The following is a 288,358-nucleotide window of genomic DNA, read 5'->3' as shown; positions in this document are numbered from 1 at the left end:
AAAACAAACACTTTAAAGCCTCAAAGCATGGTTAAAACTATGATTTTGATCAAATCAAATTTATTTGTATAGCCCTTCTTACATCAGCTGATATATCAAAGTGCTGTACAGAAACCCAGCCTAAAACCCCAAACAGCAAGTAATGCAGGTGTAGAAGCACGGTGGCTAGGAAAAACTCCCTAGAAAGGCTGAAACCTAGGAAGAAACCTAGAGAGGAACCAGACTATGAGGGGTGGCCAGTCCTCTTTTGACATTTTGATGTCATGGATGGTCAGTCCTTGCACCCATAGCGCTGTTTATAAATTTGAGAGGTAACATTTCTCTAGCCCCAACACTAAGCTGTTTGCCAAAAACAGTGGCGGGGTGCCCGCTTTGTTATTGTTTCTACGGCAGATTGCCCCTTTAAGGCAATAGTACTGTATGTTTGAGACATGAGACATGCAGTCATGAATTTGGGAAATGGACTTGTACAAAACAGCAGGCAAGTATTCCACTGTGGTTGTTGCTATGGAGACAGCAGAAGGAAATAGAGTGTCACGTGAGAACCTCTGGAGGCCGTTGAGTGCAAGAACAGAGAGGAGTCAGGTGAAAATTGGACCTTCCCTCCCCCTCTTTGAAGGAGGTGGATTCTGGACAATAAATGTGTGTTATTGGCCTCAGAACTCTGATCAGATTTCAAATAGTGCATCAAACCTGAAACACCACATTCCTTCCATAATTTCTGTAATAGTCTGAGTAAAGACTGCCCCTTTAGGAGGAAAAGGTCATGCAGAGAGCCGGACAAAGAAGCAGTGTTTCCCTTACCATTAGCAGTTAAGAGCATTGGGACAGTAACCGAAAGGTTGCTGGTTTGAATCCCCGAGCCGACATGGTGAAAAATCTGTCAATATGCCCTTGAGCAAGGCACTTAATCCTAATTGCTCCTGTAAGTCGCTCTGAATAAGAGCGTCTGCTAAATTACTCAAATGTAAAATCTATAGGCAGGATGGGTCCCCCCACCTAAGAGAGTTTGGCTTCTATTAATTTCAATTGATCATTTAAATCCTAGTTTGTCTGGATGTTGCTCTAGGGAGAAAGACTGAAAAAGACCAACTAGGCAATACCACTTAGCTCGTTATTGTAGCCTACCTGGGGATCCATGCAGCACCTGGATGACATCATCATAGAGAATGAGGGTGCCTGGCCTCTGGACTAGGAGGTACAAGCTGACCGATGCATACACTGCAAGAGAGAAAAACACCAATATTAATGCGCGACTGAGTCTAGCTAGCCAATTTCTTACATCTACCCCTGGATTTCAGATCTACAGGAATTGCCTAGGGAGAAGCGGCTAGGGGCCCCAATTTGGAATTCAGCCTATTTTGAGAGACAGAGAAACAAAGGATAGGATCACTTCTGCGTGGGTCTGGATGTGGCAGGCCAACCTATTGTTATTGTGTTTTTTGTGTGACTATTCTAAAAACATTTAACCAGTGGATACAGTTACTATTAGAAGGTATAACATTAGAATTACCGACAGCAAAACAATTGAGGCCTGGACAAATACACTTGACTCTGTAAAGAACAATCTCAGCTAAAGCCCCACACATACAAAGCAATTACAGTGCCTTCAGAAAGTATTCATACCCCTTGACGTATTCCACATTTTGTTGTGTTACACCCTGAATTCAAAATGGATTTAAAATATATATATCTCTCACCTATCTACACACAATTCACCCATAAAGACAAAGTAAAAACTTGTTTTTAGACAATATTGCAAATGTATTGCAAATTAAATACATAAGTATCTCATTTACATAAGTATTCACACCCCTGAGTCAATACATGTTAGAATCACATTTGGCAGCGATTACAGCTGTGAGTCTTTCTGTGGAAGTCTCTAAGAGCTTTGCACACCTGGATAGTACAATATTTGCACATTATTATTATTTGTATTCCTCAAGCTCTGTCAAGTTGGTTGTTGATCTTTGATAGATTGCCATTTTCCAGTTATACCATAGATTTTCAAGCAGATTTAAGTCAAAACTGTAACTAAGTCACTCAGGAACATTCAATGTTGTCTTGGTAAGCAACTCCTGTGTATATTTGGCCTTGTGTTTTAGGTTATTGTCCTGCTGAAACATGAATTTGTTTCCCAGTGTCTCTTGGAAAGCAAACTAATTCAGGTTTTCTTCTAGAATTTTGCCTGTGCTTAGCTCTATTCGGTTTCTTTTTATCCTAAAAAACTCCCTAGTCCTTGCCGATGACAAGCATACCCACAACATGACACAACCACCACCATGCTGGAAGATATGAAGAGTAGTGCTCAGTGATGTGTTGGATTTGCCCCAAACATTACGCTTTGTATTCAGGATATAAAGTGAATTTCTTTGCCACATTTTTGTAGTTTTACTTTAATGCCTTATTGCAAACCAGATGCATGTTTTGGAATATTTGTATTCTATACAGGCTTCCTTGTTTTCACTCTGTCATTTAGGTTAGTATTGTGGAGTAATAACTACAATGTTGTTGATCCATCCTCAGTCGTCTCCTATCACAGCCATTAAACTCTGTAACTGTTTTAAACTCACCCTTGGCCTCATAGTGAAATCCCTAAATGGTTTCCTTCTTTTCTGGCAACTGAATTAGGCACCTGTATCTTTGTAGTGATACCATACTCAAGGAGATATTCAATGTCTGCTTTTTTTTACCCATCTACCAATAGGTGCCCTTCTTTGCGAGGCTTTGGAAAACCTTCCTGGTCTTTGTGGTTGAATCTGTGTTTGAAATTGCTCAAATGGTGAGACCTTACAGATAATTGTATGTGAGGGGTACAGATTTAATCATTAATCAACATTATTTAAAAAATCCGCCTGAAAATCCAATGTTTCTATGTCAAACAGTTTTGTTATATTTCAGCCTTACTTTTAGTCTTAAAATACATGTTAGTGTTAGTCACATTTTAGTCATTCCATTCTTCGTTAGTTTATGTTATCATTCAAGTAAAACTCTGGAAAATCTTTGTCTAGTTTTAGTCACAGCCATTTTAGTCACATAGTAGTCTGCCTTCTATCTAATAAATAATTAATATTTCAGCTACCTCTAACTTCCATCATGTGCACATTCAGATAGTAGGCCTAATTGGACAATGCTATGTCAAATATAATGTCCATTAGTCTCATGTGGAATTCTCATCTCGTCACATTTTCGTGAACTGAAATGAAATGTAATTTGTAATAGGCATTTTCACTTACGAGGGATGCGGCTAGCGTGCCAGGGGACGGAGTTGGTGACATAGTCGTGTTTGGACGCTGATATGATGACCCAGGTCCCCGGATGGTACAGGAAGGTCACCCTAAGCACGCCATCACTGCCCGCCTGGCTGGACGCTAACACAGACCGGTTCCCATGAACCTCTATGGCGGCGCCGGCCAAAGGTGAGAGGTCACTGTTGTCGAACACCTGAACTCTGATCTGGACCTCTGCAAAGGAATGAAAACAATCAGCGCTTGAGGGGTTCAGTGTGAGCGAGGCGAGGTGCAGAAATTGATCATCTTGATCACATAATTAGTAGTTATTTGGCATGCAGGATGATTTTTAGATCAGTGATTTTGTGCAGTCTGACTGTAGTCGATCTCAAACACGCACAATGGTGCTGTCATAATTCAGCTTCTATGGCATCCTATTGGGTTCCCGAGTGGCGCAGCGGTCTAAGGCGCTGCATCTCAGTGTTAGAAGCGTCACTACAGTCCCTGATTCGACTCCAGGCTGTATCACATCCGGCTGTGATTGAGAGTCCCATAGGGCGGCGCACAATTGGCCCAGCGTCGTCCGAGTTTGGCCGAGGTAGGCCGTCATTGTAAATAAGAATTTGTTCTTAACTGACTTGCCTAGTTAAATAACGGTTAAATTGCGAGAGCTTGGGATGTATCTTTAAAAAGTTGATTCTGAGAAATTGGCTTAAAGGTTCCAAACCTTCATTGGTTTGAATGGTGTCAGCAATTTTTATATGGTATTCTTTTGAACTTAACAACATGAATTGGTGTATTTAGAGTTCTATATAGGTAGCAGTGGAGACTGTGTGGAGCAGTGGAGATTCCAGACATTACAATGAGCCCGTCCTCCTATAGCTCCTCCCACCAACCTCCTCTGATAGGTAGAGTACATTGCACAGAACTAGGCTAGAGCCAATAACATTTTGACAAAAATGCAGACAGAACCTTAATAGTCCCAAACTCGCGATTGTGCTGCTGGTGTTATTGTTGTTGACAGTCCAGTATTTGGTCTTCAGTTGAATAAACCAATACAATAAACACGAGCAACAGATATAATTTGTCAATACATCCGTTCTAAACCTATCCAACGCTGTGTAGCTTCACACCCAAGTAGACACTTTGGGACCCCCTACTGATCATTTCCTCTCAGAATTTTTTTTCTTCCGCATCTTGTTTCTCTAATTCCATAGATATGGGTTATATGCTGTGGAGGTTTCAGTGGATACAGGAGTCTCCACTAGGTGTGTTTCAAAATGGCAAATAGAAATGCTACTGGAATGGGTGTAGGCCTACAGTATGAGACCTAGGTCGACTGTTAAATAGACATATGTTGCCATTCTTAATTCTGATAGCTCTAGCATTTGTCCAATAGCAGGCTACATGCATGCATTCCCATGCATATGTGTTTCCTTCTGCCATGCATGCCATCATTACAGAGCCCTACTGTTTCAACAAATGCATTTGGTGTGTTTGAGGACACAGGCTCCAATAAATAATTGCTGGGGGTGTATTTATACAATGGATATATTCCAGAACCAAATATGAAATATGAAGGGCTGAATAGAATAGATACTGCAGATTTTTTTATATTGGGAGTGGAACTATGCTTTACATACTATATAGGCCTGTATATTTCTATGCCAAGGCCTACATGAGCAGTTTATGAATGCACAAATGACCGGGATACATTGTTACTGTTAAATGAATTACTATGTCGACCCCTGGCTAGCATAGCTGCTAAAGGGACATCGATTTAGGACCTAACTAACAAGAGAAATATGTGAACACCTAGGCCTGTGATTTATTTTTCTCGACTGTGATGGTTACATGTTTTACAGCGGCACATTTTCCCTTATCATGATGAGCCCTTCAAATAGCCTGACAGGGAGAATTGGGTTGTAACAATTTGATAGGCCTATATTGAGTTTTTTTGATTGATTTTACATATCTTCCAAAAAGCTGATAAGGTAAATATTATTCTACCTATTGTTATAAACACATCCGCTTCATGGCATGACGAGCTATTTCATTTGATTAGGATGCTCCGAAGATCCATTTGATCCCAAATACACATTGATAAACAATACAATTTAAAGAAAAACGGTGACTCGTATCATTAGCAAGAATCCTTTCAAACCAACGGTTGCAATTTCAGTAATATTTGTCAACAAAAGCCATCAAAAAAATATGCAACCACTCCCATCCTCCCTCATTGTGCAGCATCCCCATATGGCGTGAGCTTACCAAGTGCTCCTTGATCTGGAAGAGATTTGGCTTGCGCCTCCCAGACCGCGGAGATAAAAATAAAGAGTAACAAACGAGAGACGTAGATGGGTGACATCCTTGAACGCTACATCTCTATTCCAAATTCGGCGGCCATACATCCATATTTCTCCCGGGCGGGTTACTGGGCTGTTGACAATTAATTCGCAGTCATTTCTCGGTTTGCCCACCACCGTAAGGATGCTGATGTTGAGCCCGAGCTGCCGTCTGTCAGCTATCTCTTGCTTTTATTGTCTGGCGTGGACGCTAGGTTTCACTATACTACTACCCTCTAGTGGTATCGAAATTAAACTGCGATAAACATCCCGAATATGGTTCCGATTAATAATTGAAATGTAATGTATTCACTATTCTTAAAGTTCATTTGAACATGATTCTCGATTAGCTACTAGTTTGTGCTTACTGATTAAAGAAACGTGGGGACTTCCTTACACTTCTTTGTTTGCTGAAATCACAGCCTACTTTTCAAGAAAAGGTTTATCATGTACAACCACCGACTGCTTCCTCGTTGCTGTTGCTCTAAAATGGTAATTCGGCGCGAATGCACATCAAATCCCAACAAGAAAACAGTCGGTGGTTGTATTTCATTAACATTTATTAAAAAGTATCGATTTTATCAAACAAAGAAAGGCAAGCAACAACAGAGGACAAACATATGTACAATGTAAGCGTTTCATAATTGTAAAATGTTTAAGTATTGACTTTGGGCGAATCGATGTAGTCAGATATGAATTCCACAAAGCCTGGTCTCTTCTCAACTGTTCATCAGAAACTTCCTTCACCGCGGAGTTGAGTTCAAATCAATCAAATAAAATGTTATTGGTCACATACTGTACACATGGTTAGCTGATGTTATTGCGAGTGTATGGACGTGTGCTTGTGCTTCTAGTTCCGACAGTGCAGCAATATATGTAACATGTATTCTAACAATTCCACAACAACTACCTAATTCACACTAATCTAAGTAAAGGAATGGAATAAGAATATATACATATAAATATATGGATGAGCAGTGACAGAGCAGCATAGGCAAGATGCAATAGATGGTATAAAATACAGTATATACATATGAGATGAGTAATGCCAGTTGCGTGCATGCATGTGTGCGAGCGAGCGTGTGTGTGTGTCTGTGCCGCGCATCTGACTGTCTGTCTGTCGGTCTGTGAGCATATTAATATATCTTTTTTAAATTCCACATTTTCTCCTTGGATATACTGTATATGTTAAAGAGAAGGTGAAAAAAATATTCTGCAATTAGTTTAGGTTACAATACATAACATGTGCTGGGGGCATCCCCTCTCCATAGATACATGCACAGGTTTAATCATTGTAAATGGATGTTCCTTTTTAGAGGAGAATATCCTAAAGGTTATGGAAACCCAGTAGGCCTAGGGCAGATGACCCAGTGACAGTTTAAAAAGTGGTTGGTCAGCGATGGAGGGAAAGCTCTTTCACAATTACACTATATATACAAAAAGTATGTGGACATCCCTTCAAAAATGTGTGGATTCAGCTATTTCAGCCACACCCGTTGCTGACAGGTGTATAAAATTGAGCACACAGTCATGCAATCTCCATACACAAACATTGGCTGTTGAATGAAGAGCTAAGGTACTTTCAATGTGGCACCGTCCGTCATAGGATGTTTCTGCCCTGCTAGAGCTGTCCTGGTCAACTGTAAGTGCTGTTATTGTGAAGTGGAAACTCCTAGGAGCAACAACGACTCAGCTGCAAAGTAATAGGCCACACAAGCTTACGGAACGGGACCGCCGAGTCCTGAAGCGCGTAGCGTGTAAAAATTGTCTGTCCTCGATTGCAACACTCACTAGTGCCTCTGGAAGCAACATCAGCACAAGAACTGTTCTTTCATGAGCTTCATGAAATGGGTTTCCATGGCCGGGCAGCCACATACAAGTCTAAGATCACCATGTGCAGTGCCAAGCATCGGCTTCAGTGGTGTAAAGCTATCTGCCATTGGACTCTGGAGCAGTGGAAACATGTTCTCTGGACTGATGAATCACGCTTCCCCATCTGGCAATTTGACGGACGAATCTGGGTTTGGCGGATGCCAGGAGAATGCTACCTGCCCCCAATGCATAGTGCCAAATGTAAAGTTTGATGGAGGAGGAATAATGGTCTGGGGCTGTTTTTCATGGTTCGGACTAGGCCCCTTAGTTCCAGTGAAGGAAAATCTTAACGCTACAGCATACAATGACAATTCTGTGCTTCCAACTTTGTGGCAACAGTTTGAAGAAGGCCCTTTCCTGATTCACCATGGCAATGCCCCTGGGCACAAAGCGAGGTCCATACAGACATGGTTAGTTGAGATCGGTGTGGAAGAACTTGACTGGCCTACACAAAGCCCTGACCTCAACCCCATCAAAATACCTTCGGGATGAATTGGACCACAGACTGCGAGCCAGGCCTAATCGCCCAACATCAGTGCCCGACCTCACTAATGTTCTTGTGGCTGAATGGGAGCAAGTCCCCGCAGCAACGTTCCAACATCTAGTGGAAAGCATTCCCAGAAGAGTGGAGGCCATTATAGCAGCAAAGGGGGAACCAACTCCATATTAATGCCCATGATTTTGAAATGAGATGTTTGACGATACCTTTGGTCATGTAGTGTATGTGATGCTTTAAAACTCTTAATTCTCCCTCTGTAGCCTTGAATATACCATGCTCGACCTTTTGACACTTTTATTGGATGAAAACTATTCCAAATCGCATGCATTTTGTTATGTATTCTATGTCCTATATTGAAGGTTTGAGCTATTTTTCAAATGGAGGAATCAGATCCTCTATTGGATCAGGGATGACAAAGATGAGAGTCTCCTGAAGGAGTCTTTACAAGTGAGGAAGAAAGACATTTTGGACCGGACCAAAGTTGACACCACCTGCGTGAAGAACCCCAAAAGAGTCCCTCTCTTGTCCCACTCTCTTGCCCATTGAGATGATGTTGAATGGTCCAAATTCATGCCCACCTACCTGCTGAGCCCTGGACTTAAAGGAGCAACATTTCTGACCAAACCTCCTGTTGTTGAAAAAGCGTCCCACTTTTTTCTCCTCCCTACCGAAATTGTTATCTGGTCCGAAGTCAAGCCCAGCCCACCTGCAGAGCCATATACAGTGCATTCGGAAAGTATTCAGAGCCCTTCCCTTTTTCCACATTGTTACATTACAGCCTTATTCTAAAATTGATTAAATAAAAAAAAAGGTCCTCATCAATCTACAAAAAAGAAAAAACTGAAATATCTTATTTACATAAGTATTCAGACACTTCGCTATGAGACTCAAAATTGAGCACAGATGCATCCTGTTTACATTGATCATCCTTGAGATGTTTCTACAACATGATTGGAGTCCACAAGTGGTACATTTCATTGATTGGACATGATTTGGAAAGGTACACACGTCTATATGAGGTCCCACAGTTGACAGTGCATGTCAGAGCAAAAACCAAGCCATGAGGTCGAAGGAATTGTCAGTAGAGCTCTGAGACAGGATTGTGTCGAGGCACAGATCTGGGGAAGGGTACCAAAACATTTCTGCAGCATTGAAGGTCCCCAAGAACACAGTGACCTCTATCATTGTTAAATGGAAGAAGTTTGGGACCACCTAGAGCTGGCCACCCGGCCAAACTGAGCAATCGGGGGAGAAGGGCCTTGATCAGGGAGGTGACCAAGAACCCATGGTCACTCTGACAGAGCTCAAGAGTTCCTCTGTGGAGATGGTTGTCCTTCTGGAAGCGCTCCACCAATCAGGCCTATATTGTAGAGTGGCCAGACGGAAGCCACTCCTCAGTAAAAGTCTCATGACAGCCCGCTTGGAGTTTACCAAAAGGCACCTAAATGATTCTCAGACCATGAGAAACAAGATTCTCTGGTCTGATGAAACCAAGATTGAACTCTTTGGTCTAAATGCCAAGCGTCACATCTGGAGGAAATCCCTACGGTGAAGCATGGTGGTGGCAGCATCATGTTGTAGGGATGTTTTTCAGTGGCAGGGACTGGGAGACTAGTCAGGATCGAGGGAAAGATTAATGGAGAATAGTACAGAGAGATCCTTGATGAAAACCTGCTCCAGAGCGCTCAGGATCTCAGACTGAGGCGACCCTAAGCACACAACGAGGAGTGGTTTCGGGACAAGTCTCTGAATGTCCTTGAGTGGCCCAGCCAGAGCCCGGACTTAAACCAGATCGAACATCTCTGGAGAGACCTAGAAATAGCTGTGCAGTGACGCCCCCCCATCCAATCTGACAGAGCTTGAGAGGATCTACAGAGAAAAATGGGAGAAACTCTCCAAATACTGGTGTGCCAAGCTTGTAGCATCATATCCAAAAAGACTCGAGGCTGTAATCGCTTCCAAAGGTGCTTCAACAAAGTACTTAGTTAAGGGTCTGAATACTTATGTAAATGTGATATTTCAGTTTTCTGTTGTTAATAAATGTGCAAAAATGTCTAAAATCCTGTTTTTGCTTTGTCATTATGGGGTATTGTGTGTAAATTCATGAGGGGGAAAAACAATTTAATCAATTTTAGAATAAGGATGTAACGTAACAAAATGTGGAAAAAGTCAAGAGGTCTGAATATTTTCAGAATGCACTGTACTTACTGAGGATACATCTCTGACCAAATGCCAGATCAATGTTGAGTCCCAAACTAAAATCCTCAACCAGTCCAAAGTGGAGCTCAGCCTCGTGAAGACCCCTGTATTTATTGCAGAGGACACATCTCTGAAAAAACCTAGAGCTGTTAAAAAGGACTCTTCTTTCCTCCCCACACCCATCACCATCCTGAAGCAGCTGCTTAAGGACTTGTTCCGCAACACGTGGGGGGTTCGCCTTTAATGGAGAATGAGCTGACCTTGTTCAACAACGACATGGTCCACTTGCTGTGTGAGAATGAGCATCGTCTGAAGCTCACCAGCAATCTGGCCCCGGGACATCCTGAGTGAGTGTGCCCGCCCATGTCTTCCATCCCCAGGAAGGTTTGAGGAGGGGCATCCTCCTAGACACGGAAATGTGCCTAGATGTTTGCAGCGTTATCGGCAGACATCTCCTGGACAGCTTATGGGACTATGCCAGAGGATTTGATGGACCCTACCTCATGCCACCGATGGCGAGACTCCAACAGCGCCTGGGAAAAGACACCAAGATACAGATTCCAGAGCTTCACCAAGGTAAGACCATAGACAACGTATGACACCAGTACCATTGATGCTATAAATGATAATGTGAATCCGAAATGGCACACTATTCCCTATGTAGCGCACTACATTTGACCACTGCCAATAGGGCTCTAGTGCACCATATAGAGAATAGGGTGCCATAAGTTTGTCAATCCAGTCACCGTTTATCTCCAACATGTATAGTTGTTAACACTGATCATTCCTCTCTCTGTTCCAGCCCACTATTTGAAGACTTCCGAGATAGGCCTGCAGAGCCTGAGTGATGCAAAGTTAATTTTTGCTGTAACCTAAGCAGCTGAAGATCCGGATGTCCCAGATCACAAATCAGTTCTTGCGGTTCATGGGAGTGAACAAAGTGTGTTGAAAAGATGCTCTGGATAGCCCACTTTATTACATGCTCTACTTTATTATTAGAATTTGAAGTGGTAGCAAAGGAAAAATGCTTATGCCTTACTGACATGTCACCTTGACATGAATATTTAGCTAGCTACCGGTATGCATATGTATTAGTAGGCCTAGGCTAAATTGCTACTGCAACCAACCCATTTTTGAAGTAGGCTAGATTACTTAGTATTGATGATTAAAATAAAGTGTTGTAATCAAACTACACAATTTTCCTATTTTTTTTTCCTTTCTTGCTCGTTATCATCTTTTCTTTATGACTTTAGGGAAAAGATATTCTAGTTCTAAATCCATCTCAGATGTTCATGTCATTTCCTAAACACCAGAGGGCACTTACATAATAGCCTATTAATGTGTAACAGTTCTTTTAGCGAAGTCCAGACAACCTTTTGATACAGGATGCAGTGATGAATGTCAAAACTGTCTGTAATAATTCGAAAGGCGCTATGGTAGATGGCCGTCACGTCTTCCCCTTTATCTAGCACTCCGTTGTATCACCCATTAGGTAGAATTCTTTTTTCATGTTTAGACGCTACTCCTGTTTTTGTATTCACTCCATGTTCGTTCCTATTAAACTCACCGACTGCACCTGCTTCCTGACTCCCTGCGTCTCCGTTACAATGGCATCCAAAGGTTTAAGAGTAGTAGCAGCTGTACTATAAATAAATAATATCACCATAATCAAGAACAGATAAAGGTTGACTGAATAATCTGCTTCCTACTGCTTAGAGAAAGGCACAATCTGTTTCTGTAGAAAAAGCCAAATCTTAGCTTCTTAACCAGCTCATCTAAATGTTTCTTAAACATCAAATCCATATCAATCCAAATGTGCAGGAACACGTTCGATTAGAGAAGCATCTAATGAGTGAACATGTATTTCATCTGAAACATTCTTATGAGAGTTTGAAAACAACATGTATTTCATTTTTCCTGTATTAAGCACAAGTATTAAATCAGCAAGGGATTTCTACATAGCTATAAAATCTGACTAGTTTTGACACAGCCAGATCAACAGTCGGGGGTATAGCATACATACTAGTATCATCCACATATACAGTTGAAGTTTACATACACTTAGATTGGAGTCATTAAAACTCGTATTTCAACCACTCCACAAATTTCTTGTTAACAAACTATTAGTTTTGGCTAGTCGGTTAGAATATCTACTTTGTGCAAGACAAGTAATTTTTCCAACAATTGTTTACAGACAAATTATTTCACTTATAATTCACAGTATCACAATTCCAGTGGGTCAGAAGTTTACACTAGGTTGTCTGAGCCTTTAAACAGCTTGGAAAATTCTAGAAAATTATGTCACGGCTTTAGAAGTTTCTGACAGGCTAAGTGACATCATTTGAGTCAATTGGAGGTGTACCTGTGGATGTATTTCAAGGCCTACCTTCAAACTCAGTGCCTTTTTGCTTGACATCATAGGAAAATCAAAAGAAATCAGCCAAGAACTCATTAAAAAAATTGTAGACCTCCACAAGTCTGGTTCATCCTTGGGAGCAATTTCCAAGCGCCTGAAGGTACCACGTTCATCTGTACAAACAATAGTACGCAAGTATAAACACCATGGGACCACGCCGCTGTCATACCGCTCAGGAAGGAGACGCGTTCTGTCTCCTAGAGATGAACGTACTTTGGTGCGAAAAGTGCAAATCAATCCCAGAACAGCAGCAAAGGACCTTGTGAAGATGCTGGAGGAAACAAGTACAAAAGTATCTATTTCCACTGAAAAATTTGTCCTATATCGACAAAACCTGAAAGGCCGCTCAGCAAGGAAGAAGCCACTGCTCCAAAACTGCCATAAAAAAAGCCAGACTACGGTTTGCAATTGCACACGGGGACAAAGATAGTACTTTTTGGAGAAATGTCCTCTGGTCTGATGAAACAAAAAAAGCACTGTTTGGCTGTAATGACCATCATTATGTTTGGAGGAAAAAGGGGGAAGCTTGCAAGCTGAAGAACACCATCCCAACCATGAAGCACAGGGGTGGCAGCATCATGTTGTGGGGGTGCTTTGATGCAGGAGGGACTGGTCCACTTAACAAAATAGATGGCATCATGAGGGAGGAAAATTATGTAGATATATTGAAGCAACATCTCAAGACATCAGTCAGGAAGTTAAAGCTTGGTTGCAAATGGGTCTTCCAAATGGACAATGACCCCAAGCATACTTCCAAAGTTGTGGCAAAATGGCATAAGGACAACAAAGTCAAGGAATTGGAGTGGCCTTCACAAAGCCCTGACTTCAATCCTATGGAACATTTTTGGGCAGAACTGAAAAGCGTGTGTGAGCAAGGAGGCCTACAAACCTGACTCAGTTACACCAGCTCTGTCAGGAGGAATGGGCTAAAATTTACCCAACTTATTGTTGGAAGCTTGTGGAAGGCTACCCGAAATGTTTGACCCAAGTTAAACAATTTAAAGGCAATGCTACCAAATACTAATTGAGTGTATGTAAACTTCTAACCCACTGGGAATGTGATGTAAGAAATAAAAGCTGAAATAAATAATTCTCTCTACTCTTATTCTGACATTTCACATTCTTAAAGTAAAGTGGTGAGACAGGGAATTTTTACTAGGATTTAATGTCAGGAATGGTGAACAACTGAGTTTAAATGTAATTGGCTAAGGTGTATGTAAACTTCTGACTTCAACAGTAGATGAAGTTTATTTATTTTTTCGATTGACCAATGGCGTTTATATAAATAGTAAAGAGAACAGGTGCCAAAATCGATCCCTGTGGTACACCTTTATGTACTTCAAGATATTCAAACTTAACCCCATCAATCACGATGGCCTGAGTTCTGTCATTAAGATAGTCATGAAACCATGAACAGGTGTCAGAGCTCAAGCCTATCACTGACAACCTATTCAATAAAATAGCATGATCAACAGTATCAAAAGCTTTTGACAGGTCCACAAACAAAGCAGCACATTTCATTGTAGTGTCTAAAGCATTGACAAGATCATTAACAACTAAAGTGGTTGCTGTAGTAGTGCTATGCCCAGGCCTAAACCCTGATTGGTTTACATCAAAATACATTTCTCAGATAAAAAAATAGCAAAGTTGTACATTTACCAAGGATTCAAGATTCTTCGCTAAACAAGGAAGCCTTGAAATGGGGCGATAATTAAGATCACTACTATTCCTGCAATTATGGAGGAATATTTATACTTTTGGAATATTTCCTGATAAATGTTGAATAAAAAAAATGTGGGTTATTGAGCCAACAACGATGGGCACTGCAGACTTAAGCAGGCCCCTGTGGATTTCTTGTTGTCTATTGCTAGCAAAGCACCAGGACTTTTTTTTATATAAATAGACTAAAAGAAAAGCTTTGACTATGATTTCTCTGATCATTCAGCAAGTTTCCCCTATCAGCATTCAGCCCAATATCACTGTGAATAGGCTTAGAAGTTCTTTCGAAGAGATGGTGATTAAATGCATCAATGATGGCATTTTTTTCCGTAATGAGGCCAGTGTCTGAATTAATTTGCTGTGGCAGATAGAAGTAGAATCCTTCAGGGATTTGACAGTTTACCAGAATTTAGCCGGGTTCCCATTACAATCCGAAAGAGCGGTTACATAATAATCAGATTTAGCCTTTTCAATTTGTCATACACAATGATTCCTCAGTTGCTTGAAAGCTTGTCAGTTCGGGCCGAAGCCTGTGTTCCTGGCCTTGACTCAAGCATCATCTCTATTATGAATGACTTCTGATAATTCCAGAGTGTACCAAGCATTTGATCTACCTTCAACCCTTAATGTTTAGAGGGGAGCCATATATTCTATGAAAACCTACAATCTTTCCCTCTCGCTTGTTTAAATGCTAAAGCACCAGACAAATAAATGTCCTAGTACTGTAGGTCCTACTACTGCGTAATTCAAATATACAAAAATCTATCTGAAATGCAGCCATTCACGTCAACGACCGTCGTTTTACATAGCTTTATTAACACAAGATAGATATTGGTCTCCAGTACGACATATGACATAAGTGTATCTGAATTGAAGCCTTAAGCTACACCTAAACTATAGCCTTAAAACAGATTTCTCGTAAGAAATTAGTACTTTTTAACAGGAAGTTATACCACATCTGTATCAATTAACAGACTGTCAGACAGTTACACAGTGTGTATTTGAAACTATACTCTGACATTATTTGAGATATAGTAGCAAGATTTTTTTTTATTTAACGAGGCAAGTCAGTTAGAAACAAATTCTTATTTACAATGACAGCCTACCCCGGCCAAACCCAGACAACGCTGGGCCAATTGTACGCCTCCCTATGGGACTCACAATCACAGCCGGATGTGATGCAGCCTGGATTTGAAGCAGGTATTGCAGTGAGGCTTCTTGCACTGAGATGCAGTGTCATAGACCACAGCGCCACTCGAGAGCCACCCACATCTGTTGATGGCAGAAATAAAAATGTTATGTTTAAAGTTAATTTCCTGCAATTTTACACATTTTGCCATGGGGCAGAGAGAACATTTTTAGAAAAGGGAGGAAAATTATGTGGATATATTGAAGCAACATCTCAAGACATCAGTCACGAAGTTAAAGCTTGGTCGCAAATGGGTCTTCCAAATGGACAATGACCCCAAGCATACTTCCAAAGTTGTGGCATACTTCCAAATGGCTTAAGGACAACAAAGTCAAGGTGTTGGAGTAGCCATCACAAAGCCCTGACCCTATCCTATAGAAAATTTGTGGGCAGAACCGAAAAATCATGCGCGAGCAAGGAGTCCTACAAACCTGACTCGGTTACACCAGCTCTGTCAGGAGGAATGGGCCAAAATTCACCCAACTTATTGTGGGAAGCTTGTGGAAGGCTACCCGAAGCGTTTGACCCAAGTTAAACAATTTAAAGGCAATGCTACCAAATACTAATTGACTGTATGTAAACTTCTGACCCACTGGGAATGTGATGAAAGATAAAATCTGAAATAAATCATTCACTCTACTATTATTCTGACATTTCACATTCATAAAATAAAGTGGTGATCCTAACTGACCTAAGACAGGGAATTTTTACTAGGATTAAATGTCAGGAATTGTGAAAATCTGAGTTTAAAAGTATTTGGCTAAGGTGTATGTAAAACTTCCGACTTCAACTGTAACTATTTGTACAAAAATGTATAAAACAAAAAATATATATCCATTATTAAATTGGTGAAATTCTTTTATTTTTTATTTTTATTAATGTTTTTATTCACACTGTAGCTACTTACCTTTTTTATTGTTGCATTATCGAAAAGTTAACTGACAATTAAGCATTTCATTTCACTGTGTACTCCATGTACGTATATCATGTGTATATGACAAATAAACAAACTTGCGGGTGCTCAAGCCACAGCTTTTTGTTTAGATTGTACGTTAACAAAACATTGAAAATGCATAGGCCCTTAAACTATGTGTCTTCAAATGTTATGTAATCTAAATATCTCACATTAGCTGGTAGAACTGACAAATTTAAATGAATTATAGAGGTCTTATAACTTATTCCATTTTACAGGTAATTTTTAGGGGCTCATGACTCTTTATATTCATATAGCAAAGGGGCTATGTAGCTTCTTATCTGTCATATTGGGAGTTGTGTTGCGCTGTTATGCGGGCATTTGAATTTTTCTTTACAGTTGAGTTGCCATGGTCATGTCAATGTACAGTAACTGTAAAGAGCAACTGCCCCTAAAAACCAACTTCTCATTTAGAAAACAGACTATGTGGCATCGATATGAGTCAGAAACATTTATTCTGTCAAAATTGACCAAAGTGTAAATAGGATAATTTGTCATAGTCAGTCTCCTCCAAAACTGAGATTTTCGAGACTTGTGGTCATCACTGCATCATAGCGTAAATGAAGGTTGGGTTTGTTTCAATCCTGCCGACATGCCCACAGCTGGCAGCACACAAGTAATCATCAATTCGGAGTGCAGCTGCACGCAACCCAATTGTAATGCCTGTGGTAAATTTGGGTTGACTTCGAAGATCCCGATTTGTATTTATTATAGATCCCCATTATCTGTGTGCCAAGGCAGCAGCTACTCTTCCTGGGGTCCAGCAAAATGAAGGCAGTTATACATTTATTTTTATTACAATTTATTCACAACAGATTTCACAACATATTAAGTGTGTATACTCAGTCCCCTACTCTACTACCACATATCTACAACACAAAATCCATGTGTACGTGTGTATAGTGCGTTTGTTATTGTGTGTTTGTTATGCATGTGTCAGTGCCTATGTTTGTGTTGCTTCACAGTCCCCGCTGTTCCATAAGGTGTATTTTTATCTGTTTTTTAAATCAATTTTTACTGCTTGCTGGAGTTACTTGATATGCAATCGAGTTCCATGTAGTCATGGCTCTATGTAGTACTGTACGCCTCCCATAGTCTGTTCTGGACTTGGGGACTGTGAAGAGACCTCTGGTGGCATGTCTTGTGGGGCTAGTTAGGGACCATCGGTAAACTACACAATGTACATGGGACAATATGTTAAAATTCCAATAACTTATAAACCAACTATAAACTGTAGAAATGTCCATACAAATATTGAAAGCATTTAATGAGAAGGTGTGCAACATGAAAATATTGTCTCATTTACATTGTGTAATTCATTGACGGTCCCTAACTAGCCCCGGAGATAGGCTATCCAAAGTCAAAGTCTGGTCGCACACCAGCCGACTGAAGCTAATTGGCTAAATAATTTGGCTAACTCTTCCCACCTGCGAACACCCACGAGACAACCACATCAAACCACACCCGAAACCAACTCACTTTTGAATTCAGTCATGGCTGCTATCATTTCTTAATTAACCAAATCTAAAACAAGGCCAAATCAGAAAGTACAGCCGCCCTTTAAAAGAAACTAATGACATGTTGCACCTCTACCTTGCTACATTTCTGATGAGCCAAGGAAGAGGTCAGATGAGAACAGCTGGCCAGGGGGAGTACTTAGAACAATAGCAGCCAGGGCCAAATGGTAGGGAATAGGATGATTTAGGTGACCCAGACATAGGCCCAAAACAAGTTAAGCTACCCTAGTATCCCCTTGACTGTTTTGGATTGCAAAACTAAAAGGGACACACCAGACAAGACAGAGGCAGCAATAGTGGGGTAGATGATGGAGACAAGAGGTAAGACAGAGACCGCAACAGAAGAATAGTATATGTTGGAGAGAGACACCAGAAGAACAGAACAGTCCATAACAGAAGAGGATAGACAGACAGTAACAAACAAGAACCTGAGACAGCAACAGACAAGACACAGAGAAAGTGGCAGAAGAGAGAAGACAGAAATAGAACAAAGGGTCGGTTGAGCACACAGCAGACTGTATCACTTCAAGCTGCTCTATAGATTCTAATTTGTTTTATTTCTTTGCACAAATTATAGCAGGTGAAATACAGACAGTGAAAAAGTAAAACAATTTACAAAGAATTTGCAGGTGAGGTGAAAGCCTCTGAAATTACTTTTAAAACAATTGTTTACTTTTCACTTTTTGCAACCAGGACAGTATGAGAAAGGGTACACAAGAGACAGCAACATAGAATACTCAGAGACAGCAACAGAAGAGGGCAGACAAGAGACAGCAACAGACGACACAGAGAAAGCAATGGAGAGGCAGAGGGCTGAGCACACAGTAGACTGTGTCACTTAAAGCTGCTCTATGCATTCTAATTACTGCACATTGTGTGTGTGTGTGTGTGTGTGTGTGTGTGTGTGTGTGTGTGTGTGTGTGTGTGATGAGAGAGAGAGAGAGAAATGGTGTTTGGGTACTGTGGGATTCATTAATCAGTTTGGCTCATTGGCTCAGAGTCTATGTTATGGTTCTTGGCAATAGATGTATGTGTTCCAGAGTAAGGAGTGTTCCAGAATGGAGAGACCCACAGTAACAACTGTAATTGAGTACTGGCAGTGTCTGCTGTGGCAGGTGGGAAGTTGCAAGATTCCTGAAAAAGTTCTCAATGTTCATCTCAAAGTGCAACAAATGGATGCATTTTGCTGTTGAAATTCATTTTTTTGCTGGGGGAAAATGTCCCCGGACCCTCCTACTGACTTTGGGCTGAGCCCCCAATGTCTTCAAATCCTAGAAACAGCCCTGAATTCTACTCATTTTGCCATGAGGCCGAGAGAAAAATGTGTAGTTTTACAGCAAATTTTCCCATGCGGTGGAGAGACATTTTTGCAGTTTTAAAGCAAATTTCCTGAAATTCTACACATTTTGCAATGACTTATGCCATGTTAATTTGATATTCGTGCCCAGTCTGTAATTCGGCCATGATGTTGGACTATCAGTGACTGACATAAGAGAAAAAAAACTGCTGATGCAAAACCAAATTTCGAAATTGCACGTTGTGTATTCTAACTGTCAACAGTGAGTTGAGACCATGACTGAGTCCATAAAAAATGTTAAATATCAAATGGGGGCCCCCTGGAGGTCAGGGTCCCTGGGCATGTGGCCTTCGTGCCCGGTCGTTAATTTGACGGCCATGATTACTATAAATTTAGATAGCTGGCTAGACTAATTTACCGATCTAAAAATGTTGCTGACATCTGGTAATTGAGTGACTTTCAGTGACTGACATAAAAGGAAAACTGCTGATGCACAACCACATTTTGAAATTGCACCTTGTGTATTCTACTATTATAACTCTCAACAGTAAGTTGAGACCCCGAACGGAGTTCCCCCAAAAACATAAATAAATTGTTGGTGGCCCCCTAGTGGCCAAGGGCCGCAAGCGACCGCATGTGCCTAGCGCTAGCCATGTAACTAAGTTAAGGAGCCATTTTGCTATGCCAACCCTAGAAGAACATTTTTATTATTTAATAGTGCCAAAAATGACACATAATTGCGCACGCACGCACACACACACACTGGATAATGCACTCCAGCTTTTTAACCATCAAAAAATAATTATTGAACACATAAGAATTGTGCATAGGTACTTTGTAGAAGTGTGCATTTCTTATATAGACAAAATACAGATACAAATAGACCCAGAGTAAAAAAACATACAAATAAAAACAGAACAAGGACAAATAAACAGACAAGATGGCAGATGTCCCGCCTCACAGCCCCCCCACCTACCCCAATCTCTCTCCATTAATTTATCACACATAGGGGAGGTATCAGGAAATATTCTATGCAGTTTATTTTTGGAATAGTGTAATCTGTGTAAAATCTTGAATTGTATAAGACAATGTCTGGAGTTAATTGAGCCGGTGTGGATATACTCCAAGCTATCCTCCCAGTCTGCTACACAAATGTCAGTGCCTAGTTCTTCCTCCCATTTTGCCTGAATGGCATCTGTAGAGGGTGTGCTTACAAATTGAAAAGCATCATATAGATATCAGTTTGCCTGAGGTGGGACATATTTTGTTTCAACCATCAAACGTGGAAGGTTTAGCATTTTCAAATGTAGGAAGATGTTTTCTAACAGTCTCTAATCTGTAGGTATCTGAAAAGTTACTTCTGGGAAGATTATAGGTTCCCTTCAGCAAATCAACAGAGGCAAAGGTCCCTCTATATATAGATCCCCTATGGGTTTGATCCATAGCTTTCCCCATAGCTCAAATGTGTTTTCAAGGTTAGAAGGGACAAAGGAGGGATTCCTTGCTATAGGGAGCAGGAATTATATTGGTCTAAGGTCAAAACGGACCTTCATTTACTTCCAGATACAGACTGTGCTATGTATAATTCGATTATTACTATAAAGTGACATCCCCAAAAATTGACAGGGGACAGAATCACAGCTCCAATAGAAGGGGTGGCAATCCTCACACTCCATACTAAGCCAGCTGGATGACGCCAAAACGTAACAGCATGGAGGTTAGCAGCCCAATAGTAAAATATAACATTTGGGAAAGCCAATCCTTCTTTCGTCTTGAATTCACAGAGGTGTTGTCACGTCCTGACCATAGTAAGTTGTTATTTTCTATGGTAGAGTAGGTCAGGGCGTGACAGGGAGTGTTTGTCTGTATTTCTATTTCTATGTTCAGTTTCTAGTTTTGTATTTCTATGTTGGTTTTTGTTTGGCATGACCTCCAATTAGAGGCAGCCGGTTGTCGTTGTCTCTAATTGGAGGTCCTATTTAAGTTGATGTTTGTCCCACCTGTTTTTGTGGGTGGTTATCTTTTGAGTAGTGTGTTTTCCTCTCTGCGTCACGGTTTGTTGTTTTTTGTATATTCAAGTATTTGGTGTTTTGCAACGTTTCACAAATATAATTATGTGGAACAGACAATGACAATCAGGCATGTTCTATTTCTCATGATTTCCCTGTTAAAAGAGGTGTGTTTTTTCTTGTGCTTTGCAGAAGCTTGAACAGTTTGCCATTTGCGGTTGTCTCATGAGTGAGTGAGTGAGTTACCCCAGTGTTACTGTGATCCTTTGTTTACCGTTCCTCAGTAAAGTATTATGTGTATCCTTAACCACTGATTCCTCGTCTGGTCTCTTCTCTGCACCTGGGTCCAACCTCATCACGTCACAAATCAAATCAATAATAGTTGGAATACTAGATTGGGGTTCAGTTACATGGATGAGAATGTCATCTGCGTATAGAGAGATCTTATTTAGAATATCTTTAGTATTATAGCTGTGTATTATTACGTGAGATCTGATTGCTTGAGCGAGAGGTTCAATGACGAGCAAAAAGCAGAGGCGACAATGCACAACCCTACCTCATCCCTCTATAAAGATTAAATTGGAGCGGCAATGATTGGTTAGTGAGTACTCTCACGCAGGGGCTCCTATATAGAAGCTGGATCCATTTTATGAACCTGTTTCCAATATCACATTTCTGTTGGACCGCAAATAAATAGGACCACTCAACTTGGTCAAAGGCCTTTTCGGCTTCGAGATATTTTTGCATTCAGGAAGTTAGAATCTTCCTGGTCCAGGGCGGTGTCATTGATTAAAGGCCACCAAAAAGAAGAAGAGACTTGCTTGGGCCAAGAAACACTAGCAATGGACATTAGACCAGTGGAAATTTCTCCTTTGGTTTGATGTGTCCAAATTTGAGATTTTAGGTTCCAACCGCTGCGTCTTTGTGAGTAGATGAACGAATGATCTCTGCATATGTGGTTCCCACCGTGAAGCATGGAGGAGGAGGTGTGCTGGTGACACTGTCAGTGATTTATTTAGAATTCAAGGCACACTTAACCAGCATGGCTACCACAGCATTCTGCAGCGATATGCCAAACCATCTGGTTTGCGCTTAGTGGGACTATCATTTGTTTTTCAACAGGACAATGACCCAAATCACACCTCCAGGGTGTATAAGGGCTATATGACCAAAAAGGAGAGTGATGGAGTGCTACATCAGATGACCTGGCCTCCACAATCACCCGAACCTCGACCCAATTGAGATGGTTTGGGATGAGTTGGACTGCAGAGTGAAGGAAAAGCAGCCAACAAGTGCTCAGCATATGTGGGAAATCCTTCAAGACTTTCGGAAAAGCATTCCTCATGAAGCTGGTTGAAAAAAATGCCAAGAGTCTTCAAAGCTGTCAAGGCAAAGGGTGCCTACTTTGACAAATCTAAAATATATTGGAATTTGTTTAATACTTTTTTGGTTACTACATGATTCCATATGTGTTATTTCATAGTTTTGATGTCTTCACTATTATTCTACAATGTAGAAAATAATACAATTAAAGAAAAACACTGAGTATGTGTCCAAACTTTTGACTAGTACTGTATATACAGTATATACATACAGTGCATTGGGAAAGTATTCAGACCCCTCGACTCTTTCCACATGCTACATGTTATGTTAGTCTTATTCTAAAATAGATTAAATCATTTTCCCCCTCAATCTACACACAATACCCCAAAATGAAGTGAAAACAGGTTGACACATTTTTGCAAATGTATTAAAAATAAAACAGAAATGCCTTATTTACATAAGTATGCAGACACTTTGCTATGTTACTTTAAATTTAGCTCAGGTGAATCCTGTTTCCATTGATCATCCTTGAGATGTTTAAAACTTGGAGTCCACCTGTGGTAAATTCAATTGATTGGACGTGATTTGGAAAGGCACACACCTGTCTATATAAGGTCCCACAGTTGACAGCACAAAAACCAAGCCACGAGGTCAAAGGAATTGTCCATAGAGCTCTGAGACAGGATTGTGTTGAGGCACAGATCTGAGGAAGGGTACAAAAAAAATGTCTACAGCATTGAAGGTCCCCAAGAACACAGTGGCCTCCATCATTCTTAAATTGAATAAGTTTGGAACCACCAAGACTCTTCCTGAAGCTGGACGCCCAGCCAAACTGAGTAATTGGGGGAAAAGGGCCTTGGTCAGGGAGGTGACCAAGAACCCGATGGTCACTCTGACAGAGCTCCAGAGTTCCTCTTTGGAGATGGCAGAAGCTTCCAGAGGGACAACCATCTCTGCAGCACTACACCAATCAGGCCTTTATGGTAGAGTGGCCAGACGGAAGCCACTTCTCAGTAAAAGGCACATGACAGTCCGCTTGGAGTTTGCCAAAAGGCACCTAAAGGACTCTCAGACCATGAGAAACAAGATTCTCTGCTTTGATGAAACCAAGATTGAACTCTTTGGCCTGAATGCCAAGCTTCACATCTGGAGGAAACCTGACACCAATACTACAGTGAAGGATGGTGGTGGCAGCATCATGCTCTGGGGATGTTTTTAAGCGGCAGGGACTGGGAGACTAGTCAGGATCGAGGGAAAGATGACCGGAGCAGAGTACACAGAGTTCCTTGATGAAAACCTGCTCCAGTGCACCCAGGACCTCCGACTGGGGAAAAGGTTCACCTTCCAACAGGACAACGACACTAAGCAAACAGCCAAGACAATGCAGGAGTGGCTTTGGGACAAGTCTCTGAATGTCCTTAAGTGGCCCAGCCAGATCCCGGACTTGAACCCGATCGGACATCTCTGGAGAGACCTGAAAATAGCTGAGCAGTGAAGCTCCCCATCCAACTCAACAGCGCTTGAGAGGATCTGCAGAAAATAATGGGATGAACTCCCTAAATACAGGTGTGCTAAGCTCGTAGCGTCATACCCAAGAAGACTCAAGTCTGTAATAGCTGCCAAAGGTGCTTAAACAAGGTACTGAGTAAAGGGTTTATTTTGTATAAATTTGCAAACATTTCTAAAAACCTGTTTTTGGTTTGTCTTTATAGGGCGTGTAGATTGATGAGGGGAAAAAATAATTTAATCAATTTTAGAATAAGGCTGTAGCTTAACAAAATATGGAAAAAGTCAAGGGGTCTCAATACTTTCCGAATGCACTGTACATACACATTTATGTATACACACACACACATTCGGAAAGTATTCAGACCCCTTGACTTTTTCCATATTTTGTTACACTACAGCCTTATTCTAAAATGGATTAAATTGTTTTTTCCCCCTCATCAATCTACACATAATACCCCATAATGACAAAGCAAAAACAGGTAGACATGTTGCATTTTTATATATATTTAATCAAAAACAACAAACACTAGCACTCAAAACTCACATGGGGAAACAGGAAACTGAATTCAAGAACTAACAAAAGGAAACAGAACACACCTATCTTAAAGGGGAAACAATCATGAAATAATAAGACACACCTGAGTACAATAAAAGGTCTCTAGGGCGGTCTCTGCTGTCGTCTTGTGCCAGGAGAAACCATGACAATACTCTATGAACACAGGTCTGTTGTTTAGTATACCACCGACACTGAGAACCATTGTGGGTGAGTACTCAGTTAAGTACCTCTCTCTTAGTGTGGTTTTGGTGCAGTACGTGTATTAGCATAGGCCTACCCTTATTTCGCACATTTCAACATCAGCACCACAACAAATAACAAGGGGATTTCTAAGTAATTACATAGTTACCATTTTACTATGGTTAATAACCTAATAATGCTGTTTACGCACCGTTTTTTCCCCTCCAAAGAGGGGAAAAAACCTATTAGAGAATCCAATAAGGTCAGACAGATATCATAAATCTTACAGTAAATGAGGCATAGCTCTGCACAAATATAAGCATAAGCATAAGGTCCCTGCTATTTGAAATGATAATCTTCCCATGGTTTCTTCCTCAAACAAGCCTCCTTTTATCTTGACTGAGCAGAAGATTGATGTTGGGGGGGACACATTGTGCTTATTATCATTGGATGGTTAGATAAGTTGTTATGTATGGTCAGGTTATGTAGTGTCAATGTGTCATATGACTCATAACACACACACACACACACACACACACACGGCTGTGTGGGCATCAAAAGTGCACAAAGGTTTGGCACAATTCCAACCATTTTGACTCATATCCATGACAACATGACACTTAGAGTAGTATAGTGGCTGCAACAGAATCTTGTTTTCATCAAATATGAAACATTATGGAAACTCGCTTGAGGAAGCACTTTCTGATCTATCGGTTTTCATCCTATCCACATGTTTGTATTTCAGACTCTGTATGTTGCATTGTAAACCCCAAGGCATTTTTAACTCAAATACTTCTAGTAAGTGAACTCAAAGTCCATAAAAAGTCATTATTACTTATTATACCACAGAATTGTTGAATACTCGTTTCTGATTGGCTAGAAGGGCATTCTGGAATGGACATTAAAACCAGATAAAAGGGACAGTTGGAAAATATATCAGGACAGTTGAAGAAGATATCCAGACACCTTGCAATCATGACGCAATATGTGCTTACACATGCAGACTGTACTTGCTACAAAGTTACAGAAAGTTAAACCAACAACCACACAAAACGAAATTGGATTAATTGTAAACGCAGGTCCAACGACGAAAAACGTAAATAGCTAGCTAGCAATTGATTTGTTTTTGCAAAGACATGTTTTTTGGGAGCATCTAACGTGGTGAGTGATGATGAACATGACTTTCTCCGGTCCCTACTGTCAAATCCTCCCACATTACATTTTTTGTTTGACAAGCCGTTTTCAGCAACTGATATTTTTGAATTCAGTTTGCTAACAACAAACTATTTAGTATTTTATTAGGATCCCCATTAGCTGTTGCAAAAGCAGCAGCTACTCTTCCTGTGATCCACACAAAACATGACATAATACAGAACATTAATAGACAAGAAGAGCTCAAGGACAGAACTACATCAATAAAAATAGGCACACGTAGCCTACATATCAATACACAAACTGTCTAGGTCAAATAGGGGAGAAATAGGTTAGCTTCTAGCCTAGTGTTTGATATGCAATCCTCGTAATGAACAGTGTCAACGTGTGTCCTGATGAGAAGGCACTATGCCAGGCAAAATTGGGCATCATCAGCTCATTGTTATGGAGGTATCCACATTTTGATTTATTTATTTAACCTTTATTTTATCAGTGACTCATACTGAGACTAAGGTCTCTTTTACAGATGAGCCCTGAATTACGTCATGTACAGAAAATACACACAGCAAAATATAAATACAAAATACAAGCAAAAAAAAAAAAACGGTCATAAAAATAAAAAAAAAGACAGTAGAAAACATCTTAAACGAAAATGCAGCTACTTTGCTGTTATTCTGGCTGCAGAGGTTGTGACTGTAAAGCCAATTTATGCTTGCTCTGGACTACGATCCGTAGGCTCAGAACAGAGGGTGTGACGCAATTGCGGAGCCTCAGGAGGCTTACAGAGGCCAAATCGAGATCAGTACAAGACTCTGCATGTACTACTCCATGGTCAATCTGACGTCTGAAGTGACCTTACAGCATTTACTGTGATGCAGCCTCCGCAGACGTCAGTGCTATCCTACTTCTTGCGCTTAGCAGAGCAAAGCTATTGTGAAGTAGTCAAGACAGTGAGTTTGTTTTTATATAGGACATACCACCCCCCCCCACCTACCATCAACCAAGAGACAAAGGGCTGTGAGACATGGGTTTAACTCTGGACACATGAAAGGTGGGATGTATACGAAGGGTTTGGGGCAACTGAAGATGAACAGCAGAGGGACTAATACTTTTGGAGATGGGAAACGGGACGATGAACCGCGGGGAGTTTACGGGATTCCCCCCGGAGTCGCAGATCCAAGGTGGATAGCCATACCTTCTGCCCGAGACTGGGGAGCCGGGGTCCGATGGCAATCCGCTTGTTGTCGATATCTGAAGGTGGTCTTGAGGAGGGCCGACCAGGGTCTTCTCCGGGTACGACGACAACGGCGGACAAACATCTGGGCAGAAGGTATGCCAACCTCTTCTTCCTGCTTGGGGAAGAGCGGGGCCTGATACCCCAGGGAACACTCAAATGGCGATAGGCCCATGGCAGAGCAGGGAAGGGTGTTGCGGGCATATTCCACCCACACAAGCTGCTGGCTCCAGGTGGTGGGGTTGGCGGAGACCAGGCTGCACAGAGTAGTCTTGAGGTCCTGGTTGGCTCAGTAATCCAGATAGGTGGGGCAAAGGTACAGGACGGCAGGCATGCAGAAAAGATCAACTCCAGGAAAATGTCACGTCCTGACCAGCAGAGGGCGTAATTGTGTTAGTCTTGGTCAGGATGTGGCAGGTGGTTTGTGTTTGTTAAATGTTGGGTTGGTGATTGGGACTTCCAATTGAAGGCAGGTGTGTTGAGTTGCCTTTGATTGGAAGTCCTATATAGGTGTGTGTGTTTTTCTTTGGGGTTGTGGGTGGTTGTTTTGCACTGCGTTTTTTAGCCTGCAAACTGTTGCTGCTGTCGTGTTTATTGTTTCCTGTGGATGCTTTACTCCTTTGGGTAATTAAATAGGAGTATTCACATACCTGCTGCGCCTTGGTTCATTTCTGAAGACAGCCGTTACAGAAAACTAGAAAACAGCAACAAGCGAGAGACAGGAAGAGAGGGAAAACCGCTTGTAGGCTTGACAAAACAAAATGAACTGGCAACAGACAAACAGAGAACACAGGTATAAATACACAGAGGATAATGGGCAACATGGGCGACACCTGGAGGGGGGTGGAGACAATCACAAAGACAGGTGAAACAGATCTGGGTGTGACCCTCAGCATTGTTACAAAATTTGAGAGGTGCACGACGATGCGGTACGGACCTTGATTTGGCTTCTGCATGCCTCCGGAGGCTCTGCAATTGCGTCACACCCTCCATACGAAGCCTCGGACCACATTTCAGGATCAAGCATAAATTGGCCTTAATGCACTGCCTTGTGTCTCCCAAATTTACCAAGATTTTTTTTTAAATCATAGTAATAATTTATATTGTCTCTCTGGGTTAAATCATTTTCATTCAATTCGCAAGAGGCTGAATGTATCTCACAAGAGAAAGCACCCAAGCAAGCGAAACAGTGCCCCTCTGTCTCTGTAGCCCATCTGATTTTTATTTATTTAACTAGGCAAGTCAGTTAAGAACAAATTCTTATTTACAATGATGGCCAAGGAACAGTGGGTTAACTGCCTTGTTCAGGGGCAGAATGACACACTTTTACCTTGGGGATTTGATCTAACAACCTTGCGGTTACTGGCCCAATGCTCTAACCACTAGGCTACTTGCCGCCCCGTTAGGGCTGGGATTGGCAGATCTGATGCCATCTGATCAAAAAGAGTATGACATTGTTGCCGCCCTTAGCATTGAATGCATGGGAAGCCAGCAAGCATTTGGCCTCCCTTGACAAAAAAAAGTATAAAATAATCAGCATTGAGGTAAACTGAGTGAACTAAACTGTGAATGGTCCTGGCACACCAAAAAAAGTGTAAAGGGGAGCCAGTTTGGATTTGGTTTCACACCAATCAAATCGAGAGCAAAATGTGAAATGACATTAAAAAAAAATGGAATTGTTGCATCTCGTTGTGTTGCTAAACTCCGGTGGCTAGCTAGTTAGCCAATGATTATAACAGCGATTCTGATCCAACCATGAATTCATACTTTGTGCCCCTGGCCTGAGATGATGGAAGTTCAATATGTAGGCTGGCTAAATGTAGTAGACTAATGTTAACTAGCTGGGTCATTGTTGCCCATGAAAGGAACTTAGGCTAGCGAGCAAGCATTTTAGCCAGGTAGCCAATGACAACAAAAACTAAAAGCGTACTGTATGACGGTCATAGACTGTTTCATCAACATGAAAGAGAGGATGGCATTGGCATTTCTCTACAAATAGGGTGCGTCAACATGTTTTTCCTACTTGAACAAACGCACACACACACAGAAATCAGAACCACGGACAGCCAAATGATAATTAGTGTTGATTGGATTAAAGTTGTCAAGAAAGTGAGCTTGTTTATACAGGACCTCCCTCCCCCACCTACCGTCAACCAATCATGTCAATGCGGAGCTATACGGAGCTATACTGCGCACATCGACATGGTATGGAGCTCAATTTGGCCTTTGCATGCCTTCAAATTAGTGGATTCTGCTATTACAGCCACACCCGTTGCTGACAGGTGTATAAAATCGAGCTAGCAGCCATGCAATCTTGATAGACAAACACTGGCAGTAGATTGGCCCGCACTGAAGAGCTCAGTGGCTTTCAACGTGACAACATCATAGGATGCCACCTTTCCAACAAGTCAGTTCGTCAAATTTCTGCATTGCTAGAGCTGCCCCGGTCAACTGTGTCAAGTGTTGTTATTGTGAAGTGGAAACGTCTAGGAGCAACAATGGCTCAGTTGCGAAGTGGTAGGCCACACAAGCTCACAGAACGGAAACCGCTGAGTGCTGAAGCGTGTAGAAATTGTCTGTAACACTCACTACTGAGTTCCAAACTTCCTCTGGAAGCAACGTCAGCACAAGCACTGTTCGTCGGGAGCTTCATGAAATGGGTTTCCATGGCCAAGTAGCCGCACACAAGCCTAAGATCACCATGCGCAATGCCAAGCATCGGCTGGAGTGGTGTAAAACTTGCCGCCATTCGACTCTGGAGCCGTGGAAACTCATTCTCTGGAGTGATAAATCATGCTTCACCATCTGGCAGTCAGACAGGCGCATCTGGGTTTGACGGATGCCAGGAGAAAACCACCTGCCCCAATGCATAGTGCCAACTGTAAAGTTTGGTGGAGGAGGAGTAATGGCCCGGGGCTGTTTTTCATGGTTCTGGCTAAAGCCCTTAGTTTCAGTGAAAAGGAAATCTTAATGCTACAGTATACAATGACATTCTAGACAATTCTGTGAGTCCAACTTTGTGGCAACAGTTTGGGGAAGGCCCTTTCCTGTTTCAGCATGACAGTGCCTCCGTGCACAAAACGAAGTTCATACAGAAATAGTTTTTCGAGATTGGTGTGGAAGAACTTGACTGGCTGTGCGAAGTTGCTGGATATTGGCGGGAACTGGAACACGCTGTTATACACGTCGATCCAGAGCATCCCAAGCGTGCTCAATGGGTGACACGTCTGGTGAGTATGCAGGCCATTGAAGAAAAGGGACATTTTCAGCTTCCAGGAATTGTGCAGATTCTTGCGACATGGGGCCATGCATTATGATGGTGAAACATGAGGCGATAGCGGCGGCTGAATGGCACAACAATGGTCCTCAGGTTCTCGTCACGGTATCTCTGTGCATTCAAATTTTCATTGATAAAATGTAACTGTGTTCATTGTCCGTAACTTATGCCTGCCCAAACCATAGCTCGCCCATACAACACCAAACACACGGTCTGCCATCTGCCCGGGTAAAATTGAAACCGGAATTCATCTGTGAAGAGCACACTTCTCCAGCATGCCAGTGGCCATCGAATGTGAGCATTTGCCCACTGAAGTCACTTACGACACCCAACTGCAGTCAGGTCAAGACCCTGGTGAGGACGACAAGCATGCAGATGAGCTTCCCTGAGGTGATTTCTGACAGTTTGTGCAGAAATTCTTCAGTTGCGCAAACCCACAGTTTCATCAGATGAAGAAGCCGGATGGGTAAGTCCCTGGCGTGGTTATATGCGTTCTGCGGTTGTGAGGCCGGTTGGACATACTGCCAAATTCTCTAAAACGACGTTAGAGGCGACTGAGGGTTGAAAAATGATGGTGGACATTCCTGCAATCAGCTTGCCAATTGCACTTTCCCTCAAAACGTGAGACATTTGTGGAATATGTGTAGAGTAGGCTTTTATTGTCCCCAGCACAAGGTGCACCTGTTTCTACTGCCTGTAAACAGACAGTTCAGTGAATGATGGCAGGCCCGTGTGGCAAATTATTTGCATATAGGCCTACTGTAGCACTGATTGGCTATGGTGCACCGGTCTGTGTAAACTCCGGTCCTGGACAAGATAAATGTTTTTATTAGGTTTTAATTACTGCAGTGTCTAATTATTGTCCAAATACACGTTAGCTTTCCCACTCTATATTGCTGTAGAATTTACACACATGCCTTACTATACGTCATTCCAAAAAATTCTATGAATTTATGAAAATGACCACATCTAAGTTCATGCTTGTCAGAATTTTTTTTTTTTTTTTAAGTATGGTGAGATATTCCTCCTGGGGGTGTACAGTACCAGTCAAAAGTATGGACACCTACTAATTCCAGTATTTTTCTTAATTTGTAGTATTTTCTACATTGTAGAATAATAGTAAAGACATCAAAACTATGAAATAACACATATGGAATCATGTAGTAACCAAAAGAAAAACCCTTGAATGAGTAGGTGTGCCCAAACTTTTGACTGGTACTGTATATGAACAGATTTGAATAAGATTTCATGTTGCTAAAACGCTGTCAGTTTCACTTTAACTCTGCAAAGGGACTCGGTGGATTACGTCATCCATTATTTCCAAGGTAATGAACAGAACGTCGGCATTTATCCCTTACAAATGTTTATGTGGTACTAACTCAACTAAATGAGAAGTCACAACTTTTGTATTTTTTTTAATTATGATAAATTAACTTTTTACTCAATAAGCTGTACTGCAGGTTGATTTTTTGGAATTGTTTTTAATAGCAGTGTTTTTGCATGTTTATTTTTTTATTTATTTAACCAGACAAGTCAGTTAAGAACAAATTCTTATTTACAATAACGGCCTACCAAAAGGCAAAAGGCCTCCTACAGGGACAAGGGCTGGGATTAAAAATGTAAAATAAATAAAATATAAATATAGGACAACACACACAGACATCACGACAAGAGAGACAACACTACATAAAGAGAGACCTAAGACAACATAGCAAGGCAGCAACACATGACAACACACCATGGTAGCAACAACATGGTAGCTACACAAAACATGGAACAAACATTATTGGGCACAGACAACCGCACAAAGGGCAACAAGGTAGAGACAACAATACATCACGCAAAGCAGCCACAACTATCAGTAAGAGTGTCCATGATTGAGTCTTTGAATGAAGAGATTGAGATAAAACAGTCCAGTTTGAGTGTTTGTTGCAGCTCGTTCCAGTCGCTAGCTGCAGCGAACTGAAAAGAGGAGCGACCCAGGGATGTGTGTGCTTTGGGGACATTTAACATAATGTGACTGGCAGAACGGGTGTTGTATGTGGAGGATGAGGGCTACAGTAGATATCTCAGATAGGGGAGTGAGGCCTAAGAGGGTTTTATAAATAAGCATCAACCAGTGGGTCTTGCGACGGGTATACAGAGATGACCAGTTTACAGAGGAGTATAGATTGCAGTGATGTGTCCTATAAGGAGCATTGGTGGCAAATCTGACGGCCGAATGGTAAAGAACATCTAGCCGCTCGAGAGCACCCTTACATGCCGATCTATAAATGATGTCTCTAATCTAGCATGGGTAGGATGGTCATCTGAATCAGGGTTAGTTTGACAGCTGGAGTGAAAGAGGAGCGATTACGATAGAGGAAACCAAGTCTAGATTTACCTTTAGCCTGCAGCTTTGATATGTGCTGAGAGAAGGACAGTGTACTGTCTAGCCATACTCCCAAGTACTTGTGACTACCTCAAGCTCTAAACCCTCAGATGTAGTAATCACACATGTGGGGAGAGGGGCATTCTTCTTACCAAACCACATGACCTTTGTTTTGAAGGTGTTCAGAACAAGGTTAAGGGTAGAGAAAGCTTGTTGGACACTAAGAAAGCTTTGTTGTAGAGCATTTAACAAAGTCCGGGGAGGGGCCAGCTGAGTATAAGACTAGCATCTGCATATAAATGGATTCTACATATGCATTGCTTGCTGTTTGAGGTTTTAGGCTGGGTTTCTGTACAGCACTTTGTGACAACGGCTGATGTAAAAAGGGCTTTATAAATACATTTGCTTGATTGATGAGAGCGCTTCCTACTGCCTGAGCTATGTTGTTGATGTAAATTGAGAAGAGCTTGGGGCCTAGCATTGAGCCTTGGGGTACTCCCTTGGTGACAGGCAGTGGCTGAGACAGCAGATGTTCTGACTTTATACACTGCACTCAGAGAGGTAGTTAGCAAACAAGGCCAAAGACCCATCAGAAACACCAATACTCCTTAGCCGGCCCACACGAATAGAATGGTCTACCGTATCAAAGCTTTGGCCAAGTCAATAAAAATATCAGCACAACATTTCTTAGAATGAAGGGTAATGGTGACCTCATTGAGGACCTTTAAGGTTGCAGTGACACATCCATAACCTTAGCGGAAACCAGATTGTATACCAGATAGAATACTATAGACATCAAGAAAGCCAGTCACTTCATTATTGACAAGTTTTTCCAACACTTTTGATAAACAGGGCAAAATAGAAATAGGCCTATAACAGTTAGGATCAGCTTGATCTTCTCCTTTAAATAAAGGACGTACCGTGGCTGCCTTCCAAGCAATGGGAACCTCCCCAGAAAGGAGAGATAAGTTTAAAAAAAGTCAGAAATAGGCTTGGTGATGATAGGGGCAGCAACCTTGAAGGGTCTAAACCATCTGACCCAGATGTTTTGTTGGGGTCAAGTTTCATGAGCTCCTTTAGCACCTTGGACTCCGTGACTGCCTGCAGGGAGAAACTTTGTAGTGGGGCAGGAGAAGAAGGAGAAGCATCAGGGATAGTTGCATAAGAAGGGGTGGGAGATGAGGAAATGTTGGACGGGCAAGGAGGCATGGCTGAGTCCAATATGAATCCTGACTTAATGAATTGGTGATTAAAGAGCTCAGCCATGTGCTTCCTGTCAGTAACAACCACATCAATGTTAAGGGACCTGGGCAGCTGTGAGGAGGAGGGTTTATTCTTCAGGTCTTTAACCGTTTTCCGGAACTTCTTGGGGTTAGACCCACAGAGAGAGAACTGCTCCTTAAAGTAACTAACTTTGGCCTTCTGGATAGCCTGAGTGCACTTATTTCTCATTTGCCTGAACGAGAGCCAGTCAGCCTGAGTATGCGTGTGCCGAGCCTGTCACCAAATGCAATTCTTGAGGTGGAGTAACTCTCCAAGATCACGGTCGAACCAGGGGATGAACCTGTTTTTAATTCAATTTTTTAAAATTAGCAATACCACTGAAAATATCAAAAAAGAAGGTCCAAGTGTCTTCGCCAGAGGGGTTCAATCTCATTCTATATCATTTTACAGAGGCCAGTTCATGAAGGAAGGCTTGCTCATTAAAGTTTTTTTAGCAAGCGTCTATTTTAAATCAGGACAGGTTGTTTCACTGAGCAGCCATTACGAACACAGGCTGTAAAACAGTAATCACTAAGGTCATTACAGAAAACACCAGACTAATACATATCAGGATTATTTGTGAGGATAATATCAAGGAGAGTAGCCTTTTCTGGGTGTTTGGAGTCATATGCTGTGGGATTGATATAAATCTGAGAGAGAGGGAGTCCCATTTCTTTAGGACTTGGTCAGGTGGTTTAAGCATGTCTCAGTTTAGGTCACCTAGCAGGACATATTCAGACTTAGTGTAAGGGGCTAGGAGAGCTCTTAGGGCAGGTAGGGTACAGGCCGGTGCTGATGGAGGACGATAGCACCCAGCAACAGTTAACAAAGAGCTATTTGAAAGTTTAATGCTTAAAACCAGCAAATCAACTTGTTTGGTGACAGACTCGGTGTAGACAACCGAGCACTGAAGGTAAAGCTTGCCACTCCCTCACCTTTGGAAGATCTGTCTTGCCGAAAACAGTTAACCAGAAAGGTTAACATCCGTGTTCAAAACACTCTTCCTTAACCACGTCTCAGTAATGACCAACATCTGGATTGGAGCTGTGAACCCACACTTTCAATTGATCCATTTTAGGTAATAAGCTTCTTGTGTTAACGTGCAGAAAACACAGGCTTTTACGAGAGCAGAAATCAGTGAAGCAGATATCAGAGCAGAAGTCAGAATTGGGGCTAGCAACAGTAGATGGGCCAGGGTGTACATGCACATTTCCAGATATCATCAACAGTAATACAATCAAGGCACGGCATAGGACAGGGAGAGCTCTGCAGTGCTATTTATGACATCTGAATGTGCATCATATGGCAACAAGATCATATTTTACAGCAATTTCATCAGGTAACATGATTACAAAGCTGGCAAGGGGTGGTTAGAATAGGACGGGAGGCCAAGAGTCCTTGTAACCAATAGAGTCAGAGTCCCGAGTGTGGGAACAAACAGTCTGTCCCACAGTTGGGTAAAGAAAGTTTGTAGTCAACAAAGCATGCAGGAGCCATGAGGGAAATGGCAAAATGCACAAGAAAAAATGAAATAACTTAACATAACAACATAACCAGCCATTGTAAGTTCAGAGTCACTCTCCCCAACAGTGTGTGTGTGCTGGAGGCGAGTGAAAGCCCGGGAGAGAGGGGGAGTGTGGTGGGGGTACATGTACCAGACAGGGGGAGACAGGCCAGGGCAGGCGGTGAACAGATCGCCAGGTGGAATCCGTGCAGCAGGCAACGGGAGTAGGTATCACACCCACTTGAGAGAAGCTTTTATTTCTGGAGGCAGATTACTTGTAGAAAATGCCAGTGGGTGGTCTTTGAACAGCAGGAGGGGGCTTCAAAGACTCCTGCCACTTGTTGGGCCCAAACACCTCGGTACTAATTGAAGTTGTATCTGCTCTGTCCTAGCAAGCCTGGCAGCCTTAACTCAGCATTCAGTCCCCATAAAGTAAAATATATCATTGGAATGTACTTTATTTTTTATTTTTTTCATTTTACTTTTTCTTCTTGGCTTTCAAAATAGCATTAGACCAAACACTACTCACTCAGTTCCAGGTTGGATCGTGTCCTCAGGTCTCTGTTTGTTTGCTAGAGCACCCTCCGTATAGCTTGGAAACAGGAAACCTTGGTAGCAGTAATATATCCGGTTAATTTTGGCCAAAATTAGGTTGTAGGTTTGGAGTTTTGATCTCGAGCGAAGGCCATGCTATGGAGGGTAGCATCCTGCATATGTCCCTGCCAAAAACTCCAAGTTTATCTAACTCTAAATCTATCAATTTGTAAAAAAAAAAAAAAACATGTTGAAAAATGTCTCTCTCTATCTCTGCCTCTCCAAGACTGCATTTACATTAAGTGTGTGAGGACAGACGCTGGGAGACGAGAAGCAAGTACAGGGAGTGAATATTTAATAAATAACCAACATGAAACAAAACAAGGACAGCATCTGGACATGAGAAACAAAACGACATGAATGCTGACACGGGATGAAAATGAGGAATAGACAGATATAGGGGAGGCAATCAATAAGTGATGGAGTCCAGGTGAGTCCAATGAAGCGCTGATGCGCGTAACGATGGTGACAGGTGTGCGTAATGGTGGGCCGCCTGGCGCCCTCGAGCGCCAGAGAGGGGGAGCGGGAGCAGGCGTGACAGAGTGATTGATCAATCTTATGCTACATAAAGATAAATAACATACATTTTTCTGAACTAACCCAATAATTGTGTTATATTTTTTGCACCCATTACTGAAATGGTTACTCCAGTTTAAATGGCTTAGGTAGTCTCCTCAAACTGTTTCTAACCCTTGTAGTCATTATAAATGCAAGTTGCGGGTGAATAAAAATGTATACTGTTGTATATCCTAACTCTGGCTGGATTAAAATAAGAATTACACATCACTTTGCAAGCCAGCATAATGTGACTTGAAGGTAGGGTTGCAAAATTCTGGTAAATTTCCCAGGTTTTCCAGAAATCCCTGTTTGGAAGATTCCTGGAAATCCTCCAACCAGGATTTTTGTTTTTATCTGGGAATTTTGGGAAAGTTACTGGAATTTTTCAACCCTTCTTGCAGTCCTGATCTGGCCTGTAAACAATTATTTTCAGACCACTTTATTAGGGTAAAGCTAGGCCTCAAAATAAGGCCTCGTGAGACATGTAATGTATTGTCATAAAGAGTTTAATTATAATGATAATATTTGCCTAGGAATTCACTTGGTGAAGGATTGAAAATGAACTAATTCAACAACCATGTATCTTTCACTAACAAATACAGCCATGGGTGGTAACCATAGACTGTAACAAATATGGGCGAAGCCATCAATGACGTCACCCCATTGTTTACTATGAGAATGCTCAGTGGTGCATTTGAGGATCAGGAAGTGTTATTTCAGCAGGTCGCCATCTTGCTACATGGAGGAAGTGATGTTGCAGGCTAGCTCAGTGCTGCCTCCTCTCGTGGAGTATCTCAAGTTGAAGGCTGACCAATGTACTGCAGGCTGCCATTAGCAATTAAATTATCCTTAACTTTGTCTGTGTGTGATTTTAAAGTAATCGGTTCAATGACGTACATCTGGTGAAATATAAGTAATTATTGGGGCCATGATTTTGTTCAGAAAAATGTTTTACATCCACAAATATTGACCATAAAGATCCCTATTTCACTATAATGGGGGATCCTGTTTTCTGGAAACAATACCTGCTGTACCGTTAGCCTTCAACTGGACATCCTCAATGCGAGGGGGCAGTTGTTCTCATCTGGTGGCAATTCTACAATTCACTTGAAAATGCAAGGCGTACTGAGAAATTATATTCCAGGCGTGGCTTAGTGGAGGCGCTAAGCTGATACAACTCAAATCACAGGGACTCCATCAGTTTGAGTAATGACTAATGATATATTAAATGCAACGGATTTCCTCCAAGGTTTTGAGTAATGACAGCACATTGGGGTTTACAGTGTGAGAGCACAAATTACCTGGGTCCTACACTCTAAAAATGTGTGGTTCAACAAGGGTTCTTCTAAGATACTCAAAGTTCTTTGAAGAACCTTATGGTTCTTTGCACTGAAAATGGCCCCCAAAACCCCATTGGACAGTGTTACTCACAATTTTTTGTAAGGGGGACACTTTGGGTTGAGACAATCATTCAGAGGGCCGCACAGATCTTTAATTTGTTGTACTTTTTCTTCCAATATTATCAATTGAGAGCAAATTCAGAGCAATAGAGAACATGCAATGGATTTGATGTACAGCACATCACAAACATATACATACACACATGAAATAGGCTACATCACATTGTCATGACATGACTATCATTAATGTGATGACTGTTATTTTATCAAATCAATTAACTACGCTTAATTATGTGGTTAAATTAATGATGTAGCAATTAATTCATTAGCAATCTTGGGGCACCACAGGAAAAGTTATTTAACGGGTTACTATCTCCCAACTTAAACTCTAAAAATGAATATCTCTTACATCAATCACAGTCAATTACTAATCATTACCTGATCAGTCTCATTCTGAACGTCGCACAATTCTTGGATATCTGCACGAACCCTAGTCTAAATGATGGGTCAGCGATACACAAATTGGCTTAGTTATTTATTTACTAACTAAATAATCACACAGAATTACATAAACACCAAAACAGGATAGATTATACATTGATTACTAACATAAGGCAATGAAAAGTCCCTAGTGGACTAACCCAATATGGGGGCTTGATACACAATGAAAAGGGGGAAAGAAAGAGCGGGAAAGACAGAGAGGGGACCCATCGTACATACAGTTGGAAAACTATGCTCATGGGAATGTGAATACTTTGCATATGAACAACCGCTCATTCGAAAATAATTGCAATGTATATATTTCTGCTTGTATGCCTTTGTCGTCTCTCTCTGTTGAAATCGCCCAGTCCATCTATTGGGAGTCGTTCGACAGAAAGTCTCTGGTTGTCCACCAGAGGTCACAATGTTCTTAGTAGTTGTAGTAGTAGGTGTTCTTTGCTCTGGAAGTCTCTGTTGGAATGGGTACATCAGACATCAGTACCGCACTGTGTTGAGAGGGAAATGTTCCTCTTTTCTCTTCTTCGGTCGAGTTTCCTAGACTGGATCCTTCAGATGTTACAAACACGGTGGTCTTTGGTCAAAGTTCTAGACTACTTTACATTACAGCTGCAGACTGAGTGTCTAGTCTTCACCTTCACTCGTCGAGAGATTGAGGGTCTTACCATTTGCAACATATTCAGCTCACGCTGCACGTATTCTGGTCTGGTAGAGTAACCATTCGTCAGCCATGTAGCCACCGCTCCACGCTGTCTGGTCTCAATGGTTGATTATTCAGGGTACAGCTAGAACCACTTTACGCACCGGCAGCAACCCGGCAATGTACTGTTCTCATTTGTTAATTCTTGAATCGACCTTATCATTCTCTTAGCCACCAGAGCCATGTTAGCTACGTTAGCTAGCTGCATTTCCCCGCCGCCATCTTCTTGATTTTCCTGGTTCTCTGGTGGTTGTTCGTTCATAGCTGTCACGTTGTTCTCCAGCTCTTCCCCCTCATTTTCATTGTCAATAGATTTATGTTTCTTTTTTACAATAAATCAATCCATGTCGACCAGACTGCAAAATTAGCTAGTAGCAAACTGATATGTGTAGATCGCTGTAGCTGAGCAGTTGCGTTCTATTTTGGCAAACGTTCTATTTCGGCCTTTCTGTTCAACAGCTGTGCTATACTGCCATCTATCTGCCATTGAGGGAACAACATATATTCACTGAAGTGATTCAGATCAGCATTAAACACATTGAATTGAAATTGTGTCATTGTTATATATTATGAATGGAAAATAGGAAAATCACTGCGAGCCGCGGGCCTCGGGCCTCATTGCGGGCCTCGGGCCTCATTGCGAGCCTCGGGCCTCATTGCGAGCCTCGGGCCTCATTGCGAGCCGCGGGCCTCGCAATGAGTACCACTGCCATAGGAGGTGGGGCTCATCGAGGAACCTCCTTAGTTGGTGGGGGTTCTTGCAGTACCCTAACTGCCCAGTTAAAAAATGAACCACAAAAGGTTCTTCAAAAGGTTCTTCGAAAGACCCAATAAAAGGGGTTCTTTGGAGAACCCTTTTAAAAGGTTCTTCGAAGAAATTATAGGGGTTCCCACACAGTTCAATTTGAAGAACCCCTAAAGGATACTCAGGAACCTTTTCTTTTTAGCGTGTATGGCTCCACTGTTGGGCACAGTGATATTGGTAAAACAATGGGTATAGACTACTGACCAAACACTAGGGCATTGGTGCAAAAAAATTGTGTTTTAGGGATGCACATTTCATTACAACTAACTGACCCTTGCAAGTTTTGTTCAATTTTGCTGCCAACTAACCGGCCCTCATTTAACCGGTTAACCTGCCATCCAGGACCTCAATACCAGGCGGTGTCAGAGGAAGGTCCCAAGAAATTGTGAAAGACTCCAGCCACCCAAGCCATAGACTATTCTCTCTGCTACCACACAGCAAGTGGTACCAATGCACTAAGTCTGGAGCCAACAGCACCCTGAACAGCTTCTACCCCCCAAGCCATAATACTGCTAAACAAAATGGCTAAATAGCCAATAAAATGTCTACCCGGACTACCTGCATTGACCCTTCTTTGCACTAACTCTCTTGCACTGACTATGTTTACACACTGGATTCTACCCACCCACTCATACACACTTACACCCCACCACGCACACACTTTTTTGCACTAAGTCTCCTGCGCTGACTCTATGCACACAAACTGGACTCTCTGTATATAGCCATGTTATTTTCACTCATTATTGTTATTCGCTATTCACTGTGTATTTATTCCTCGTGTCACTATTTATTTATATTTTTGTATCTTTGTCTTAAACTCTGCATTGTTAGAAAATGACCCATAAGTAAGCATTTCACTGTTAGTCTACACATGTTGATTACGAAGCATCCCACTGGGCACATACTGAAACTACGTTGAATTGTCGTCTGTGCCCAGTGGGATGTGACAAATAAAATGTTATTTGACAAACGGTTACATTTGTTCCAAATAGTAAAATTACGTGACCAACAGAAAATATTATCCGTGCATACAAGGACCGGACATTTTTCATTATGTTATACAGTACATACTGAACAACAAACAATAAGTTAGTGGAATTCAATGTCTAACCAAACAAAATATACTGAACAAAAATATAAACGCAACATGTAAAGTATCGGTCCCACATTTCATGAGCTGAAATAAAAGATCCCAGAAATGTTCCATACACACAAAAAGCTTATTTCTCTCAAATGTGGTACACAAATTTGTTTACATTCCTGTTAGTGAGCATTTCTCCTTTGCCAAGATAATCCATCCACCTGACAGGTGTGGTATATCAAGAAGCTGGTTAAACATCATGATCATTACACAGGGGCACCTTGTGCTGGGGACAATAAAAGGCCACTCGAAAATGTACTGTTTTGTCACACAACACAATGCCACAGATGTTTTAAGTTTGAGGGAGCTTGCAATTGGCATGCTGACTGCAGGAATGTCCACCAGAGCTGTTGCCAGATAATGTTAATTTCTCTACCACATCGTCGTAAAGAATTTGGCAGTACCTCCAACCGGCCTCACAACCGCAGACCACATGTAATCACACCAGCTCAGGACCTCTGCATCTGGCTTCTTCACCTGTGGGATCATCTGAGACCAGCCACCCCGGACAGCTAATGGAACTGAGGAGTATTTCTCTCTGTAATAAAGCCCTTTTGTGCAGAAAAACTCAATCTGATTGGCTGGGCCTGGCTCCCCAGTGGGTGGGCCTATTCCTTCCCAGGCCCACCCAGGGCTGCGCCCCTGCCCAGTCATGTGAAATCCATAGCTTAGGACCTAATAAATGTACTATAATTGACGGATTTCCTTATATGAACTGTAACTCGTTGTAAAATTATTGAAATTGTTGCATGTTGCATTTATATTTGTGTTCAATATAAATCAGAAGGCACTAACTTAATTTTCGAAATGGCAAAAAATAAAATAACTACAATTTCAGTGGCTATTTGAAGAGTTTCATTCCAAAACGCTATATATCCATATTCAGAAATGTTGGTAAATTCAATGACAGACATGTATTTGTTTGAAATCTTTCACTTCATGGTTTCATTTCAGAGACAAATAATCATGTTTTTTTTCTCAAAACTCTATATTCACCCTCAGAAATAAGTAGTAATGCTAGGTTTTATGCAGTGAAATGTGACAAATAACTACATTATTTAATAAAGAACTGTACAAATGACAACCTACATTTGTGACATCAATATACATATATTAAAAAATATATGTATCAATCAATACAGTAATGAGATTTGTATGTGAATTTTTTTGCCTACATTTGACATTTTAGTAATTTAGCAGATGCTCTTATCCTGAGGGGCTTACAGTACGTGCATTGATCATAGCCCTTTCCTGCAGTTAAATGGCCTTTTGGCCTTATGAGTGCAGTGTTATTAGTAGTTTTCATACTTCCATCATTAATAAATAATATTTTTTAAACGCCGAAAATCCGGTGTTTATATGTCACACGGTTTTGTTATATTAGTCTCCTGTGATTTATATAAAGTATAATATTGGGACCCAAACACAAAGGGTGTGTTCATTTTGGCTATCTACTCCGATTACAGAGCACTCTCGTTTGACTGTGCCAGAGCGCAGAATAACTGATTAATTTATGAACGCACAACTCACGTTGAATATGACAGGTGTCAGTAAAGGTTGGCAAAAAACGGAATTAAATTGTTGGTAGAAGCACACAGTTACAGTCACTAACGCTCTAGAAGACATAATCACTTCTGCGACGGCGAGTAAAATGGTCAGAGTTGAGGTGTTCTCTCATTTGTGTCTGGAAGTAGTTAGCAAGCTAGCCAACTTTAGTCAATTAGCTTGGGCGCTTAACTGCCATTGTGAGGTCAGAACGTTCGGATCAACCCCACTCCACCGCCAGAAACGCTCTGAATTTACGAATAGACAATCTGACAACGCTCTGAATTTATGAATAGACAATCTGACAACGCTCTGAATTTACGAACGGCCCAGAGCGCACTCTGACACATTGGCGGCAATTTACGAATGCACCCAAAATTGAATACGTTTCAAATCTATATCTGACATGGTACAGGTGTGAGGTGTGTGAGGTGTATATTTTTGTTTCAATGTAGATTTGTTAAAGACTACCAAGAAACACTATGTGACCATGATTTAGCCCACTGCAGTAAAACAAAAAAAGATACAATATACAAACATTCCATTCCAGCTAAACAATGGATATACAGTATAGTGATTACAAAAAAACTCATTTTAATACACATCTAAAATCTATGAATAAAAAATGGAATAACTGTAATATTTTATACAGACATGAAGGTACCCATACGTGATATCTGTGTATCAAATGTCCCTGTTCTGTTTCAATTCACATGCATGACATGCAAGATAGTTACCACCCAGTTACTCAACTGAGCAATCGGGGGAGAAGGCCCTTGGTCAGGGAGTTGACCAAGAACCCGATGGTCACTCTGACAAAGCTCTAGATTTTCTCTGTGGAGATGGAAGAGCCTTCCAGAAGGACAACCATCTCTGCAGCACTCCATCAATCAGGCCTTTATGGTAGAGTGACCAGACGAAAGTCACTCCTCAGTAAAAGGCACATGACAGCCCACTTGGAGTTTGCCAAAAGGCTCCTAAAGACTCTCAGACCATAAGAAACAAGATTCTCAGGTCTGATGAAACCAATATTGAAAATAGCTGTGCAGCAACGCTCCCCATCCAACCTGACAGAGCTTGAGAGTATCTGCAGAGAAGAATGGGAAAAACTTCCTAAATACAGGTGTGCCAAGCTTGTAGCATCATACCCAAGAAGACTCAAGGCTGTAATTGCTGCCAAAGGTGCATGAACAAAGTACTGAGTAAAGGGTCTGATACTTATGTAAATTTCATATTTCTGTTTTTGCTTTGTCATTATGGGGTATTGTGTGTAGATGGATGAGGGGGAAAAACAATTTAACCTAACCTAACAAAATGTAGAAAAAGTCAAGGGGTCTGAATACTTTCCGAAGGCACTATACATAAACATGGTACACTGGTCACTTCAATAATGGAACATATATCGACTCTGCGGCTTGAGGAGGCTTTTGGGGCACGTTGATAGCGCACTGGACTTCGGGCTAGAAGGTTGAGGGTTCGAGACCTGCTCCCTGACTGTTTCATTACACTGGTGTCAGAAGTGGGATCGGACCTTGCATCCACGAACGTACGTGTGCTTGGCCATTGAGCGCGTTCCTGCTTGGCCAGTGAGCGCGTTCCTAAATGGGCATGTACACTAGCAAGCGGTAAATTGCCGCGTGCCGCTTAGGCTGCCCATTGTGACTCGCTTGTGGGCGTGCTGGCAGCATATAGCAGCATATTCGATTGTGCATCAAGAATTCAGCATAGCAAGTTTGTATGAAGGTCTGGTTATTAGTGGGGCGGCATGTACCCTTGTGGTTCGAGTGTTGGACTAGTAACCGAAAGGTTGCAGATCGAATCCCCGAGCTGACAAGGTAAAAATCTGTCGTTCTGCCCCTGAACAAGGCAGTTAACCCACTGTTCCTAGGCCGTCATTGTAAATAAGAATTTGTTCTTAACTGACTTGCCTAGTTAAATAAAAAAAATTAAATGGGTAAATAGTTCAATAGTAATATGCTCTAAAACGCTCTGGTGACAAACAAACGTTGCTGTCCTGTTTCCAATTGGCCACATGGCTGGGAGAACTTATTCAAGTAAGTAAATTCATTTCAAAAATGTAAAAAAAAAAAAGATGTATTATTAGCTAACTAGCTACAGTCCAGGCTAACTCAAATGAGCTGCTAAATGAGCTTGCTAGTTGGCTAGCTAGCTATCCAACCAACTTTACATACTGTATAGATAGGTAGCTAAGTGAATGAAATATCACCAGTTACATAGCTAATATGAAGTTACCTTGATGTATTTATCACTGTAAAAAAACAAACTCAAAATGCATTTGTAGGTAGCTAGCTAACAACCATGGAGGACGTTGAAAGGATAGCAGCCCCAACTGTCAAAGTGAGAGAGTATTCTGGATAGGGCAGGTACTTGTGTAGTTCCAGTCCCTATAAGTGAGGAGAGATAATAGTAACATAATTTTCAGTGCGGTGTAATTTGAGTATAATGAAGTCTGTTTCTTGTGAGGTTTTCTGTCCTCAGATAAAGAGAGCTATGAAAGCCTGTCTACAGATGAAGAGGTCCCAATGATGAGCAGTGGTTCTCAGTCCTGGTCCAGGGGACTCAAAGGGGTGCACATTTTTGTTTTTGCCTTAGCACTGCATAGCTGATTCAAATGATCAACTCATCATCAATCTTCAAGTGGTATTTATGTATTAATTTGTGATGCTATCCTTGATATGATCATGTTATTGTCACATGCTACACACGCACATGCATCTATCAATCCAATGTTATCAAGGGATATTATACTTTAGTAATCCACAATTACCTGGTGATGTAAAAGTATAATAATGACATTATCTTCCATATTCCTCCAGATACCTTGTAACTGGAGATTCTTTCAAAACGATTACCTACAGTTTCCGTGTAGGGCACTGCAAGGTTGGGTGACCAAGACCATCTGGGACTGCCTCTTGGAGGAATTCAGGCGTGTGAAGGCTACCTACGTCCTTCATAATTTCATGAGGATGGACACGAGGACCAGGAGGGGATCTGCAGCTCGCCGCTGTGTGCCAGAGGTGAAGTCTGCTGCTCTGCAGGATGTTTCAAGGATGTGGTCAACAACGCAGCAAGAGAGGCAATCCGTGTGCAGGAGATCTTCACCTCCTACTTCTTCAAAGAGGGTGCTGTTCCCTGGCAAAACCATAGACTACACTATGCACAACCAAAGGCTCTTAAGAGCCATCCACATTGCAATAAGAGTATTCTTCCATTTACTTAGCTATGTCAGCTGCAGTTATTCAATTCCCATTTTCTCTCCCTTTGATTTCTACTTCTCAGGTGAGGGTGCTGTTTAGGTAAGGATGTGATTTATGTACAAAAACAAAACATGCTATTTTAAGTCACCCATATTGAAACAATTTTGAACAATTAGACACCCTATAACCCACACCTACACACTCATGTATCAATCTGATTGATGGATTGTGTTCTGCAGGCTCAGGTGTATAACTGTGGCTCGTTCCACCTTCAAAGAATAGGCAAGAGGGCCAACCATGGAGAATAGTAAGACACATCATTATTTCTATAACTACGCTATATTGTTTGTCCTCGTGTGTCCGTTCATGTTTTTCAGCATAGAGTACTCTGCAGCCACTTAGTGTGGACACCAGGTGAGGCCACACACACATATTCCTGTTGAACACTCTCTTTAACTAACTTATTTTCTCAATAACAGTCTCTCTTCTTCACTTCATCCCTCTCTCCCCTTCTCCCTAAATCCTCTAGGTTATATCAGCTGTGTCGGTGAACCCCTCCCGCATCTGAACTGGCTACATAGAGGGCACAGCATGAACAGAGGTGAGAGGTCACTTGGTCAGGTCAACAGGATGTATCATTAAAGAGATGCTTTACATTGAAATAGAGATGCAGTAGTCCCAGAGTTAATGATCTAAGGTCAGTTTTGCATTTTACCTCCTGATGATTGATGACTGACAGTTTTAGAATAACGTTTTTTTTAAAAGGCTTAAACATGCTTTCGCCCTCATCTGCAGGTATGTTTTGATGTTAGAGAGGATGCCAACCCCCAGTCCAATCATCGTCACCTCACCCGCTCTTAAGATAACCTTCGGGCCAACTGGAAGCCCAAGGCTGGTTAGAAGACACCACTAGAGACACTTGTGTAATTGTGATTAACTGAGAGAATATTAGGGTAGCACTGTGATTTATTAATCACATGCTGCCTTCCCTGCTCCTATGTGCTTACCTCTTTCCCTTTCTGTATTTTACACATCTCTCGCCATCTCTTTCTTCCTGTTTGTATAATGCACAACAGATGTGCATTGAAGTAAAGATTGAACTTGTATTTATAATATTACAATTAATATTTATAATGCATGTATTTATAACACTTGGATAATTAACTTATTTCAATAAAGTGTTTCATTCTCTTCTGGTTGAAATTAAGTCTCTCATTTGATTAAATATTACACCTAGGAAATTAGATATTGAGATTAACCAGTTTCAGAGTATTTACATGATGCATAGGAAGTGTAGTGTAGTTAAATCATGTTTCTAGTCTATTGCATAGCTAGTGTAACCATTGATGTCCCAGGACCAAGATTGGTAAACACTATAATTGTAATACATACATGCAGAAACTGCATCAAAGACTAATTTGATACTCCTGGTATTGGATATGACTGAAAAATAATCTCAAAGACATTCATACCTGAACTGCACCTTTACTTGCCAATGTAGAGCACATGATCAGTGAATATATTAAAATGTACAGGCTACAATGTGGGGATCTCATGCAGGGTAATAACTACATGTATATACGACTTGCATCCTTGGCACAAAGTTATATTATATTCTACTCAATCCACAGGCTTCATTAATGTCATTCAGACTGTTTTGAAGTTGATACAACTGGCTATGATAGCTGGTGTTCATAGCTAGGTTCTGAACTAATATGTATACCAAACGTTTTAGTGTGCATACACAGATCGGCTGCATAGCTAGTTACACATCCATAGGCATACAGGTATTTTCATCCTCCACTGCACAATAAGCAAGAAAATAGTTAACTAGCTACGTTATTTCATCTGCATTTGAAGGCAAATATCAGCAAGGCAAGCTTACACAATTGTACATAAAATTTGCAGTAAATGCTTTAGCTAGCTAGATTCTTTACATCCACTGTTTCACAAGACGACAGCCTGGTTTGCTGGTTGTTTCAGGAGTCCCTAAAACATTAAACAACCAGAATCACAATTTCATACTCATGTCACAACACCCATAAAGCTAGCCAGCTAGCTGGCTAATGTTAGCTAGTCAGCTAGGTTGTTATTAAATCGCGATTTTCGTAAATTAACTTAATGACAAAAATAAATGGCATAATCGTTTGTCTCTACATTAACTAACATATTCCTGTCAATTGTAAATTTTTTGCATGATTCGTTATGACGTTATAACCACTTACATTAGCTTCCATCCTAGTACTTTTGTCAGCCATCTTTGCTGAAGAAAGTCTCCAGCCTTGGGTCGCATAGCGTCAAATTCGTCATGGGAACCACTCGATATGATTGGTCATCGCCCAGCGGTCGCCGCTGATGATTTGCATAAAGTTGGGAAGAATTAGTATTTTTCACCGCCTCGGACGCAACCTTCGCACCGCCCGAAGCGCACCGCCCCCTCCGCTTTCCTTCCATTGAAATGAATGGGAGGGAGTTATGTACTAACGACCCATATCGACGCTGCCGTTTGAGCATGCTTTTTGGGCACAATAGATAGCGCGCTGGAGGTTTTGAGACCTGTTCCCTGCCTATTTCATTACAATACTATATACTATTCTATCCTACAGATATACTACATATTCTATTCACATACTTTACTGTCCATAACTACTTTACATCCCATCACATATATACTGTAAATATTTATACTCTATACTCCGACATTGCTTATCCTAATATATTTCTTAATTACATTATTTTACTTTTAGATTTGTGTGTATTGTTGTGTATTTGTTTATATTACTGCACTGTTGGAGCTCGGAGCACAAGCATTTCGCTACACCCCCAATAACATCTGCAAAATGTGAATGTCTATGCGACCAATACAATTTCATTTGATCTGATTATTTGGTTTGCAGCAAGAATTTTCCTCCAAGGGAACTGTGGTGGAATTTAATCAACACGCCTCAAAATGGCTTTTGCGTCAAATTGGCCTGACTGATTTATGGAAAGTATGCGTAGACTATGTATCCATTAGTTTGTATTTCAAAATAACTGTTGACGTTGACATTTAAAATGGTTAAGGTAAGGGTATGTGGGTTAGGGTACGGGTATAGACGTCCCAAGGATATGGGATACTTTTATTTATGTTTATTATTATTATTATTTTATTATGAACACAACAAATACAAAAAAAATAGAAATATACAAACAAGAGTACATAAACCTAACAGACAGTGGTATTACATATCAAGATACATTTTCAATTTGTTAATTACTTTTATGGTGCATATTGCTTTTTGGTTTTTACATTTACTGATCATTTCAAAATAATATTTAAATTCTATCTTAAATAATGCGAAGAGGGGTTTGTTCTCTGCCCACTTCATTTTATGGATAAAGAATCTTCCATGAAAGATAAACAAATTAACAATGAAAGTTAAATCAGGGTCCATATCATTTGGATCAAAATAAAACATAACACCAGAGTCTCTCAAATTAAAATTTATAGTCATTTCTTTTAAAATAAAATCTTCTAAGTCACTCCAAAATCTTCTGACATAAGAGCAGTCCCAAAATAAATGGTCAAGAGTTTCTGGGTCACAACCACAAATTACACATTTGTTATCAATAGCTATTTTAAATCTGTGTATAATAAAGGTCTTTACAGGGTAGATTCTATGAATGAGTTTGTATGATACTTCTTTCACCTTATTAGATATACAATATTTACCAGACAACAACAAAACTTTGTTCCAGTTCACTTGTCCTAGGGCTGCATTCCAGTACATTTTAGCAGAGGGAATAGTAACATATTGACATAGTTTCCTTATATACATGTTATTACATTTATAGTTTTAAATGTAAATTCCTTCTAATTGTATTGAGGCTACAAGTTCCTCAATAGTTGCACTTGGAGTATTGTTATATTCTCCTAAAAGAAGAATAGCACCTTTAGGGACAGCTCTAACAACAATTTGATACTCCTCAGCAGTGAATGTAACATTGTGTGTTCTCATAAATGCTGGATTAGCATATAGTTGTCCACCATTATTCAATAATTGTTTAACCCAAATAATGTTGTTGTCAAACCAGTTCTGGAAACAAAAAGACTTGTTTTTGTATTTTATGGCTTTATTTCTCCAGATTGTATACCTATGTGGGGAAAAATTGTGTTTGTACATGAGGTTCCGAGTTAGAAGTACTTGTTTATGGAAGTTTGCAAGCTTAATAGGGATTTTACCCATATCAAAGTTGCATTTTAGTAAGAATTGTAGACCACCATGGGATATGGGATACAACTGGCCCTTCACTATTTCCGCTGTAAGGCTTTTAACAAAGAACGACAGCTACGTAATCCAATAAAAAAACATGCAGATTCACAGCACTGGCCAATCGCTAAGCTTGTAGGTGGGTGTAATCACCTCAAGGATCGGTTGGTTACTGCACGAACAGGTGAGCGTGCATATTATTGTTTTTGTTCAGAAAACTAATTTAATGTAAAAAGAAAAACGTTTAGTTCATGTCTAAGGACAGACTTGTTTGTGATATCGGTATTTTCTATTTTTGCAGTCCAAAAGCCCATTAAACAGCATTATATTGGTCACTACTAGTTAGCTGCACTTAGTCAGCTAGCTAGCTTTTGCGAGCGGTCTGAGAGAGTATGTATCAAAATATTTAAATAACTGAAATTATATGATTTCAGACCAACTGGGGAAGTATTTATTTCTGTGATATCATGCCCATCATTGCGCTGAAATGCACTGTTACATGCGTTAGCTGATGTTAATGTTTAACTTGTACAGTAGCTTTGCTGCTTAATAGCTAACGTTAGCTAGGTAACGTTATCAAACGTCACTAGCACAGCTAGCTAGCGCTACCTGTCTTAAAGGGGCATTACACTCCAAAAGAATACGTTTATCAGATGTCGAAGGTGGTCTTCTGTTGAGATAAGTGCAAATCCCAGGTCATGTTTTGTAGATGTGCCATGTGGCTATGCCATTCAATTGGGGTTGAAACATACAGCTGGACACAACCAATGGTGGCTTTATTTTGCTATTTATTTGTATTAACCCACATTTTTTGTTAGGTAGTATCATCTTGCAATGAGTTTTGGAGATTTGGATCCAGGCTACTGTTTTTCACAAATGGACCATACATTACAGGTAAGAGATGGAAAAATAAAAAATGTGTAGGCCTAACTACATTGTACTACAAAGTCATTAATCTTCTTGAGGTATGTATAACTAATTCAACAGGTCAAAATGTACTAACACAATAATACACACAAGAAATACTATGCTCAGTGATGCACAGCAGGCTCGGAAAAGAACACTGCGGGGTAGGGCTGGGCAATATGGCTTAAATTATGTCTTGATTTTTTTCAAACTTATCAGCGATTCATGATCTCTAAATGAGCTTGGTTGTAGAATTTAAAGGTCAAATACACTGCATTTCAAACAGTCAGCAATAATCTAATGCGTTCAGGGCTTGTGAAATTATACCTAATAATCACTGATCTTTATGGAAATGCCCATTTTTGTTTAAAATTGAACCATAACATGCATAATCCACATTCATTAATAATGACTAACTTCTTGTAGCAGGCATTATAGAAGTTGTGTATAGATCTCATAAACAATCTCTCAAGCACAACCCCACGTGCTAGTGAGTAGCCAGCTAATTGTTATTTCAAGTTTAGTAACTTGGATCTATTTGCTAGCTAACAAGAGAAAAGTTGAATTGTTATGAACACATCCTTCTGTACGTCTTCAACTGTTTGAACAGCATGCTAGCCAGTTTACTTTGTTCAGATGTTGAAGTCAATTGGCCTACCTTATTTCTCAGAATGAGAACGAGTTGCTAATACCTTAATTGTTTTATGCTTATTGCACATTTATAAAACAGACTAGACAGCTAACAGTCTTTGGCTTAAATGTTGCTAGGGAGTATGTGGTAAATTGTGTGGCATACTGAGCATTCATTTTCCAGAATCAATGTTCAATGATACTCCTGTTTTAGTAGGGTCTGCTCTGCGTGCAATTTGAGGAGTTGAAACATAAAAAGGGTATTGTTAGAAAGGTTACAGTAAAATAATGTCTCAATGTCTTTCGGTGTCCATAGGACTGATTCTGTTGGACCAAACCTCAAATGCAAATAGCTAGTTGAAACTGCTTGTCAGAGAGGAAGAAGGGATCTCTCTCATCTTTTTTGTGAGTGGCAGGGGGGAGGGGCTTGGTGGAATTTGAGTAAATGGGAAGGTGCACACAGCACAGAAGGAACAAAGGAGACGAGACCAAAAAGCCATGAGAACAAGCAGACAAACACTCATAAATTAGGTTTTTTTTTGTGTGAAAAGCTATATTCTTGCGATACATGCATTTTGGAATATCGCCTTAAAACATGCATTCAAATTAATTGCCCTACTGCGAGTCAGAATGTTGAATAAAATTCAATTTCAACTTGCTGGTTTGTCAGGGGGTTGGTCCGGTCCCTTACCTCATCCTAAGGCTATTTAACCTTTTATTCAAGCAGGAAAGCCCATTGAGACCATGGTCTATTTTGCAAGGGAGCCCTGCAATACAAGACCAGCATCAACTGCATAGGGCAAATAACCCTGAAATAATGACTCAAATCTGGCCTGTGTGTGAGTAAACAAATGTAAAGTAATGATTGGATCCTAGCAAATCACAGGACTGCAAGGTGTGGCTCAGAATCAGAAGTACACCAGACTGGGGGAGGTGTTTGGAGGGAGATGATTCCCGAGCATTGGGCAGAACATGTCTGGTGAATGTGATTTAGGGTGTCCGTGTGTCCTTAGGTTCATTTATCTAATTTAAAGGCCTTAAGTCTTTAATTTATCAAAGGTCTTAAAAAAATGTGACGGAGATGACTGTTTCCGTTATATTTTTGACTGCTGCTTAATTGTTTCCACCACGGCAAAAAATAATAATTAAACATGAAATAATATGTGGTGCACTTTCAAGATGTTAGAGCGCTATCCGCATGTGCGCAGTTCATGTGCGGGTCGAGCCGTTACCAGAGGGGAAAGAGGAAATAGCAAGGTGGCCTATACAATTTGAAGACAACACTCCCTAGCTGGGATCAAAAATTACAGATTTTTTTGGGGTTCTAAAACCATTATTTGGTCAACGCTAATGTGCATTAACCTGCTTCCGGGAATGAAAATATCTGCCCTGTCCCTGTTTCGCTGCTAACTCTAACACCCTTTCCCCCTTTGAGTGTTGCATTCTGATAAGCACAGCATAGGCTACTGACAGTTGATCAACATTTTGAAATGTAATTGTGGGGAAAAAGTTAAACTGTCAATAGAGGAAATAACCAATTTACAAACAGGACGTAATTGAGATGATGCGCCAGCGGAACAGAGCAGAGCGTGCCACTTGTTGTTTATACATCAAGTAGCCTATATAGGCCTACCAATGGACAGTTTTTGTAGAACATAAAATGTACTGTTAGATCAATTGCATGGCTATCTAGCAACAATAACATATTTAGAGTTAGCAACCTAGCTTATGTATTTTGAGTTCCCACATGTGGTAAATAGCCTAGGTCAATATGCACAAAAACCTGTAGGCAAATTAATCTCAAAGAGACAAAAATATGTGATTATTCTGGATCCTATTTTGACATGTTGCACATCAAAATATATCCATCATGCATTCCCTGAACTAATAGATGAAATAGCTACATTGTTGTTACAGTCTGAACTCAAAATTGATTTCTCACCTACAGTGCATTCAGAAAGTATTCAGACCTCTTGACTTTTTCCACATTTTGTTACGTTACAGACTTATCCTAAAATTGATTCAATTGTATTTTTTCCTCATCAAGCTACACACAATACCCCACATAAACATAAGTATTCAGACCCTTTACTCAGTACTTTGTTGAAGTACTCCCATTCTTCTCTGCAGATCCTCTCAAGCACTGACAGGTTGGATGGGGAGCGTCACTGCACAGTTATTTTCACGTCTCTCCAGAGATATTAGATCGTGTTCAAGTCCAGGCTCTGGCTGGGCCACTCAAGGACATTGAGACTTGTCCCGAAGCCACTCCTGCGTTATCTTGGCTGTCTTCTTAGTCGTTGTCCTGTTGGAAGGTGAACGTTCGCCCCAGTCTCATCAAGGATTGCTCCGTTCAGCTTTCCCTCGATCCTGACTAGTCTCCCAGTCCCTGCCGCTGAAAAACATCCTCACGTCATGATGCTGCCGCCACCATATTTCACAGTAGGGATGGTGCCAGGTTTCCTCCTTGGTATTCAGCCTTCATTTATCAGAACAAGAATTTCTGGCCATGTTGAGCCTGTAATCGAACCCACAAATGCATGCTGCTCCAGATACTCAACTAGTCTAAAGAAAGCATTTTTTTTATTGCTTCTTTAATCAGTACAACAGTTTCAGCTGTGCTAACATAATTGCAAAAGGGTTTTCAAATGATCAGTTAGTCTTTTAAAATATACTTGGATTAGCTAACACAACGTGCCATTGGAAAACAGGAGTGATGGTTGCTGATAATGGGCCTCTGTACGCCTATGTAGATAATCCATTAAAAATCAGCCGTTTCCAGCTACAATAGTCATTTACAACATTAACAATGTCTACACTGTATTTCTTATCACTTTGATGTTATTTTAAAGGGACCAAAAAAATTGATAAAAAATAAATAAAAAAAACATTTCTAAGTGACCCCAAACCTTTGAGGTGTAGGTTCACACCCCGGAGTTAATACATGTTAGAATCACCTTTGGCAGCGATTACAGACGTTTTCAAGTCTTGCCATAGATTTTGAAGCATATTTAAGTAAACTGGAACATTCATTGTCGTCTTCGCAAGCAACTCCAGTTTATATTTGGCCTTGTGTTTTAGATAATTATCCTGCTGAAAGTTGAATTTGTCTCCCAGTGTCTGTTGGATAGCAGACTGAACCAGCATTTCCTCTAGGATTGTGCCTGTGCCTAGCTCTATTCTGTTTTATTTTTATCCTAAAAAGCTCCCTAGTCCTTTCCGATGACAAGTATACCCATAACATGGTGCAGCCACCACCATGCTTGAAAATATGAAGTGGTACTCAGTGATGTGTTCCAAACATAATGCTTTGTGTTCAGGACAAAGTTTTTAGTTTTTTTTTTACTTTAGTGCCTTATTGCAAACCGGATGCATGTTTTAGAATATGTTTTATTCTGTGCAGGCTTCCTTCTTTTCACTCTCATTTAGGTTAGTATTGTGGAGTAACTACAATGTTGTTGATCCACCCTCAGTTTTCTCCTATCACAGCCGTTAAACTCAGTAACTGTTTTAAAGTCACCATTGGCCTCATGGTGAAATCTCTGAGCGGTTTCCTTCTTCTCCGGCAACTAAGTTAAAAAGGACACCTGTATCTTTGTAGTGACTGGGTCTATTGATACACCATTTGAAGTGTAATTAATAACTTCACCATGCTCAAAGGGATATTCAATGTCTGCTTTTTTTTCTCATTTTTACCCATCTACCAATAGGTGACCTTCTTTGTGAGGCATCGGGAAACCTCCTTGGTCTTTGTGGTTGATTCTGTGTTTGAAATTCACTGCTCGACTGAGGGACCTTATTGATAATTGTATGTGTTGGGTTGAATACTTGACTCAAGACATTTCAGCTTGTAATTTAATTAATTTGTAAACATTTCTAAAAACATAATTCCACTTTTACATTATGGGATATTGTGTGAGACCAGTGACAATCTCAATTTAATCAATTTTAAATTCAGGCTGTAACAACAAAATGTGGAAAAAGTCAAGGGGTGCAAATACTTTCTGAAGGCATTAACTTATTTCATGACTTACTTAGTACTGGAAACAGTTGTTCTACAGCCTCTAGGATTTTAGCTACCTTGCTTGAAAGTATAGCCATTTGATACCTGATTCACTGAATGAGGGAATTATTTTCTTAGACTTTTTGGTTGTAGTCTGTAAAAGCATAATACCTCCAAGAGAGCTACTGTGTGTGTAGACTTTCGTTCCAGCCCCACTAACACCAATAAACTGCTCAACAGGACCTTTTGACCGGTGTGTTTGAGCAGTGCTGGATCAAAAGTCTGCACATCCGGTGGCCTAGCTTTCCAGATGGAGTTGACCACGTATTTTAAACAGTAACAGTGCTGTATATCTGACTTTAAGGCATTTTTTTTCAGTGGTATTGTTATAGTATTGAGTATCATTAGCTAGATTTGGTATTGATTCAAAGCCAAAATTCTTGACACTTAGTTTGTGATTTAACTAATGATCAGCCCATTATGTTTGCCAGAATATGCCGACTCTACCGTTATGCTTGTTTGCACTGGGGTCAGAACGCAATAATGGTTACATTAAGACACAGTAGAGCCGGCGTGAGATGTGGGTCAGAAAACATACCTCAATGCAGGGATGGGATATGCCACTCTACAAAATGTTTATCCACACTGCTCCATCGGAGACTGAAATACTCATTTTTCCTTGAAAACTGACCTTTGTCTTATTGTTAGCTAGCATTAGCCACAGCAGCCATTATGGTAAAACTAGTGAAAGAGCCAGCCCTAAAAATACAGCTTTTTGACATAGGCTCATTTCTGGAGGGGAGTATTAGCAGGTATGTGGCGTGCACAAAATAGGTATTACATTTCATTCCAAGTGGCATTAAAAAGTTCTTGCAAAGTCTTAAATTCAACTTCATGGAATCTGCAGATACCCTGTGATTAATTGGTCCGTGTTCAGGTCTAAGTATCATACAAAGTTTTCACAGGAACGTTTTAGTAAAGACACAACATACCAGACCAGTCGGCCGAGCGCAATAGGCAGACGTTACATCGCTTGCTGTTACCACAGTATGTTATTAAAACCACCTGCCCAGTGGTGGCTGTTTTCACTGAGTCTGAATGTAAAATGTTAGCGAATATTCTGGTAATAAGCGCTCTGTTGCATTCTGCTGTCCATCGTTTAGATGTTTGTCTTACTTGACTTTACAACAACTTCTTCCTAAATGTGGGTTGCCAGAGCAGGATAATTATGTCATCACTTCACCACACAGCAAAATAAAAGTCCCCTGCAAGACTCTTCATTGTGCCTGCTTGCACATACTTGCAGGACTTTTATTTTGTCATGCAATTAAATCACTGAAATTATTAAATTACATATTTGTTTTCTTACTCTGTGAGCAGTCTATGGACAAGATATGACCACAATCAATGCTTTTAAAATGTTGTACCTCAATGAAGTTACTTACAGATGATTTAAGAAACAACCTGGAGACCTATATTTTAGATAAGTCTGTGTAATAATACTTTGCTGTAAAGTGGCACATTGTGTCAAATGTCTAGTTGAACAGGGACCAACCCACTGACAAACCCAGGGTGTATTAATTAAGTCTCACAAAGGAACCATTTACTGTTTAAAGAACCAAACACAAGCAAACGGAACGGGGAGGGACCTACCTGAATTTGTCCAATAGAAATGTGTTTTTGTTCGGCGTAATGAATACACCCCAGGTGTGCATTTTAGTTTGTGTCAATGTTTGCTATGTTGTGTGATGGTTTGTACTGAACGACACGTTTCCCCAAAACGGTGTGCACTGTTCTTCAACAGCCTTTGAGGTACGTTTGCTCCTGTTTGGTGTGTGTGGCCTGATCAATATGGGCGTGATCATTTCGGAATTGCAAAACTCGTGCAGCACACCATACAGTAATCGCCCTCTGGGCCACCATAATCAAGTTTTTTAACTGGTCGTACAGTACCGTTTCTGTTGAATTCAACATTGCACACCGCTCTGTCATACTGAACACACCCCAGGAGAGTAACATATCTGCTACACTGGGAGCGTAGCGTTTGAGTAACCAAAGCGGAAGCAATTGCACTAATTAGTTTTGCATCGCCTGGGTGGGCGGAGTTTGTATGTCTTATAAACTGTCAAACTCATTCCACGGAGCTGCTGAGTGTCTGTGGGTTTTCGCTCCACCCTTGTACTTAATTCATCAATCAAGGTCACAAATTAGTAAGGAACTCCCCTCGTTGTCAAGGTTTTAATTGAAAGGAATAAAACTAAAACCCGCAGACACTCGGCCCTCCGTGGAATGAGTTTGACACTTCTGTGGTAAACCCTTTTATTGGGCTTAAAATTAAATCTTCACCCTCCAGGGGGCAAAACAAGCACCCACTATTGCATCATACTCTGCCAATGTAGCAGACATTTCCAATGCAACTTTAGACCAGTTGGCTTATCTGTAAGGAGGATGTATACATCTGTGGTGCACTTGGTTCTAGCAGCGTACTGCTTGCTGTACATCCTTCCCCAGTCCATTGTGTGTATTGGTACATCAGCTGTATGAATAGCCTAGCCCTAGTACAACTATTGTTTGTCTCATGACAAATGATAAAAATACTTTAGGTAAAGGTTGTTCTCGTGGTTTGCCATTCAGTGAGCACTACAGATATTATAGAAATAATTCAAATCAAATTGTATTGTATTGGTCACATACACATGGTTAGCAGATGTTATTGCGAGTGTAGCGAGTACAATTTTGATACAGTGTCAGGGGAGGCTTTTACCCTTTTGTCCAGGTTTTTGTTTTTTGGGTCGGTCACTTTTGATATGCACATACAGAAGAAAGGCTTTAAGAAGCTCCCTCTTATGGCACGTTTGGGCATTTCATGTAGTCTCTTGTCTGCCCTTCAGTCTAGCGGCGAGAATGAGAAATGTCTCCCGCCTACCAGAATTCACACACCACCACCACTTCTGTTTGTCAGACTCAAATCAGAGGGAGAGGAGCAAGCCGCCATTTTCTGAGCGTCTCTCCCTAAAACGAGAAAATAGGCTCTTCTCAAACACCAGAAAAACTGGCCTTCTCAAACACCTTAGGGTGTGGGGAACGGAGTTTGCGACAAAGGATTGTTGTAAAATAATTAACAGAAGTATTTTTGACCAGAAAGGACCATTTTTACACTTACTTGCTATTACTAGTAGCGAGGCGCGCTAGCTAGCTAACTTTAGCGCGTTAACGTTAGTTAGCAAGCAAGGTGTAGCTAGCTACGTTAGTTGATTCGCCCATTGCTTGGTTCCGGAACGAATCTGGAGCTCTTGAAACGAGGTCTTAAATAAAAAAGGATTGCATTTTTAGAAAGGGGAATGGCTGATTAATCGATTCAAATCGTGTTTTTTGTGGTATCCGTTTACGTTTCCTTCAAAAACTGCGGGGGATTGTTGCCGAAATTCACTCGGATAGTGCGCCTCGTCACGTGGTAGGTTCCTCCTTTTTCTTTGTTAGCTAGCTAACAAGACTGGTTAGTCTTTACTCCGACTAACTTGTCCGGTTTAGCATTCGACAAAAATGTACATAATTCAAGTAGACAAAAAAAAACTATTAAAATGATTTAGCAATCACACATTGTCAAAGCGTGGTTTGCATGTGGCTTATTTTAGAGAACAAATTGCATTGCCAGAATCATGTGCATGTCTAGAATAGCCATTGTATTTTTTTTATTAAACTATAACGTTATGAACGAAGTTACACTGAAATGTTTTAGCTATTGCTTTTCAAACGTTTTGTTTACGTTACAATATAACGTTAGCTAGCTAGGCCGCTAAGGTTGTGTGCTTATTGATTTAACGTTAGCCAACATTTGGCTGCACGGTTAGCAAACGTTAACGCTGCCATTTAGAATAAGATACATCATAATTTACTACACACGACTTGGAGCGAGTTAGTTAAATAATTTGTTGAAATGCATTACGTTCTAGTCAGTAACTGGTCACGTGAATTTGAAGACAAAAACAATAAAGGTAAACATTTGTAGGGGGCATTGTGCGAACAAATCCTTTACCAAGGCGTCATGGAAAATAAAGGGAAATTTGATATATCGAAAACATTAGCCAATGTTTGAATCTAACGTTTTTATCGATAATAATAATAATTAGGTTGACCTTTTAAACGTCAAGTCTTTTGATAGGGACAAGTTTAGTGGATTTATCATAGCTGAATAGGCGGTTTAATGTGGATGAATTGCATTGAATCTCCCTCGGAAATACAACATGGCGTTTGTGCGCGCTGACTAGAAACTGCGGTGGAATACTGAGCCCCCCCATTCATATCGCCTGACAGATGATACAGGGAGAAGCAGGACGCCTTTTATCATTGTGGATTCTGTCTGTAGTTAGATTCCCTAGATCAAATTTTGACCAGATTCTCATGATTACCGGAATTACATACCAATCCAATAATAAACGTTCCCCTTAAAATCAGCATTAACCATACACACTAATTGCACCACGAGCAAGGCTTTACCTTGTGAACAGTATCCTTATCTAGTAGCCTAAATATGATTTAGGAAATGTGGATACTTGTGTGTATGAGAATTTCACACAGGAAGTCAGAATGACATCATGTGCTTTGGCCTATTATTGGGCTAAATCCACCTGCTTACACCTCCAAACCCTGTTGCATCTGACTGACCTAGTAGGGTTTGAATAATTTGCATTGGCTTCTTTGCTTTCCCTTATCATTCGACTATCCTTGAATTCAATGGTCACAGGGCACAGATAATTCTTCGAGGAGGAGCCTGGGGAGTAGTCCTAAACGACGAAGGCTAACTTGTTCACACAAGCACAGGTGTGGTTGGCTGTAGGATTTATTAGCCTGAGGTTCCGCTAGGCTAGTTTCTTGCTGTTGACCACATTGTTTTCATTATTTCCTACATGTTAACCATGTAGGCTAGTCAAGCAAGTTCAATCACAAAGAAATGGGCTCATAAATCTACTTGCCTTAAAAATGTTTTATTACATCACAAAGTAGTCTAGCCTGCTGGATATTCTTAATGTTGACTCTGCCCCAAATAAAGGTGCAATTTTTCTTCTTTTTTTTAAACAGATAAATGTTAATATTATTTGTTTAATCCTGTTTTCAGGCAACATCATACTTACCGCCCTGACTATGGTCTGTTAGGTCTTAGGCAGTATGCTATGCTTATCAACACGAAGGTTGCTATTTAATATGCAATTAGAGGTTCCTATTGCATGCTTTTTGAAAATGAGTAGGCCAATTTAAAGCAGACTACATACTCCCTGTTTTCTCAACTTCTCTAAGTAAATGTTTTTATCTTATATAATTTGTTAGATTTATCAAGTGAAGCACAAAATCTTTAATTTGCCTTAGTCAGAGTAAATTATGTTAATCATTGTAGCATTTTAAGGAGGTGTTAGCCCACTATTGTGGTTACTTGAGGCAGGTCTGTTGGTCACTGACCAGGATTGGGTGTGTCTGCTGTCTATCTCACACCTTTACTGTGTGGTACTAGTGTCTGACTTTGTCTCTTCTTGACCACTCAGGCTGTCCTCTGGCAGGGCAGTAAGCGGGTGGTGTGGAGCAGGCCGCGGAGTCCGTCTCTCTGCACTGCATGGCTGCGATGGCGCCCGCTCTCACCGACGCCCCAGCCGAAGCTCACCACATCCGCTTCAAACTGGCTGCCCAGTCCTCCAGTCTCTCCCCGGGCAGCGCAGAGAACGGCAACACAAGCAACATCCTCATCCACAACAGCAGCGGCACCGGCAAATGCAAGGTCTCCGCCACCGACGAAAACTCCCACAACTTTTGCAGCGGGAACCAGGAGCAGCCGACCCAGCAGCATCAGCAGTCCTCGGCCTCAACCCTGGGCAAGCTCCAGCCGCTGGTGGCTTCCTACCTGTGCTCCGATGTGACCCCCGTCCCCTCCACCAAGGAGTCTATTAAACTGCAAGGAGTCCTCATCAAGCAGTCAGTGCTGAAGAGTCACGGCATCCTACCCAGCTCACTGTTCAACGGCGGGGGAGACTTCCTGCTGAGTAAACGGCAGACTTTGGAGCTGTCCGGAGGACAACTGAAGAGCCTCATGAGCAGCAACGGTGGTGGCCAAGCCGTAGCGGCCATCAATGGCCTAGCCAAGAAGCTGGCCATGTCCGGCGCAGCGGGCTCCGTGGTGGCGTTGAACAGGAGCAAACCCTCCGCCAGCGCTGAATCTCAGCCCCTAACGCCTCCACCGGACTCCAAGGCCTTCACGGGCGCCATCTTAAAGGGACCCGTCAAGCAAAAGCATTCCCTGGGGGTTTCGCACAGCGCAGGAGGAAACGGCCTCCAGCAGCAACCAGCTCACTTTGTGGCGCCTGATACACCCTCAAATCAGCCGGACACACCCTCAAATCAGCTGATGCCGCCCGTGACTGACTGGGAGAGGGCAGGCAGAAGCCAGCAGGGATCCCCAGTCTGCTCTCCGGCACCCCAGTCCCCCTCCTCCACCCTCTGCAGCCTGGACGCCCAGGTGAAGGAGCGCACTCTGCTCAACCGCAGCCGCCAGGGTGAGATCGAGGGCCGGATGCGGCGGCTACGCAAGCGGCTGCAGGTGGTGCAAGCCAAGCAGGTGGAGCGCCACGTTAAGCAGCAGCTGGGGGGCTTTCTGGACTCATCCCTCAGCATGCTGCCTCCCGCCACCACAACGCGTAAGGGGGACACCACCGCCACATGGCGCCCGGGCCGGCACTCCTTGGGAGCCAGGGACAGCCTGGGCAGGTTCTTGAAGAGCGGCTCCATCCCCACAGAGTTGGAGCGTCTCTACCTCAGCGGCACAGCCAACCTGCACGTGGCTGAGAGCAACTTCGACTCGGACGTGACGGAGAGCAGCTCGGGAGGGGACACCGACCTGGAGGATGAGGTGCTGACCAGAGTGGACATTGAGCAGCGGCACATCAAAATGTAAGTACCACAGGACGCACCGTTGTGACAGGAGAACCCCAAGTGACGTTCCATCATATAAAGGTTTAGAAAATGGTGAGACTGGAGTGATGAGTGTTCATGTGCCAAGCTAAAGGCCATATGGGTCTTTTGAAAAACAAACTCTTTTTACACCTTGTTACCATCAGTGTATTGAGCAGAAGGGACTTACCATGCCCTTTTTCTTTGGCTCAAGCAGCATCACAGGCTGAAAAAGCTTTTCGTCAACCAAATCATGTAATCTTCTTGATGTTTGTTGCCTGGCAGAAGGGGACAAAGTGGGACTAACATAGATGGAAGGTGAGATGGTGTTCCCCTAACTATTCTACTCAGGATAATGGGATCTTAATCTACACGGTACAAAGGGTCCCCAGCTTTCACCTAGAAGGCTGTGCTCTGTGCAGATGTGCTCATAATCTTCTATTTGGGCTAACAGGTGCTAATGGCAATTAGAGATGCCCCATCTACCTGAATGGAAGGGTCAAACTCCAGGAAGGGGGCTATAACGCCAGTTGCTTGGAAGAGCTGGTGTTGTAGTGTGGGTGTGATGCTGGAGAGACTGAGTACACTGTGTGAATCTATTAAATCCCCATCCACAGTGGTGTACTGCCACAACCAAGGCTAGAGCTGAATGTACTGTTTATATGCAGAGAGAGAACAGGGAGCACATACAGAATACATGTTTTGATTTAGATAAAACCAAGGCAGAAATGTGACTTGATGCAAATGGTATCGTTTTCACATTTCCACTTTTTCTCATGGGTTTTTCCTCTGTGGGGGCTTTCAAAGGTATTCCACGCGAGGCGCAATCCAGAGTGCCTCATTTCTGCTTAATGTTTTTGAGAGTGAAAATAGACTGCCAGTTGGGTCAACGGCATTAATGGACTTGGTGACTTGTTTGGTGTTTGGTAGATGATTAACAAAGCAGATAACTTATTTTACAGTCCCTTCCTGTTGCTTTTGGCCTAAATATTTTCGTATCCACACAGCCTGAGTTACTGGCACAAGCATAAAGATTGACATGGCTGATTCTTTGTCTGGATGGGAACAGGGTGATGTGCAGACATCACTACATGATAAATGGTTCTACTTGAACTGGTTGGTAACCCCATTTATAGCAAATGAATTGGATTTTTATCCTAAAAGGTTTGCCGTTTGGGTAGAGCTTTGTTGTACCTGGGATGGGAAGTAGACTAGCTTAGTGCGATAGCATGGTGATGTCATCAATATGTGACCAGACAATGCTTTATTCCCTTCAAACTCAATTCTGGACATCGAAGCCAGTTCCACTGCATTTAAAAAAAAATAATGTTCTCCTCTAATCAGGGACTAATTTAGACCAGGCTGGTGCAATTATCGGGTAGAGCAGAAAACCAGCAGGCTCCAGACCTCGTAAGGGAAGAGTTGAATACCCCTGGTTTAGCCTATTTGAACTATACTGGCGCCGCACAGCAGGGCAGCACGCGTGAAAATCCGAGTAATTTGTCTATTCCTATTTGCTATAGCCTATTTCAATAAACGTTACATACAGAACGCAAGAGAGGAATGTAGGCCAGGCGGAGTGGAGGATTCCACCAAAAAGTAGTACAAAATGTCCAGTCAGAATCTCTTTCTCGCTGCCTGTCTCTGTCTGCGACTTTCTCTGTCGGATACATGGTGCCTTAGGCTATAGCCTGAACCTATTCATTGTTTTTATTTTTTATAACCGACACTCCTTAACTATCTCGTCTTGCTGTAAAAAAAAAAAATGTTTAGCCTATATTCCCCTTTTCTCTCTCTGATAGGCTATGACTTTGGGCTCTACTGTAGGCTACGCTTTCATCGTTTTATGCATTGCTTTCTCTCGATCAAATAATTCATGTAACAAGGTTCCTTAAATTTGTTTGAATATCCTAAAAACGTAAAGTAGTCAGGGGAATGAGAGCAAACAATGACCTATAGAAAAATCTAATGACAAGTTTAATCAAGTTTGCTTATTAAGAAATAATGTATTTATGCGAGCCGGGGAAACCCTCCATGCGAGGTTGAAAACCTAATAGCCAATTACCCATCCTCCTAGGCCTAGCCTAGGGAAGCCTAGGAATTGGCAATCACAGCTTTGAGAGAGAGAACAATATTTATTTACTGTTTTATAAAGTAATTATTATTCAGTTCTGAAGACTAGACTGCTTCTGTCCAGCCGATAATGTAAAACCTAACTCACTATGTTAAGACATCCCGTTCCTCATCAGACTATCACTGCTCAATCGTGCGCACCACACGCACACAAACCTGTTCCATCCTGAAGCTCCTTCGCCAGAAATGAATATTAGAAAATATTTGCTTGCGTTTGTTTAGCCTCTGCCCAGGCTTTCAACAACATGATTTTTCTTCATGATTCGAGTTTGCATTATAGCACAGTTTTTTTTTTTGTACGTTTTTTTTTTTGCGAAACATTTTGTGGGTTGGCCAATAGGGGGCAATATGATAGTATATCACAATGCTTTATGGATACATAATCACGATAGGACAACGGTTGACATCTCCCAAACCGATATCCTAAGCCTTTTCTACAGGGTGAGGGTTCAGTGGTGGTTTTGTTTCAGCATAATGGACCTATAGTCTAACCCCCACCCAAATGATTTTGATTCACTGCTTGACAGTTGCTCTTCCTGCATATTTTTGTGTGCTCCTAGGGCTGGGTGATATGGCCAAAACATCATATCATGTAGTATTACAAATGTTTTTTTTTATACATTTATTTTGTTTTTGGAATAAAAGTTCTACATTTGCTTTGAGTAGTGCGTGTGACCCTAGGGTGGCAACACATACATTCTTAGTGATTTCAATGGGTCTTCCTCCATTCTGATTGTTTCATACTGTTCAATTCAATTAAAAATAATTTTCAGCATTTTCATAAATTTCTGCATTTCCTACACTCCCTGGAGAGAATTTCCACACTGCCATGTAGGGCTGCACTATCGGCAAACAATCTAAGCATTATTTTTTTGCAGTTGCAATTTGACTTGCGATTTAGAGCCAAACACTTGTGTGAACTGTTGGAATAAATGGAAATAGAATGATTATTCTAATTCTGTAGTTAGAATATAATAGTGGGCACTTTGAATACAGTGTTTGACATGACGCGAATGAAAATGCCAGGGAGGAGTTATTGTGACAGGGTAGGAACCAAAGTGTTGAGATGTTTCCTAGGGGACCCTATAGTCTTTGGCGACATTGAATGTTCTTTTTGCTACTTCATGTGGCTAACATATTCATGCTTCACGTATTCCTCTTTCATTTAGAAGATACTGTTGCACAAACAACATGCTGATTTTGGTCTATATCATTACTGGTATTATCAGGCTGTATATAGCTCGTTACATTTGCTCTGACTCGGTACATTTAGGCCCAACTTCTTAAGAAAATAAACTATCCATTTGCAGATCAAAGAAACAAAATAATTGTGTAATTATAGAATGCTAGTGGATTTATATTAAGAAGCAAAGTGAAGACCGCATCATTGTCATCAACATTGTTGCATTGGCCATGCTAACTGAACGCAAGTGTCACGAGGTCGAGGAACAGCAAATGCGCTCCTTGAGGGATGAGGCGGCGCTCGGTCTGTGTGGAAAGCGGTGTGGGGAGAGTACTCGAGTAGCGGAGTAAACTATAAAAATGGATCTTACACACGCCGTATCACATTTAACAAACCAAACATTCAAATACCGTTATAGAAGGTAAAGTAATAACCCAAACCTGTCTGTGCATCAATACAGTATACTGCCCAGCCCTATCTGCTCCATGGTTTTTGGTTGTGTTTCGGGGTAAAAAAAAGTCTGATAATTAATTGCACCCACCAGGTGTCCCTGGTCTAAATCAGTCCTTGATTTGAGGGGAAGAGTGGAAATCAGCAATGTAACTGGCTTCGAAATTCCAGATTTAGGATTTGCCTGGCCTATAATCCTTGCTCTTGAAATGGTAAAGCGCACTAACCAGTCCAGGACTGCTGATTAGGCACATCATTTTGTTGACAGTGGATCTTGTCACACATTGACCTATATTGTAGAGACAAGTTCCCATACCTCTTAGTTCAAGTGAACATCTGTTTACCATGCTTATGATATGTCCCAGTATTAATTAGAAACAGAGGTTCAGTTTGTGGTTTTCTTCATGAATACTAGCAGGCCTGTTCCCTGGTTGTGTATTTGTATTTTAGCATAATAACCTACATGGCTGAGGGCTGCCCATATTGAGAAATCAGTGTTTCTGAGGCAAGAATCTCATTACATCACATGCATTACATAGGCCTAATAGTGAATATAAAGTAGGGCTGGGAATTGCCTGGGACCTCTCGATACGATATCATGATACTTAAGCACCGATACAATATGTATTGTGATTCTAAATGTATTACGATTCGATACTGTGATTTAATTGCAATTCGGTGTTCCAAGCACATTGGTCACCATACATCTGCTGCAGAGGAACAAGAGAGCCTTGAGAAAACAAAAGTGTTCAAAACAAATTGGCTCCCTATTTAAAAAGATGGTGAGCATGTTTCAAAGGAAAATACTGCTGTTTTGGTACAGCCAGCTAGCACACAAATATTGATATTGTCAAAACGTTACAATACGATATCCCCCCATCACTAATAGAACGTGTCTAAATTGGTTTGAGGTTGCAGTTCTGCTCTTGAAGATGAAATTCTATCCATTCTAGGGAACTTAAAACAGGAACTGGATTAGGTCTAACTGATTTATCTCAGAATACATGAGCCTAGTGAAAGAAATGTGTACAACGTTTTCTAATAATCAAGCCAACTAAGTTGGCTGAGGCCATGGCTTGCAGCTCATGCTATTGCTCAGCATTACTGTGCAGTTTTCTGGTATCCCCTCCCGTTGTGTACCGTTTCCCATCCTGTTTGACACATCTGGATTTGTTTAGCTCCAGCGAGTTCCTCCCCAACATGAACCCACAACCAGAGTTACATAACCTCTTCTCTTTATGATTGCAGCTCTCCAACTGAATTTGATCCTCTTCGTACCCCACACCCTCTGCCTAGTGCTGCTGTGATCCATGCACAGGCTCTTATTCACTCTTCCTCTAAAGATAGGAGTTAACCAACAAGTGAACAGCTCAATTCAAGCCCACTGGCAACATGGCAAGCTATCTTTAGCGTTCAGTGTTTCATGCATCATTTCCATTTTTTGGTGCCTTTTTTCATGTGTATTGAAAACCAATGACTCTCACGAACAGTCAATTTGTAGTGATTGACGTGCTGAGCATCAATCATGCCTGCATAGTTTATGAAGGGTAATTACGTGGTGATTGATTTTTACCATGTGGTGTCAGAAGTGGGATTTCTGTTGTCCTTTTGTTCAGTATATTTGTTTCTAGGGCTGTAACGGTATATGTATTTCTACGGAACCGTTCGGTACAGGGACCTCTGTTTGGTCTGCGCTGTGAACTTGAATGAGTACATACAAAAAAATAAACTAGGTCTTTAGGCTATGCAGGGCTGTCCTGACTAAAAAATCATTTTAGTTGGCCAAAAGTCGTTTGAGCTTTCAACCAATTGATTGGTTGAAATGCTTAAATGTGTATTTTTCCAAATAGACACACCCTATATGTCGTAATAAAATCAACTATATACATTGAACTTGTTTGATGAAATGAGACAAATGCCTCGAGGCCGCCAAAGATCTAGGTAAGTAGAAAACCTTAACCTGACCCAACTATTCTCCCGCTCCTGCTGGGTTTTCGTGAGGAGTCTGCAACCTTTCTCATGTAGAATGCCAATTTATCATACCATTTCTACCGATCTGCATGTCAGTAATGGTTTTAATTTAATTTATGTCTTCACATCTCAAAATCATTGTCATGTGGTTAATCAAAATCTATATCTAAATGAAAATGATACATATCTGAAAAGTAACTTCTATTGCCAACTCTTTAAAAAAAAAAAAAAAAATAGCCTACATAAAGCCAACAAATAACATTGCAGCATGCAGGTAGAAAATATCCTGATTAAAATTTGCCTATAAATCACCGTGGCTATACATGGCCTGTGCAACGAGCTTGAAACGTAGGGTATTAACTTGGGTCCGGCCCAAAGCTTGTGCCAGCGAACTTGCAATATTGTATAAAATATTCTGGGCCCTCAGACTTTCCTTTGCCAGTGAGCTCAGGACAGAGACAGCTTTAGGCTATTTGTGCAGGGGATAAGAAGCAGTGCTTGACTTGGGCTGGAGCTGACTACCGGCACCTCTAATTTTCTTCTGCTTGAGCTCTTGTTCCTCTTATAGAATATTATCTAAAATGTATTGTGGAACTCCTGGACCTAAATATAAACAGTACCAGCACCCAAACTGAGTACCGGAACCTATTTCAGTCAAGTACTGATAAGAAGTAATTGGCTAGGCCAATTTTCAAATCAAATGTTATTGGTCACATACACGTTTGGCAGATGTTATTGCTGGTGTAGCGAACTGCTTGTGTTTCTAGCTCCAACAGTGCAGTAATATCTAACAATTTCATAACAATACACACATTTTAAAGGAATGGAGTTAAGAATATATGAATATTTGGACGAGCAATTGCAGAGCGGCATAGACTAAAATACAGAAGAATACAGTGTGTACATATGAGATGAGTAATGCAAAATATGTAAACATTAATAGTGATGCACCGATATTACATTTTTGGCCGATACCGATATCTGATATTTTCCTTGCCAAAGAAAAACGACACAAATATTTAAAATGTCAGCGGCCCACAATTGGCCCAGCATTGTCCGAGCTGTCATTGTAAATAAGAATTTGTTCTTAACTGACTTGCCTAGTTAAATAAAGGTTACACACACACCACACTGACCAAAGGTTATTTTGTTTGCATTTATGTTCCATTACCAGCTAAAAATCATCAAAACCTATTTCTTTCACTTACTTACTGAGCTGATCGTTGTTCATTTGTTCAGTCGTTTCATTCTCAACCTTGCTAATACTTACAAGGATTCCTAAATCATTGCTAAGAATAATGAAAATAAGTGCAGTTTCTACTGGTCATTGTTTTCAGGCTGGTTGTATTGGTGCTAGCTAGGTACCAAGCTAAAGCTAGCTAACCCAGAAGTTGCGGTCGAACAAGTTGTGTTTACAATACTGCGTTGGTAATAAAGCATATAGTTCGTGTCCATATCGTTGCTTGTTTGCAGACTTTTTTTTTTTTTACAGCTTTGACAGTACTTACTGTATCTTTTTAGACATGCAAAGACCCAAACGGCATTCCATAATATGCATGTTGTGAAGCAAATAGCAGTGACGCTATTACTGTGTAACGCCGGTAGGGCAACATCTGAAAAGTAGCGCACTTGTTAGTGTGTACCAGTGCTCGACCAGTTGGCGAAAGCCAACATCACCCACGACAGAGAACGTTTGATTGTCAAGGGCAATCAATACCATTATCTTGGCTTTAATGGATTTCGCCTTTGAGTTGTCTCGCTGAAATGTTCTTACTTTTTCAAATGATGCTTGACTTGTTGACTGCTCGATCCACACAGCAGACATTGTGTGGGCTAGGTTAGGAATGCTGTGATGCACGTGTAGCGCAACATTTTACGTGGCGTCATTATGTCATGTACCTATGTTGTATAGGTATGCATGGTAGCTTTGACATTGGCGTTAAACTAGACATCGGCCAAAGCTAATATCGTCCGATTCCAATATATTCCCCCATATATCGCGCATCCCTAATTATTAAAGTGACTAGTGTTCCAATTATTAAAGTGGCCAGTGATTTTTCAAGTCTATGTATATAGGGCAGCAGCCTCTAAGGTGCCAGTGATGGCTTTAACAGTCTGATGGCCTTGAGATAGACTGACACACAGCTTCTTGGTCCCAGCTTTGATGCACTTTTTATGATGTTTTCATTGTATCAGAGCATGACATTTTTCCCTTTAATGCTGAGTGATTATCGAAAGGGAGAGGGCTAGAAAGATTTTTCAAATGGATTGAGATATTGTAATTCTCAATGGATATAAAAACAGTTAATTTTGAGGTGAAAACATTACTTTGAGAAGCTCCACACGCCAGGACAGCGGAGTCAATCACCACCTTCCGGAGACACCTGAAACCCCACCTCTTTAAGGAATACCTGGGATAGGATAAAGTAATTCTTCTACCCCCCCCCCCAAAAAAATGATATAGATGTACTATTGTAAAGTGGTTGTTCCACTGGATATCATAAGGTAAATGCACCAATTTGTAAGTCGCTCTGGATAAGAGCGTCTGCTAAATGACGTAAATGTAAAATTAGTGGTGGTGCGTTAAGCCAATCAGAAATACTATCAGAAACCCCAAATGGGCACCTTTTTTATATGCCTACATTTGCTCGCAGGCCGGGTAGCCAAAAGGCCTACTTCTATGTGTGCACGTCCTTACTTAACCTCTCTGGGCTAGGCGGGACGAATTCGTCCCACCTACGTAACAGCCAGTTGAATCCTGTGGCGCGATTTTCAAAACCTTTGAAATGCTATTACTTCAATTTCTCAAACATATGACTATTTTACAGCTATTTAACATTAACAGGAGCGCTCCAAACAAAAGACAATGACTAGATTGATGAAACTCGTAAATGGAATGACATTAACCAAAACGTGTTTCTCACAAGTGTAGCGAAGGTTGTGCACTCAGCAAACAATGTGTCCACTCTGACAGTGAGAATGGGAAGACTGGAATAATATTGAATGCATTAAAATAAAGGAAGTGACCAAAGTAACAAACATTGTAGATTATGAATTAACAGTAAATGTAATACTGGTGATATATGTAATGGGGGAATTTATATACAGTAACAATCAAATGCAAACAATTCACACAATGAAGTTATGAAACAATGAATGTTCACAAATTGGCAGGAGTGCTTTCTGGAGAGGGAGGTCCGTTGTCTGTCTGGGCGCATGGTCAATCCGATGTTTGCATTGGCCATGCAGCATTTATGGTGATATGGCCTGAGCAGAAGTCGGGGCATTCATACTTCTTGTGCTTCACGGTGGAGTGCAGAACTGTTGTCAAGGAAGAAAGTTTGTTTTCTACAGGATGTACTGCCCCCACCTACCATCAACCAATCATGTCAATGTGGCGCTATACAGAGCCTTCCGTATTGTTAAAACATTTTTGGACGTGCATGGCTATGTGGTACGGAGCTCGATTTGGTCTCTGGAGGCTCCGCAATTGCTTCACACCCTCCATATAGAGCCTCCGACCACATTTTCGGATCAAGCATAAATTATATTTTAGTCTAAGCCTTCGCAATGGATTAGTTCACTGAGATGGGTGCAAATGTGTGTATATTTGTTACTGCCCGACTAAAACAATCTCGGTCGACCAACACCCTAGCGACCAAACAATCGACTAGTCGACTAATTGGGGTCAGCCCTAAGGCTATGCCTACGCTGCGTTGTATGCCATTGCCTCGTGAGTAAACCTGAGCTGGGGGGGAAAAATGTAGATAGGCTATTTTGTTAAAACAACTCCAGCCTTTATGCACATTGTAATCAAAATTCTAATCTTAACTGCCATATTTCAAACTATGCTTTTGTGAGAAGCAGCCAGAAACTCTGTAGATGGTGAGTGGTGGGATCGATAAACCAGAATTGGATGGTCCTTTTCTGCTGCTTCCCTCACATTTATTCAATAGTTTGAAGAAGAACCATCCCCTACTTTATAGCTTTAGACATGATTCCTATTTACACAGTCAGCAAAGATGGTTTCAAGAAGATGATAAGCAAGCTGGACAGTAGATAGATTCCACCTCGCACATATTTCTCCCAAGTCGCCATCCCAACACTGTATAACAAAATGAAGGGAGAATTTGGAACAGAGCTCACACGTTGTTTATAATGCGACAGATATTTCAGTTTTTATTGATTTATACATTTGCGAACGTATTTAAAAAATAAATACAAATGTTTTGCTTTGTTATTGTCTCTTCCCCCCCCCTCAATTTACAATTTGATCAATTTTAGAATAAGGCTGAACATAACAAAATATGGAAAAAGTAAAGTGGTCAGAGTACTTTCTGAGTGCGCTTTACATAATTACACAATCATAAGCTCCCTATTCCATCTGCAGAATGTGGCTGACTGAAAAAATAATTACTTTGGTCATTTAAGGACTCATGGTAAAATGGGGATAGGTGTACTCATGTTATTAATTAATGAATTAGTGCTGTGCTTATTTAACACTATTTTGATGTTAAAATGAATGTTAATATGTAGGTGTAATAATCGTATCATATAACAATGTGAGAAAATATTTGATTTTTAAAGATGTTTTGGGTTCAGCTAGCACTGTGTTAATCAGTGGAGTAAAGTACTTAAGTACTCTAGTGTTTTGGGGTATCTGTACTTTACTTTACTATTTTTTTATTTTTACTTCACTACATTCCTAAAGAAAATGTTTTTTTTTTTTATTCCATATTTTTTCCCTGACCCAAAATACTCGTTACATTTTGAATGCTTAGCAGACCAGGAAAATGGTCCAATTCACGCACTTATCAAGAGAACATCCCTGGTCATCTGTACTGGCTCTGACGAGGCGGATTCACTAAACACAAATGTTTCATTTGTAAATTATGTTGGAGTGTGTCCCTGACTATCTGTAAAATAAAAACAAATTAAAAAACAAATGGTGCTGTCTGGTTTGCCTAATATATAAGGAATTTGAAATTATTTATACATTTACTTTTGAAACTTAAATATATGTAAAATCAAATACTTTTAGGCTTTTACTCAAGTAGTATTTTACTAGGTGACTTTTACTTGTCATTTTCTTTTAAGGTATCTTTACTTTTACTCAAGTATGGCAGTTGGGTACTTTTTCCACCACTGGTGTTAGTTCATATCTCATTTTAGAAGGGATGTTCCCTGACACTTGTTTTAACCATGTCTGATGGAATTACCAATAAACTCAATCTCTCTCTGCAGTAAGGATGGGCAATGTCAACCTTTGTCCTACTGTGATTATGTACTTGTAAAACAGTGATATTTGATGGTATCACCCCCAACCCCCAAATAAAAATAACTGCTATAAGCACCATTGGCGTATATCGCATTCGATAACCGGACGAATCATAACAAAAGATGAATGTTGTTGAAAGCATGGTCAGTGGCTATGTGGAGGCTAATATTTCCTAATATTAATTTCTGGTGGGGGTAGCTTCAGTATGGAACAGGTGTCTGTGTGGCACGCACATGGAGCAAAGTAAGGGAGAGACGTGCCAGTTGTGCTGCAGCGTTGGAGCGGACAGGATAGGGAGGGAGAGACACAGTAGCCCAGCCAAGCCAATTTAATGTTATTTATCATCCCATCTCAAACCAGAGAAGTTAGCTAAGCTAAAGTAGTCCGCTAGCTACCTAGGCTACATGCTGTGCCCCCCCCCACCCCCCAACTCCATTCAGAATAAACAGCCTACCTGTTGGTTGCTCGTCTTTTTTTCATTTTGCTTAATATTAATTCCGTAACTTTAATCCCATCTTGTATTGCATATATCAATGATCTCGCTCTTGCTGCGGGTGATTCTTTGATCCACCTCTATGCAGACGACACCATACTGTGTACGTCTGGACCTTCTTTAGACACTGTTAAGAAACCTCCAAATGAGCTTCAATGCCATACAACGCTACTTCCGTGGCCTCCAACTGCTCTTAACCTCTTGGGGCTAGGTGGGACGCTAGCGTGCCACCTGTGGTGCACTCCATCAACAGCAGGTGCATTTCAAGAGCGGCAAATTTGAATCCAAATAAATGTCAAAATTCAAATTTTTCAAAAATACAACTATGTTACACCATTTGAAAGATAAACATCTCCTTAATCTAACCACGTTTTACGATTTCAAAAAGGTTTTACGGCGAAAGCATAAATTTAGAGTATGTTAGGACAGTACATTTACAAGAGTTGTGTGTAATGTTTTGTCAAGTCAAAGACAGGGTCACCAAAACCATAAAACCAGCTAAAATGATACACTAACCTTTTACAATCTCCATCAGATGACACTCCTAGGACATTATGTTAGACAATGCATGCATTTTTAGTTCTATCAAGTTCATATTTATATACAAAAACAGCGTTTTACTATGGCATTGATGTTGAGGAAATCGTTTCCCTCCAATAACCGGCAGTCAAGTCAGCGTCACAAATTAAATAATTAAAATTAGAAAACATTGGTAAAATATTATATTGTCATTTAAAGAATTATAGATTTACATCTTTTGAACGCAATCAACTTGCCAGATTTAAAAATAACCTTACTGGGAAATCACACTTTGCAATAATCTGAGCACTGTGCCCAGAAAAATACGCGTTGCGATACAGACTAGACGTCATGTTGGGGAGATCTAAAATCGAAAATACTATGTAAATAATCCATTACCTTTGATTCTCTTCATCAGATGTCACTTCCAGGTATCACAGGTCCATAACGAATGTAGTTTTGTTCAAAAAAGCTCATCATTTATGTCCAAAAATCTCCGTCTCGTTAGCACATGATGTAAGCCAGCCGGACTTCTCGTCATGAACGAGGGGAAAAAATATATTTCCGTTCGTTCAAACATGTCAAACGTTGTATAGCATAAATCATTAGGGCCTTTTTAACCAGAACATGAATAATATTCAAGGTGGACGAATGCATAGCCTTTTATAACGTATTGGAACGAGGGTACCCAACATGAAGTAGCGCGCCAGGTGTCTAATGGGACATCACCGTTCCATGGCTCTTGTTCGGTCAGATCTCCCTCCAGAAGACTCAAAACACTTTGTAAAGGCTGGTGACATCTAGTGGAAGCAATAGGAAGTGCCAAAATATTCCTAAACCCCTGTGTTTTTCAATGGGATAGCTTTAAAGTCAATACTACACATCAGGTATCCACTTCCTGTCAGAAAATGTCTCAGGGTTTTGCCTGCCAAATGAGTTCTGTTATACTCACAGACACCATTCAAACAGTTTTGGAAACTTTAGAGTGTTTTCTATCCATATATAATAAGTATATGCATATTCTAGTTACTGGGTAGGATTAGTAACCAGATTAAATCGGGTACATTTTTTTTATCCAGACGTGCAAATGCTGCCCCCTAGACCCAACAGGTTAAATGCTAGTAAAACAAAATGCATGCTCTTCAACCGACGCTGCCCGCACCCGCCTGCCCGACTAGCATCACCACTCTGGACTGTTCTGACTGCTACTGATCCTTGACTTCAGCGATGTCATTTACAAAATAGCCTCCAACACGCTACTTAGCAAATTAGATGTAGTGCCAGTCGTTTTGTCACCAAAGCCACATATACTACCCACCACTGTGACCTGTATGCTCTCGTTGGCTGGCCCTCACTACATATTCGTCACCAAACCCACTGGCTCCAGGTCGTCTATAAGTCTCTGCTAGGTAAGCTCCACCTTATCTCACCTCACTGGTCACCATAGCAACACCCACCTGTAGCACGCGCTCCAGCAAGTATATTTCACTGGTCATCCCCAAAGCCAACACCTCATTTGGCCACCTTTCCTTACAGTTCTCTGCTGCCAATGACTGGAACAAATTGCAAAAATCACTGAAGCTGGAGTCTTATATCTCCCTCACTAACTTTAAGCATCAGCTGTCAGAGCAGCTTACCGATCGCTGCAGCTGTACACAGCCCATCCAACCAACTACCTACCTCATCTCCATATTTGTTCCTGTTTTTCTGCTCTTTTGCACACCAGTATTTCTACTTGCACATCCTCATCTACACATCTATCACTTGTGTTAATTTGCTAAATTGTAGTTACTTTGCCACTATGGCCTATGTATTGCCTTACCTCCTTACTTCATTTGCACACACTGTATACAGTTTTGTGTTATTGACTGTACGTTTGTTTATCCCATATGTAACTGTTGTTTTTGTCGCACTGCTTTGCTTTATCTTGGCCAGGTCGCAGTTGTAAATGAGAACTTGTTCTCAACTGGCCTACCTGGTTAAATAAAGGTGAAATAAATAAATGTAAAAAAAATTCATTAGTGAGCTGTCACTTCACTTGGTACACATGGAGCTTCTTTGACTGTTGCTTTTATTATCAAATTGAAATGGGCTATAGGAATAGGTGAATTGCTCAATGTCACTCGTGCTGCCCTGCTGAGCACAGCCCAACTCTGTTCATTACTGTGCGGTGCCAGTCAAGTTCAAATACACTAAACCATCGTCAGCCATCACGATTTTGCCACCATCAGCGATGGCTGTCAGTATGGTCTATTGACGATGATTATCGAAATATCGCCCACACCCTACTCTGCTCCAGAAGTTACGTTTCACTTTTTGTTTTTTGTTGGTTGCACCAGCTGATAACTTGATCACACCAAAATTGTCGCTGCGTCACACAATAGAAAAAGTGTTTTAAGTAATTCACAGAGCTATATGAAATAAGTTGCTTCATCTATCCAATTTAAACCAATGATTGTGATGAATTTTGGGTTGACAATTAGGCTGTTGCTGCTAGGTGTACATATTACTCTCAAAATAGGGCTCCGAAATTGAAGATTTATTTTGTTCAATGGAGATTAATTTGCTAACGTTTTTTTTTTTGTGTAGAAATATTACACTTATTCATTTGGGGCCAATTCACCATCTAAGGAGATGACAAATCAAAACGCAAAATATAATCTGCTGCTAAATATAATATGCTGCTAGTTAGCCGTAGGGATGGGTACGGTTATTTGAATATCCTGACTGACGTTTGTATTCTATTACTTGGAAACGATGGTCCTTCTAAGCTGCACGAGACCATCTCCCCTCGGACTGTTGCGCAGAAGAAATGAGACTGAGAAGCACAAGATTGAACTTCACTCAACTTTCTACAGTTTTCCCTTAACACTATCAATGTTTCGCTCTACTGTGGGAATTGTTATCAAATCAATGTAATATTAGCCACTTTCAATGTAATATACCAAAACAAACTATCCAATACTTAGTATGCAAAACTAACTGCAAGAAATGTTATTTTAGGCAGAGTGCATTGGAGTAGGATTCTATTGCATTGACAGACACGACTCAGGCCCATACTCTACACAGACCGGTGTGCAATAACCAATCAGAGCTGCAGTAGGCCATATATGGATCTGTGACATTCACTTTGAACTGGACTGTTTAGGCTACAGTATGAGCGGTCGCAAGTAGATGCGCTTGTTTTGAGATCAAATTGAGAGCTGCATGTAGTCGCATGCACATTTGTTCATATTCTTTGCTAGTTAGAGTTATTAGCCCAGTTATAGCTAATTTCTAGTCAACAATGGGGGGGGGACTGGTTGCTTCCAACAAGATCACGAAATGTTTGCATTTCTAGCCATCTTTGAAAAGCTCATCGGGTAAAGAGCTTTTTTTGTCTTAAAGGGGAAGTGTTATATTTTGAGATGGTCTTGAATAAGCTAAGTAGCCAATAGGCATAGCATAATTTGTCGGATTTTCTGTAATAATGGTATGGAAATAATGAATTTTATTTTGTAAAGTGGTTTCTTGCATCAAACGCATTTTCGGTTACTACTTTCCTGAAGGACAAGCCCTGCATATTTTTTTTCTTTCTCAGTCTCGTGGAACGTAGGCATTGAATACCACACATTGGCTGCTACTGTAGGCTGAATGATACAACAGCTATTTCCATGTTGAAATGTTATGGGTAGGGATGCACAATATATTGGTGGACATATCGGAATCGGCTGATATTAGCTAAAAATGCCAACATCGGTGTCGCCCGATGTCTAGTTTAACACGATGTTAAAAACCAATGTCAAAGCTACCGTGCATACCTATGTTACATCGGTACATGACGTACTGACGCCACGTAAAATGTTGCGCTACACGTGCAACAGCATTCCTAACCTAGCCCACACAATGTCTGCTGTGTGGATCGAGCAGTCAAGTCGAGCAGTCATTTGAAAAAGTAAGAACTTTTCAGCGAGACAACTCAAAGGCGAGACCCATTAAAGCCAAGATAATGGAATTCATTGCCCTTGACAATCAACCGTTCTCTGTCGTGTGTGATGTTGGCTATCGCCGACTGGTCGAGCATCGGTACACACTACCAAGTGCGCTATTTTTCAGATGTTTCCCTACCGGAGTTACACAGTAATAGCGTCACTGCTATTACCTAAACGACATACATACTATGGAATGTCGTTTGGGTCTTTGCGTGTCAAAAAAGATACAGTAGCACTGTCAAAGCTGTACAAAAAAGTCTGCAAACCCAAGACTCGAACGATGTGTTTACAATACCGCGTTGGTAATAAAGCATAACTTGTTTGTCCGCAACTTCTGGGGTAGCTAGCTGTAGCTTGGTACCTAGCTAGCACCAATCCAACCAGCCTGAAAACAATGACCAGTAGAAACTGCAGTCATTTTCATTATTCTTAGTAGGGCTGGGCGATATGGACCAAAAGTCATATCCCGATATATTTAGGCTGAATATCCATATAAGATATATATCCCGATATTTTTTCCGCAAAGTGAGAGCAAATGTTCAGTCAAAGTCAAAGCCAGATATGACATGTCTCAAGTAGTTTTATTGAAACCGGCTATTTCAGTGAACAGTTGAAAAATCAAATGAATAAATAATAAACAGGGCTCTTCACCTGGTTCAGATTAAATGCTCAGCTGTTCAAATAACAATAACATGTAAACATAAACACTGTATAACAACAGGAGTACCTTTTTTGAAATCAAAGCTCCATAAGGTGCACATTTAAATAAATAAAAATATCTTAAACAAAAAGGCCTATTTTATTTTATAGGCTATATCTTTTTCTGAAATAAATATTATATATATTTGAGAAAAGTCAACTTTTTTTTAGTTTGACAACTTTAAATGGCTTATTAAAATCAAATTACAGATTTCTTCTCCTTTCTAACAAATCCACAGATGCAAATAACGAACATTACAAAATAATAAAATATGACAAACCCTAGTAAGGGCAGCAATTATATATAAATAAAGAACAAAATAAAGTGCTCAGTTTGAGAAAATGTTTTTTAAACATCAGCCTGAGATTACCATTTGCTTTTTGTTAACTTAATTTCTTATCTGAACAGCCTCAACCAGTTGCACAAGAAACAGACTATCAACTCAATAAACATTTTCCCCCTCTTTTTTTACTTTGATAAACAGTAATGCTGTCTTGAGGTAGACATTAGGCACACTGCGGGAAAATGAAGTTCGCAGTGAGGTTTGTTTCGGGGCTGGAGCTTTTTCGGGTTGTCGACGGCTTGCGGCTGGGGCTTCTGCAGCGCGCAGTTTCACACACTCTTCGTATTGCAGTTTGTGCCACTGTTTTAGGTGGTGAAAAAGATTTGTAGTGCTTCCACCCCTGGCTGTAACTTTATGGCACTGCCTACATATAACGTGATTTTGTTGCTCATCTGATACTTTGAATCCGAACCATCTCCAAATTACTGAGCCAATGCTTTTTCTTTTACTAACCAATTCCTCCTCAAAATGCTCCGCAGACGCTGTTGCTTCCTCCATGTTTGTTGAAGTGTCTGTTCCTGCCCCTCCCCCCTCTGTGCATGAAAGAGGAGGCGCGGGGAGCAGCGCAGAGAGCTCCGGGTCTGCAGCTTGCTTGGAGCAAGGATCAAAGTGCAAATTTGAACTATATCGATATATGCGAAATGGTCTAATTTCATATCACATTTAAAATATATCGATATATTTTTTATATCGATATAACGCCCAGCCCTAATTCTTAGCAATGATTTAGGAATCCTTGTAAGCATTAACAAGGTTGCCACTTGTTCGCCTATTGAAATTGAACTTCAGTTCATGAAAATAAATAGCTAGCCAGCTACTTAACCCTGTTGCCCAAAGCTAACGTTATAAGCAGCCAGCTACCGCACCGGGTTATGTGAACCAAACACCGTTCCATAGAAATCCTGGTTGAGAATGAAATGACTGAACAAATGAACAACGAAACAGCAAGTAAGTGAAAGAAATAGGTTTTGATGGTTTTACTGGTAGTAGGGACATGCGTAAATGCCAACAAAATAACTTTTTGCTGTGTGACCTTTTATTTAACTAGGCAAGTCAGTTAAGAACAAATTCTTATTTACAATGACGGCCCGGACCACGCTGGGCCAATTGTGCGCCGCCCTATGGGACACCCAATCATAGCTGGATGTGAAACAGCCTGGATTCGAACCAGGGACTGTTATGACTCTTGCACTGAGATGCAGTGCCTTAGACCGCTGCGTCCGTGTGTGTCTGTGTTAACTATTTAACTACTAGAATGCTTTAAAAGGCCGTTAAAATTAGTCTGAGGCTCCATGTGTGGAAAGTGAAGTGGGAGATTTCTAATCAATGCTAAATGGAATAAAAATTATGGAATTAAGTTGGCTAAATAAGGAGTAGGCTACAATGATCAACTAAACAGGTAGACTGCTGTTTCGTATGAATGGAGTTGTTGTAGAATGACGCCTCAATTACCCTCGCTACTTTAGCTAGCAGGCTAACTTAGCTGACTAACATACTGTAGCTAGTTAGCTTTACAACAATTTGATGCAGTCAAGACGGGCACAACCAGATGGTATGATGGACAACTTATGGCAGCAACACGAGTTGGTTTGGCTACTTTCGCTCTCCCTCCGTGCCACACAGACTGTCATACACACCGGCCCCTGAACCTCTCTCGCCCCTCCCCACCCTTCCAAGCAGAGCGCAGCCAAAGGAACTCTGTGGCACAGCTCACCGGCTCTCTTGAGTCATGGGAGCAAATCTCCATTGAAGTTGGGGAGAAAATGTGTGTGTCTAAAGCTAATTTCCTGCATTCTTTCCCCAATTAATGGCAATGCATTTCTTAGATGCTTGGTTATACTGTTTTGTTTGATAAGTCTCCAGTATCAATCCCATGTGACTCATGGCCCTTCTAGTCGTCTCTACTCAGAACAACAAAAGCCCCCAGTCATCAAGCTAGGTAAGAGGTCATTGTTAAATATGTTTAAGTGATTGAGAAGACTGAACTAGATCGAAGGTAATTCAATAATCAAAATTGTTACACCTTTAACCAATAGCCTAAAAAAAATAATAATCTAGTTCAAAGACTTTTGATTGTCTTTATTAATAACCTCTCTGGGACATCTGAGACGCTAGCGTCCCACCCGCGGGACACACTATTCAACAGCCAGTGAAATAGCAGGGCGGCAAATTCAAAACAACAAACATCTCATAATTCAAATTTCTCAAACATACAACTATTATATCCCATTTTAAAGATACACTTCTCGTTAATCCAACCACATTGTCCGATTTCAAAAAGGCTTTACGGTGAAAGCATAACATTAGATTATGTTAGGACAGAGCCTAGACAAGAAAAACCACACAGCCATTTTCCAAGCAAGGAGAGGCGTCACAAAAACCAGAAATACAGCTAAAATTAATCACTAACCTTTGATCTTCATCAGATGGCACTCATAGGACTTCATGTTACACAACACATGTAGGTTTTGCTCGATAAAGTTCATATTTATATCCAAAAACCCCATTTTACATTGGCGTGTAATGTTCAGAAATGTTTTGCCTCCCAAAACTTCCGGTGAATGAGCACATCAATTTACAGAAATACTCATCATAAACGTTGATAAAATATTCAACTGTTATTCAAAGAATTATAGATACACTTCTCCTTAATGCAACCGCTGTCAGATTTCAAAAAAGCTTTACGGCGAAAGCAAACTTTGCAATAATCGGAGTTCAGAGCTCAGATATCAAAACAAGCCATACAGATACCTGCCATTTTGGAGTCAACAGAAATGACAAAAATTACATTATAAATATTCACTTACCTTTGATCTTCATCGGAATGCACTCCCAGGAATCCCAGTTCCAGAATAAATATTTGTTTTGTTTGATAAAGTTCAACTTTTTGTCCAAATACCTCCATTTTGTTCACGTGTTCAGTCGAGTAATCCAAATCCACACAAATCCAGACACTGTATATTGGATAGGGAATCACTTGAAAAACTACAAACCTCAGATTTCCACACTTCCTGGTTGAATTTTTTCTCAGGTTTTTGCCTGCCTTATGAGTTCTGTTGTACTCAGACATAATTCAAACAGTTTTAGAAACTTCAGTGTTTTCTATCCAAATCTACTAATAATAAGCATATCTTAGCTTCTGGGACTGAGTAGCAGGCAGTTTACTCTGAGCACCTTCTTCATCCGGACGTCAAAATACTGCCCCCTACCCAAGAGAGGTTAATCTTGTATTAAATCAAATCTATTGATGCATAACCTGACATTTCTGCCATCCATTGTGGGAGGATAACCAACCTTCCAATTAATGGCAATGCATTTCTTGGATGCTTGGTTACACTGTTTTGTTTGATAAGTCTCCAGTATCAACAAGCAAACAAAAACGGGGAGAAGTGAGAATCTGTAAACATGCTCAGATAAAAGAAAATACTCTGCCTGAATTCAAGACCATATATGTATCCTTTTGTGTTTACCCCTCCAGCACTCAGAAATGTAATTCCTCTGCATGTTATTCAGTTACACTGGCATATAGTGTGTTCTATGGATGTTCTTAAATTACTGCAGTTTGTCTGAGATTATATGAATTTGGCATGCAAACATATCAGTATCCATTCATCATCAATAGCTTCTACCAGGTCTTCCTCATATTTATGTTTTACATGCATTGTCATTGGGAAAAGCCTCTGTCAACCCTTGTTACAGTTTGGAGGTTTGTCAGACTGCCGTGAAATAGTGTCAATCTTTGAAGCGTCTGGCTTCTCCAGTGTTTGCTGCACAGAGAAAATAAAGTGTTGCGTCTGCAAAAATTCACCTTCGCTGCATCACAGCCTGGTCTTCCCTAGCTGCCTGACCCTGCTGAGACCCGTCACCCTCTGATCCTCCAAAGATGAGGCATGACAAAGAATTACCTTGATGTATATTTATACGTTATATTATCCAAGAATAGAATCAATCAATAATTGAAATTACCATTAAGCTCAGATCCCAAACTAACTTTAAGCTTAAACTGCTGTCCTGTAGCTACTGTAGGTCTACCCATCAACTCAAGATGGAGCTTTGTATCATTCACTGATATTGTGAATTTACTGCAAAATTCACCTGAGCTCCGTAGACTGGTCTTCCCTGGAACTCTGACCCTGCTGGGACACCTGTCACCATCTGATCCTGCTAAGACATGATGATCATAGTGTTTTGCACTGACACTGCACCATGACAGTGAAGCCTGTAGAGCTGTTTATACCGTGTCAGTGTGAAAAATAGGGAATTAGCTAGTGAAACTGACAAATCAATTACATTACAGTGCTATACTGACATTAATAATAACTCACATTGCACAAAAAAAGGTCAATTGTTGGTCTAAAATCGTTTGGCCGCTAGTTTCATTGTTTGATTCAGGTCTAGTGTGAATGAGGTAAAAATAATGCTTCGTTTTGGCCAGCTCTCTAACGGTACATCAACTGGTGAAAGCTAGCTAAATTAATTTACATCTGTTCAAACAGGACAAAAAGGCTATAAAAAATTTACATTTGAACAACGTCTGTTAGATGGCAATATGAGGTGGCAGTTATTAATATCAGACTGATAGCTACAGGCTAGATCAGAACTGGCTGTGTTAGCTACTAGCTAGCTAATTCACCTCAGTCGAGGGGTTGAAACATTAGCTAACGTTACACTACTAGCTCAGCACTGGGAATGAACAGTAGTTTTTTTTTCTTCTGTTAAGTTAAACAGCCGTTACCTTGCCAGCTACATCAGTCAACTAAATGTAGCTAAATTGGTCGTATTCTGGAGCCCTTCTGTAATGCACATGCCCAAATAATCATATATGGCCTATTTTTGTCAAATTGAGATTAAACAGATTTTTCTCAAACTAGAACACAATGAAGTTGGTCACATAGGTGACAACCAGTCGGTGATTGAGATGGCCCAACTGAAGGCCTTGAATGACCGTTGCAGCCCTAGTAGCATTGACATCTACATTTTAAGTCTGCGTCCTTCCCCATGAAGGTGTGCTTGTGATGCTGGACATTGCCTGGCCCTGAACATCAAGCCTTCTGCTGTTGGCTAGCCTGCTGGTTTTTGGAAGCCTTTAGCACGACTATTGCAGGGTGTTTGGTGTTGTAAGCCAAGGTTAGTATTATGCTGTAGTGCTGGTTACCGTGTATAACATATGTGCTGTGTCCAGGACAGAGCCACATTGGGGAATGTGCTGACAGAACAAAAACAGGCTGGTAGTGAGTGCTGCTGGTGGGGGAGGATGGCGTGTGAAGCTGGATGGGAGATGGCAAGATGGAGCTCGTTTATTGGGAGGGAGGATTTTCCCTGCTCAGTTATCAGTCCCTCCTCCTTTAGACCTTCACTCTGATAACTGAGGTCACTGATCCTTAAGCCAGCAGTTTTCTATGCAGGGTGGGGATATTTGGTTGAAAGAGACTATCTGGGTCGTGTTCAATAGGGCATACAGCAGAAACGTTAGAAAATGCTTTGCAACTGAAATGTAGTCCCTCCCTGTTTCTGTTAGTCCCCCGTTTCAGTCTGTTTTCTTCTGTTTGCTGCTTAATGGACATGCTCCAGGGCTGCGTTCAGCAGGCCACAACATTGTTGATTGTTGTAATATATTATAGGACACATACCTCTGACATGTTAGAAAAAATGTATCACATCAGCTGTAGTCATCACATGTTAATCTGCAACCTTCCGCAATGCTTGCCTACTAAATGTGACCCAGGCCTGGCCACCAGTAAATTAGGCTTATTTAATTAATTGTCCCTGTAGTTTTCTGCTTCCCCTTCTCTGTGACCTTTCTACCACATGGCTTGCTTTGTTTGCCAGCTAGATCAGCCTACTACAGCTTTGTGGGAGTGGCTAATACTGAATACAGTGGGTGAATCTCCATTGTATTTTCTTGATTTCTTGTGCCCCTCTCCTTGCCTCCCTACTCAAGGAGAAAATCATAGGGGAGGAACCTCGGAGGAATCAAGCAAACAAAATTCGAGATTCACCCTCAAATATTTCTTATTTGTCAGGGAAGAAATGGATCACCACCTGAGCTGACGTTTCCTACAACACGTGTATAGACCAGCCTGATCCCCCACGGCAGATCAATTCAACACATGCCTATCTGCGAGGCACGCCACAGTCCCTGACTGATTGGTGCAATCGAATGTGCAATATGGTGCTTGATGCTGCTGCTGTTAGGGTGCCAATTTGGGACGCAGCCCCAGAGATGTAAATGAGATACCGGTTCATTGATTAGATAAGAGCTTGTTCAGGAGGGCGTGGTGTTACGAAAATAATATGCGTCTAGATTAGTGAAAATGAATTTCCTCACTGCTTTTCAATTAGGACAATTGGAGTTGGAATTTAAGTTTACTTCCTGTATTGACTGAATTGAATATCACATTCCTGATCTATTATCCTATACCACAGTAGGTCACTTTTGGATAAAGGACAAAGACATTTCCCCCTTTTGATGGTGATAATCAGTGATGTGGTGGTAAATCTAGATGCCTAAACTGAAAGGAGTTTGTGGTGAATACAGTAATGCTCCCTATACTTGCAATGCATTTTTATGCAAAAGGTGGGTAACCCGTGTAAACTGCGTTCACCCTCCACTACACTACTAGCCCCCCAAAATCCATGCCTTGCGGTTGTGCCCTTGGGCTGAATATAATTATAATTTACTTCTGCCGGTCAAATTCGCACTACTCTTTCCTTTCTCTGTGCTCCGGAGCACCTCTCACTGGCACACATCCCAATTCTTATTCGCTAATGCCGATGATCGGGCCCTTCTCACAGCCCTCGGCTCAAAGTTGAGGTGAAGACCGACACATCAGGGATGCAACGGCTTAGTCCTTCTTATTGGATTTAGGAAAGAAGATACCAGCGGCCACTGCTCTTTCCCATTGCATCGGCTGCTGCTGAAATATTTTTGCAGAGGCGCACTTTGAAGTTAAGAACTGTCCACGTTTACTTTATCTCACACAAAAAGATGAGTAACAAGCCGCAAAATCACTGTCAAATCTTATTTGTCACATGCGCCCGAATACAGCAGGTGTAGTAGACCTTACAGTGAAATGCTTATTTACAAGCCCTTAACCAACAATGCAGTTTTAAGAAAATACAACAAAAAAGTAAGATGAATAACTATTTAAAGAGCGGCAGTAAATAACAATAGCGGGGCTATATACAGGGGGTACTGGTACAGAGTCAATATGCGGGGGCACCGGATTCGCGGTAATATGTACATGTAGGTAGTGTTATGAAAGTGACTATGCATAGATAAGAGAGTAGCAGCAGTGTTCTGGGGGGGGACGACGACGCTCTTATCCAGAGCGACTTACAAAATGGTGCATTCACCTTATGATATCCAGTGGAACAACCACTTTACAATAGTGCATCTAAATCTTTTAAGGGGGGGGGGGTTAGAAGGAAGGATTACTTTATCCTATCCTAGGTATTCCTTAAAGAGGTGGGGTTTCAGGTGTCTCCGGAAGGTGGTGATTGACTCCGCTGTCCTGGCGTCGTGAGGGAGCTTGTTCCACCATTGGGGTGCCAGAGCAGCGAACAGTTTTGACTGGGCTGAGCGGGAACTGTGCTTCCTCAGAGGTAGGGGGGACAGCAGGCCAGTGGTGGATGAACGCAGTGCCCTTGTTTGGGTGTAGGGCCTGATCAGAGCCTGAAGGTATGGAGGTGCCGTTCCCTTCACAGCTCCGTAGGCAATCACCATGGTCTTGTAGCGGATGCAAGCTTCAACTGGAAGCCAGTGGAGAGAGCGGAGGAGCGGGGTGACGTGAGAGAACTTGGGAAGGTTGAACACCAGACGGGCTGCGGCGTTCTGGATGAGTTGTAGGGGTTTAATGGCACAGGCAGGGAGCCCAGCCAACAGCGAGTTGCAGTAATCCAGACGGGAGATGACAAGTGCCTGGATTAGGACCTGCGCCGCTTCCTGTGTGAGGCAGGGTCGTACTCTGCGAATGTTGTAGAGCATGAACCTACAGGATCGGGTCACCGCCTTGATGTTAGTGGAGAACGACAGGGTGTTGTCCAGGATCACGCCAAGGTTCTTAGCACTCTGGGAGGAGGACACAAGGGAGTTGTCAACCGTGATGGCGAGATCATGGAACGGGCAGTCCTTCCCCGGGAGGAAGAGCAGCTCCGTCTTGCCGAGGTTCAGCTTGAGCTGGTGATCCGTCATCCACACTGATATGTCTGACAGACATGCAGAGATGCGATTCGCCGCCTGGTTATCAGAAGGGGGAAAGGAGAAGATGAATTGTGTGTCGTCTGCATAGCAATGATAGGAGAGACCATGTGAGGATATGACAGAGCCAAGTGACTTGGTGTATAGCGAGAATAGGAGAAGGCCTAGAACAGAGCCCTGGGGGACACCAGTGGTGAGAGCGCATGGTGCGGAGACAGATTCTCGCCACGCCACCTGGTAGGAGCGACCTGTCAGGTAGGACGCAATCCAAGCGTGGGCCGCGCCGGAGATGCCCAACTCGGAGAGGGTGGAGAGGAGGATCTGATGGTTCACAGTATCAAAGGCAGCAGATAGGTCTAGAAGGATGAGAGCAGAGGAGAGAGAGTTAGCTTTAGCAGTGCGGAGAGCCTCCGTGACACAGAGAAGAGCAGTCTCAGTTGAATGCCCAGTCTTGAAACCTGACTGATTAGGATCAAGAAGGTCATTCTGAGAGAGATAGCAGGAGAGCTGGCCAAGGACGGCACGTTCAAGAGTTTTGGAGAGAAAAGAAAGAAGGGATACTGGTCTGTAGTTGTTGACTTCGGAGGGATTGAGTGTAGGTTTTTTCAGAAGGGGTGCAACTCTCGCTCTCTTGAAGACGGAAGGGACGTAGCCAGCGGTCAAGGATGAGTTGATGAGCGAGGTGAGGAAGGGGAGAAGGTCTCCGGAAATGGTCTGGAGAAGAGAGGAGGGGATAGGGTCAAGTGGGCAGGTTGTTGGGCGGCCGGCCGTCACAAGACGCAAGATTTCATCTGGAGAGAGAGGGGAGAAAGAGGTCAAAGCACAGGGTAGGGCAGTGTGAGCAGGACCAGCAGTGTCGTTTGACTTAGCAAACGAGGATCGGATATCGTCAACCTTCTTTTCAAAATGGTTTAATATTTAGGAGCCTCTTGGACCTAGACTTGGCGCTCCGGTACCGCTTGCCGTGCGGTAGCAGAGAGAACAGTCTATGACTAGGGTGGCTGGAGTCTATGACTAGACACCGTCTGGTATAGAGGTCCTGGATGGCAGGAAGCTTGGCACCGGTGATGTACTGGGTCGTTCGCACTACCCGCTGTAGTGCCTTGCGGTCGGAGGCCGAGCAGTTGCCATACCAGGCAGTGATGCAACCCGTCAGGATGCTCTCGAGAGTGCAGCTGTAGAACCTTTTGAGGATCTGAGGACCCATGCCAAATCTTTTCAGTCTCCTGAGGGGAAATCGGTTTTGTCGTGCCCTCTTCACGACTGTCTTAGTGTGCTTGGACCATGTTAGTTTGTTGGTGATGTGGAACTTGAAGCTCGGTAGCAGCAACATAATGTCCAAAAAAAGTTAGGAACAACTTGAAAAAACGAAATTGCGTGGTTGGTTAAGACGGCAGCCCTCCCCTCCGGCGCCATCGTTAAAAATGTACTATTCCAATAGTAAAATAGTTTACCAGCTTGTTATGTGCGAGGAAAAATATCCAGAAATTACGTTGCCACGAGCAGCGGAAAGATATTGCGACAGGTGAAATGTTTGTCACACAGTTTGTCACATGAACATCGGGGTTTGCTTTACACTTTTACGTGGTAGCCACGGGACCAAAACAGTGGCAAAATTGAGCCGTGTGCTTCAACGCCCTAAGTAGTTGTGGAAATTCACCCACTATGTGCTTTCAACATCTTCATCATATCGCAGTCTACCTTTGAAAGTCCAGGTAGAAGATGGTGGATGTACAGTGCATTTGGAAAGTATTCAGACCCCTTGATTTATTTTCTTGTGATTTTGTTACTTTAGCCTTATTCTAAAATGTATTATTTTATCAATCTACACCCAATACCCCATTACTACAAAGCGAAAACAGGGTTTTAGAAATTCTTGCAAATGTATTACAAATTAAAAACATATCTTATTTACATAAGTATTCAGACTTTTTGCCATGCGACTCGAAATTGAGCTCAGGTGCATCATGTTGCCATAGATCATCATTGAGATGTTTCTACAACTTGATTGGAGTCCACCTGTGGTAAATTCAATTGATTGTAGATGATTTGGAAAGGCACACACCTGTCTATATAAGGTCCCACAGTTGACTGTGCATGTCAGAGCAAAAACCAAGTCATGAGGTCGAAGGAATTGTCTGTAGAGCTCCGAGACAGAATCGTGTCGAGGCACAGATCTGGGGAAGGGTACCAAAACATTTCTGCAGCATTGAAGGTCCCCAAGAACACAGTGGCCGCCTCCATTCTTAAATGGAAGAAGTTTGGAACCACCAAAACTCTTCCTAGAGCTGGCTGCCCTGCCAAACTGAGCAATCGGGGGAGAAGGGCCTCGGTCAGGGAGGAGACCAAGAACCTGATGGTCACTCTGACAGAGCTCCAGAGTTCCTCTGTGGAGATGGGAGAACCTTCCAGAAGGACAGCTATCTCTCCAGCACTCTACCAATCAGGCCTTTATGGTAGAGTGGCCAGACGGAAGCCACTCCTTAGTAAAAGGCACATGACAGCCCGCTTGGAGTTTGCCAAAAGGCGCCCAAAGGACTCTCAGACCATGAGAAACAAGATTCTGTGGTCTGATGAAACCAAGATTTAACTCTTTGGCCTGAATGCGAAGTGTCACGTCTGGAGGAAACCTGGCGCCATCTGTACGGTAAGGCGTGGTGGCAGCAGCATGCTGTGGGGATGTTTTTCAGCGGCAGGGACTGGGAGACTGGTCAGGATCGAGGGAAAGATGAGTACTGAGAGATCCTTGATGAAACCTGCTCCAGAGTGCTCAGGATGTCCAACTGGGGCGACGGTTCATCTTCCAACAGGACAACGACCCCAAGCACACAGCTAAGAACACAAAGTAGTAGCTTTGGGACAAGTCTCAATGTCCTTGAGTGGCCTAGCCAGAGCCTGGACTTGAACCCGATCGAACATCTCTGGAGAGACCTGAAAATAGCTGTGCACTAACGCTCCCCATCCAATCTGACAGAGCTTGAGAGGATCTACAGAGAAGAATTGGAGAAACTCCCCAAATACAGGTGTGCCAAGCTTGTAGCGTCATACCCAAGAAGACTCTAGGCTGTAATCGCTGCTTCAACAAAGTACTGAGTAAATAGTCTGAATACTGATGTAAATGTGATATTTCAGTTATTTTTATTTTTATGATCAACTGTCTTTGTTTTGTCATTATGGGTTATTGTGTGTAGATTGATAGGGGGTTAAAAACTATTTAATTCATATTAGAATAAGGCCGTAACAATGTGAAAAAGGTGAAGGGGTCTGAATGCTCTGTAGACATGTTTTCTAACTTTATTTTTTTAAGTGTACAATTTATGCTCCCTGCATATAAAAACCACAAAGACATTTACATTTTAGTCATTTAGCAGACGTTCTTATCTAGAGCGTCTTATAGGGGGCGGCAGGTTACCTAGTGGTTAGAGCGTTGGGCCAGTAACCAAAAGGTTGCTGGATCGAATCCCCTAGCTCACAAGGTAAAAATCTGTCGCTCTGCCCCTGAACAATGCAGTTAACCCACTGTTCCCCGGTAGGCCGTCATTGTAAATAAGAATTTGTTCTTAACTGACTTGCCTAGTTTAAATTATTATAATTTTTAAACATTTTTAAATGGGAGCAATTAGGTTTAAGTGCCTTGCTCAAGGGCACGTCGACAGATTTTTCACCGCGGGGAATCAAACCAGTGTTCTTGCGGTTACTGACCCAACAATCGTAACCACTAGGCTACCTGCCGAAGATTGATGAAGTGGCCCGAACACATGATTTGTAATTTTGACTCACACGGTGTGCCTACTGTAGTTTGAACATGGTGTAAGCTGGTGCGCACCAAGTTGTACTTTACGTTTTAGTATGGAAAACGGCTGTGAGGATTTTTCTACAATCACAACATATTGACACAATTACAATCTTTATAGAATAAAAATCGAATCAATTACATATGGAAATACTTATTTGAGTAAACATCAAACCAGCAGCAGATGAAACAGTGAAGTCTCTCTCTCTCTCTCTCTCCCTCTCTGGTTTTAGCTTGCGGCCACAACTGGCTAGCTGTAGGATATTTACCAGCCCATACCAGTGACATGCTTGGTTATGTTGTCGATATGTGGTAGATTTTATTTGTGTACTATTTCACTTATTTTGCTAGTGAGAAGGAAACAACCACAAATGAATTCAGAAACGGGCTTTGAGGATAGCTAGCTATACAAACTAACTTTTGCTGATGCCTCTTCAACAAGAAGCAACTGTGACAACCCGTCCCTCAGTATTGATACTTTGCCACAGAAGTTGAATGTTTGCTATTTGACGTAAATGGTCATTAATATTGTGTGATTTGTGAAATACCCAATGTTGAAAAATTCAATATTGGCGTAATGTTTGGGCAATAGTATGTGGCTTTTGCATTCATTTGTGTAGGCATTCAAGAAGAAATTATTCCAATTACACAGCAATTAAATGTATTTTATCAATGTAAAAATTCAGACAACAGACAAGTTGGTTAGATGAACACTTGTTCATCCCTGTGTGTCTGTGTGACTTTCCGATTTAGATGGAAGCGGGCGGAGAGTCGCTACACCATCGAGCGGGCCTCCATCATCAGCCACTGGAACTGGCTCCAGGCCCACATCTCAGACCTGGAGTACCGTATCCGCCAGCAAACAGACGTCTACCGACAGATCCGTGCCAACAAGGTACAGCACCGCCTCAACATTGGGCTAATTGTGCACGGTTTAATAATATAATAGTAATATGGACATTTCATCCAAAGCGACTTGCAGAAGTGACAGCCTTGTCACTGACATATATTCAAGTATATGTGGCCCATGCAGTAGTCAAACCCACAACCCTGGTGTTGCTTCGACCGTGCTCTAGCCCATTTAGCCATTTGAATGACCGTTTCTGTCCAGACCTGCAGCACGTACATGTGAAAGTGGCCAGTAAATAGATTTGCATGTGCAATACCACAGATGCCGTGTAGTCTAAATATAGTAGTGCCACTATTCACTATTGTGGTAGTACTAGTACACACATGACCTATACAAACGTCCTGTATACGTTAGGCCGTCTTTTTTTAAAATGAGTTCTTAATTGTCTGGGACAATCAAGTGCAGCTCTTATCACACAAAATATATCCCATTGCAAGTCACATGATACAAATGTAGCAGGTAAATTACACCATCACACACACACCTTGTGTAGGATGTGGGTTTGTCTCTCGCTTTAGTTGGTAGCCTATACAGTATTATTTCATGTCTGTGGCTGATGTACGGTATTTGACTCCACCCCTCAGGGCTCAGTGGAATTGGGAGGCGTGGCGCCCAGTGCGTTGGTGGTGGGCGGTGCAGGAGTTAAGACTGAGCCTACTCCCCAGGACTGTCAGGTCACCATCACAGAGTCTGGACCCTGGAGAGGCCAGAATGGCAGGCCGGTCAACGGGGTCCTCAACAGGTACACACACACACACACACACACACACACACACACACACACACACACACACAGAGAGAGAATGCTTAACCTAACTGAAGCATAAATTCTTCAAGTGCATCTATTTGGAGGACGAACCAATGAATATAAGGCACTAACTTGCTCTTTTCTCGTGTGTAGTAACAATGATTGATTGGATAAGTAATTCATTTACATTGCTGTCTAGTGTCTGTTTCAGCCTGCCTTTGTAAATTAGTATTGAGGTGGAGGCCTAGAAGGAATGTAATTTGCTTCAACAAATTGATGTCTCCAAGTGCCAATGACTACCCTATTCAAAGAGCACCTTGCATACCAGTCTCCGGAGCTATACAGTTTTTACCCATTTGAGCGCTCTATTCATTGCTTCTTCACTTCAATGGGTCTTGTCTCTCCCTCTCCAGGGTGTCAGAGAGTAACACCAAACACCAACCCAGCCCCAATGACAGCACCTGTGTGGCCGCCCGCACACGCCCCTTACTCAACTGCAGACGACGGAGACTTGTACAGCCTAACACAGTACCTAACCTCAATGGCAAGGTATGTTTATGCGTGTGCACTTGCAGATGCATGTAGATCCATAGTATGCTTTCCTCCTGCCCAGCACTAAAACAATAACTTTTTCCAGTGTTTTGTTATTTATCCTCCTTGTGCTCGTGGATTACATCTAATGGTTATATCAAAACCAATTTGTTCCCATATTTTTCCCAGACATGCCGCTATGCGAATGTTATGTCATTAGTGTCCTTACCCATAGTCAATATTGTAAAAAAAAAAAACAAGCAGTGATCTACCTACAATGCATTCGGAAAGTATTCAGACCCCTTTATTTTTCCCACATTTTGTTACAGCCTTATTCTAAAATGGATTAAATCGTTTTCCCCCCTCATAAATCTACACACAATACCCCATAATGACAAAGCAAAAACAATTTTTTGCAAATTTAGTGCAAAAAAATAAACTCACATTCAGACCCTTTACTCAGTACTTTGTTGAAGCACATTTGGCAGCGATTACAGTGTCGAGTTTTCTTGGGTATGACGCTACAAGCATGGCAAACCTGTATTTGGGGAGTTTGTCCCATTCTTCTCTGTCAATCCTCTGAAGCTATCAGGTTGGATTGGGAGCGTCGCTGCACAGCTATTTTCAGGTCTCTCCAGAGATGTTCGATCGGGTTTAAGTCCGGGCTCTGACTGGGCCACGCAAGGACATTGAGACTTGTCCCAAAGCCATTCCTGCGTTGTCTTGCTTCGGGCCATTGTCCTGTTGGAAGGTGAACCTTCGCCCTAGTCTGAGAACCTGCTCCAGAGTGTTCAGGACTTCATCAAGGATTTCTTTGTACTTTTCTCTGTTCATCTTTCCCCCGATCCTGACTAGTCTCCCAGTCCCTGCCGCTGAAAAAAATCCCCACAGCATGATGCTGCCACCACCATGCTTCACCGTGGGGATGGTTTTGGCCAGGTGATGAGCAGTGCCTGGTTTTCTCCAGACGTGACGCTTGGCATTCAGGCCAAATAGTTCAATCTTGGTTTCATCAGACCAGATAATCTTGTTTCTCATGGTCTTGAGAGTCCTTTAGGTGCCTTTTGGCAAATTCCAAGCGGGCTGTCATGTGCCTTTAACTGAGGAGTGGCTTCCATCTGGCCACTGCCATAAAGGCCTGATTTGGTGGAGTGCTGCAGAGATGGTTGTCCTTCTGGAAGGTTCTCCCATCTCCACAGAGGAATTCTGGAGCTTTGTAACTGACCATTGGATTCTTGGTCACCACCCTGACCAAGGCCCTTCTCCCCCAATTGCTCAGTTTGGCCTTTCGGCCAACATCCAGGAAGAGTTCTTCCATATAAGAATGATGGAGGCCACTGTGTTCTTGGGGACCTTCAATGCTGCATAAATGTTTTAGTAGCCTTCCCCAGATCTGTGCCTCGACACAATCCTGTCTCAGAGCACTACTGACAATTTCTTCGACCTCATGGCCTGGTTTTTGCTCTGAAGTGCATTAAGGGGTATTGTGTGTAGATTGAGGGGGGTAAATTTAATCGATTTTAGAATAAGGCTGTGACCTAACAAAATGTTGGGGGTCTGAATACTTTCCGAATGCACTGTATGGAGAGGTGTTTGCCTTTCCGTAACATGTCCAGTCAATTGAATTTACCACAGGTGTACTCCGATGAAGTTGTAGAAGCATCTCAATGGAAACAAGATGCACCTGAGCTCAATTTCAAGGCTCATAGTAAAGGGTCTGAATACTTATGTACATTTCTGATTTAAATTCTTTATAAATTTGCAAAAATGTCTAAGTATGTTTTCGCTTCGTCGTGGGTGTAGATTGAGGGACATGTTTTATTTAATCCACTTTAGAATAAGCCTGTAATGTAACAAAATGTGGGAAAAGGGAAGGGGTCTGAATACTTTCCGAATACACTGTACCTGTACCTTCAGAAAGTATTCATACCCCTTGACTTATTCCACATTTCGTTACAGCCTGAATTCAATTATTATAATTTAAATCCGCCCTTCTACACACAATACCCCATAATGACAAAGTGAAAACATGTTTTTAGAATTGTTTGCAAATGTATTGAAAATGAAATGCATGAATATCTAATTTACATAAGTATTCACACCCGAGTCAATAATTTGTGGAAGCACCAACAGTCTCTACTGCACTTTACCGATCTGGGCTTTATGGGAGAGTGGCCAGACGAAGGCCACTCCTGAGAAAAAGGCACGTGATGGCACGCCTAGAGTTTGCAAGAAGGCACTTGATAGACTCCGAGCACAAGGCAGAACATTCAGTGGTGCGTTTGTTGGGTTTAGCACTAGAAAGTACTTTCATTGTACGTGCAACTTTTTTTCTTCTTTTTAACCCTTTTTTTTCTCTTCCCAATTTTGTGGTATCCGTTTGGTAGTTAGTCTTGTCTCGTCGCTGCGAATCCCGTACGGACTTTGGAGAGGCGAAGGTCGAGAGCCTTGCGTCCTCCGAAACAACACAACCTTACCAAGCCACACTGCTTCTTGACACGATGTCCGCTTAACCCGGAAGCCAACCGCACCAATGTGTCGGAGGAAACACTGTACACCTGGCGACGCGTCAGCGTGCATGCGCCCGCGCCGCCACAGGAGTCACTAGAGTGCGATGGGACAAGGACATCCCTGCCAGCCAAACCCTCCCCTAACCCGGATGACGCTGGGCCAATTGTGCGCCGCCCCATGGGTCGCTGCCGGCTGCGACAGAGCCTGGACTCGAACCTGGATCTCTAGTGGCACAGCTAGCAACTGCGATGCAGTCCTTAGACCACTGCGCCACTCGGGAGGCCATGCACATTACATTTAACACTTGAAATGGTGTTTTCCAGGCCTGGAAAAAGTTTTGGAAAAGTCATGGAAAGTAACTTCATAATTTCTCTTAATGTAATTTGAGGCACAGTTATTTTTTATATTTGATCAAATAAAAATCGGCATTTCAGCCAGGCTCAGAATTAAACTTCAGAGCATCTGTATTTGCGCGCATCACCTGCGTGTGTGCGAGACGAGTGGGCCGTAGCTCTTGGAAAGAGAGACAGTCAGACATTGCAACAGCAGGTAGGCCTAGCCTATAAAATATAATAGAGAGAAGACTTAAGTACCCAAGTCAAAACACATCTTGTACCCTCTAGTTCACTGTTTAACTATTATTACCATGCATTAATGTTTTTATGTCATGTCCCAAAAGACTTTCCACCGACTCTCGCGAGTACGGCCATACAAGTTTGATGTACTTACTTGACCGATTAATATATATATATATATATATATATATATTTTAATCGGTCAAGTAAGTACATCAAACTTGTGTGTCTGTCTGTCCGGTCTGTCCGGTCTGTCTGTCCGGTCTGTCTGTCCGGTCTGTCTGTCCGGTCTGTCTGTCCGGTCTGTCTGTCCGGTCTGTCTGTCCGGTCTGTCTGTCCGGTCTGTCTGTCCGGTCTGTCTGTCCTGTCTGTCTGTCCGGTCTGTCTGTCCTGTCTGTCCGGTCTGTCCTGTCTCCGTCCTGTCTGTCTGTCTGTCTGTCTGGTCTGGTCTGGTCTGGTCTGGTCCCGCCTACATACATACATAGTTTGATGTTACTTACTTGACCGATTAAAAAAATATATATATATAACAATTATTTTTGACGATAACGAACGATTCACTTCGCCATTGTATTATTTGGTATTCGGTTCAATCACAGTGAATCGAATCAAAAAAAAATATGTGAATCGTGAACAGTAATTTTAAGAAAACATATTTGTAGCCTTTTAGATTATGTGGCTTCAAAATTCAAAAGGAACTTGCACAAACCCGCCCACTGATCTTGATAGTATCACTGATCTTTAATAAGCTTTATGTATCGGGCTCAAGGGCCTTCGTCAGAGCTTTTTCAAAATAAATTATTAGCACCCTTATGTAGACCTAGCCCCGCCCACATCCGTTCAATGCATCGAATGGGGTTGGAGTCGAAGGAAAAACAAAGTGCTACCAAATATAAAAATACGCATTTCATAAATATTCGAATAAAGTATGTACATAAAATGTATTAAACGTCTGTAAAACCACAATGAGGACATCGACCTACCAAGCAAGTTTTCATAAATCATTGGGTACAGCGCAAGAAAACTGTCAGTGTAATCTGAAAAGGGGGTTATAATTCATGTTCAAATTTACAACATAACATACATAGGCATTTCATCATTATGACCTTTTAGGAAATAATGTCTGGAGGGTGAAAATCCCAAAACATTATCTTTTGCTCAGAGTATTATTAATATCCCCTGTCTGATATCTTGACTTCCTCTATACCACAAAATCTAAAGGTAGAAATGTCATGTTTTAGGTCATTAAAATGTACTGCTACTGGATAATCCCTGTCGTTTCTCCTAATTGAACTTTTATGTTCACTGATTCTATGTTTGAGGGAACGAGACGTTTTACCTACATAGCACAGCCCACATGGACATTTAATAATATAGATAACATGGGTGGTGGAGCAAGTAATAATGTCGCACCGTTTTCCTGTATGTGGGTGGCAGAAATATTCATACTTCATCGTGTTGTTGCACTGTGCGCAACCTCTACATTTATAGCTACCATTTGGAAGAGGGTGTAAAAGAGCCTGGCTGATTTTTATTTTGTGGCTGGCAGTTGGCATGGACCAATTTATCGCGTAAATTGCGACGACCTATATACAATAAGTGGTGGATTCTTAAATTCAGCAGGCAAAGCTGGGTCCGATGAAAAAACATGCCAGTGTTTCTTGACAGCATCTCCCACTTTTCACGAGTTCAAAGTATATGCAGTTGTGAATATTAGTGTTCTTTAGCCCCGAGTGGGTCTTTTTTGTAGCAGTTCTTCTCGTGTTTTCCCCAATGCCAAATTAAGAGCTTCATCCACACATTGTGGAGAATAGATAGTCCTCTGTGGAGTGGCATATACGGCGCAGTCTGAAAAACTGGCTTTTTGGAAGTCTTCTTTTTAATGGCTCAGGGTGGAAGCTGTAATGGAGTATTTCTGTCTTTTCTATAGTGTTGTAAACAGGGTTCCATTTGATTTCTCAATCCACATATCGAGGTAATGAACACATTTTGTCACATTCAATAGTGAATTTGTGATTGGGGGTCAATGTCATTGAGTAATGCCATAAAGTCTGACAGCTCTTTTGCCATTCCTCCTCAAATGGATTTTTGCTTTCATTATTAACACAACGTTCTTCAAAAAGACCCACATAAAGGTTAGCATAGCTCGGAGTGAATGTGGAGTCCATCGATGTTCCATTCGTTTGGAGGTAGTATTCATCATCAACCTGAAGTAGTTACACGTCAACATATTCAGCCAGCTCTAGAATAAAGTTTGTTGGTGGGTATTCGTTAGTATCTCTGTCTCTCAAATAGTGAGCTAAAGCTGCCAGCCCCCCCATATAGGGAATGCTGGGATTTTGACTCTCGACATCTAATGTGACCAAAATAGTCTTCAGTTAACCTGTTAGGGCTAGGGGGCAGTATTGACACGGCTGGATAAAAAAACATACCCGATTTAATCTGGTTACCACTCCTACCCAGTAACTAGAATATGCATATACTTATTACATATGGATAGAAAACACCCTAAATTTTCTAAAACTGTTTGAATGGTGTCTGTGAGTATAACAGAACTCATTTGGCAGGCAAAACCCTGAGACATTTTCTGACAGGAAGTGGATACCTGATGTGTTGTATTGCCTTTAAACCTATCCCATTGAAAAACACAGGGGCTGAGGAATATTTTGGCACTTCCTATTGCTTCCACTAGATGTCACCAGCCTTTACAAAGTGTTTTGAGTCTTCTGGAGGGAGATCTGACCGAACAAGAGCCATGGAACGATGATGTCCCATTAGACACCTGGCGCGCGAGTTCATGTTGGGTACCCTCGTTCCAATACGTTATAAAAGAGTATGCATTCGTCCACCTTGAATATTATTCATGTTCTGGTTAAAAAGGCCCTAATGATTTATGCTATACAACGTTTGACATGTTTGAACGAACGTAAATATATTTTTTCCCCTCGTTCATGACGAGAAGTCCGGCTGGCTTAGATCATGTGCTAACAAGACGGAGATTTTTGGACATAAATGATGAGCTTTTTTGAACAAAACTACATTCGTTATGGACCTGTGATACCTGGAAGTGACATCTGATGAAGAGAATCAAAGGTAATGGATTATTTACATAGTATTTTCGATTTTAGATCTCCCCAACATGACGTCTAGTCTGTATCGCAACGCCGTATTTTTCTGGGCGCAGTGCTCAGATTATTGCAAAGTGTGATTTCCCAGTAAGGTTATTTTTAAATCTGGCAAGTTGATTGCGTTCAAGAGATGTAAATCTATAATTCTTTAAATGACAATATAATATTTTACCAATGTTTTCTAATTTTAATTATTTAATTTGTGACGCTGACTTGACTGCCGGTTATTGGAGGGAAACGATTTCCTCAACATCAATGCCATAGTAAAACGCTGTTTTTGGATATAAATATGAACTTGATAGAACTAAAAATGCATGCATTGTCTAACATAATGTCCTAGGAGTGTCATCTGATGGAGATTGTAAAAGGTTAGTGCATCATTTTAGCTGGTTTTATGGTTTTGGTGACCCTGTCTTTGAATTGACAAAACATTACACACAACTCTTGTAAATGTACTGTCCTAACATACTCTAAATTTATGCTTTCGCCGTAAAACCTTTTTGAAATCGTAAAACGTGGTTAGATTAAGGAGATGTTTATCTTTCAAAGGGTGTAAAATAGTTGTATGTTTGAAAAATTTGAATTTTGACATTTATTTGGATTCAAATTTGCCGCTCTTGAAATGCACCTGCTGTTGATGGAGTGCACCACGGGTGGCACGCTAGCGTCCCACCTAGCCCATAGAGGTTAAACCCGTTATTGGTGAGATCTTGTTTATGAAGTCTATAGAGTCTTTCACATATGATGGCAATGCTTGCACATGAGTTTTAATAAGAGTTTACCAAGTTTGACAATGGCTCTAGCATTGAGCCTATTCCTGCAACCACTGGTCTGCCTGGATCATTGCCTTGTGTTTTTTAGGTTTGTGTAATTTCGGCAAAATGTACAGGCATGGACGTATGGTGCATTTGCAGCAAAGGTATTCAGGTTTTGAGAAGGTAATTTAATAGAGCTTGCTCCAGATTAGACCATATATCCCATGTGGGATCAACACTGTCTTTCTATAGAAGCATTCATTACTGAGTTGTCTCTGAATGTCTTCTTTGTATTTTTTATAGTCTAAAAAGACCGCAGCACCCCCCTTGTCTGCAGGTTTAATAACCAAAGATTAATCGTTCGTTAAGTGCCTGTTCTGTTCTAGTGAGGTTCTTCTGAATGTGGTTTGTTTTTCTCGTGTATATACTGACATGGCTTCTTGTTCGACTAACCTACAATAGGTATTAATTGAGAAGTTGTTAACCATAGGACAGAATTTGCTTTTGGGCTTAAAATGGGTACCAGATGGGTTTCTAGGACCAAAACAGTGTTTTGAAAACATGTGCTTAACTTTAATCTGGCAAAATAATTTAAACAGATCTACTTTCGTATCGAATGATACGTCTGTACACGTAGGTACAAAAGAGAGGCCCTTAGATAAGACCTCGACTTGCGTGCCAGTAAGGCCTTTTTTAGAGAGGTTAATTACCGCGTGCTACTGGAGCTCCGTGTCCACGGCCTGTGTTCCTGGTCCCATCTTTGACCGCTTGTCTCCCCTACGTCATTTATTTTCTTTCGTGGAGCCTTGTGCTGCTTTCGGGCTAAAAAAAAACAGTGTGTGTGATGGTAGCTGGAGTCGCTGTCTGTAGGGAATTCGCTCTCAGCGGATGCCTTTGTCGTCTTGTTTTGTATTTACTTCCAGTTGATTTGGGCATCCAATTTATGGGACATTGCAACTCTATATGCTAGTCAGCCTGCGAAGTATGACAACTAGAAAAGGTGCACTTTCAGAAGAGAATTTGGGGGCTTGCTTCAGCTGAATAAAAAGATTTGTGGCCTACCATAGCCATTTGATATAGTGAATGAGCAAATTATTTCAAAAGGCATAAAATGTATTTGGTAGCAATGTTATACATGAAGTGGGGTCAACCATCCTCCAGAAGAGCTAATGTGTGTGCAGGCTTTTATTCTAGTCCCCCTCTAACAAACCAAATGTTTTAAATTAGCTGCTCAACCGGAACTTGATTAACTGGCTGAATCAAAAGCCTGCACACCCAGTACATCTCCAGACTGAGGATTGACCATGTGTTTTATACAGTTGCTTAACATGAATTCTACTTTGTGTGTGTGTGGGGGGGGGGGGGTGTAAGATCCTTGCACAATGACAGGAGATGGTGTATGGGATCAGAGAGCAGCCTCCCAGTGTCTATCACGTTACGCTTACTTTTTAAATCTACATAGATACGCCGCCAGTTGTTGGTCATGGATATTTGGTGAAAAGTCATGGAATTCCATCTGTCAAAATGTGTATGAATCCTTAAGTCACCTTCACTGTATTTTCCCACTAGTCACAGTCAAGCCCTCAATGAGTTTGTCTGGGGCAACAACAAATGTGTGCTGTTGGCAGTACTCGAGGGCTGGAGTTGAAAAACACTGCTCTAAATCATACTAGACATCATAATATTGCATAATATGACACATTCGTTTTAAGTACAACTATTGTGACCCATGGGATTAAATGGGTTAGTAAACAAGTGACTTTTGGTTTGTCCCTTCCCAGGTCCCGAGAACCAGCGCTATCCTGTGCAGCTGCAGGGTCAACCCCTCCTCCTGTGTGACATGCGGGGGTCGCCCCAGCGCACCCAGAGAAGACCCCCAGTACGAGCTTCCCTCCCTGGAGCGCTTGTCCCACCTGGACCCGGGCGTCCACCCCATCCTCTCACTCCCTGACGGTAAGGAGCCAGGAGCATAGAACCAGATTCTATTTTTATTATTTTTCGATGAGCCAGGAGCCAACCCAGTACGGACTGATACCATACACTCCATATATCTCTGTGCCCCTGCTTTGCCTGTTACGAAACAGTGGCGTGGGCGTATACTGGTCAAAAGACAAATTATATAATAAAAGTCATTTTTGTCCATTGCGTTATCACTATTCCTGATATTTTTGTTGTTAGCTAGCCGCGATTGTTAGCAGCTAAGCAAGCTACCTATATCAGTCAATACGGCTTACTAGATTTCATCTCGACATCCAGCTTTTTGCTACAAACCACAGGATTTTAAATCAAATGGAATGGCGAGATGGTTGTTGTGTGGAGGATATGCTTTGACTTGCTTTCTTGTTGGCTAACGAAGTTAGCTGTGGTATCTAGCATGCTAGCTAACAGCTTCTAAACAGCCAACATGCGAACTCTTATAAGCTACATTTGAAGTAGTGACTGGCGAGATAGTTGTTGTATAGGCATCGTCCTTTTTGCTAACACCAAGCGTCGATTGCTCGGTTGCTAGCTAGCTTGTGTGCACACCTGAGCTCGTCTCCTTCTCCCCACCATAGAATTTAAAGTAAAAATGTAAACATGCTGTAAATTTTGCTTAATACTGGTCTTCAACAAATCAGACTAGCCTCACTTGACCAAAGAGCATCATGTTGCAAGCAAATTTCAAGCATTAAAAACAATGGGGTCAACATAATTTGGGTACGCGTTTTTAGAATTAACTTTAAAAAAAATTAGATTTTTCAGTTCTTTTAACCTCTCTAGGGTCGGCGGGACGAAATCGTCCTGCCTACTCAACAGCCAGTTCAATCCCGTGGCGCGTTATTCAAATACATTAGAAATGCTATTACTTAAATTTCTCAAACATGTGACTATTTTACACCATTTTAAAGACAAGACTCTCGTTAATCTAACCACACTGTCCGATTTCAAAAAGGCTTTACAACGAAAGCAAAACATTAGATTATGTCAGCAGAGTACCCAGCCAGAAATAATCAGACACCCATTTTTCAAGCTAGCATATAATGTCACATAAAACCAAACCACAGCTAAATGCAGCACTAACCTTTGATGATCTTCATCAGATGACAACCCTAGGACATTATGTTATACAATACATGCATGTTTTGTTCAATCAAGTTCATATTTATATCAAAAAACAGCTTTTTACATTAGCATGTGACGTTCAGAACTAGCATACCCCCTGCAAACTTCCGGTGAATTTACTAAATTACTCACGATAAACGTTCACAAAAAACATAACAATTATTTTAAGAATTATAGATACAGAACTCCTCTATGCACTCGCTATGTCCGATTTTAAAATAGCTTTTCGGTGAAAGCACATTTCGCAATATTCTGAGTAGATAGCCCGGCATCACAGGGCTAGCTATTTAGACACCCACCAAGTTTAGCCCTGACCAAAGTCAGATTTACTATAAGAAAAATGTTATTACCTTTGCTGTTCTTCGTCAGAATGCACTCCCAGGACTTCTACTTCAATAACAAATGTTGGTTTGGTTCAAAATAATCCATAGTTATGTTCAAATATCCTCTGTTTTGTTTGTGCGTTCAAGACACTATCCGAATGGTAAAGAAGGGTGATGCGCACGATGCATTTCGTGACAAAAAAATTCTAAATATTCCATTACCGTACTTCGAAGCATGTCAACCGCTGTTTAAAATCAATTTTTATGCAATTTTTCTCGTAAAAAAGCGATAATATTCTGACCGGGAAAGCGTGTTTACGTACAAAGAGAGAGAAAATAAAAACATGGGATGCCCTCGTGCATGAGCCTCAGTCTGATGGTACTCTGACCGGCCACTATCCAAACGCGCTAATGTTTTTCAGCCAGAGGCTGGAATTACATCATTCAGCTTTTTCCCGGGTTCTGAGAGCCTATGGGAGCCGTAGGAAGTGTCACGTTACAGCAAAGATCCTCAGTTTTCAATAAACAGAGCCAAGAAGAACAAGAACTTGTCAGACAGGCCACTTCCTGTAAGGAATCTTCTCAGGTTTTTGCCTGCCATATGAGTTATGTTATACTCACAGACACCATTCAAACAGTTTTAGAAACTTTAGGGTGTTTTCTATCCAAAGCCAATAATTATATGCATATTCTAGTTACTGGGCAGGAGTAGTAACCAGATGAAATCGGGTACGTTTTTTATCCGGCCGTGCAAATACTGCCCCCTATCCCCAACAGGTTAAGCCTTTTAAAGGCCTCATTGGCTTTTGGTTTTTTTAACATGACATTTAGGCTCATTTGCGTCAACCCTGACAATGTGCTTCTGAGCTAGTCTAGTTTGTTTACCTGCCAACCCACAGAAAAAGGAGAAAAGGTGAGGGAGCTTCAGCTAAAAACTGTAAATAAATGTGGATTTCTCTCTAGCTAACCTGGCTGACTGTGGGGCTAAGCAATTCACTTATTTACAATTTGTTAGCTACTGTAACATTCTCTCTAAAATGCTCTCGTAATGTTGCTTAATGCCTCCTAACAAGGTGACTCCAGTAATGTAAACATAATGCCGTTTGTGACGTAACTACCTTTATAGTAGTTCAGACTAGTTGACTGCCATTCCAGAAGCACCTTTTCACTTCCCTACTGTACACTTTATCACCATGGAGTGTGTGAAACAGCCTGTTTTATTTAAACCCCTCTTCCCTCCATTCCTCCACCCACCTTGTCCCTTTTCCTTCTCTCATCTGCACCGACCACATCTTCTTGTGGATAAAACTAAGTGCGTGTTTCTCTCCTTAGATGTGTGTATGAGCCTGCGGCTGCAGCAGGTGATGAAGAGCCACTGGCAGGGCAAGGCCCCCGAGAGGACCAAGCCCCTCAAGAAGCTCTCGCTCAAACACAAGCTCTCCTCCAAAGACAAGCACATCAAGCTGGCCAACTCGCTCATGGCACACAGTGAGTATATGTGGGCAGGACCACACGCATATGAAGCAATCCAATACACATCTAGTGTAGTCATACACACCTACTTATATACACAACCTTTGGAAAGCAGTCCACAGTCAGGGAGTACACATGACCCCTTGTGGACACAAAGATACACACCAACTCGCACCAAATGGAGATAAACACAGCCTTTGGAAATCAACTTGTCAGCCGTTAGCGAGTGTAGCACTCTCCCATTTTTTTATTTTACCAGGAAGTCTCGACACACACACATACCACCCTAGCTGTGTAGAATGAAAAATCCCCTGACCAGTGTCTCTCCCCTTCCCCCCCCCACAGGACTGTCTCACTATAAGAGCCGGGCTGAGAAGCTGCAGCGGCGACAACACCACCACTTGGATGGCAACGGTGGGGTGCTAAGCGCCGCCAGGCTGGAGGGCCAGGCCCTCTGTAAGGCCGAGCGGCTTCTGCATGGCCTCCCCTCACCCTCCACAGGGCCCTATGACCGGAGCTACAGTCGCAAGAGGCCCCGCGAGCACTTGCAGGACAGGACCCACGGCTGTGAGTTAACTGCACCACTCGAGAGAATCAGACCTGGGTCAAATACTACCAATAGTTGAGCTGTGTTTGATCAGCTTACCAGGTGCAATGGAATCAATGGACTAGTCCCAAAAGTGCAAATCCCAAGCTAAATCGAGCTACTCTCATGTACTTTTGAGTACTTGAAAGCGTCATTTGACATGCTATCCATTTACAATGCAAAAGATGTGAGTCATAACAATCATGACTAGTTGTTAATCTCTCTTTTCCCCTTTCTCTTCCAGCCACCCCAAAGCTCTTCCTGGACTCGGGCAGCCCTTGCTCGTCCTTGGCCAGCCTGCACTCGTCTCTCCACAGCCCCTCGCTGACCCGCCAGCTGTCCACTTCCTCGGAGAGCTCCACCCCAATTGGCCCCAACAGTCTCAGCTTCTCCAACACACCCGTAAGCTCATCACAGCTTTTATTGACTGTGTGTGTGGTCTAGGTGGATCATGAATGTGACAGCACGGGTTCTGTTCAGAAAGGTGCAATGTTACAAAACGTTCAGATAAAATATGATTTTTGTATAACTTAACTTTTGGTCATGAAGAATTGAGCATCATATCAGCTGTTACTTCCATTTCTATCTGTGCTGTTCTGAACGTTTCCCCTCACTAAATACGCCCCATACCTGTTCATAATTAACTGGATAAATAGCTGTATGAATAAAGGTTATATTACAAAAAAACTCTGCGCCCCCTCAGCAGCCCATCCGGAGGAGGCGGGGGGAGAGCTCCTTTGACATCAACAACATTGTGATCCCCATGTCGGTGGCGGCCACCACGCGCGTAGAGAAACTACAATACAAAGAGATTGTCACCCCCAACTGGCGGGAAGTTGACATTTTCTCCCAGCCCATGGCAGAAGAGGAGAACGACACAGAGGTAAGATGTTGCTTCATTCCTAAGCTCTGCTTTGGGAACTGCCATGTATTTTGAATGACCAATTTTTTACTTTGCTTCGTTCTTTTAACTCGGTAGAGATACTCTGAATGATCGGCTATGAAAAGCCAACTGACATTTACTCCTGAGGTGCTGACCTGTTACACTCTGGACAACGACTGTGATTATTATTATTTGACCCTGCTGGTCATCTATGAACATTTGAACATCTTGGCCATGTTCTGTTATAATCTCCACCCGGCACAGCCAGAAGAGGACTGGCCACCCCTCATAGCCTGGTTCCTCTCTAGATTTCTTCCTAGGTTCTGGCCTTTATTGCTTGCCGTTTGGGGTTTAAGGCTGGGTTTCTGTACAGCACTTTGTGACATCAGCTGATGTAAGAAGGGCTTTCTAAATACATTTGATTGATTTATGGATCAAGGAGTCCTATCTTAATAACACATTTCTGTGTGTGTAGATGGAGGACCTCTCTGACGCGGCCTTCTCCCAGCTCCACCAGCCATGCCAGGATCAGGAGCGTTCCCGCTGGACCTGGATGGCCCTGGCCCCCGCCAAGAGGAGGGGCAGCAGGTCAGTAGGGGGCGCCTATAGTACACTCATACACAGCACAGTACCTCATCACCACTGCCATACGTCTCAGTTTAGATAAATGTGCTCTACTTACTACACCTGTGACCTATTTGATCAATGTCAACACATTTGGTAGGAAATATTTCAGTGGGGTCTTTGCACATTGTCAATATGCCCTGAGTGTACAAAACATTAGGAACACCTGCTCTTTCCATGAGACTGACGAGGTAAATCCAGGTGAATGCTATGATCCCTTATTGATGTCACCTGTTAAATCCACTTATCAGTGGAGATGAAGGGGAGGGGACAGGTTAAAGGATTTTTAAGCCTTGATACAATTGCGACACGGTTTGAGTGTGTAGAAATGCAACGCTGCTGGGTTTTTCAAGCTCAACGAGTTCCTGTGTGTATCAAGAATGGTCCACCACCCAAAGGACATCCAGCCAACTTGACACAACTGCGGGAAGCATTGGAGTCAACATGGGCCAGCATCCCTGTGGAACGCTTTTGACACCTTGTATTGTCCATGCCCCGACAAACTGAGGCTGTTCTGAATCCAAAATGGGGTGGAACGCAATATTAGGAAAGTGTTCCTAATGTTTTGTACACGTACAATATTCTTATACATCCAAAGGCTTAAATATTTTCCTTACGAGATTGTTTTCCACTAAAAGTTATGATCACTTGATAAATGATAAGGACAGGGCTCTCTAAAGAAGTGGTAGGTAGTAACAGGGAAGTTAAGTTTGGTCTCCATTTGTGGCACATTTCCTGTGTTCTACGGTCCACTCATACGACAATCGTCCCTCAGGTCGTACAAGTCCATGGATGGCAGGACCACACCGCTGCTGTGCAGCACCAACCCGCCCACTCCCCAGCCGGCGTCCCCTGACCCTGGACACTGCCCCCTGCTGCACGACTACAGCCACGTGGCGTCGCCCATAAGTCCGGACGCCACCTCCAACCCCCACACGCCGTGCTCACGCGACTCCCACCGCCTGCTGTCCAGTGAGGACACGCGCTGCTCCACACCCGACTTCACCTTCGAGGAGAGGGTGAGGATGAACGTAACAGACACATGCACACATGAAGAATAACAGAGACTGGTCTTCGAGTCACTGTGCCCAGTAGTTTTTATGTTGTGATGATGACATATTCAGACATGGGAAAGCAGTCACAAGTTATTGCAGTTATATTGACCCTAGAGGACTAGGACGTTTCTGTACATTCTGAGTTCTCATTTGGTGAATTTTGGAACGTGAAGTAACAATTTTTTTGTCGATTTGCATCATTAGTTTAACTTGATTAACAAATTGTTGATTTGATGGTATTCAGTTGTACTTAAATTGACCCAAGGATTTCCCCGAACAGACGGTGGCCCCGTGGGAGCATCGAAACTTCCCCCTGCCAGAGGACCCCGCTCCGGAGCCCGAGGTGGAGGGCGAAGATGAGATGAGGCGGTCGCGAATGCGCAGCGTCTCGTGTTGCCCGTCGACAGGCTATGACACAGACAGCCCCTTGCCTTGTGATGACGACGCCCCCAAACAGAAGGGCCATGCCCACCAATGAATGACTGACAGGCCGAGGTCCTCCTCAACCCCTACACCTCTCTGGCATTAACAAGCAGAACCTCAAACTGAGAAAAAAGGCTATTTAAAAGGGTTCCTGTTTGATATTCAAACACCAGTCTAATACTATTTCACAGTTTTTAGTGAATATTATACGGAAGATGGAAGCCTTTCCCTACACTCTTGATGTTACAAAAATTATTTCTGTTGTAGTCTAAAACTATGTACATGGGGCTTAGTGGTGTTCCATATGTGGCGTGTACACTTGTAGCGCACTATGTAGCTGACTCCTCAAAGTATGGCCAAAGGGTGTTTTTCTATTGACTAGTTTGCTTGTATTTCCCATGTACATTTTCTAGTGGTGTGACAAATAACAAAAAAAAAAAAAAAATCCTCATACTCCCCAATTAACAGGTACATTTGGGATGTTTTGTGTCCTTTTTTTTCTCTAGGGGTGGGGGGGGGGCATTAGAAATCGTGGAGCACATCTTTCATTGCCAAGTAGTTTTGTTGGGTTGCATGTCTTTTTGTTTGTCATTCCTTTCCTGACACTTTTTTTGTATCGTCTGTTCAATGAAGTCTCTTTCTTTTTGTGTTTTGGACAGTAATCATTCCTTTAGAAAATCTCTTTGCAGAGCACCCGGCACCTCTGATCCCACCGAGCTCTCGCTGTCTTGTTTGCGGGAGTGACTGCGGTAGAGAGGAACCTGGGTGTCCTAAGCACTTGTCCAACCTACAGGGAGCACTACTGCATGCTAAACCATGCTAATGCTAATCAAATCACCAGAGCACATAATAGAACAGGAACTTGCCACACAGGGAAAGGAAGTGGATGATGATCGGGGATGACCCTACCATCGGTTTAGTTTACTTTCCCCTTTCCTCAAATTATTATTGGTGTAGTATTATGTCAACATAGTCAAATTTATTTCAAATGGTAAAATCACACAGCTAATAGCTTTTTCATTTTTTTCCGGACATTGGTATGAGGCTACATGCTGGTGAATTATTGGACAATGTTTTGTTAATGTTGATAATTAAGTTGTTTCTGGTTCAACTTGACAAGAAGAAGTGTGTTCTCTAGTTTCATATGTAGCAGCTCTTTGCTAGAAGCAACCCAGACCTCAGGTTTTACAGTTAAGGGAATATTTCTAATGCTGAGAAAATATTTGCCCCCCCCCCAAGATCGATCCGATCTAAAGAGACTATGTTGCAGAATAATGCTTTTTTTGTGTTGCCACCCCACAATGTCATAACCACACCACCATTTCCCCTCGTAACTAATTGCTATGCAAAATCTATGGTTGTATAATTTTACACCTGTTTTTACGCCACAGTCCTTCCATCCCTGTACTTTGTTTTGTAGTTTAAGCAAGATGTAAATGTACTGGTCCAATTGTTGCAGCAGTTAACCTAATCAAAAGCAGAATTGTTTTTGTAAATAGTACCATTAAAACATTTGTTAAACTTGGGATAATTGTCAGTGTTCTCTTTCACTTTCTCACTAATAGGAAAACATTGCACAGGTTTACTACAACTTTGTGTAAAGCTTGACGTCAACTCCGATCAAATGATGACGTACAGTTGAAGTCGGAAGTTTACATACACTTAGGTTAGTCATTAAAACTCGTTTTTCAACCACTCCGCAAATTTCTTGTTAAACTATAGTTGTGGCAAGTCGGTTAGGACATCTACTTTGTGCATGACACAAGTCATTTTTCCAACAATTGTTTACAGACAGATTATTTCACTTATTCACTGTATCACAATTCCAGTGGGTCAGAAGTTTACATACACTAAGTTGACTGTGCCTTGAAACAGCTTGGAAAATTCCAGAAATTGATGTCATGGCTTTAGAAGCTTCTAATAGGCTAATTGACATCATTTGAGTCAATTAGAGGTGTACCTGTGGATGTATTTCAAGGCCTACCTTACAACTCAGTGCCTCTTTGCTTGACATTATGGGAAAATCTAAAGAAATTAGCCAAGACCTCAGAAACAAAATTGTATGCAAGTATAAACACAATGGGACCACACAGCCGTCATACCGCTCAGGAGGAGACGGGTTCTGTCTCTTAGATGAACATTCTTTGGTGCGAAAAGTGCAAATCAATCCCAGAACAACAGCAAAGGACCTTGTGAAGATGCTGGAGGAAACCGTTACAAAAGTATCTATATCCACAGTAAAACGAGTCCTACATTGACATAACCTGAAAGGCCGCTCAGTAAGGAAGAAGCCACTGCTCCAAAACCACCATTAAAAAATCCAGACTACGGTTTGCAACTGCACATGGGGACAAATATTGTACTTTTGGAGAAATGTCCTCTGGTCTGATGAAACAAAAATAGAACTGTTTGGCCATAATGACCATCGTTATGTTTGGAGGAAAAAGGGGGAGGCTTGCAAGCCGAAGAACACCATCCCAACCGTGAAGCACGTGGGTGGCAGCATCATGTTGTGGGGGTGCTTTGCTGCAGGAAGGACTGGTGCACTTCACAAAATAGATGGCTTCACGAGGAAGGAAAATTACGTGGATATATTGAAGCAACATCTCAAGACATCGGTCAGGAAGTTAAAGCTTGGTTGAAAATGGGTCTTCCAAATGGACAATGACCCTACGCATACTTTGAAAGTTGTGGCAAAATGGCTTAAGGACAACAAAGTCAAGGTATTAGAGTGGCCATCAGAAAGCCCTGACCTCAATCCTATACAAAATTTGTGGGCGAGCAAGGAGGCCTACAAACCTGACTCGGTTACACCAGCTCTGTAGGGCCAAAATTCACCTAACTTATTGTGGGAAGCTTGTGGAAGGCTCCCGAAAACGTTTGACCCAAGTTAAACAATTTAAAGGCAATGCTACCAAATACTAATTGAGTGTATGTAAACTTCTGACCCACTGTGAATGTAATGAAAGAAATAAAAGCTGAAATAAATAATTCTCTACTTTTATTGACATTTCACATTCTTAAAATAAAGTGGTGATCCTAACTGACCTGAAACAGGGGATTTTTACTAGGATTAAATGTCAGGAATTGTGAAAAACTGGAGTTTAAATGTATTTGGCTAAGGTGTATGTAAACTTCTGACTTCAACTGATCGAGAAGCTGCAAGGGATTTACCCTTAAAGTGCCATGGTCATTAACGCTCATGAATGCACATTGACTGTAAATGAGAAATGCTTATCTTTGGAAGGTGAAAAAGTTTTTCTGAACAAATATCAGATATAATAAAGCAATTTCTGTTGTGCTTCAAACTCCGCTGTTCAGTATTGTAGTCATTAATTACCATGTTCTAAACATGATTTGTGGCAATAAAGGAGGCAAATGTTTCTTTGTAAAACTCAATTGGACTTTCTTTGTACACCATGCACCTTGGTGAAGAAACTGGGAAGACTGATGCAGAATTTGCCTTAGCTTAGTTGAATGTGCTATGTCCACAAACCATCTGCCAATGACGTCATGACGTCACTGCCACCCTCATTAAGGGTGCTAAAATGGTAGGACCTTCTGCCTGCCTCCCAGCTCTTCTCACAGACCCAGAGCTGCAGTGCAGACCCTAAGACCATACTTCATCCTCTTTCCCACCTTGTGACAGAGAGAAACATGTCAATGCTTATTAATTTAGTCTGTACCCTTAGCCTGACTAGATGCCAGGCAGGGAAATCCCTTACTTGACCAGGATGCATATTAACCCCCAGAACCCCTGCCAAAGTGGTTGGGAATACTTCAACAGCCGCTGCTTTAAGCCCTTCTCCACACAATTGACCTGGGCTGACGCAGAGTTGCAATACCTGACCCACGGAACGAACCTGGCCTCAGTGCACAGTTCCGAAGAGTACGAGTTCATCAGCAACTCTGCAAAGAGGACCGACTAAAATCGGCTGAGCGACCTCCAGAAGGAAGGTGCATGGATTTGATCTGGACAGGTCCAAGGTGGACTTTGTCAACTCTAATCCGAAAAAGCCTAGTAATGAGAGAGGAATGGAACACTTGTCACAAACTGGGGTGGCGGTGCCGGTACCAAAGCGGGTAGGTGGAATGATCTCCCATGCAAGAACACTTTTCCCTTTGTCTGCGCCAAACTTCTCCTCTAGTCTGCTTTCCACTTGGAGGGATTCCACCATATCTGAACCTGACTGTCCTGAGACTTTGATAGTGGACAAAATGCCATAATCTTCTATAATAAAACACCTTTCATCTCACAGGAAAATATGGAACAATTCTTATTCCTATAAGATTTCTTACATTTTAATGACACATCTGTCCATGCACGATATCTGAGTTTACTGAAGCATGTCCCCGTGCAGCATCGAGATTGCAATGCTTAATTTAGGGCTCAACACACATGCAATAGTTCCATAACATACCTATTTTAGAACACTTCCTAGTATACACCAATCAATAGTAAACCCTTCATAATTCAGAGAGAAGTGTGTCCTACACAACACCTTCTAAGGGTTGCCTGGTAGTCGTGTCAGTTTGACTGGTGTTTCAGTATTGGAAAACATATTGAGACTTAACCTAGAGTTGATTTCCATGGCCCTGCGGAAATCTAATTAGCGTTTTAAAAACTCCTGATCAAAATCCGTCAGTTTAAGCTAGAGATACGTTTTTTTGCATTGGATGCGTCTCAATCCACCGCATCCGACGATGTCATACTTCTGCATCTGCGGTGAAACGTTGCAGAGCTAGAGCAGTGTTCGTCAGACCATGAGACTAAATCTGTAACGTCCGAACAGTTTGGTACTTCATTCAAAATCAAACGGCTCAAATATCCTTCGTATTACCTTCATAAAACAATTCCATATGTTAGCTTAGACAGGGCTTAGACTGCAGAGGGTTTAGGGCTAGTTAACCACAAAATGTAAACAGTGCAAGTTAAAGGGATAGTTGACCGCAAACGTTTGTTGTGTTTTCGCTGTTAGTAATGTGAACCAGAGATTTCAGAGCAAAGGACAAAACATGGTTTAACGGTTTATTTTTTTAAATTCACAGCGACAAGAATCATCATACACCAGTTATTGATAAAATGCACAATAACAATATCAACAATCACATTTTCCACACAACTGTACAGCGGCAAAAATAACAAAAGGGTGATGATGAAATGTGTTACTGCAAACTCTTTCCATTGCCCTCAGAACAGAGGCTAGCGGAGAGGACCAACACCAAAAAAAAAAACAACTTTTCCCCAACTTTTTCCCTTGAGTACTGATAATGTTAGTACTGGAACTTATCAGTACCTGCCCTCCAACATATTAGTCCCAGTAATCCACACAGAACACAGTGCACATACCCATTTAACACATTCAAACAAATGATGTCCATTATGATGAAAAGTAACCAACAGTTTAGCATGCAGATTGTAGTGTTGCAAGCACACCTTTTCTCAAATGCCCTGGCCAGTTCCGAGTCCTCAATGAAATATATATTGGCAATACAAGTCAAACACACACACCGGAAAATCGTATAACGTTATCGATGCACCTTAATCTCCACATAAAGGAAAGGGTTGCCTTTTGGCTTCTATTCCCTCGCACTAATACCTACATGTATCCTTATATAGACAAAGCAGATATTACAGGATGTACAATGAAAGCACAGTGTAAAAGGAGAGGCAGACCGCTTACTCTTAAATGAAATGCCATGCAAGGACTTTTAAGATGGTATGTTTGCTCGGAGTTAGGAAGGCAATCAATGACGAGAATAATATAGTGGTGATTGGTGAACCACAGTGGGTTTACATTAGGATAAAACACTTATCCATTTGAGCATATGAGACAGTTTCGTACATTTCCGTCGTATACGTTTCAGGGAAAGGACCCAAAGCTTTATAACCCGTGAGAGCATGCTCGTGCGCAGGCAATTAGTAGGCCTAAATCTAAATATATCCGAACGGTACGTTGCTCCATGTGACAGATGGTTAAACCTTTTAGGGTACTTTTTTTAACTTAAAGGTAGAGTGAGCAATATGACATCATCACATACAGCGAGGCAACTTCCTGCTTACAAAAATCTATGAACACAATTCTAATCTGCCAAGACAGCCAATTAGCTCCTCCCAACGTGGACATACCTCAAGGGAGGGTGCAAACCTGAAATAACCAATAGGGGTAGTCTTGGGCGATTGGAATTCAGTTGTTGCTTATGGTGCGTTCCAGACAACTCGGAACAAGGAAATCTCCGACCTCCGACTTCAGTGCACTCAAGACAACTGGGAACTCTGGGGAAAAAAACAGCTCTGACTGGGAAAAATAGTTTTGAACAGACGGTCATCCAACTCGGAATTACAATTCAGAAACTCGGGCATCATCCTAGAGCTCCGACTTGTCTGACCTGAAGATCACTGATGTCAAGATTCTTCCCAGTCTGTTCTTTTCTGATTTTCGAGTTTTCTTGAACGCACTATTATGGTTGCGTTCGCCTGCTCAGGCGTTGGATTGCATCAACCAATGGTTGCGTGCCACATCATCAACTGTGCAGTCGTGCACCAGATTGCTAAATCATATGATGTGTTTAGCTGATAGTTAAACACCTATCCAAGCATTGTGAGATCTGGCAGGCGTCTGCAATGTAGTCGGGCAGAATTGTGTTTAAGCAGGAAGTTGCCCCACTGTGAATGATGATGTCATACTGCTGAGTCTACCTTTAATTTCTTGGGAGAAGCTATGTTTTTCTGCTTGTTTTTATGTTAATTTGACTACATGTGTTGCAGAGTTTATTATGATAAATGTAACCGATTTCTTCATGTCACTTCAGCAATTTTTCTTCTGTGTTTTGACTTTCCTTTGACTGCCTGTTTTTTCAGTATTTTGTATTGACTTTTGGTTCTAGTACTTAGCTGCTCAACTGACTATGAGGCAGTTATCCTGTACATTTTACAAAGCCATGTCCATGAAATTAAAAGCTCAGAAAGCGTCGGTCATAAAAAAATGGGTGAGTTTACCAACTACTGCATTACTGTGATCTGAAGCCAAATTAGTGAAAAATTCAGTCCCTGACTGAAATTACGTGTCTTACGTTAAACGACACAAGCCATAATTGGTTAGATGATTTGCCTGGCATAGCTAAGCCTGTTAATTTAGTAATTCAGTAATTTAGTATTCCCCTCTAATTCATGTCTTCTTTAAAAATTAACAAATATTTTGTCACTAGTAGCCTACATACATTAAATGTAAACTGCCACACCGCATAAGACAAAAGCTGAAACGCATTTACAATAGAGCCATAACAGAATAATATTGAAAATAAATTAACACTGACAGTAGCAGGCACGATACAAATGTTTCCATATCAAATACATGTCATATCCACAGAATACAAATAGAAAAGTGTGTGCCCAACACAAACCAAGGTTTCTACGCTAAACATTCTGTATCCCTCTTCTTTTGTCCATGAAGAAAATGTTTACCTCTGAACTATACTACCTTGGTATGCAGTGTATAGAGGCACCCAAAGCAGACAGCAGGTTGGGGAGGTCTAAAAGCATTTTACTGTCTGAATGAGAGCTTTTGCTACATGAGCCCATCTTTCCTCACTTGCAGCTGGATGATGTGTTTTCTTATGTTCAATACATTGTAAAAGGGGGCCCACTTCTCTCAAACCTCTTGTTTTCCATGTATCAAAAAAGCCATTCAGGAGACAGCCATCACAGATCATTTGCACATCAAAATGGACATTTGTAAAATAAGGGCTTCGAATCGCAGTCATTGTGACAGTAAAATGACTTATCGAGTTAAAGTGAATTAAATATGGGTGAAAGTTCAAATATAATGTCCAGAAACACTTGTAGGACCCTGGGTTTGTTTGGATGTTTGTTTTCTTTAAACTCTTAAAGAAGGGCCATTTATACAAACGGTACAAATAATGACAACAAAAATAGATCAAGAGAGAAATTAAATAATCTAACTTGACCTACTTGAATCTCTTTTTTTAAAGACCTCTTTCCTAACAATAATGCATCATGAAGAAGAACAGTCGGTGATGGAAGAGAAACAGTGATGGGTATAGATAAAAAAGTCCCGTGAAAAGGAGGAGGAAGGCGACAGGCGTCATGACTCCTCTGACGTGGGCGGTCAAAGTAGTGTGGTCGGTCAGGAGACTTCCGGTCGGCCATTGTGTGCCACCAGCCAATCACAAGCCTTGGCTGGCCAGCGAGGCAGATACCTGGTCGGCGAGTGTGGAGAGCTGCGGTGAGTCAGCCATGTTGATCGAGCCGGAGGAGGACAAGGTACTGAGCTGGTGGGACAGGGGGTCGTCTTCCAGGGAGATAATCTCGGCCCCGTGGTCAGTGCGTGCCTTGGCCGTCTCACGGAACGTCAGCTTGTGGCTCTCAATCTGCCGATCGAAGAGAGGGTACATCATAAGGTATATAAGGTATCAGAATCACTTTTACAAGTACATTTTCACACACCCGGAATTTGACTTAGTGAAGTGGTGCTGCTAGTAATAGATAAAACAGACAGAATATAGAAAAAGGACTTTACACATAATCTACATGCACTATATACAATATAAATACAATAAACACAATGATAGGACAGTAATAGCAAATGTACAGTTGCTGTATTTTGTTGCAGATCACAAGTTAGCAAACAAAAATAGTAAACACACGAGCAGCGACCAAAACAATGTGACTGCCTCACTGGACGCCAGCCGCAATCGACATAACTGTACACACAGAGGTAACGGTTGCACTTTATTTTATGGTACATCAAATATTAGGTATGTATTCTAATAAATTACCAATTGTGTTAAAATCTTTGAAGTAAGTAACAGAACTTACACATTGTTTCGACAAATGTTCCTATTAATACTAGGTAAATACCAGTGGAAACGGTATGCATTCTGGGTGGACATCCGGACTCCTTTATTTGATGATGCTGATGTCATCCACGTACTGTAACTTTCAAGGGCAAAATAATGTATTTTCTAGCCAAATTGCCCTTTATTGCACTAAATATGCATGCAATCAATGACTTTCCTTAGGTTCAAACCAAAAAGATCAAGACATTCAGTAATAAATATATGTTTTCAGACTATTCTGTCACGCTGGTATAAAGGATTTTGGAGACAGGCGCAGGAATACACAATAGGGTTTTTTAATACACCCAAAACAAACACGTATACAAAAACACTGGGCTGTACCCAAACAAAAGAGCGAGGGGAAACCTTGTGGACCGACACGATACCCATAATACACAATATATAAAGCACGCAGCATAACAGCTGCCCCAACGGACATGTGAACAAAGACAGAAGGAACAGAGGGCACATATATAACATACTAATCAGGGGAAATGGGAACCAGGTGTGTGTAATCAAACAAGACAGTCCGGGGTTGATGATAATGAATCCCGTTCAGTGAATACTAGAAAGCCGGTGACGTAGACCTCCGGAACTGGTGAACAGAATGAGCAGCAGTACCGGGGGGATCCGTGACATATTCGGATAATAATATGGCACCGTATGGTGGTAAAGAGATTAATTGAAGCATTAGATGTGAGCTGCCTGCTCCTGAAATTTGGTGTCTACATTTTGAAAATGGTGTCCATTTACCCTGACAGGGATGCGTTGTAAACGTTCAATATCCAAGATATACTGCAGTGTACACACAACATTCCACGCCTTCTTCCTGCTTGGCACCGGTGGATGTTGTGTACTTACTGGAGTCCTCAATCTTTATGAGCGGGTTCATCAGGATGGGTGTGATGGGTGCTGAGGGGAGGGGCTGGGGTGACTGTGGGGGGGTGTCAGCAGGGGAAGGGCCGTACGTGCCCTTGTTTGATGGGCTGTCTCCAGCTTCCTTCCCCTTCTCTTTCTACAGAGGACACCCAGCAATGGGGGGAAGATGACAACAACAAAAAATCCAACAAAAACATGTGATGGGGGGGAAGAAGATAAATTATAATAATGCTCACAAACAAACCAAGTGCCAGGTGATGTAAGTGACAAAATATTTAGTTGGATGAAAATAAATCATGGAATGAGAACAGGGCAAGAAGCTTTCTATAGCTGTGATGTTACTAATGTGGCAGAGGGGGGAGCCTAGTTAGTTTAGACAAGAAAAGCAGCACTCAATCCCAAATGGACTCCTACACCCTATGCACTTGTGGAGATCTGAAAGGATTTGACAGGTGCAACTAATATAGTAATAGCTGCATCTTGCCCTCTAATAGGCTACCATATCACTTGTACCAATTAAACCCTATCAGATTTACATAAGTGCATAGGGTGTTGGGTCTAGGGATTTCGGATTGGGCCCAGGAAGCCAGGATCGAAGATCGTGGGTATTAACACATAGCAGTGCGATGAAGTACACACGGAAGGAGAGCGGGTGAGAGAAGGGTAAGGAGAGCAGGCGGTTAGGCAGCCACAGTCACCCAGGAGTCCAATGCAGCCTTAGCCTATTTTCAATGAGACCACTCACTATTCCTAACGCTCATGTATGTCTTAAAGGTCAAACGCGGACAGGCAAACAAGATACAATCATTGATACTTTGAAGTATTAAAAGTACATACTGTGCATGTATTTAGCCTAATGCAAGAACAATGTCAGGAGTAGCAATCTCTGTCAGTTCAGCCATGGGACCCCACAGTACTATGTTAGTATGTAAGATTCATAATGAAAATATTTTGTGTCGGTACTTTGTAACAAGGATGCATTTCCATTCGTTGCCATGTTACGGTTGCCTTGATCAATACTGATTTTCACAGAGCATTTGCCAAACAAGGTATTCAATCGGGGGCTATGCCATAAAAGAACAGCTCAGAGCAAGCAGTAGAGAAGTTCTTCAGGACAGAGGGAAATATGAAAAACATATCACTGATATTAGATGTGTAATCCAGGGACAAAGCTACTTTTCCCTAAGGGCCAGTGTATAAGGATGTTCCAGAATAATGTTTTCTCGTCTTACCCTCCTCTGTCCACCTCCGGCCACGTGCCCAATGTTGTCCATGGAGCCGATCTTTGATTGGACCTTGAAATCCAATTTCTCAGATTTGATCTCAACATTCCCACCACCTTATTACAGAAATGACAAAATGATACAATTGTTAAAAAGACATTTACAGCTACCATGATTGACCTATCTGTAAACCAACTGTTGTTCCTCTGTGTCCTCCAGTCAGCTCGCTGGTGCCCCGCCCGCTGGATGTGAGCTACAGAAAAGAGCTAGCTAGAGCTACAGAATTGTAACGTAATATGCAATGCACCGTTACAGCGGTGGTGGTGAAAAGCACCGCCAGCAACTTTTCAGCGACCCTTTGTATGGCGGTACTTCCAGAACTTTCAACTTTGAACTCCCATTGGTAGTTGCATATGGAACTTTGGATGTTAGAAAATGCTCCGTTATTAAATTAAATACATTTTTACTCAATGAAGTAATCCAACAATGTACAGTATCAGTCAAAAGTTTGGATACACCACACACCATTCCATGGTTTTACTTTATTTTTTACTATTTTCTACATTGTATAATAATAATGAAGACATCAAAACAATGAAATCACGCGGGATCATGTAGTAACCAAAAAAGTGTTAAACAAATCAAAATATATTTTATATTTGAGATTGTTCTTTGCCTTGATAACAGTTTGCACACTCTTGGCATTCTCTCAACCAGCTAAATGAGGTAGTCACCTGGAATGCATTTCAATTAACAGGTGTGCCTTGTTGAACATTAATTTGTGGAATTTCATTCCTTCTTAATGCGTTTGAGCCCATCAGTTGTTTTGTGATAAGGTAGGGGTGGTATACAGAAGATAGCCCAATTTGGTAAAAGACCAAGTCCATATTATGGAAAGAACAGCTCAAATAAGCAAAGAGAAACGACAGTCCATCACTACTTTAAGACATTAAGGTCAGTCAATCCGGAACTTTTCAAGAACTTTGAAAGTTTCTTCAAGTGTAGTCGCAAAAACTACGATGCTATGATGAAACTGGCTCTCATAAGGACCGCCACGGAAAGGAAGACCCAGAGTTAACTCTGCTGCAGAGGATAAGTTCATTAGGGTTAACTGCACCTCAGATTGCAGCCCAAATAAATGCTTTACAGCGTTCAAGTAACAGACACATCTCAACATCAACTGTTCAGAGGAGACTGCGTGAATCAGGCCTTCATGGTCAAATTGCTGCAAAGAAACCACTACTAAAGGACACCAATAAAAAAAAGACTTGCTTGGGCTAAGAAACACGAGCAATGGACATTAGACCGGTGGAAATCTGGCCTTTGGTCTGATGAGTCCAAATGTGAGATTTTTGGTTCTAAGCTCTTTCTTTGTGAGACAAGGAGTAGGTGAACGGATAATCTCTGCATGTGTGGTTCCCACCGTGAAGCATGGATGAGGAGGTGTGATGGTGTGGGGGTGCTTTGCTGGTGACACTGTCAGTGATTTATTTAGAATTAGAGGAACACTTAACCAGCATGGCTACCACAGCATTCTGTAGCGATACGCCATCCCATGTGGTTTGCGCTTAGTGGGACTATCATTTGTTTTCAACAGGACAATGACCCAACACACCTCCAGACTGTGTAAGGGCTATTTGACCAAGAAGGAGAGTGATGGAGTGCTGCATCACATGACTTGGCCTCCCCAATCACCTGACCTCAACCCAATTGAGATGGTTTGGGATGAGTTGGACCGCAGAGTGAAGGAAAAGCAGCCAACAAGTGCTCAGCATTTGTGAGAACTCCTTCAAGACTGTTGGAAAAGCATTCCAGTTGAAGCTGGATGAGAGAATGCCAAGAGTGTGCAAAGCTGTCATTAAGGCAAAGGGTGGCTACTTTTACGAGTCTAAAATATATTTTATTTGTTTAACACTTTTTTGGTTACTACATGATTCCATAAGTGCTATTTCATAGTGTTGATGTATTCACTATTATTCTACAATGTAGAAAATAGTACAAATAAAGAAAAACTCTTGAATGTGTAGGTGTGTCCAAACTTTTGACTGGTACTGTATATAGCGCCATCTTAGAGTATCTTTTTCTTCTCTTATTAGGTGTCCATCCCAAAGTGTTGCACTTGGGAAATCAGAAATCAAGCACCCCTATAAATGACACTCACCTTTCAGGATCAAAAAGAGATCTTCAAAAGAGATCTTTCACTGAGCAAACAAAATGTTTAATTAAACTACCGATGGAAGTTTAGAAGACACCAAACCTAAGCATTAATGTATTGAACACACTGTATTGAAAAAATCCACCTTGCATCAATTAAGGTTCAACATTTTATGGACCACCTAAACTGGGTCTGTTCCCCACCTTGGCCATCCCATTCAAAATGTTCTGGACACGTCACTGGGGAGGGAAAGACTACTTTTGAAGTCTAAAAACGTACGACAAACTTTAATTTTGTAGTGTAATGTCCCTTTAAGTTTAAGGCTTACCTGGCTTGTGGTGGATGTTGGCTGTAGAACCACATTTTGATTTAACATTGCTCAGGTCAATCTTTTTGTGGACTATTTGAACCTGTGCAGGGATATAAAACAAAAACAGAAAAATCGATACATATCATTTTATGAAATTTTTCCTCCAAGTAGAGGAGAAATGCGTATTGATGATGTTGACTTGTGATGCATGCAACCACATAGGACCTTGCCCTCTGCCTTGGCCTGTTAGTGTAAGACAGATGGTCGTTGGGGAGAGTAAAACACTGTTAACAAGATACACATAAACACACACTATTACTGGACAATACCGATTGACTCAAAGTCAAGATCCCCGTGCTGATTTAACTATATCATTTGAAACTCAATGAATATTTTAAATAGAGTGTTTTCAGTTTATTAAGTATTCTCACATTCTATGGCGTCATTCATTTAGAATGCAAACTGTAGCGATATCTCAAAATGAGACATTGCTGTTATTTCAAATTGCTACATACATTTATTGTGTTATGCAGTACATTGCCATGCTTTTAGATCCCATCGCCAAATTTCACAATCCAAGCTCTGGATCTGATGACCTCATCACATGCAGCCAGGCTCCCGGAGTGAAGGGCCCGGCTGGTGTCTCTCGACACAAAGCTCTTTGTCTCTCTTGAATGAGGTCACTTATTTGCTGTTCACTACAATAGGCTGGCAACTCCAAGCAGAAGCATAGGACAGACACACTTTTGTTAATGGGCATTAAGGGTGGCTTCTGTCCCATTTGATGCTTGTGTGCTTGACATTTGCAAGTATTTATTTCATTAAAAAAAAAAGCATACTACAAAACTCAGCTGATCAGTTTGGTGTCACTTATTAAGTACCCGTCCAGGTACTCATTTTGCATTTTGTTTAAAGGTAAAGATTATAGACATGATTTTATCAGCAAACACAGAAAAACAGACAGGTACACATATTCTCTAGAGGGGGTGGGGAGAAACATCATTAAGCCTACTTTAGGTTGTCATGAGCGTTGCATAAGATTTCCTTGGCAGTTGCAGCCGATGTCATATGATATAACAGGGTCCTGACACAACCAGCAATTTAGGTCAGCTAGCTCACCAACCAACTAACTAGCTAGCTAAGGTTGGGGTAAATTCAGGGAGTGAATTGATATTCAAACTTAAATGATGAATATTGGCTTCCAGAATTGGCTGAGTTGAAATGCAATAGACACCTAACCCTGTTGCGTACCACTGCATGCAACATAAAAGTGTTGGACCATTTCGCCAACATCTATTGTTATAATTATGTACAGCATATGACACGCTCATGACAGTTGATAGAGGCTTTATGACCACTGGTTAACACAACATATTAATATCTCACAGTTGGAGCAGTGGGAGAGTTGTAGTCACACAGATTGGAACAGATTAACACAATCGAGACAGGGATTTCCGTGCAAAGGCGTTCGACTAGTTCCTTAGTGCAGATGCAAATTATCCCATTGGAAAAGGGAAGGGCTTTGGCAAAAGCGGTTTCTGCAGGGAGCCGTGGGTTCAACCCTTTAGTAAGGCCTACTCACATTGCCTCCTCCGGGTGTATGTTTGATATTATCTTTGGAGCCACAGCGAGACTGGACATTGCTTACGTCCACCTTCTTTTCTAGTATTTGTACCTGGAAAAATGCAGATGTAGGGGAAGAGACTGTTATCCTTGAGCAATCAGAAAGCAGCACGGCTGCGTATGAGGACCATGGTAAAGGAGGCGAAACCAGAACTCCGTATAAAAAAAATACATTAGACTGGTTGTAGGTAATGACAAGGGACCAGTAGAGAAGGAAAGGAACTTTTCAGGAACTTTTTTACCAACGTTTGCGTCGATGATCATAACTGTAGAGAGACTCAAGATGCAGGTGTTGAGTTTATCCCTTAGTTACTCACACTGCCACCTCCAGGTATATGTTTGATATTGTCTTTGGAGCAGAACTTAGACTGGACATTACTAAAGTCGATCTTCTGATCAAGTATATTTACCTGGAAAAGTACAGAGGTATTTTTATTTGCATTTATTATGCCAAGGCAGCAGCTACTCTTCCAGAGGTTCAGCAAAATGAAGGCAGTTTATACAATTTTAAAAACATTACAATACATTCACAGATTTCACAAAACACTGTGTGCCTTCAGGCCCCTACTCCACCACTTCCACATATCTACAGTACAAAATCCATGCGTACGTGTATAGTGTGTATGTTACTGTGTGTGTATATATGCATGTGTCTGTGCCTATGTTTGTGTTGCTTTACAGTTCCCGCTGTTCCATAAGGTGTATTTTTATCTGTTTTTTTAAATCTAATTTTACTGCTTGCATCAGTTACTTGATGTGGAATAGAGTTCCATGTAGTCATGGCTCTATGGAGTAATGTGTTCCTCCCATAGTCTGTTCTGGACTTGGGGACTGTGAAGAGACCTCTTGTGGTATGTCTTATGGGGGATGCACGGGTGTCCGAGCTGTGCGCCATTAGTTCAACATGTCAATACCTCTCATAAATACAAGTAGTGATGAAGTCAATCTCTCCTCCACTTTGAGCCAGGAGAGATTGACATGCATATTGGGTGGCAGGTAGCCTAGTGGTTAGAGTGTTGGACTAGTAACTGAAAGGTTGCAAGATCAAATCCCCAAGCTGACAAGGTAAAGTTCTGTTGTTCTGCAAATGAACAAGGCAGTTAACCCACTGTTCCTAGGCTTCCTAGTTAAATAAAGGTTAAAACAATATAATATCAATATTAGCTCTCTGTGTACATCCAAAGGCCAGCTGTGCTGCCCTGTTCTGAACCAATTGCAATTTTCCTAAGTCCCTTTTTGTGGCACCTGACCACACAACGGAACAGTAGTCCAGGTGCGACAAAACTAGGGCCTGTAGGACCTGCCTTGTTGATGGTGCTGTTAAGAAGGTAGAGGAGCGCTTTATTTTGGACATACTTCTCCCCATCTTAGCAACTGTTGTAACAATATATTTTGACCATGACAGTTTACAATCCAGGGTTACTCCAAGCAGTTTAGTCACCTCAACTTGCTCAATTTCCACATTATTTATTACAAGATTTAGTTGAGGTTTAGGGAATGATTTGTCCCAAATACAATGCTTTTAGTTTTAGAAATATTGAGGACTAACTGCAACTCTTTGTTAAGTGTTGCAGTCATTTCAGTCACTGTAGTAGCTGACATGTATAGTGTTGTGTCATCTGTATACATAGACACCAGTGGCACCAGTGACACTTACTCAAAGAGGGTGGCATGTCATTACTAAAGATTGAAAAAAGTAATGGGCTTAGACAGCTGCCCTGGGGAATTCCTGATTCTACCTGGATTATGTTGGAGAGGCTTCCTTTAAAGAACACCCTCTGTGTTCTGTTAGACAGGTAACTCTTTATCCACAATGTAGCAGGGGATGAAAAGCCATAACACATATGTTTTGTGTAAGTGCTGTGCATGTTAAATGTCCTTCACTATAAGCATGCTGAACGTTTGTTGTCAATTTGTTTACTGTAAAATAGCATTGTATCTGGCCAAACACAATTTTTCCCAAAAATGTACTAAGGGTTGGTAACAGGCTGATTGGTCGGCTATTTGAGCCAGTAAAGGGGGCTTTACTATTCTTAGGTAGCGGGATTACTTTTGCTTCCCTCTAAGCCTGGGGAGCACACACTTTCTAGTAGGCTTACATTGAAAGATATAGTTATAGAGGTATAGGAAAGAGACCATTATGTTGGAATAATCCAAAGCAGCAAGGCTGCAGGTGTGGAAGACTGAGACAGTGAAATCTGTTCTCATGAATGACCTACCCAGTGGGCACAACTGGTTGAATTTACATTTCATTATGTCTTTAGGTTGTATACTGGTTGTATAAGTACGTTTTTCAACATATTTTTAGCAACCAGAAAAATATGTCTTTATCTGATTGTAATCTGACCAGATAACAACCAAACAAGATGTCTTTCCCATGAGGTATTTATCTCATCATGAAGAAGACACCTTTACTGTACCTGGTTATAACAGAGACCAGTTGGATGCAATCTGGTTATTATGATGTCTTTTCAACCAGAAAATTAAATCATCAACAAATAAAATTGTTAAAAAATGTTGTCTTTCATTAACACTTTTAATAGTCAATAAAAAGTATCCACAGAAGCTTCTATGATGCCCTTTAACGAGTTATAAAATATTTATAGACCCCTAAGTAGCCGCTGCCTGCTAATGATACTACAGGGTATTGCTTGTTATTGGGAGATTTTCGCTTATTTGATTGTTGCACTATTCTCCTATCTTTTATCATAGAGTGCATGATTCCCACAGGGTCAAAAAGACGGGGCAGTGATGGAACAGAAATGATCAGGTTTGTGAATAAGGTTTTGTCTCAAAACTAGTTACTCACCCTGCCTCCTCCAGGCGTGTGATTCAGGTTGGCTTTGGATCCACAACGAGCCTGGACATTGCTTACGTCCAACTTCTTCTCGAGGATTTGGACCTGAAAGTAGAAGTAAAGGAAAAGGAGTATTAGCCTTGAGTAGTCAAATGCAGCAAGGCTACAGATGAGGACCATGCCAAAAGAAAGGGAGAATCTGACTTCTTGTAGGGATGAAAGCATAGGGCAGACATATTTTGACTCACTTAATCCTTTAAAGGAGTACATTGTAGAGTTTGTGCACCTATGATAATTAAGCTTGTGACGAGAGCCAGCAAAGATGGGGTAGGACATTTCCAATTTCGAAAAAGGTTGCTTCGATGATCATAACTGTAGAGAGACTCAAGACTCAGGTGTTGAGTTCATCCCTTAGTTACTCACATTGCCACCTCCGGGTGTATGTTTGATATTGTCTTTGGAGCCACACTTAGACTGCACATTGCTTAAGTCGATCTTCTTTTCAATTATTTGTACCTGGAAAAGTGCAGAGGTAGGGGAAGAGACTGTTATCCTTCAAGGGATTCAAAGCAGAGGACTCTACACTAATTCAAGTGAGCTGTCTGAGATGGATAAAAAGATCTCTCAAAACAAAAACGACTAGCCACGCAACAGTTCGTCATCGGAGTGAGAGCTTCCATCCCTGTGTAAAACACTAAAGCAGATGAAGAGACAGTGAATGAGAGGAATGGAATATCAAGGTTGTGTGAGGCACATTGCCATGTAGTAACACCAAATAGAGTCTGAACTTACCCTTCCTCCTCCAGGCTGGTGCTTGATGTTGTCCGTGGAGCCGATCTTGGACCTGACGTTCTTCAGGTCCGGCAAGGGGGCCGCTGCGGTGAGGGGTGCAGGGGCGCGGCTCTTGAGAGAGCCAGGGGACTTGGGTGGGGTGCGCACCACCGCAACCTTTTTCACCTGGTTTGTGGCCACAGCCAAGGGCTTCCCGGGAAGAGTCTTGCTGGAGGGGGACTTGGGAGTACCAGGACTGCTCTGTCCACTAGTGTTGTCTTTAGGGAGTATTGAAAGGGTACAGTGAGCCTTTTTGAAGACCGTAAATGTACAGTTATTGCAAGGCCAGTGAAAGATCGTACAAAGAAACAACTGAAGGCTAGTCCTGATCGAACTAATGGGTTCAATAAAATTAATACATTTTTCGATTTACCTTTGTTCTTGCCGCTTGCTGTATCACAAAAAATAAACAGCATAAATTAGGCATAATCAGAGTTTTGTCAATGATACTTATTGTGCTGCACATTGCAGGCTAGCTAGCTACATACCTGGAGCTGGGGTTTTGGCGGGAATCTTGGTTCCGGGGGCCTGAGGCCTGGCACCACCCAGAGTCTTTACAACCCCAGAAAAAGTAACAAAGGTTGAAAATGACATTAGTGACAAATTATCAACCAACATGCTCTTGATTGACTGGCTGATCCATCAGCACTCTTGATATTGTATTTTTCAAATATGAAATTATACTTTTGTTTCTAGCTAGTTACCTAGATTGCATTGCCTATTGACAATGTAGCTATTTTTTTATTTTACCTTTATTTAACTATGCAAATCAGTTAAGAACAAATTCTTACTTACAATGACGGCCTACACCGGCCAAACCCTAACCCGGACGACGCCGGGCCAATTGTGCGCCGCCCTATGGGACTCCTAATTACGTCCGGTTGTGATTCAGCCTGGAATCTAACCAGGGTCTGTAGCGATGCCTCTGGCACTGAGATGCAGTGCCTTAGACCGCTGCTGCACTCGGGAGCCTGTAGCTAATGCTACTCCAAGTGTATTTAGATAGATAAGTTATTATGAATATAACCCTCATATAGCCCTCACCCTACTGTCATTCTGGATACGATTTAAGAGCACTAGCTACTCCAAATGTGGCCATTAGCCTTGACTGCATGCTGAACGTGCATTCAGAGCCATAAAACAAGCTTTATTTTAGGGGTCAATTGCAGTCCTTTAAACATGGAAAAATGCATGATAAGATTATATAGCCTCAATGTATAAGTGCAGTATCATTCAAGTGGCTTTCAATATGGCCAAAGAGCATCAGCCTCAGACATTCATAGCGCGACACTAAGCTTGCTTCAGCCAACTACCATCCACAATGTACAGTATCTGTAGCACATGACAACCCCCATAGGAGTTGGCTATACACCAGAAAACATCTAGGCTACAGCATCTGTAAATCTTTGGCAAACTTATTTTTGTTTGTGTGAAACTGAAAGAGCTCTTCTACCTTAGTTCCTGTTCATTGCAGCCTTGTATACACAATTCATAGTACTGAAGGTGTGACAGTGAAACTGTGCAAGGGCTTGTTTCTCAGAAATGGCTGTGTTGTGATTGATTGAGGCACGGATCAGAGTGTCAGTAGACAGGAAGTCGTTAAAGTGGGCTAATGAGTTACTCACTGGCATGGCAAGATGGAACACACTTCACTCTGCTAGTCTTAGTGAGCATACACATCTACTCTGGACACACTCAAGGCTGTTGTCACCCTGCATCATAACTGGCCACAGATATTCAACAGACTGTCCCTCTAAAATGTGACATAAAGGGAGGATTAGACTCATACTGGAAGTATAAAAGGTATAGATGGGTTAGCTGACAACGTCACAAAACCTATGCGCATGCTTCAACGGGGCAGAAGTCTGTGAGTTGTTGTGATTCTGGATGGCCAGATAGGCCATCCAGTCTTGTGTCACCCCAGGTGAGTCGATACCAGGCTCACCCAGAGCCCTCTGTTGCACACATGTTTGTGTATATTAATATTCCTGAGTTTTCCCCGCATTCCCAGCATAAGGCGCTCGTAGATTCAGGCGCAGCTGGGAACTTTATTGACAGATCATTCTGATATACTCCGCTACACGTGCCGAGCATGTGTCCCTGGTGCGTAGGGTGCTTGGTCGACTGTTGGAGCATGACCTGTACGTCAAGGCTGAGAAATGCCTGTTTTTCCAACAGTCCGTCTCCTTCCTAGGGTACCGCATTTCCACATCAGGGGTGGAGATGGAGAGTGACCGCCGTGTGTAATTGGCCGACTCCCACCACGGTAAAGGAAGTGCAGCGGTTTCTAGGGTTTGCCAACTACTACCGGAGGCTTATCCGGGGCTTTGGTCAGGTAACGGCTCCCATTACCTCACTGCTGAAGGGGGGACCGGTGCGTTTGCGGTGGTCAGCTGAGGCGGACAGGGCTTTTGGTCAGCTGAGGGCTCTGTTTACCTCGGCTCCCATGCTGGCTCATCCAGATCCCTCTTTGGCATTCATAGTAGAGGTGGACGCGTCCGAGGCTGGGATAGGAGCCGTGCTCTCTCAGCGCTCGGGTACGCCACCAAAGCTCCGCCCCTGTGCCTTCTTTTCAAAGAAGCTCAGCCCGGCGTTGCGAAACTATGACGTGGGGGACCGGGAGTTGTTGGCTGTCGTCAAGGCTTTGAAGGCGTGGAGACATTGGCTTGAGGGGGCCAAACACCCTTTTCTCATCTGGACTGACCACCGCAATCTGGAGTACATCCGGGCGGCAGGGAGACTGAATCCTCGCCAGGCAAGGTGGGCCATGTTTTTAACCCGTTTTGTTTTCACCCTGTCCTTTCACCCTGTCCTACAACCCTTACCCGTTCCACAACGGCCGTGGTCGCACCTTTCGGGGGATTTCCTAACGGATCTTCCTCCATCACAGGGTAACACCACGATCCTGGTCGTTGTGGATCGTTTTTCTAAATCCTGTCATCTCCTCCCTTTGCTCGGTCTCCATATGGCCCTACAGACTGCGGAGGCCCTGTTTACACACGTCTTCCGGCACTACGGGGTGCCTGAGGACATAGTATCTGATCGCGGTCCCCAGTTCACGTCAAGGATCTGGAGGGCGTTCATGGAACATCTGGGGGTCTCGGTCAGCCTTACCTCGGGTTTTCACCCCGAGAGTAACGGGCAGGTGGAGATAGTGAACCAGGATGTGGGTAGGTTTCTGCGGTCCTATTGCCAGGACCGGCCGGGGGAGTGGGCGGCGTTCGTGCCCTGGGCAGAGATGGCCCAGAACTCACTCCGCCACTCCTCCACTAACCTCTCCCCCTTCCAGTGCGTACTGGGGTACCAGCCGTTCCTGGCGCCTTGGCATCAGAGCCAGATCGAGGCTCCTGTGGTGGATGACTGGTTTAGGCGCGCTGAGGAGACATGGGACGCCGCTCATGTGCACCTTCAGTGGGCCGTGAGACGCCAGAAAACCTGCGCAGATCGCCACCGCAGTGAGGCCCCGGTGTTCACACCGGGGGACCGAGTCTGGCTCTCGACCCAAAAACTGCCCCTCCGCCTGCCCTGCCGGAAGCTTGGGCAAGTCGGTTAGGACATACTTTGTGCATGACACAAGATATTTCTCCAACAATTGTTTACTGACAGATTATTTCACTAATAATTCACTGTTTCACAATTCCAGTGGGAAGTTTACATACACTAAGTTAACTGTGCCTTTAAACAGCTTGGAAAATTCCAGAAAATGTCATGGCTTTAGAAGCTTCTGCTAGGCTAATTGACATAATTTGAGTCAATTGGAGGTGTACATGTGGATGTATTTCAAGGCCTACCTTAAAACTCAGTGCCTCTTTGCTTGACATCATGGGGAAATCAAATGAAATCAGCCAAGACCTCAGAAAAACAATTGTAGACCTCCACAAGTCTGGTTCAACCTTGGGAGCAATTTCCAAACGCCTGAAGGTACCACGTTCATCTGTACAAACAATAGTACGCAAGTATAAACACCATGGGACCACGCAGCCATCATACCCCTCAGGAAGGGGACGTGTTCTGTCTCCTAGAGATGAACGTACTTTGGTGCGTAAAGTGCAAATCAATCCCAGAACAACAGCAAAGGACCTTGTGAAGATGCTGGAGGAAACAGGTACAAAAGTATCTATATCCACAGTAAAACAAGTCCTATATCGACAGAACCTGAAAGGCTGCTCAGCCACTGCTCCAAAACTGCCATAAAAAAAAGCCAGACTACGGTTTGCAACTGCACATGGGGACAACTGCACATGGAGAAATGTCCTCTGGTCTGATGAAACAAAAATAGAACTGTTTGGCCATAATGACCATATGTTTGGTGGAAAAAGGGGAAGACTTGCAAGCCAAAGAACACCATCCCAACCGTGAATCACGGGGGTGGCAGCATCATGTTGTGGGGGTGCTTTGTTGCAGGAGGGACTGATGCATTTCACAAAATAGATGGCGTCATGAGGGAGGAAAATTATGTGGATATATTGAAGCAACATCTCAAGACATCAGTCAGGAAGTTAAAGCTTGGTCGAAAATGGGTCTTCCAAATGGACAATGACTCCAAGCATACTTCCAAAGTTGTGGCAAAATGGCTTAAGGACAACAAAGTCAAGGTATTGGAGTGGCCATCACAAAGCTGTGACCTCAATCCTATACAAAATTTTGGGCAGAACTGAAAAAGCGTGTACGAGCAAAGAGGCCTACAAACCTGACCCAGTTACAACAGCTCTGTCAGGAGGAATGGGCTAAAATTCACCCAACTTATTGTGGGAAGCTTGTGGAAGGCTACCGGAAACGTTTGACCCAAGTTAAACAATTTAAAGGCAATGCTACCAAATACTAATTGGGTGTATGAAAACTTCTGACCCACTGGGAATGTGATGAAAGAAATAAAAGCTGAAATAAATAATTTTCTCTACTATTATTCTGACATTTCACATTCTTAAAATAAAGTGGTGATCATAACTGACCTAAGACAAGGAATTTTTACTAGGATTAAATGTCAGGAATTGTGAAAAACTGAGTTTAAATGTATTTGGCTAATGTGTATGTAAACTTCCCAACTTCAACTGTAACTAACAATGATATCATGGAAAACCATGTTTTTTCTTCAACCTTTAACTATGAATGATGTATTTATGTTTAGCAAATAGAAATTCAATTGCACCTATTAAGTATTGAGCAATCCAGAGTGTGGGCCCCATTTCATCTAATGTATATTTTGAAAACCTTCAAACACACCCTTACAATCATAAGGGGTTACAATTGAAAAAAGGCAAGACTGGGAGTTAGTGAGTGTTGGCTTCACTTATTGCACAGGAAAACAATGCTGTTTGTTAGGCGGTGTTAAGGTCTAGCCTGCACCACTATCAGCCGTATGCAGGGGTGCATGGGTTGTTCCACTCTCAGCCTTGTGCAGGCTTGTGCCATACTTACACGGGGCTGCCTGGCCCCTACACTGCTGGCTCTAGTGGGTACTGAGGTGGGCCCATTTCTGGTTCTGTTGACTGGGGAGGGTCTTTTAAGGGCAGATGTGGGTCTAGCTTTGGTGGCAGTTTTGGTTGTCTTTGAATGATTGGAAGCAATGAGTGTAAAAAAATTGTTTGAATACCTTGAAAGTAAATGAAGAAATGTCATGAAACAGGCATGGATTCACAAATGAACAGTGTGAGTTCAAGGTTCATACTGATTAGGAGATATGATTTCAAAAAAGGATTTCAATGACAAATTAAGAAGAAATTTGTAGCATTGTCCGTGTGTACTGCTATGGGATAAGTTGCCTACCTTCTTATCAGCATTGTCGTTTTCAATCTTTGCTTGAGCTGTGGAAGAAAAAGGGGAAACAGACATTTAGCATATTGGACTCTTCAGACAAAAATATCTATTGCCCTTTTTTTTAGCTCACCGAGTGAACAAACTTTGAGAGGCCATCGACATGTTTCTTTGTATGTATGTATGTGTGCATAGGGAAGTGGAGACCAAATGAAAGACAATCACAAAGATGTGTAACTCTCAAAAACATGCATAGTGACTGTAACACACAGGACTTGTTGACTGGAAACACTCAAAGCATTTGTGAGATCCGTAAACCGTAGTGGATTTTGGGTCCGCAAGGCCAGCAGAAAGAGCAAGACAAACAGGAGGAAACAAAAACAAAGGGAAGGGAGGACGACAAGCTTATCCTCAGCCAAACGTGAAGTTCCATAGCGCATTTTCAGGGGAGCGTATGCTGCAGAGCATACGGTAGCTGTTTTGTAAAATAAAGAGGATGAAATTAACTGAAGAAGATTTAGTTTGGGATTTGGTGAATAGAACGGCAAACAGACCTTTGTATATAGCAACCGGGACCAATGACTTTCTTGCGGGAGAACTTTGGAGAGTTTTCTGGAGTTCGCTTGTGGTCTTCGTGGACTGTACAACATCTCTCATCTTGGGATCCTCAACGAAATCAGGTATGGACATATAGCTTGCTCTTTCTAACTCTGCAACAGGGTTAATTACACCTATGTCAGATAGTACTGTTGTCAAATGTTTGTCACTATCAGAAGACACCATGTTTCCATTGACCTGTGGCTCTACTTGTCGCTCCAGCTGGTTGTCCACATCAAAATGGGCAGTGTCCTTTAAAGCTGATGAGACAGCGTCATGTACCTCCTGGAGATGTTCTGAATAATGTCTGGGGCTGCTGTCCACTGGTACAGAGTTTTCCAGAAAAAAGTGGGAAGAGGATGGACTGTGAACCGGAAAGGAATCAGGGCTTCCTGGCACAAACTGCTTAGATCCAGTATTAGAAGCAGCAGCAGCCTGTTGGAGAGACTCAGCATAATCGAAAGCCAGTCCGTGTTTTTTGGCTTCTTTTGAAATCCTTAGACCCTGGTCTTCATCTACCCACAATCTATTCTCTTCAACGGAGGTGAGGTCCTCAAAGGCTGTGCTGCGGACTAAAGAGGTGCCCAGTGGATCGCTCTGCCCAGAGGAGCACTCAGGTGTATCAAGACTGACCGCTCTCTGAGAATCTGGACTGACCCCCCTGGTGGATGGGAGGTCCCCTCTCCCCTCTGACCCCTGGGTATGGTCTCCAGAGGTCGATAAAGAGTTACTCAACTTCTTCCCAAAGTCCCTTCCCCCCTGTGCCCCCTCTGAGTCTGCAGCTTCAGAGTCCAGAGAACAGAAAGCTCCCAAGGTCTTGAAGCCAAGTCCTGCCCCAATCTCTGTGTCTTCAGCAGCTTCCGATCCACTAGGCGGCACCAACACAAATCCACTGAGGATTCCCACACCAGGTTCCTCTAGTTTTTTTGAAAGGCAGATTTAATTGTGAATTTACTCCACTCGTTTCTGTCTCCCCGTTAAAATTTTATTTGAGAAGAAAAGAAAAATTAATTTGACAGTGAACTACATAGTCATGATTTGGAAAACACCACAGAAAAGTTGTTTTTTTTATGATGTTTTTGTGTTTATAATGGTGTCGTGAAAGAAGTCACAGGACGCCCTCTGCGTCTGTCCAGCAGCTATGAAAAGTGCGGAATGGATAGAATGGCTTTATAAAATGCACATAACAACTTACATTAACATTAATGACGTAAAGATGGACAAAATGCTTCACAACTGGATCAATGGAAGACATTGACAACAGATGACTATGAGACAAATGTAAACATAACTGTGAGATGTGCTGGGATGATGTGCTGTCATACACACTGAATGGTGCATATTTCATTCCAAAATATGCCTTTAAACAAATAAGTCTTAATTATGCCGAGAACTTTTAAACAACCATCATATTCTTTTACAACATGTATCATAGCAGTTTATATTACTGTATTATATTTAGTACTTTGGCACCAATAGTATTGTAGCAGCTATGGCTAATATCATAAAACAGTGATCTGGACTTTATCTAAGATATACCCAAAGTGTTAGCAAACATTGTCCACAGTGTGATCGACTAAAATACCTGTTGAGGCTGTTCCTCCAGATGCTGTTCAAACACGGCGAGGCAGTGCAGAGAAACAAAAAAGAGGATCCAACTATTTTAGGTCTTGTCAAACACATTACATGCTACAGTGCATAACATCCAAAAGAACCACGCCACTGCAAAGAAAGCAAAGCAGCCTAGATTACTTTACACCATGCATACAGTTTTTGGTTAATGCACAAATGCCACAGCAACTCATCTTTACCTCTGCCTTTTTTCCCATACATCAAAACAAAGTCATTTGATTAAACAATCCATATCTAAATCCAGCTGTGTGTGTGTGTGTGGGTGGTTATAGGTATTGATAGATGTGGGAGATGCTGAGCATGACACACTGTTTTCATTGAAAAATCATGGTCCAACATGACACCTAACCTGGCTTTCCTTCTGGCAGCACAGCAACTGTGTTCTCCATTATTGTGGCATCCTCCATATCTGAAGGCTCCTGATCTGTTTAACATATCACAGGGTCCTTTCAACCTGCTTTTTCTCTTGGACTATGTAACATGTAACATGGCGTGCAGTGTACTACAATACCCATAATGCTATGTGTAACATATCCGGTTTCTATCTGGTTTCAGAATCGAGGCGTGTGTTTTGATCCCACTGCTGACAGTAATTCTAGTTGAGATACTGTAGCAATGGTATTGTGTATGGACCAGGGAAAAAGTTATGCTTTGTTATTAGTCTGCTACAAACTTGACCAAACACACAAAACCAAATGCACTGGGGAAAATTAATGAGAGAAGTAAGTATTAAGATAATTAAGAGTAATTCATAAAAGACAAAAGGGAAAAAAAGGTTAACCCAGAAATAACATTAAAGTAAGCATTAACAAAAGCCAACCAAAAAACGAACTCTCTTCAGGTTATGGCTCTGAAACCAACAAATAGTTAAAACAATATTAAGCTGATACAGTACATAATATAATTATGTTATGTACAAAAGAGGGGCAGAACCAGCGATGAATATAAAATAACAACATTGGAAAAGTTGAATGCAAAAGACAGTGGTGGTTCTGGTGGTGGGTGCATACCAAGGTGCACCTCCTCGTCACAGGGGATGCTCTCCAGTTCAGAAAGCTCAGACTGTGGTTCAGTCACCCTGTCTTTTGGTCTGGCTTCCTCAGGCTCCACTGGGAGAGAAATGCACACTTTAGGTCAGAAACCTGGTTGGGCATGTCATGGATTATAAATAAATAACATTCTGCTTATTATGACAGTTGATCAGAAGCAAAAATCTAAAACACAGAGCCAGACACAATCAATCAAACTGAGAAGAAAGCAACGGTTAGTCATATAAGTTGTCATAAATTAAAGTAAAATAAAGTTTGCAAACCAAAACAAGCTTTTTTGGGGTTATGGCTCTGAAACAAATGAATAGTTTAGCAATATTAAAATGATACAAATTAATAGTTTAGCAATATTAAAATGGTATCCTGCATAGAAACACGTACTGTACATAGTGAAGGATTATTATATATTTTTTAAAAGGATAGAAAAAAAACATTGGTATTAAAGCTGAATGCAAAGTGCAGTGATGGTGGTGGGTGCATACCAGGTTGCACCTCCTCCTCACAAGAGGCGCTAAGTTGCACCTCCTCATCACAGGTGTTGCTCTCCAGTTCAGAGAGCTCAGACTGTGGTTCAGCCACTCTGTCCTCTAGTGTGGCTTCCTCAGGCTCCACTGGGAGAGAAAGGCAAGCTTTAGGTTAGAAACCTGGACCGTGTTCAGAAGGACACACCGTAGGAAAAGGTTATGAAAGGGAAAATGTTCAATTACTGTTTCATATTGGACATGTGCATGTAGTCCGTGCTGTTTCAGTCCGTTTGGTGCCTAATGAACACAACTGCATAGACACGTCATTAGTAGATGGCCCCAAGCCAAGCAGTCATCTATCTATGGCCCTGGCCCCAAGTGCATATGGTGTGTAGTACTAAAAAACCTCATCCACATTTTCCACACATCAAACACTGGTTATGGAAGTAGTGAATGTCAACAAACGCTGTGAAATGAAATCCAAAATACTTTTATTTCAACATTTAAACCCAGCCATTGGGTATTATTGTAATGTTTAGTCCCTAAATCCAGGCTTAATGTTGCACCCGTTGACCAGCTCTATAATTCCCCTTTCAGAGAATGGCGCCTGTTCCTTTAGCTCTTATCGTACGATGAACAAGCTTGTTACATCATCAAACAATCAATTGCCAACATATTTCAGCGCAAAAAATAAGTGACAATTATTTAAGTTAGCAGTAGTCAGTCTGGCAATGAAATGGAAATTGCTGAAAGGGTGAAAACCATCTCTTTAACCATTAAGAATTATCACTAATTGCCAATGACATGTTCTCATCTACCACTAAACTACACAAAACACGCTTGACTCCATTGGGAACTAAATATTTAGTATCTACACTAGATGACTACTAACAAATCACAGTGGTCTCCCGTAACTACTAGTTAGTAGAGTGTACTCACTATGTGCCGCACAGTCGGTGCAAGTACTGTTAAGATCTGTGTAGGAACCGGACTCAGACCGGTGTAGCTTCCTGCTCGTCCGAGTGGTAAGGGGAAGGGCGAAGGGGGAGAACGAGTGCACTAGTGAGGGCTGTAAACTGGGGAAAGCTAGACTACGTACTACTTGGGCAGAGCAGCCATTTGGGGGCACAGCAGGAATAAAAAGAGAAGGTTATCATCATTGTTGTTGCACTCGTTGCAACACAACAGCAGCCCCATTGTGAAAGGTTGGCGACTCTGACTGTAGTCTGCCAGTACAGCTACTGTGCTCTTCTCTCCTTTCTAGATAAAATGCCTTCAGAAAGTATTCACACTAATTGACCTTTTTCCACATTTTGTTGTGTTACAGCCTGAATTTAAAATGGATTAAATATATATATATTTTTGTGTCACTGGCCTAAACACAATACCCCATAAAGACAAAGTGTAATTATGTTTTTCAACATTTTTATAAATTAAATAGAAATGAAAAGCTGAAATGTTTTGAGGCAATAAGTATTCAACCCCTTTGTTATGGCATGCCTAAATAAGTTTAGGAGTAAAAATGAGCTTAACAAGTCACATAATAAGTTGCATGGATTTACTCTGTGTGCAATAATAGTGTTTAACATGGTTTTGATTGACTCTCTGTACCCCACACATACAATTATCTGGAAGGTCCCTCAGTCGAGCAGTGAATTTCAAACAGATTCAACCACAAAGATCAGGGAGGTTTTTCCAATGCCTCACAAAGAAGGACACCTATTGGTAGATTGGTTAAAAAAGGAAGCCTGTGTATGAAAAAAAAGGAAGCCTGTACAGAATAAAAAATATTCCAAAACAAGCAGGGCATTAACCTAAATCTCAAGGCCAAATATACACTGGAGTTGCTTTCCAAGACAACATTGAATGTTCCTGAGTAGCCTAGTTACAGTTTTGACTTCAATCGGCTTGAAAATCTATAACAAAACTACAAAATGGCTGTCTACAAATGATCAACAACCAACAGAGCTTGAAGAATTTTTCAAAGAATAATGTGCAAATATTATACTATACTTGTGTGCAAAGCTCTTAGAGACTTACCCAGAAAGACTCACAGCTGTAATCGCTGTCCAAGGTGATTCTAACATGTTTTGACCCAGGGGTGAATACGTATCTAATCAAGATACAGTATATTAGTGTTTTTCTTTTCTTGTTTTTACCAATATTACAATTTGTCTTCGACTTCGACATTAGAGTATTTTGTGTAGATCGTAGACAAAATAATTACAAATAAATCCATATTAATCCCACTTTGTTAGATTACTTTCTGAAGGCACTGCAATATGCCATCAACGCCATGGGGCAAACCTCCCTGTAGCCAAGGCTTTCCCTACTGTACTGTATTTCCTTATTCCGTCCCTAGTCTTAGCCTTCCATTGACTGCCCATTTGATTAATAATGCGCCTTTACAAAAGGTTAAGGATCTATGTACTGTCCTGAAAGCTTGATTGTTTACGGGGATGAATTGGTAACAGTGGTGGTGGACGGAGGGGCAGGGAGCATTCTGAGGCCCTGACCCAGATCCCTGTATTGCAGAGTAGAAGAGCGGGAGAGTGCAGCTGCAATCTGGGGACTGAAGGCCCAGTCAAGCATGCCTTGTTTGCTTTATGTAAAGGGATTAAAAAATAGAACAATCAGAAAGCCTCAGCCTCTTGGCTTGTTCATTGCAGAGAATTTTGACTAAGAAATGGCATGTGACTTTAGAGATCGAAAAAAAAAGGCCATCATTCAAGACATTCATCTAGATTTGGCAGTCTTGGACACGTTTTTTGTGGCTCGCATAATGCTTGTTGACTACAAAGCTACCCTCTGCCCACTACGCCCACACAGATCCAATCCATTTGCTTAGATGAAGCTATAAAAATAAGCTGTGTAAATGAAGTAATTTGTTGTGTTCTTCCTGACTACAATAAGTAACCCCTGATCACACTTTTCTGGCTCCTGCAGTTTTAATGAAGATGTTCTTTTTTCGTTTACCCTTCAAGCTCCTTTACACACCCATCCTCTAATGCTATTTTGGGCCCCGCAGTAGCTATACCCTCAATAAAACATCCCTCTGTTTCTATCTGGAGGTTAATTGAGCAAGTGTGTGCTTTGACGGTCTGTGCTAGTTTAGCAGCCTATTTTACAGGCTGATAGATAGATATAATAGCTGACCTTTCATGGGGCCATCCCCTGGGCTCCTGTGCCCCAGCTGGACCCCGTTCTCCTGGTGATGCAGGTCGTTGATGGTCATGCCGGCTAAGGAAGCGCTCATGGTGTCCCCGGAGTTGTAGCTGTAGGTGTTAGGGGCGTTGTTCATATAGTCCTGGTGTTGATCCATAGCAAATCAGGTTCAGGCTATACAAAAGAGGAGCAGAAGAAAGTGCCAAATATATGTTACCCAAAAAATTGAAACGCGCCAGTGGCAATGGCACATAAAAATATCGGAATTCAGATATGACGTCATTGTTTTAGCGCTATCCACTTTTAAGAACCTCCGCTATTGAGCTCACCAGAGAATGTCAATTTCACTCAAGGTGGATCAAGTCAAATTCTGTGTTGCATTGGAGAGCCTATTCTTCTGAGAGATACAGGTGACTATCGGAATCCAATAGAGATAATCAAGGATGCAAAGGAACTCGCCAGTACCTGGTCCTGAGAATTTGCCAAGTAATTCAATGAACAACCTTTGAAAGTTGAAGAGTCTCTTCCGCCTGACATAAGCCAGTCAGCCAGCAGCGGCTAAACGTAAACAGACACTGCGCCTAAGAAAATCAGGTTATTTATATTCTTAACATGGGTAATTGGTGTAGAGTTACAAGACGAAAATAGTCCCCCTGTGCCCATGTGCGTTGTGTCCTAACTGTGATAACTCGCACTTCCTAAACAACCAGAGACTACCTCTGTGTTTTCTTCCTTAAGATTCACTTCAACTCAATCAGACGGACACTGCGCTTATACTTATCAGTGACCTAACAGAAGTGAAAAGCCACTCAACAGTCAAGCTTGAGGTTTTAGCCAGTTTATTTCTTTATTATTGTTTTCCAGTAACATCTTTAGAAATATGTCATTAAGATGTGTATCAACCATCAAGGAGTTAGAGGCCAGTGTGCGTGAGGACATGCTCGCTCCGCCAGATAGCTGTGAACGGCTTCAAATCTCATAAAATGAGGATTACATACTGTATCAGATTAAATCAAAGCCTAGGGTTACGTCAGCGTTTAGTCTATTTCTATCGGCTTTTTTCATCTTTCCCTCTCTCTCACACACCACACACATAGCCTTTTGATACCCTGACCACAAGCACGCACACACACAGAAGAACCACATAATATGAAACGTAAGTGATCATAAAAGCGTATTTATTGTCTTGTAAAACTTTTTTTTTTTACATCTGAATTCCGGCATCAAGTCATTACTAAACACGATTGCGAATGTAATTATACAACGGGTGGGTCTAATCCTGGACACTGATTGGTTAAAACCGCATTCCAGCTGGTGTCTATTCCACAATTTACCACCGGCTAAAGCTATGACTTCAAATGCCTATTTACTCTGTTCCGTCTCACTGCGCAATCCACTGGTTGTCACATCAGCCCAGTCAGACAATATATAAACTTGATCTCCACTGTAAAAAGCATCTAGACATTATCTCCCATTTATTTTATACTAGCAATTGGTACTCAATAGCGGAGATTTGTATAAAACTTGTGGTCTCTCTCTCTGACATTTGCAACATTGTTTCAATATTGAAATTCGATCCCCAGCGGTCCTAATGTTATTATTTTTTTTTTCTAATTTTATTTCACCTTTATTTAACCAGGTAGGCTAGTTGAGAACAAGTTCTCATTTGCAACTGCGACCTGGCCAAGATAAAGCATAGCAATTCGACACATACAACAACACAGAGTTACACATGGAATAAACAACACATACAGTCAATAATACAGTACAACAAAAGAAAACAAAAAGTCTATATACAGTGAGTGCAAATGAGGTAAGATAAGGGAGTTAAGGCAAAAAATCAGCCATGGTGGCGAAGTAATTACAATATAGCAATTAAACACTGGAATGGTAGATGTGCAGAAGATGAATGTGCAAGTAGAGATACTGGGGTGCAAAGGAGCAAGATAAATAAATAAATACAGTATGGGGATGAGGTAGGTAGATAGATGGGCTGTTTATAGATGGGCTATGTACAGGTGCAGTGATCTGTGAGCTGCTCTGACAGCTGGTGCTTAAAGCTAGTGAGGGAGATATGAGTCTCCAGCTTCAGAGATTTTTGCAGATCGTTCCAGTCATTGGCAGCAGAGAACTGGAAGGAAAGACGACCAAAGGAGGAATTGGCTTTGGGGGTGACCAGTGAGATATACCTGCTGGAGCGCGTGCTACGAGTGGGTGCTGCTATGGTGACCAGTGGGCTGAGATAAGGCGGGGCTTTACCTAGCAGAGACTTGTAGATAACCTGTAGCCAGTGGGTTTGGTGACGAGTATGAAGCGAGGGCCAACCAACGAGAGCGTACAGGTCGCAGTGGTGGGTAGTGTATGGGGCTTTGGTGACAAAACGGATGGCACTGTGATAGACTGCATCCAATTTGTTGAGTAGAGTGTTGGAGGCTATTTTATAGATGACATCACCGAAGTCGAGGATCGGTAGGATGGTCAGTTTTACGAGGGTATGTTTGGCAGCATGAGTGAAGGATGCTTTGTTGCGATATAGAAAGCCAATTCTAGATTTAATTTTGGATTGGAGATGCTTAATATGAGTCTGGAGGGAGAGTTTACACCTAGGTATTTGTAGTTGTCCACGTATTCTAATTCAGAGCCGTCCAGAGTAGTGATGTTGGACGGGTGAGCAGGTGCGGGCAGTGACCGATTGAACAGCATGCATTTAGTTTTACTTGCGTTTAAGAGCAGTTGGAGGCCACGGAAGGAGAGTTGTATGGCATTGAAGATCGTCTGGAGGTTAGTTAACAGTGTCCAAAGAGGGGCCAGAAGTATACAGAATGGTGTCGTCTGCGTAGAGGTGGATCAGAGAATCACCAGCAGCAAGAGCGACATCATTGATGTATACAGAGAAGAGAGTCGGCCCGAGAATTGAACCCTGTGGCACCCCCATAGAGACTGCCAGAGGTCCGGACAACAGGCCCTCCGATTTGACACACTGAACTCTATCAGAGAAGTAGTTGGTAAACCAGGTGAGGCAGTCATTTGAGAAACAAAGGCTATTGAGTCTGCCAATAAGGATGTGGTGATTGACAGAGTCGAAAGCCTTGGCCAGGTCGATGAATACGGCTGCACAGTAACGTCTCTTATCCATGGCGGTTATGATGACGTTTAGGACCTTGAGCGTGGCTGAGGTGCACCCATGACCAGCTCTGAAACCAGATTGCATAGCGGAGAAGGTGCGGTGGGATTCGAAATGGTCGGTAATCTGTTTGTTAACTTGGCTTTCGAAGACCTTAGAAAGACAGGGTAGGATAGATATAGGTCTGTAGCAGTTTGGGTCTAGAGTGTCTCCCCCTTTGAAGAGGGGTGATGAACATGTAGGGTTCGGGAGTCGGGACGACACACACAGGCAGGCAGCTCTTCTCAGACAGTTCAAAATCATGAATCAGCACAATTTTTGTGGACATATACAAAAAAATAGAAAACAGGCAAAACGAAAAACGAAATGCAGCAAGTATGCAGTGTTTCCAGCTTCAGTTTGTGTAAGGACGACGCTGGGAGACAAGAAGCAAGTACAGGGAGTGAACATTTAATGGAACAACGGACATGAAACAGAACACAGGGGAAACAGTCTGGACAGGGGAAAACAAAATGACAATAATGCTGACACGGGGATGAAACAAAGGACCAGACTGATATAGGGAAGGCAATCAAAACATGAAGGAGTCCAGGTGAGTCCAATGAGGGCTGATGTGTGTAATGATGGTGACAGGTGTGTGTAATGATGGGCAGCCTGGCGCCGAGAGAGGGGGAGCGGGAGCGGGAACAGGCGTGAAAGTTTGAAGTGAACTGTGAGCTGTGTTGTTGGCTGTGTTGTTGGCTAGCTCCTCTGAACAACAGTGTCCGGACAAGAGCGCACATTTTCTATGCCAGGTGAAATTGCACATCAGTAGCTCATTCTTATGAACGTATCCAAATACATTTTACTAGAAAACAGCTTAAACTAATGCAAATGCAGCTACATTGCTGTTATTCTGGCTGCACTGTTTGACCTGACTGTAAGTTAGCTGTTCTTGGCTATCTAGCAAGCAAGAGATAAGAACATTACCAGCCAGAACAATTGCGTCGCATCCATACAGAACAAAAATACTTAACGACTGGGTTGCGTCTGTGGCCAGCCGGCTTGGGTAGCAACCCTACATTTGTGTCAAGACTATCTCGTGGAAGGATGAAACAGTACGAATAAATTAATCTAAATAAATGTTTTAATGAAACTACTTCAATCATTATTTGAATATGTTGGTAACCCACTGTATAAAAGTGATAATGCCCTCGAAGCTGGTGTTTGAAGGATATATTGGCACGGTTTGCCGGCCCGAGACAACACGCATGCCAATATATCCTCCAAACACCGGCTTCTCGGCATTATCACTTAATTAGACCCCATTTTTTAAAACCACTGTTGCCTGTATACCGAATTCTAATTGTTCCTTTCGTATACATTGATTTCTGGAGTAATATGCACGAGGACACAACAAACAACATGCATGGACATTATCTGCTGAAATCTTAAAATCTTTAGTTTGAGCGATAATGGCAGTGAGAGCATATTCATCAGAGCGAAGGCCTAGATGGGCTACCCTTCTTCCCAATATAACCTACTGTGTGTGGGCCAACACACTATCACAGCCTATTGTGAAATAGACACAAATTACTTCTTTGAAATTCGTGATGTGTATTAGATGGTTTTTATTGTAACGCATTTGTGTACATTACACAAATTCCAATTTTTTGTGTCTAATGTTAGCTAGGCTAGCTAGGTGGCTCACGTTAGCTAGGCTACGAGTTAAGGTTAGGGTTGGGGGTTAAGGTTTAGGTGGCTCACGTTAACTACGCTACGGGTTAAGGTTAGTTAGCTAAAATGCTAGCTAAGTAGATAAAGGGTTAAGTTTGGGAGTTAGGCAAAAGGGTTCAGGTTAGGAAAAGGGTTAGCTAACATGCTAAGTAGTTGCAATGTAGCTAATTAGCAAACATTTTAAAGTTGTCCGTGATGAGATTTGAACAAACAACCTTTGGGTTGCTAGACATTTGCGTCATTCGCGTTACATGCCCACCCATTCCCCCTGCCCAACCTCCCTCCTATTGTTTCTGTATTAAGTAACCTACTGTCTTTATCTGTGATTGAAATGCACTGTCAAAAAATCATATCCTGCACACTAAAAAAATATACTTTTTTGTGTGCCTGTCACTAATTTCCGATAAGCAATTTGTGTCTATTTCACAATAATATGTGATACTGGGTTGGTGTGGACTGCTTGGCCTGAAAACCTGACCTTCACTGGGTGCACCAGCATATCTTCTGTCCTTGACTGTTTAAACAAACACAATCCTGGTCCTCATATATAGCACAAATGAGAAGTCACCAGACCTGGGAATCAAGCCCTCAGAGCACCCCAGATTAGGAAACCTTAACTGGGGTGCAAAAGTCCCTGCTGGACAGTGATCTCGTTAGTATGTGTGGCAATGTGCAACTGAATTATTCATGAAATATGTATTGAAATATGTACATGTACATGTATAAGTAAAGTGATGGGTGTGAGGCAATAAAAAGTCTAACTAAAAAGTAATAAATATAATGTTTAAATTGTTAAATTGTCATTTATGATATTATTTTTTGCTGCATCGCCACATACAGGTAACCACCAACAAAAAGTGTCTTAATAGGGCGTTGGGCCACGACGAAACAGAACAGCTTCAGTGCACCTTGGTATAGATTCTACAAGTGTCTGGGACTCTATTGGAGGAATCCGACACCAATCTTCCACAAGAAATTCCATCATTTGGTGTTTTGTTGATGGTGGTGGAAAATGCTAGCTATGTTCGAATACCCATATTAACATACTGTATACTGCATACTTAGTAAGTATATACTACATACTATATAATATTAGTTCATTTTAGTATACTGTAAACGAACAGTATCCTTTCAGGTGAGTGTACTAGCGCTTCGAATGTCTCCCGGAAGTTGATGCTGTTGCTAGCTTGTTAGCATAACTAATTACTAGCTTGACATCTTATCTCATTAACAAAGTCCATTGAGAACGCACAATGACTATACCACTTAGCTAAGCTAAGAATGACGTGAATAATCAAGTCAATAAATGTAGTTAGTTAGAGAGCATATAGTTAATATACTGGCAAGTTCCATGTATTAGTAGCCAACTAATGTTAGATAGCTAGCTAACTAACCGCTGTAATGATATGCTATGTGGTTTGTAAGGCTAGCGTAGCTAACAAATTGTCAGCCAACATAACATTTAACGTAACTTATTTGAAAAGTCATTACCTTATTACATTGCTAAATATGTTCTTAACATATGTCATGATTAGCTAAAGCAATGTATTTGTATTTATTCGCTCTCGTCGTACTTCGGCTGCATATTTTCCGCCATTTTCTTCAAATCTGAAAATGTGGTGAAGCCCATTTTCTGAAGAATTGCATTTTGGCCCCTAAAATCACAGAAATAGTGTCCACTGCTTTTGTATACTTCATATTTTGGCAAATGTAGTATGACATCCGGGAACTTTTGGCATACTAACTATATCCACACTATTTTTACCTTTATTTAACTAACCAGTCAGTTAAGAACAAATTCTTATTTTCAATGACAGCCGACGAACAGTGGGTTAACTGCCTTGTTCAGGGGTAGAACAATAGATTTGTACCTTACCAGCTCGGGGATTTGACCTTTCAGTTACTAGTCCAACGCTCTAACCACTAGGCTACGCTGCCGCCCCTATGACCACTATAGGCATAAAACATACTCAATATATGTCACAAATAGTATGGTTAGTGAGGTTAGTATGAGTATTCAAACACCGCTGCTGTCTCAGGCGTCGCTCCAGAATCTACCGTACGTGTTCAATTGGGTTGACATCTGGTGACTGAGATGGACATTGCATATGGTTTACATCGTTTTCATGCTCATTAAACCATTCAGTGACCATTCGTGCCCTGTGGATGGGGGCATTGTCATCTTATGGGGGGCATAGCCATGGTTGCCAAAATAATGTCCTGCCCAGCATTTTTATACAAGACCTTAAATATGATGGGATGCTTAACTCAGGAACCATACTTTTGTGGAAGCACCTGCTTTCAATATACTTTGTACCCGTCATTTACTCAATTGTTTCCATTATTTTGGCAGTTACCTGTATATTCTACCACAAGGGAATAAACATTCACTTATGCAGTTACTCTCAATACTTGACACAACTCCCTCACAACACTCCCATTGTGGATTTACACAAAAAAAGAAGTCAAACAACAAGTGAGCTGCTGCGCCATGCCAAAGAAAACAATCCCTCAGAGAAAGTTGACGCTCCATGTCCGGGAGCTTTGAGGATTAGGAGAACTAACAGAGGCAAACTCAAGGTCGAAAAGAACTAGATCCCTTATCTGATAACCAGCATATCTATTTTATGCTATGCTTCTATACTTCAGTCCCCAGGTTGGCAACAGCTAATTTTCCCCATGTTATTATTTTGTCAGGGATCGTGCCTATGTAGAAAACACAGTGTAAATTTAATCTGATCCTGCTTTGAGAATCCACCCCTCTCAACAACAAAAAAACATTTGAGAAACAACAAACAAAGACACTTCACCAGGTTGTCTTTTGCAGTAGAAGGAGGTGAATTCAACAGAGACATTCCCACTGGGCACAGACGTCAATTTAAGGTCTATTCCACGTTGGTTCAACGTAATTTAATTGAAATGGCGTGGAAACAACGTTGATTCAACCAGTGTGTGCCCAGTGGGTTCTAACGAATTGCTGTTAGCACTAAAATAAATGTTATTTAGGACCAGTCTCTCAACAGAATTCAATCTTCGCTGGCTTCAATTTCAACTGCTAAATATAACGAGGACTTTATTCCGTGTTGCAATTTCATGAAGGCACAGAAAGGTTGGCTGTGACTTGCAACCGATCCCACGTGGAGCGTGTGAAAATGGGATCTTGGCAAATAGGCCCTGGTTCTAAAGCAAACCCAGCATAGATGGCGACAGAAAGAGCATGATCAACAAAGATATTGACATAGCTCTGGGAGAACCAAGACATACCCAAAGAAATTACTGACATTGCTACTGTGAACCAACAGAGCTCTTCTTGACCTATAGAACCACTTATTTTCTGAGGAAGACTCTAAATGCCAAGGCCAAGGTTGAGATTAAAATAAATGGGAGTATTTGCTGCAGTTCTTTTTGTCAAACTAAGGATTTACTACAAAGAAAATATACAAATTTGTATTAAAACCCCTAAAGGATTTGTGCCAAGCAAAATGACTCGGTTCATCAAAGCAGCAGATTTAATGACTCAGTAGAATCGTGAAAAAAGGTTTCCTTCAACACCAAAGATGACAGAGAATCAATAATAAACTGCAAAAACAATCAAACCACATACAGTCTGTAATACAAACGGGAAATTGATTTTTTTAGCCAGTTCAATGGATTGCGATACAAAAACAAATGGTTTGCCGATGCAGTGAGTGTATCTGATGGCATGCTCACTATTGCTGCGTGTGTTAGCTAGCTGCCCTCATGCTTGACTGCTTCTGTATCGCTGACCTACTTTCACCATGACTCCCTCTGTATACTCCTAGTCTCCATCCTCAGGCAGGAAGTAGTACCATAGAAACAACACTGAACTCTACCTTTAAAACAGGCCTACACCTACCAAGTGGCTAAGGATAACCGTTAAAGTGAGCCTAATTTTTCGCATCATACTGCTGGGAGCTGGTAAAACAGCTTGCAGCACAGCCTTCTTAATGAGTATGGCTCACTCAGCATCGGATGGCAGCACGTCATCGTCCACAAACACACGTTGGCTTAGAAACTGCGGGCATACTTTTCACAGTGGTGGGACATTTTTTTCATGTCTTTGAGTTTCTCTGCGTTTAATTCAGGATTGGGAAATGTCTTCTTTTTTTACCAACAATTTGGTAATGCTTCCTATAAACACATTGCATTATAAGCAGCATATATAAGTTCTTATGAACAATGTATAAGGCGTTCATAAAATGCAGAACAGAGGTGCTAATAATTAGTATTCATTCATTTACAGTCATAGGAAGTGTCACTTGTTTTTTTTGTCTGGAATTTGATTGAAGCTTACCATTTCCCTTCGGCGCTTGAATTCAGGATATCTGGAATTCTGATACTGTCGTGATAGAACATGAACTGTGATGGCCTCAGACGCTGCTGCTGCTGCTACATGTTCCAATATGTACACAGTGTCAGCAGCTACAGTACGATCTGCCACACACCCCCCCTTTCTGCCACTTTAATGAAGACTAGTGGTGCAATGAGCCAACGGCTTCCATCAGCATGGTGCCAATTAACCGTGTACAAGAATGCCGTTAAAAGCCCAGTATGACTTTAATCCTCCCTTTAACAATCCAATACAATCCTTTTCAAGAAAGACCTCATTTGGATTTCTTATGCAAGATTCTACAATTGTCTGAGGACATAGTCGTCTAGGACAAAGTCATTTTTAATAGTGCCCCCCCCCCAAATGCGAGACAGTGCCTCAACTGCAATATCTGCTGGAATAAATCCATTTGATGAGGAACAACTGCTTCATTGATTGCTTTTTTTTATTGAACCTTTATTTAACTAGGCAAGTCAGTTAAGAACAAATTCTTACAATGACTGCCTACCAGAAGGCAAAAGGCATCCTGCAGGGATGAGGGCTGGGATTTAAAATGAAAGGACAAAACACACATCACGATAAGAGAGACACCACAACACTACATAAAGAGAGACCTAAGACAACAACATAGCATGGCAGTAACACATGAAAACACAGCATGGTAGCAAAACATGACAACAACATGGTAGCAACACAACATGGCAGCAGCACAAAAAATGGTACAAACATTATTGGGCACAACCAACAGCACCAAGGGCAAGAAGATAGAGACAACAATACATCACGCAAAACAGCCACAACTGTCAGTAAGAGTGTCCATGACTGAATTTTATCTCCAAGAGATGGAGATAAAACGGTCCAGTTTGAGTGTTTTTTGCAGCACGTTCAAGTCGCTAGCAGCCATTACGAACACAGGCTGTGAAACAGTGATCACTAAGGTCATTACAGAAAACACCAGACTGATAGCTACCAGGATTATTTGTAAGGATAACATCAAGGAGAGTAGCCTTTTCTGGGTGTTTGGAGTCATACCTTGTGGGATTGGTAATAATCGGACAAAGATTTAGGGAGTCCCACTGCTTTAGGACTTGGTCAGGGGGTTTAAGCATGTCCCAGATTAGGTCACCTAGGAGGACAAATTCAGACTTAGTGTAAGAGGCCAGGAGAGAGCTCAGGGCAGGTAGGGTACAGGCCGGTGCTGATGGAGGACGATAGCACCCAGCAACAGTCAACAAAGAGCTATTTGAAAGTTTAATGCTTAAAACCAGCAAATCAAATTCTTTGGGGACAGACTCGGTGGAGACAACCGAGCACAGAAGGTGTTCCTTGGTAAAGATTGCCACTCCACCACCTTTGGAAGATCTGTCTTGCCGAAAAAGGTTATAACCAGAAAGGTCAACATCAGTGTTCAAAACACTCTTTCATAACCATGTCTCAGTAACGACCAACACATCTGGATTGGGGCTGTGAACCCACACTTTCAATTGATCCATTTTAGGTAATAAGCTTCTAGTGTTAACATGCAGAAAAAACAGGCTTTTACGAGAGCAGAAATCAGTGAAGCAGATATCAGAGCATAAGTCAGAATTGGGGCTAGCAACAGTAGATGGGCCAGGGTGTACATGCACATTTCCAGATATAATCAGCAGTAATACAATCAGGGCACGGCAGAGGACAGGTAGAGCTCTGCAGTGTTGATTTATAACATTTGAATGTACATTAGATGGCAACAAGATCATATTGTACAGCAATTTCATCAGGTAGCATGAATACAAAGCCGGCGAGAGGTGGTTAGAATAGGACGGGAGGCCAAGAGTCTGTGTAACCAATAGAGAGTCAGAGTCCAGAGTGTGGGAACAAACATAGACTGTCCCACTGTTGGGTCAACAAGCAAGTTCATAGTCAACAAAGCACGCAGGAGTCACGAGGCAAATGGCATAAAGCATAAGCGATAAACATAACAACTTGGGGCTAGCCATTGTAAGTTCAGAGTCACTCGCCTCAACAGTGCATGTGTGCTGGGGATGAGCGAAAGCTGGGGAGAGAGGGGGGTACCTATACCAGACAGGGGGAGACAGGCCAGGGCAGACAGTGAACAGATCGCCAGGTGGAATCCAAGCAGCAGTGCAGCAGGCAACGGGAGTAGGTGTCACACCCACTTGGGAGAAGCTTTTTTCGGGAGGCAGATTCCTTGTAGAGAATCCCTGCAAGCTAGCTAACGTAGCTAGCGAGTCTCTGTCCGTCTTTTCTAGATTTATCCAACTCTAATTCTATATTTTTGCAGAACTCAGGAGCCCATGCTCTCTGAGTTGAAAGGAATATTTTTAATTAGTAGGCCTACTATAGGCTATTCTAGACAGTCTGTCGCCACCGGAAACTCTTGAATTGATCCTGATCACCCCTACACCATTCGGGTTCCAACCTGGTCTCATAGAATAGACATAACATAATATATGTAAATCCTTGATGATAAAATTAGTATGCTATGTTACATTTGGTATGGTTACATAAGACAGATGGCACAGATAAGACAGATAAGGCTAAAAAGAAAGTAGGGTGGTTGGTCGGGGTGGATGCGTTGACGTATAACGCAAACGTCTAGATACCGAAAGGTTGCGAGTTTGAATCGCATCACGGACAACTTTAGGATTTCATCTAATTAGCTAATTTTAAACTACTTACTTTTTTTTTGGTGATGGACATCCACTAATGAATACATACCATACGAAACGTAACATATCGTACTATTGTAAAGTGGTTGATCCACTGGATATCATTAGGTGAATGCACCAATTTGTAAGTCACTCTGGATAAGAGCGTCTGCTAAATGACGTAAATGTAATGTAAATGTTATGTCCAGAATAATACGAAATGCTCTGAGACCAGGTTGCAGCGTTCAAGTCAATTCCATTTGAATTGAAAGCTGGAAAGAAACCAATACTGAAAATGGTTTTATTTCAAATTCATAAGGTGACTGGCAGAAACTGTGACAATTTATTTTATTAATGAATTGTATTTAAATTCATATCCTGAATTGGCTGATTTTCTGCTTTAGCCTATAAACCTTTGGAGAACTTTTGGATGGTTGCTTCAACAGGAAGTTATTTGTTGAGTTGGCCTCTCTCCCAATTTGGGTGTGAGAGTTGTTTCGATAAATCGTTCTAATTGGTTGCTGTAATTAACTTAAAGTATTCAAGTTCACATCAATTACATTTATCAAGGATTTGTCTGTCAGCTTTGTGGAGGATTGGAACACAGGTTCCACTGCAAATATAAACGCAAATACCAGAACTGCCAATAGGCTACATTCCGTTAGTGCCAGTGCATCAATACTGCTGTAGAAACTTGCAGCTGGGTGTATCAACACCTCCACACATGACCAAAAACATGTAAATTCGTCCACTATGTTTCATATTTTTGCAAGCGTGCCTATAGGCTACTATAGCCTATGAGTTGACATGTCGATGTTGCATTTCATTTCATTTCATTTACCGACCATGCAATCCATTTTACAGAATGCAATCCATTTTATAAATGTTTTCTTAATGCTTTCTCGATTTTATAAATTGACATTTCATTCTCATTATTGTCACATTGCATATAGGCAATGTGCACTGGCGCAAACGGTTGGTTTTCCCCGATCAGGCTGTTCCATCATTGCATCGCCGCCGCTCCCCGAGACAGGAGAAGAGAGGAAAGGCGTGTCCGTGGAATGAAATGGAGACTTGGCTACTACTGACATCCATTCTAACCATTTCATACCAAGCCGCTGATTAAACCCGCAGCAATTGATGACACGTGTCATCGATTGCCTCAAGTATTTTCCTTCCAAGAGGGAGGCTGGCATACAATAGGCTTGTCATTGTCTAGATTCTACTCAAGGCGAATATAATGCGCTCATGGATTTTGTGCACGCCTCATTTCAATAGATTAGACCCCTCGACCAACACAAGCGGATTATTGCGCTAAACAAACCCATCACCCATATGTGTAAAATCAGATGACCAGCAACACTGCTGCAATGGCTGCATGTCTTCTCAAAGGGTTGACTGCTCTGCACACGGAGGAAAGGGCGGAATTGCATACCATTGGTACAATATTAATCAACTATAAATGGGTATGGCTCTTCTGTTGAGTGCAGGCTATGGAAAATTCACACCACTTTTGTTCAGTCGCTCATGAAAAAAACATTTCACAATTTGATAAACCCTAATTATGCAAATATATAATGATGAAAAGAAAACGTGATATTTGAGGCACAATAACCGGGCAAGCTTGTCGTTGTTGACTCACAACGATGCCATGTTTTGGTAGGGCCTCGGATGTAAGGAACATGCAAAAGATCCAGAAAAAACGCACTGTTTACCTACAAATAGGTAGCCGACGGTTCCGTGGTATAGAAATAGTCACTACAAATAGCAGACCAGAAAAATAATAATAATTTGCTGTCCTGAAGAGTGTAAATGGCATCAAATGATGTCGAATCACTTTTATCCTTATAATAATGACATTATAAATATTTTATGGATTATCCTTGTTAAAATGTTTTTTAATCATATGGCGACAACAAATTCTTGTTCTTTCGTGCAACCGATGACACTGAGAAATTGTGATTTAAGAATAGCCTATCGTGAGGACATGTCTTACATTGCGTGCAACGATAAATAATGGCAGATACAAAAGCATGTTTGTGTATTGTTGCATGATGAACACTAAAACCAATAACAATAATACGCATTTGTATTCAATACATTTACATAGGCTACAAGTCTATGCAAACTGGATTTTGGCACAATATTAGGCTACACTGTTACAATATTATATTTGAATATGAACACAATTTGTATACGTGCTACTCTGGCCCAACCTCTCCCACCTCAAGGAAAAATATAAATGACAAGACCAATTCCGATTGAGAATTACGACGCGATTGTTTAAACGTTTCATTTGACGCGCATTGCAATCGAGTCCGCATTGCAATAAGAAAAAACACGGTGTAATTACAGTGGATTTGGGTCAAGTAAATAATATAATTATCTAGGTTTTCTTACCTGTGTGCAGACAGTGTGGTTGTTTCTACAGCTGCACAGTTGTTCACGGCACAGTCGTCAGACGCAGTTCACCAAGATGCCATAACGGGAGGCAGTCGCCAGAGAGCAGTAGATTTGTGATGGTGTCTCGAAGTGTCTGCCTGCCTGGCTCTGTCTTTGTCAGATCATTGAATTAACAGTCGTATGTATACCAGCCAAATTATTCCGTACCATAAAGTCATATTTATCAATTATAATCTATGGTCTATAATAACCCCAATTACACTTGGCATTAAATTATTTGACAGGCAATTTACTGAAAGTACATAATAGACACAGAGGGGACTCTGTTTACAAAAATCGGAGTGGTACTGTTCTATCGCCCTCTCTGCCCTCTCTGTGGCATTTATTGCCACACCCAGTGCCAACTTTTACACTGACTTGACAAACCAGTCAGCACTTTAAAAAAGTAGCAGGGGATTTATTCACAGACAGTCAGAAACTCTATATAAATGTTGAACCAACTATATCTTGGCTTGCCAACAAAAAATGTCCCCCTCTCCCTCTCCCCCACACCCATCTTTCCTTCTCTCTCCTCCCACTTTCCAGCTCTCCTTATCCTTTCTCCTCTCTCTGGAAATATGCCAAACCTTTTTCCCTCTGTGTCTCTGCCTCGCTCACTCTCTCTTTCTCTCTCTGCCTCTCTCTCCCTCTCTCTCCCCCTTTCACCCCTCCCTCTTTTCTCCTTCTCAGCTCCCCCTCTCTTCCTCTGCCCAAACCCCTCTCGCACTCTCTCTGTCTCGCATCTCCTATTCCCCTCTCTCCCAACCTCTCTCTTCTATCTCTCTGGAATTCTGCCCAGAACAACATCTGCCACTAGTTTTCTAGCTAAAGATGATTTGGATTTGTCCTGGGCGGGACTTCACTGTCTCAGCCAAGGTGCTTCTGTAAGTCCTCATCAGGCTAACCCTAAGAACCTCAGACCATTCTCTTAATCCTGGGTCAGCACTCTAGCACTCTGCCTCCAGGAAACACTGTCATGACAACAGTAGAGTGGGCCCTTGCAATAAGACATCAAAAGGAACTACACACATGACAACAATATATGGCTGTAATACGGGCTATATCTTCCTGCAATTGCCCATTCCTATTAACACTTTACAATAGGGTACTTGGAAGGTGTGTTTGATTTATATATATATATATATATATATATATATTTGTAGTTTATAGACAGTTCATTATTAGTTAATAAGTTGTTTTGTAAATCTTCTTTTCTCCAAAAGATTGTTTTACTAATGTAGACATGCTGATTACTTTTCAATCTTCAGCTTATTTTTGTGCCCCCCAAAAAATATTTTTCATTTGCCTTATTTCGGACTAAATCGTGTTTATAGACACCATCACAACAAGTTTGGTGATAAATTGGTTTATGTGTGTGTACTTAGTTAATTGTCCTTGTCTTGGAGACTATCCAGATTCAATGGTGTAACATTGTAGTGTACCAATAGGTGGCATGGCATTCATGCTTTACAGTCTGTTTCACATACCTCAAATGTATGTTGAACAGCCTATGCATGAAGCTATGATAATTCTATAACTGAGTGGACCATTCATAAATACAGTGTGTTCATATGGAAAACTGGCTCTGGTTGAAGCATGTTTGCCCATGGTAGAAATGTGCATATCAGACCTGAATGACCATCCGTTCAGGAGATAAAGGTCCTCAAAGTTGGCCCATTTAGCCTTTTTTTGAACCCCTGCGCAACCATGAAACATCCATATCTTGGTCATTGATTAAGATAAAAGGTTGATTTTGATATATTTGAATGCTTACAAACAAGATTTTCAAGCAGTTGCATAATGTCTACAATATATATATTTTTTTTATAAAAGCTGTCATTTTTAAATATTTTATGTCAATTATCTAAAAACGCTTAAACTCAGGAGTAAGATGTGTCTCAACTGTTGGCAGGCACAACACAAACACCACAGATGATGTAAAATAGGGTCTAAGTTACAACATACTGTATGTGAATATGAAAAAAAATTCTCTATGCGTTTTTGGATCATTGACATTAAAGGGAAAAAAATGACATCATTTTCACTGAAACATTTTTTCCAAGAATTTCTAAAATAGTTTGACATACCTGTTTGTAAGCTTTCAACTGATGTCAAACTCAACCGCTTAACTTTTCCAGTGATGAAGACATGGATGTCTCATGGTAGGGTGGGGCATGCAAAATGGGTCAACTTTGAGGACCTCTCTCCTGAATGTTTTGCCATTCAGATCCAAAAAGTCACTTTCTGATCATTTCTACCATGTGCAAACATGTATGGAAAGTTTTGTTCAAATCAAAAGTGCTACATTCTAAAATGAGATCGAATTCATATAGAACGACCCAGTAGTTACATTTCTTCAACCCCGTCCCTCTAAAACAGTGGCGCGGTGGCTGCTTTGAAATTGTTCAACACAAATTGTATGATGATGATGTAACTAATGGTTAACAAACTAAAGGGTATAAGCAGACCTAAAATTGTTACTGACATATTCAGTTATATTAGGCCTTTTCACCAAGAAACATAGAACGCAACAAAAAATATATATGAAGCTATAGTGTTAAGTAGATTGACTATACACTTTCTCTGTTGTAGTACTTTGCAACGCATTCCAGCATAAAGCAGTGGAAAGGGATTCAGCACGGATGTCCTGTGAGAGTTCATAACATTCCCAGTGGATGCAGATTCAGTGCTGGAGCTCTCCTTCAGCAGCTGTCTTGGCATTCCCCTTGAGAAAATAATACTTTTACTGTTCCGCGGCTACAGAGAGCACTTTAAGTAGATCACATTTTCTCTAATGATGGATATGTTCATAATTTGGAGTGATGAACAGCAGTAGCACTGAGTTGAGAGTAGGATTTGAAATGTTTAATGACACCTTAAAGGAGCGTTTACAGTAAATACTTACATTGATATTTAAAACACTTTTGAGGGAATAGTGTCTTTGACATGATATAGAATGAGAGGGAATGGTCAGGATAGACATGTTCCCCTCATGGCTGGTCTTCTGGTAGACCTGTTTGTGTGGTGATTCACAGTAGATGTCTCGGACAACCCAAATCGCTGAAAAAGAACAAAGACCATGTCAATTGATTACTTTTGAAATTTCTATTTTGTTTATTTAATACAATTAAATGACAATGGCCCTTGTGCAACTTACCTGACTGATCACCAGACATGATATGTTTGACAAAAGCTGAAAAATAAATGTATATCACATGAGGCTGGTGGGATGAGCTATACGAGGACGGGCTCATTGTAATTGCTGGAATGGAATAAATGTAACTGAACCCTGTGTGTGTGTGTGTGTGTGTGTGTGTGTGTGTGTGTGTGTGTGTGTGTGTGTGTACGCTGAAGCACTAGGTGGAGACATTGCAGCTTTGTTTCTCTTTCCACCTTCATAGTTGATGCAGCCATTGGTATCCTCCTGCCCTGCAAGCAACATTTCCACTTCACCCTCCTTCATCTCACCTACATAAGATTTTCTGTGTTACATCAGGATATACTGCATCAGTTATATAATTGTTTTCAATGCATTCTTCTGTGATCCTCAAGGGGTGCCCTTTTGTGTTCAAGCCCAGCACCAACACACCTGTTTCAACCTATGGTTTCAACTAATTAACACATATCCAAGTCCTTGATTAGTTGAATCCTACTGTTAGTGTTGGGCTAGATCAAAAACATTGCCTGCGCTGACAATGCCCTGTTTCAGGGCAGCACTGAAAAAATCAAAAAATCTGAGCATTATGTCATTGATGTGCTTGGTGTTCAACTTCAACTAGAGATTAATGGAACATTATGGCCCATGGAATTAGGTTATTATTGTAAGCGACAATTGTTCTCAATGGCTTACCAGGAAAAATAAAGTAGTAATGATTTATATATACACTAGAGACTGATGGTGGTGCTGTGTTGAAGCCACCGTGCCTCCATCTTGGCACTCCCCCACCAGTGTAATTTATTTTGGTGAAGCCACATTTATTTTATTACAGACACCTTAATGCATACTTTGAAATGATATTATTTGAGCAGAACATTAAAATAAAACATGAACAAATATATAAATACATTTTCCTTACAGTATCATTGTTTTAGATGACTAATGTTACTGTCCCGACTACAACCAAAAAATACTTTAAAATCAAATGTATTTATATAGCCCTTCTTACATCAGCTGATATATCAAAGTGCTGTACAGAAACCCAGCCTAAAACCCCAAACAGCAAGCAATGCAGGTGTAGAAGCACGGTGGCTAGGAAAAACTCCCTAGAAAGGCCAAAACCTAGGAAGAAACCTAGAGAGCAACCAGGCTATGAGGGGTGGCCAGTCCTCTTCTGGCTGTGCCGGGTGGAGATTATAACAGAACATGACCAAGATGTTCAAATGTTCATAAATGACCAGCATGGTCAAATAATAGTAATCACAGTGAACAGGTAAGGGTTCCATAGCCACAGGCAGAACAGTTGAAACTGGAGCAGCAGTTTGAACAACGCAAACATAGTTTTTTTTTGTTGTAAATTGACATTTGCTATCGTAAATGTTAGCAACACCTCCGCCTTTGCGGGATGTGCAGGGGATATGGTCACTAGTGTAACCAGGAGGTGAGGCCTCATTTAACACAGTAAATTCATCAGGCTTAAGCCATGTTTCAGTCATTGTTGTTATTCTGTCTCTCACTGTTCAAATAAACCTACCATTCAAATTATGGACTGATCATTTCTTTGTCAATGGGCAAACATACAAAATCAGCAGGGGATCAAATACTTTTTTCCCTCACTGTATCACGATCTCTTTCAATAATGGCAGGAATGGAGGAGGTCTTTATTCTAGTGAGATTGCTAAGGCGAACACTGCCATGTTTAGCTTTGCACAACCTAGGTCGAGGCACAGACACGGTCTCAATGGAGATAAGCTGGCAGGCTGGCTAACAGCCTGCTGCCTGGCCTGCACCCTATTTAATTGTCGAGCTAGGGGAGTTGGAGCCCTATCTATGTTTGTAGATAAGATGAGAGCACCCCTCCAGCTAGGATGGAGTCCGTCACTCCTCAACAGGCCAGGCTTGGTCCTGTTTGTGGGTGAGTCCCAGAAAGAGGGCCAATTATCTACAAATTCTATCTTTTGGGAGGGGCAGAAAACAGTTTTCAACCAGCGATTGAGTTGTGAGACTCTGCTGTAGAGCTCATAACTCCCCTTAACTGGGAGGGGGCCAGAGACAATTACTCGATCCCGACACATCCTTCTAGCTGATTTACATGCTGAAGCTATGTTGCGCTTGGTGACCTCTGACTGTTTCATCCTAACATCGTTGGTGCTGACGTGGATACCAATATCTCTATACTCTCTACACTCGCCAGATTTAGCTTTAGCCAGCACCTTCTTCAGATTAGCCTTAACGTCGGTAGCCCTGCCCCCTGGTAAAGTGTATGATCGCTGGATGATTCGTTTTAAGTCTAATACTGCGGGTAATGGAGTCGCCAATGACTAGGGTTTTCAATTTGTCAGAGCTAATGGTGGGAGGCTTCGGCGTCTCAGACCCCGTAACGGGAGGAGTAGAGCCCAGAGAAGGCTCGGCCTCTGACTCCGACTCGCTGCTTAATGGTGAGAACCGGTTGAAAGTTTCTGTCGGCTGAATGAGCAACACCGGTTGAGCATTCCTACAGCATTTCCCTCCAGAAGCCATGAGAAAGTTGTCCGACTGCGGGGACCGTGCGAGGGGATTTATACTACTATCTGTACTTACTGGTGGCACAGACGCTGTTTCATCCTTTCCTACACTGAAATTACCCTTGCCTAACGATTGCGTCTGAAACTGGGCTTACAGCACTGCTATCCTCGTCGTATGGCGATCGTTCTCCTGTATATTATGAGTACAGCGACTGCAATTAGAAGGCATCATGTTAATGTTACTACTTAACTTTGGCTGTTGGAGGTCCTGACGTGAGGGAAAAACTAAAAATATAAACAGTAATTAAAAAGTAAAACCCGTAAAGTTGTCAGATAGCAAAGTAAGGTTGGCAACAAAACGCACAGCAGCACGTAAACAAGTCTGCAAGTTGTGACCGACCAAAAACACATGTCATTTTGACCTTGAAACATTTGAAGATGCAATATGTAACTTTTTGGGCGACCCGACCAAATTCACATAGAAATGTGTGTCAAAGATCAGTAATTCACATTGAAAGCAAATCAAAGCAGCGGTAGATATGTTCTATGTGAGCTATTTCTATGCTTCCCGTTTTTAAGTTTAGTTTTTGTACCTTTCGGTTTTGTACACCACCTTCAAACAGTTGAAAATACAATATTTTTGGTTATGGAAAATATATTTCACAGCGATTCTCTACACCATACTTGATTGTTTTGTCACAACTGAAATTAGGTGAACGATTAGAATTTTAGCAACCAGGAAATGGCGGAGCGATAACTGCATAGTACATCTTTAATTGTAATACTGTAGAATTCCATTCATTCCTATGCAGGATTGCTCCTAATGGGGAGTGCCAAAATGGCCAACCGGTGGCTTCAAAGCCTCTAAATACCTCTCAATACATAGCATCAGCAATCCAGGGTTTATATACATAATTGACTCATATATGGGTTAAAAATGGCAGATTTGGCCACTAATAAGCCTCTAAATTGGAATATAGTGGCTGTACAGTATCATGCTATACATGAGCTCTGGCTCTGCGCTTCACAGCGCTGTATGGGTTTTGACTGACAGCCGTTCTGAACTTCAGCACCGCACGCGACAAGAAGTTGCCCCCATCCCTCCTGGTAATTGGGCAATTTGTGCACATGTTTTGTTGTTTGAGTGAGGGAAATGCTGTAAATTAAGATTACTTGATGTATTTTGAAAGATGAGACATTGAGGATTTTAATAAATATCACTTTAATGTCATACAAGCAAGCCAAAAACCAGTGAGTCCAAATGTGTACTTCACATTTCCAAATCATAAAACTTATGTCATAGACATGTACTGTGTCAAAGTTTATGATCACTGTTTGATGTAGTTACAAGATGACATGATGTCATACTCTGTGTTGTTCTGAACAGAATGAGCCTACATTTGTTTCTCCGCAGTGCACACAAATGAATGTACAGTCGTGGCCAAAAGTTTTGAGAATGACACAAATATTAATTTTCACAAAGTCTGCTGCCTCAGTTTGTATGATGGCAATTTGCATATACTCCAGAATGTTATGAAGAGTGATCAGATGAATTGCAATTAATTGCAAAGTCCCTCTTTGCCATGCAAATGAACTGAATCCCCAAAAAACATTTCCACTGCATTTCAGCCCTGCCACAAATGTACCAGATGACATCATGTCAGTGATTCTCTCGTTAACACAGGTGTGAGTGTTGACGAGGACAAGGCTGGAGATCACTCTGTCATGCTGATTGAGTTCAAATAACAGACTGGAAGCTTCAAAAGGAGGGTGGTGCTTGGAATCATTGTGCTTCCTCTGTCAACCATGGTTACCTGCAAGGAAACACGTGCCATCATCATTGCATAGCACAAAAAGGGCTTCACAGGCAAGGATATTGCTGCCAGTAAGATTGCACCTAAATCAACCATTTATTGGATCATCAAGAACTTCAAGGAGAGCTGTTCAATTGTTGTGAAGAAGGCTTCAGGGCGCCCAAGAAAGTCAAGCAAGCGCCAGGACCGTCTCCTAAAGTTGATTCAGAGGCACCACCAGTACAGAGCTTGCAGGCAGGTGTGAGTGGATCTGCACGCACAGTGAGGCGAAGACTTTTGGAGGATGGCCTGGTGTCAAGAAGGGCAGCAAAGAAGCCACTTCTCTCCAGGAAAAACATCAGGGACAGACTGATATTCTGCAAAAGGTACAGGGATTGGACTGCTGAGGACTGGGGTAAAGTCATTTTCTCTGATGAATCCCCTTTCCGATTGTTTGGGGCATCCGGAAAAAAGCTTGTCCGGAGAGTACAAGGTCATCAGTCCTGTGTCATGCCAACAGTAAAGCATCCTGAGACCATTCATGTGTGGGGTTGCTTCTCAGCCAAGGGAGTGGGCTCACTCACAATTCTGCCTAAGAACACAGCCATGAATAAAGAATGGTACCAACACATCCTCCGAGAGCAACTTCTCCCAACCATCCAGGAACAGTTTGGTAACGAACAATGCCTTTTCCAGCATGATGGAGCACCTTGCCATAAGGCAAAAGTGATAATAACTAAGTGGCTCGGGGAACAAAACATCGATATTTTGGGTCCATTGCCAGGAAACTCTCCAGACCATAATCCCATTGAAAACTTGTGGTCAATCCTCAAGAGGCGGGTGGACAAACAAAAACCCACAAAATCTGACAAACTCCAAGCATTGATTATGCAAGAATGGGCTGCCATCAGTCAGGATGTTGCCCAGAAGTTAACTTCTATGGGCTACGTGGGACGCTAGTGAAATATCAGGGCGGCAAATTCAAAAACAACAAAATGTCATAATTCAACTTTCTCAAACATACAAATATTTTACACCATTTTAAAGATACACTTCTCCTTGGTGTAACCACATTGTCTGATTTCAAAAAGGCTTTACAGTGAAAGCAAAACATTCGATTATGTTAGGAGAGTACATAGATAAAAATAATCACACAGCCATTTTCCAAGCAAGGACATGTGTCAATAAAACCCAAAACACAGCTAAATGAAGCACTAACCTTTGACGATCTTCATCAGATGACACTCCTAGGACATTATGTTACACAATACATGTATGTTTTGTTCGATAAAGTTCACGTTTATATCCAAAAACAGCATTTTACATTGGCACGTGATGTTCAGAAAATGTATTCCCACCAAAACGTCCGGTGAATGTGCACATCGATTGACAAAAATACTCATCATAAACGTTAACAAAATATATAACAATTATTTAAAGAATTATAGATGGACTACTCCTGGATGCAACCGCTGTGTCAGATTTTAAAATAGCTTTACGGAGAAAGCACATTTTTCAATATTCTGAGTACATAGCTCAGCCATCACGGCGAGCTATTCAGACACCCGCTATTCGGGGCAACCTAAACTCAGAATTAGTATTCGAAATATTCTCTTACCTTTGCTGATTTTCATCAGAATGCACTCCCAGGACTGCTACTTCCACAAGAAATGTTGTTTTTGTTCGAAATAATCCATATTTATGTACAAATACCTCCGTTTTGTTCGTGCGTACAGATCACTTATCCAAAGGCATAACGTGCGAGTGTGGAACCAGAGACGAAAAGTCAAAATGTTCCATTACCGTACTTAGAAGCATGTCAAACGCTGTTTAAAATCAATCTTTATGGTATTTTTAATGTAAAATTGCGCTAATATTCCAACCGGACAATAGCATATTCATTCAAGAAGAAAAAGAAGGAGGGGCGCGCTCGCGGGACCGAGTATATCCAATCCCTTTGTTGCCAGGCAGTCCACTCAGAAACTGAGCTCCTATTATCTGCCCAGTGAAAGGAGAATGCTCAAACCACTTTCTGAAGGCTGTTGACAGCCAATGGAAGCCTTAGGAAGTGCAACGTCCCCCACAGACACTGTAGTTTCGATAGAGAATCAAAAGAAGAACTACAATTCTCAGACTTTCCACTTCCTGCTTGGATTCTTCTCAGGTTTTTGCCTGCCATATGAGTTCTGTAATAGTCACAGACACCATTCAAACAGTTTTAGAAACTTCAGAGTGTTTTCTATCCAAGTCTACTTGGATATGCATATTCTAGTTTCTGGGCCAGAGTAGTAACCTGTTTAAATTGGGTACGTTTTTCATCCAGCCGTGAAAATACTGCCCAATAGCCCAGACAGGTTAATTGACAGCATGCCAGGGCGGATGGCAGAGGTCTTGAAAAAGAAGGGTCAACACTGCAAATATTGACTCTTTGCATCAATTTCATGTAATTGTCAATAAAAGCCTTTGACACTTATGAAATGCTTGTAATTATACTTCAGTATTCCATAGTAACATCTGACAAAAATATCTAAAGACACTGAGGCAGCAGACTTTGTGAAAATGTATATTTGTGTCATTCTCAAAACTTTTGGCCACGACTGTACTCATGACTCCTTTCTATGCGCACCAGAATTACCATGTGTTTCTCTGAATTTCCTTGTGAAGCCTAACACTGTAAGATCGTATTTTATCATTTAGCTAGTCATGTTGACAATAGAACAAGCTGTCAAATCATGCCCGTCTGACCCAAATTGTGATTTATAATGGAGCTTTTTGTGATTGCGTAAACAACAACAGTAATTGTGTGATGGCGGGGAGGCAGGGTTGCGTTCCAAACGAAACAACTACAAATGTGCTTGCTCTAGCTCCTCAACTGCATAGCTAGGAGAGCTCCAAAAAGTACCCCAGTCGGAGGTCCTGAGTGCTCTGGAGCAGGTTTTCGTCAAGAATCTTTCTGTACTTTACTCCGTTCATCTTTCCCTCATTCCTGACTAGTCTCCTGGTCCCTGCCGCTGACAAACATCCCCACAGCATGATGCTGCCACCACCATGCTTCACCATAGGGATGGTGCCAGGCTTCCTCCAGACGTGACACTTGGCATTCAGGCCAAAGAGTTCAATCTTGGTTTCATCAGGCCAGAGAATCTTGTTTCTCATGGTCTGAGAGTCCTTTAGGTGCCTTTTGGCAAACTCCAAGCGGGTTGTTATGTGCCTTTTACTGAGGAGTAGCTTCCGTCTGGCCACTCTACCATACAGGCCTGATTGGTGGAGTGCTGCAGAGATGGTTGTCCTTCTGGAAGGTTCTCCCATCTCCACAGAGGAACCATCGAGTTATTGGTCACCTCCCTAACCAAGGCCCTTCTCCCCCGATTGCTCAGTTTGGCCGGGCGGCCAGCTCTAGGAAGAGTCTTGGTGGTTCCAATCTTCTTCCATTTAAAAATGACGGAGGCCACTGTGTTCTTGGGGACCTTCAATGCTGCAGAAATGTTTTGGTACCCTTCCCCAGATATATGCCTCGAAACAATCCTTTCTCGGAGCTCTACGCACAATTCTTTCGACCTCATGGCTTGGTTTTTGCTCTGACATGCACTGTCATTAGCATTAGCAAGACATGCTATTTTAGTTTTTTATACTGACGTATGTATTTGTGTTCTGTATTGTTTGTCATGTCTACTACAAGGTAGTCCAGTGGAATACATCTGTCAAGCTTTGTTTAGAAAGCCTGCCATTGTGGCCAGAAGTTGGCTCAACCATTTGTTACCAACTTTCTAGCTCGACAATTAAACTGTGCCTTGTTGAGAGGCCAACAGAAATATATAGCCTCTTTTTAACATATTGACTTTCTGTCTTTAACTAGTCTTCTGTTGAGGTTCACCTTTAGCTAGACATCTTTGGGTACTGAATTTGATATTTGATTGGGCCCTGTTGTAATGATTCTTCCAATTTATGGAAAAGGCTGCAAACTGTATTCAACACTGGTTAATGCTGGTCGTCTATGGGGATGGAGAGGGGGTGATTGGATGGATCACTCTTTCATTTCCAACAACATGGTTAGTAATGCCTTCATTGTCTGCCCCTTTGGACTGTGAGGTGTGCCAGTTACATTCCATAGGGTTATGTGGCACTGTTACAGTTAAGCAACACACAGTGCAGCATGTCTGGACATGGAAATTAGGGCAAACCAAACATCTAATGTTAATGTATTTTTAATCCTGAAAATTCTTGAAAAAATTATTAGGTACAATGATTCTGACATGTTGTATGTGCTTTATTGATATTATATTAAATCATGTTCACGTATTAGTCCATTTCACATTATTGTGCATAATTTACAGTATATTACAATGTCGCTCTATTCAGAACATTCCTCTTTAATCCTCCTTGCTCTAAATAATTGATGAAGCCTTGATGAGCAGTGTCCTGATTCCCTCATGATATTGTGACATTCAAAAGTGCTTGAGGTGGCACAGGAATTTAATACACCAGTCTGGATAGTCTTCATCAAGCATGGCACTTTAAATTGGTATCTACATTAGTAGGTGTCTAAATAGCTTATTTGTATTTGCTGGTTAGATACCAGGCCCGTATTCACAAAGCCTCTCCGAGTGGGAGTACTGATCTAGGATCAGGTCCCCCTGTCCATGCAATCTTATTCATTATGATCTAAAAAGGTAAAACTGATCTTGGATAAGCAATCCTACTCTGAGACGCTTTTAAATACGGGCCCAGGCCATTGAGAATTGACCTTCTGGTTTTGACTTGCTCAGCACTTTAATGACCTCGGCATTTGTTGGGTTCTTGCCCAGGCATGGTCCATGTAAAGACCCCTCCTGTCTCAGCCTCCAGTATTTATGCTGCAGTAGTTTATGTGTCGGGGGGCTAGGGTCAGTCTGTCACATCTGGAGTATTTCTCTTGTCTTTTCCAGGTGTCCTGTGTGAATTTAAATATGCTCTCTCTAATTCTTTCTTTCTTTCTTTCTTTCTTTCTTTCTTTCTTTCTTTCTTTCTTTCTTTCTCTCTCTCGGAGGACCTGAGCCCTAGGACCATGCCTCAGGACTACCTGGCTTGATGACTCCTTGCTGTCCCCAGTTCACCTGGCCGTGCTGCTGCTCCAGTTCCAACTGTTCTGCCTGCAGCTATGGAACCCTGACCTGTTCACCGGACGCGCTACCTGTCCCAGACCTGCTGTCCCAGACATGCTGTCCCAGACCTGCTGGAACCCTGACCTATTCACCGGACGTGCTACCTGTCCCAGACCTGCTGTTTTCAACTCTCTAGAGACAGCAGGAGCGGTAGAGATACTCTCAAAGATCGGCTATGAAAAAGCCAACTGACACTTACTCTTGTGTTACTGACTTGTTGCACCCTCGACAACTACTATGATTATTATTATTTGACCATGCTGGTCATTTATGAACATTTCAACATCTTGGCCATGTGCTGTTATAATCTCCACCCGGCACAGCCAGAAGAGGACTGGCCACCCCTCATAGCCTGGTTCCTCTCTAGGTTTCTTCCTAGGTTTTGGCCTTTCTAGGGAGTTTTTCCTAGCCACCGTGCTTCTACACCTGCATTGCTTGCTGTTTGGGGTTTTAGGCTGGGTTTCTGTACAGCACTTTGACATATCAGCTGATGTAAGAAGGGCTATATAAATACATTTGATTTGATTTACTGTGATTATTATTATTTGACCATGCTGGTCATTTATGAACATTTGAACATCTTGGCCATGTTCTGTTATAATCTCCACCCGGCACAGCCAGAAGAGGACTGGCCACCCCTCATAGCCTGGTTCCTCTCTAGATTTCTTCCTAGGTTCCAGCCTTTCTAGGGAGTTTTTCCTAGCCACCGTGCTTCTACACCTGCATTGCTTGCTGTTTGGGGTTTTAGGCTGTGTTTCTGTACAGCACTTTGAGATATCACCTGATGTAAGAAGGGCTATATAAATACATTTGATTTGATTTGCTTGAGGCGTCACTACAGACCTGGGTTCGTTCCCATACTGTGTCACAACCGGTTGTGACCGGGAGTCCCATAGGGGGGCACAATTGGCCCAGCGTCGTCCGGGTTAGGGGAGTGTTTGTCAGGGGGGACTTTACTTGGCTCATCGCGCTCTAGCGACTCCTTGTGGCGGGCGGACGCCTGCAGGCTGACTTCGGTCGTCAGTTGAACGGTGTTTCCTCCGGCACATTGGTGCGGCTGGCTTCCGGGTTAAGTGGGCGGGTGTTAAGAAGTGCGGTTTGTCGGGTCATGTTTCGGAGGACGCATGACTCGCCATTCGCCTCTCCCGAGCCTATTGGGGAGTTTCAGCGATTAGACAAGATCGTAAATCACGAAATTGGGGAGAAAAAGGGGGTCATTTTTTTATAATCATCTAAACGCAAATGAATTACAGCACATACCTGTACAATGACCCTCAACTTTAGGCTCTGTTGTTGGCTTGGGCTCTGGGGCAAGGGCTGGATCAGTAGCAGGTGCTGGAGCAGGGGCTGGATCTGTAGCAGGTTCTGGGGCTTTTGCAGGGGCTTTAGTAGGACCTGGTGCTTTAGTAGGGGCTGCTGGGCCTTTAGTAGAGGCTGGGACTTTAGTTGGGGCTTTGGCTTTAGTAGGGGCTGCTGGGCCTTTAGTAGAGGCTGGGGATTTAGGTGGGGCTTTGGCTTTAGTAGAGGCGGCTGGTCCTTTAGTAGAGGCTGGGACTTTAGGTGGGACAGGGGCTGTAGCGGCAGCACAGGCTAGGGCTGGACTTGGAGCAGGGGTTGGAGCTGGGTCTGCAACTGGAGCGGGGTCTGCAACTAGAGCTGGGTCTGCAACTGGAGCTGGGTCTGCAACTAGAGCGGGGTCTGCAACTAGAGCTGGGTCTGCAACTGGAGCTGGGTCTGCAACTGGAGCTGGGTCTGCAACTAGAGCTGGGTCTGCAGCTGGAGCGGGGTCTGCAACTAGAGCTGGGTCTGCAGCTGGAGCGGGGTCTGCAACTAGAGCTGGGTCTGCAACTAGAGCTGGGTCTGCAACTAGAGCTGGGTCTGCAACTGGAGCGGGGTCTGCAACTAGAGCTGGGTCTGCAACTAGAGCTGGGTCTGCAACTGGAGCGGGGTCTGCAACTAGAGCTGGGTCTGCAGCTGGAGCGGGGTCTGCAACTAGAGCTGGGTCTGCAACTAGAGCTGGGTCTGCAACTGGAGCGGGGTCTGCAACTAGAGCTGGGTCTGCAACTAGAGCTGGGTCTGCAACTAGAGCTGGGTCTGCAGCTGGAGCGGGGTCTGCAACTAGAGCTGGGTCTGCAACTGGAGCGGGGTCTGCAACTGGAGCGGGGTCTGCAACTAGAGCTGGGTCTGCAACTAGAGCTGGGTCTGCAACTGGAGCTGGGTCTGCAACTGGAGCGGGGTCTGCAACTAGAGCTCGGTCTGCAGCTGGAGCTGGGTCTGCAACTAGAGCTGGGTCTGCAACTGGAGCGGGGTCTGCAACTAGAGCTGGGTCTGCAGCTGGAGCTGGGTCTGCAGCTGGAGCGGGGTCTGCAACTGGAGCTGGGTCTGCAGCTGAAGCAGAAATTGAGTCAGGGGCTGTTGCAGGAGCTGGAGCAGCATCCTCTTGTTTGGGGTTTGGCTCATTGGGTGGCATGATCAAAGAACCCAAAATCAAGAATAAAAAATAGAGAGGGTGTGACAGTGTAGGAGTGAGGTGGTTTCTTTGATAGACACACGTTGGGACAAATGCCACGCTCTCAATAAGCATACAACCCCCAACACACACACACACACCCGGGGGATGTCTTTGGAAGAGCCATATACAGTATGAGCCCCTGCATGCCGTTACTATATGTTCCATCTATGTACAGTACCATGGTCCATCTCTGTTCTATGGACACACATGGCTAATTTTGGGCTGGGCAACCACCTTAATGGGGGAATTATTGTTTAGAAAGGATTCCCAGTAATGTCTTACTTTCATTCAGATAGAGAGGGCAAAAATGCACACAAATTGGTGAAGTACAATCTTTTTAGAGGGTTGGATTATTCGAATGGTTAGTCATGACAAAAGGTCCTATAATTGTTAGAAACAAGAGCAATTGTGAACCTCAGCCGTGATGTCTCTTTCACCCCTTTTTCCCTTCTCTCATTTTCACTTGCCATTCTCTTGGTGCTCATTTCTTGAATATTGCATGGTTATTTGTTAAATAAGGAGGCCGCTAGACCTTTTTTACCCACTGTCCTTTGCTTGTCATGGTAGAAGGTCCACTGGGAAAGAGACCTATTTGAATAATGGATGAGCTAAGAACCATGGTCCATTTATGCTGAAAAATACTTCCATTACTGTATACATATGTCATTTACAAAGATACTTTGGGGTTGTTGTTTTTTTATTTTCAGCGTGCATTACGTTTTTTGTATGAAAGACACTTCCTTGCCTTTTTACCTGTGTTCGCCAAAGGTAATCTGCATACCTCCCAGGTGATGATGTCATCCTCTCATCTCGGAGATGTAAGTTCAGTCATCCCTTAAATCATTTGACTTTACTGCTGCAGAAAGCCCCAATCACGCTCACTCGGGTGGGAAAATGGGGACAAACAGGTAAACAAGAAAGGTAGCCAGCTCTGTAGGGAAATAAGGAAACAGGACTGAAAGAGACTGCATTTGCATACACTATCTACTTCACCATGACTGTTTTGTGTCTGTTTGGAGATCACCACAGACATGTCTGGAGCATTTTGAGAACTGTTAAAGCCACTGTGAGGATTTTTATTGACTTTTAAGTAATAATATGGTTTGACATGGCAGGTTGACGATGGACTAAGTAACCCTAAAAACTAGGCTATACCATTTTGGAGGTGGCCGTGAACTCTTAACCATCTGACAAATAAGGAGGAAACACTTCTTTGCATGGGAAGCTGAGACTGCAAGAGGGACCATAAAGACCGAATTAAACGTTACCTGCTTTGAGGATGTTTACAAGGCATATAAACACAAGGAATATGGACGTCAAGTTGGTCGCCATATGTTTTATCCTTGTTTGTAGTGTAAGGGTGGTAAGTGCATTTGGGTTCAAAATGTTTGTATTTACAGCACTCGAGCTAATGACTGTAGTATTATATATATATTATATACTGACGGTTATGCTTGCATGTCTTTTATCTAGAGCAGGGTCTCCAGGACAATCATTGTGAAACCCTGATCTAGAGAATACATAAATTATGCTGCATTAACGATTAACTTGAAATAGTTCAAACTGTTAGCTAAAAAGAGTTTGAATGTGTGTGTTTATTATCCGATGTACGGTATAGTGTGTGATAAAATGAAAATAGTAATAAATACTGTATACATTAGATGGACGGACAGACAGCTGGTGAAATGGATCAATGTATTTCTGTCTGTCTGTCTGTGTCCGTCCATCCGTCCTTCTGTCTGTCTGCCTTCTTGTATCTGTCCGTCCGGTCTGTACGTCCGCCCGTCTTCCTGCCACTCAGATCAGGAACACTCATCCTGAATGCTCCATTGTCCTCCACCTCTTGGAGAAAGAAGGCGAGTGCAAACTCCAGATGAGGAACACCAAGGCACTGTCCTTGTCAACTCCTAATAACACTACAGGTAGCTCTCCAATGTGAATGGCATTCATTTGTAGAAAAAACTAAGGGGGACATCTTTGCATCTTTAACATCCCTTCGCTTTATTTTTAAGATACATTTATAGAAAATAACGTGTTTTTTTAATTTGTATAACTTGTGCATTCAACCTGTTTTTTTTTCTTTCCGCCATCGTTTACTGCTTGTTTATAACTTTGTGTGGGAAATGACAGGTTGTCTGGTGGAGTGGGATGGTGTGAGCTGCTGGCCCGCAGCCCTAAATGGGGAGAGCCTCTCCGTGTCCTGTCCTCTGCTCCTCTTGAAGCCAGACTCTCCCCCAGGTACAATAAATGCTCTAGATCAGTGTCTAGGGGCATAATATCATCCACCATCTCATCCAATTAAACAATATATATTTTAAATCTGTGATATTTTCTTTACAGCTCTCATCACACGCAACTGCACACCCCAAGGATGGAGTAAGCCAAGCTTGCCATATTACAAAGCCTGTTACTTTGAGGACAGCAGTGAAGAAGAGGAGGAGACTGGGGATAAGGTAGAGTAGATTTGGTAGCATTTTAAGGTAACACTTTAGTAAAAGGATCATTTCACACACAAAATCATTATTTACTATCAAGTGTACATGTCAGCTGACATATTTTTTGTCAAAGTTGAAATAAAAATGATATATGATCATCACACCGGGTGCAAATGTAGATAAAGACACAACAGATTGCATACAGCTACGGCACAAAATCTGCCGTTGTCTACTCACTGAAGGTTGGTTGCATTTGGGCGTAAGGCATACAATACAGTGACATACAAGTCTGTGATTGTTGGCATTTATGAGCACTTGTGACAAATGTTAGACTTTACTCATGAGTAGTCATTACAGCAAGTGAATACAAAAATATGCAGGCATGTTTAATTTACATTTTGTCAACTTGGGACCTTTGACTGTTTTTCCGTGAGTATGACAATACATTTTTGATTATTTCTTCAAGCAAAATTACTTTGCTACGGTGAAGATCATCTATACTGTGGGCTATGGAGTGTCGCTGGCATCTCTCTTCATTGCCATTCTGGTCTTCTGTATCTTCAGGTGAGCTTTGACATTTCAGGAAATATAGATCATTCAGAACTAGAACTCAGAATAGCACATTGTGGTAAGAAATTGTATGTCATAACACTACAGTTCAAATAAAGTGACGCTATATAATTGCTTCTTATTAAGCTTCCTTTCCTCATCTCCTTTCCTGGTAACACTTCATTTGACTATAAATAATATGGGCCGGTTTCTTGCACACAAGTTAAGGCTTTGTAGACTACAAAGCAGGTTGAATGGAAATTTAGCGTTATAGGTGCCTAAAGGCTATTCACAAATAAAAAGGTGCATGGACTGCGCATACCCTCCACTATATCACGGGTTGTTACTTTTTATTACTAATTCAATAACTATCTATAAATTAATAATTAACCATCTATAAACGACTTATATACCCTTTATAAAGCCTTTATACGTCATTAACGTGTTATTTGAATGGTAGACTTTATGGGTTATAAATGTGTCATGTAGTCCTTATGTAGGTACCTTAAAGTTTTACCCATTTGAGTCTGGTGTCTTCCATAGGAAGCTGCTGTGCATCAGGACCTCCATCCACCTCAACCTGTTTTCCACCTTCATCCTCCGTGGCCTGGCCGTGTTTGTTAAGGACGCCGTACTGTTTGCAGACGAGAGCATGGACCACTGCACTGTCTCAACGGTAGGACAGTAGGTAGAACCACTGTGGCCTCTGTAGATTGTGGAAGGAAGGACATCAACAACAGGAAGTAGGCTTCGCAGTATCATTATTATCACTGTATCATATGGAACCAAGTTCACGTTGGAAATTCTCCTTTATCTAAAAATCCTGCAATGACCAGTGTCAGATCTCAAATTGAGGGTGTATGTAAGAATATGCATTTTAGTTATTTAGCAAATGCTCTTATCCAGAGTGACTTACAGTAGTGAGTGCATTCATTTTTATATTTTTTTTATACTGTTCCCCTGTGGGAATCCAATCCACAACCCTGGAGTTGCAAGTGCCATGCTCTACCAACTGAGCCACACGGGACACACTGAGCCAGGGACACACAAAACCCTTTGTTAGCTTAAGAATTTGAAAATAAATAAAACGGACCCATATAATATCAAGCGATCTATAACAATGCTTAACTCTGCGATGCTTTAGGCCAGGGCTGCCCAACCCTCTTCCTGGAGATCTACTGTCCTGTAGGTTCAGTCCAACCCTAATTTAGCGTATCTGATTCAGCAAGTTAAGGTCAAGGTCTTGTTGAGCAGCTAATTAGTAGAATCAGGTGTGTTAAATTAGGGTTGGACTGAAAACGCAGAGGACGGTAGATCTCCAGGAAGAGGGTTGGGCAGCCCTGCTTTAGGCTAAAAAACAACATTTAAAATGAATGAGAAATACGTGACTCTGATCAAATAAAATAATATTTTATTGGTCACATACACATATTTAGCAGATGTTATTGCGGGTGCAGCAAAATGCTTGTGTTCCTAGCTCCAACAGTGCAGTAACATCTAACAATTCACAACAATACACACAAATCTAAAAGTAAAAGAATGGAATTAAGAAATATATAAATATTAGGACGAGCAATGTCGGAGTGGCATTGACTAAAATACAGTAGAATAGAATACAGTATATACATATGAAATTAGTAAAGCAGCATGTAAACATTATTAAAGTGACTAGTGTTCCATTATTAAAATGACCAGTGATTCCATGTCTATGTATATGGGGCAGCAGCCTCTAAGGTGCAGGGTTGAGTAACCGGGTGGTAGCCGGGGCAATCTAACAGTCTGATGGCCTTGAGATAGAAGCTGTTTTTCAGTCTCTCGGTCCCAGCTTTGATGCACCTGAACTAACCTCGCCTTCTGGATGGTAGCGGGGTGAACAGGCCGTGACTCAGGTGGTTGATGTTCTTTATGATCTTCACCTTCCTGTGACATCAGATGCTGTAGGTGTTCTGGAGGGCAGGCAATGTGCCCCCGGTGATACGTTGGGCAGACCGCACCACACTTTGGAGAGCCCTGTGGTTGCTGTCTCTCAATTGTGCATCTGTAAAAGTTTGAGAGGACTTAAGGGCCAAGCCAAATTTCTTTAGCCTCCCGAGGTTGAAGAGGTGCTGTTGCACATTCTTCACCACACTGTCTGTGTGGGTGGACAATTTCAGATTGTCAGTGATATGTACGCTGAGGAACTTGAAGCTTTCCATCTTCTCCACTGCGATCCCGTCGATGTGGAAAGAGGCGTGCTCCCTCTGCTGTTTTCTGAAGTCCAAGATCAGCTCCTTTGTTTTGATGACTTTGAGGGAGAGCTTATTTTCCTGCCACCACTCCGCCAGAGCTCTAACCTCCTCCCTGTAGGCTGTCTCATCATTGTTGGTAATCAGGCCTACCACTGTTGTGTCTTCCGCAAACTTGATGATTGAGTTGGAGGGGTGCGTGGCCACACAGTCATGGGTGAACAGTGAGTACAGGAGGGGGCTGAGCACACACCCTTGTGGGGCCCCTGTGTTGAGGATCAGTGAAGTGGAGGTGTTGTTTCCTACCTTGGGGGTGGCCCGTCAGGAAGTCTAGAGCCCAGTTGCACAGGGCGACGTTCAGACCCAGGGCCCCGAGCTTAATGATGAGTTTGGAGAGTACTATGGTGTTGAAAGCTGAGCTATAGTCTATGAACAACATTCTTACATAGGTATTCCTCTTGTCCAGATGGGATAGTGCAGTGTGCAGTGCGATGGCGATTGCATCGTCAGTGGATCTATTCGGGAGGTATGCACATTGAAGTGGGTCTAGGGTGTCAGGTAAGGTAGAGGTGATATGATCCTTAACTAGCCTCTCAAAGCACTTCATGATGACAGAAGTGAGAGTTACGGGGCGATAGTTATTTAGTTCAGTTACCTTTGCTTTCTTGGGCACAGGAACAATGGTGGACATCTTGAAGCAAGCGGGGACAGCAGACTGGGATAGGGAGAGTTTGAATATGTTCATAAACACTCCAGCCAGCTGGTCTGCGCATGCTCTGAGGACGCGGCTAGGGATGCCGTCTGGGCCGGCAGCCTTGCGAAGGTTAACACACTTAAATGTCTTACGTCGGCCACGGAGAACGAGAGCCCACAGTCCTTGGGAGCGGGCTGCGTCGGTGGCACTGTGTCATCCTCAAAGCGGGCGAGAAGGTGTTCAGCTTGTCCGGGAGCAAGATGTCAGTGTCCGCAACATGGCTGGTTTTCCCTTTGTCATCCGTGATTGTCTGTAGACCCTGCCACATACGTCTCGTGTCTGAGCCGTTGAATTGCGACTCCACTTTGTCTCTGTACTGACGTTTTGCCTGTTTGACTGCCTTACGGAGGGAGGGAATAACTACACTGTTTGTATTCAAACATATTCCCAGTCACCATGCCATGGTTAAGTGCTGTGGTTCGCACTTTCAGTTTTGCATGAATGCTGCCTTCTAACCCCGGTTTCTGGTTTGGATTGGTTTTAATAGTCACAGTTGGAATTTTACTTCCTGATGACCTCAGTCACCATGTCTGTGTATACGTCAATATTATTCTCAGAGGCAACCCGGAACATATCCCAGTCCAAGTGATCAAAACAATATCGAAGCATGGATTCCGATTGGTCAGACCGTCATTCAATATACCTTAGCACGGGTACTTCCTGCTTGAGTTTCTGCCTAAAGGAAAGGAGGAGCAAATCAGAATCGTGATCTGATTTACCAAAGGGAGGGCGGGGGAAGGCCTTGCAGGCATCCCAGAAGGGGGAGTAGCAGTCGTCAAGCTTTTGTCCAGTGCAAGTACTACAGTCAATGTGTTGATAGAACTTCGGTAGCGTTTTCCTAAAAATTTGCTTTGTTGAGCTACAATAAATACGGCCTCAGGATATGTGGTTTCCAGTTTGCACAAAGTCCAGTGTAGTTCCTTGAGGGCTGTCGTGGTATAGGCTTGAGGGGGAATATACACACCTGTGACTATAACCAAAGATAATTATCTTGGGAGGTAATACGGTTGGCATTTGATTGTGAGGTATTCTTAATCGGGTGAACAAAAGGACTTGAGTTTCTGCATGTTATCATAATCACACGAGTAGTTAATCATGAAACATACACCACCGCCTTTCTTCTTCCGGGAGAGTTCTTTATTCCTGTCTGCACGATGTACTGAGAACCCAGCCGGCTGTATAGATGGGGTCAGTATATCCGGAGAGCCATGATTACGTGAAACAGAGTATGTAACAGTCCTTGATGTCTTTCTGGAAGGAGATCCTCGCCCTGAGCTTGTCTACTTTATTGTCCAGAGTCTGAACATTAGCAAGTAATATACTCTTGAAGCGGTGGATGGTTTGCACGCCTCCTGAGTCGGGCTAGAAGTCCACTCCGAATACCTCTTTTCCACCGGTGGTGTCTTGGAGCAGCCTCTGGGATAAATTAAATTGCCCTGGGGGGTACGAACAAAGGATCCAATTTGGGAAAGTCATATTCCTGGTCGTAATGCTGGTGAGTTACCACCGCTCTGATATCCAAAATTTATTTCCGGCTGTATGTAATAACACCAAAAACGTTCTGGGCTTATACTAAGAAATAACACACACACACACAAAAAATACTGGAAAGTTGCTTAGGAGCTAGATGCAGAGCTGCCATGTCTGACGGTGCCATCTTTATTGTTACGCATAAGGCTATCATTGGTTCTTCGTTATTACATTATCAGATGTAACACAACTGACAGTAAATGGAAAGTACAGTGCTCTTTTATTTATTAACAGATACAAACACACACACTTAATCCTGCATCGTCACTGGCCCCTAAATTCAATTATAACAACCAGACCCTGAACGACAAATAAACAAAAAAGCTATTTGAGGAATATGGTTGATCACTGGAACATTTATTTTAATGATGACAAATAGGAAAACAAATATAGCTGGACAGATCTGTGGTGGATGAGGTGAATTCCCCTCATACCAATGTAAAGCAATTTGATCACCTGGGAAATTATTTCCAATAATCCAATCTACTATTAGTAGTAGCACTATTCAAGCCGATTGAAACATCATCATCATCAACGCCCATTACACTTTCAGTTACTCGTGTTTATCTTTTGTCTACAATGCACCCTGAAGCATAAATATCTGAGAACAGCAAAAGTAGTCACCAGAATCAGCAGAACAACAGCTTGAAGGAATGCCATGCCATGCCACAGTGCTAGAAGTACCAAAGCAATCTGTAGGACTCAGGTGCGCAGGTGAATAGCATCTTTTTGTCTCATGACAAACTCAATCCAGAACATGGCGAGGTCCATGGGAATCATTGCCTGATCCCTGTGCAGGTAGGAGAGCCTCTTTATGTTCTCCCTGTAGGATGGCTCATGCAGAACTTCCTGTACATTGAATGCACGTTAAGGGGCAATAATGCACTCAGATTTTGAGCAAACACGCTGATTGGTTATCATACACATTTGTTTTTCCAGGGGGGTTGAGACCACTCGCTGTTTAGATTTGAAAGGTCATTCTCCAAATTCTGTGGCTTTTGCTTGTACTACTATGTTTTCAACAATGCATAACAAATAATTAAATGCTGTATAAAGATAAAAAGTATAAAGAACCTTTGTTATTGACTTGTTGAACCGGTGGCCACAGACTGTCAAAATTACTAGATCTAAATGTCTATGTACTGTATATGTGAGAAAAGTAGTTGTTATTGAAATTTGTTTCCCATCCATTAGGTAACATGTAAAGCAGCGGTGACTTTCTTCCAGTACTGTGTCTTGGCCAACTTCTTCTGGCTTCTTGTAGAGGGCTTGTACCTGCAAACTCTGCTGGTATTCACCTTTGCTCAGAAGAGAAAACTCTTCTGGTTGTACGCTGGCATAGGCTGGGGTAAGGTGTGTGTGTGTGTGTATTTGTATTTGTGAGCATCTGTGCATGTGTGTGTGTTTATATGACTGTACATTCCATTTCTTCCAGGCACTCCCTCAGTGACCATCATAATTTGGACCCTGCTGAAGAGTCAGTTTGACAATGAAGGGTGAGGCTAGCGAATAACTACAAGTTATTTTGTTGTCTACATTAGACATAATTACATGAACTACTTGTGAAAGTATTGGTATCAATATTCCTTTATGGAAGTACGTGAAATGGGCAAATAAAGGGGCCCAAACAAGGGCAAGAAAAGAGAAGACTGACATATTGAATGTGATCGTGTAGTACTGTAATCAACAGTATTCCAGCATTATAACTTCTCTGCCCAACAGATGCTGGGACAACCTTGACAGTGCCTTGTGGTGGATCATCAAAACTCCCATCCTCTTATCTGTCTTTGTAAGACCAAGAAAACACTCTGTCCATTAATGAATCTTGTGACTTATCTGAGAAGTCAATAAGAGGGTTGAGACTTGGTATCAAACCACTGTTTTTCTAAACCACAGATCAACTTCGTGGTGTTTGTGAACATCAGTAGGATCATCATTCAGAAGACCAAGGCTACTGATCAGAATGGAAGTGAGGGACTTCAGGTCTACAGGTGAGACTGACTGACCGTTCATGAGCGCTGAACTGGTAGCATGCACAAAATAAAACGGCTGGCTCATTATACCCACTGGCTTGACTCACACTGTTCCCCCCCATATGTTGATAGAGTGACTGAATTGGGTAGGATTTCAAAAGGGTCAAACTTCCCCAGTGTATTGTCGCGTAATTAATGTGGATCCAGGAAGTTCCTCTTTATCTCTCCCTCCCTACTTTCTTCTCCCCCTTCCTGTCTCGCTCTCACTTCTCATATGTTGATCTCTCTTTCCCATCCCTTTCTTTCTCTCCTCTGGTGCCCCCTGCAGGAGGCTGGCGAGATCCACCCTTCTTCTCATCCCTCTGTTTGGAGTGCACTATGTGGTCTTCGCACTCTTACCTGAACATGTGGGTGTAGGGGCCCGACTCTCCCTGGAACTGGTCCTGGGCTCCTTCCAGGTACGAGAGCATTTTAGACCGAGTGGTTCTCCAACCCAGCTCTGGAACGGCTATATTTGCAGGTTTTCAATATTCAATTAATCTGATATCAATATTATTAATCATTTAACAGATTCATAACTCATAATTACCTCAATAGGAAAGGTTTAAATGAAAACTGGCATAAAATGTCTCTGTTACTTATTGCCTTCTGATAAAACTTTTATTTTCCTCATAAAGGGCTGAAAATATTAAAATAGTGAACAACTATTCATTCGGCTTCATTTAATTACAGGGGTTTATAGTTGCATTGTTGTACTGCTTCTTGAATGGGGAGGTAAGATGTGACATTTTGTTAATCCTGTGAAGTATTTAATTAATCATAATTACATTTACAACAAATAATAGGCTACAAAATCAATAACTTTATTGTTTGGTTTTTTCAGGTACAAAATGAAATTCGAAAGGCGATGAAGGGGTGTCGTTCTCAGACAGAAAACAATGTCTTCAATCTGGCAACCCAGGACTATGTAGCCTAGACTCAGGGTGGTGATGACTATCTCAGATGGTTTATTATCATTGAATAACCTAAGTCTAAGGACAAATACAGTGCATTCGGAAAGTATTCAGACCCCCTTGACTTTTTCCACATTTTGTTACGTTACAGCCTTGTGAAAAATGTATTAAAACATTTTTCACTCACCAATCTACACACAATACCCCATAACAACAAAGCGAAAACAGGTTTTTAGGAATTTTAGAACATTTATTAAAAATAAAAAACAGAAATACTTTATATAGATAAGTATTCAGACCCTTTGCTATGAGACTTGAAATTGAGCTCAGGTGTATCTTGTTTCCATTGATCATCCTCGAGATGTTTCTACAACTTGATTGGACTCCACCTGTAGTCTATTTAATTGATTGGAGATGAATTGGAAAGGCACACACCTGTCTATATAAGGTTCCACAGTTGACAGTGCATTTCAGAGCAAAAACCAATCCATGAGGTCGAAGGAATTGTCCATCGAGCTCCAAGACAGGATTGTGTCAAGACACAGATCTGGGGAAGGGTACCATCCCTTTTTTGTAGCATTGGTCTCCATCATTCTTAAATGGAAGAAGATTGGAACCACAAAGACTCTTCCTAGAGCTGGCCGCCTGGCAAAACTGAGCAATTGAGGAAGAATGGCATTGGTCAGGAAGGTGACCAAGAACCCGATGGTTACTCTGACAGAGCTCCAGAGTTTCTCTGTGGAGATGGGAAAACATTCCAGAAAGACAACCATCTCTGCAGCACTCCACCAATTAGGCCTGTATGGTAGAGTGGCCAGACGGAAGCCACTCCTCAGTAAATGGCACATGACAGTCGGCTTGGAGTTTGCCAAAAGACACCTAAAGACTCTCAGACCATGAGAAACAAGATTCTCTGGTCTAATGAAACCAAGATTGAACTCTTTGGCCTGACTGACAAGCATCACGTCTAGAGGAAACCTGGCACCATCCCTACGGTGGAGCATGGTGATGGCAGCATTATGCTGTGGGGATGTTTTTCAGCGTGAGGGACTGGGAGACTAGTCAGGATCGAGGGAAAGATGAACAGAGCAAATTACTGAGAGATCCTTGATGAAAATCTGCTCCAGAACACTCAGGACCTCAGACTGGGACGAAGGTTCACCTTCCAACAGGACAACGACACTAAGAACACAGCCAAGACAATGCAGGAGTGGCTTCGGGACAAGTCTCTGAATGTCCTTGAGTAACCCAGCCAGAGCCCGGACTTGAACCCGATCGAACATCTCTGGAGATCTGAAAATAGCTGTGCTGCGACTCTCCCTATCCAACCTGACAGAGCTTGAGAGGATCTGCAGAAAATAATGGGAGAAACTCCCCAATTATTGTCATACCCAAGAAGACTCGAGGCTGTAATCACTGCCAAAGGTGCTTCAACAAAGTACTGAGTAAAGGGTCTGAATACTTATGTATTCATGATTATTATTATTATTTGACCATGCTGGTCATTTATGAACATTTGAACATCTTGGCCATGTGCTGTTATAATCTCCACCCGGCACAGCCAGAAGAGGACTGGCCACCCCTCATAGCCTGGTTCCTCTCTAGATTTCTTCCTAGGTTCCGGCCTTTCTAGGGAGTTTTTCCTAGCCACCGTGCTTCTACACCTGCATTGCAAGCTGTTTGGGGTTTTAGGCTGGGTTTCTGTACAGCACTTTGAGATATCAGCTGATGTAAGAAGGGCTATATAAATACATTTGATTTGATTTATGTAAATGTGATATTTCAGTTTTTTTTATATATTTGCTAACATTAATGAAAACCAGTTTTTGGTTTGTCATTATGTGGTATTGTGAGTAGATTGATGAGGGAAAAAAGTGATGTAATCCATTTTAGAATAAGGCTGTAACGTAAGAAATTTGGAAAATGTCAAGGGGTCTGAATACTTTCCGAATGCAATGTACCTCTGTCTGTCTTGGTGATTATTGTATGAGGCTACACACATGGTAAAACGGGTAAAACAACAAAAATAATTCACCCACATTTGTGTTGATAACTGATATTTGTGGTGATGACATTTTAGCTAGCTTAACACTTTTGTTATTATATCCTACACTTGTCCATCAGATCATTGAGCCATGAAGTAAAACACTGGAGTTTTGCAGTTATAGGCTACCTTTCCCGTTTTAAATGTTTAATACATTGACACAAATATTTTCTTTAACACTATACCAATGGCATTTCACATATTTATGACCATTTATATAATACTGTGGCTTAAGCATAGACTGTATATTGTGTAGTGCTTGAAGTAGCCGACAGGTGGATAGTTTTATCATAACTTGTAATTTTCTGTCTTTACTAGAGGATGAGGATGGCACAATCTACAGTATATACAGTAAACCATCGGATGAGAGATGCATTACTGCAAGATGCTGTGGATTTGGAGGTCACTTGTATCCTAGTCCTACTTTCCTAATTATACGATTGTCAACATCCTTTTAGCCTAAATTCTGACTTGAGCGACACTAAATTCTGACTTGAGCGACATAGTGGTGTAGCGCAGTTTCACAGGGCCCCCAGCAAGGTCTGAGCAAGGGCCCCCCATGGGCAGACAGAACATTTTGCAGTTGTATTTCTAATCTCGTGCTATTTTACACATTTTGCCATGAGGCTAAGAGAACATTTTGCTGTTTTAGAGCTCAGGGATTCTTGAAAGACGGGACAACCTCAACTTAATTTTTTAAACAAAATTTGAAATATATATATTTTGATAGACCAACGCATCAGCTATCACACCATGTTAGGCAGGGGTGTCTAAGTCATTCCATGGAGTGCCTAATGTCTGCTGGTTTTTGGTTTCTCCTTTCAATTAAGACCAAGACAACCAGGTGAGGGCAGTTCCTTGACATTAATTCCTCAATGAAGTACAAGGGAGGAGCAAAAACCTGCAGACAATCAGGCCTCTGTGGAATGAGTTTGACAAGTGATGTAAAGGAACAACCTCCAAATGTATTTGTTTTTTTTCTTCATAAAATGCAACTAACTGGATTCATGTCAACTCTGTAAGACACTATAAAAGCCATTTCCTTTTTACAATTATTGTCCAACAAGGGTTTAAAGGCCTTGATTGACATTAGATTATTTAAATATGTAATACAAACCTCAAAGTATTTTTGTTTTGTTTTATAGCACAATTAAATGCTCCAGGGCTAATTTCTTTAGCATTTTGGCATGTTTTCCTAAATGTAGAACATTAAGCAACATTTATAAAGCAAACATTATCCCTTAGGTCTAGCACAGCAAATACTTCAATTGTTTAAGCATATATTGCAGAACAGTGTTTAAAATATATTTTTCAGAATATTGCCCCCCCCAAAAAAAAATCCATCATAAGGGGGTTAGCCATCAGTTGACAACAGATACTTAAAACAGACATATTGTTGCCTCTAAAAATAAGTTCAGTACAAACATTTGTAAAATATGAAAATTATTCATTTGAAAATCCCCAATAAAAACAACCATTCTATCTGATCTTTCAGCACTCTGACAGTTTATTTTTATTTAACCTTTATTTTAACAGGGAAGACATATTGAGACCTAGTCTCTTTTACAAATGTGCCCAGTATATACACCATAAATATACACATTACACCAAAACTAATATATATGGAGTAAAAGTCAAAATGTTGGACACACCAACTCATTAAAGGGTTTTTCTTTATTTTACTATTTTCTATATTGTAGAATAATAGTGAAGACATCAAAAATATGAAATAACACGTGGAATCATGTCAAATCAAATCAAATGTTATTGGTTACATACACATAGTTAGCAGATGTTAATGAGAGTGTAGTGAAATGCTTGTGCTTCTAGTTCCGACCATGCAGTAATATCTAACAAGTAACCTAACAATTTCACGACAACTACCTTATACACACAAGTGTAAAGGGATGAATAAGAATATATACATAAAGATATATGAATGAGCGATGGCCGAACGACATAGGCAAGATGCAGTAGATGGTATAGAGTACAGTATATACATATGAGAAATGTAGGGTATGTAAACATGATATAAAGTGGCATTGTTTAAAGTGGCTAGTGATACATTTATTACATCCATTTTTCATTATTAAAGTGGATAGAGATGAGTCAGTATGTTGGCAGCAGCCACTCAATGTTAGTGATGGCTGTTTAACAGTCTGATGGCCTTGAGATAGAAGCTGTTTTTCAGTCTCTCGGTCCCCGCTTTGATGCACCTGTACTGATCTCGCCTTCTGGATGATAGCGGGGTGAACAGGCAGTGGCTCAGGTGGTTGTTGTCCTTGATGATCTTTTTGGCCTTCCTGTGACATCGGGTGTAGGTGTCCTGGAGGGCAGGTAGTTTGCCCCCGGTGATGCGTTGTGCAGACCTCACTACCCTTTAGAGAGCCTTACGGTTGTGGGCGGAGCAGTTGCCGTACCAGGCGGTGATACAGCCTGACAGGATGCTCTCGAATGTGCATCTGTAAAAGTTTGTGAGTGTTTTTGGTGACAAGCCAAATTCCTTCAGCCTCCTGAGGTTGAAGAGGAGCTGTTGCGCCTTCTTCACCACGCTGTCTGTGTGGGTGGACCATTTCAGTTTGTCCATGATTTATACGCCAAGGAACTTAAAACTTTTCACCTTCTCCACTACTGTCCCGTCGATGTGGATAGGGGGGTGCTCCCTCTGCTGTTTCCTGAAGTCCACGATCATCTCCTTTGTTTTGTTGACGTTGAGTGTGAGGTTATTCACCTGACACCACACTCCGAGGGCCCTCACCTCCTCCCTGTATGCCGTCTCGTCGTTGTTGGTAATCAAGCCTACCACTGTAGTGTCGTCTACAAACTTGATGATTGAGTTGGAGGCGTGCATGGCCACGCAGTCATGGGTGAACAGGGAGTACAGGAGAGGGCTGAGAACGTACCCTTGTGTGGCCCCAGTGTTGAGGATCAGCGGGGTGGAGATGTTGCTTCCTACCCTCACCACCTGGGGGCGGCCCGTCAGAAAGTCCAAGACCCAGTTGCACAGGGCGGGGTCGAGACCCAGGGTCTCAAGTTTGACGAGTTTGGAGGGTACTATGGTGTTAAATGTTGAGCTGTAATTGATGAACAGCATTCTTACATAGGTATTACTCTTGTCCAGATGGGTTAGGGCAGTGTGATTGCGATTGCGTCGTCTGTGGACCTATTGGGGTGTTAAGCAAATTGGAGTGGGTCTAGGGTGTCAGGTAGGGTGGAGGTGATATGATCCTTGACTAGTCTCTCAAAGCACTTCATGATGACGGAAGTGAGGGCTACGGGGCAATAGCGTTTAGCTCAGTTACCTTAGCTTTCTTGGGAACAGGAACAATGGTGGCCCACTTGAAGCATGTGGGAACAGCAGACTGGGATTGGGATTGATTGAATATGTCCGTAAACACACCAGCCAGCTGGTCTGCACATGCTCTGGGGACACGGCTAGGGATGCCGTCCTGGCTGGCAGCCTTGTGAGGGTTAACACGTTTAAATATTTTACTCACGTTGGCCGCCGCAGGTTTTGGTAGCGGGCCGTGTCAGTGGCACTGTATTGTCCTCAAAACGAGTAAAGAAGTTGTTTAGTTTGTCAGAGCAAGACGTCAGTGTCCGCGACGGGGCTGGTTTTCTTTTTGTAATCCGTGATTGACTGTAGACCCTGCCACATACGTCTCATGTCTGAGCCGTTGAATTGCGACTCTACTTTGTCTCTATACTGAAGCTTAGCTTGTTTGATTGCCTTGCGGAGGGAATAGCTACACTGTTTGTATTCGGTCACGTTTCCGGTCGCCTTGCCATGACTAAAAGCAGTGGTTCGCGCTTTCAGTTTTGCACGAATGCTGCCATCAATCCACGGTTTCTGGTTTGGGACGGTTTTAATAGTCACCATGGGTACAACATCACCGATGCACTTGCTAATAAACTCGCTCACAGAATCAGTGCATACATAAATGTTGTTGTCTGAGGCTATCCGGAACATATCCCAGTCCACGTGATCGAAGCAATCTTGAAGTGTGGAATCAGATTGGTCGGACCAGCATTGAACAGACCTGAGCACGGGCGTTTCCTGTTTTAGTTTCTGTCTATAGGCTGGGAGCAACAAAATGGAGTCGTGGTCAGATTTGCCGAAAGGAGGGCTTTGAATGCGTCACGGAAGTTAGAGTAGCAATGATTCAGAATTTTGCCAGCCCGGGTCGTGCATTCGATATGCTGATAAAATTTAGGGAGCCTTGTTTTCAGATTAGCCTTGTTAACCTCTTACATCTAGACGTTCCGCTAGCGGAACACCTGCTCCAGTATCCAATGATAGGCGTGGCGCGAATTACAAATTCCTCAAAAATACAAAAACTTCAATTTTTCAAACATATGACTATTTTACAGCATTTTAAAGACAAGACTCTCCTTTATCTAACCACACTGTCCGATTTCAAAAAGGCTTTACAGTGAAAGCAAAACATTAGATTATGTCAGCAGAGTACCCAGCCAGAAATAATCAGACACCCATTTTTCAAGCTAGCATATAATGTCACAAAAAACAAAACCACAGTTAAATGCAGCACTAACCTTTGATGATCTTCATCAGATGACACGCCTAGGACATTATGTTATACAATACATGCATGTTTTGTTCAATCAAGTTCATATTTATATCAAAAACCAGCTTTTTACATTAGCATGTGACGTTCAGAACTAGCATTCCCACCGAACACTTCCGGTGAATATACTAAATTACTCACGATAAACGTTCACAAAAAACATAAATTATTTTAAGAATTATAGATACAGAACTCCTTTGTGCAATCGAGGTGTCCGATTTTAAAATATCTTTTTGGTGAAAGCACATTTTGCAATATTCTGAGTAGATAGCCCAGCCATCACGGCTAGCTATTTTGACACCCACCAAGTTTAGCCCTGACCAAACTCCGATTTACTATTAGAAAAGTTTGATTACCTTTGGTGTTCTTCGTCAGAATGCACTCCCAGGACTTCTACTTCAATAACAAATGTTGGTTTGGTTCAAAATAATCCATAGTTATATCCAAATAGCGCCGTTTTGTTCGTGCGTTCAAGACACTATCCAAGGGTGACGAAGGGTCACGCGCACAACGCATTTCGTGACAAAATATTTCTAAATATTCCATTACCGTACTTCGAAGCATGTCAACCGCTGTTTAAAATCAATTTTTATGCAATTTTTCTCGTAAAAAAGCGATAATATTCCGACTGGGAGTGGTGGTTTTCGTTCAAAGACGAAAGAATAAAAACATGGAGTCGACTCGTGCACGAGCCTCAGTCTCATAGTACTCTGACCGGCCACTATCCAAACGCGCTAATGTTTTTCAGCCAGAGCCTGCAAAGCCACGATTCAGCTTTTTGCCGCCTTCTGAGAGCCCATGGGAGCCGTAGGAAGTGTCACGTAACAGCAGAGATCCCCTGTATTGGATAGAGATATTCAAGAAGGCCAAGAAATGGTTAGACAGGGTACTTCCTGTACAGAATCTTCTCAGGTTTTGGCCTGCCAAATGAGTTCTGTTATACTCACAGACACCATTCAAACAGTTTTAGAAACTTTGGAGTGTTTTCTATCCAAAGCTAATAATTATATGCATATTGTAGTTTCTGGGCAGTAGTAATAATCAGATTAAATCGGGTACGTTTTAAATCCGGCCGTGAAAATACTGCCCCAGAGCCATAACAGGTTAAAATCCCCAGCTACAATAAATGCAGCCTCAGGATATGTGGTTTCCAGTTTACATAGAGTCCAATGAAGTTCTTTCAGAGCCGTCGAGGCGTCTGCTTGGGGGGGATATACGGTCGGCAATTGATTGTAAGGAATTCTAGGTCAGGTGAACAAAAGGACTTGAGTTCCTGTATGTTGTCATGATCACACCACGACTCGTTAATCATAAGGCATACACCCCCACCCTTCTTCTTACCAGAGAGATGTTTGATTCTGTCGGCGCAATGCGTGAAGAAACCGGGTGGCTGTACCGACTCTGATAAGGTATCCTGAGTGAGCCATGTTTCCATGAAACAGAGAATGTTAAAATCTCTGATGTCTCTCTGGAAGGCAACCCTTGCTCGAATTTTGTCTACCTTGTTGTCAAGAGACTGGACATTGGCGAGTAGTATGCTCGGGAGCGGTGCGCGATGTGCCCGTCTACGGAGCCTGACCAGAAGACCGCTCCGTCTGCGGCGACGTTGTTTTGGGTCGCCAACTGGGATCCGATCCATTGTCCTGGGTGGTGGTCCAAACAGAAGTTTACATACACCTTAGCCAAATACATTTAAACTCAGTTTTTCACAATTCCTGACATTTAATCCTAGTAAAAATCCCCAGTCTTAGGTCAGTTAGGATCACCACTTTATTTTAAGAATGTGAAATGTCAGAAAAATATTTTATTTATTTCACCTTTTATTTCTATCATCACATTCCCAGTGGGTCAGAAGTTTACATACACTCAATTAGTATTTGGTAGCATTGCCTTTAAATTGTTTAACTTGGGTCAAACGTTTTGGGTAGCCTTCCACACGTTTCCCACAATAAGTTGGGTGAATTCTGGCCCATTCCTCCTGACAGAGCTGGTGTAACTGAGTCAGGTTTGCAGGCCTCCTTGTTCGCACACGCTTTTTCAGTTCTGCCCACAAATGTTCTATAGGATTGAGGTCAGTGATGGCCACTCCAATACCTTGACTTTGTTGTCCTTATGCCATTTTGCCACAACTTTGGAAGTATGCATTGTCCATTTGGAAGACCCATTTGCAACCAAGCTTTAATTTCCTGACTGATGTCTTGAGATGTTGCTTCAATATATCCACATCATTTTCCTATCAAATGATGCCATCTATTTTGTGAAGTGCACCAGTCCCTCCTGCAGCAAAGCACACCCACAACATGATGCTTCCACCCCCGTGCTTCACGGTTGGGATGGTGTTCTTCGGCTTGCAAGCCTCCCCCTTTTTCCTCCAAACATAATGATGGTCATTATGGCCAAACAGTTCTATTTTTGTTTCATCAAACCAGAGGACATTTCTCCAAAAAGTATGATCTTTGTCCCCATGTGCAGTTGCAAACCATAGTAGTTTTTTTATGGCGGTTTTGGAGCAGTGGCTTCTTCCTTGCTGAGCGGCCTTTCAGGTTAGGTCGATATAGGACTCTTTTTTTCTGTGGATATAGATACTTTTGTACCTGTTTCCTCCAGCATCTTCACATGGTCCGCAATGCTTGCGTACGTGAAGTGTCCGGTCTGATCGGCATGCTAACTTGTAGCCGGTGAGAAAGACCGATCAGGTTTTGGCAGACTTGTTTACGCTGCTGTGCGTTTTTGTTGCCGATCTTACTTTGATACCTGACGGTTTTTTACTTTTTCATTACCGTATATTTTTACTTTTTCCCTCACTCAACTTTTTTCATTCAACTTTTTCACCCCGGAGGTTTTATCTGGACATGGTTCGTCAGGACTTCAAACAGCCGAAGCTAAGTAACATTAACATGATGCCTTCTAATTGCAGTCGTTGTACTTATAATATCCCTGAGAACGATCGCCTTACGGCAAGGATAGCTGTGCTGCAAGCCCAGCTTCAGACGCGATCGTTAGGCAAGGTTAATTTCAGTGTAGGAAAGGATGAAACAGCGTCTGTGCCACCAGTAAGTAAAGATAGTAACGTTAGTATAAACCCCTCGCACGGTCCCCGCAGCCGGACATCTTTCTCATGGCTTCTGGAGGGAAACGCTGTAGGAATGCTCAACCGGTGTCGCTTATTCAGCCGACAGAAACTTTCAACCGGTTCTCCCCATTAAGCGAGTCGGAGTCGGAGGCCGAGACTTCTCTGGTCTCTACTCCTCCCGTTGTGGGGTCTGAGACGCCGACGGCTCCCACCATTAGCTCTGACAAATTGAAAACCCTAGTCATTGGCGACTCCATTACCCGCAGTATTAGACTTAAAACGAATCATCCAGCGATCATACACTGTTTACCAGGGGGAAGGGCTACCGACGTTAAGGCTAATCTAAAGACGGTGCTGGCTAAAGCTAAAACTGGCGAGTGTAGAGAGTATAGAGATATTGTTATCCACGTCGGCACCAACGATGTTAGGATGAAACAGTCAGAGGTCACCAAGCGCAACATAGCTTCAGCGTGTAAATCAGCTAGAAAGTGGTGTCGGCATCGATTAATTGTCTCTGGCCCCCTCCCAGTTAGGGGGAGTGATGAGCTCGACAGCAGAGTCTCACAACTCAATCGCTGGTTGAAAACTGTTTTCTGCCCCTCCCAAAAGATAGAATTTGTAGATAATTGGCCCTCTTTCTGGGACTCACCCACAAACAGGACCAAGCCTGGCCTGTTGAGGAGTGACGGACTCCATCCTAGCTGGAGGGGTGCTCTCATCTTATCTACGAACATAGACAGGGCTCTAACTCCTCTAGCTCCACAATGAAATAGGGTGCAGGCCAGGCAGCAGGCTGTTAGCCAGCCTGCCAGCTTAGTGGAGTCTGCCACTAGCACAGTCAGCGTAGTCAGCTCAGCTTTCCCCATTGAGACCGTGTCTGTGCCTCGATCTAGGTTGGGCAAAATTAAAAATGGCGGTGTTCGCTTTAGCAATCTCACTAGTATAAAGACCTCCTCCATTCCTGCCATTATTGAAAGAGATTGTGATACCTCACATCTCAAAATTGGGTTACTTAATGTTAGATCCCTCACTTCCAAGGCAGTTATAGTCAATGAACTAATCACTGATAATAATCTTGATGTGATTGGCCTGACTGAAACATGGCTTAAGCCTGATGAATTTACTGTGTTAAATGAGGCCTCACCCCCTGGTTACATTAGTGACCATACCCCCCCGTGCATCCGGCAAAGGCGGAGGTGTTGCTAACATTTACGATAGCAAATTTCAATTTATAACAAAAAAAAACAACAATGACGTTTTCGTCTTTTGAGCTTCTAGTCATGAAATCTATGCAGCCTACTCACTCACTTTTTATAGCTACTGTTTATAGGCCTCCTGGGCCATATGCAGTGTTCCTCACTGAGTTCCCTGAATTCCTATCGGATCTTGTAGTCATAGCAGATAATATTCTAATTTTTGGTGACTTTAACATTCACATGGAAAAGTCCACAGACCCACTCCAAAAGGCTTTCGGAGCCATCATCGACTCAGTGGGTTTTGTCCAACATGTCTCTGGACCTACTCACTGCCACAGTCATACTCTGGACCTAGTTTTGTCCCATGGAATAAATGTTGTGGATCTAAATGTTTTTCCTCATAATCCTGGACTATCGGACCACCATTTTATTACGTTTGCAATTGCAACAAATAATCTGCTCAGACCCCAACCAAGGAGCATTAAAAGTCGTGCTATAAATTCTCAGACAACCCAAAGATTCCTTGATGCCCTTCCAGACTGCCTCTGCCTACCCAAGGACGTCAGAGGACAAAAATCAGTTAACCACCTAACCGAGGAACTCAATTTAACCTTGCGCAATACCCTAGATGCAGTTGCACCCCTAAAAACTAAAAACATCTGTCATAAGAAACTAGCTCCCTGGTATACAGAAAATACACGAGCTCTGAAGCAAGCTTCCAGAAAATTGGAACGGAAATGGCGCCACACCAAACTGGAAGTCTTCCGACTAGCTTGGAAAGACAGTACCGTGCAGTATCGAAGAGCCCTTACTGCTGCTCGATCATCCTATTTTTCCAACTTAATTGAGGAAAATAAGAACAATCCGAAATTTCTTTTTGATACTGTCGCAAAGCTAACTAAAAAGCAGCCTTCGCAAATGGAGGATGGCTTTCACTTCAGCAGTAATAAATTTATGAACTTCTTTGAGGAAAAGATCATGATCATTAGAAAGCAAATTACAGACTCCTCTTTAAATCTGGGTATTCCTCCAAAGCTCCATTGTCCTGAGTCTGCACAACTCTGCCAGGACCTAGGATCAAGGGAGATACTAAAGTGTTTTAGTACTATATCTCTTGACGCAATGATGAAAATAATCATGGCCTCCAAACCCTCAAGCTGCATACTGGACCCTATTCCAACTAAACTATTGAAAGAGCTGCTTCCTGTGCTTGGCCCTCCTATGTTGAACATAATAAACGGCTCTCTATCCACCGGATGTGTACCAAGCTCACTAAAAGTGGCAGTAATAAAGCCTCTCTTGAAAAAGCCGAATCTTGATCCAGAAATTATAAAAAACTATCGGCCTATATCGAATCTTCCATTCCTCTCAAAAATTTTTGAAAAAGCTGTTGCACAGCAACTCACTGCCTTCCTGAAGACAAACAATGTATACGAAACGCTTCAGTCTGGTTTTAGACCCCATCATAGCACTGAGACTGCACTTGTGAAGGTGGTAAATGACCTTTTAATGACGTCAGACCGAGGCTCTGCATCTGTCCTCGTGCTCCTAGATCTTAGTGCCGCTTTTGATACCATCGATCACCACATTCTTTTGGAGAGATTGGAAACCCAAATTGGTCTACATGGACAAGTTCTGGCCTGGTTTAGATCTTATCTGTCGGAAAGATATCAGTTTGTCTCTGTGAATGGTTTGTCCTCTGACAAATCAATTGTAAATTTCGGTGTTCCTCAAGGTTCCGTTTTAGGACCACTATTGTTTTCACTATATATTTTACCTCTTGGGGATGTCATTCGAAAACATAATGTTAAATTTCACTGCTATGCGGACGACACACAGCTGTACATTTCAATGAAACATGGTGAAGCCCCAAAATTGCCCTCGCTAGAAGCCTGTGTTTCAGACATAAAGAAGTGGATGGCTGCAAACTTTCTACTTTTAAACTCGGACAAAACAGAGATGCTTGTTCTAGGTCCCAAGAAACAAAGAGATCTTCTGTTGAATCTGACAATTAATCTGGATGGTTGTACAGTCGTCTCAAATAAAACTGTGAAGGACCTCGGCGTTACTCTGGACCCTGATCTCTCTTTTGAAGAACATATCAAGACTGTTTCAAGGACAGCTTTTTTCCATCTACGTAACATTGCAAAAATCAGAAATTTTCTGTCCAAAAATGACGCAGAAAAATTAATCCATGCTTTTGTTACTTCTAGGCTGGACTACTGCAATGCTCTACTTTCCGGCTACCCGGATAAAGCACTAAATAAACTTCAGTTAGTGCTAAATACGGCTGCTAGAATCCTGACTAGAACCAAAAAATTTGATCATATTACTCCGGTGCTAGCCTCCCTACACTGGCTTCCTGTTAAGGCAAGGGCTGATTTCAAGGTTTTACTGCTAACCTACAAAGCATTACATGGGCTTGCTCCTACCTATCTTTCCGATTTGGTCCTGCCGTACATACCTACACGTACGCTACGGTCACAAGACGCAGGCCTCCTAATTGTCCCTAGAATTTCTAAGCAAACGGCTGGAGGTAGGGCTTTCTCCTATAGAGCTCCATTTTTATGGAATGGTCTGCCTACCAATGTGAGAGACGCAGACTCAGTCTCAACCTTTAAGTCTTTACTGAAGACTTATCTCTTCAGTAGGTCCTATGATTAAGTATAGTCTGGCCCAGGAGTGTGAAGGTGAACGGAAAGGCTGGAGCAACGAACCGCCCTTGCTGTCTCTGCCTTGCCGGTTCCCCTCTTTTCACTGGGATTCTCTGCCTCTAACCCTTTTACAGGGGCTGAGTCACTGGCCTACTGGTGTTCTTCCATGCCGTCCATGGGAGGGGTGCGTCACTTGAGTGGGTTGAGTCACTGACGTGGTCTTCCTGTCTGGGTTGGCGCCCCCCCTTGGGTTGTGCCATGGCGGAGATCGTTGTGGGCTATACTCGGCCTTGTCTTAGGACGGTAAGTTGGTGGTTGGAGACATCCCTCTAGTGGTGTGGGGGCTGTGCTTTGGCAAAGTGGGTGGGGTTATATCCTGCCTGTTTGGCCCTGTCCGGGGTATCATCGGATGGGGCCACAGTGTCTTCTGATCCCTCCTGTCTCAGCCTCCAGTATTTATGCTGCAGTAGTTTATGTGTCGGGGGCTAGGGTCAGTCTGTTACATCTGGAGTATTTCTCTTGTCTTATCCGGTGTCCTGTGTGTATTTAAATATGCTCTCTCTAATTCTCTCTTTCTGTCTTTCTCTCGGAGGACCTGAGCCCTAGGACCATGCCTCAGGACTACCTGGTATGATGACTCCTTGCTGTCCCCAGTCCACCTGGCCGTGCTGCTGCTCCAGTTTCAACTGTTCTGCCTGCGGCTATGGAACCCTGACCTGTTCACCGGACGTGCTTGTTGCACCCTCGACAACTACTATGATTATTATTATTTGACCATGCTGGTCATTTATGAAAAACATTTTAACATTTTGACCATGTTCTGTTATAATATCCACCCTGCACAGCCAGAAGAGGACTGGCCACCCCTCATAGCCTGGTTCCTCTCTAGGTTTCTTCCTAGGTTTTTGGCCTTTCTAGGGAGTTTTTCCTAGGGAGTTTTTCCTAGCCACCGTGCTTCTTTCACATGCTTTGCTTGCTGTTTGGGGTTTTAGGCTGGGTTTCTGTACAGCACTTTGAGAATATCAGCTGATGTACGAAGGGCTATATAAAAATAAATTTGATTTGATTTGATCAGGTAATGGAGAGCAGTGTAAGTGAGAGACGCTTCGGAATGCGCAGCACACTCATGGTGAAGGGCACAACACAGGACTCCGGGCCGCAAAAGGCATGGATTTTTTTTAGGGTGCATGAAGGCCACAAAGGGGATGCTGCTGTGAAATTCTAAGCATTATCAAGTGCTTGTCAAATTGTGAATGAGAGACTATTGGAGTGTGTACAGCCAGCGCAAAAATTACAGCAGAACTCATGCCTTTCATGCAACTTTTTTCAAATCCTCAGTCATGCAGCCTTACAATGTATTAAAAATCAAAACATATAGCCCAACATTTGTAGAACAACTAAAGTAACATAAATAACTCTAAATTAAGCATATAGGAGTACCTATTTCTCTGTTAATCGCTCAACACAGAATAACCGCATGTACGCACTCCCTCAAATCGTTTGGAGAAAATATTTATATTTTACACAGTTTTGTTCAATTGTATTCTTCATACTATAAAATAATGTCACGGAATTATAAACAAATCTTGTCTGCTAAATGAACTAGTGTAGCCTACAGCCATTTGGCATACGGTAGCCACATCAGGGCCTAACATAAGGATAACTCAAGAGTATGCCATTATTTTCTTCTGAAATAGACTACATTTTTTTCATGTCATGATTCTTTAGACCTGTCTAAAATAAAAAATGGATTATTAAAATGGCTTGTAGGCTGTGTGGAAGCCAGGAGATGCTAAATGTGTTTATGTTAATTAACGGTCAATTACCCTAAGACCAACAGTTATTTGCTTGATAATCACCGGCTGATGAAATTTCGTGACCACCACAGCCATAGTGGAGACCCTAGGAACGTCAAGAGTTAATCAATCCTGTGAACGGGTTAGGCAACTCAGGTGTCTATACTTCAACAGCAAAGTTAGGTAAAACGGAAGTTTATAAAATAGGGCCTAATCTATGAGGGAGTAATCTATAAATAATATAAGGATGCAGTGATTATAAAAACGGTCACCTGTAACAAAGCGAAGGGCACTATGGTAGATGGCATCCAAAGGTTTAAGAGTAGTAGTAGCTGCACTTCGATAAATAGTATCAAGAACAATTATCAAGAACAGATAAAAAGGTTGACTGAATAATCTGCTTCCTACTGCTTAGAGAAAGGTGCGATCTGTTTCTGTAGAAAAAGCTAACTTTAAATCCTAGCTCCTTAACCAGCCCCATCTAAATGTTTTTTAAATGTCAAATTCATATCAATCCAAATGCCTAAGTATTTATATGCGGGAACATGTTCGATTGCAGAACCATCAAATGAGTGAACATGTAGTTCATCTGAAACATTCTTAAAAAAGCTTGAAAACAACATTTATTTCATTTTGCCCATATTAAGCACAAGTTAAATTAGCAAGAGATTCCTGCATACGTATAAAATCTGACTCTAGTTTTGACACAGCTTGATCAACAATCAGGCCAAAAGCAAAAAGCGTATCATCGGCATACAAATGAAGTTGAACATTTTTAACAGATTGACCAATGGTGTTAATATAAATAGTGAAGAGAACAGGTCCCAAAATTGACCCGTGGTACACCTTTATGTACTTCCAGAAATTCCGACTTAACCCCATCAATCACGATGGCCTGAATTCTGTCACTAAGATAATAATGAAAGATATGAAAGAAAAATCAAGTTCACCAGGCCTATCGAGGACAACTTGTTCAATAAAATAGCATGATCAACAGTATCAAAAGCAGAGCTTTTCCACAAACAAAGCAGCACATTTCATTGTAGTGTCTAAAGCATTGACAAGATCATTAACAACTAAAGTGGTTGCTGTAATAGTGCTATGCCCAGGCCTAAACCTTGATTGGTTTACATGCAAAATACATTTCTCAGATAAAAAAAGCTCAAGGTTGTACATTTACCAAGGATTCAAGATTCTTCGCTAGACAAAGAAACCTTGAAATGGGGGGATAATTATTAAGATCACTACTATCCCCGCCCTTATGGAGTGGCAGCACAAGAGCTGATTTCCATACTTTTGGAATATTTCCTGATAAATGTTGAATAAAAAATGTGGGTTATTGAGCCAACAATGATGGGCACTGCACACTTAAGCAGACCGGAATCGAATTGGTCGGCCCCAGTGGATTTCTTGTTGTCTATTGCTAGCAAAGCATAATCTCTTTCATGAATGACTTCTGTTAATTCCAGATTGTACCAGGCATTCGATCTACCTTTAATCCTGAATTTTTTTGAAGGGAGCATGATTATTCACTATAGTATTAAAGACATGTGCAAAAAGGCTCAAAGCTAAATAATGTTCAGGGATAGCTGAAATACAATCAAGTTCAATAAATGCGCTCCCGAGTGGCGCAGCAGTCTAGAGGCCTCACTACCGACCTTGCTTCGATCCTGGGCTGTAACACAACTGGCCGTGATCGGGAGTCCCATAGGGCGGTGCACAATTGGCTCAGCGTCGTCCTGGTTAGGGTTTGGCCGGTGTAGGCCGTCATTGTAAATAAGAATTTGTTCTTAACTGACTTACCTAGTTAAATAAAGGTTAAATAAAATAAACATATTTCTCTAGTGAATTCATTAAAATAAGATCAATCAGAGTTTACTTTGAAGGATCTTTAGGGTTGGGCAGTGTAGGCTTAATCACCAGCTGGTTAGGTTTAGATATCATTACATGTCTTTTAGATTGTCTGAAGACTGCATTTCTCATTCATAATTTAGGTCACCCAGGATATTAACTTCTGATTTAATAGAAGACAACATACTAGATAACTCCTGACAAATCGGATAGAGTTGATGTTTTACAGAGTTGACAAACATTACATTTTTCTTCATCATTCAAGTGGTATACATACAATAGTAGCACTTTTTTCCCTCAGTTGCTTTATGACTCTATAACATAATTAAATGTAACATATTTTCTGGCAGATGGAGTTGACAGTTTATGGTTGTGACCATGGTGATTCCAATATTGTTTGTTTAAATCTATCAAAAGTAGAGAACTTTACAGACCATGAGTGGTTTTGTTGTACTATATGTAGTGAGGACATGAATAAGGGGTCCTTATAGTATAGATGACCTTGCTCATTACTGATTAATTTAGGATTTTAGACAAATCTGACGGAGCTGACCAAATCTCTGGACACATCTTTTAGGAATCAGTTTTGAGAGAAGTATTATTTAAAGTCACAGAGGGCTATTGTAAGAAACAACATAAGATCCTTTTTCAGTTAATCTCCATTAGTGCCAATTTTTAGTGCCCGTACTTTTACAAACTCTTTTTTGGAGAGTTTGGAATTGGGATCCTTTGCTCCAGATAAGGGCATTTCCAGGCATTGAGACGACATAATGAATAATACTGAAAGTATTATTTCGAAAAATCCCCAAAGAAATATTTTCCTTATAAAATTGCACTAAATGCCAATTTTAAGCTCAAATAATGCAACAAAATATATATTTTTTAAACTATAAAAATAACGTGTCCCTGCCGGACAAGCATTGTCCTGACTTTAAAGAATCCCTAAGCAAATTTCCTGCTACTCTACATATTTTTCCAGGGGCGCAACTTTCACTGGGGATGGGGGGGATATGTCCCCCCCACATTCTGAAATTTTATTTTTGTCCCCCCAGTTTTATCATTGGAATGTGATACAAAAAGAGGCAACGGTGTGCTTTAGGACCATGCGGACACCTCCGAGCGGTCGGGTAGGTGTTTTGGAGTGCATGTCCCCCCACTTCTAAACCCAAAGTTGAGCCCCTGCATTTTGCCACGAGGCTGAGAAGATTGACATTTTAAAGCTAATTTCATATAATTCGAAGGAAAAAAATGCATGGCTCATGACATGTTCATATGCTATCCTAGGGGCCGACCTCCTGGGGGACCCCAATCCCCCCCTTGTGGGGGCTGCGGGGTTGTGTGTTGTGCCAGTGCTTACAGTATATATCTGAATTCAGGGGTAGGCACATTTGCATGTGTATGCTAGTTTACTTATTCTCTGATAATTAAATTCTTTCTGCATTAACAGTAATTTGTGTCTTATGTCTTAATAGTTTTTTCTTTAGGTAACACATGTTTGTTTTGGCATAAAGTAGTAGCCTTCACTGTGAAAAGTATTAAGGAAAATGGAAACCACACACTGCTCTTGATAGCATCACTGATATTTAATAAGCAGAGCTCTGACGAAGGAGGCCATACGTAAGCTTATTAAAGATCAGTGATACTATCAAGAGCAGTGTGCGGTTTCCTTTTTCCTTCATCTTGTTCAACTGTTGCCATGCAACTGCAAAAAAGATTGCTCAGATGTGCGAGTGCCTTTTGAATTACTGTGAAAAGTATTGAAATCAGTAGCCAAGTCACCCATCCTAACCCGCTGGGAAGTTCATCCTTCCAAGAAGCGCCTGGTCATTCTGTGGCAGCATGGCAACATCATCAGAGTGAACGAACAAGCTCAAGATTAGGTTTCTGTTCAGCTGTTTTATCTAGATCAACATAGGCTGGAATGAGCAAGTGCGAAGAGAAGAGAGGAAGGGGCAGGTGGAAAGGGTGCAAAAAACTTTTTCTTCAGAACTTCTGGGTCTGCAAGGTGAAATAAGAAGAACCATATCATTGATGACATATGAGACCCGATTTGCTTACTTTTATATTCATTTGGAAATTAAACTGTATTTTTTTAAAAGAGTAGGCTATATAGCCTCTATAATCGTGTGTTGAAAACAGGCTTAAAACGGTTTTACCTCTGACGTCCTATCGTTAAGTTGAATGGCAGAAAATAAGTAAATGTTTCTAATAATCCAATATATTGTTTACGGATAGTTAGCCTATAAAGACTGTGCTTTAGGCTTGAGTTTTACAGCAAACATGTCCTGAAGATAGCCTCCATGGCCAGGGACGTGGGAAAATCACGTTGGAGGCACTACAAGTTCCAAGAAGCAGACGACGACACTAAGTTAAACGTTTGTAATCACATATCATTTTCCATGTATAACCATATTACGCACCTTAGAGACAAATTTAGCTTTTACAAGGATAGGATTCCTCTCACTCAATCGAATTGTGGGATCACGGATGGCATATCGTTAGGCACAAGACTAATTCACTGCATTTCCACCTGTCGGCACATGCGCGTAACTAACGAATCTTTCGTCTACTCTGGTTTTGTGCATTTACATACAATTTGTTTCTTCCAGGCCACTAATCCGGGTCGTTTATTCGACGAGGAAAATATAGCCTACCTTATAAAAAAATATATACACTAGTCATTCATGAGAAGAAGGAAATGAAAGGAATAACAAATCCGAAAAATGTAAGGTAAAACATATGGATGTAGCCTAGCCTACACATCGAGATTCAAACATAGCACACAAACTGTAGCCTGTAGTCTACGTTCAGAACCAGAACGAACCAGCTAGGTCTAGGAAACATTGCACGACTCTCCACATTCTAAGTAGGTCGACATATTTCAAGGAGTACCTGTCACACAGAAAACTGCATGTCATTGCTAAATAAACCCATGTCTTCCATAAATGCTGACTGTTTAAGCCGACTGAGTTGCACCGAGGACCGACTGGACCGAGTGTGGGAACTTCGAAGTGTCAAAAAGTTTTGACGTGATGATCCTACCTGAAGCAACTCTCCGGTTTCATTCAAGACACTACCGCGTCAGCAACAGCTGTCTTGGAGCCTGCACTAGCCTCCAAAAGGAGAGAATTAAGTCTTCAGTAAAAGGCTTGAAGGAAGGCGAATTTCTGTGGAGTTTGAGTTCTGTGGAAATCTATTTATTTTCCTGGGCAAGGTAAAAAAAAAAAAGAAGCTCCACCGCTCTCTGCTCTGTTTTGTGGCGTGCTGGTCCATGCAATCCGGGATCCTTGGGACGTCCCTACCCATTGAAGTTGACATGTAAAATGGTTAAGGTAAGGGTTAGGGATAGGTAAGGGCTATGGTTAAGGTTAGGGTAGGGGTTAAGGTTCGGGTTTAGAATAGGAACGTCCCAAGGTTACCGGATAGCACTGACAATTCAGAACTATGTAAAGACCCAGGTCGCACTGTTCTAGAAGATCATGTAGTTTTGCCTCATTGTTTACCATTGGTGCTATTTTTACATGTCTTACCTGTTAGATGTTAAGCAGCTTTTCTCTTTCACCTGTTCCACCAGTTGATATTTGCATATATTAATTCATTTGGTTTAAATTGGATCTGAAAAAATGATATTATTATATATGCTACTTATCAAATGTATTGCCATGTGTTTTACACAAACCAAAAGAACAGCACTGCTCCTTATTGTAATCTAACCTTTTCAATGTAGCTACTGTAATAGGCCATGGTTAAATTGTAATAAAGTTGTAGGATAGGCTAGCCCTAAATTATGTTCTGCATGAAGATACACATTTTCATTGAATGGACAATCTAAAACTCCTGCAAAGTTGTTTGCTCATACTGTAAAGCTGCTCTCGATGCATTGGAGACATTCTATGTCAGATAATGATTACAGGTGGACACCTGACAAATGCAGTTTTATTTGACTAAACCAGCTTTACAGTGTCTCCATTTGTCTGTCTTGTCTATGTGTACGGGTGTGTGTGTGTGTGTGTGTGTGATTACATATGTTTAACGCGCTACTACACTGTTGAAATATACTAGCACATTTCTGGCGATTGTTTGTAGTGTAGTTACTATATCCCCTTGTTTTGTAACCTGGCAGGTGAGGGCAGCCTGACTCGTCACAAGCACACTTCAGGCCAGGCACTTGGTCCTTTAGTCCAGTTTGGACAATTTCCCTTCCTCCCTCCTTCCCAGGGGACAGATTATATTTAGCCTGTGTCTTAATGGAAGGCAGGCAGGCAGGGTACTGTGATGCTGTGGATGCTCAGTTGTACCCCACCATTCCTCTGCCGCTAATCCATGTTGCCCAAATCAGAGGTGTGGGGAGATGGAGACGGCCCCCAGCCCCTCCATGCCCGCAGGCATTGCTGTTCCCTGGACAGTCGGGCAGACTTGGAGATCAGGTGGTAGCGGCCCGTTCATATTATTACCTGTCAGCAATACGGCACCTATTACACAACCTGGCTTGCTCCCCAGCCACAATGGACCCCTTTACGGACGGGGACAAGGCTACAAGTGCAGCTTGGAGGGTTATAGGTGCAGAGTTTTGTGGTTATTGAAGCGGTTATTACATTTGTTATAACATTTGTCCAATCATAAAGGCTGTCTCTAAACCAGACACATGGATATGTAGGCCAATATTCAATGTGGATTTGTGCCTCGTAATGAGACACTTTGCGTAAATCATCCGTTGATGTCAATTAGAGATTTTCTTGGAAAGTAGGCCATCAGTCAGGCGTCCAGCTACTTTACTGTCACGTGATTGTCGAAGAATTTCTTCAGCATCATTCTGAAGGGGTCTATTGGGACAGAATCAAAGGTGTAGCTGTTTGGATAAAAGGTATTGCTGTTTTGCAGTGGGTGGGTGTGTGTGTGTAATGGTGTTCTCAGCCGTTTGTATACCGATCTGCTCTGCGTGTGTGTGTGTGTGTGTGTGTGTGTGTGTGTGTGTGTGTGTGTGTGTGTGTGTGTGTGTGTGTGTGTGTGTGTGTGTGTGTGTGTGTGTGTGTGTGTGTGTCGCAGCACCGAGTATCACATGCTCTTGGACGCAGAAGGTGTTGGTTTTGGGTTTCTTTCACCAAGGGAGGGCATGTGATTGCTTGGAAAGACCTCCCCTATTTTTCCGTAGTAGGCAAAGGTTGAAATGAGGTCAAAGTGAAAGAAAAAATCTAAATGTTGTGTTTTCCAAACCAACTTTGTCATTGGTCATCTTCTCCTTCCATAAGTTTTCCCGAATCATCACTCAGCCCCCCCCCTCCTTTCCAGCCATGATGTTGTTTGACCCAATGAGTAGATCGTATCTTACATGAGTCATATCTTCATGTTGTAGTGTAATGTGAAACTGTCTCCGACAACTTAGTCTCATTTCAACATTTGTGTGTAGAGCTATCATAACTGGCTATCAGTTTCTCTATTTAGGTTAATTGAAGGTTTTTATATCGGCCTCTTTACAGTTGCTCAGAGTTTTTCTGTTAGATGTGGGACTATTCTATTCTCAGTAAATGTTTTAAAGACAAACCAAGGGGGTAACCAACGGGGTGAAGTAGTAGGTTAGTCAATTCTAATTGGTAAGGATCATGTCCAGTTCCATTTTCTAAAAAAATACATTTGAGGAAGGACTTGGCATTGTTTTAGTATTCTTTCTGCTGTTGCTGTGTTATGTACAAAACTACTACTATGATTGTAAAGTAATTGTAATCTTGTACCCTTACCTGTATTTAAGACACTTGAACTAAGGTTGTAAGAAATGTAATTCACTTTAGACAAGTTATCCCAATTGGTTAGGGTTAGTTACTGGTTGGGTTAGGTTTAGGAAAGAAATGATAAGATAAGTGTCAAGGGTTGGAGTAGGATTTTAACCAGCAAGTTTGTGTATGACAGCACAAATTTCCTCATGGCCATCACGGTTGCTTGAATTGTTTTATAGACAACACCTAGCTTATTACAGCCCTTCACAGCTCCTAGGAATGTAGTGACAGAAGCATACCACACGTCTAACGCCATCTCCACACCATGCATGCTTGCTGTTTCTTGATCATTACAGCCTACTATACATTAGCTCCACTTACTTTTAGCAATCATCCAGTGGCGATTTCTGTTTTGAGCCCCACATTTTTAGCTAAAACTATAAAATGTTATTGCATGTTATTGCATTTCACATATCAGTTTGCAAACAATGTAAAAAAAGTAATAAAAAAAAACATTGAGTTAATAAAGCCGCATTTAAACATGGTCTCTTTTTTGTTTTCTTGAGTAAGGCAGCTCCAAAATGTCGGTGTTCCAGCCAAGCGCAGTGCTTTCTGTGGTGCTGGGCCAGCCAGCTGAAAATACAGAGCTTAGGGGTTGGTAATGTCCTGTAGTTGCGCCGTGATTGGCTCAGTGTTCTGTCACTCATGGGGACACTACGTCACCACCAAGTCTAAGGGTAGAGCAAAAAAATTCAAGCCCCTTGGCTGCTGCCATAGAGTTACATTAGAATTGCCCATCCAAGAAGGCTCAAGGTCATTGGCCACAGATAAAATTATGTCAAATCATGTTATACCTACAGTAGCTTTGATTTGACTCATGTCAACATCATACTTTCAAAATCCTAGCTACTGTAGCAGTCATCATCATGAATAAAGTCGACAATCTACTGGCAAATCCTTTTTAATCCTTGTCATATGAAGAAAAATTATAGATAAAACGTATCGGTGCCCATGGGCCATTGGACATAAACATTACACAAAAAATTGGAAATTGCAAATTCAACAATGCTAACTGCAAGCACTGCAAAGCAATCACTAGCCTGCTATTCAGTGGAGTGACTGTCTGGGATTAAGGGTCTCTTTTCCAAACTTAAAATGATAAACATTCAACATTGGCCATGCTGTCAATGAAGCATGATTTGTGCAGTGCTCAAAACAACTGTAAACTCGGAACTGGGAAATCTGACTTCAGTGAGTTCAAGACAACTGGGAACTCAGGGAAAAAAACAAGCTCCTACTGGGGAAATGCATTTTTGAACAGTCACTCAACTCGGAATTCTAAATCAGGAACTCTGGCCTCTTTCTAGAGCTATGACCTGAAGATCACTGACGTCATCATGATTCAACCTTGTTTTTTTCAGAGTTCCCAGTTGTCTTGAAAGCACTATAAATCCAGGAAATGACAGATTTGATGACAAAGTTTGATGACAAAATTTGCCAACAAAGGACCATCACGCCACCTTCCTGTTCAAGTGAGCACAGCAAAACAAGGTGAGTCCAAAAATGTCTTGAATGCTGCTGCATATATGATGTAATATGCCTAGGAGATATGTAAACTGTAGCTAAGAAAGTAATACTAAGTTTATGTTGTGTAGCAAGCTGTTAGTAGCCCATGTGTCTCACCCTAATAATTTGGTCTATTTTCCCCTCTTAATTCCGCCTACTGTTCTGACTTGGTGGTGCACATGTAGCCTATAACCTGTTTTAGAGAAATGTAATCATCAAATATTGTAAGAGCTTTCCTTGTCTGCTTATATGCCCCCTTTATTTATCCTATGGTTCTGACTTGGTGTACAGGGGGAACACTGTAAGAACGACCCATGTACTGAATTCTGTCGCTGTACATTTCAAACGTGCTGAACAAATAGTTATATTGACTACGTCGGTCCTAGCTCGCTCATTAATGTCTTAATCGAAATTACGGATTGCCTATTATCTGTTTGTCGTCCCCTTATGCCATAGTTTGTACATCTCAATTGTCAGTAGAAACCACATTTGTTTAAGCAAGTCAGCCAAATCATCTGTGTTGTTTTAAAAGGCAGTAAATGAGGCTGAATGAACTGTTTCACTGCCAGACAAGGCTCTGCTGATAGCCAGGTGTAGCAGTGGTAAGGTGTTGGGACTGCTGTTGGGACTCTGTTGTTGGGACTCTGTTGTTGGGACAGCTTTATGTAGGTCCTAACATTTTGTGGACACCGTTTGTCATCGTTATAGTGAAATTAATGTATTGTTTAGTGTTGTGTTGTGTAGTGGCTTTGCTGGCATGCATCCCACTTATTGTATTTTTGCCCCAGCAAGATTTACATGCTAAAATCGCCACTGCAATCATCACAGCAGTTAAACCAAGAAAAGCCACCCAAGATGTGACCCTAACCAACAAATCAAATCACAGTCTATTGGTTACGAAATGCTTTTGTTTCTAGCTCCAACAGCGCAGTAGTACCTAGTAACACAAAACAACACAAAAAACAATCCAGTAAAATAAAAAACAAAGAAATTAAGAGATATCAGAACGAGCAATATCAGAGACCGGAATATAAATGTATACATATAATGTATACACATATATATATACATATAACGGTGTGTAAAGACGGTATGGACAGTATATGAAAAGAAAAGGTGTGTGTATAGCAGTAGTTATATAGTTGAGCCATGACTAGAATACAGTATATACATATAAATTGGGTTAAACAGTATGTAAACATTATTAAAGTGACCAGTGACTGTGTAGATAGTGCAGCAGTCTCTAAGGTGCAAGGTAGAATACTGGGTGGTAGCGGGCTAGAACAGTGGCTAAGGTTCAGGGCAGGGTGCTGGGCGGAGGCCGGCTAGAAGTGAATATTTAACAGTCTGATGGCCTGTAGATAGAAGCTGTTTCTCAGTCTCTCGGTCCCAGCTTTGATGCACCTGTACTGTCTCCACTTTCTAGATGGTAGCGGGGTAAACAGGCTGTGGCTCGGGTGGCTGAGGTCCTTGATGATCTTCTTGTCCTTCCTGTGACACCGGGTGCTGTAGATGTCCTGGAGGGCAGGCAGTGTGCCCCTATTGATACGTTGGGCTGACCGCACCACTAGGGCTGTGGCGGTCATGACATTTTGTGAGACGGTTATTGTCATGCAAAAGGCTGCCGGTCTCACTGTAAATGGCCGTTAATGAACATAAACACGTTTAGCGCCTCCACGCTGATGCACGCCTTTTGAATATCTACATTTAAAAAAGTATAATAAATCAATTTAATATACACCATCAAATAAATCCATTATTTATTTTAGTCAGGTCTAAATGATATGAGGAAAATGTATTTCAGAAAAAGAAAATATGAGTTGTATGTATGTTATCTGACTTATTCTCTATGCTTCATTTATCTGGCTATGCTCTATGTTTCATTTAGCTGACAAGATATGCTTATACATTTTTTTTATTTAACTAGGCAAGTCCGTTAAGAACAAATTATTTTTACAATGACGGTCTATAGGGGAACAGTGGGTTAACTGCCTTGTTCAGGGGCAGAATGACAGAGTTTTACCTTGTCAGCTCAGGGATTCGAGCCAGCAACCTTTTGGTTGCTGGCCCAACGCTCTAACCACGAGGCTACCTGCCACCCCAAGTCCTGTGCCATTATAAGTCCTGTGCAATTATTTTATATTATATGATTTTATAGTAAGAAGAATATAATATAACTTAGCTGAATGAAATAGAAAGGACATTTTTCCCATTCCAGAGCGAGTGCGCATATGAAGTGTCTATGTTGAGTGTAAAAGTGATCATTTGAAACATGTCCTGTACGTAAAATGTTGAATTATTTGGCAACTTTAGTTGTGAATGATACAAACCTTAGAATGTTGAGAAAGGCGCAATAAAAGCTTGTGCTCTGTTCCTTGCCTCAGGCTGCACAGCTGTTCTCCTATCAATCTTGTCTTTACTTATATGTTAAATTATTTAGAATGTCCCATGAGCAGGAACATGCCTGCGGCTATAGAACCCTGACCTGTTCACCGGACATGCTACCTGTCCCAGACCTGCTGTTTTCAACTCTCTAGAGACAGCAGGAGCGGTAGAGATACTCTCAATAATCGGCTATGAAAAGCCAACTGACATTTACTCTTGAGGTGCTGACTTGTTGCACCCTCAACAACTACTGTGATTATTATTATTTGACCATGCTGGTCATTTATGAACATTTGAACATCTTGGCCATGTTCTGTTATAATCTCCACCCGGCACAGCCAGAAGAGGACTGGCCACCCCTCATAGCCTGGTTCCTCTCTAGGTTTCTTCCTAGGTTTTGGCCTTTCTAGGGAGTTTTTCCTAGCCACCGTGCTTCTACACCTGCATTGCTTGCTATTTGGGGTTTTAGGCTGGGTTTCTGTACAGCACTTTGAGATATCAGCTGATGTAAGAAGGGCTATATAAATAAATGGTCCCGTGTGGCTCAGTTGGTAGAGCATGGTGTTTGCAACGCCAGGGTTGTGGGTTCGATTCCCACGGGGGACCAGTACGGGGGAAAAATGTATGAAATGTATGCATTCACTACTGTAAGTTGCTCTGGATAAGAGCGTCTGCTAAAATGACTAAAATGTTAATGTGAAATAAATTTGATTTGTATGCACTGGAATTGTGAATGGATGCCACATGCATTGTGTTTTTTAATGATATGGGGTAAGCTACTTTGGTTTTATAGTGGAGCTGTGCTAAATATGAGCAGCTGAGAAATAAATATTAGAACACTTATTTATTAAAACTAATATTTATTCTGGCGCCTAGCTTCGCTTTCCTAGGAAACTATGCAGTATTTTGTGTTATTTCTTACATTGTTACCCCAGGAAATCTTACGTTTTATTACATACAGTCGGGAGGAACTATTGGATATAAGAGCAACGTCAACTGATCAACATTACGACCAGGAATACGACTTTCCCGAAGCGGATCCTCTGTTTGGTCCACCACCCAGGACAATGGATCGGATCCCAGCCGGCGACCCAAAACAACGACGCCGTAAAAGGGGCAGACGGAGCGGTCTTCTGGTCAGGCTCCGTAGACGGGCACATCGCGCACCGCTCCCGAGCATACTACTCGCCAATGTCCAGTCTTTTGACAACAAGGTAGACGAAATCCGAGCAAGGGTTGCCTTCCAGAGAGACATCAGCGATTGTAACGTTCTTTGTTTCACGGAAACATGGCTCACTCGGGATACGTCATCAGAGTCGGTACAGCCACCCGGTTTCTTCATGCATCGCACCGACAGAAACAAACATCTCTCTGGTAAGAAGAAGGGCGGGGTGTATGCCTTATGATTAACGAGACGTAGTGTAATCATAACAACATACAGGAACTCAAGTCCTTTTGTTCACCTGACCTAGAATTCCTTACAATCAAATGCCAACCGCATTATCTACCAAGAGAATTCTCTTTGATCATAATCACAGTCGTGTATATCCCCATCAAGCAGACACACCGACAGCCCTGAAAGAACTTAATTTGACTCTATGTAAACTGGAAACCACATATCCTGAGGCTGCATTTATTGTAGCTAGGGATTGTAACAAGGCTAATCTGAAAACAAGGCTCCCTAAATTTTAGCAGCATATCGAATGCGCGACCCGGGCTGGCAAAACCCTGAATCATTGTTATTCTAACTTCTGCGACGCATAGAAAGCCCTCCCCCGCCCTCCTTTAGGAAAATCTGACCACGACTCCATTTCGTTTCTCCCAGCCTATAGACAGAAACTAAAACAGGAATCGCCCGTGCTCAGGTCTGTCCAATCGGATTCCACGCTTCAAGATTGCTTCGATCACATGGACTGGGATATGTTACGCATAACGTCGGACAATAACATTGATGAATACGCTGATTCGGTGAGCGAGTTTATTAGCAAGTGCATCGGTGATGTTGTACCCACAGCGTCTATTAAAACCTTCCCCAACCAGAAACCGTGGATTGATGGCAGCATTCGCGCAAAACTGAAAGAAACACTTTTAATCAGGGCAAGGTGACCTGAAACATGACCGAATACAAGCAGTGTAGCTATTCCCTCCTCAAGGCAATCAAACAAGCTAACCGTCAGTATAGAGACAAAGTAGAGTCGCAATTCAACGGCTCAGACACAAGAGGTATGTGGCAGGTTCTACAGTCAATCATGGACTACAAATGGAAAACCAGCCCCGTCGCGGACCACGATGTCTTGCGCCCAGACAAACTAAACAACTTCTTTGCTCGCTTTGAGGACAATACAGTACCACTGACACGGCCCGCTACCAAAACCTGTGGGCTCTCCTTCACTGCAGCTAACGTGAGTAAAACATTTAAACGTGTTAACCCTCGCAAGGCTGCCGGCCCAGACGGCATCCCCAGCCGCGTCCTCAGAGCACGCGCAGACCAGCTGGCTGGTGTGTTTACGGGCATATTCAATCAATCCCTATCCCAGTCTGCTGTTCCCACATGCTTCAAGCGGACCACCATTGTTCCTGTTCCCAAGAAAGCTAAGTTAACTGAGCTAAATGACTATCGCCCCGTAGCACTCACTTCCGTCATCATGAAGTGCTTTGAGAGACTAGTCAAGAACCATATCACCTCCACCCTACCTGACACCCTAGACCCACTCCAATTTGCTTACCGCCCCAATAGGTCCACAGACGCCGAAGAGGAATACCTATGTAAGAATGCTGTTCATCGACTACAGCTCAGCATTTAACACCATAGTACCCTCCAAACTCATCATTAAGCTCGAGTCCCTGGGTCTCGACCCCGCCCTGTGCAACTGGGTCCTGGACTTCCTGACGGGCCGCCCCCAGGTGGTGAGGGTAGGAAACAGCATCTCCACCCCGCTGATCCTCAACGCTGGGGCCCCACAAGGGTGCATTCTCAGCCCTCTCCTGTACTTCCTGTTCACCCATGATTGCGTGGCCATGCTCGCCTTTAACTTAATCATCAAGTTTACAGACAACACTACAGTGGTAGGCTTGATTACCAACAACGATGAGACGGCCTACAGGGAGGAGGTGAGGGCCCTCGGAGTGTGGTGTCAGGTGAATAACCTCACACTCAATGTCAGCAAAACAAAGGAGATGATCGTGGACTTCAGGAAACAGCAGAGGGAGCACCCCCCTATCCACATCGACGGTACAGTAGTGGAGAGGGTGAAAAGTTTTAAGTTCCTCGGCATACACATCACGGACAAACTGAAATGGTCCACCCACACAGACAGCGTGGTGAAGAAGGTGCAGCAGCGCCTCTTCAACCTCAGGAGGCTGAAGAAATTCGGCTTGTCACCAAAAACACTCACAAACTTTTACAGATGCACAATCAAGAGCATCCTGTCGGGCTGTATCACCGCCTGGTACAGCAACTGCTCCGCCCACAACCGTAAGGCTCTCCAGAGGGTAGTGAGGTCTGCACAACGCATCACCGGGGGCAAACTACCTGCCCTCCAGGACACCTACACCTGATGTCACAGGAAGGCCAAAAAGATCATCAAGGACAACAACCACCTGAGCCACTGTCTGTTCACCCCGCTATCATCCAGAAGGCGAGGTCTGTACAGGTGCATCAAAGCGGGGACCGAGAGACTGAAAAACAGCTTCTATCTCAAGGCCATCAGACTGTTAAACAGCCATCACTAACATTGAGTGGCTGCTGCCAACATACTGACTCATCTCTATTCACTTTAATAATGAAAAATGGATGTAATAAATGTATCACTAGCCACTTTAAACAATGCCACTTTGTATAATGTTTACATACCCTACATTACTCATCTCATATGTATATACTGTACTCTATACCATCTACTACATCTTGCCCATGCCATTCGGCCATCGCTTATTCATATATCTTTATGTATATATTCTTATTCATTCCTTTACACTTGTGTGTATAAGGTAGTTGTCGTGAAATTGTTAGGTTACTTGTTAGATATTACTGCATGGTCGGAACTAGAAGCACAAGCATTTCGCTACACTCGCTTTAACATCTGCTAACCATGTGTATGTGACAAATAAAATTTGATTTGATTTGACTTCACGCATCAACCACTGTTTGAGGAGCATGCTCTCACTGCGTGACAGGTGATATTCCGCTCAAACTCTGTATGCCATGGGCTCTCCAGCTCTGTTCCTGCAGCTACCCAGTGCTTTATTAGGGAAACCAAATGAAATCGGTTCGAGAACATCAATAGTAACATGTTTCCGCAATGAAACATATTTCACTGAACTGTTGACAGCCCCTCTGCACGCTCGAGACAGGAATAAAGGAGAGAGGAGGAGATGGAAATGCATGGTGGTGAGATACTCTGTATAGCTAGAGGTAATGTGTCACCCAGTTAATTTCTAAATCAAATACAAATTCACTATAATTGTAGGCTAACTGTAAGCCGCTCCGCAACAGCATCGCCTAGAGCTATACGTTCTCTCTCAGACTCGTGAATAGACATTTTGGAGCGTAGCATACAGTAACTAGTCCATCCAGTATGCATAATACAGTCCATACTCAAAGGCGATTACTCAAATTTGTTTATACTAGACCATTTATGTACCAAAGATATCTTAAATCAGTTTTTTTAATGTTTTTCTGCCATGGGTAATATGCGGTAGGCTATGTATTGTATAACGGCACAATCATAATTCTAATTACGTTTTTTTTCTTCGGGCTTTGAAACAACATGCAGAACAACCATGTTTTACACTTCAACCTACTGTTGAACTTCTTTCTTCAATTTGATCATTACAGTGAGGTGAGTTTTAAAAACATGATACTGTTTTGATGATAAGTGTGTGATGTGATTTTCGATTGCATCTCCATTGATGTCAGAGTGGTTAGAGGGACAATAGAGTCCTGAGTACCAGGCCATTAGGACCTGATGGCTGTTAGCAAGTTGGTACTACTAAAGCATGTCCAGAGTGCATAAGAGGAGATTACCGGGATGGTCACGTGGAATTTTACTGCAGTCATGGCTGGTGACTGCTGGTGTGGCGGTAATACGGTCACCGCAACACCCTGGAGAGCCCTGCAGTTGCGGACGGTGCAATTGCTGTACCAGGCGGTGATACAGCCCGACTGGATGCTCTCAATGGTGCATCTGCCAAGCCAAATTTCTTCAGCCTCCTGAGGTTGAAGAGGCGCTGTTGCGCCTTCTTCACCAAGCTGTCTGTATGAAGGGACCATTTCAGGTTGCTTTTGAACCTCTCCATTGCGGCCCCGTCGATGTGGATGGGGGCGCGGTCTCTCTGCTGTCTCCTGTAGTTCACAATCAGCTCCTTAATTTTGTTGACGTTGAGGGCGAGGTTATTTTTGGAAATCTGTTCAATCTGTTCCCACGCATAATAGACAGACGTGATTGTATACAAATGTAAGCAAGGATTGAAACAGATTTCAAGCCTTGCTTATGTTTTATTATGTTTTAGTGAAATATGTATCTGTGGTTAATTTCCAGTCTACAAATGATTTGTAATTATGAGTGTGTTTGTAAATTCACTCTGGAGTGACAGAGTGCGCTCTGGGCGTTTGTAAATTCACAGCGTTTCACTCTCAGAGCATTCAGAGCACACACTGGGCGCTCCGGCCATGGAGTAGGGTAGGTCCAAGCGTTCTGACCTCACAATGGTAGTCAATCACCCAAGCTAACTGGCTAAAGTTGGCTAGCTTGCTAGCTACTTCCAGACACAAATGAGAGAACACCTCACTCTGACCATTTTACCTGTCCTAGCAGAGCAGGTTAGGCTGTTTTCATGTTATCTAGAGTGTTTGTGACTGTATCTGTGCTGCTGGCAACAATTTAATTATGTTTTTTTGCAGATGTTTACTAACACCAGTCATATTCAACATGGGTACATTTGTAAATTCAGCGGCTGAATCTAGTTGATGGTCACTGCTGTAGGTTGTCTGATTGTTGGTAATCAGGCCTACCACTGTTGTGTCATCAGCAAACCTAATAATTGAGATGGAGACGTGCGTGGTCATGCAGTCATGGGTGAAAAGGGTGTACAGGAGGGGGCTGAGTACGCACCCCATGGGGTCTCCCTGTTGAGTATCAGTGTGGCGGAGGTGATGTTGCCTACCTTCACCACTTGGAGTCAGCCTTCAGGAAGTCCAGGACCCAGTTGCACATTGAGGGGTTCAGAGCAGTGTGCTGTATAATGGCGATTGCGTCTTCCGTGGATCTGTTGGGGCGATATGCGAATTGTAGTGGGACTAGGGTGTCGGGTAGGATAGAGGTGATATGGTCCTTAACTAGCCTCTCAAAGCACTTTATGATGACAGAAGTGAGTTATACGGCGCGATAGTCATTTTGTTTAGTTACCTTCCCTTTCTTGGGTACAGGAACAATGGTGGAGATCTTGAAGCAAGTGAGGACAAAAGACTGGGATATGGAGAGCTCTATTGAATATCGTCTATGTTACCAGTCACCTTGCCATTAAATGTGGTGGTTTACGCATGACCCCATTGAACAAGTTTGATTACTTTCAGAGTTAGCTTAGCTGTTTTTGGTTAGCTTAACATGCTACGGTAATGTGCCTGAGCTGGTGAACTGGTAGACCTCACATGAGGTGGCCACAATGAGACACAGGAGGGGGCCACATTATAGGGGGTCATATTGACAGTCAGAGTTGGAAGTACAAGGTTAACTGGTGGGTGACAGGGTGTTGAAGATAGCAGGGAGAGCTCTACGATTTGACCCCATGAGAAAATGGAGGAACAGGGGGCGTGGCAAGTGTCAACGGGGGCTGTGTGGATAAAAGCCTTTTGTTTGCTCTGTACATCTTTCTTTTACAACTTACCACATTCCATCCATGGCATAATGCTGTAGGCCTGCTGTATAGCAAGGGGATTGAAAGGGGCATCTATGAGTGTTGTTCTTTTAGGTATTGTCTGTATCACTCAATGGTTCCTGATTTGTTGGATATGCGTGTAATTGAATTGACATGTATACATAAAACAAATATTTCAATGATTGGGACTTTTTTTTATTGGGACTTTTTGCTAGACTGCAGATCTTTGATTGACAAATCCTGTACATTTTCAAACCACAATGACAGTAGCCTGTCTTTTGAGTTCAAAATGTAATCAATATATTGCTGGAAATCAATTCAAATGAAATGTATTTATATAGCCCTTCTTACATCAGCTGATATCTAAAGGGCTGTACAGAAACCCAGCCTAAAACCCCAAACAGCAAGCAATGCAGGTGTGGAGGGGCAATGGATGTTTGAGTGGTGTGAACGGAGATTTAGCGCCTTGGGTGTCCAGTGTGTGTGTGAAGTAGAGGGAAGGGGGTGTGTGTGTAGAGGCGGAAGCCCAGTGGATTTGTGCCTCATGTAAAATAGACTGCAGATCTTTGATTGACAAATCCTGTACATTTTCAAACCACAATGACAGTAGCCTGTCTTTTGAGTTCAAAATGTAATCAATATATTGCTGGAAATCAATTCAAATCAAATGTATTTATATAGCCCTTCTTACATCAGCTGATATCTAAAGGGCTGTACAGAAACCCAGCCTAAAACCCCAAACAGCAAGCAATGCAGGTGTAGAAGCACGGCAATTATAATATGTTTTATTTTTCTAACAGCATTTTCTATGCTTGTATGTTTATTATGTCTTAAGCCCCTTGGAAACATAGATACCAATCCCCTGTTGTTCTCAAATTTCACCCAGCGAAATGTTTTAATTGCCTAACACAAGACATTGAGGAAAATTGAGATTCCACAGTCTAAACTGTTGACGATTTTACGTTTCAATATATGTCATCAAGGCCTTGCACTGTATGAGCTCATATATCTGGACCTCCGTCCTTGTGCAAAAAACCAAAAGCTTTGTAAGTCAGTTTCCGGATAGATATATCGGTGCTTGCATTCCATGAACGTCTAGTGTAACGCCAAGGGCCTATATTACCCCCTCCATATCCTCAACGGGAATGTCATGTCTGAGTGGATGGGTGTCCTTCATTGATATGTACGGCAGTGACATATACGGTATGAGGATGTCTGGGACGGCCATGAAAATCTCTTCTCTTCCTCTTAGAGTTTGTGCCCCAATGGATTGGTGACAAAATTCAAAGTTCAATCTAATGTATACATGTATACTATATAATAATTATTTATTGATTTATGAATGATTTATTGACAGTGAAAGTCATGTACATTTTGATTTTATCGACACATTTTTAGCCTTGTAACTGTGATTTGCTTCCAGGAAGAATCAACAACGTCTGGTGGACCAAAGCTCAGTTTATGCATTCATCTGTTGTAACATGGAGATTTCAGAAAATATAGCTAGCTGCTTTCCCCATAAGCGTAACACATGACCACAGATTTGGACAACGTATAGCCGGCAGGGCTGCCTCCTACATTAAGTTAGCTAGCTAGCTCTAGTAGCCTCTCAAACTCAGGGGAATGTTTGCTCGCACACATGTTTCTGATTCTAAGCAATGCCTTGCAGTTGTGTGATTCACTAAGATCAAATAATCATAATCACTTTACTCAGTAAGTTAACTCCCACGAGGACAGATGAGTCATTGGTGTTCCAGGCTCAAAGCCTGGGGGCGAGGTTAGGTCTGAGGTAGAATAGTACGTATGACAAAGAGTAACCAATACTTTGGATTTGATCAAATGTTCATGCAAGCATCCGTTTACATTTTGTAATCCCTTTTTCCAGAATGGGTCAATTATTTTGGGGGTTTTGACTGATCACCTGTCATTTATTTTAAAAAATGTGCCAACTTCAGACCTATGCCCTTGGCTGCAGTGTTGCTCAATGTAGCCTACAAATGCCACCAAAGCTATTGTTTACTTAATTGAAACAGAATGCAGGAGACCTCCATCTCCGATCTAACTTTTCCCTATGGGAAGACGCAAGCCATCCAGTTCAAGATTGGCTAGCTCTCAAAGAAAAAAAATCAACCTGGATTTTCCAAGGGATGGCCTTTGATTGATGGGCAGACCCCACAGTGAATAATGTGATAAGGAAATGTCTCCAATAAGCCCCAGAGGAACAAATCTGTCCCCAGGAAGTGTATTTTAAGGCCAGCCATCCCTCTCAGGGAGGGAGAGAGGGGCCCCTTGTCTCCTGGAATTGGGTCTTGAAATGGGTGAGAGGTGGGGGTGGAGGGTGACTGTGGGGGCAAGTAGAGCAAAGGGGTTATTGAGGATGCCTGCATAATGGGAAACCAGAATGGCACAGTGAAGCCGAATAGATGTGGGAAAATGACAGTCCGAAGGCCATCTTTGGCAGGAAAGTTGAAATATGGACTAGTAGTGGGAGGGGGGTGGCGACGGATAGGGTTGGTTGGAGGGGCAATGGATGTTTGAGTGGTGTGAACGGAGATTTAGCGCCTTGGGTGTCCAGTGTGTGTGTGAAGTAGAGGGAAGGGGGTGTGTGTGTAGAGGCGGAAGCCCAGTGGATTTGTGCCTCATGTAAAATAGAAGGTGGCGGAGTGGGGAGTTAGCCCGGTAAGTTAAGTTGGCATGCTGGCCTGTTTATCGGAGGGATGAGAGGGAGAGAGTGAGGGTTAAACTGGGGAGGAATGAGCAGAGTCATCAGGCTGCTGTAACATGATGCTCCGCAGTGATTGCCGGTAGCAGCTGGGCAGCCACCGTATCTGTGTGTGAGCTTGCGTGTGTAATGTGTATGTGTGTGAATGTATGGTTATCTATAATTGTGTTTTTATATGTATCAATGTATATACACTGAGTGTACAAAACATTAGGACATAGACTGACCAGGTGAATCCAGGTGAAAACTATGATCCCTTATTGATGTCACTTCAATCATTGTAGATGAAGGGAAGGAGACAGGTTAAAGAAGGATTTTTAAGCATTGAGACAATTGAGACATGGATTGTGTATGTATGCCATTCAGAGCATGAATGGGCAAGACAAAATATTTAAGTGCCTTGAATGGAGTATGGTAGTTGGCGGCAGGCGCTCCGGTTCGAGTGTGTCAAGAACTGCAACGCTACTGTGTTTTTCACACTCAACAGTTTCCTGTGTATATCAAGAATGGTCCATCACCCAAAGGACATCCAGCCAACTTGACACAACTCTGGGAAGCATTGGAGTCAACATGGGCCAGCATCCTTCTCGACACCTATAGAATTGAAGCTGTTCTGAGGGCAAAAGGGGGTGCAACTCAATATTTTGAAGGTGTTCCTAATGTTTGTACACTCAGGTTATGTGTGTGTGTGCGTGAGTGTGCGCGTGCTGTATGGCTGTTTGTGTCACTGTGTGGGCATCTTGGCACCAATTCCCCTGACCAACCTGCCTCACCTCTGAAAACACATTGAATTGACTCAGTCACATATTCTGTGTCAGTATACAGGATATCGTAGCAGCCTCTAGTCCCCCAGTTCACTGCTCAGATGCTTGCTGTTGTATCTGTCTGGCTTGGCTTGTGACACACAGTGCACTTGTCTATAGCAAATCTGTAACTTATCCTGCTGTTAGATGAAGAGATTCAGAAGGCCCAGATGTCTACAGAGATTAAAAGGAACTCCAACTCCAGGGTGGATCACCACAGGTGATAATGTCACAAGGTAATAAACACTACCACGCACGCTATTGAATAAATTGATCAAGGGTGAGTTCCCCAAAGCTTTCATAGGACTAAGGTCATCATAAGATCCCACTTAAAGAGCATTGTTAGCATCTGTGCTGACCTTAACTATGAACTGTAACTTTAGCTAACTAACTTGGCTAACTGAAGGGCAAAACAATTCACTTTACAGTTAGCTATCGCACCACTCTTTGTTAGCAAACGTAACAGTTACTTCAGGTGGCTCCACTTATGACTATACTGTACATTTTACGTTTGTAAAGTAGTATTTATTAGGATCCCCAATTAGCTGCTGCCGAGGCAGAATCAAAACAACAAATAAAATACATAATATATACTGAGCAAAAATATAAACTCAATATGTAAAGTGTTGGTCCCATGTTTCATGAAATGAAATAAAAGATCCCAGAAATGTTCCATAAGCTCAAAAAGCTCATTTCTCAAAAATGTTCTCAAATTTGTTTACATTCCTGTTAGTGAGCATTTGTCCATCCACCTGACACGTCTGGCATATCAATAAGCTGATTAAACAGCATGATCATCACGCAGGTGCACCTTGTGCTGGAGACAATAAAAGGCCACTTTTGTCACGTGTGCTCCCTCTCCGGCTTCTAGGTCACCAGGCTGCTCGTTATGGCGCACACCTGTCATCATCGTTACGCGCATTATGACACTCACCTGGACTCCATCACCTCCTTGATTACCTGCCCTATATTTGTCACTCCCTTTGGTTCTTTCCCCATGCGTCATTGTTTCAGTTTCATGTCTGTGCGTTGTTCTTGTTTTGTATTATGTTCCATTTATTTATTAAAACACTCACTCCCTGAACTTGCTTCCCGACTCTCAGCGCATATCGTTACAACTCTAAAATGTGCAGTTTTGTCACGCAACACCACACTACAGATGTCACAAGCACCGGAATGTGCACCAGATCTGTTGACAGATAATTAAATGTTCATTTCTATACCATAAGCCACCTAATTGTATAGAATTTGGCAGTAGGTCCAACCGGCCTCACAACGGCAGACCACCATGCAAGCCCAGGACCTTCACATCCGGCTTCTTTACCAGCGGGATCGTCTGTGACCAGCCACACACAGATGAATCTGTGGGTTTGCACAACCAAAGAATTTAATGCAAACTGTCAGAAACCGTTTCAGGGAAGCTCATCTGGGTGCCGTGTGGCTCAGTTGGTAGAGCATGGTGTTTGCAACGCCAGGGTTGTGGGTTCGATTCCCACGGGGGACCAGTACGGAGAATTTTTTGGGGGGGATATGTTTGAAATGTATGCATTTAAGAGCGTCTGCTAAATGACTGAAATGTAAAAAATGTAAAAATGCTTGTCGTCCTCACCAAGGTCTTGACCTGACTGCAGTTCAGCGTCATAACCAACTTTTGTGGGCAAATGCTCACCTTCACAGATGAATCCCGGTTTTAACTATACCGGGCAGATGGCAGACGTGTGGGCGAGCGTTATACTGATGTGAACATTGTGCACCATGGTGGGGGTATGGGCAGGCATAAGCTACATGACAATGAAGACAATTTTACCGATGGCAATTTGAATGCACAGAGATACCGTGATGAGATCCTGAGGCCCATTGTCGTGCCATTGATCCGGCGCCATCGCCTCATGTTTAAAACTCATTTTTCAACCAATCCACAAATGTCTTTTTAAAACAAACTATAGTTTTGGCAAGTCAGTTAGGACATCTACTTTGTGCTTGACACAAGTAATTTTTCCAACAAATCAAATCAAATGTATTTATATAGCCCTTCTTACATCAGCTGATATCTCAAAGTGCTGTACAGAAACCCAGCCTAAAACCCCAAACAGCAAGCAATGCAGGTGTAGAAGCAAACAATTCTTTACAGACTGATTATTTCACTTATAATTCACTTTATCACAATTCTAGTGGGTCAGAAGTTTACATAATTTGACTGTGCCTTTAAACAGCTTTGAAAAATCCAGAAAATGATATCATGGCTTTAGAAGCTTCTGATAGGCTAATTGATATAATTTGAGTCAATTGGAGGTGTACCTGTGGATGTATTTCAAGGCCTACCATCAAACTCAGTGCTTCTTTGCTTGACATCATGGGAAAATCAAAAGAAATCAGCCAAGACCTCAGAAAAAAAATTGTAGACCTCCACAAGTAGTTCATCCTTGGGAGCAATTTCCAAACCCCTGAAGGTACCACGTTCAGCTGTACAAACAATAGTACGCAAGTATAAACACCATGGGACCACGCAGCCGTCATACCGTTCAGGAAGGAGACGCGTTCTGTCTCCTAGAGATGAACGTACTTTGGTGCGAAAAGTGCAAATCAATCCCAGAACAACAGCAAAGGACCTTGTGAAGATGCTGGAGGAAACAGGTGCAAATGCATCTATATCCACAGTAAAACGAGTCCTATATCGACATAACCTGAAAAGCCGCTCAGCAAGGAAGAAGCCACTGCTCCAAAGTCGCCATAAAAAAGCCAGACTACGGTTTGCAACTGCACATGGGGACAAATATCGTATTTTTTGGAGAAATGTCCTCTGGTCTGATGAAACAAAAATAGAATTGTTTGAGCATAATGAACATCGTTATGTTTGGAGGAAAAAGGGGGAGGCTTGCAAGCCGAAGAACACCATCCCAACCGTGAAGCACGGGGGTGGCAGCCTCATGTTGTGGGACTGCTTTGATGCAGGAGGGACTGCTGCACTTCACAAAATAGATGGCATCATGAGGAAAGGAAAATTATGTGGATATATTGAAGCAACATCTCAAGACATCAGTCAGGAAGTTAAAGCTTGGTCGCAAATAAGTCTTCCAAATGGACAATGACCCCAAGCATACTTCCAAAGTTGTGGCGAAATGGCTTAAGGACAACAAAGTCAAGGTATTGGAGTGGCAATCACAAAGCCCTGACCTCAATCCTATAGAAAATGTGGGCAGAACTGAAAAAGCATGTGCGTGCAAGGTGGCCTACAAACCTGACTCAGTTACACCAGCTCTGTCTTTAGGAATGGGCCAAAATTCACCCAACTTATTGTGGGAAGCTTGTGGAAGGCTACCCGAAATGTTTGACCCAAGTTAAACAATTTAAAGGCAATGCTACCAAATACTAATTGAGTGCATGTAAACTTCTGACCCACAATGAATGTGATGAAAGTAATAAATGCTGAAATAAATCATTCTCTCTACTATTATTCTGACATTTCACATTCTTAAAATAAAGTGGTGATCCTAACTGACCTAAGACAGGGAATTTTTCAAATGTCAGGAATTGTGAAAAACTGAGTTTAAATGTATTTGGCTAAGGTGTATGTAAACTTCAGACTTCAACTGTAATTCCTGAAAGCTGAAAATGTCCCAGTTTTTCCATGGCCTGCATACTCATCATACTCACCCATTGAGAATATTTGGAATGCTCTGGATCAACGTGTAAGACAGCAAAGCGTGTTCCAGTTCCCGCCAATACCCAGCAACTTCGCACAGCCATTGAGGAGGAGTGGGAAAACATTCCACAGGCCACATTCAACAGCCTGATCAACTCTATGCGAAGGAGATATGTCGCGCTGCATGAGGCAAATGGTGGTCACACGAGATACTAACAGTTTTTTTTTATCAATGCCTCTACCTATTTTTGTAGGTATCTGTGACCAACAGACGAATATCTATATTCCCAGTCATGTGAACTCCATAGATTAGGGCCTAATGAATTTATTTCAATTGACTGATTTCCTTATAGGAACTGTAACTCAGTAAAATCTTTGAAATTGTTGCGTGTTGCGTTTGTATAGCACTATATTTATATTACAATTTAGTCATTTAGCAGATGCTTCCATCCATCGTGAACCACAACTAGTGCATTCATCACAAGATAGCCAGGCGAGACAACCACATATCACTACATAATACAATACATAATACAATGCAAAATATAATATAAAATACATAAACATTTGTGTCTCTTCACAGTCCCTGTCGTGCCGCAAGAGGTACTTTATCTGTTTTATTTTATCTTGTTTTATTGCTAGCTTGAGTTACCTGGGGTGGCAGAGTTCCATGTAGTCATGGCTCTATTTAATACTGTTCGTTTCCCAGCCTCTGTTCTGGACCTGGGGACTGTGAAGAGACCTCTGGTTGTATGTATGTGTGGTACCGATGAGTGTCCGAACTATGTGCCAACTGCTTGAACAAAGTTTGGTACCTTCAACACCTCGCAGAAAGACCAATAGCGATGCGGTCAATCTCTCCTCAACTTTGAGCCAGGAGAGATTGACATGCAAGTGCAATACGTGCTGTTCTGGACCAACTGCAATTTGCCTATGTTCTTCTTTGCCACAGCTGACCACACAACTGGGCAGTAGACCAGGTGCGACAAAACTAGGGCATGTAGGACCTGTGTGGTTGATTTAGATGTCAAGAAAGCAGAGCAATGCCTTATCATGGACAGACCTCTTCCCATTTTAGCAACCATTGAGTCTGTTTTGGCCATGACAGCTTCCTTTCTAGGGTTACACCCAACAGTGTAGTCTCCTCAACTTGCTCAATCGCCACATTATTCAATAATAGATCTAGATGAGGTTTAGGGTTGAGCGAGTGATTTGTCCCAAAAACAGTGATTTTAGTTTTAATATTTAGCACCAGCTTATTGCTAGTTACCACTTCTATAACTGATTGGAGCTCTATTTTAAGAGTGTCAGTTATTTATTTTACTGTTGTAGTCGACATGTATACTGTTGAGTCGCCAGCGTACATAGACACAGGCTTTATTCAAGATCAGTGGAAGGTCATTAGTAAAAACAGAAAACAATAATGGCCCAAGCCGGCTGCCCTGCGGTACTCCACACTCAACTGAATTTGCATTAGAGAGGCTTCCAATAAAGAAAACCCTCTATGTTCTAATAGATAAGTAACTATCAATCCATGATAAGGCAGAGGATGTAAATAAAGCCAAAACAGCTTCCACAATCTTCTAATTATAATTTTCTTTCATCTAATCATCAGTTTGGACACACCTACTCATTCAAGGGTTTTTGTTTATTTTTTACTATTTTCTACATTGTAGAATAAAAGTGAAGACATCTAAACTATGAAATGACACATGGAATCATGTAGTAGCCTACATTTTTTTTAAACAAATCAAAATATATTTTAGAGTTTAGATTCTTCAAAGTAGCCACCCTTTGCTTTGATGACAGCTTTGCACACTCTTGGCATTCTCTCAACCAGCTTCATGAGGAATGCTTTTTGTAACTTGAGTCGTGTGTGGAGGACCAAGACGCAACAGGGAAGTGTATACTCATCTTCTCTTTTTAATATATAAGGAGAAACAAAATAAACACGTATACAATTAACAGAAACGACACTAACAGTTCTGTCAGGTGACAAGCACAAAACAGAATACAACTACCCACAATCCACAATACAAACACACCCCTAATTATAGGACTTTCAATCAGAGGCAACGATAGACAGCTGCCTCCAACTGAAGGCCCCAACACCAATTAACTAAACATAGAAATACAAATGACTAGACAGAACATAGAAATAAACGAACATAGAACAATAACCAAAACCCTGGACTAATAAATCAAATACCCCTCTGTACATGGACACATACACACAACCACCCTGAACCACATAAAACAAATACCCCCTGCCACGTCCTGACCAAACTAAACACTAACAAATAACACTTTTACAGGTCAGAACGTGACACTTTTCCAACAGTCTTGCAGGAGTTCCCACATATACTAAGCACTTTTTGGCTGCTTTTCCTTCACTTTGCGGTCCAACTCATCCCAAACTATCTCAATTGGGTTGAGGTCGGGTGATTGTGGAGGTAAGGTCATCTAATGCAGCACTCCATCACTCTCCTTGGTCAAATAGCCTATACACAGCCTGGAGGTGTGTTTTGGGTCATTGTCCTGTTGGGAAAAAAATTATAGTCCCACTAAGCGCAAACAAGATGGGATGCTGCATCGCTGCAGAATGCTGTGGTAGCCATGCATGCAGAGATCATCTGTTCACCTACTCTGCATCTCACAAAGACACGGCGGTTGGAACCAAAAATCTTACATTTGAACATTAGATTTCCACCGGTCTAATGTCCATTACTCATGTTTCTTGGCCCAAGCAAGTCTCTTCTTCTAATTGGTGTCCTTTAGTAGTGCTTTATTTGCAGCAATTCGACCATGAAGGCCTGATTCACATGGTCTCCTCTGAAGAGTTGATGCTGAGATGTGTCTGTTACTTGAACTCTGTGAAGCATTTATTTGGGCTGCAATCTGAGGTGCAGTTAACTCTAATGAACTTATCCTCTGCAGCAGAGGTACAGTGGGGGGAAAAAGTATATGATCCCCTGCTGATTTTGTATGTTTGCCCACTGACAAAGAAAGGATCAGTCTATCATTTTAATGGTAGGTTTATTTGAACGGTGAGAGACAGAATAACAACAAAAATATCCAGAAAAATGCATGTCAAAAATGTTATAAATTGATTTGCATTTTAATGAGGGAAATAAGTATCTCACCTGTATTTGGGGTTTCTCCCATTCTTCTCTGCAGATCCACTCAAGCTCTGTCAGGTTGGATGGGGAACGTCGCTGTACAACTATTTTCAGGTCTCTCTAGATATGTTCGATCGAGTTCAAGTCCGGGCTCTGGCTTGGCCACTGAAGGACATTCAGAGACTTGTCCCGAAGCCACTGCTGCGTTGTCTTGGCTGTGTTCTTTGGGTCGTTGTCCTGTTTGAAGGTGAACCTTCGCCACAGTCTGTGGTTCTGAGCGCTCTGGAACAGATTTTCATCAAGGATCTCTCTGTACTTTGCTCCGTTCATCTTTCTCTCGATCGTGACTAGTCTCTCAGTCCCTGCCGCTGAAAAACATCCACACAACATGATGCTGCCACCACTATGCTTCACCGTAGGGATGGTGCCAGGTTTCCTCCAGACGTGACCCTTGGCATTCAGGCCAAAGGGTTCGATCTCGATTTCATCAGAATAGAGAATCTTGTTTCTCAAGGTCAGAGTCCTTTGGGTGCCTTTTGGCAAACTCTAAGTGGGCTGTCATGTGCCTTTTACTGAAGAGTGGCTTCTGTCTGACCTCTCTACCATAAAGGCCTGATTGGTGGAGTGCTGCAGAGATGGTTGTCCTTCTGGAAGGTTCTCCCTTCTCCACAGGGGAACTCTGGAGCTCTGTCAGTGACCAGCGTGTTCTTGGTCACCTCCCTGATCACAGCCCTTCTCCCCCGATTGCTCAGGTTGGCAGGGTAGCCAGCTCTAGGAAGAGTCTTAGTGGTTCCAAACTTCTTCCATTTTAAGAATGATGTAGGCCACTGTTCTTGGGGACCTTCAATGCTGCAGACATTTTTTGGTACCGTTCCCCAGACCTGTGCCTCGACATGATCCTGTCACAGAGCTCTATGGACAATTTCTTCAACCTTATATTATGGCTTATATAGACAGGCGTGTATTTTTCCAAATCATATCCAATCAATTTAATTTACCACAGGTGGACTCCAATGAAGTTGTAGAAACATCTCAAGGATGATCAGTGGAAACAGGATGCACCTGAGCTCAATTTCGAGTCTCATAGCATAGGGTCTGAATACTTATGTAAATAAGGTATGTTTTTTTATTTTTAATACATTTGTATAAAATTCTAAAAAACAGTTTTTGCTTTGTCATTATGGGGGATTGTGTGTAGATTGATGATGTGAAAAAATAAGTTAATCAATTTTATTTTAAGGCTATAACGTAACAAAATGTGGAAAAAGTCAAGGAGTCTGAATACTTTCCGAATGCACTGTATGTGTGTGTATATATATATGCATATATATGCTCAGGTTGGCAGGGTATATATATATTTCATCTTTATTTAACCAGGTAGACCAGTTGAGAACAAGTTCACATTTATAACTGCGACCTGGCCAAGATAAAGCAAAGCAGTGCGACACAAACAACAACACATGGAATAAACAGTCAATAACACAATAGAAAAGTCTACATACAGTGTGTGCAAATGAGGTAAGATTAGGGAGGTAAGGCAATAAATAGGTCATAGTGGCGAAATAATTAGAATTTAGCAATTAAACACTGGAGTGATAGATGTGCAGAAGATGAATGTGCAAGTAGAGATACTGGGGTGCAAAGGAGCAACAACAAAAATTTTACTGATGGGCAATGTACATGTGCAATGATCTGACAGCTGATGCTTAAACTTAGTGAGGGAGATATGAGTCTCCAGCTTCAGTGATTTTTGCAATTCGTTCCAGTCATTGGCAGCAGAGAACTAGAGGGAAAGGCGGCCAAAGGAGGAATTGGCACGTGCTATGGGTGGGTGCTGCTATGGTAACCAGTGAGCTGAGATAAGGAGGGGCTTTACCTAGCAAAGACTTATAGATGACCTGGAGCCAGTGGGTTTGGTGGGTAGTATATGGTGCTTTGGTGACAAAACGGATGGCACTGTGATAGACTGCATCCAATTTGCTGAGTAGAGTGTTGGAGGCTATTTTGTAAACAACATTGCCGAAGTCAAGGATCGGTAGGATAGTCAGTTATACGAGGGTATGTTTGGCAGAATGAGTGAAGGATGCTTTGTTGTAAAATAGGAAGCCGATTCTAGATTTCATTTTGAATTGTAGATGCTTAATGTGAGTCTGTAAGGAGAGTTTACAGTCTAACCAGACACCTAGGTATTTGTAGGTGTCCACATATTCTAAGTCAGAACATTCCAGAGTAGTGATGCTAGACGGGTGGGCAGGTGCAGACAGCGATTGGTTGAAGAGCATGCATTTAGTTTTACTTGCATTTAAGAGCAGTTGGAGGTCACTGAAGGAGAGTTGTATGGCATTGAAGCTCGTCTGGAGGTTAGTTAACACAGTGTCCAAAGAAGGGCCAGAAGTATACGGCATGGTGTCGTCTGCGTAGAGGTGGATAGAGAATCACCAGCAGCAAGAGCGACATCATTGATGTATACAGAGAAGAGAGTCGGCCCGAGAATTGAACCCTGTGGCACCCCCATAGAGACTGCCAGAGGTCCGGACAACAGGCCCTCCGATTTGACACACTGAACTCTATCTGAGAAGTAGCTGGTGAACCAGGTGAGGCAGTCATTTGAGAAACCAAGGCTGTTGAGTCTGCCGATAAGAATTTGGTGATTGACAGAGTCGAAAGCCTTGGCCAGGTCGATGAATATGGCTGCACGGTATTGTCTTTTATCGATAGCAATTATGATATCGTTTAGGACCTTGAGTGTGGCTGAGGTGCACCCATGACCAGCTCGGAAACCAGATTGCATAGCGGAGAAGGTACGGTGGGATTCGAAATGGTTGATGATCTGTTTGTTAACTTGGCTTTCGAAGACCTTAGAAAGGCAGGGTAGGATAGATATAGGTCTGTAACAGCTTGGGTCTAGAGTGTCTCCCCCTTTGAAGAGAGGATGACCGCGGCGGCTTTCCAATCTTTGGGGATCTCAGACGATACGAAAGAGAGTTTGAACAGGCTAGTAATAGAGGTTTCAACAATTGTGGCGGATATCTTTAGAAAGAGAGGGTCCAGATTGTCTAGCCCAGCTGATTTGTAGGGGTCCAGATGTTATAGCTCTTTCAGAACATCAGCTATCTGGATTTGTGTGAAGGAGAAATGGGGGAGGCTTGGGAAAGTTGCTGTGGGGGGTGCAGAGCAGTTGACCGGGGTAGGGGTAGCCTGGTGGAAAGCATGGCCAGCCGTAGAAAAATGCTTATTGAAATTCTCGATTATCGTGGATTTATCGGTGGTGACAGTGTTTCCTAGCCTCAGTGCAGTGGGCAGCTGGGAGGAGGTGCTCTTATTATCCATGGACTTTACAGTGTCCCAGAACTTTTGGGAGTTTGTGCTACAAGATGCAAATTTCTGTTTGAAAAAGCTAGCCTTTGCTTTCCTAACTGCCTGTGTATATTGGTTCATATGGTATCCCAAAACAGCATAGTGGGATAATCACAAACATGTCCTAATACACTTTTTTGCAGACAAGTTTAGCAAATTTAGGCATGAAATGGAAACAACAAACACTCGCTCTTCATACCCATGCACAACAGACCAAATAATTAAAGTGCAACTCAATATTGGAAAGATGTTCCTAATGTTTGGTATACTCAGTGTATATACTGTATATTGATGGGGGAAAAGTAACACCTGACTGAATAGTTTTCGGTTGGTTGAATTAGTTTAATTAAGTCCATATCATTTTTTGGAGTTCAGAGTCTAGAGTGTCTCCCCCTTTGAAGAGGGGGATGAGAAACAAATGAACATATTACTGGTCCTGTCAGGGAGCTTAAAGGTCAACTGCTCCTTAGAATCAACTTCTGTGGCTTATATGCTGCAGAAACATAACATATTGACTGTGCCCCTGTGCCCGCTCTAGCGGCTGAGTCGATATCCACGCTTATAAACCCAGGGTCGTTACACTACTCCCTCCTTTCAAAGAGGGAGTAGCTTGCGACTCTACGTCTTATAGGAACGCACACACTGGTCAAGCACACGCACTGTCGTGGATGCAAGGTCCAATCCCACTTCTGACAACATTGTAATGAAACAGGCAGGGAGCAGGCCTCGAACCCTCGACCTTCTAGCCCGAAGTCCAGCGCGCTATCGGCAGAGTCGATATCCGCGCTTATAAACCCAGGGTAGTTACAATATTATATTGTTAACATTTATTACAATGTGCAAATCGGATAATTATGGTCATAAAGTCAGTCTCGTCCAAAACAGAGTTTTGAAAGTGAGTTCGTCACAATTTACTGGATGGTTGGGTATGGATTATGATCATGCCCACTTTTGCCAATTATGCCAAATTGCCCAGAGAAAACACGTTGAAGTCCGCATCCAGCTGCCATGTGGACGTTTGTTGTCAAGGCTGCATATGGGTGGAACTCACAATTCGCTCGGCAAATATGAGTGAAAATGGGCTTCCATAAAGTTGGTGCAAACTTCCAATACATTTCAACAATATTGCCAGGAGTGGATTACATTCGACACGGTCATTTCTGCTGCCTGTCAACCGTCAAACCACTGCACTGGTGTTGGTGAGTACGTTAGCTAAGTTAGATAATTGGTACTAGTTAGCTAGTAGCTACTTTTGGTTATTCAACATTATTTGATAATGCTAGCGAACCAGGCTAGCTAAGATGCCACAGATGAAAGGGGAATGGTACTGTAGCTAGCTAAATACATAAAGCTAATGTGATGTAGCATGTCAGGAAAATTGTGCATAGCTCACATTAGCTAGCTACCTTGCTAACGACAGCTAACTGTAGCCCATTGACATTTAGGGTCAGTACAGGGCAGGCACTTGGATACTAGCTTGCTAGCTAATCATAGGATGTAGCCAGCTTACTTTCGATAATGTTTCAAATCTACCTAACACTAGCCAAGTCATTTCAACTTAGACAAAGATATGATAACTAACCCGGATTTGCAAGTTAGGTAGTTAACTAGCTAGCATTCGGGGGCTTCGTCTGCTTAACCAAAAAACAGGCCTGTTCTCATAAAAGTTTGTGTATTTTCTTTGGCAAAAATAAATAAATGTTACTTTTGTACAACAAATATGGCTCTGGTAGCGAATACAAAACGTATCAGCAAGCATTCAGCATCGTACACAGCTGGTTGCATAGTAACACCGTCAGATTCACCTGCCTGAATCTGTTCTGTAGTTGCAGTCCTTCTATTAGCATATAAATTACTTCCAAACGAGAACTTTCTATTCTCTCACTATGTTTATTGAGTGACGATATTTGATTTCATCCACAGGCTACGTACAAAACCTGGTTGATTTGTAGTTAAGCAACGTTGTTGGAACCTCCCATATCAGGAGCTGTTACAGAAGGCTGAGGCAGTGGCCATACACCAGTCCTGCTCGAGAGTAATGGAGGACACTTGAATCAGGTTGGTCACATTTGATCTGGTCAATGGTCAAAATACTATCTGTCCTGGAATTCACCTAACCACCATTGATAATGTAATCAGTGCTCTGTGTATATGTGTGTCTTGTACTGTATGTTGTAAGAAAGGTGCCCCCTTCCACTGTACCAATGGACTACTGGGCCCAGAGTGAGTAATGCCAACCAGTCAGTGCCATGTTGGCACATGTCCCTTGTGAATCAGGATCTCTGAATGGCTATTTCAACTGTGTATTTACTGTTGGCTTCCATGACTGTATGGTGACAGTCTTTCTCTCCCTCCCTCTGTGATATAGGAGCTGGGTCGGATATAGGAGCCGAAGTCGGGCTTCTGCATGACCAGTATCTGTGATGAGAGGGACCTGGAGCTGATCTACACTGCCATGTCAATCAGGCATTGGCAAACACCTCAGAAGGGACAAACAAACAGTGATTACTAATAAGACAGTACATCATAAGTGTTTAGTAATATCACCCTTTCAATGTGTCACTCATCAACTCTTCCTTGGTTTTCTACAGATGGGAAGAAGAGTTGCTTTTCAGATGGAGTCCTCTGACTGAAAGACAGGTTAATACTGATGTCTGAATTGGGAGAGACCTTGCAACTCGGCATAAAAATTTTACAAGACACATCTATTACTTTTTATTGTCTTTTGTTATTATCTAATCTATTGGTACTAGCAGAACACTGCTTATACAGTATTATGTAAAGTAAGGTTTATTCTACATGGAACTGTTACACTTGAATGTTATCAAAATACTTTGTTTAGATATCTACAGAAGTTCAGCAATTGAACTCTTCTCATATTACTCTGTAGGCTACTGCCCGATGAATTGTCAGTTACCTACTGAGTAGTATGAAAGTGCCATCCTCCTGCCTCTCACATCTGCCTGTACTGTAGTTATTGAACTGCTAGACCCATTGGTTGAGGCAAAACCTGTCATATCCAGGATGGAGTATCATGCACGCCACCCCTCCTGCCACCTGCCACCTGACTTTACCTATCCATAACCTGTAATACATTACATAGATGGAAGGGACTTCATCACCCAGAGAGCTGTGCATGTCAGTGTGTGGTTAGATAGCCAAATCCTTAGATTTGGCTAAATAGAACGCTGTTCTGGTTAGACAGCTGAAATTGTACTCTACATACAACTTTTTTTATTTGCTAGGTAAGTGTAGGCATACTATCTTTATATGAACATCAATATGATATTTACAGCATAACATGTTTTGTCTTTGTAACATGAACACACATCGATTTTTGATAAATGAATGCATGTACAGTACACTCAAGCTGGGCAATGTGTGTGCAATATCCACATGTAGCCTACACCTGTTGTAGTGATATTAGTAGTTCTGGGATTTGTCCCCTGGGAAAGATCTAACAGCGGACATAAGGAGAGACGAGACAAAACTAGGCAGTTAGAATATTGTGTTGTAGGACAGCTGAGCTGACTCAAGACCGGGCCTTCAACACGCTGTTAATATAGTTTCTATGGTAACATGTATTTACATGACGTGATGAAACATTGAAACTGCGTTGCAAGCTACTTCTGTAGCAAGGTGTTATAGAAGGATTGTCTCATGAAGAACATTCCAGACAGTGGCTCTTGATATCTTGCCATAACTGATTTGACAGAGAAATATCAGCTAGATAGCTGCAGCTGGCCATCCTATCACCAAATATATGCTAGCTAGCTGCTGTCAGCTTGGCTAAACACAGGGTCAGCGCTGACTTGAGATGGCGAGTCAATCAGGAGGGGAGAAGTCCTCGACTTCAAAACGTTCTCTCCTTTGCAAAGCTATCTTAGCTTACCTTTCTGTACTCACTACTGCCCTTGTTTTTTGTGATTGAATGGCAAAGAAACAAGCACGTCAAACCACACCCCTAGACAACTCTCATTTGCTCTCAGCCATGGCCGCTTGCATTTCTTAATGACCATTGATGGAAAACAAGGCCAAATCAGGAAGTGCAGTAGCTCTTTAGCTCTTAGCTTCTCCAGAGAAAAGAAAACCGTCTTGACTGGTCGCTGAACACGACGTTGTGCTAGCATGTAAGCAATGCCAATTGGCCTGGATACTGGCCGTCTGCTAAGCTAATAAGTAATATGATGGGGTGGGGGTTACATTGAGACTGGATCTAGATCAAGGCAATGAAGCCTGGGATCGTTAACAACTCGCAGACACACATATACTTAGAAAAGAAGGTGCTATATAGAACCCAAAAGGGTTCTTGGGCTGTCCGCACAGGAGAACCCTTTGAAGAAACCTTTTTGGTTCCAGGTAGAACTCTTCTGAGTTCCATATAAAATCCTTACCACAGAAGGTTCTACATGGAACCCAAAAGACTTCTACCTGGAACCAAAAAAGGTTATCCTATGGGGACAGCCAAAGAACCCTTTTGGAACCCATGTTTCTAAGAGTGTACCACATACTGTACATACAATCAGTGCTTGACTTGGGCAGGAGCCGAGTACCAGTACCTCACATTTTTTACTGCTTAAGTTCCTTCACCTCTTATAGAATATTAGCTCAAAAGTATTGTGGAGTTCCTGCACCTAAATATAATACTCTTTCCCACACGGGCTCACACTTATACACACATACCTCCCTGCACATATACACACAATCATGATACTTACAAGTGTGTAAGTATGTAACTCATTTTTGTATTTTGTTTCTCAACTGCAAAAAGTATCAATGCCAATGGTAAGGACTTGGCATCATGAATACCAAGCAACGATTTCATCCCAAATGTGGATGGGCCTACCCATTAGGCAACATTTCAGATCTGATGTTCTGGTTGTGTGCTGTTAATAAAAAGTATACTGAAAATAATTGCTACTGCAAGAGTATACATAAAATATATGTTCAGACTGTGGGACATCTACATAAGTACAGCAATGGCCTCAGTGTCATGTTTTAAGGTACCAAAGAGAAGTTAATGTGTTGAATAAAACAGGTATTAGTGTAACAGAGGTGGTTCAGTGAAACATGCTCATGTGATGAGTAAACCATTTTTATGGGGACTGGATCTAGATCAAGGCATTCAAGCCTGGGATCGTTACCAAGTCGCAGACAAACATACCACATACGCTCAGTGCTTGATGTGGGCAGGAGCTCACCGGAGCTGAGTACCGGCACCTCACATTTTTTTACTGCTTGAGTTCCTGTACCTCTTATAGAATATTAGCTCAAAAGTATTGTGGGGTTCCTGCACCTAAATATAAACAGTATCGGCACACAAAATGAGTACCAGCACCTATTTCAGTCCAAGTCAAGCACTGCATACACTCTTGCACACACTTATACACACATACAGTGAGGGAAAAAAGTATTTGATCCCCTGCTGATTTTGTACGTTTGCCCACTGACAAAGAAATGATCAGTCTATAATTTTAATGGTAGGTTTATTTAAACAGTGAGACAGAATAACAACAAAAAAATCCAGAAAAACGCATGTCAAAAATTTTATAAAATGATTTGCATTTTAATGAGGGAAATAAGTATTTGACCCCTCTGCAAAACATGACTTAGTACTTGGTGGCAAAACCCTTGTTGGCAATCACAGAGGTCAGACGTTTCTTGTAGTTGGCCACCAGGTTTGCACACATCTCAGGAGGGATTTTGTCCCACTCCTCTTTGCAGATCTTCTCCAAGTCATTAAGGTTTTGAGGCTGACGTTTGGCAACTCGAGCCTTCAGCTCCCTCCACAGATTTTCTATGGGATTAAGGTCTGGAGACTGGCTAGGCCACTCCAGGACCTTAATGTGCTTTTTCTTGAGCCACTCCTTTGTTGCCTTGGCCTTGTGTTTTGGGTCATTGTCATGCTGGAATACCCATCCACGATCCATTTTCAATGCCCTGGCTGAGGGAAGGATGTTCTCACCCAAGATTTGACAGTACATGGCCCCGTCTATCGTCCCTTTGATGTGGTGAAGTTGTCCTGTCCCCTTAGCAGAAAAACACCCCCAAAGCATAATGTTTCCACCTCCGTGTTTGACGGTGGGGATGGTGTTCTTGGGGTCATAGGCAGCATTCCTCCTCCTCCAAACACGGCGAGTTGAGTTGATGCCAAAGAGCTCCATTTTGGTCTCATCTGACCACAACACTTTCACCCAGTTGTCCTCTGAATCATTTAGATGTTCATTGGCAAACTTCAGACAGGCATGTATATGTGCTTTCTTGAGCAGGGGGACCTTGCGGGCGCTGCAGGATTTCAGTTCTTCACGGCGTAGTGTGTTACCAATTGTTTTCTTAGTGACTATGGTCCCAGCTGCCTTGAGATCATTGACAAGATCCTCCCGTGTAGCTCTGGGCTGATTCCTCACCGTTCTCATGATCATTGCAACTCCACGAGGTGAGATCTTGCATGGAGCCCCAGGCCGAGGGATATTGACAGTTCTTTTGTGTTTCTTCCATTTGCGAATAATCACACCAACTGTTGTCACCTTCTCACCAAGCTGCTTGGCGATGGTCTTTTAGCCCATTCCAGCCTTCTGTAGGTCTACAATCTTGTCCCTGACATCCTTGGAGAGCTCTTTGGTTTTGGCCATGGTGGAGAGTTTGGAATCTGATTGATTGATTGCTTCTGTGGACAGGTGTCTTTTTTACAGTTAAAAAACTGAGATTAGGAGCACTCCCTTTAAGAGTGTGCTCCTAATCTCAGCTCGTTACCTGTATAAAAGACACCTGGGAGCCAGAAGTCTTTCTGATTGAGAGAGGGTCAAATACTTATTTCCCTCATTAAAATGCAAATCAATTTATTATATTTTTGACATGCGTTTTTCTTGATTATTTTGTGGTTATTCTGTCTCTCACTGTTCAAATAAACCTACCATTAAAATTATAGACTGATCATTTCTTTGTCAGTGGGCAAACGTACAAAATCAGCAGGGGATCAAATACTTTTTTCCTCACTGTATGTCCCTGCACATATACACACATAAGCATGATACTTACAAGTAAGTGTGTAATTAATCTTTGTATTTTGTTTCTCAACTGCAAAAAGTATCGACGCCAATGGTAAAGCACTTGGCACCATGTATCCCAAGCAACGATTTCATCCCAAATGTGGATGGGCCTACCCATTTGGCAACATTTCAGATCTGATGTTCTGGTTGTGTGCTGTTAATCAAAGGTATACTGAAAATAATTGCTACGGTGAGAATATGCACAAGCTATATGTCCAGACTGTGTGTCATCTACACAAATATAGCAATGTCATGTTTTAAGGTAGCAAAGAGAAGTTAATGTGTTCGATACTAGTGTAACGGAAGTGGTTCAGTGAAACAAGCTCATGTTATGAGTAAACTTGCCTAAGATCTAAAGTCTTGCATGAACTCCCTGAGCTTATGCCTATAGGCTTAAGCCCTGCAGGCTAATACAGTCATGTGTCACACAGACAACCCAGGTTCAATATCTGATCAGTGGCATTGGTGGGGTGACCCGGATTTGGTCAGTTGATGTCTGTCAGCTGCTTGGGTTGTTACGGAGAGAAGGAGGAGGTCAAAGGGGGGTGAAGTGTAACAGAGCCGGAAGTAGTTTTTCTCACAGAAGACTGGCATGCTGATACTCACATTGTTTGTCTACCCTAGCATAATCTAATGAGATTGTATGTCCTTGCCTGAAGTCTACCGTTTACTCCCTGAGCTAATTCCTAGGCTTTAGCTCAGTGGGCTAATGCAGTGGTGTGGCATGCAGACACAGGTTCAATAACTGGTCAGTGGCATTGTTGGGATGACTGGATTTGGTCACTTAATGCCTGTCAGCTGGTGGGGTTGTTCCGTAGAGGAGGAGGTCAAAGGTGGTGAAGTGTAGCAGGGTTGGTGAACCACGATTGTGTGATGAGGAATCGTGCCTGAGACTTTACAATTTGTGTTACATTTTTGAGCTAATACCTAGGGTTTAGCTCAGCAGCCTTTGTCGTTTTATGGCATGCAGACAACCAATGTTCGATACACCACTCTTTGCTAGTGGGAATGACTGGGTATCTAGTGTGCACTAGAAACTGAACTGGGTTCAGAATACTACTTGAAATCATTTCAAATACTTTCACTGTGCTTGATTGAGTTTGCCTGTTGGAATGGAACTAATAGAGCCTGTGGAAAAGTTCCAAAAGTTCCAACCCCTTCCCCGCCCACCAGGCACTCCTGGCTGGCAGAAGCAAACGCTCACATTTTTTAAATTATTTCAAATAGTGTATGACCCCAGGTTTGACTAGAAACACCAGAGTGTTGCAATCTTGTCTCTCCCTCTCTTATCCTGGCTCACTATATAGAGACCCTTGTGTGAAAGGATCTCTTTTCACTGTCTCTCCTCTAAAAATACCCTTATTGCATGGTTTCTCTGCTCACTCCAGGGCGGTGTTCAACTCCTGGCGAACCACAGTGTTTTGTTCCAGCCCAGTAATTACACACCTGATTCAACTAATCACCTAATTTAAGACCCTTAATTAGCTCAAATCAGGTGTGTTAGTACTGGGCAGGAACAAAAGCCTACATACCTTGTGGGTCCTCAGGACCATGATTGAAGAACACTGCTCTAGAGAGAACAAGCTATGGCTATGACTCCATAGAGATGTGTTCTATTTAATTCTGTGGGTGACTCTCTCCCTCACTCTTTCTCTTTCTATAGCTCACTCTAGACTAGAGCGATTCTGGTGTGGTGGTATCTCTTCGCAATGCGAAGATGGCACCCCTGCTCCCTCCCACAGGCGCTGATGCGTTCCGCCGCTTCACCCCGGAATCCCTGGCAGAGATCGAGAGGCTCATGGAGGAAAAGCGAATAGCCGCGGAAGTAGAAGGGTACGTAGATGATGGGCCGTCAGAGCCCAGCAAAGACCTGGAAGCCGGCAAGAGTCTGCCCATGATCTTTGGAGACGCCCCAACGGCGATGCTCAACACACCTCTGGAGGACATAGACCCTTTCTACAAAGCAAAGAAGGTCAGTCCAGGACACCTAAAGCTCACCTAGCAATTTCACTGGACTGTAATACATAAACATCTTTGCTTTTTGTTTTTTTACATAGTTAAGACTCAAGCAAAGGAGACTTATCCGGAAGACACTATATTTAGACATGTCATGACAGCTGACTTAACATAGATGTGTTGCACGCTAAGGCCCCGATTTTTATTTTTTTTTTTCTATTTTTTTTATTATTATTTATTTATTTATTTTTTAAAAAAAATTTTTTTTTTTAATCACTTGCCAATAAAGGAAAACCGCAGTACGGGTTCACGAGATTCACAAGGTTCTCAATCGTTAATGTTGTTTCGGTGTTAACTGCATGCGTTCAAAGAGACACACCACACACACACTGTTCCTTTCAGGGACATTGTCATTGGATATTGCCACTGAACCAAGCCTGTCCTTTAACATTCTGAGTGAACCTACAGTGTGGTTTTCCTTTATCTGTAATAGAATGAATTGGGGGTTAAGACGGGTTAGCGAACTAGGCTGCTAGCCTGGATTAGCTTACTGGAATGTCACTGCAATATGACAGGGTGGATGACTTGACAAATATGATTCCATAAGTTGTCCGGAGTGCATGTAATATCCTTTATGTCATGTATAAGACTGCATTACCACCATGTAAGCTTTGTGTTCAGTTTAATCTTTATTATTTTACAAGTTGTTATTTTAGTCCTTCACTTAGCAGTGCGGTAATGTCTTTTCATGTTGTATTTTTCCAGACCTTTATCGTGATCACCAAAGGAAACACAATCTTCAGGTTCAATGCCGAATCAGCTTGCTACATTCTAAGCCCCTTCAATCATCTTAGAAGAGGAGCCATTAAAATTCTCATACATTCATATCCTTTTTAATGTAAGGACTCTAGCTGCCCTGTGTAGGGAAGGGGTGATTGGAAGAAGGATGGTCTTATATTGTTGTGTACTGTATATAAAGCTGTACCCCCATCAGGGTTTAGCAACCTTTGATGTTACTATTGTCTTTTGCAGTACAATCAGTGTGCCCGCCAGTTTGCCTTGACTCTATATTAAGTTATTTAGCATGTTCATCATGATTACCATTCTGTCGAACTGCTTTTTTATGACGATGAGCGACCCACCGTCATGGAGTAAAACTGTTGAGTAAGTATACTGACCTGTGCTGAATTTCAGGATTGATTCCTGAAAGGACTATTGTACGTGTCGCTGTTTTACCACGATATCTAATGGTTCAGCGTCTTAAGTCATGTAAACAATTAATTATCTCTGAATTACAATGTAGCTCACAGAGAGAGAATTGCAGGAGTAGTGCATTGGAAAGATACTGTTTTCTCCTTGCAGGTATGTTTTTACTGGTATTTATACCTTTGAGGCCTCATGCAAAGTGTTGTCAAGAGGCTTTGTTGTCGGACCTTTTACATTCCTTCGAGATCCATGGAATTGGCTGGATTTCATGGTGATCAGCATGGCGTGAGTACCTAAACACCTAACTGTCTCTCAACCCTCTTTTACAAATTATATAATTGTTAGCAAACTGGAATGGTTAGTAATGTTTTATAACACATTTTATACATCCAGCCTTTATTTTTCCAAGTAAGTAAATTAAGAAATTCTTATTTTTGCAATGACCCCCCTGGCCACATTACATTTAAGAAATAGATTCTGTCCATTTTTGCCAAAAACACTAAAATAAATGAATGATTTAATCTTAGAAAAACAAATGTACATTTTTTTAAAACATACCCAATAATAATGCTAACAAAAAAAAAAATCTCCAATAGTTTGTGATATACAACACGTCTTGTTGCGAGATGGATAAATGGTATTGGCCACCCTCTCAAGCAGTGCGTCCATTTGGCCCAAGAAGTGGACCAATATAAAAATAGACTCTATAAAAAAAAAAAAGATATCATATACCACAGTGAACACCATGTCTGATGTTTTGTGTGCTATTTTGTAATGTTTTTTAACACACAAGACGTTCTTCAGTGACAGGTCCACTTGTTCACTGTCAGTCCACAATTAAATCATGTTAATATATTGCTTGTACTGTGTGTGTCTCCACAGGTACGTCACAGAGTTTGTTGATCTAGGCAACGTGTCAGCCCTTAGGACGTTCCGTGTACTCCGAGCCCTTAAAACAATCACTGTGATTCCTGGTATGTTTTCATCCAGCCTGTTCTCATTGTCCCAGGTTTACATGTACTATCTTAATTAGTATAATATGTTACTTTTGGAATGGGTTACTTAATAAGGAAAAAACTAAAGTAGGGTGGTTGGTCGAGGTGGATGGGTAGGCGTATAACACGAACGTCTAGCAACCCTAAAGGTTGCGTGTTCGAATCTCATCACGTTTCAAATTTAGCATTTTAGCTAATTAGTAACTTGGAACTACACAAATGTTTTGCTACATTGCAACTATTTAGCACGTTAGCTAACCCTAACCTTAACCCTTTAACCTAACTCCTAACCGTTAGCCACCTAGCTAACATTAGCCACAACAAATTGGAATTCGTAATTTTTCATAGCAAATTTGTAACATATTGTACGAATTGCAATTCGTAACATGTCATGCAAATTGTAATTCGGAACATATTAATACGAAGTTGATGTTGGATAGCCACAAATTCATACATGCCATACGAAACGTAACATATCAACTATTTAGTGTCCCAGATTTGTATTTACTATGTTACCTCTACCCGAGTCCAGGTTGTTTCATCTGCAGCTCTTGTTGAGACTTGTCAAACTGATGTCAATATCAAAATGTTTTCTTGATATGTCTTCAATTAATTGACCTGGTTTGTATGCACACGTTCAGACTTATTGAACTATTGACACTGATGTCAGATAATAATAGTATCCAAAGCAACTTACAGTTTACACAGTCAAATATATAGTATGTGTGGCCAATTCAGGAAACAAACCCATAACCTTGGTGTTGACAGCACCGTGCTGAAACCAGTAAGCCATCAGAGCCACTATGCACTATGGGCACTATCTGGTTTATCTTGGCCTGCAGATGTATCACTGACATGCATCCATTTGACCAGGATTAAAAACCATTGTGGGCGCCCTGGTCCAGTCTGTAAAGAAAATGGTAGACGTGATGATCCTCACTGTGTTCGCCCTGGCCGTGTTTGCACTCATCGGCCTGCAACTCTTCATGGGAAATTTGCGCAACAAGTGTGTCCGATGGCCCATCCTCAACTCAACGGTGTTCGACGATTACAACTCCACCTCGTCGCTTGACGGCACCATGGGTTTCGGCGAAACATCAAATTCCACTATTCCTTTCGATTTCAAGGACTACATCAGCAATATAGGTGCGTCTGAGCCACTGAGACAAGTCATCTGTTCCTCTACTTCAGGCTGATGTGACGTTCTGAACAGTACTTTTAGTTTGTGTTTGATTTGCTCTGTCTTTCGGCTATAGAGAATCACTACTATTTGGAAGGTAGTCTGGATGCTCTTCTCTGCGGAAACAGCTCTGATGCTGGGTATGTTACTTTGTGATAACACAAATGGCACAATGATACAAAGATAAGTCATGAATGTATTTCTTAGATTTAGTAAAGCAATATCAGGGTTTTGATGGAAGGATGCACACCACTGTAGCAAACAGAACACTATTGGAAAAGTAGTCAAATGTTATGTAAGCTATACACACAATACAACTATCAAATATAAGTTATGTGCTTGTCTCTGACAAGCAGCATTCTAGATGTTGAGGCTTGTGGGGTCAGGGAGAGTGGCCGGTTGTGTGCAAACTGATTCTTCACTGCTACCCACCACTGTTGATAGGAAGTGCCCAGAAGGATTCACGTGCATAAAGGCTGGGAGAAACCCCAACTACGGCTACACCAGCTACGACTCCTTCGGCTGGGCCTTCTTGTCCCTGTTCAGACTCATGACGCAGGACTACTGGGAGAACCTGTTCCAACTGGTTGGTACTTATATTATATAGTATATAATAATAAATTGTTTCATTAGGTACAAATTTAAGCCTTAAGTTTGACTTTTCCTGGACTTTTTCCTGTAAAAATGTGAGTGCTCTCCATTCCTCGAAAGGGAGTTTTGCCTAAAAGGAATTTCATGAGGCATACTACAAACTGCATGTTGGCTTACCATTTTGTGTCATCCTCCAAACTTGTCTTTGCATGCCTCTTCGTATGCAGACACTTCGAGCAGCGGGGAAGACGTACATGATCTTCTTTGTGCTGGTCATCTTCCTGGGTTCCTTCTACCTCATCAACCTCATCCTGGCCGTGGTTGCCATGGCCTACGACGAGCAGAACGAGGCCACTCTGAAAGAGGCGCAGGATATGGAGGAGGAGTTTCAGAGGCTTCTGGAGCAATACAGGATCCAAGCCCAGGTCAGGTGACAGCTACTGCATATCCTCATGACAAAACAGGCCAAATCAAACTACTTCCTTAGCGCTATGGCAGACTCTGTTAGCGATCCCTCTAGATTCTGGGAAAGAAAGTAGTTTTAGACTCCTGCATCTTTACTGAAAAAGTTCAGATTTGTGATGCTTTTAATCAGTATTTTATCTCAGCTGGTTTCGTATTTGAAAGAAATGACGGTCATAATGGTCTTGGTGAGTTAGTTGACTGTTCTTCCCACATACAGCCTCCTGTTGCCTCGATGGATGATCAGTCAACCTCACATGACTTGGGAAATGGTAGTCAGGGTTTTTCTTTTTGGCAATTCAGACACAAAGGTTATTGCTGCCTTATTAGCTTTGGACACTAAGAAGTCATTAGAGGCTGACAATTTGGACCCGTCTTTGCTTAGTATACAGCGCCCCTCATTGCTGGCTCAGTAACACGCATTTTGTATTGACATTTAGTATCAGGAAATATTCCAAAGGTGTGGAAAGCAGCTTTTGTGGTGCCACTCCATAAGGGTGGTGATAGTAGTGATCTTGATAATTATCAACCTATTTCCAGGCTCCCTTGTCTTGCCAAAATCCTACAATCATTGGTCAAGAAGAATCTATGGTATTTTCTGTTTGTAAATGGTATTCTTAAGGTTAATGAATCCGGATTCAGACCTAAACATAGTACCACTACATCTACCATGCTTGTTGTAAATTATATTGCAAATGCCAAAGGTGATAGAAAGAATTGTGCTGCAATGTTTTGTAGACTTGTCAAAAGCTTTTGATACTGTAGACCATGCTAATCTGTTGAATAAGTTGCCCTCGAAAGGGTTGGATGATAATGCTATCCGATGATTTCTTAATTATTTCAATGACAGAACTCAGGCCATCAATGTAGATTGGGTCAAATCTGAGTTCCTTGAGTTGCATAAAGGGGTGCCTCAAGGTTTGATACTTGGCTCACTACTGTTTACAATCTAAATAAATAACATTGGTAATGCGGTAAAAAAAAAGTAGTTTTTTTTTGTTGTATGCAGATGATGGTGTTGTGTTCCATTGGTTGGCCAAGCCTTTTCCAATTTGAAATCAGATTTGCTAGCACTGCAGAGGTCACTATTGGATCGAAAGTTAGTGCTAAATGCAAGCAAAAACAAATGCATGCTTTTTTCTAGCCCCCATAACCCAGATTTAAATGAATTTGTAATGACTAGTTTGAACGGTACACAAATTGAGCGAAGTCATTCCTACAAATATCTTGGTATCTGGCTTGATGAAAAATTAATTAAAAAAAAAACATGTCACTGAGCTGGTGAAGAAGTTAAAGTTCAAGGCTTGTTTCTTTTACAGAAAGAAAGCATGTCTGACCTGTTTTAATAGGAAGGAAATCGTCCAGGCCACTTGTTTATTTTAGATTATAGGGATATTATCTATTTGCATGCAGCAGTATCTACACTTAAACCACTAGATGTTGTTTTTCATTGTGCCCTTAGGTTTATTACTGGTGATGGTTATAGAACTCACCATTGTGTTTTGTATCAAAGTGTGTTGGGCCTCTTTCTATGTAAGGAGAGAGCAGAATTCTCTTCTGTTTATTTACAAAGCACTCGTGCAGAAACTTCCTATGTATCTATCATTATTAATTAAATGTGGACTTACAAATTAACAAACCCGGTCACAGGCTTAGATAACACTGGAGGTCCCTTCAGTCTCCACAGAGTTGGGTAAAGCCGCTTTTACTTTTCTTGCGCCCTTTATGGGGAACAACTCACAGAGATCTCTGAAATTAGATATTCTGGTCCCCCTTGGTCAGTTCAGAGAAATTATCAGAGACCTCTGTTGATAAATGTGTCTTTTTTTTCTTAATTTGTTTTGTAATTTTGTGTATTGTGTATATATGCTTTATGTATTCATGCAGGGCTCATCTGAAAAAGAGACCCTCGTCTCAGTATGACTTCCCTGTCAAAGTAAAAGTTTAATAATAATTTTAAAAGATGAGAAATTATGACATCAAACTGAACACTATGTAAATACAATATTTGAAGCCTCTCAGTATATATGGAATAATGTGCATATAATTAGGTTGGGGCAATCGACTAATGGTATATTGAATGGCAACCAAATAGGACAGCTTGGGCTTACTTTCTCTTTGCATCAGGGATGCTGGCCCACTAAACCCAAACACTTGGGTTGCACATTTAATCAAATTCACATAGAAATCGCAATATTGACATGTGCAATAGGGTAAAAAATTAGAATTCAATAACTTTTTGACAGAATCCCTTTTGATTTAAACAACACTTTCCATACGTGTTTACCCAGGGAAGAAGTAGACAGAAAGTGATTTTTGGACCTGAATGCCAAAACATTTAGGAGATAGAGGTGCTCAAAGTTGACCCATTTTGCATACACCACCATACCATGAGACATCCATGTATTTAGCATTGGAAAAGATCAGTGGTGGAAAAAGTATTCAACTGTCATACTTGAGTAAAAGTAAAGATACCTTAATAGAAAATAACTAAAGTAAAAGTAAAAGTCACCCAGTAAAAGTCTAAAACTATTTGGTTTAAAATATACTTAAGTATCAAAAGTAAAAGTATATTTCATTTCAAATTCCTTATATTAAGCAAACCAGATGGAACCATTTTCAGTTTTTTTTTTTAACGGAAAGCCATGAGGACACCCCAACATTTAGACATCATTTACAAACGAAGCATGTGTGTTTAGTGAGTCGGCCAGATCAGAGGCAGTAGGGATGACCAGGGATGTTCGGTTGATACGTGCGTGAATTGGACTAATTTCCTGCTAAGCATTCAAAATGTAACGAGTACTTTTGGGTGTCAATGAAAATGTATGGAGTAAAAAGTACAATATTTTCTTAAGGTATGTAGTGAAGTAAAAGTAGTCAAAAATATAAATAGTCAAGTACAGATACCCCAACAAACTACTTAAGTAGTACTTTACAGCATTTTTACTTAAGTAGTTTGATATCATTTAAAAGCTTACAAACAAAACGTAAACTCACGCTGGGGTTTTTGTGTTGTGCTGTGCCCACCATTGGTTGAAACGCAACACTGTGTCATTTCAGTCATAGAACTAGAATTCATAGAAATGGACCTATCCCGTCAGACCACTGCAATTTAGCTGGTACACCATTGAATTTAAATTTGATTTTAAATTACTACTACACACCGTTGAATGTCAACTTAAATAGTCACGTCTATTCTATTATTTCTATATCTATAATTTCAATAGGTTTCCTATGGAGGATTGACAGTATAATTTTAAACAGATATTCCCATTCAAGACAACTTTCTCTGCGTGGACCTCCAACCATCGTTGTGGTAAAATTTGAAAGTTGAAATGTCAATTTTATTCCCATTTTAGTCAGCCAAAACATGACACCCACCCTGTTTTGAAGAGCATGTTGTGTATCAAACGATGGTGGGCACAACACAAAAACCTCAGATGAGGTAAAATAGGGTCTAAGCTACAACATATGTGAATATGAAAAAAATGAGTTTATTGATGTTTAAGGTAAAAGGACAATTTGTACAAAAAAAAATGTTTTTTCAAGAAATTAAATAGTCTGACAAACCTGTTTGTAAGCTTTTAAATGGTATCAATCTCAACCATTCATCTTTTCCAGTGATGAAGACATGGATGTCTCATGGTATGGTGGGGCATGCAAAATAGGTCAACTTTGAGCACTTTTGTCTCTTGAGCACTTCTACAATAGGCAAATACAGTATGTATGGAAGTTTTTGTTCCAATCAAAGGGGTGCTGTCGAAAAGTGACTGAATTCAAATCGGTTTACCCAATATCCATTTTGCAATAGATATCCATATTGGAATGTTTTGAAACACCACTCAGCAGCGTGTAACGTTTAAAAAAAATGTGTTTACTCTTTTTTTCTGTCTCTCTCTTCCTCTCTCCTCTTGCGGCTGGTTCCCACACACACCAAGCCACGCCCCCTGTCCTCCTCCTCGCTGTTAGATTCACTTATATTCACAATACGTTTGCATGCTTTTCTGTTAGGTCAAATGCAGTCAAGAGATTGTTCCAAACAAGAGCAATACTGCTTTCCACTCTGCTTTTTAATATAAATCATTATATTTCTTTGTTCTGAGCTACACTGAGTATACAAAACATTTAGAACACCTGCTCTTTCCATGACGTAGACTGAGCAGGTAAATCCAGTTGAAAGCTAGGATCCCTTATTGATGTCACTTATTACTGTAAGTCGCTCTGGATAAGAGCGTCAGCTAAATGACTAAAATGTAAATGTTATTGAATCCACTTCAACCAGTGTAGATGAATGGGAGAAGACAGGTTAAATAAGGCTTTTTAAGCCTCGTATCAAGAATGGTCCACCACCCAACGGACATCCAGCCAACTTGACAACTGTGGGAAGCATTGGAGTCAACATGGGCCAGCATCCCTGCAGAACGCTTGACACCTTGTAGAGGCCATGCCCCAACGACTTGAGGCTGTTCTGAGGGCAAAAGGGAGTGCAACTCAATATTTGGAAGGTGTTTCGAATGTTTTGTACACTCAATGTATAGTTTACTTATCCAAGTCAAATCGCAATATTTGAATAGCAATTCAAATTTTTGCCCATATCATGCAGCCCTCACTGGCGTAACAAGGTTTCTATGGATCCCGCAAGGTCGGAGTTCACCCCTAATCAACTACCAATAGATTTTTTTGGAATATACAACTGTCCTGTATAGCCTAGCTGAACCTGCATGAATTGAGCCCACCTCACTCTACCAGCTTGGATAGAAATACAGTCCACCCTCAAAGCACTAGCTTACTAGGGATTGTTTCATCATGCAGTCTAGCCTCCTATCTTTAACTATATACCATTTAGCTACTACAAAGGTTTTATAAAAATTACACTTCAAATAGCCTAACAATTAGGAAAAGTTTTTTTGCTTGAGGATAAATTCAGCCACTATGTATTGTTTTGTCTGGCTAATAGTCTACACAAATGGGCTGCAATATCCAAGGTAAATTAAATCATATTCAATTCAACTTTTTGACTGCATTTTTGTGTGCAAATGTTTTCACCACGGCCTGTCCGGTAGGCCAGTGGCAGCCCTACTTTACACAATTAACTCTGATCAATTTATCATTGGTGTTTTACAGGAGCAAGCTGATGCTGCTGCTGGAAGTCAGGTGACCCTGACCAGTCGGAAAGAGCTTAGTCATCACTCTGGGTCATACGGGGGCTCTGCGGATGACGAGCAGAGCCTCGGAGATGATGTTATCAAGGACTGTAATGGGAGAATCGTGCCCCGTCTGGCCATCGTACCAGTGTCCTCCGAGTCGGAGGTCAGTGTGACCTCTCCTTGCTAATGTTTATCTTATCAGGTCAACGTTCATAGGTTAGAATGGGTCCACAGTTTGTTTTGTCTCCTTCTTTTGATGTGAATTTGTAAACGCAGGTTGTTTTGGCTATTGGTCTTTGTTGTCTTGTATACGCAACTCTTTTATCTTAAGAGTTCAATGACACCTAACATGCTTACCAGACCGTATGTGTGGGTGTGTGTGTGTGTGGTCATGCTGTCTAGTCAAACAAATGATATTTTGAAATATCAAAACAAACTCTGATCCAATTATATTAATTTGGGGCCAGGTCGAAAAGCATGAAACATTTATGGCGAATTTAGCTAGCTAGCTTGCTGTTGCTAGCTAATTTGTTCTGGGATATAAACATTGGGTTGTTATTTTACCTGAAATGCACAAGGTCCTCTACTTCGACAATTAATCCACAGATAAAACGGTCAACCGAATTCCTTTCTCATCATCAAATTTATTTTTATATAGCCCTTCGTACATCAGCTGATATTCTCAAAGTGCTGTACAGAAACCCAGCCTAAAACCCCAAACAGCAAGCAAAGCATGTGAAAGAAGCACGGTGGCTAGGAAAAACTCCCTAGAAAGGCCAAAAACCTAGGAAGAAACCTAGAGAGGAACCAGGCTATGAGGGGTGGCCAGTCCTCTTCTGGCTGTGCAGGGTGGATATTATAACAGAACATAGTTAAAATGTTCATAAATGACCAGCATGGTCAAATAATAATAATCATAGTAGTTGTCGAGGGTGCAACAAGCACGTCCGGTGAACAGGTCAGGGTTCCATAGCCGCAGGCAGAACAGTTGAAACTGGAGCAGCAGCACGGCCAGGTGGACTGGGGACAGCAAGGAGTCATCATACAAGGTAGTCCTGAGGCATGGTCCTAGGGCTCAGGTCCTCCGAGAGAAAGACGGAAAGAGAGAGAGAGAATTAGAGAGAGCATATTTAAATACACACAGGACACCGGATAAGACAAGAGAAATACTCCAGATGTAACAGACTGACCCTAGCCCCCGACACATAAACTACTGCAGCATAAATACTGGAGGCTGAGACAGGAGGGATCAGAAGACACTGTGGCCCCATCCGATGATACCCCGGACAGGGCCAAACAGGCAGGATATAACCCCACCCACTTTGCCAAAGCACAGCCCCCACACCACTAGAGGGATGTCTCCAACCACCAACTTACCGTCCTAAGACAAGGCCGAGTATAGCCCACAACGATCTCCGCCATGGCACAACCCAAGGGGGGCGCCAACCCAGACAGGAAGACCACGTCAGTGACTCAACCCACTCAAGTGACGCACCCCTCCCATGGACGGCATGGAAGAACACCAGTAGGCCAGTGACTCAGCCCCTGTAAAAGGGTTAGAGGCAGAGAATCCCAGTGAAAAGAGGGGAACCGGCAAGGCAGAGACAGCAAGGGCGGTTCGTTGCTCCAGCCTTTCCGTTCACCTTCACACTCCTGGGCCAGACTATACTTAATCATAGGACCTACTGAAGAGATAAGTCTTCAGTAAAGACTTAAAGGTTGAGACTGAGTCTGCGTCTCTCACATTGGTAGGCAGACCATTCCATAAAAATGGAGCTCTATAGGAGAAAGCCCTACCTCCAGCCGTTTGCTTAGAAATTCTAGGGACAATTAGGAGGCCTGCGTCTTGTGACCGTAGCGTACGTGTAGGTATGTACGGCAGGACCAAATCGGAAAGATGGGTAGGAGCAAGCCCATGTAATGCTTTGTAGGTTAGCAGTAAAACCTTGAAATCAGCCCTTGCCTTAACAGGAAGTCAGTGTAGAGATGCTAGCACTGGAGTAATATGAACAAATGTTTTGGTTCTAGTCAGGATTCTAGCAGCCGTATTTAGCACTAACTGAAGTTTATTTAGTGCTTTATCCGGGTAGCCGGAAAGTAGAGCATTGCAGTAGTCCAGCCTAGAAGTAACAAAAGCATGGATTAATTTTTCTGCGTCATTTTTGGACAGAAAATTTCTGATTTTTGCAATGTTACGTAGATGGAAAAAAGCTGTCCTTGAAACAGTCTTGATATGTTCTTCAAAAGAGAGATCAGGGTCCAGAGTAACGCCGAGGTCCTTCACAGTTTTATTTGAGACGACTGTACAACCATCCAGATTAATTGTCAGATTCAACAGAAGATCTCTTTGTTTCTTGGGACCTAGAACAAGCATCTCTGTTTTGTCCGAGTTTAAAAGTAGAAAGTTTGCAGCCATCCACTTCTTTATGTCTGAAACACAGGCTTCTAGCGAGGGCAATTTTGGGGCTTCACCATGTTTCATTGAAATAGCTGTGTGTCGTCCGCATAGCAGTGAAATTGAACATTATGTTTTCGAATGACATCCCCAAGAGGTAAAATATATAGTGAAAACAATAGTGGTCCTAAAACGGAACCTTGAGGAACACCGAAATTTACAATTGATTTGTCAGAGGACAAACCATTCACAGAGACAAACTGATATCTTTCCGACAGATAAGATCTAAACCAGGCCAGAACTTGTCCATGTAGACCAATTTGGGTTTCCAATCTCTCCAAAAGAATGTGGTGATCGATGGTATCAAAAGCGGCACTAAGATCTAGGAGCACGAGGACAGATGCAGAGCCTCGGTCTGACGTCATTAAAAGGTCATTTACCACCTTCACAAGTGCAGTCTCAGTGCTATGATGGGGTCTAAAACCAGACTGAAGCGTTTCGTATACATTGTTTGTCTTCAGGAAGGCAGTGAGTTGCTGTGCAACAGCTTTTTCTAAAATTTTTGAGAGGAATGGAAGATTCGATATAGGCCGATAGTTTTTTATAATTTCTGGATCAAGATTCGGCTTTTTCAAGAGAGGCTTTATTACTGCCACTTTTAGTGAGCTTGGTACACATCCGGTGGATAGAGAGCCGTTTATTATGTTCAACATAGGAGGGCCAAGCACAGGAAGCAGCTCTTTCAATAGTTTAGTTGGAATAGGGTCCAGTATGCAGCTTGAGGGTTTGGAGGCCATGATTATTTTCATCATTGCGTCAAGAGATATAGTACTAAAACACTTTAGTATCTCCCTTGATCCTAGGTCCTGGCAGAGTTGTGCAGACTCAGGACAATGGAGCTTTGGAGGAATACCCAGATTTAAAGAGGAGTCTGTAATTTGCTTTCTAATGATCATGATCTTTTCCTCAAAGAAGTTCATAAATTTATTACTGCTGAAGTGAAAGCCATCCTCCATTTGCGAAGGCTGCTTTTTAGTTAGCTTTGCGACAGTATCAAAAAGAAATTTCGGATTGTTCTTATTTTCCTCAATTAAGTTGGAAAAATAGGATGATCGAGCAGCAGTAAGGGCTCTTCGATACTGCACGGTACTGTCTTTCCAAGCTAGTCGGAAGACTTCCAGTTTGGTGTGGCGCCATTTCCGTTCCAATTTTCTGGAAGCTTGCTTCAGAGCTCGTGTATTTTCTGTATACCAGGGAGCTAGTTTCTTATGACAGATGTTTTTAGGGGGTGCAACTGCATCTAGGGTATTGCGCAAGGTTAAATTGAGTTCCTCGGTTAGGTGGTTAACTGATTTTTGTCCTCTGACGTCCTTGGGTAGGCAGAGGCAGTCTGGAAGGGCATCAAGGAATCTTTGGGTTGTCTGAGAATTTATAGCACGACTTTTAATGCTCCTTGGTTGGGGTCTGAGCAGATTATTTGTTGCAATTGCAAACGTAATAAAATGGTGGTCCGATAGTCCAGGATTATGAGGAAAAACATTTAGATCCACAACATTTATTCCATGGGACAAAACTAGGTCCAGAGTATGACTGTGGCAGTGAGTAGGTCCAGAGACATGTTGGACAAAACCCACTGAGTCGATGATGGCTCCGAAAGCCTTTTGGAGTGGGTCTGTGGACTTTTCCATGTGAATGTTAAAGTCACCAAAAATTAGAATATTATCTGCTATGACTACAAGATCCGATAGGAATTCAGGGAACTCAGTGAGGAACACTGCATATGGCCCAGGAGGCCTATAAACAGTAGCTATAAAAAGTGAGTGAGTAGGCTGCATAGATTTCGTGACTAGAAGCTCAAAAGACGAAAACGTCATTGTTTTTTTTTTTGTAAATTGAAATTTGCTATCGTAAATGTTAGCAACACCTCCGCCTTTGCCGGATGCACGGGGGGTATGGTCACTAGTGTAACCAGGGGGTGAGGCCTCATTTAACACAGTAAATTCATCAGGCTTAAGCCATGTTTCAGTCAGGCCAATCACATCAAGATTATTAGTGATTAGTTCATTGACTATAACTGCCTTGGAAGTGAGGGATCTAACATTAAGTAACCCAATTTTGAGATGTGAGGTATCACAATCTCTTTCAATAATGGCAGGAATGGAGGAGGTCTTTATACTAGTGAGATTGCTAAAGCGAACACCGCCATTTTTAATTTTGCCCAACCTAGATCGAGGCACAGACACGGTCTCAATGGGGAAAGCTGAGCTGACTACGCTGACTGTGCTAGTGGCAGACTCCACTAAGCTGGCAGGCTGGCTAACAGCCTGCTGCCTGGCCTGCACCCTATTTCATTGTGGAGCTAGAGGAGTTAGAGCCCTGTCTATGTTCGTAGATAAGATGAGAGCACCCCTCCAGCTAGGATGGAGTCCGTCACTCCTCAACAGGCCAGGCTTGGTCCTGTTTGTGGGTGAGTCCCAGAAAGAGGGCCAATTATCTACAAATTCAATCTTTTGGGAGGGGCAGAAAACAACAGTTTTCAACCAGCGATTGAGTTGTGAGACTCTGCTGTAGAGCTCATCACTCCCCCTAACTGGGAGGGGGCCAGAGACAATTAATCGATGCCGACACATCTTTCTAGCTGATTTACACGCTGAAGCTATGTTGCGCTTGGTGACCTCTGACTGTTTCATCCTAACATCGTTGGTGCCGACGTGGATAACAATATCTCTATACTCTCTACACTCGCCAGTTTTAGCTTTAGCCAGCACCGTCTTTAGATTAGCCTTAACGTCGGTAGCCCTGCCCCCTGGTAAACAGTGTATGATCGCTGGATGATTAGTTTTAAGTCTAATACTGCGGGTAATGGAGTCGCCAATGACTAGGGTTTTCAATTTGTCAGAGCTAATGGTGGGAGCCGTCGGCGTCTCAGACCCCACAACGGGAGGAGTAGAGACCAGAGAAGTCTCGGACTCCGACTCGCTTAATGGGGAGAACCGGTTGAAAGTTTCTGTCGGCTGAATAAGCGACACCGGTTGAGCATTCCTACAGCGTTTCCCTCCAGAAGCCATGAGAAAGATGTCCGGCTGCGGGGACCGTGCGAGGGGGTTTATACTAACGTTACTATCTGTACTTACTGGTGGCACAGACGCTGTTTCATCCTTTCCTACACTGAAATTACCCTTGCCTAACGATCGCGTCTGAAGCTGGGCTTGCAGCACAGCTATCCTTGCCGTAAGGCGATCGTTCTCCTGTATATTATAGGTACAACGACTGCAATTAGAAGGCATCATGTTAATGTTACTTAGCTTCGGCTGTTTGAAGTCCTGACGAACCATGTCCAGATAAAACCTCCGGGGTGAAAAGTTGAGTGAGGGAAAAAGTAAAAATATACGGTAATGAAAAAGTAAAAAACCGTCAGGTAGCAAAGTAAGATCGGCAACAAAACGCACAGCAGCGTAAACAAGTCTGCATTTGCTGTTTCTCCAGTGGAAGTTGCCCTCAAGCTTAGCATAGAATGTTAAGCTCCTTCCTGCACTACTACAACCGACTGGAGTGTAGACCTCAGTTCATCTTTCAATCAACCACATGGGCATAAGCTCCTAAAAACCAATGCGGAGATTTGGGAGGCAGGACTTGCACCGCGTTGAGCGTCACAAATAGAACCAAGTTCTATTTTAGCGCCCGGCTACGCAGACGCTCGCTAACGCGCGCTAGTGGTGTGAGTGCAATGATTAAATAACATGCGTGTGTACTTTCATTCTGTAACGCTCGCGCACGCGGTGTAGACAGCATGTAAGATGTTTAGTGGCCAGTGATGATGAGACTTAACCCCCCCTCCCCAGTCGGTTCCAGAGGACGAGTTCAAAGAGGACAGCATGCTCCACCTGGAGCAGCCAGGCCTGAAGAACAGATCGGCGAGTGCTGTTAGTGTTCTCACCACCGTCATGGAGGGTAAGAGAGCGACACATAGTGATGGTCATGATTATGATGACGACAATTGTGAAAATGCTGATAATGATGACGATGATTCTTGAATGATAGTATTACCATTGTGATATCATCAGGAATGACAATGATATCATTTTAATTCAGGAATTTTTTTTTCGGGAAGAGTAAAATGCAGCCCTGCATTGATAACTGTATTCTGAACAAAAATATAAAACGCAACATGCAACAATTGAAAAGATTTTGCTGAGTTACAGTTCATAAAAGGAAATGAGTCAATTGAAATAAATTCATTAGGCCCTAATCTATGGATTTCACATGACTGGGCAGGGGCGCAGCCATGTATGGGCCTGGGAGGGAAGCCAATCAGAATTCGTTTTTCCCATTAAAGGGGATCCCGCAGGTGATGATGTGGAGGTCCTGTGCTGGCATGGTTACACGTGGTCTGCGGTTGTGAGGCCGGTTGTATGTCCTGCCAAATTCTCTAAAACTACGTTGGAGGTGGCTTATGGTAGACAAATTGAATTCTCTATCAACAGCTCTGGTGAACATTCTGCAGTCATCATGACAATTGAACATTCCCTCAACTTGAGACATCTGTGGCATTGTGTTGTGTGACAAAACTGCAAATTTTAGTGCAGCCTTTGATTGTCCGCAGCACAAGGTGTAATGATCATGCTGTTTAATCAGCTTCTTGATATGCCACACCTGTCAGCTGGATGGATTATCTTGACAAAGGATCGAATGCTCACTAACAGGAATGTGAACAAATTTGTGCACAACATTTGAGAGAAATAATCCTTTTGTGTGTTTGGAGAATTTCTGTGATCTTCTTTCAGCTCATGGAACATGGGATCAACACTTTACATGTTGCGTTAATATTTTTGTTCAGTGTATTTTCAGAAAAAATTTCCCTATAGATCCATTCGTAATGCATGCAAATATTTGTTTTTATGTCTACTTCAACTACTATCATATATATGCCATGAAATGTACTGTATGTCATTGGTCTGTTTCTTGCCTAAGACAAACATAACCGTCCACAGTAGGAGACATGTCAAGTCCCTCAGGCAAGTTTAGAAATACACTAGGCTTAGTTGGGAGTGGATGCAGTCTTCGCTCTAATGTGAAGTGTAATTGCCTAGCTTATCATGTGGTTGTAGACATGGCCTTCTGACCCCCCCACCACCACTCATTACAGTAGCATTGTCTGAAGTCTGTCGCACACAGAACAGCCAATCACATTGTGTGTATGTGAGTGAGGGGGGAGAGAGCCCTGTTAATGTACAGTTGCATGCCCTCTTGGTGCTAAGCTTGAGCTATTTTAGCCTTCCAGGGCGGGCTGGCACCACGGGCATGAATTCTGGTGTTACCCACTGTTGCATTTCATTTACTTGTTGTTTTTGTTTTTAGTATAGAACAGAAAGATTGCCCGTATTTGTACACATTTAACGACACATGAATGTCACCAATGCATGTTCTTAAAATCAAAGAATGTTGAACTAGGGCAATAAATGACAAATGTCCCTAATTCTGTCAATCATCCACTCATACCCTCCTGTCACTTTTTAGAGCAGGACATTTTGCTCGAATGTCAGATCAATATTCTAGGGGTGTCTTAGTAGTCTTGGATAACTTTGTTTCATTGTCTTTTTTTACTTCATAACAATGGCAAGAGGGATGAATTGTAGAGTTTTCAGCCATAATACCAAATCATATAAACAAATGTTTGTTTGTTATTATGTTTCTATTAAAACGTTATTATTGAACTGGTCATCTAAACCTCCCCTCTCTTTCTAATAGAGCTGGAAGATGCCCAGAAGCCTTGTCCGCCCGGCTGGTACAAGTTTGCCGACACCTTCCTGAAGTGGGACTGTTGCGTGCCCTGGGTATGGTTGAAGAAGTGGTTGCTCTTTATTGTGATGGACCCCTTCGTGGACCTAGGCATCACCATCTGCATCGTGCTCAACACCCTCTTCATGGCCATGGAGCACTACCCCATGAGCCCAGAGTTTGACCACATGCTCTCCGTGGGGAACCTGGTAACAACTTTTAAAGTGGTAGTTTAGAGGTAGATGTTAGGTGTGTAAAGCTAGCTGTATTGCTAGCCCAAACTTGCATTGCTACTGCAGCTTCCTTATTATAACTGCGTGGCATATAATTTCAGGTGTCATGTTAGCTTGAATCGGATATTACTTAGTCTTTTCTTGTGTTGATGAGAACATTTCTTAACATCCGAGTTATGGTTTTTGACATGATGTATCAAAATGACAACTTGTTTATATTTCTGATATATGAATCCCCCTCTAGGTTTTCACTGGGATCTTCACAGCAGAGATGGTCTTCAAGCTTTGCGCCATGGATCCCTACTACTACTTCCAGGTCGGCTGGAACATTTTCGACAGTATCATTGTCACGTTCAGTCTGGTGGAGTTAGGTCTAGCCAATGTCCAAGGCCTGTCCGTTCTCAGGTCTTTCCGTTTGGTAAGACACACTGATTTCCAGTCAATTCATGTCTGTGAAATAGTATTCGTAGATTAACCTTATTGTAGTCATTTAGTTTACAGGGACAATGTACAACAAGGAACTTGCATCAAGAGCACATCAAGCCATGAAAAATGCAATTTGTGTGTTGTCTGTCTGTTGATGTACTATGTGTTGGAGGCAGCTGCGTGTCTTCAAACTAGCCAAGTCGTGGCCCACGCTCAACATGCTGATCAAGATTATTGGCAACTCTGTGGGCGCTCTGGGCAACCTGACCTTGGTGCTGGCCATCATCGTCTTCATCTTCGCCGTGGTGGGCATGCAGCTCTTCGGCAAGAGCTACAAGGAATGCGTGTGTAAGATTGCCACCGACTGTGAGTTGCCGCGTTGGCACATGCACGACTTCTTCCACTCATTCCTCATCGTGTTTCGCATCCTGTGCGGGGAGTGGATCGAGACCATGTGGGACTGTATGGAGGTGGCCGGAGCCGGGATGTGCCTGGTGGTCTTCATGATGGTCATGGTCATCGGAAACCTGGTGGTGAGTGCAGCAGACACCCAACTGTAACCCTAATCCCTAAACCTAATCCTCATCCTTAAAGCTGAGATCCACGGTAGTGGGAAATAGCACCACGGACGCCCCTCCAACGTTCTTATTGTTTTTGTTACCGAGCTCAGGAGGGTCACGGAACATGGTCAAAAAAATTGCAGTGCATATTGTGCTCTTCTATTGCATGTGCAATGTCAGAGGGGAAAAAAACAGTGTTTGTTGTTTTCATTAACTTCTTTGTTGTTGAAATATCGCAAACGGCCATTGCTGTTTCACCATAGAGTCGAAGCCCACTCCTGTGTGAAAATCTAATTTGCGTAATAAATGAAATCCCCTTCAAAATCAGTCTGTTTATGCTAGAGATATCAGCGTCTCAACCCACCGTATCCGCCGATGTCGGCCTTCCGCATCTGCGATGGAAGGTGGCAGAGCTACAGTTGTGTTTGTCAGACCAGGAAATGTCCCGAAAATTGGAGTCCAAACGGTTTTGGCAAGAAACTATATTATGACCCACTATGGAAAGCTGAGATGCTCTCAAATACGTACATATCAGTTGTTTTGCTCTACGACGCTCAAACCTCAAGACTCGTCTGAAGGTAACCTAGTACCAGGCTGAAAAATGTATGGTAGTGAATAGGGAATTTACACATGTATACAGGTAATATATATATATTTTTCCTGAGCTTACTTATATCTCTCAAATATAGGACAGACACTGTCTTATCTGGTTACGTAAAGACTATCCCTTTAATTAGGGTTGTATGGAAGTATAAATAGATATTCAATGTGAGGGCACAATAAATCTTTTAAGTATAGTGAACATTCTAGAGATCCTAGATAATGCCTCTCAACAACACACGCAGTCCCCAACTGTGAACATCTGTCAATACTGTCAACTTGTAAATCTCAGTAACAGTTATTCGAAATCTCTGCAGACCTAACGATTATAGTATTGTAATGCTCAGTCAATCCAGGAGATATTGTGCACACAGCTGATGGCGAGTCTATTTTTGTCCCCCTAGAGACGCCAAGAACAGACACACTACATGGCCAAAAGTATGTGGACACCCCTTCAAATTAGTGGATTCGGCTATATTCAGCCACATCCGTTGCTGACAGGTGTATGAAATAGAGCACACAGCCATGCAATCTTCATAGACAACCAGTAGAATGGACTTACTGAAGAGCTGTGACTTTCAACGTGGCACCGTCATAGGATGCCACCTTTCCAACAAGTCAGTTTGTCAAATTTCTGCCCTGCTAGAGCTGCCCCGGTCAACTGCTAGTGCTGTTATTCTGAAGTGGAAACGTCTAGGAGCAACAACGGCTCAGCCGTGAAGTGGTAGGCTCACAGAACGGGACAAGCTCACAGAACGGGACCGCCGAGTGCTGAAGCGCGTAACGACTAAAAATACATTTGACCTTTTGGAATTACCAATGAGGAGTTAATCAACAAACCATATTAGAGTAGGGAATATACAGTGGTTCTTCCTTTAAAAGTTTTGAACTTATGCTGCGACCGTTTGTGGTAGATGGTGGCAGATTGTGGTAAATTGCGTCATTCTGGCAACAATGGCTGACACTTAAATAACATGCCATAGAATTCTGTGGCACCCCGCATGCTGTGCTGCAGTACACTGCAACTTTTAAAGGAAGAACCACTGTACAATAAGAGGAGGCACTCCCATTTACAGTATTTGGAATCTCCAGGAGGGATCTAATTCTGCGCTAGACAGGAGTTGAAACGCCATAATGGTGTTTTCAACCTTTTTCTGGGTTAGTTCTCCAGTCTTTGGCAAGGTGTTGCACAAGTCTTGATTATGTGACGTTACAACATACCTTGTCATGTTTCAGAACACATCAGGATGAATGTTTCAGTACACCTTAAATCTGTCCCAATACCTTCACAACCAAGTGTTTCAATACTTCAGTAAAGTTAAGGTCTCGTCTCCTTTAAGGTGGTGGCAGCTCAGTTGCCACTAGATTTAGTGTTAAAATGCACTTCATTTTAACAGTGTAGTGTCTTGGTTTATGTGCCGTTTGCCTGGAAGACACAGTAGCCATAGGCAGCAGGAGACTTGGATGGGGGTTGAGGGGGTGTGAGACACAAAAAAAGCCATGTTAGTGTTGGCGCGAGTCCCCAGTGCTTTTGTTAGCTCGTCGGGATGAGAATAGCCATTTCCGCTTGATTCTATTAATAACCACCAGAGAGAGGAAATGCATTTGGCCTCACGCCGCAAATATTGTGCTTGTGTGATCAGCTGTTAACAGCTCATCTGCATGTCCTTGTTCTGGAAGATGAGGAGTAATGACAGGGACAGGGCCTCCCATCCTGCACCCCATAATAGGTGGAGTGGATTGTCTTAGCCACCACTTGTGGTTCAATGCAATACCAAGGCATCTAAGCCAACCACTATCAGTAGTGTCTGTCTACGAATCCCGTAATCATATTACAGAACATCACAATATACCAGATCATTTTTATTAGGGCTGTCAAAAAAAATCAGAATTTGCTCAAAGTGAGCTGTAGGTTAATAATGATTTATTTAACTTCATTTTTCATTACAAAAAAATGCTGAAAGTGCAGGCCTCCCGAGTGGCGCACTGGTCTAAGGCACTGCATCACAGTACTAGCTGTGCCACTAGAGATCTTGGTTCAAGTCCAGGCTCTGTCGCAGCCGGCCGCGACCGGGAGACCCAAGGGGCGGTGCACAATTGGCCCAGCGTCGTCCGGGTAAGGGGAGGGTTTGGCCGGCAGGGATGTTCTTGCCCCATCGCGCACTAGCGACTCCTGTGGTGGGCTGGGCGGAATGCACACGTCAGGTGTATGGCGTTTCCTCCGACACATTGGTGCGGCTGGCTTCCGGGTTAAGCGGGCGTCCCGAGTCCGTACGGGAGTTGCGGCGATGGAACAAGACTACCAATTGGATACCATGAAAAAGGGGTAAAAAATTATATTTAAAAATCTCAAAGTGCATAAAAAGCAAAACAAACATTTACAAGAATATTGCCTTCTTGATTTATTTTCCTAAAGTAACAGGTAAATTCATAAAGAACACATTTTTTACCTCAATGTAGAGTGTCCAATTAAAAGCTAATCTTTTGATCAATGGGTCAAATAATATGTTAATTGTGTATGTAATCCTCTAAGAAAACCAATGGTCCAAAACTCATGTCTCGATCATAATCAATCAAATGTATTTATAAAGCCCTTTTACATCTGCCGATGTCACAAAGTGCTGTACAGAAACCCAGCCTAAAACCCCAAACAGCAAGCAATGCAGATGTAGAAGCACAGTGGCTAGGAAAAACTCCCTAGAAAGGCCGGAACCTAGGAAGAAACCTAGAGAGGAACCAGGCTCTGAGGGGTGGCCAGTCCTCTTCTGGCTGTGCTGGTTGGAGATTATAACAGTCAGTGGCCAAGATGTTCAAATGTTCATAGATGACCAGCAGGGTCAGATAATAATAATCACAGTGGTTGTAGAGGGTGCAACAGGTCAGCACCTCAGGAGTAAATGTCAGTTGGCTTTTCATAGCCGATCATTCAGAGTTAGAGACCGCAGGTGTGGTAGAGAGGGAGTCGAAAAAACAGCAGGTCCGGGACAAGGTAGCACGTCCGGTGAACAGGTCAGGGTTCCATAGCCGCAGGCAGAACAGTTGAAACTGGAGCAGCAGCACGACCAGGTGGACTTGTGGACAGCAAGGAGTCATCAGGCTAGGTAGTCCTTAGGTCCTCAGAGAGAGAGAATTAGAGGGAGCATACTTAAATTCACACAGGACACCGGATAAGACAGGAGAAATACTCCAGATATAACAGACTGACCCTAGCCCCCCGACACAAACTATTGCAGCATAAATACTGGAGGCTGAGACAGGAGGTGTCGGGAGACACTGTGGCCCCGTCCGACGATACCTCCGGACAGGGCGAAACAGGCAGGATATAACCCCACCCACTTTGCCAAAGCACAGTCAGAATTATGGTGATTAAATCAATGGAGGCCAGAGGAAAAAAGTGGTCAAAAATATGGAAAACTGAGTAATGTCAGCTAGGCTGGATTCTGAAAGAATGAAGGCTACTGGCTACCTGACATACTCACTTTCCCGATGAACTCATCATTCTTGTTGAATTCACAGGACATAAAACAATATATAGAGGTAAGACGGATATCGATTTTGAGACATGACATGTAGTATTTTAGTATACGTTTCTCATATTAATTAGAAATTCCTGTTCTCTTTTGAAGATTTCTCACAAAAACAAGTGTATCTCTGTGAAATGGCAACGGAGCACTAAGTGTAATACAAGCTTTTTATTTTCAAAGCCTTTTACATTTATTTCAACTCGTATCATGCTTATTTAGCTTTTTGGTAAATTACAAAAAGTTTAGTTAAAATCCTTAAGAATCTAAGTAACATAATACAAAAATCCCCATCCAAATCCGTCAGTTTAACGTAGAGATATCAGTTTTTTTGCCTGCGCTGCGTCTCAATCCACCGCGTCGGCCTTTCGCATCTGCGGTGGAAGGTTGCCGAGCTACAGCGGTGTTTGTCAGACCATGAGACCACGGTCTTCTCACAAAAACATCTGTAGCGTCCGAACGGTTTGGCCTAGAGAAACTATTATGACCACTATGGAAATTGGAGACTCATGAACACAATGGCGTTCTCCGCTTTTGTTCATTTGTTACCCATTCAAATTAATGGAAGTATGGAGGTAGTTTGGTGCCAACAAAAATAAGGGGTTAAATATGTGTCCGAATACAGGGGAGGTGCCTGAAAACTTGCCTGTTTTTATACTTAACTATAGAGTTTGCTAGAGGGCACACCTTCCACTAATGCCCTCTCTCCACCTCCATACCTTAGAATGGGAGAATTCTGAACAGTTCTCACATGAAAACCAGTGATGAAGGCCCACTTTTCACATTACCTCTACTATAACTTACATAAGCCTTGTATGAGAGACACAGTCTGCCAAAACATATTGTTTGTGTTTTGATGCTGCATTGTACATGCCCTAAAACCCCCCAAAATATTTTCACAACCCTCTTAAAAACACAATTATTCAGATTGAAGAACCACTTTGGATGTTTCAGAGTAAATTCATTCAGTGTATCATAATACACATTGAGTTTACATTCAAACAAACACCAGATCTCAGTTTAGGTGCATTACATTTCATGGTTTTACTACACAATGATGGTGTTTTGAGTCATTCTATTTTAACAGTCCATTTATTCATCGGGGGAGGGGGGCTTCTATCTATTTAAGTCAAATGACTTGAGCCAGCAAACAGTGGTTCTGACCTTGGGTATCTGCTAAGACCCAGCTTAAGTGAGCCCCCTGGCACGGACGGAACAAACACGGACAGCTGAGCGGCGCCCGGCGAGAGGGGCTCGGGGATCAGATCCAAGAGAGAGAGACGTCTGCAGAATGCATCACTAATTGATAGGGAAGGTAATCAAATGTCCCATCACACGAACACGCGCTGTATGGAATATGGGGGATGTTCCTTTGAGTACAGTTGCGACTTACGAGCACAGTAACAATAGGCCGCTCTGAGTGGCAGCCTACAATGTATTTTATGGTTGGTCATCATCTCGATTTGAACTCTTTATTGTCTGCTCCCCTCCAGCCTGTCTCCCCCGATGTCTCTCCTACAAGCCCTGTATTTGCTCCAAGAGACTACTTCTACCATTCTCAGTCCAGTTTCCCCCCCCCCAAGGCGTTTTTTTCTTTGTGGTGTTATGTTAGCCCGTTGTCAGCCATATGTCTCAACACACTTTGTGATTCCCTCCACAGCCCTATCCACCTCTACCATAGCCCTTCATTTCTAGCCCTTTCGAGCCCCCTGTGCCGCTAACCCCCTAGGCCTTGGGTTTCTGCCCCTCTCAGCCCTTTCCCAGGGCCTCTGGCTGATTCACAGCTCCTTACAGAGGAATGAGAGAGATCAGCATTGCCCAGTCCACCATGTAACCATGATCTACATCTTAATCTGAGAAATAAGAACCCAGATATGGTCTAACGCGGTTTAGACACTAAAGATAGCCACCTCCAAAAGAATCGCAGACAACATTATATTGTCACCACAGAACGACATCAACTTTATATGTGTTATGTATACGAGACGCCCAGGTTTATGATTAAACGGATAAACTTTATTTTACAGCATGAGGCTTGGTGACATGTGCGTCCCAAACGTTCCTGTTTAGGAGGCACGTGAAAAAAGTGTAGGTTTGCCTCTCTCTCGCTCTCTCTCTCATTAACATTTTAATCATTTAGCAGATGCTCTTATCCAGAGAGACGTACAGTAAATGCATTCATCTTAAGATGGCTAGGTGGGACAACCAGATATCACAGTCAGTGTAAGCACATTTTCCTTAATAAAGTAGCTATTAAGTGCGAGTGAAAGGCAATCTTTTAAGATGCTCTTTGAAGAGGTAGGGTTTCAGATGTTTTCAGAAGATGGGCTTGGACTCTGCTGTTCTAGCTTCAAGGGGAAGCTGGTTCCACCATTGGGGTGCCAGGACAGGGAAGAGCTTGAACTGGGCTGAGCGGGCAGCAAACCCCTGCAACTTATCCAGAACGATGCAGCCCACCTGGTCTTCAACCTTCCGAAGTTCTACCATATCACCCCGCTACTTCTCACACTCCACTGGCTTCCAGTCGAAGCTCACATCCACTACAAGACCATGGTAGTTGCCTATTCAAAAGAATACTAACACACAACCATGAGGCTAAGCATCTCCTAATCGAAATGTACAACTATTACTTCCCATTGCAAAAAAAGTTTAAATGCAGCAAGTTATTTTCAAAGAGATGGATAACAGCAAGCACCCTGCAATAAAAAAAAAACAGTTCCACTCACCAAATTATGATAATTTGAAACTCAACTTGTTGAAAGTTATTCTTGAAAAGGGAGAAGCTAACAAATTGGCAACAATTTCCTCTTCAATAACACCTGCTGCAGCCACTGCAAACCTAGCCTACTAGACCGTGGATAAACTGGAAAACTACTGCTCGCTATTGCGCAATGACCTGTTGGCCTTTGAGAAGGCAAAAGTTTCCATACGTTTTTTGGTAGCCAATGGCTGACTTAGCTAGCTAGATTTATCTCCCCAGAGACCACTAAAGAAAAATCCTGATTGGATCTTTTTTTCTCTTCAGTGTTAACCCTTTCCAACAAAAACTGAATAGATTAAATCAGAACATCAGTGAAAATAATAATGCAATTAGAAGTATTATTATAGGAGGCACTCAATGTTCCCCACGGTGTTTGGGTTAGTAATAATTTGTAGAGTGGCTCTATTTTCCCCCAGCATTCAGCACTTCATCATTCTTAATGTCTAAAGAATCCATATGTTCTTCTGAAATATGAACACAGAAATACTGGATATTTCAAACTCTTCTTATGGTGATGATTTGACAACATTACAATCATGGTCTTGAATTGGACTCTTTTTTTTTTTTTCTGGTCTCAGCCATGGCTTGGTCTCGGACCCTTTGTCTCCCTCCTGGTCTCGGTCTTGACTCGTTCTCACCCCCTCCGGTCTTGGTCTTGACTCGGACTCGATTTGCTCCGGTCTTTGTCTTGAATCGGTCCCGCTTTAGGTGGTCTCGAACACAAAACTGGCGGAGAGCCTCCATGACACAGAGAAGAGCAGTCTCGGTTGAGTGACCCGTCTTGAAGCCTGACAGGTTATGGTCAAGATTGTTCTGAGAGAAATAGCGAGAGAGTTAGTCAGAGACAGCACGCTCAAGTGTTTTGGAAAGAAAAGATAGAAGGGATACTGGTCTGTAATTTTTGATCTCAGAGGAGTCGAGTGTTGATTTCTTGAGGAGAAGATTGACTCTGGCAATTTTGAAGTCCGAGGGGAAGCAGTCAATGGTCAGCGATAAGTTGATGAGGAATGGGAGAAGGTATCCATAGATGGTCTTGAGAAGGGAGGAGGGAATGAGGTTGAGTGGGCAGGTTGTTAGGGGGCCAGACCTCACTAGACGCATGATTTTATCTGGAGAGAGAGGGGAGAAAGAGGTCAAGGCGTAGGGTAGTTCTATGTGAGTGGGACCAGTGGACTCAGTAGGCTGATTTAATGAGTGGCTGTTGTCAACCTTCTTTTCAAAGTGGTTGACAAAGTCGTCCGCAGAGGGGAGGGGGTGGAAGATTAAGGAGTGAGGAGAAGGTAGAAAATAGTTTCCTAGGGTTAGAGGCAGAAGCCTGAAATTTAGAGTGATAGAAAGTGCCTTTAGCAGTGCATACAGAGGAGGAGAAGGTAGAGAGGAGAGTGGAAGGATGACCATTTTTCGCTCAGCTGCCTGTAAGCTCGCAGTAAGTCACTAAGCCAAGGAGCAGAATAGAATAGATCTGTCTTTTGGCTGTCTTTTAATTCTCCCAGGACACCTCCCTCATACAAACGCATAAGGCTGGGAGTAGCTGGGAGTAAAGTAGGATCAGATTCCCCACACTGCCCTGTCAGAGACCTTTTCTCTAACCTTCAACGATAACTGCCACCTCTATCTGCCTGTAGGTGCTGAATCTCTTCCTGGCCTTGCTGCTCAGCTCATTCAGTGGAGACAACCTGTCCAGTGATGACGACGGTGAGATGAACAACCTCCAGATTGCCATCGGCAGGATCAACTGGGGCATCGACTGGGTAAAATCCTTTGTCCGCCACATGGTCCTGCAGCTACTGGGCAAAAAGGCCACCGGGGACAAGGAAGGGGGTGAGGGGATCGAAGGAAACCCCGAAAAGGAGACCTTTGCACTAAACCACTTAGACACGTGCCAGGATTCCAAAATGGCCGACGGGATGACCAACTGTGTGGACGGGCTTCAGGCAGACGGCGAGATGAGCCTCAATGTGCCCATTGCCCAGGGGGAGCCGGACTTTGAGGACGATGATGATGATGACAGTGGGTCTTTTACATCAGATGAAGAAAATGGACATGGTGATCACATAAAGGTACAGTATGATGGCAAACTGAAGATGATAATTGTACTCTGCTTTATCTATGAACTAATAATTATCAGTTAATAAACTACTTATAAACCCTTCATAAATCTTTTAAGTATACCATGTAAAGTGTTACCTGGATATTTAAGCAAACAAGTACAAGAATCAGGACAAATCTCACTTGGTGGTTCTCTTCAATCCGAGTTCACAATCCTACATGAGTTAGATTTCTCCTCTCTCTCCTATCCTGAACTTGTGGCTGACATTTTGTCTCAGCCACTCAGTCTCTCTCCTCCCCATCCATAGTTGTTTGGTGCAGTGGGTGACGAGTCCTCGGTGTGCAGCACGGTGGACTATGTACCTGAACCAGAGCCTGTGGAAGAGGAGGAAGAGGAGGAGCCAGAGCCAGAGGAACCAGAAGCTTGCTTCACTGATGGTACACAGGAAATAGTGTCCCCTGCTTAAATAGATCTGGGTTGGGTTTCCTGATTTTCATGGTCTTTACAATGTATTGTTACTAAATTACAAAAATGCAACGCTAATATCAAGTGTTTGATGTATAATTTACTTTTCGAAATATCTGTAAACTTTGTCCCATGTCACACACGTTGGCACATCAGCATTCACAGAGAGAGAGTTACTATATTCTATTTTATGTAAGGTGGGACCAAAGAGTTTGGAGTCACGTCTTAATAATGTCAGTAAAGTGATTGCTATGATTCGTCACATCTTTTATTTGCGGGATTGTCCAACTCGCTCAGCACTTGGCTAGACTGTAGGCTATGCTACACAGACAGCACCTCAGGGGCAAGTGAAACAGTCCAAATGAAGCATACAAAAACACTATGTTGGCATTTCTCTCTCTCTCTCTCTTTCTCTCTCTCTCTTTCTCTCTTCAGGCTGTATCGCGCGATGGCCGTGTCTGACATTTGACGTCTCTCAGGGCAGAGGCAAGAAGTGGTGGAACCTCCGCAGGACCTGTTTCACCATCGTGGAACACGACTACTTTGAGACCTTCATAGTCTTCATGATCCTCCTAAGCAGTGGAGCTCTGGTGAGTGAGTCCCTGGTCGTTGACCTATTTATAGTTGATACTCCATTACCGAGCTATTCGACTTTTGTCCTGATGACCTTGGCTCACCTGAAAAATAAATGTATTCAAAGTGTACTTCATAGTTATATTATTATTTTTGTATTATATTTATAACATTCTCTGGGAAGGCCACTAGTTATATTGAGATCCATTTTCTTTGGCTCACTTCTGATAGGCTTTTGAGGATATTTACATTGAGAGGCGAAGAACTATCAAAATCATCCTGGAGTATGCAGACAAAGTCTTCACCTATGTCTTTATCATTGAGATGCTCTTGAAATGGGTGGCGTACGGCTTCAAGACCTACTTCACCAACGCTTGGTGTTGGCTGGACTTCCTAATTGTGGATGTAAGTTTCCGTTGAATTGTTTTTGGAGTGATATTTACACAGAATGAAACGTGGGTTAAGCAATGTTACAACTATTATCACTGTTGTGGGCAAGCTCAATAATACATGAACGTGAAAATCAAGGAAGACATTGAAATTTGTGTTACCTTGTATTCTCCGCAAGTAATTGATATTTGTGTTATCCTGCTTGGCAGAAAATACAAGACCTTCAATTTGTAAAGTTTTCTTCATTCGTACAAGCATATAACGAGATGCTGGGTGACTACAATGACGTTACAATCCTGCCTCAGGTTTCCTTAGTCACTTTAGGAGCTAACTGGATGGGCTACTCTGAACTTGGACCAATCAAGTCTCTTAGAACACTCAGGGCTCTAAGGCCACTTCGAGCCCTGTCAAGATTTGAGGGAATGAGGGTGAGTAACTGTTTCAAACCTATCAGTACATACTCACTTAAATATCCACGCAGACACAGAAAGACAGATCAACAGACACACTGACAGAAATGCTGATACAGACAATCCTAAACGCATACACACAGTGACACATCTCTGACAGTGACATCTTGTGACAGAGTTGACTGTGGTTAGCTATGACTATTGCGATGGAGGTGATGTAAGTGATCATGACTGACTGTTAGGATGTAGGTGGTGTTAGTGGTCATCACTGACTATTGTGACGGAGGTGACTATTGTGACAAGTGTATTGTCATGACTGACTATTGTGACAGAGGTGATGTTAGTGGTCATGACTGACTATTTTGACTGCAGGGAGCATGACTTACTATTGGGCGGTGGTGACTGCAGTGGTCATGGCTGACTATTGTAATGGAGGTGACTTTAATGGTTTTGACTGCACTGTGTCCTGTCTATGGGAGGAAGGTGGTGGTAAACGCTCTTGTCGGCGCCATCCCCTCCATCTTCAACGTGCTGCTGGTGTGCCTCATCTTCTGGCTCATCTTCAGCATCATGGGGGTCAACCTGTTTGCCGGAAAGTTCTACCGCTGCATCAACACCACCACGGAGGAGCTGTTCCCCATCACCGAGGTCAACAACAGGAGCGACTGCCTTGCACTGCAGCACGCCACCCAGGAAGCCCGCTGGATCAACGTCAAAGTCAACTACGACAACGTGGGCTTGGGCTACCTCTCTCTGCTGCAAGTGGTGAGGGCCAGGGTTTCTGAGATGCATGGGTGCTGTGCGCTGGTTCTCAAGCTGTGACCCAATCCTCCTCCTGGAGAGCTACCCTTCCTCCTTCAGGCTTTTGCTCCAACCCTGCTCTAGCACACCTGATTCGACTAATTAGCTGCTCACCAGGAACTCGATTAACTGAATCAAGTGTGTAACAACAGGTTTGGAGCAAATGCCTGCATACCCAGTAGCTCTGAAGGAAGAGACTTGGTCACCCCCTGGTCTACTAAAGTATTTAATATTGTTTCCTTCTCTGAGGGTGTTGGTGTACTCAAAAATATCTGAAAAAAAGTGCCCTGTCTCTCTACAGGCCACATTTAAAGGCTGGATGGACATCATGTATGCTGCAGTGGACTCTCGAGAAGTATGTACTTATAGAAATATAAGATACTGTAATATAAACATTTGGTTTGGGGAGCAGTTATTACCACAGAATACAAAAGTCATAGCTTTAATGAGTAAGCCATTGAAAAATGTGTATACATTCTTTATAAATGATCATAAATGTGATTAATGCTTGTGAATTGTAACGCTTCAAAATGCTTTTATTAAAAGTGTATAGTTATATACAGTTAGTCAGATATGATTCATACTTATTCAGGAAAGTCATTTTAAAGTGTTACCGGACACATTGGTGGTAGTCGAATTGTTGTAAGTAATGAGGGTTTTTGTTTGACGAGCGACACTATTTATGGTCCCCTAGGTGGAGGAGCAGCCCTCGTATGAGATCAACCTCTACATGTACATCTACTTTGTCATCTTCATCATCTTCGGCTCCTTCTTCACCCTCAATCTTTTCATTGGTGTTATTATTGACAATTTCAACCAGCAAAAGAAAAAGATAAGCACCTTCTCTTTTTTTTTGTTACTAGTAAATAAAGTGACTAATAGATGATGGATATGTAGTTGGATATAGAAATCCCCAACAACTGGATGAGTCACCATTTTGTAAAGGTTTGGAATATGATCCAACCATTATGTAGAAATGATGTTGAATATAATAGTAAACTACGTTCATATTATGTGAATAAATGCAACAGGCCGTGTACGTCTCTGGAGGAATCGAGTCAAGGTAGCAAGCCTTACACCACCTCTCAGTATGACAATAATGAACATGTCTAACTTGCACCGTTATGCAATTATTAAGAGACTAGATACAAATAGCTTGTGCTTGCCTCATGAATGCTAGAACATCAGAGATGTCAATGTGGTACCCAAGCATATGCTATGTGTATAGTGTAAATAACAACTACCAATAGACCTACTAAATTATATGCGTGTAGTTAATCAAATTATTACTCTGTAAAGCGAGGAATGCATTTACTCAATTCAACTTATACAATTTATTAGTCACAAAAGAATTAACTCAATTACAGTGGACATTAATAAAATGATATACAGTGCATTCCCCTTGACTTTTTCCACGTTGTTACTTTAGAGCCTTACTCTAAAATGTATTAAATAGTTTCTCTTCATCAATCTACACACAATAGCCCACAATGACAAAGCAAAAAAGTTTGACATTTTTGCAAATGTATTAAAAATAAACATTTACTGTACATAAGTATTCAGACCCTTTACCGTAAATTCCGGACTATAAGCCGCAACTTTTTTCCCAGGCTTTGAACCTCGCGGCTTAAACAATGACGCGGCTAATATATGGATTTTACCCGCTTTCAATTTTCTTTTCTCCAAAAAAACACATTCTGTGACGTGCTCAGTTTTTTGGCGGCATGAAGCTTTCATTAGACCAAATAAATTGCCAAACGGGTTACGGTCAAACAACTTTTTTGTTTACTGTTTAGATTAAATTGAGCGCTCTCAAACTTCCCATCATTCTGATTACGGTAGTCATTTTGTCATCCTCATCATGGCAAAGACACGGAGAAATGCATATGATGCAGCTTTCAAGTTGAAGGCGATTGATCTGGCTGTTGGAAAAGGAAATAGAGCTGCTGCACGGGAGCTTGGTCTTAATGAGTCGATGATAAGACGTTGGAAACAGCAGCGTGAGGAATTGACTCAGTGCAAAAAGATAACTAAAGCTTACTGCTATTTTTTTTATTTTTTGTTACAAGCCGTGTTTCGTTAAAGCCTGTGTAAAGTTCATTTGTTTCAATGTACCGGTAGGCACCTGCGGCTTATAGACATGTGCGGCTTATTTATGTTCAAAAAAAAAAAAAAAATTTAATTCAGTGGGTGCGGCTTATATTCAGGTGCGCTTAATAGTCCGGAAATTATGGTACTCACTACTTTATTGAAGCACCTTTGGCAGAGATTGCAGCCTCAAGTCTTCTTGGGTATGATGCTACAAGCTTGACACATCTGTATTTGGGGAGTTTCTCCCATTCTTCTCTGCAGATTTTCTCAAGCTCTGTCAGGTTGGATGGGGAGCGTCGCTGCACAGCTATTTTCTCTCCAGAGATGTTTGATCGGGTTCAAGTTCGGGCTCTTGCTGGGCCACTCATGGACATTCAGACACTTGTCCCGAAGCCACTCCTGCGTTGTCTTGGCTGTGTGCTTAGGGTCGTTGTCCTGTTGGAAGGTGAACCTTCACCCCAGTCGACGGTCCTGAGCGCTCTGGAGTAGGTTTTCATCAAGGATCTCTTTGCTCCATTCATCTTTCCCTCGATCCTGACTAGTCGCCCAGTCCTTGCCGCTGAAAAACATCGGCACAGCATGATGCTGCCACCACCATCCTTCACCGTAGGGATGATGCCAGGTTTCCTCCAGACGTGACCCTTGGCATTCAAGCCAAGGAGTTCAATATTGGTTTCATCAGACAGGGGAATCTTGTTTCTCATGGTCTGAGAGTCTGTAGGTGCCTTTTGGCAAGCTCCAAGCGGGCTGTCATGTGCCTTTTACTGAGTGCTGCAGAAATGGTTGTCTGTCTGGAAGTTTCCCCCATCTCCACAGAGGAATTCTGGAGCTCTGTCAGAGTGACCATCGGGTTCTTGGTCACCTACATGACCAACGCCCTTATCCCCCGATTGCTCAGTTTGGCCGGGCAGCCAGCTCTAGGAAGAGTGTTGGTGGTTCCAAACTTCTTCCATTTAAGAATGATGGGGGCCACTGTGTTCTTGGCGACCTTCAAATGCTGCAGAAATGTTTTGGTACCCTTACCTAGATCTGTGGCTCGACACAATCCTGTCTTGGAGCTTTACAGACAATTCCTTCGACCTCATGGCTTGGTTTTTGCTCTGATGTGCACTGTCAACTGTGGGACCTTATATAGACAGATGTGTGCCTTTCCAAATCATGTCCAATCAATTGAATTTACCACAGGTGGACTCCAATCAAGTTGTAGAAACATCTCAAGGATGATCAATGGAAACAGGATGCACCTGAGCTCAATTTCAAGTATCATTGCAAAGGGTCTGAATACTTATGTAAATAAGGTATTTCTGTTTTTTATTTTTAATAAATGTGCTAAAATGTCAAACTGTTTTTGCTTTGTCATTATGGGGTATTATTTGATGAGGATTTTAGAATAAGGCTGTAATGTAACAAAATGTTGAAAAAGTCAAAGGGTCTGAATGCACTGTATACTGTCCAGATACTCTTCGAGAGAACTATTTTAAAAGTCCAAAAATGTATGTACCAATCGCAGATTGACTACAAATCAGAAATCGAGATTGAATATGTACAGTTTTAATTCATCTTGATATATACCTACAGTGGGGGGAAAAGTATTTGATCCCCTGCTGATTTTGTACGTTTGCCCACTTACAAATACATGATCAGTCTATAATTTTAATGGTAGGTTTATTTGAACAGTGAGAGACAGAATAACAACAAAAAAAATCCAGAAAAACGCATGTCAAAAATGTTATAAAATGATTTGCATTTTAATGAGGGAAATAAGTATTTGACCCCTCTGCAAAACATGACTTAGTACTTGGTGGCAAAACCCTTGTTGGCAATCAGAGGTCAGACGTTTCTTGTAGTTGGCCACCAGGTTTGCACACATCTCAGGAGGGATTTTGTCCCACTCCTCCTTGCAGATCTTCTCCAAGTCATTAAGGTTTCGAGGCTGACGTTTGGCAACTCGAACCTTCAGCTCCCTCCACAGATTTTCTATGGGATTAAGGTCTGGAGACTGGCTAGGCCACTCCAGGACCTTAATGTGCTTCTTCTTGAGCCACTCCTTTGTTGCCTTGGCCGTGTGTTTTGGGTCATTGTCATGCTGGAATACCCATCCACGACCCATTTTCAATGCCCTGGCTGAGGGAAGGATGTTCTCACCCAAGATTTGACGGTACATGGCCCCGTCCATCGTCCCTTTGATGCGGTGAAGTTGTCCTGTCCCCTTAGCAGAAAAACACCCCCAAAGCATAATGTTTCCACCTCCATGTTTGACGGTGGAGATGGTGTTCTTGGGGTAATAGGCAGCATTCCTCCTCCTCCTCCAAACACGGCGAGTTGAGTTGATGCCAAAGAGCTCCATTTTGGTCTCATCTGACCACAACACTGTCACCAGTTGTCCTCTGAATCATTCAGATGTTCATTGGCAAACTTTAGACGGGTATGTATATGTATTCTTGAGCAGGGGGACCTTGCGGGCGCTGCAGGATTTCAGTCCTTCACGGCGTAGTGTGTTACCAATTGTTTTCTTGGTGACTATGGTCCCAGCTGCCTTGAGATCATTGACAAGATCCTCCCATGTAGTTCTGGGCTAATTCCTCACCGTTCTCATGATCATTGCAACCCCACGAGGTGAGATCTTGCATGGAGCCCCAGGCCGAGGGATATTGACAGTTCTTTTGTGTTTCTTCCATTTGCAAATAATCGCACCAAATGTTGTCACCTTCTCACCAAGCTGCTTGGCGATGGTCTTGTAGCCCATTCCAGCCTTGTGTAGGTCTACAATATTGTCCCCGACATCCTTGGTCTTGGCCATGGTGGAGAGTTTGGAATCTGATTGATTGCTTCTGTGGACAGGTGTCTTTTTTACAGGTAACAAGCTGCGGTTAGGAGCACTCCCTTTAAGAGGGTGCTCCTAATCTCAGCTCGTTACCTGTATAAAAGACACCTGGGAGCCAGAAATCTTTCTGATTGAGAAAGGGTCAAATACTTATTTCCCTCATTAAAATGCAAATCAATTTCTAACATTTTTGACATGCGTTTTTTCTGGATATTTTTGTTGTTATTCTGTCTCTCACTGTTCAAATAAACCTACCATTAAAATGATAGACTGATCCTTTCTTTATCAGTGGGCAAACGTACAAAATCAGCAGGGGATCAAATACTTTCCCCCCCTCTGTATATACATGTAAATGCCCAGAATAATTGTTGATTTGATTTTGATCCTGCACTTTGGTGACGACATCTTTATGACAGAGGAGCAGAAGAAATATCATGAAGCCATGAAGAAACTTGGCTCAAAGAAGCCAGTGAAGCCTATCCCAAGGCCTACGGTATGCAACACATAAATGGCATTCGGTTATAGCCACACTCTTATGCTACTCTCTAGTATTAAGATTCATTACATCTTTCTAATCCAAGACTAAATTTACTCTACATAAGCACCTTCAATAAATAAATTGCTGATTATAGGGATTACATAATTTGATCAATGCTCTTTTGTGTTGAAAGTGCATTTTTTATGTATAGAATTTCAATGTCAATCTTTCGACCAGTGATTGTGTGATACATTTCATATACAAGTAATAATTCAATTATGTTATGGGACTAGAGTCTGCAAGTCCTGCTCTGAGTATACCACATACACAGTGACATTAAAATGCGTGACTTTGCCATGACATCATCATTGACCCATCTTAACCTGTTCTACACAACATTGGCTTTAACACACCTAATGAAATTTGTGTTTGTCTCCCTCGCTCTCTCTTTCATGTGACCCTCGGGCCCCTACAGAACATGATTCAAGGCGCTGTGTTTGACTTCATCACTCAGCAGTTCTTTGACATCTTCATCATGGTCCTCATCTGCCTCAACATGGTCACCATGATGGTGGAGACGGACGACCAAAGTGCGGAGAAGGAAAACGTCCTTTACAAGATCAACCTGGCCTTCATCGTCGTTTTCACCGGCGAGTGTCTGCTCAAGATGTTTGCCCTTCGCCATTACTTCTTCACCATCGGATGGAATATTTTTGATTTTGTCGTGGTCATCCTGTCCGTCGCGGGTATGTACCTCAAGATTCTTTACACTGTAGACCTTATTGTATACTGTACATAGGATAAGTCATAGACAAGTTATAACAGGGTTGGGGTCAATTCCATTTAAAATCAAGTTAATTCAGAAAGTAAACCAAATTCCAATTGAAAAATGTCACACTGAAAAGCATTGAAGATTAGTTATTTCGACAGTAGATGGAGAGGTGTGATTGGTCATTAACCATTGTTTATCTAATTTCCCTTCAGGTATAATGCTGTCGGACATCATAGAGAAGTACTTTGTGTCACCCACCTTGTTCAGGGTCATCAGGCTGGCTAGGATAGGCAGGGTCCTGCGTCTCATCAAAGGTGCCAAGGGCATTCGGACGCTGTTATTTGCGTTGATGATGTCACTCCCTGCCCTGTTCAACATCGGCCTCCTGCTCTTCCTCATCATGTTCATCTTCTCCATATTCGGCATGTCCAACTTTGCCTATGTCAAAAAACAGGCGGGCATCGACGACATCTTCAATTTCCAGACGTTCGGCAGCAGTATTATCTGCCTGTTTGAGATCACCACCTCTGCGGGTTGGGATGGTCTTCTGCTGCCAATTCTAAACAGCGGTCCTCCAGACTGCGACCCAGACATTGAGAACCCGGGCTCGGACGTTCGGGGCAACTGCGGCAACCCAGGCATGGGTATCATGTTCTTCTGCAGTTACATCATCATGTCCTTCCTGGTGGTGGTCAACATGTACATCGCCATCATCCTGGAGAACTTCAACACGGCCCAAGAGGAGAGCGGGGACCTGCTGTGCGAGGATGACTTTGTGATGTTCGACGAGACCTGGGAGAAGTTCGACCTTGAGGGCACGCAGTTCATCGAATACGCCAAGCTGTCAGAGTTTTGTGACACCCTGCAGGAACCCCTGCGTATCGCCAAGCCCAACCGGATCAAGCTGATCTCGATGGACCTTCCCCTGGTCACGGGCGATAAGATTCACTGCCTGGACATCCTGCTGGCCGTCACCCAGGAGGTGCTGGGCGAAGGGGTGGAGATGACGGCCATGAAGGTGAGCATCGAGGCCAAGTTCAACATGAACAACCCCACGACAGACTCCTATGAGCCCATCACCACCACGCTGCGGCGCAAGGAGGAGGAGGCAGCAGCCGTGATCATCCAGCGGGCTTACCGCAAGCACCTGCTCAAGCGCTCCATCCTGCATGCCTCCTTCATGCGCCGCTCCAAGAGGCAGATAAGGCGGGAGCAGAACGAGGAGCCCCCGGAGAGAGAGGGACTTCTGGTGCGAAAGATGAACGTGCTCTATGGGAGCGACTTGGACCTTGCCGCAGAGATGGAATTGGCTGGGTTGCGAGCACAACCCATATCGGTCCCTCTGGTGTCCAATCGGCCATCGGACCTCCCCAAGCAAACACAGACCACCAGGCCTGAGCCTGGCAGACCACTCCTCTTGGTGGTCCCCGTTGAGGTCACCAGTGAGGTGGTGTTACGCTCAGCCCCTGTGACGTCTGATCCGCCATTGGACCTCCCCGAGCAAACACAACCATCAGGGTCGGAGCCCACAGGGCTGGAACCTACCTGGCCGGAGCCTGCTGGGCCAAACCTCTTGGTGGTCCCCGTAGAGGTCACCCCCTATTTGTGTAGCCGTGAGTCAATAGACAACCTGCGAGAGTCGATTGTATAACAAAAAGCACTTGAGGGAATTCACCATGGTCTTCCTACTGTATTTTTCACCGATCTAGCGAGTAATTTTATGTGTTGGGAGTGTCGCCAATATAGTTGAGGCTTCCACATAGCACTACTATGAAGTGATTACAAGTAGCTGATGGATTAGGTATAATAATTAAAGTCAAGTTTATTGATCGTAATAGGGGGTCTCGTTTTCTATTTTTGTAAGGCCATTTCTAGAATTGATCTATATTTGACCACTGGACTGTTAACTCTGTATTCTATTTTATACCTACAAACAATTCACAATCTCACAAAATATAAAAGGTTTGATAATCAGTATCCATACATTTCCCATAGGATTTGGGCATGTTTTTGACAGTAAACTTTACCCACATCTAATTGTTTTGAAGGAATGCCTAAATGCCTTTATTGCCATAAAAGCAGTGAGCAACATTTCATACTCAGATCATGCCTTATTTTGACATTTTGGAATCACCTTATTTTTGGGGGAAAATCACCCAGATTCACCTGTGCCTACTCCAGTATGTCAAAGTGGAATTATGGTTTTCATTTTTTTTTTTTTACAAATGAATTAAAAATGAAAAGCTGAAATGTCTTCAGTCAATAAGTATTCAACTTCTTCATTATGGCAAGCCTAAATACGTTCAGGAGTAAAAATGTGTCAAAAGTCATAAAATATGTTGCATGGACTGTGTGCAATAATAGTTTTTAACAGGATTTTTTGGATGACTACCCCATCTCTGTACCCAACACATACAAGTATCTGTAAGGTCCCTCAGTCGAGCAGTGAATTTCAAACACAGATTCAACCACGAAGACCAGGGAGGTTTTCCAATACCTTGCAAAGAAGGGCACCTATTGGTAGATGGGTAATTTAAAAAAAAAAACAGACATTGAATATCCTTTTGGGCATGATGAAGATTTTAATTCCACTTTGGATGGTGTATCAATACACGGGGGCGGCAGCGTAGCCTAGTGGTTAGAGCGTTGGACTAGTAACCGAAAGGTTGCAAGATCGAATCCCTGAGCTGACAAGGTACAAAATCTGTCATTCTGCCCCTGAACAAGGCAGTTAACCCACTGTTCCTAGGCCGTCATTGAAAATAAGAATTTGTTCTTAACTGACTTGCCTAGTTAAATAAAGGTAAAAAATATATATATTACAAAAATACCCCCAATCACTACAGATACAGGTGTCCTTCCTAACCACTCTGGGATTTCACCATAAGGCCAATGGTGACTTTAAAACAGTCAGAGTTTAATGGCTGTGATAGTTTTCTCCTGAGGGTGGATTAACAACATTGTAGTTACTCCACAATACTAACCTAATTGACAGAGTGAAGAGAAGAAAGCCTTTACAGAGTACAAATATTCCAAGACATGCATCCTTTTAGCAACAAGGCACAAAAGTAGTACTAAAACAATTGTGGCAAAGCAATTCACATGTTGTCATGAATACAAAGTGTTATGTTTGGGGCAAAAACTGAGTACCACTCCATATTTTCAAGCATAGTGGTGGCTGCATCATGTTTATGGGTATCCTTGTAATCATTAAGGACTGGAGAGTTTTTCAGGATGAAAAAGAAATGGAATGGAGCTAAGCACCAGCCAAATCCTAGAGGAAAACCTGGTTGTCTGCTTTCCACCAGGCACTGGGGGATTAATTCACCTTTCAGCAGGACAATAAGTCCAAATCTACACTGGAGTTGCTTACCAAGAAGACACTGAATGTTTCTGAGTGGCCGAATTACAGTTTTGACTTAAATCTGCTTCAAAATCTATGGCAAGACCTGAAAATTGTTTTCCAGCAGTCATCAACAACCAATTTGACAGAACTTGAAGAATTTTGAAAAGAATAACGGGAAAATGTTGCACAATTCATGTGTGCAAAGCTCTTAGAACCTTACCCAGAAAGACTCACAGCTGTAATCGCTGCCAAAAGGGGATTCTAACATGCATTGACTCGGCGTTGAATACTTATCTTATCAAGATGTTTTATTTCTTATATTTTTTTACAAATGTTAGCATTTTTCTTTCACTTTGACATTAGAGTATTTTGTGTAGATCATTGACAAATTACAATTAAATCCATTCTAATCCCCCATTGTAACAACAAAATGTGGAAAAAGTCAAGGGGTGTGAATACTTTCTGAATGCACTGTGTGTCCCTCCAGTTCATGTTCAAGCAGTTTACCGTGTGACTGCCAGAGGCACCCCGTCTCAAGGCCCCTCAGAGCTGGCTGCATCACTGTGTCTAACAGGTCTAGTGCTAATCATCTATTTCACAGTCCGGTATTGACCATTTAGTTACTTAGAAATGTCTTAATTAAAGTAAGTATAAATGAATTGAAATGGTAAGTACCAGTTTCAACCGGGATGTAACACAAATTATCCAAAATATTATATTTCTTGATTTTGTCTCTTCAGCTGTTTAGTGTCATCGCCAAAATATATTTACGTACTGGGGTGGGTATCGGTTGGTTTACAAGGGAATAATTGTCAACTGAATCTGTAATGTTTACATGAGCCTTATGTGATACAACAGTGTACTGTTACTGGATGTCTGTCTGAAATGTCTCTGATGAGTGAGCCAATATAATTCTATGTTACAGGTGGTATGGATGTAGTTCATAATATGAGTGTGAGATCATGTGCAGTTTGTTTTATTGAGTTAATCAAAATGTACATTTTATTGACTAGACCATTGACTAGGACCAGCCTTGTAATCTTACCGGCACAATCGAGTCGTAGAACTATTCACATAGCGCCTGATTCAAAGTTGGCTCAATTGAGCACCTGCATAAGTCCTTCGTCTATTACTATGCCTGCCTGATGACTGTATATTCTTTATTTAACTACGGTCAAGGGACTATTGAATGGTATAATTGTTTTGCACTTCGGTCCCACTTTATTTAGTTAGTCCTCTATAGATGGTCTATATGTTCCAACTATCAGCAAAAGTTTCAACTTCAAGTCTGTTGACATGCAACAATTTTCTGAGGTTTGGGTTAGGTTTAGGATTGAAGTTAGGGTCAGGGTTAGGTATAGGGTTAAATTTAGGTTAAGGGTAAGGGCTAGGTTAGGGTTAGTGGATATTGTTTGAACAATTTGTTGATAGTTCACAGCAGGCAAATTCTGTCTACTGGGTTAGTTGAACGTCCATTTGCCATCAATATGGGATTATCCAAATAAACTGTTACTGGCTCCTCTCCACATATTGCTAGATGCCACATGCCTTATCACACATTTTCTCATGAGCAAGACTGCGTATCAAACACCTACCTACCTGCAGAATTTGTCTGAATACCAACACATGGGTGATGTGTGTCATTTTGTACAAGCTTATATGAAAGCTAACTCGCCCCCTTAGTGGGAAAACGTGTATTTAGAATATTAGCAAATTTATTGAAAATGAAATACAGAAATATATAATTTACATAAGTATTCACACCCCTGAGTCAGTATTTGTAGAAGCACCTTTGGCAGTGATTACAGCTGTGAGTCTTTCTGGGTAAGCCTCTAAGAGCTTCCCACACCTGGGCTTGAAGAATTTTCTAAGTTCTTCAAGCGCTGTCAAATTGGTTGTTGATCATTGCTAAACAACCATTTTCAGGTCTTGCAATAGAATTTCAAGTAGATTTAAGTCAAAACTGTAACTCGGCCACTCAGGAACATTCACTGTCTTCTTGGTTAGCAACTCCACAGTGGATTTGTCCTTGTGTTTTAGGTTATTGTCCTGCTGAATGGTGGATTAATCTCCCAGTGTCTGGTGGAAAGCAGATTGAACCATGTTTTCCTCTGGGATTTTGCCTATGCTTAGCTCCATTCTGTTTCTTTTATATCTTGAAACACTGCCCAGTCCCTAACAATTACAAGGATACCCATAACATGATGCAGCCACCACTATGCTTGAAAATATGGAGAGTAGTAGACAGTAATGTGTTGTATTGGATTTGTCCAGAACATAACACTTTGTATTCAGGACAAAAAGTGAATTACTTTGCTACATGTTTTGCAGTATTACTTCAGTGCCTTGTTGCAGACAGGATTCATGTTTTGTAATATTTGTATTCTGTACCGGCTTCCTTCTCTTCACTCTGTCAATTAGGTTAGTATTGTGGAGTAACTACGGTGTTGTTGATCCACCCTCAGTTTTCTCCTATCACAGCCATTAAACTCTAACTGTTTTAAAGTCACCATTGGCCTTATGGTGAAATCCCTGAGTGTTGTCCTTCCTCACCGGTATCTGAGTTAGGAACGATGCCTAGGGTTGCCAACTTTCTCACTACCAAATAAGGGACAAAAGGTTGCGTGCCAGTGCACGGTGCCACAGGGGTATGGTGTTGTGTGAATGAATGAATGAATATACAGTGTATATTCTTATTCAATCTGGAAGGCAAAACATTTGTATATTCCATTTAGCCTATAGCTTTACTAAAACTGTATCATTATGTAAACGTATGTGAATAAACCTCAAAATAAATGATCAAAGAAATCACAATTTGGACCTTTTTATAGTGACAAAAAATAAAATAAATTCAAATGCAAAAGAGGAAAAGAGGGGCATGAGTCACTCACCAAGTCTACATATTTTTTGCTGCTCTTGACTGATTCAAGCAGTCCTTTCTCCTCTTGCATAGCCAGAGAGAAGTCATTACATGACAAGTCAGTCACAGTTCACAGATATTTGAAGTTCATTTTTGATCAGCTCTGTGCTACATCGGTTTCTTGAGTCTGACCATTTACTGGTCATCAGACAGAAAATCCTCTCTACAAAGGCACACTGAGGACAAATGAGACAATCCTGAACATGTTGATCAAGTTGGCTTTCCCTAGGTTTTGGAAAACTGCCACCTTCTTCTCACTGGTGGATTTTGTGGTATCCTGTCTAGCTTTCTGTATTTCCTCCCGGCTAGCACAAAACTCTTCATAGAGTTGGTCCATACTGACTGTCTCTGTCATTTTGAGGGCAACCACCAGCTGCTCCAGGTCAGTGAAGGAGAGCTCCTCATAGGCCGATCAGTTTCACCATTACATTTTCTGGTGAGAAATCAAGCCACTTGTCAATGTATGTAATGACAGTGTCATAGAACTTCAAAGTCCTGTTGCTGCTTGGACCTTTGTGCTGACAATTGTTTGTCCATCAGCTGCTTGGTCTGGTAACAGAAAAAAACTGTCCTGTTTCAGCTGAAGCATCTTAAATGTTGAACTTTTGGACATCTGTGATGCAGAGCGTTGTTTCCTCCAGCTTTTTTACGAGTTGGTCAAAAACACACCCCACTTTGTGGAAAAAGCACATAAATCTCAGCAGCTTCCATTTTTTCTAAATACTCAAAAATACTATTCAGTGCCACAGGACAGGTCTCCCTAACGGACCCGAAGTATGATGGAAGAGCTGGCCAGCTTTGCTGGAGACGATCGACAGCTGGATGAAGAGAGAGCCATCGTGTGCAAACATGTCTCAGAATTTCACGCCACTCAACGTCAACGAAGGCAACAAAAAAAATGCACGCAGTTCCTCTCTTCGGGAAGCAGATACTGATAAGTGGCTGCAGATCTGTAAAACAATTGTCTCAATATCCACTGACAGCTGATCGCAGGCGTGCTTGCAGGCATTATGAGCAATGTGAGCTGGGTAATTAGCTTTCAGAATGCGATTGCTGGCACTGCTCAATAACTGGTAAACGGAGAGGTGTTTTCCAATTGTCAGTTTCCTCAGTAGACGTCTCGAAGAATGCACCGATATTGCTGGCACCTTTAGCTAGCGTGGCCTTGTGCATTTCTGTGGATGCATGCTGAGTTAGGTCATTCTCCCCTTCATGGCCAATTGAGAATTCCCGACGCATAAAGTACAGAAAGCTTTCGTCGAGTCAGCACTGGCGGGCTTAACCCACGTCTTTTTTTAGCTTCACATTGTTTGTTTTTCTATTTTGCATGTTTATCCTTATTTCCTTGATATGCCAAACCGACCGAACAATAAAAGAAATGACTTTGCAGGAATTGGCGTGTTTACACTATACTGCGATGGATGAATATACGGGACAAATCAATTTAGCCCAATATAAGGGACATCCCGGCTAATACGGGACAGTTGGCAACCCTAACGATGCCTTTATCTTTGTTGTGACTGGGTGTTTTGATACACCATCCAAAGGGTTAATTAATAACTTCACCATGCTCAAAAGGATATTCAATTACTGATTTTTAATGTGTATTACCCGTCTACCAATAGGTGCAATAATTTGCGACGCATTGGAAAAACTCCCTGGTCTTTGTGGTTGAATCTGTGTTTGAAATTCACTGCTCGACTGAGGGACCTTACAACTATATGTATGTGATGTGTAGGCTTGCCATAACATATGAGATGAATATTTATTGACTTTACAGCTTTCAATTGTTTTCCAGAATTTATAAAAATTAATATAAAAATATAATACAAGAAAAAAACATTCCACTTTGACATGATGGTATATTTTTTGTTAGCCAAAAAATCTCTATTTAATCAAATCTAAATTCAGGGTGTAACACAACAAAATGTGGAAAAAGTCAGCAGGACAATAACCTAAAACACAAGGCCAAATATACACTGGAGTTGCTTACCAAGACAACATTGAATGTTCACTTATTGGCTTAAATCTCTGCCAAGACTGGAAAATGGCTGTCTAGCAATGATCAACAACCACCTTGACAGAGCATGAATAATTTTAAAAGGAATAATGGGAAAATATTGTACAATCCATGTGTGCAAAACTCTTCCAGACATACCCAGAAATACACACAGCTGTAATCACTGCCAAAGGCGAGTCTAACATGTATTTACTCAGGGGTGTGAATACATATCTAAATTAGATATTTCTGTATTTAATTTTCAATAAATTTGCTAACATTTCTAAAAACATGTTTTCACTTTTGTCATTATGGGGTACTTTGTGTAGAAAAAAAATTCTAATCCATTTTGAATTCAGGCTGTAGCACAAACAAATGTGGAATAAGTCAAGGGGTATGAATAATTTCTGAAGGCACTGTAACTGATAGCATGGGACGTGGACTTAAGTTAACATTAGTCTGGAAGTCTGAACACAAACTTTGATTTTGGAGTGAACTGTCCCTTAAGTCTGTACTCATGTTGTAATGATAGCTGCACTTACTGTTGTGTAAGTCGTAATTTAATGAAACAAATACTTGGAAAATTTATGAAATAAGCACTTTTGAAGTGTTAAGGTTTTTTCTGTGCTAGAGTGTAGGAAGTTTTAGACAGTGTCTCTCGTTCTAAACTACTTGGAAGGAAGTGGAGCACCTTTGTGTGTGTTCAACTGCTTTAAACGTCATCCCTGAAATGAATGTAACAGCTGCCAGACCTTAACATATTTCTTAAATACTTCTTGTTAAGGGTCTCTTTTTCTTATGAAGAAACTGCAGTTATGGCAGTAATTCCTATTACAAATAATAGAGACCTGCAGTGGTGGTATCTGAGATGATATGTCATCGCTGCAATACTTAAATTGTTTGACAGCTTGCTCCTTAAATGGCAAAATCAAAATTATATACATACTATATACACCATTGTTTACATTTTTAACGTAGGGAGAGTCATATGCAAAACTTTAATAGTAAGCTTACAATCAGTGTTGCCTGTATATACTTTTGGCTCAGTATTGGAAGTTCTCTTTTTTTTGTGACTTTTTTTTCCTTTGTATTATCTATTTAAAGCCATTTTATTAATGTACAATTTAACCATGTTACTTGAATAAAATATTTTAAATGGGGAAAAGTAAACGGGCTGCTTTCATATGTTTCAATCTGTTCTGAAGTATTTGGAATGGAATGTCATGTTTAGGGATAAGGGTTACATAATTGACTGTGAATAATACTATATGTTGCAATGCGGGCTTTCTCACAGTAATAAATGCACGCCCTCTATTGGTTGTCCTTACATAGCACATATGACACGCAATATGCAATTATTTGTTGTTTCACACCAGCTATTTTTAGCCCAGGTTACAAGATGTATTGGCCACAGGTAAAAAGCAAGAAGATCTTCAAAAGTGAAAAGCTGTTACTGAAATGTAGTTTGTGCCAAAACAATTCCCCCAAATGACAATGATTTTCATAATACATATTTACATTTCAATTTCTTTTCAACAATGTCGAATAAGTAAATAATCAATTAATTCAGCAACTTCCAAGTGCTTATTTAGTGGAGAGTGAGTCAATTTAAAGACAGCGGTTGAGATTGGAAATGGAAAACTGTGAATACTGGAAGACCCAATTGTCACAGACTGTCAGGCTAGTTTCACCTTTCTGTTGGGATTAGATGCGTATTGAATGTCTTGTACTTACATACAACGTACCATGCTGAGGTTGCTGAAATTCCAGAGAACTTTTGTCATATAGCATTTATATCCATGTAACTAAATACTGTTGGTGAGTAGACTTTAAGGGAAATAACACATTCAAATCAGTCTGTCCAGATATTTTTAAACCTCTATAGTAGTCTAATGTCAAGATGAAACCACATCCCGTGACATTTGGTTGTGTAGATCCAGCTATATGCCTCCAATGCACATGAATGCTAAAGATAAGTGCCAAATAGAACCAGGAAATTAGACCTTGCTTATATTTTCTATTCATTTGTGATCGATGCAAATAGCTGGATCTGCTCAACCGATTTCGTGAGACATGACTTCATCTTGACATTACTCTACTTTGAAAACGTCTGACTCTACGTTGAAAAATTCAGACAAACTTCAATTGAAACAGTTGAATAGGTTTTGTGTACTGTTATTCCCTCATAAAACCAAAATGCAATCACTTATATTTGTAGTCACAACAGGGAACTGAGTATCCAACATCTTTAAAGAGGTTATAATGAACTTTTGCCTGTGGATAGTGCTCTTGAGCCAAAAGGGGTTCCCTAAATTGGCTGAAATATTGCACAGAAATAACAATATTGGACAGAAAGGGGCACACCTACCCACGCCCATGAGCAAAATATTATATTATTAGCCTTAAGGATTGTTTGGTTTTATGTGTATTTGAACCATACAGGTAATACTCAAGCGGAAATATGAAGTAAACATTTAGCAACTGCAATTCTGTACAGCCTCTTTATCGACAGCTTAATACTGTACATAGGCCCCCTCTTCCTTAACAGTTACGTGGGTAAAAGGGGGAACGTTCATCTGGATATGTACTTAGGAAATGAGTGCCCAGACAAAATGTCAGGGGCGGCCAGTGACCTTCAGCCTTCATGCCAGTTGGTGCTAATGTCTCTCCCAGGCTTTGCTGTGTGGTCACACTGGGCAATGCCTGCCACGCTTGTATACTGTTTAACACACTTTTGAAGCAAGGGACAGACTATAAAATATATACTGTTGGAGCTGGTTTCCTGGAGTCAGATTGAGCCTAGTGATGGGCTAAAAAAAATCTATTCCAAAGGAGGATATCTGCTTTTTAGTACAGAACTAGGCTTAATCTGGGTCTGGAAAACTGACCTTATGTTGTTCTCTCGTTTAGTCTTCTTCCTGGAGAGGAAGATGGTTTAGTAAGGGGGTGGAAGACAGTCAGTTACTGACCAATCATTAGATGTAGTAGGTTGTTGTTTTACTATAAGCCTATAGTGGATATACATACATACATACATACATGCATACATACATACATACATACATACATACATACATACATACACAGTGCCTTGGGAAAGTATTCAGACCCCTTGACTTTTTGCTAGGTTACAGCCTTGTTCTAAAATGTATGTAAAAATATATATCATCAATCTACACACAATATCCCATAATGACAAAGCAAAACTGTTTAAAAAAAAAAGTTTGCTAGTTTATTAAGAAGAGAAAAAATATTACATTTACATAAGTATTCAGACGCTTTACTCGGTACTTTGTTGAATCATCTTTGACAGCGATTACAGCCTCAAGTCTTCTTGTGTATGACGCTACAAGCTTGGCACACCTGTATTTGGGGAGTTTCTCCCATTCTTCTCTGCAGAGCCTCTCAAGCTCTGTCAGGTTGGATGGGGAGTGTTGCTGCACAGCTACTTTCAGGTCTCTCTCGATCGGGTTCAAGTCCGGGCTCTGGCTGGGCCACTAAAGGACATTTAGAGACTCGTGCGTTGTCTTGGCTGTGTGCTTAGGGTCGTTGTCCTGTTGGAAAATGAACCTTTGCCCTAGTCTGAGGTCTGGAGCAGGTTTTCATCAAGGATTTCTCTGCACTTTGCTCGGTTCATATTTGCCTTGATCCTGACTAGTCTCTCAGTCCCTGCCACTGAAAAACATCCCCACAGCATGTTGATGCCACCACCATGCTTCACCAGGTTTCCTCCAGACATGACACTTGGTATTCAGGCCAAAGAGCTCAATTTTGCTTTCATCAGACCAGAGAATCTTGTTTCTCAGTGTCTGAGAGTCTTTAGGTGCCTTTTGGCAAAATCCAAGCGGGCTGTCCTGTGCCTTTTACTGAGAAATGGCCACTCTACCATAAAGGCCTACTTGGTGAAGTGCTGCAGAGATGGTTGTCCTTCTGGAAGGTTCTCCCATCTCCACAGAGGGACTCTGACCTCATGGCTATGTTTTTGATCTGACTTGCACTGTCTACTATGGGACCTTATATAGACAGATGTGCGCCTTTTCAAATCATGTCCAATCAATTGAATTTACCACAGGTGGACTCCAATCACGATGTAGAAACATCTCAGGATGATCAATGGAAACAGGATGCACCTGAGCTCAATGTCTAGTCTCATAGCAAAGGGTCTGAATATATATATATATATATATATATACACAAGGTATTTCTGTTTTAGATTTAATACATTTGCAAACATTTCTAAAAACCTGTTTTGACTTTGTCATTGTGGGGAATTGTGTGTAGATTGCATAGGAAAGGGTTTTATTTCATACATTTTAGGATAAGGCTGTAACGTATCAATGTGGAAAAGGTCAAGGGGTCTGAATACTTGAAGGGATAAATAAAGGGAACACTAAAATAACACATCCTAGATCTGAATGAATGAAATAATCTTATTAAATACTTTTTTCTTTACATAATTGAATGTGCTGACAACAAAATCACACAAAAATAATCAATGGAAATCCAATTTATCAACCCATGGAGGTCTGGATTTGGAGTCACACTCAAAATTAAAGTGGAAAACCACACTACAGGCTGATCCAACTTTGATGTAATGTCCTTAAAAAGGGTAAAAAATTAGGCTCAGTAGTGTGTGTGGCCTCCACGTGCCTGTATGACCTCCCTACAACGCCTGGGCATGCTCCTGATGAGGTGGCGGATGGTCTCCTGAGGGATCTCCTCCCAGACCTGGACTAAAGCATCCGCCAACTCCTGAACAGTCTTTGGTGCAACGTGGCGTTGGTGGATGGAGCGAGACATGATGTCCCAGATGTGCTCAATTGGATTCAGGTCTGGGGAACGGGCGGGCCAGTCCATAGCATCAATGCCTTCCTCTTGCAGGAACTGCTGACACACTCCAGCCACATGAGGTCTAGCATTTAGGAGGAACCCAGGGCCAACCGCATATGGTCTCACAAGGGGTCTGAGGATCTCATCTCGGTACCTAATGGCAGTCAGAGTACCTCTGGCGAGCACATGGAGGGCTGTGCAGCCCCCCAAAGAAATGCCACCCCACACCATGACTGACCCACCGCCAAACCAGTCATGCTAGAGGATGTTGCAGGCAGCAGAACGTTCTCCATGGCGTCTCCAGACTCCGTCACGTCTGTCACATGTGCTCAGTGTGAACCTGCTTTCATCTGTGAAGAGCACAGTGGCGAATTTGCCAATCTTGGTGTTCTCTGGCAAATGCCAAACGTCCTGCACGGTGTTGGGCTGTAAGCACAACCCCCACCTGTGGACGTCGGGCCCTCATACCACCCTCATGGAATCTGTTTCTGACCGTTTGAGCAGACACATGCACATTTGTGGCCTGCTGGAGGTCATTTTGCAGGGCTCTGGCAGTGCTCCTCCTGCTCCTCCTTGCACAAAGGCGGAGGTAGCGGTCCTGCTGCTGGGTTGTTGCCCTCCTACGGCCTCCTCCACGTCTCCTGATGTACTGGCCTGTCTCATGGTAGCGCCTCCATGCTCTGGACACTACGTTGACAGACACAGCAAACCTTCTTGCCACAGCTCGCATTGATGTGCCATCCTGGATGAGCTGCACTACCTGAGCCACTTGTGTGGGTTGTAGACTCCGTCTCATGCTACCAGTAGAGTGAAAGCCCCGCCAGCATTCAAGTGACCAAAACATCAGCCAGGAAGCATAGGAACTGAGAAGTGGTCTGTGGTCACCACCTGCAGAACCACTCCTTTATTGGGGGTGTCTTGCTAATTGCCTATAATTTCCACCTGTTTTCTATTCCATTTGCACAACAGCATGTGACATTTATTGTCAATCAGTGTTGCTTCCTAAGTGGACAGTTTGATTTCACAGAAGTGTGATTCACTTGGAGTTACATTGTGTTGTTTAAGTGTTCCCTTTATTTTTTGAGCAGTATATATATATATATATATATAAACTATAACCAGTCAAAAGTTTGGACACAACTACTCATTCAAGGGTTTTGTGATTGCCAAGAAACTGAAGATCTCGTACAACTCTGTGTACTACTCCCTTCACAGAACAGCGCAAACTGGCTCTAACCAGAATAGAAAGAGGAGTGGGAGGCCCCGGTGCACAACTGGGCAAGAGGACAAGTACATTAAAGTGTCTAGTTTAGAGCCAGTTTGTGCTGTTCTGTGAAGGGAGTAGTACACAGTGTTGTACGAGATCTTCAGTTTCTTGGCAATTTCTCGCATGGAATAGCCTTCATTTCTCAGAACAAGAATAGACTGACGAGTTTCAAAAGAAAGTACTTTGTTGCTGGCCAATTTGAGCCTGTAATCGAACCCACAAATGTTGATGCTCCAGATACTCAACTAGTCTAAAGAAGGCGAGTTGTATTGCTTC

General features: G+C 42.1%; 5 protein-coding genes and 1 long non-coding RNA gene across 32 annotated transcripts in view; 3 read left to right on the top strand and 3 right to left on the bottom strand.

Annotated features, from left to right (window-relative positions):
- The window catches only part of fam171a2b (family with sequence similarity 171 member A2b), a 22,063-nt gene extending 16,278 nt beyond the window's left edge, over positions 1 to 5,785 (bottom strand). Inside the window, exons 1-3 of the mRNA XM_014158691.2 lie at positions 5,502 to 5,785; positions 3,237 to 3,464; positions 1,129 to 1,221 (exon numbers count right to left, since the gene is read on the bottom strand). Of these exons, the coding sequence (XP_014014166.1) occupies positions 1,129 to 1,221; positions 3,237 to 3,464; positions 5,502 to 5,598 (418 nt within the window). The 5' untranslated portion in view covers positions 5,599 to 5,785. The remainder of the gene's footprint in view (positions 1 to 1,128; positions 1,222 to 3,236; positions 3,465 to 5,501) is intronic.
- A 41,777-nt stretch (positions 5,786 to 47,562) lies between these two features.
- Positions 47,563 to 48,530, bottom strand: LOC106579360 (uncharacterized). Its single transcript, XR_001322633.2, has 2 exons — positions 48,319 to 48,530; positions 47,563 to 48,082 (listed from the first exon to the last, which is right to left on the bottom strand). It is a non-coding gene; the product is annotated as an uncharacterized lncRNA (long non-coding RNA).
- A 1,975-nt stretch (positions 48,531 to 50,505) lies between these two features.
- kansl1a (KAT8 regulatory NSL complex subunit 1a) lies at positions 50,506 to 111,002 on the top strand. 4 transcript variants are annotated; one of them, XM_014158694.2, is made up of 14 exons: positions 50,506 to 50,527; positions 51,162 to 51,237; positions 61,420 to 62,815; positions 92,603 to 92,744; positions 93,344 to 93,501; positions 93,921 to 94,056; positions 102,789 to 102,960; positions 105,765 to 105,920; positions 106,251 to 106,472; positions 106,736 to 106,893; positions 107,195 to 107,374; positions 107,850 to 107,962; positions 108,774 to 109,017; positions 109,334 to 111,002. In XM_014158694.2, exons 3-14 carry the CDS (start codon positions 61,488 to 61,490, stop codon positions 109,529 to 109,531), a joined length of 3,207 nt encoding a protein of 1,068 aa, XP_014014169.1. In that variant the 5' UTR covers positions 50,506 to 50,527; positions 51,162 to 51,237; positions 61,420 to 61,487; the 3' UTR covers positions 109,532 to 111,002. The 4 variants fall into 4 exon arrangements, with proteins under 4 accessions (XP_014014169.1, XP_014014171.1, XP_014014167.1 ...); XM_014158696.2 differs by lacking the exons at positions 50,506 to 50,527; positions 51,162 to 51,237 and adding an exon at positions 58,826 to 59,336 and having other exon boundaries at positions 107,198 to 107,374; XM_014158692.2 differs by lacking the exons at positions 50,506 to 50,527; positions 51,162 to 51,237 and adding an exon at positions 58,826 to 59,336.
- A 3,489-nt stretch (positions 111,003 to 114,491) lies between these two features.
- Positions 114,492 to 155,567, bottom strand: mapta (microtubule-associated protein tau a). Of its 20 annotated transcripts, XM_045701872.1 has the most exons (18): positions 155,057 to 155,567; positions 140,806 to 140,988; positions 137,668 to 137,796; positions 137,147 to 137,245; positions 136,090 to 136,113; positions 134,462 to 135,421; positions 133,920 to 133,957; positions 133,572 to 133,700; positions 128,642 to 128,705; positions 128,527 to 128,544; positions 128,115 to 128,371; positions 127,746 to 127,838; positions 127,335 to 127,427; positions 124,485 to 124,577; positions 122,921 to 123,002; positions 120,447 to 120,553; positions 119,197 to 119,350; positions 117,598 to 117,867 (listed from the first exon to the last, which is right to left on the bottom strand). In XM_045701872.1, the coding sequence occupies exons 2-18, from the start codon at positions 140,969 to 140,971 to the stop codon at positions 117,863 to 117,865; spliced, it is 2,511 nt and encodes an 836-aa protein (XP_045557828.1). In that variant the 5' UTR covers positions 140,972 to 140,988; positions 155,057 to 155,567; the 3' UTR covers positions 117,598 to 117,862.
- Positions 155,568 to 171,898: 16,331 nt separating this feature from the next.
- ghrhr2 (growth hormone releasing hormone receptor 2) lies at positions 171,899 to 180,814 on the top strand. Its single transcript, XM_014159200.2, has 12 exons — positions 171,899 to 172,127; positions 172,336 to 172,443; positions 172,546 to 172,658; positions 173,107 to 173,204; positions 173,733 to 173,865; positions 178,893 to 179,046; positions 179,134 to 179,194; positions 179,421 to 179,487; positions 179,595 to 179,689; positions 180,000 to 180,129; positions 180,404 to 180,445; positions 180,555 to 180,814. The coding sequence occupies exons 1-12, from the start codon at positions 171,899 to 171,901 to the stop codon at positions 180,645 to 180,647; spliced, it is 1,323 nt and encodes a 440-aa protein (XP_014014675.2). The 3' UTR covers positions 180,648 to 180,814.
- A 19,328-nt stretch (positions 180,815 to 200,142) lies between these two features.
- On the top strand, positions 200,143 to 275,811 carry scn4aa (sodium channel, voltage-gated, type IV, alpha, a). 5 transcript variants are annotated; one of them, XM_045702576.1, is made up of 29 exons: positions 229,966 to 230,064; positions 230,146 to 230,229; positions 230,375 to 230,507; positions 230,598 to 232,136; positions 236,719 to 237,027; positions 237,777 to 237,895; positions 238,086 to 238,175; positions 238,374 to 238,502; positions 239,100 to 239,191; positions 240,086 to 240,358; positions 240,469 to 240,532; positions 240,837 to 240,978; positions 241,211 to 241,408; positions 246,570 to 246,755; positions 252,830 to 252,938; positions 254,736 to 254,974; positions 255,243 to 255,416; positions 255,601 to 255,957; positions 264,492 to 264,926; positions 265,224 to 265,353; positions 265,817 to 265,971; positions 266,186 to 266,359; positions 266,650 to 266,772; positions 267,238 to 267,519; positions 267,857 to 267,910; positions 268,250 to 268,387; positions 272,862 to 272,963; positions 273,424 to 273,694; positions 273,933 to 275,811. In XM_045702576.1, the coding sequence occupies exons 5-29, from the start codon at positions 236,773 to 236,775 to the stop codon at positions 275,369 to 275,371; spliced, it is 5,730 nt and encodes a 1,909-aa protein (XP_045558532.1). In that variant the 5' UTR covers positions 229,966 to 230,064; positions 230,146 to 230,229; positions 230,375 to 230,507; positions 230,598 to 232,136; positions 236,719 to 236,772; the 3' UTR covers positions 275,372 to 275,811. The 5 variants fall into 5 exon arrangements, with proteins under 5 accessions (XP_014014177.1, XP_045558533.1, XP_045558534.1 ...); XM_045702577.1 differs by having other exon boundaries at positions 229,939 to 230,064; positions 230,190 to 230,229; positions 230,375 to 232,136; XM_045702578.1 differs by having other exon boundaries at positions 229,939 to 230,064; positions 230,186 to 230,229; positions 230,375 to 232,136.
- The last annotated feature ends 12,547 nt before the right edge of the window (positions 275,812 to 288,358 follow it).

This window comes from Salmo salar, chromosome ssa19, assembly GCF_905237065.1.
Source record: "Salmo salar chromosome ssa19, Ssal_v3.1, whole genome shotgun sequence".
Classification (NCBI taxonomy): Eukaryota; Metazoa; Chordata; class Actinopteri; order Salmoniformes; family Salmonidae; genus Salmo; species Salmo salar.
The sequence above is the reverse complement of the archived record's forward strand: the minus strand, read 5'-3'. Positions and strand labels throughout refer to the sequence as shown.

Bases quoted from the DNA above. Each gene is read 5' to 3' on its own strand.
- scn4aa (XM_014158702.2), top strand. From the start codon at position 236,773: ATGGCACCCCTGCTCCCTCCCACAGGCGCTGATGCGTTCCGCCGCTTC. The intron at 239,192-240,085 runs GTATGTTTTCAT...CCATTTGACCAG, and splicing joins AACAATCACTGTGATTCCTG to GATTAAAAACCATTGTGGGC. The intron at 267,911-268,249 runs GTATGTACTTAT...ATGGTCCCCTAG, and splicing joins CTGCAGTGGACTCTCGAGAA to GTGGAGGAGCAGCCCTCGTA.
- ghrhr2 (XM_014159200.2), top strand. From the start codon at position 171,899: ATGTATTTCTGTCTGTCTGTCTGTGTCCGTCCATCCGTCCTTCTGTCT. The intron at 172,659-173,106 runs GTAGAGTAGATT...TATTTCTTCAAG, and splicing joins AGGAGGAGACTGGGGATAAG to CAAAATTACTTTGCTACGGT. The intron at 179,488-179,594 runs GTAAGACCAAGA...TCTAAACCACAG, and splicing joins CCATCCTCTTATCTGTCTTT to ATCAACTTCGTGGTGTTTGT.
- mapta (XM_045701868.1), bottom strand. From the start codon at position 140,971: ATGGATCAACACCAGGACTATATGAACAACGCCCCTAACACCTACAGC. The intron at 137,797-140,805 runs GTCAGCTATTAT...TTTCTCTCCCAG, and splicing joins AGGGGATGGCCCCATGAAAG to TGGAGCCTGAGGAAGCCACA. The intron at 133,701-133,919 runs GTAGGCAACTTA...AATCATTCAAAG, and splicing joins ACGACAATGCTGATAAGAAG to ACAACCAAAACTGCCACCAA.
- kansl1a (XM_014158694.2), top strand. From the start codon at position 61,488: ATGGCTGCGATGGCGCCCGCTCTCACCGACGCCCCAGCCGAAGCTCAC. The intron at 62,816-92,602 runs GTAAGTACCACA...TTTCCGATTTAG, and splicing joins GAGCAGCGGCACATCAAAAT to ATGGAAGCGGGCGGAGAGTC. The intron at 107,963-108,773 runs GTCAGTAGGGGG...ATCGTCCCTCAG, and splicing joins GCCAAGAGGAGGGGCAGCAG to GTCGTACAAGTCCATGGATG.